This window comes from Lytechinus pictus, chromosome 2 (assembly GCF_037042905.1).
Source record: "Lytechinus pictus isolate F3 Inbred chromosome 2, Lp3.0, whole genome shotgun sequence".
Taxonomy (NCBI): Eukaryota; Metazoa; Echinodermata; class Echinoidea; order Temnopleuroida; family Toxopneustidae; genus Lytechinus; species Lytechinus pictus.
This window is the reverse complement of record NC_087246.1, coordinates 32,335,626-32,562,066: the sequence shown is the minus strand read 5'-3', so window position 1 is coordinate 32,562,066 and position 226,441 is coordinate 32,335,626. Positions and strand designations below refer to the sequence as shown.

General features: G+C 36.1%; 12 protein-coding genes and 1 pseudogene across 14 annotated transcripts; 5 read left to right on the top strand and 8 right to left on the bottom strand.

The window, feature by feature from the left end:
• Positions 1 to 3,150: 3,150 nt before the first annotated feature.
• On the bottom strand, positions 3,151 to 11,202 carry LOC129272678 (glutathione S-transferase theta-1-like). Its single transcript, XM_064095831.1, has 5 exons — positions 10,963 to 11,202; positions 9,030 to 9,117; positions 8,238 to 8,394; positions 6,746 to 6,919; positions 3,151 to 5,714 (listed from the first exon to the last, which is right to left on the bottom strand). The coding sequence occupies exons 1-5, from the start codon at positions 11,072 to 11,074 to the stop codon at positions 5,565 to 5,567; spliced, it is 681 nt and encodes a 226-aa protein (XP_063951901.1). The 5' UTR covers positions 11,075 to 11,202; the 3' UTR covers positions 3,151 to 5,564.
• Positions 11,203 to 17,133: 5,931 nt separating this feature from the next.
• Positions 17,134 to 24,062, bottom strand: LOC129272689 (glutathione S-transferase theta-1-like). Of its 2 annotated transcripts, XR_010297501.1 has the most exons (6): positions 23,370 to 24,057; positions 20,590 to 20,677; positions 20,058 to 20,214; positions 19,327 to 19,500; positions 17,786 to 18,466; positions 17,134 to 17,548 (listed from the first exon to the last, which is right to left on the bottom strand). XR_010297501.1 is itself a non-coding variant. In XM_054909804.2 (5 exons), the coding sequence occupies exons 1-5, from the start codon at positions 23,479 to 23,481 to the stop codon at positions 18,317 to 18,319; spliced, it is 681 nt and encodes a 226-aa protein (XP_054765779.2). In that variant the 5' UTR covers positions 23,482 to 24,062; the 3' UTR covers positions 17,134 to 18,316. The 2 variants fall into 2 exon arrangements, 1 of the variants encoding a protein (XP_054765779.2); XM_054909804.2 differs by having other exon boundaries at positions 17,134 to 18,466; positions 23,370 to 24,062.
• A 2,742-nt stretch (positions 24,063 to 26,804) lies between these two features.
• On the bottom strand, positions 26,805 to 33,862 carry LOC129272700 (glutathione S-transferase theta-1-like). The gene is made up of 5 exons (XM_054909812.2): positions 33,260 to 33,862; positions 31,053 to 31,140; positions 30,540 to 30,696; positions 29,476 to 29,649; positions 26,805 to 28,671 (listed from the first exon to the last, which is right to left on the bottom strand). The coding sequence occupies exons 1-5, from the start codon at positions 33,369 to 33,371 to the stop codon at positions 28,522 to 28,524; spliced, it is 681 nt and encodes a 226-aa protein (XP_054765787.1). The 5' UTR covers positions 33,372 to 33,862; the 3' UTR covers positions 26,805 to 28,521.
• Positions 33,863 to 35,245: 1,383 nt separating this feature from the next.
• On the bottom strand, positions 35,246 to 45,470 carry LOC129281355 (glutathione S-transferase theta-1-like). The gene is made up of 5 exons (XM_064115472.1): positions 45,071 to 45,470; positions 42,308 to 42,395; positions 39,561 to 39,717; positions 38,276 to 38,449; positions 35,246 to 37,239 (listed from the first exon to the last, which is right to left on the bottom strand). Exons 1-5 carry the CDS (start codon positions 45,180 to 45,182, stop codon positions 37,081 to 37,083), a joined length of 690 nt encoding a protein of 229 aa, XP_063971542.1. The 5' UTR covers positions 45,183 to 45,470; the 3' UTR covers positions 35,246 to 37,080.
• Positions 45,471 to 46,030: 560 nt separating this feature from the next.
• Positions 46,031 to 46,203, bottom strand: LOC129255169 (U1 spliceosomal RNA; annotated as a pseudogene).
• An 8,874-nt stretch (positions 46,204 to 55,077) lies between these two features.
• LOC135153215 (transmembrane protein 79-like) lies at positions 55,078 to 55,635 on the bottom strand. The gene has a single exon (XM_064095602.1). It carries the CDS (start codon positions 55,633 to 55,635, stop codon positions 55,078 to 55,080), a length of 558 nt encoding a protein of 185 aa, XP_063951672.1.
• A 1,719-nt stretch (positions 55,636 to 57,354) lies between these two features.
• On the bottom strand, positions 57,355 to 57,912 carry LOC129272710 (transmembrane protein 79-like). The gene has a single exon (XM_054909821.2). The coding sequence runs from the start codon at positions 57,910 to 57,912 to the stop codon at positions 57,355 to 57,357; it is 558 nt and encodes a 185-aa protein (XP_054765796.2).
• Positions 57,913 to 68,527: 10,615 nt separating this feature from the next.
• On the top strand, positions 68,528 to 111,793 carry LOC129254390 (rab GTPase-binding effector protein 1-like). 2 transcript variants are annotated; one of them, XM_064115469.1, is made up of 21 exons: positions 68,528 to 68,936; positions 70,973 to 71,110; positions 73,968 to 74,141; positions 83,180 to 83,306; positions 83,915 to 84,086; positions 90,598 to 90,720; positions 91,626 to 91,718; positions 92,630 to 92,765; positions 93,847 to 94,112; positions 94,775 to 95,150; positions 95,639 to 95,763; positions 99,468 to 99,590; positions 100,318 to 100,416; positions 100,943 to 101,041; positions 101,260 to 101,298; positions 101,835 to 101,936; positions 102,271 to 102,460; positions 103,165 to 103,331; positions 106,539 to 106,655; positions 107,379 to 107,492; positions 108,473 to 111,793. In XM_064115469.1, exons 1-21 carry the CDS (start codon positions 68,885 to 68,887, stop codon positions 108,635 to 108,637), a joined length of 2,997 nt encoding a protein of 998 aa, XP_063971539.1. In that variant the 5' UTR covers positions 68,528 to 68,884; the 3' UTR covers positions 108,638 to 111,793. The 2 variants fall into 2 exon arrangements, with proteins under 2 accessions (XP_063971539.1, XP_063971541.1); XM_064115471.1 differs by having other exon boundaries at positions 68,778 to 68,936; positions 107,379 to 107,457; positions 108,473 to 110,235.
• Positions 111,794 to 114,674: 2,881 nt separating this feature from the next.
• LOC129254391 (DNA polymerase delta subunit 4-like) lies at positions 114,675 to 121,391 on the top strand. The gene is made up of 4 exons (XM_064115468.1): positions 114,675 to 115,413; positions 116,056 to 116,142; positions 118,652 to 118,763; positions 119,090 to 121,391. Exons 1-4 carry the CDS (start codon positions 115,257 to 115,259, stop codon positions 119,112 to 119,114), a joined length of 381 nt encoding a protein of 126 aa, XP_063971538.1. The 5' UTR covers positions 114,675 to 115,256; the 3' UTR covers positions 119,115 to 121,391.
• A 1,511-nt stretch (positions 121,392 to 122,902) lies between these two features.
• Positions 122,903 to 137,555, top strand: LOC129254393 (phosphatidylinositol 4,5-bisphosphate 5-phosphatase A-like). Its single transcript, XM_064095830.1, has 8 exons — positions 122,903 to 123,042; positions 126,498 to 126,717; positions 127,984 to 128,100; positions 128,821 to 128,996; positions 130,259 to 130,480; positions 133,002 to 133,167; positions 135,977 to 136,114; positions 137,192 to 137,555. The coding sequence occupies exons 1-8, from the start codon at positions 123,029 to 123,031 to the stop codon at positions 137,408 to 137,410; spliced, it is 1,272 nt and encodes a 423-aa protein (XP_063951900.1). The 5' UTR covers positions 122,903 to 123,028; the 3' UTR covers positions 137,411 to 137,555.
• Positions 137,556 to 139,942: 2,387 nt separating this feature from the next.
• LOC129259307 (uncharacterized) lies at positions 139,943 to 147,705 on the bottom strand. Its single transcript, XM_064115467.1, has 2 exons — positions 147,606 to 147,705; positions 139,943 to 146,564 (listed from the first exon to the last, which is right to left on the bottom strand). Exon 2 carries the CDS (start codon positions 146,436 to 146,438, stop codon positions 141,426 to 141,428), a length of 5,013 nt encoding a protein of 1,670 aa, XP_063971537.1. The 5' UTR covers positions 146,439 to 146,564; positions 147,606 to 147,705; the 3' UTR covers positions 139,943 to 141,425.
• A 22,487-nt stretch (positions 147,706 to 170,192) lies between these two features.
• Positions 170,193 to 193,322, top strand: LOC129254394 (uncharacterized). The gene is made up of 23 exons (XM_064115466.1): positions 170,193 to 170,503; positions 175,579 to 175,865; positions 176,534 to 176,671; positions 177,090 to 177,256; positions 177,909 to 178,113; positions 179,014 to 179,195; positions 180,437 to 180,757; positions 181,062 to 181,242; positions 181,675 to 181,778; positions 182,300 to 182,503; positions 182,903 to 183,124; positions 183,822 to 184,065; positions 184,401 to 184,604; positions 184,858 to 185,153; positions 185,382 to 185,627; positions 185,995 to 186,243; positions 187,075 to 187,255; positions 187,777 to 187,929; positions 188,091 to 188,297; positions 188,873 to 189,079; positions 189,476 to 189,714; positions 190,330 to 191,350; positions 192,078 to 193,322. Exons 2-23 carry the CDS (start codon positions 175,604 to 175,606, stop codon positions 192,110 to 192,112), a joined length of 5,268 nt encoding a protein of 1,755 aa, XP_063971536.1. The 5' UTR covers positions 170,193 to 170,503; positions 175,579 to 175,603; the 3' UTR covers positions 192,113 to 193,322.
• A 4,213-nt stretch (positions 193,323 to 197,535) lies between these two features.
• Positions 197,536 to 223,670, top strand: LOC129281365 (uncharacterized). Its single transcript, XM_064095829.1, has 23 exons — positions 197,536 to 197,780; positions 204,419 to 204,680; positions 205,598 to 205,735; positions 206,564 to 206,730; positions 207,327 to 207,531; positions 208,014 to 208,195; positions 208,668 to 208,988; positions 209,603 to 209,783; positions 210,238 to 210,341; positions 211,057 to 211,260; positions 211,773 to 211,994; positions 212,758 to 213,001; positions 213,635 to 213,838; positions 214,721 to 215,016; positions 215,102 to 215,347; positions 215,762 to 216,010; positions 217,026 to 217,206; positions 217,756 to 217,908; positions 218,079 to 218,285; positions 218,866 to 219,072; positions 219,834 to 220,072; positions 220,425 to 221,442; positions 222,458 to 223,670. Exons 2-23 carry the CDS (start codon positions 204,422 to 204,424, stop codon positions 222,490 to 222,492), a joined length of 5,262 nt encoding a protein of 1,753 aa, XP_063951899.1. The 5' UTR covers positions 197,536 to 197,780; positions 204,419 to 204,421; the 3' UTR covers positions 222,493 to 223,670.
• The last annotated feature ends 2,771 nt before the right edge of the window (positions 223,671 to 226,441 follow it).

Here is a 226,441-nt window from a genome sequence, read left to right as displayed (position 1 = left end):
GGAAAAACAAAGACAATGCTGCCTACGCTGGCTTATAGAGCAAGTATATCAAGAGACAAATCATTTAATACCATGGATACTGTACTACCACCAGAGGAGATACTACGATCGATGAACAGGCACTCAATTACTGAATGAATAATAAAGATCACTACAAAACAAAACTCAAGCCTAAAGCATCGTGGACTTAAAGGAGAATGAAACTCTTGGAGCAAGTTAGCTTTTGTGAAAGCAGAAAAATCAAAGAATACGATCAACAAAAGTTTGAGTAATATAGGACTAGCAATAGAAGAGTTATGAGCATTTGAATGTCGAGATCACTAATGCTATGGAGATCCTCCTATTGGCAATGTGACCAAGATCTATGATGTCACAGATGAACAACTCTCCCCTTTTGGACACTGAAAATATACCCCATAACATCTATTTTTGCTCATTCTAATCATATGACAAACTTTTCATCAATGATATAATGTTGTGAAACCTCTGTACTTGTCCTCTCATAAAGAGAACACCTCACCTTGTGATAGACTCTATAAAAGTGAGAATATAAGTGAAATAAGTACTAAAGTAATGAGGGAGTTGTACGTGTGTGACATCACAGATCTTGGTCGCATTGCCGACGACGATTATACTGTACACACACAACTTGAATTTAAATGTTTAGGAATAGAGTTATGTGGACCGGGACGTCCCATGTTGTAGGAAATCCACTCCGGTTGATGGGTAAAATACAAAAGAAAATGTCCCCAGGAAGCAGGTAATTACAAATCACACACGCGCGCACACCGTCGGATCAAGGGGGGGGGGGGGGGGGGGGGGCCGGGGGGCACAGCCGACAAGTAACCCCCCCCCCCCTTTGAGAGGCACAATTAAGATTTGTAATGTAAAAATGCCGTTATAGCAGAAGTGTACCCCCCCCCCCCCTTTCGAAAGTGAAGACCTTTTTTTTTTTGCTTGTCAAATATTTTTTTCGTGGACGAAACGAAATTCCCTTAATTTTTTCCCTTAAATTCCCTTAAATTTGTCAAATTTTCCTCGGGAAAATGTCCACCCCCTTTCGAAAAATCCTGGATCTGCCCCTGCACACGCACACCCACTCACATGACACACTTGCACGTTTTACCCTCATTCATTATTAAACGTGAGGCAATTCAAATTCAAAATTGTTCACACCGTCTCTCTTTCTCATAAAAAATACAATTCCTCGAGAATCAGATCAATCAAAACTCGCGAATAATTCAAATCACAATGACAATTGTAAACTTTTGGCAAAATAACAAAATTCATATAAAAGTAATGAATGGGATATGTGAAAGAGGAGCAAACAGCCATTGGCCTAGCTGTCATGGGTATTCCCTAATTACGTATTAACATTTTATTGATAATAAACGATGTACTAACCCGATAGCAGTACACTGAGCTGTAAAATCACGAATGATTGCATAGCATTTAACCATGGAGTAGAGACTATAGGACTCCATGCTTATAATAGCGTATTATATACATCATAAAAACAGTTTTTCCAAGAGTTATAAACGGATCATAATCATAGCGATATAAAGTTTAAAATCAACATCGCTTTGCAACTTTTCTGGGGTCATTCTCCAGGTGGGATGAGTGATGAATAAAAATAATGCTACCGATTTTACGAAATTGATCAATTTGAATGAGCAGCCCAAAAGTTCATTTAAACTTACCAATAGTTTAATTTGACTGATGAGTACAACAAAGATGAAACAATTCTTGACAAATCGAGATTATAAGTTTGAATAAAACATGACTTATCTCGCGCCAAGCGACGTTCAACCATCGAATTCTTGACGGATTACAGAAATCAAATGTATGAAAAGTTAGATTATAAAACAGATCATCTTCATCATTATCATGAGAAGATAGGGCTGCATAGTAACTATACAGCACCCATAAGCATGATGACGTACGTGTTCGTCTCATTTCATAGAGATGATATCGGTAATGAGCAGCTGACTAGCTGCTTTTATAATATACACAACAAAAAGTCCCCCCTAAATCAAATTGCTGTAACTTTTGAACGGAATTATTTTGAGATATGATATTCCGTAGGTATTTTTTTACACTCATTAAGCAACTCCTGGGGAAATATAAGATTGATCGGTTGAGTCATGCATGAGTAATTAAAGATTGAATTAAAAATGACCATTTTTGAAAGTCACAAGAGTCGTTTTTCAGATTGTGCAAATACAAAGTTGGGCAAATGTTGTCTTTAGGTGAATTTTATGGTGTTATGCTGTTTTAATATCCATTATTTAGCCACTCCACACACAATTTTGATATCATATGTTCATGGTTGAGTGAGCACAATGTATTGCAGGGGCCGTGGAAGCGAGGGGGGGGGGGCTGGACGGGGAGCTTCAGCCCCCCCCCCCACTTTTTTCCAAAAGCATGTACAAAAATGTAAAAATGACCATACGATTGTGATTTTTTGCATGGTCAGCCCCCCCCCCCCCACTTTGAAAGCCCTTCCCCGGCCCCTGTATTGTGACGTATCATCATAGGGGTTTATGGTAGTATCCAAAAACGTGCAATCAGAATTATAAGTAATACTCATCCTCTTTCACCAACTGCATCTCTTTTTTATCAATATAGAATTTTGAGAGTAACAGAAATATGTGAAATCCAAACAGCAAGTTTTATGTTTCTATACTTAAAAAAATCTCTGCCTGACACTTTCAATGATATATTTTTATCTGACAACTTGACCCGCAGATATGAAACTAGGTCATCTATTACATGTAGTATGCGTCTCCCTTTATTTAGATATAACTTTTCTCATACAACTATAAAATATTCAGGACCTAAATGTTGGAACAGTGTACCATACAACTTGAAAGCTTGTAACACACTTGCATCATTTAAACGTAATTATAAATTTATTATTCTGAAAAGATTCACATTTACAACTTAGAATGCCTGCTTAGGGGGGGGGGGTTCCTTTCTTTTAAGTATTTATTTGTGATTGTTTTTATTTTGTTTTGTCTTTGTTTATATCTATCTTTTTTAACCATATGACCCTGGGAGCGACCTCGATAGGTATTTGACTTTTGTTGCTCCCCCACATTCTAGACATATATTACTATTTTTTTTGTTTGTTCACTCATTTTTCTGCTTTGTATTCTGATGTATTATGTAAGTTTTCTATGTACTGGTGTCTTTGACATCTTTTTATGTATACGAATGTGGAAATAAATTTTTATGAACTTTATGAACTTATCCTCTACAACTTATTAGATCATGTTAAAATTTGAAAATGTTGGTGGCTACCCCGATTATAGGCCCCTCCCCCATTTTAAAATTCTGGACCCACCACTGATTTGTCCATAAATTAAACTGATCATGAGAAATTATTAGGAAAAGAATACATTTATGCAGTATAAAGAGTATTCATTCCTAAGTTTTCGAATGTGCTCGCTCAACCATGAAAATGTTTAAAGTTCGGAAAGTGTGTGGTGATAGAAATGATGGATGATAAAACAATAGCAATTTAAGTCTTATTTGAAACCGAATTTGCCCCCAATATTCACTTTATTACCCTTTATAATGAGTCTGTGACATTGAAAATACAAATTTTCCCACTTTGATGCGTGCTCACTCATCCGTAAATAACCAAATCGATTTCATTTTTGACAGAATTCTGCCCATAGGTTGATAAACATTACTGCCAAATGACATTGCTAAAGACAGCCGTGAAAAAAAGTTCCACCATATTGAATAAGGGGTTACTTATTCTTAAACATGTGCACCCATAATGTACACAAGTCTATGAGAGACAAAGTCAAAATTTTAACAAATATGAAATGAGGGTTTGTTTCATGGACGGTTTTTGTTACTTCTGCCAATAGTTATTTCACGAAGCTTCGTACATGACTTCAGAGTAACACTATCCAAAAGGCGCGCACACCAAAATAACCATTCGATACGACACAGAGTGGGGCCAAGGCCTTGAACTTTCTTCTCATTTGAATAATTTTCGAATATTGTGTGCTCACTGATGCATTAAACATCGGGATTTTCATAAAAATCAATCAAATGAACTATGCAAGGAGGTTTGTGACAGATATCCATAGTAACAAATTGCATTTTTTCCAATAACGTAAATAAGACCTAATCGCATTCCACATGTTCATTCAAGCGTGGATATTTAATTAAACGCCTTTGAATCATTGAAGCATGTTAATTGGTCATGAACATAACGAAAAAGTTGAGAAAAGATCATTTTCAGTTCCCAAAATGAACCAATACTTGCCTATGATATTTGAAAATCGTATTTTTTGTTTTCCATATATGTTCATTGAACCGTGAAACGATGAATATTGTTGAAGAAACTCTTCCAAAAATAACTGTTATCATATTCTATCATTTTTATTGATATAAATGTGTAAAAAATCCAATTATAGCAAATTTGGACTTGTGTTTATTCAACCGTGAAATTTAGCCAAAAAAGTTGTATCGTCTTTTAGAGAGTACCTTTTACAAGCCTTCTGACTATTTTTTATGATGAGAATGTGGAATTAGTTCCAATAAAATGGAATCAAAGTCATGATATTTGGCTTGTGACTTTTGAAAAGTGACACTTTTGCCTTCTGACGGTGCTCACTGAAGCATGAAGTGAAATACGTCCATAACGTTTACTCAGAGGGTAGCTTATAAAATTACCTACACGCTCATGTAAAAATATATTAAAAACTCGCATTGGTTCGGAAATTATTGATGTTTGTTTAAGGGGGGACTTACTTTTGTTGTTGTGTATATTATAATATTTTAATTAGGATGCTACACTCTAGATGACTCCAAGCTCCGCTTTTTAGCAGCGTCCTCTATTCCCAGCCTAATATTTTGTTGTATGTTTATTGCTTATATAAACCAAGCATAATTTTGTAATCGTTTGTAATAGAAACGTATATAAGAAATAAAACAAAACAAAAACCAAACACTGACTCTCAAATTTAACTTTAGTAGCCTCCCAACCTGATATTTCATGTATCAATGATGTTTATTGCGTTTATCAAGTGCCAAGCATCATATTCTAATTGTTGAAAATAGAAATATACGATATAAAAACACAATTTCCCAAATCTTGTCCAACTTTAGAAAAAAATACTCATTGTTGAATATGACCATTGAAATAAAAATAGGGAAATTTGACCAAATGGTAATAAACAGTTTGAGCATGGACATGATGGAGGTAGAAAAGAAGATTACAGTTCGCTCTGAAACAAACTCGTCAGAAATTACTGCATAAAGGGTTAAACCATAGATAGCTCTATGGTTAAACCAGGGTGCAGCTGTTAATCTAGCAATGTTTGGCTATTTCCTGGACAGAATCACTGTAGCTATGATATAGTAAACTATATGACAAGATATACAACACATGACTTGTGTCAATTGCACCGAACTGACCAAAGAGGTAGTCATTTAACTAATTCACTTTTAGAGTTCATATTGGAGAAGTTATATCCGGTATTCATTGATTTATTAGAACATTTTAACAATTATAATGGGTTCAGGAATGTGATGATTGGCATCTATTTCTTATAGTTTGCCCTAAATTCGTACAAAGTTGCGTGAGTTTCGTCAAATGTCGGATTGAGGCGAGTTTTCACACGATCAACAAAAGCCCTGAGTTTAGGTCGACCCTCTGTTACATCGCGTCCATTAATGGTATTCTGCATCATCTGTATATATACAAGTCAGAGAAAAATAGTAGGAATCATGGGCAAAATCAGTCTTAGTATCAAGGTAGGTTTGACAATCAATAACATTGGTAACATCACCATTAACACACTTGCCGGGCACACTTGACATCATTGGACAAAAGTTCCCAAGATTTGTCGAACACTGCCTGACTGATAATTTATTTGAGCTGGTTCAAAATTGTCTAGTCTCCGGATGATATATTTCGCCATGTTTATTAAAATTAACGTTTGCTGATCTGAACGTCGACAGCGACAAATTATACTCACTCTACATTTAATTAAAAAAAAATTGCAAGTATATACACCAAAATACTGTTAAAATATTGATTATGAATTGTACATTATACCTGTTAAAAATGATGAAAAGATGAAAACAGCCTCCAATGGATACATATATGCCCCCCCCCAAAAAAAAAAACATTTACAGTAATTTAATATACTACTGTCATGGTTGTTTACATAATTGCAACAGGGTTTCCGTCTAAACTCTCAAAACAGCGTGGTCATTTCAATTATGCACAAGAAATGCCAGGTTAACTACAATGCTGTTAAAATGACAATTTCAATGGTTTATAATTTTATACAGAATTACAGACGATTTTAAGATCATTGCCCATTATGGCCTATAATCATTTCCTTAAATTCAGCCGTACAGTCCGAGTTCTGAAAATAATATAGGGTACGTCCACATTTTGTCTGATAGTAGTTCGAATATTGATATTAGGACTTTAAAAAAATGTGATATTCATTTCCATAATTAATGTGGTCACTGTTATCATCACAATTCATTCATAGGGTAGGAGATGGGGTGCTGAATATGGACTATCTATTGCCCTATCAATAACCGATAGTCACTTTATGTAAATCTTGCCCTCTCTCAAAATATCCATGCAGCGACCCTACCAAGATACCAATCAATATAACAAAATCCGGTCTTTCGACAAAACTATCTTAGACTTTGTGAGCTAGGAACTTTCCTTTTCCAAGGCGTCATCAAAGGAAATTCTTACCTCAGAAACAGCCAGCACATCAGCGACTGAGATGTCATCCCCGACCAACCAATCATTGTCCTGTAAGAAAGCATTCTCCAGCTTATCAAGTTGCTTGGTAAGATTTTCTTCGTCATTCTTCAATTTTTCCTCCGAGGCATGCTCCTTTCCTCCAGATAACATTGGGATAACGATCTGTATAATGAATAAAAAGATGTAGTACACCTAGGAAGCAACCGTTCTTGCTACAAATTAAAGTAATCATATTTGCCCCCGTGTGGAAGCTGCTGCAGAACCTCGTGAATATTCAAAATCATGGATTTTCACTTTGAGGAATTAACCGTTTTCTATAAACAAAAATAATCACAAGGTTTGTTTTTGTTTTGGGGTTTATCAGAATACTATTTGTAAATAGTACGCATTTGGGATAATAATAACAACATTTCTTTCGCTTATGAGAAATTATATACTTTCTGAAATTAGGGGTAATCCAGGCTGAAAATAGTATGATTTAAACAAATTTAAAAAAATCAGACAAACGAAACACTGAAAATTGATCAAAATCAGACAAGGAAGAACAAAGTTATGGCACTTTAAATATTTGCATTATTCTGGTGAAACATTTCTAGGCATGTCTTTATAAATATTCAATAAGCAAACTGATGATGTCATATCCCCACTTGTTTTTTTATATTAAATCATATAAAATTTTGGTTTATTAAAACCAATTCTCGAAGAACTAAAATATATTGGATTCACAACTGATTTAGTGCATTAGGTATTCGTTCCTGCAACTTCATTGCAAGGGAGACATATTATTCACAGATGTATGAACAATGACAAAAATATGATTTCATGTAATACCATAAGAAAAAGGAAAGTGGGGATGTGAAATCATCAGCCCACCTAATGCATATTCATGACGATGTACATAGATTATAATTGATTTCACAAAATATTGCCGAACTTAAAATTCAATAACTTTGTTATTTGTTATCCAAGTTTGATGAAATTTTCAGCATTTTGATCTGGGAATTCTACTCTATTTATTTAGATCTAAACATTTTCAGCCCGGAGTACCCCTTTTGCATTCGTGAGCATGCCCTAAAATATTGTTCACATTGCGTTCACATAATGGACTGCTCAAATTTACGTATGTGAACTTGATCCCACAGTACGAGTACAGTACATGAACAGACTGTGAGCCCGCAATGGGTTACATTGTTTCTTCGTTTCCTAATGAATATTTGAAATCACAGATCTTCAAGAGATTATATGGCTGTTTATTTATTTATTTATTCATTCATTCATTCGTTTATTTATTTATTTATTCACTTATTTATTTGTGTACTTATTCATTCATTGATTTATTATTCATTTCTTAATTCATTAATTTATCTATCTATATACCTGCCGATCTATCTATCTATCTGTTTATTTATTCATTTATTTATTTATTGATAATTATTTTCGAACAGAAAAAAGATCTCGACGGGGAAAAGTTAAGACTCGCCTCACTGTAAAAGATACGCCCGCATCCTCCTCTGGTTCCTGTATGATGAAAGGCCATGTATTCATCAACTCTGGCTCTTTTCTCTAGATCCTTCGGGTACCAATGGTCAGGGACTAGGTCTGAATATTTCGTCGCCAAATACCTAATGATTGCCATGCTGTTTGAAACATTCAAAAAATAAATTTAAAAAGAAAACATATTGGTATTTGAACACGGGTTTTTCATCATACATATTCCTGACCTTTATGGTCTCGGAAACCACCATACAAAGTTGATTTGAATAAGTAGGCATAGATAAAAATCAAAGAGTCATAAGACTGAAAATGTCATGATCGATTTCTGATATAAGATAAGAAAGAGATGAGCTCATAATATTAAAATGATTTTCAAAAATCCAAATATACTTACATCATGGGCGGTATTCAAATTGGGGAACCGATACATCGCAATGCCACCACACACTTAGCATTTTTTTTATTCAACTGTGAAAAAATCAGATATTTCCAGTTTTTCTCCAAAATGTCAAAGTTTGTTTGATTTTTCATGTAACACATTTACTGTGGTATAGCATATCCCCCTTTCTCATTGAATCTAGGAACATTTTTTTTTCAATATGATTAAAAAAAGGTAAAATAAATTATGGAAATACAAGTAGTGAGTGTGTAACAGCTCAGAATCCATCATTTGCATACCGACAAGAATTTACATGTATCTGTTTTTTTATATATATGTATATTAAATATAAAGATAAGCAAAACCTGGAAACTATAATACAGAAATGTGTTAGCTTACGTTTCCCCCATACTAAAGTCTCCATCTTGAATAGCTGGTACAGTACACAGAGGTGTAATCTTCCTATATTCTGGTTTCATATGGCTACCTGGGAAAAGGAAAGTAATTTATTAGTTAAAGTACAAAATGAAAACATCAGGATAAAGATAAACAACTGAACTGATTTTCTACTAATTAAGGAATATTGCATCTCTTTGATTTGATATTCAGAAACAAGATTGCAACCGAATAAATTCAGGGAATTAAGAGATTTGTATGAGTACTATGAGGCACATTCCTTTAAAATTGTGCATCACTGAGGATTTTGCTCAATGGTGTAATGAGCCCAAAAATTCGAGGGGTCAGATATGGCGTATCGGGCTACATTTATTTTATATTTTTAAAGTGAGCGAGCGAGTGAAGCGAGCAAAAATTTCGACACTTTGTGAAAGATTTCGACACAATATTCAGAAAATAATATCATATTTCACACTTCTGTCTTTCCTTTTCTCTGTATTTTCTTGTTCGTGACTTTTTTTGGGGGGAAGGGGGCGACCCACCCCCCTTGAGGCCCCCATCTGTACTCCACTGGCTTGGCTTCTGCTATTTTCGTGCTAAAGGTGAAATTATTTATCATTTTTTATTATCATTTTTGAAATGCAAAGTCACGAGAAGATATCGCTACTTCACCTTATCCTTTGATTATACACCTGATTAGGAGTGGTATCGCATTATTGCCGCAAAAAGGGTCAATTCCGAATGCAAGAGGTGATATTGTCAAATATCAAGTCCTACAAGCGCTATCTTTAGTTGAATATTAATAAAAACAAACGGAACTGCCGATATCTAACGTTTGTTTAATAACTGGTCAAAATGATTGTTAAATATTTGAAGATGGAATGAAAAATATTATGGACACAAACGTCCCGTGATGGACAAGACTTGTGCTGACTTGACTTTAAGACCCTCGATATGAGGATTTCTTTCCCTTGACCTTTCCTCCATATTGCGAAATCGATATATTGATTGTTTCTACATGAAATTATCATTCATCAAAATGAATAATAATAAATATAGTTCCATTTATATAGCGCTTAATATACTTTGCTTCTAAGCGCTTTACAATGCAATTATTATCCCTGTCTTCGTATCCTGGCACGGACGCTTAAAATTAATGAATGATTTTCTCCACTCCATGGGGAGCATTCCAACAAGAGTTCCAATACCCAATTTCTTAAAAAATACTACATAGACTTTCGCATCCTACTTGATAGCCATTTAACACCTGGATAGAGAGTGGAAAAATATGGCTTGACGCCTTGCCAAAGGACGCTAGGCTACGGTGGGATTCGACCATACGACCCTCTGATTACCAGGGGAGTGTCAGAACCGCTACACCACGACGCTTGCATCTGAATGGTCACGCCATCCACTTCTGGCTTGTTAATCATGGCACCCCCAAAAATTCCTTGGGGGGGGGGGGGGGCTGCGTGTATTATTCTCCATGGGCAGCACCCCCAGGTACTAGTATTCTGGAAGATGTGTAAAAATGAAAAAAATATGTAACCAAAATTACCTTCATTTTGTAGTGAAACACTTTTTTTGTGGGTGGGGGCTATTCAAATTTTTTCCGACCAATTTTGTACAACGCTGGCTACTATATGAACTCCATAGTAGTCCTTTAAGTTTAAACGAATGTTTGAAAACGAAAACAACAAAGTTAATTTTTTATTAAATCTTCAATAAATTACACATGATTGTTTAAACATGATAAACTGTTTAACAACTTCTGTAAGGTTCATGTAATATTGAGAGATTTGAAGGAACCCTTTCGCGAGCGGTAATCAGATGAATGAATATGATAAAGATGATAGTCCTACAGATTAATAAATCATATTGATATCGAACAGCAACAAATCCCACATATTTTGCAAAATAATAAGAAAAGTATTACCATCTCGGAGGTTGACCGTTACCAATTCGAACGGAATCTTGGTGTTCTTGAGGAAGATGATGAGCGATCGGCAAGGCTGGGATAGCGTATCAATGTAAATCTTGACAACCATGATGAAGAGTTTTTTTTTTCTTGTCAGACGTGGATTCGAAGAAATTGCATGTCCTTTGACGATGATAATCAAGCAAGATCTTCTCTCCAGACGTATGTCGCGCCGATGTCGCGTAGGTAATATAACGATCCAACTTGGATCCAAGTGATCACATGACTGGCCGAACTTTGAGATTGTGGAATAACTAATGAGTTGGTTTCGAAATAGAGGAGTGTTTTGGTGCATAGCGATATAAAACGTATTTAGTTGAAGTCTTTTCACTATTAAACGTGTTCACTTGGATCGTTATATTACCTTCGTACAAATTCTGCCTTTGGTTGAACATACACAGCAAAAAATGCGGTGTTAACCGGTGTACATAGAGGACCACACCAGTTATTTTACACCGATGTTAAATTGACAGTGTTAGTTTAGCACCTATAGGTGTTATTGCAACACCTTTGGTTGTTACATGTACACTCTTTGGTGTTATATTCAATCTCTAGGGTGTAATTTTAACACCAGAGGGTGTGGTCCTCTATTAACACCCACTGGTGTCAGTTTTAACACCACAGTTTTTACAGTGTATACTGACAGTAAGCCTATATCGTGTAGAACTCAGTGGTAAAATAGTAATGACGCAGGTCCTACGATGTACAGTACACTCTTAAAAAGGTTAGGCAAAAAGGCCCAATTTTTTTTAACCATCACTGGACAACATACTGTCCACAAAATCTGACCAAATTGGATAGTAAAAACTAATAATCGGGTAATAAATTTGCTCAATTGGATAATAATTGCCCAGAATATATATATATTACGAAAATTACATTTCCCAAAACAGTGGACAGTATGTTGCCCAGCATTTTGAGTGTCTATATATAATAAAAATGTCGATGCTCAGCCTTCTTCAATATATGAAATAAAATGATATGTTCCCTTCACTTTTTCAGAAAATGATCAATATGCGATTTGTTCTAAAATCGGACCGCGAACGGTGACACTTCGTAATTCCGAAGGTTCTTTATTCCGAAGGTTCGTAATTCCGAAACACGAACTTACGAACCTCATTTCGTTTTCGGATTAACGAACCTTCGGAATTACGAACCTCATTTCGTTTTCGGATTAACGAACCTTCGGAATTACGAACCTCATTTCGTTTTCGGATTAACGAACCTTCGGAATTACGAACCTCATTTCGTTTTCGGACTAACGAACCTTCGGATTTACGAACCTTCGGAAATACGAACCTTCGGAATAACCGAACCTTCCGAATAACGAAGCTTCGGAATTACGAATGTATGCGACCGCGAACAGTCGTAAGGTGTGCGGTGGCCTTTATTCTCATAGTCGACCATGTGAACACGCTGTGAACAGTCGCACTGTCGAGTGTCCACAGTGTGACCGTCGAGCGTCCAAAGTGTGAAAATATCTTCACACTGTTGAAATTGAGCGTTTTAACAGTGTAAATAATATTTTCACATAGCCCACTATGTGAATACACTGTGATAACACTATATGATACTTTTTTTTCAGCAGGGTTGATTCGTAGGTTTGGCCTAGTGACCTATATCATTCCAACTCTGTTACTTCAAATTTCTAGTTTATATTGAGCAGATTTCAATTTTCAATTCAATTCAATTCAATGTTTTATTCAATTCCAATAAAAATCAATACAGAGTATAGAATACAGTAATAACAAATACAATGTGCAATAATAAGGCAAGAAAATATAAGGTACATGTAAAACAAGTATTAAACAGATACAAATGACAATAGAGAGATACAATATTGGAATTAGGTGGTCATAAAAACCTATCAAGGTTTGTCGAGATAACCACCCTTACATAAAAAAATAAAATAAGCCAAATTGAAATTACAAATTTGATAAAATGCTCATTTAAAATTTAATTCAATAACTGAAATCATTTGATAATACATGTACATGTAATACTATAAACATAAGTTAAAACACGTTTAACCGCACAAACCCAATACATAAACACACAAAGGCAGTAAAAATCCTTGCTTTCACACACTATTGATTAAATATAGTTTCAATTTCCTGCTAAAAGCGTTCGTTGAACCGATTGATCTTATTTCAATTGGAAGATTGTTCCAAACAGCTGGAGCATGGTGTCTAAATGAGAATAATACATAATTTTTATTTACAGTCCATAAGTGATATTTATTTTTGTTTCTTGTATTATAATCATGAATATTAACATTTAAATCAAGCATAGACGATATTGAATTATGGAGTATATTATGTTTATGTTTAAAAATTAATTTTGCACAAAAGTAGGAATTGAGTTGATAGATATTTAGAACATTGAATTTCACGAAAAGTTCTTTAGTGTGGGCCAATCTGTGAGAAAATGAACATATTCGGATTACTCTTTTTTGTAAAATAAACAATCTTTCTAGTTTTGAAGGATATGTATTTGCCCACACTACATTACAGTAAGACAAGTAAGGCAAGATTAAGGTATTATACAAAGTTAAAAGAATGTGTTGAGGCAAGAAATCACTAAGTTTGCGGATGATACCGATATTCTTAGATATTTTATTTGTCACATCCATTATGTGATTATTCCATGAAAGTCTTTCGTCAATTAAAACGCCTAAAAACTTTGAATTACTTACACGTTTGATAACTTGATTATTCATTTTAATATCTAATACTTCAATATCATTTACTCTATTATGTCCATGAAATAATATATAGTTCGATTTATCCATATTCAAAGAGAGTTTGTTATAGTAAAACCATGCGGTTACATGAGGTAATTCTTGATTCAAAACATTATTCAAAGATTGTAGTGTATTATCAGAAACTAAAATATTGGTATCATCCGCAAATAACAAAAATTTCAATTTGTCTGAACATTTTGGTAAATCATTAATAAATATTAGAAATAATAGCGGTCCGAGGATTGATCCTTGGGGCACACCACATAAAACATTTAATGGTTCAGATAAAACATTTTTATATGATACGTATTGCACACGATTTAATAAATAATTCTGAAACCAACTTAATACATGACCCCTAATTCCATAAAACTGTAATTTGTGTAAAAGTATATTATAATCAATGCAGTCAAAAGCCTTGCTAAGGTCTAAAAATATTCCGATAGTGTGTAATTTTTTATTTAGTGAGTTGATAACATAATCATGTAAGTTAATTAGGGCCATTTCAGTGGAAACATTTTTTAAAAATCCATATTGCACATCATTTAAAAGAGAGTTGCAGTTAAGAAAATTATATAATCGATTATAAACAATTCTTTCTAAAATCTTTGAAAAATATGGTAGTAGTGAAATGGGACGATAATTAGAGACATCATGTAGATCACCTTTTTTATGTACAGGAATAACTTTTGAGATTTTCATTTTAGAAGGAACTATGGCAGAAGATAGTGATAAATTAAAAATATGACATAAAGGATGCAGAATGATTCTCGGGGTCTATTTGCTGATGCTCCCGATTTAGAATCCAACATGCATGGGTTAGATCAGTTCCAGCTTTAATAATCAAGTAAGTGTGATGTCAATTCATTCTTGATGTTTTCTTTTCAAAGTTTTATACTTTGTTAGTCAACGAATGACATAAGGGTCACGTAACACAAAGGTTAGCGATTAATCGTACGCTTGATTTCTACGATTGATTGTACATTGTAGCCAATGGAATTAATCGTAGAAAAATGTTCTACGATCATTGCTAAGCTTTGTGTTACGGGCCCCAGGTCTAGGAACACTGAAATTAAGTTACTAAAAATGGATTATACTAAAAGAAGGTAAATTAGCGCAATGAAGGTGTGGGTATAACAGCTTAGATGTTTAGGTCTTCTTCGGGGTCCATTTCCCAATTTCTTTTGAAAGTAATTTTGAGAATAATGTCTGCATTTTGAATTATTTTTATCATACATATTACCCAACTGAATATTCTTAAAGCATAGGTGTTTTAATCTATACTGTGTTTAATGCTACGGCTGGCAGCAGATGAAAATGAATTTGTTTGAGGAAACTATGTATAGGCCTAAATGTATTCCTCAGTCGATTGATTTACCGAACCATCCAACGTACTGTCATGAATTTTCTAATTTTTTATCAGATCTGTCATGAAACTTTCACTTCTCAGTTTTGTCTCATTCCGTTGATAAGCCTTATACACTTAAAAGAGCTTTGAAAGATACTTGTATCTGTCGGAATTAAGTTTTTGCATATTGGCTTTCGTTTTTATGACCATGATCAGGCAAAATTACCTTAAGTAATTCTTATAAGGTACAGCTAACTTATATTCTAATTGGGAGCTACATGTCTTCAAAGAGGATTTCCAGTCTGCAAATTACATGACTAGAATAGAGTAAAATCAGGCAAACAGAACACTGAAGATTTCATCAAAATAGGACAAGGAATAACAAAGTTACTAAGTATCATGACAGTTCATTTTGGGCATTATTTAGTTGAAACAGTTCTATATGTACATGGCCTCATAAAATGTGCAATGAGCGAGCGATGACACTACCCCACTCTTTTTTTTTTGTATTTCTCTTCAGTTTGTCATCAAAGAATGTTTTAAAAAAAATAGGATCGACCAAAATTGCGTAAACCAATTGCAGCTGAAACTTATTTTGCTACAAGGGAGAAGATGTTTTAACGTATATGACAACGTTTATTTCCATTCCAACATTAGCCATTTGTTTCGTACATTTTGATATACAATTTAAAGCAGGAAAACATAACAGCAAATTTCTATGTACAATAATTATAATCAAAATTATCATATGAACAGGTTGGGAATGGAGGAGGCTGCTATAAGAAGCGAAGCTTGTCGGCTGCACCCTCCTAATGTCAATATTAGAAAAAGGTAAATGGGGATATGACATCATCAGCCCACCTATGCATATGCACGTCTTTCTTAAAATATCGCTGAACTTTAGTTCAATAAGTTCACTGTCTGCTCCTTGAAATTTTGCTCTCTATTTATGTATTTCGATATTATCATTACTCACTGCATAATCCAACTATATATGTAGGCTGGGTTTACATCAGCTTTTGGGAGAATTTATCAAATACGGATAGCTCTTGGGAACACACCGTTCATGCAGCAAAAGGAATGGTGTACTTGAGCTGATGTACAATGTGTTAATTGTGAACTTATAGGTGTCACAGGAACGTGTTTTAGACAAGAATTGCGCGTATGATCTGTTGCTGCAGCCTGCATGCATTGCTGATAAATGTCAACTTCTCATGAATTTATGAAATACAACTTTTTTAAAGATTTGCAAAACCAGGGCTCTGTCTTACAAAGAGTTACGATCGATCAAATCAATCGTAACTCTATGGAAATCCATCAGTGTCATAATTTCTTCTACAGGAAATTTGTAAGATGTCCTTGTAAACAAAGGAGAACACACCGAATTGTCAATAAATCAATGAATTTATTGATATACATTCATATCTAAAAATTTTATTTTAACAAACATGTATTTTATATGTTGACCTTGCTGGCCGTCCATAGTTGCGATTGATCAAATTAATCTCAATTCTTTGTAAGACGGGGCCCAGATGATACACTGAATTTTGTTTTATAGTCCCGAGTGATGAACAAAGTACTAATTCGCTGAATTTTTCAAGAGTTAATGCAAAATCACACCGGTTCTCGATTAAATGATGCAAGCATTTTTTTGTCGTTTGATTAATTTTTCAAGGAAAAATTATCTTACGTTGTGTGATTTTAATGAAACGAATAAAATGAATAATGGAAAATATCTTTGCATTGTCCGATTTTATTTATATTTCGCTCCGAACATCTACACTGTTAAAACTGTGTTAAAACTGACACCAGTTGGTCTTAATAGAGGACCACACCCTGAGGTGTTAAAATTACACCCTGTAGATTGAACACCAAAGAGTGTAAATGTAACAACCAAAGGTGTTGTAATAACACCTGTAGGTATTAAACTAACACTGTCAATTCAACACCGGTGTAAAATGACTGTCGTGGTCCTCTGTGCAAACCGGTTAACACCACAGTTTTTGCTGTGTACAGAATGTACAGAGAACTACGAAAATTCATAAATTAAAACAATCTCACTTTATTTGTCCATAAACACACGTTTCCGATCTACTGGCGTACAAATCAAGCAAATATTTTGATAGGAGTTTATTATGCACGATTTAATTCATAATCTGTTTCTGCATAGATTTGTTGATTATTTTACATTATTGACTATCGCTACAATCAAGGAACAAAAAAAAAAGCGAAATGTGAATCTTAACAACAAATTAGCGAAACAATATCAATTTCTTTTTTTACCCTATTTTAAGAAATTTATCTGCAAGTGATATAAATAAAAAACATCCGAAGCATAATATCTAGAAAATTGTTCAAAATAATGCTGTTGGAGGAATATAACTAATTAGATGCTTGTATACACTGCCTAAACAAGTACTTTCTGTACACTGTAAAAAAATATTGGGTAAAATCTTAACCAGCACAAGGGTAATTATGTTTCCAACCAATTTTTGGGCAGTATTTGACCCAATGCGGGAAGCATATTGTCCAGTAAGGTTACAAATAAGCAGCAATTACTTTAGAATGGGCAACATTTGCATCACACAGGATAAATAAAAATGCCCAAAAGAAATGCCCAATGTTTAATAATTACCCTCATGGAGCATTTTTACCCAATATTTTTTAGAGTGCATAATTTTGGTGAATACAGAAGATATATGTATACTGTTAATTTTTGAAATACGTTCGTTAAAGATGACAATTATCTGAACCAATAATAAGTAGAATTAATACTGAAGATGATGATTGTACTTACTGACATTAGCTGAAATTATTGTTTTAAATTATTAATACTATTGCATTATATATTGGGGCTAACCTCGATTAGTATTTTACCAGTATTTCACCTCATTACTATTTACTAAATGGTTACATAATGTGATGCATCGTTTCATGGAAATGAAGTTGACAATCTGGTCTATTAAAAAGTCGACGAAAATGGTTCTTTGCAATAAAAGATATGGCAATTGGATGTATTTCAGCAGTGTTCAATATAATTATCCAGGGACAGAAAGAGACATTTGGAGGGAGAGACAGGGATACAGAGAAGAAAAGACAGAAAAAAAAGTTTATAGAGGAAGAGAGAGAGAGAGAGAGAGAGGGGGGGGAGGGGTGATAATAATTTCTGATGCCAAGCAAAGCTTCTTGAATTTATTCAAAACAAATGTTATGAAGAAAATTTATTTCTCGTAGCTATCCCTCCTTGCATACAAGACTTCGTGGACTTCATCAAAGGTTGGGTTAAGACGATTCTTCACCCGATCTACGAAAGCTCTGAGCTTCGGTCGCCCCTCTGTGACGTCACGTCCGTTTATGGTATTTTGCATCATCTGATCGTTGAAAAAAAGTAAATTAACAATAACTATGCATAATAGTGCCTATTTGTTAAGAAATATTATTTATTGTAAAATTATATATGTCCAACTTAGCCCTTACCCAGGGGCGGATCCAGGATTTTTCGAAGGGGGGGGGGCACATTTTCCCGAGGAAAAATTTGACGAGCAAAAAAAAAATGAAAAAAAGGGTCTTCACTTTCAAAGGAGGGGACACTTCTGTTTTAACGGCATTTTATATTACGAATTTTAATTGTGCCTCTTAAAAGGGGGAGGGGCACGGGCCGGCTGTGCCCCCCTGGATCCGCCAGTGATCTTACCGATGTCACACCGGGGTATACATTTAATGTGAAATTGTGCACCTTTCATTAAAGGGAAGAAGGTGCAAATTGCAACCTACAAGGCTCCCAGTATATGGCACTGGTCCACAGTAAGTTATCAGGAAAAAAATCACATAAAAAGGGGAAAATAGAAACTATTTTTCTTGGAGTGAAGAGGTTTGAATTTAACCATTACTTAATTTGCTTTTATGCGATTCATATATGGGAGGCTATTTAATCACTTAATGAGCATACATGATGATGTTTATAAATGAAATATGCAATTAACGTATAGTATGTTACTTTTTTTTATAGATTACTTCATGTAAACAAAAATCTTCAGATGACCCCAAAATATTGCTCTTTGCATGACAAACTCCAAAATATTTCCCTGTTGGCATTTCTATGTATTATATCGTTCTAGCAATATTCAATGACATTTTCAGCATATTTTCTGCCCATTTACAAAAAAAATTAATTAACAGCCTAATAGATTTTGGTGGTACACTTTTTTTCTATTTGTTGTTGCCGTTTTACCTCGGAAACGGCAAGCACATCCGCCACAGAGATGTCAACTCCGACCAACCAGTCATTGTCCTGTAAGAAAGCATTCTCCAGCTTATCAAGTTGTTTGGTCAAATTCTCTGTATCTCTTTTCAACCTTTCCTCCGATGCATGCTCTTTCCCTTCCGAAAACAATGGGATGAGAACCTGTATTAAAAAGAACATTAAAAATATCGACTTGTTGAATCAAACACTGCTATTAGCATATCACTTCCGTTCTTCTTCTTCTTCTTCTTCTCCTTCTTCTGCGGGTTTTGTTATTAGTTGACTCTTTACCAATTCACCGAGGAAGGGGACTAGACCTTTGCTGGGCCCTGATGAACAGACTAGTCTGCTGTGCAAACCCTTCACTCTGGCTAGTTAAGGGTCTGAATGTGCAGCCTATTCATGCCTTGTATACCGAAGGCCCTTCTCGCTCATGAATTGAATTGAAACAGCAAGTTTTGTATGTGCTAGTCTTTGCGTGGAGACACACTTATTGATCAAATATTTAATCAGGGTCTGCGCCTGCAGACTATGAACAGACAGCTACGATGAATAACCATTCCCCTGCTCAAACAAAAGTGATTTACGCACAAGCAAGTGGGCCCCTTCTATGAAGCCTTAGACCGATGTGTTTTAATTTTCAGTCCACACCCCCCCCCCCCCATGACTGTGTAACCGAAAATCCAGAAAGATGGAAAACTCTTAATAGTGCTTTTCACCTCACTGATGAAGATTCCACAACATCCCCCTCTTGTTCCTGTATGATGAAATGCCATGTATTCATCAACTCTGGCTCTTTTCTCCAGATCCTTCGGGTACCAGTGGTCAGGGACTAGGTCTGCATACTTGGTCGCCAGGTACTTGATAATCGCCACTCTGCAAAAAAACGATATTTCAGTATTTCTTTGTGGGTATGTGCGTAAATGTATATTTCTTTGTGTCTCCTTTTTAACAGAGCAACTGAACTGAGCATTCTGTAATGATTTAATTAAAACACCATTGCACGGATTATCTTTATCATAATTAATTTTGGCATAATCATCTGTTTACGTTATCACCATGATTACCAGTATCGTCATTGATATTTTATTTTTTGCCAATAGTAATTATTGGACCTCATTAATGTGTCGTTTCACCATTTGAACGTCGTCATCATTGAAACAAAATAATATATATTTTGTAATCATCCCCCTTTATCAAAGAAACAAGAAATGTGAGTAGCACGAAGAAAAATACGATAATAGATCTTACGTTTCTCCCAGGCTGAAGTCACCATCTTGGATAGCTGGAACAGTGCAGAGAGGGGTTATCTTTACAAAGTCAGGTTTCCTATGTTCTCCTGAAAAACGGAATCACAAACAAAATTATGAATAGATGAATGAATTCATAAATAATTTTTGTTAAACGGGTTAATAGAAATTAGTTTTTTATGAATTAAAACATTGGGTTTCATAGTGAGTGTCGGTGCAAGATTCGGAAAGTTTCTTCCTCTCTTCTTCATGTTCTTGTCTTTCTTGTTATTTTTCTTTACACACTCTTAGAAAATATTGGGCAACATACTGTCCACACGTCAATGGGTTAAAACTTTATCCAATTCTGTGTAGTTTTAAACCAATAATGTGTGCTTTGGGTGGAAACTACACAGTATTGGTTGAAAACTACCCAGAATTTGATAAATTTTGTAACCAATTGTTGTGTGGTCGACAGTATGTTGCCCAACATTTTAAAAGTGTAGATAAGTCTTTAATATGCTCTCCTTGTCATTTTGTAGATTATTTTTTTAAATGTTATTTTCCTTTGATCTATACTATTTCTAAGAATGCTTTTAATATGAGACTGTCCTCTACAAACTCGACTTTTATTTTTTTAGCAGCCTCCTCCATCCCCAACCTGTTGCATACTTGTCCTGACTATTTTGTACTCAAGTTTTGCATTTAGTGTATTATAAAGATCGGTAGAAGATGACTTATTGTGATGGTTGGAAATGGAAGTAAACGCGATGAGATGAAATTATTATAAATCAATAATTTAACAAAAGACCGAATATTTGAGAAAGAATGAATGAACAAGCAAAGCCAGGATATTTTTGAGCATGTACAAACATGAAAAAGGGCAGTACCTCGGAGAAAAAGATGATTCAACTGAAGTTAAGCTCCCCAAAACTAATGGATGTTTCATACAGGTGCAAGTGACATTTTATAGCAAACATGACTTGCAAATTTTGTTTGCTTACTAACTTTATTTACATGTGGATAATAATGATTGTTCAAAGCACGACTATTGACTCAAGAAGAAAAGGCAAACATGCAGGCCTATTTAATCTGCTGATAATAAAGAAAACTTGAGAGGCATTTGAACAAACTTGGATGACTTCAATATAATTTCACCCCCTCCCCCATCAAAAAAGATCGTACGTACGGTATTATAGATGCTGCCAAAAAATACGTGACCAAAACGTTGATCCAAAAAGGTCAATCCCATGGATGCCTGCCCCCCCCTCCAGAAAAATTACCTCTTTTTAATAGTTAATGGAATGCAAAGGTAAATTTATGTTGTACTATTATGACTGGCCTGATGAGGAGGGAGAAGGTAGTTCCATTGACCAGTGGATATCATGCATATCCATGGGGGGTTTAAAACATACACTGAACACGTATTTTCAATGATCTAAAAACACACCACTTACAAGTACAGTATAGTGTGAAACGCTACCCTCCAAAAGTATATTGGTTACGCACCCCGCCCTTAACAATAGCTATAAAAGAACCCCGAACTAAGCAAGTATTGGGTAAGAAATGATATCCTTCCCCCCCCAAAAAAAAAAAAAAATAATAATAAATAAATAAAATACGAAGAATTTTTATTCTGGAAAGTAGAAAGATACCATATTCCCAACAAAGAGCATCACTGCTCTGTTCCATGTAAGTCTTGTGCATTTCACTCGCAATACACCCCATTCTGCATTCTTACATTAAGATTGTATTATTAAATATAATTCGTGATTGTTTTCCACGGTTGCCACGCAGTCAAACTAAATAATGGCAACCCCAGCAGCCTTCTTGAATCATTGTGTTATAGAAAATACGACTTTGTATTGTTAAATATTTTGTAATGAAATATGTATTTTCTTTGTTAATTTGTATGAAATTGAAAGGTTGCAGAAACAATAAGTGAAATGAAAATAACATAAATCGACTCGGGGTAAATCGCGGGGTAAATCGGACCCTAAACGCGTAATGCTGGCAAAAAGGTACCCTTTTTAATATATTCTTATTCCTTCATACCCTTGTAGATCAAACCCTAATCACGTAGGTTGCCGCAATATGTATCCCTTTTCCAGCATGGGAGTGTTTCTGATACCCTGATTCTTGAAAATGATATAATTTTTTGCGCGTTTTTTGACAATTTGGTATCCACATGTCAATGGGAATGCCCCCCCCCCCCTCTCCCATCCCGGGATGGATTGATCCCTTCTTGATGGCAACATGGCTCGAAATAAAAGGTTTACAACTAGGACTGACAGATCACAACGACGATGTCCTATACCGTTCTCTAGGAATGACCAAAACACTTCTGCCATCTGCTTACTAATCATGCTAATGGCACAGTCACGCATTCGATACCAAATTCGGGCCAGAACCACCAATCCTATTTTTAATGAAATCCTTTCGGTTTGGTTGATGTGACTATAGCATTATTACTGCAGTCACACCATGCAAAGCGACGTCAAACTCACAGATATAGTATATTAGAAACAAGGCTAGCTTTGATCGATTTCGAGTCAACTTCGTCAGTACAACTGCGAAATTACATGTATACATCAGGTTTACTCTTCATATTTCCAGTCTTACAATCATAGTAGTATGATTATCGATATATATGAGAAAGTGGTACATCTGACCAGAGATGTTTAGGATTAACACAATCTTTAATCGTTAATCATTTTATGAAGTACCTTTGACATCGATAATGTCAACAAAAGTGTTAGAATCCCTTGGAAATACGTAAGAAAATTTAATTATAATGCTTACCAGCCTTCAAATTTACTTTCTCAATTTCGAACGGGATTTTGGTGTTCTTGAGGAAGATGACAAGAGCGCGGCAAGGCTGCGAAAGGAGATCGACGTAAACCTTGACAACCATGGTTAATCTTGATCGTGGCAAAAGTGCTATAACTGAGTGTCTCCGGATTAATTGCTCGCAATCAAGCCTTCGAATGTGGATGGAAAAGAACAATTCCAGAATATGACACTGCTATGGACTCTCTTGTCTTTGTCGCAGTGATAAAGATATTTATCTTCTGAAGAGAAACGGGCTCGTGAACGATATTGACCTTTATAAAGTAAACAAATTACGTGAAAATATTGACAATACATCCTCAAATCAATGGCGTATCAAAGGGCTTTGCAAGATACCCTGGGCGCTATACATTCAGGGGTTGCAAAAGGCAAAGGTGAAGGGGGGGGAGACCGACGAAGGGCAAAGGGAGGATGGCGAAGAAGCAACAATAGTATTCCCAAGAAAAACTAAAGAAGCTAAACGCTATTAATCTCCCTTCGTTTTTTCAGCGATACTCCTGGCGTCAGGTATGTGGTTTCAGCACTCGCCCCCACCCGACCAGCGTGGTTTCCCCTCAATACGCATTCGATCATGGAATACTTAAAACAAAAGAAGGAAAGAAATCACTGGTTATGGATCGTTTGCGCACAGTTTGAGTTCGATCCAGGTAGGTGGGGTTTAGAGAAGGAGGTGTCCAAAATTTTGCTGACCTTTATTTCTTAGTTCATTCTTAACGAATTATTTGCCGAGATCGAAGGTTGATAATGAATTAATATTTGGAGGTCTATCAATGAGAGTGTATTGTGTATTCAAATGGCTGACTTTGAACCCTGAATCGTGATACCATTGCCTGTGTCTGAAAATGAGACTTTATTTCGACTTGCACCTTAGGCTACCATTGAGAAATTTATTCAGCATAAATTCTAGTCAATATACATATTTTGTTAAAATATATGTTAGTGTGTTACTTTTGAAAGTAACGCACGATAGTTTTCTATACAGTGTATCAATATGAGCTCCAGCAACAGGATCAGTTTTGCGGAAGACAACACCTTTACTTGGTTATCCCATTCGCAAAAGGGAGACAATAATCCAGATTTGTATATATTGTGGTGTGTTGTGTCGTCTTGTGTTGTCCTTTTTCGTTTTATGTTTTTTTTTTTTTACTCAGAAATGGTAATACGATTACGTTTTTTTTCTCTATGTCAATATGTTTGATTCTTTCAATAGAAACAAAAATACAAAAAAAAGGATAAGACTTGGTAACACACAGTTCATGTGGCAAAAGGAATGGTGTACTTGAGCTGATGTACAATGTGTAAATTGGGAACGGAAATGTGTCACAAGAACGTGTTTTATAGACAAGAATTGCGCGTAGATCTGTTGCTGCATGCATTGCTGATAAATGTCAACTTCTCATGAATTTATGAAATACAAACAACTGTTTTAAAGATTAGCCCAGATGATACACTGAATTTTGTTTTATAGTCCCGAGTGATGAACAAAGTACTAATTCGCTGAATTGTTTAATAGTTAATGCAAAATTACAGCTGTTCTCGATTAAATGATGCAAGCATTTTTTTGTTGTTGTTTGATTAATTTTTGAAGGAAAAATTATTTGACGTTTTGTGAATTAAAAACGATAATGAAACGAATCAAATGAACAATGGAAAATGACTTTTGCATTGTCCGACTTTATTTACATTTCGCTCTTAATCAAACAGAAAAAATAACATGTACAGAATGAACAAAGAACTAAGAAAATTCATATATGTAAACAATCTCACTTCATTTGTCCATAAACACACGTTCCCGCTTTACTGGCGTACAAATCAAAGTAATGTTTTGATAAGAGTGTATTATGCACGATTTAATTCATAATCTGTTTCTGCATAGATTTGTTGAATATTTTACATTATTGACTATCGCTACAATCGCTACAATAAAGGGGGAAAAGCAAAATGTGAATCTTAACAATAATTTGGCGAAACAATATCAATTTCTTTTTCTGACCCTATTTCATGACAATTTAACTCCAAGCGATATAAGAAATATCCAAAGTCGCAGAATATCTTGAAAATTGTTCAAATAATGCTATTGGAGGAATATAACTAATTAGATGTATACACTGACTAAACAAGCAATTTCTGGACACTGTAAATAAATACTGGGTAAAAATTTTAACCAGTATTTTGACCAATGCGGGAAGCATATTGTCCAATAAGGTTAACAAATAAGCAGCAATTACTTTAGGATGGGCAAAATTTTCATCACACTGGATAAATAAAAATGCCCAAAAGAAATGCCCAATGTTGGTTGGACACATAATTTCCCTCATGGAGCATTTTTACCCAATATTTTTTAGAGTGCATAATTCTTGTGAATACAGAAGGTATATGTATTCTGTTAATTTTTGGAATACGTTCGTTAAAGATGACAATTATCTGAACCAATAATAAGTAGAATTAATACTGAAGATGATGATTGTACTTATTGACATTATATTGTTTTAAAGGGATGGTCCGGGCTGAAAATATTCATATCTTAATACATAGAGTAGAATTCACTGAGCAAAATGCTGAAAATTTCATCGAAATCGGATAACAAATAATAAAGTTATTGAAGTTTAAAGTTTAGCAATATTTTGTGAAAACAGTCGTCATGAATATTCATTAGATGGGCTGATGATGGCGCTCGTATCCGGATATCTACCCCCTGGACATCCATCCCCCGGACATCCACCACCCGGACATCCACCCCCCGGACATCCACCCCCTTAGGACATCTACCCCCTAGGACAAGTACCCCCTAGGACATCTACCCCCCGGACATCTACCCCCCGGACATCTACCCCCCGGACATCTACCCCCCGGACAATTACCCCCCGGACATCTACCCCCCGGACAATTACCCCCCGGACATCTACCCCCCGGACATCTACCCCCGGACAATTACCCCCCGGACATCTATCCCCCGGTCATCTACCCCCCGGACATCTACCCCCCCGGACATCTACCTCTTGGACATCTACCCCCCGGACATTTACCCCCCGTATCCAAAATATCCGTGAGTAGATGCCCGGGGGTAGCCTGTCTGGGGGGGGGTAAATGTCCAGGGGGTAAATGTCCGGGGGGTAGATGTCCGGGGGGTAAATGTCCTGGGGGTACTTGTCCGGGGGGTAAATGTCCGGGGGGGTAGATGTCCTAGGGGGTAGATGTCCGGGGGGTAGATGTCCGGGGGGTACTTGTCCTAGGGGGTAGATGTCCTAAGGGGGTGGATGTCCGGGGGGTGGATGTCCGGGTGGTAGATGTCCGGGGGGTGGATGTCCAGGGGGTAGATGTCCTAGAATCGATGTCACATCTCCACTTTCCGTTTTCTTATGTTATTACATAAAATCATATTTTTTTCATTATTTCATACTTGTGTGAATAATATGTCTCTTTTATAATGAAATAAGTTGCAGCAATAAATATCTAATGCACTAAATCAATTGTCAATTTAATTTTTCTAGTTCTTGGAGGAAAAAATTTACTAAACGATTTCATATGTGACGCAGCGTTTCATGAAAATGAAGTTGACAATCAGGTCTATTAAAAAGTCGACGAAAATGGTTCTTTGCAATATAAGAAGATATGGCAATTGGATGTTAGTAAACAAATGTATCAGGCTTTGAGAAAGTATAGTGGAATTATTTATCCGAGGTTGGTCTGGCAATTACTATTTCTCCCTGAGGGGCGAAGCCCCGAGGGAAATTTAGTAGTTTTGCCAGTTCAACCGAGGATTAATAATTCCCACTATGCTTTCGAATGAAACGCCTGATATATTTGTTTTATATCCTACTTTTAATAATTTATAACCAAAATCTATGCGCTGAGCATGCAAAGTCCTGTTACTTGCGTTGAATTACCTACTTTTCTCCGAGCCACGGCGCTCAGCGGAACGCAGATTAGTGTCTGCGCTGACGCATCGCGCTGGACTTGCGCGCCCGGGAGAGAGAGCGCGCAAGCCGGTGCGCCGAGATATCCAGTTTTGTGAAATAATGACGTCATAATATTGGTTTATCCAAAAATATATCGAGGTCTGACGTCACGCAACATCATAGTTGAAATATATTAGGTCACATGATGCTACTTGAACCAATCACTATACAGGATTTACTCTATGTAGGATATAATTATATAATATTGACTGGTCTTGAGGGGAACATCAAATATATTGCCAGCAAAAGAATCATATTGGCCCGAGTTTTTAGACGAGGGCAATATGGGTCTTTTAAGGGCAATATATTTGATGTTCCCCGAAAGAAGGGCAGTCAATATTTTTATTATCATCCAAATCAGATATCTAGAGCAAAAATCATGATAACAGTGATATCTTTTAAGAATAGAGTTCTGTTGTGTCATGATAATATCAGTGTCTAGGCTCTGCACTTTACCATTATGACGTACTTGCAAGCGCCCAGATCCAGCGTTGTCTTTATTATGACGTAGATCGTTGGTGCGCGGAACATTATGAAGCGTATCACTTCATTCGCATCCTCAAAGGCCCGGATGTGAGACCAGGGAAAATATAAAGGTATATTTTGCGTCGTCTCTGCATGCAAAGTCAATACGCGCATTGAGACCGAGGAAAATACAAACAATATACCTATCCCTTCCTGATAATAATAAAATACAGGGAAATACGGTTTTGTAAATGACCAGCTCAGATGTCTGATACGGGTGATAATATATAATATTTCACAGTGTTTAATATATCCAGGGACAGAAAGATGGATTTGGAGGGAGAGACGGGGAGAGAGAGATAAAAAGACAGAAAGTTTATAGAGGAAGAGAGAGAGAGAGGGGGGAGTGGTGAGAATAATATTTCAGTTTCAGTTCAGTTTAGTTTATTTCACTTCCATTTTCTGATAATAAACATAACAAACATATATATACATATGTATGAAGATACAAAACAGAATAAGTGTCATAAGAATACTTCAATAATCAATTAACAGATTCGTAGGAAATAGATGGAATGTATACAATTTTTTGTTCAAGATACATTTTGATTAGACAAATTATAGATTATTTGATGCCAAGCAAGTCTTCTTGAATTCAAAACATATTTTATAAAGAAAATTTATTTCTTGTAGCTATCCCTCCATGCATACAAGGCTTCGTGGACTTCATCAAATGTTGGGTTAAGACGGTCCTTCACCCGATCTACGAAAGCTCTGAGCTTCGGTCTCTCCTCTGTGACGTCACGTCCGTTTACGGTATTTTCCATGATCTGATCATTGAAAAAAGGTAAATAAACAATAACTTTGCATAATAGTGTCTGTATTTGTTAAGAAAGATTATTTATTGTAAAATTATATATGTCCAACTTTGCATAGCCCTTACCCAGGGACGGATCCAGGATTTTTTAAAGGGGGGGGGGCACCTTTTCTCGATGAAAAATATGACAAGCCCCCCAAAAGGGGGGCACTTCTGTTTTAACAGCATTCTTATATTGCAAATGTTAATTGTGCCTCTCAAAAGGGGGAGGGGCACGGGCCAGCTTTGCCCCCCCCCCCCCCCGGATCCGCCAGTGATCTTACCGATGTCTCACCGGGGTATACATTTAATGTGAAATTGTGCACCTTTCATTAAAACGAAGAAGGTGCAAAATTGCAACTTACAAGGTTCCAAGTATATGGCACTGGTGCACAGTAAGTTATTTCGGTATTAAAAAAAAACATTGCACATAGCAGCCTTACGGCTGAATTGCGTACAGTTTACAAAAATGATTGATACATACAATACACATACAATAGTTGATAAAAATATAAGATATTGAAATAAGACATAAATAACCAAACTCTGATCTAGATTGAATGAATATTGGTAATAGGATTTCACAAATGAATTTACTAATGAAAGTATTTGCATGACAAAGTCCAAAACATTTCCATGTTGGCTTTTCTATGTATTATATCGTGCTTGAAATATTCAATGACATTTTCATCATATTTCCTCCCCCTTTTTAAAATTAGATTAACAGCCTAATAGATTTTGGTGGTATATCTTTGTTTAGTTGTTGTTGCCGTTTTACCTCGGAAACGGCAAGCACATCCGCCACAGAGATGTCATCTCCGACCAACCAGTCATTGTCCTGTAAGAAAGCATTCTCCAGCTTATCAAGTTGTTTGGTCAAATTCTCTGTATCTCTTTTCAACCTTTCCTCCGATGCATGCTCTTTCCCTTCCGAAAACAATGGGATGATAACCTGTATTAAAAAGAACATTAAAAAATCGACTTGTTGAATCAAACACTGCTATTAGCTTATCAATTCTGTTCTGGAGTTTGAATTCGCCAAAGATAACACTGTTATTTAATGCGAAGGTATGCGTGTGTGGGGGTGTTCGGGCGAGTGTATGTGTGTGCGTTGAGTATATTGTTTTTATGTATAAAAATAAGATATTCTGAGAGGATGGCTTTTTAACTTGAACTGTGCTATTAAAGTGAAATTCATTAATACTCAAATTTTTAAATTTCTTTTGCATTTTTATTTATATTTATGCATTCATATATCTTTAAAATATTTTCATCTATATTTTTATAATATATTTTTCTTCTTCTCCTTCTTCTTCATAATCTTCTTCTTCTCCTTCTCCTCCTCTTCCTTCTTCTTCTTCTTCTTCTTTTTTTTTTATTGGGGGGGTGGGGGCATAATCTTCTATAGGTTTTACGAAACTGTGTAGAGGCATCGTGCGGGCTTTGTAAATAGTTGACTCTTAATTAATTCACCGAGGAAGGGGACTGGATCTGGATAGTCTGCTGTGCAAACCCTTCACTCGAGTTAAGGAGTTAAGGGTCTGACTGCGCAGCCAACTCATGTCTTATGTACTGAAGGCCCTCTCGCTCATGAATTGAATTGAAACAGCAAGTTTTGTATGTGCTAGTCTTTGCGTGGAGACACACTTATTGATCACAGTTTCAATCAGGGTCTGCGCCTGCAGACTATGAACAGACATCTACGATAAATAACCATTACCCTACCCAAACAAGTGGACCCCTTCTGGTCCAGTGTGCTTAAATTTTCAATCCACCCCCCCCCCCCCTCATGTGTAAACCGAAAATCCAGATAGATGGAACACTCTTAATGGTGCTTCTCACTTCGCTGATGAAGATTCCACAACATCCTCCTCTTGTTCCTGTATGATGAAAGGCCATGTATTCATCAACTCTGGCTCTTTTTTCTAGATCCTTCGGGTACCAGTGGTCAGGGACTAGGTCTGCATATTTTGTTGCCAGGTATTTGATAATCGCCACTCTGCAAAAAACACACGATAATCCAGTAATTCTTTGTGGTTAGTGCGTAAATGTATATTTCAGAGCAACTGAACTGAGCATTCTGTAATGATTTAATTAAAAACACCATTGCACGGATTATCTTTATCATAATTAATTTTGGCATAATCATCTGTTTACGTTATCACCATGATTACCAGTATCGTCATTGATATTTTATTTTTTGCCAATAGTAATTATTGGACCTCATTAATGTGTCGTTTCACCATTTGAACGTCGTCATCATTTAAACAAAATAATATATATTTTGTATTCATCCTTTATCAAAGAAACAAGAAATGTGAGTAGCACGTAGAAAAATACGATAATAGATCTTACGTTTCTCCCATGCTGAAGTCACCATCTTGGATAGCCGGTACGGTACAGAGAGGGGCTATCTTTACAAACTCAGGTTTCCTATGTTCTCCTGAAAAACGGAATCACAAACAAAATTATGAATAGATGAATGAATTCATAAATGATTTTTGTTAAACGGGTTAATAGAAATTAGTTATTTATAAATTAAAACATTGGGTTTCATAGTGAGTGTCGGTGCAAGATTCGGAAAATTTCCCCCTCTCTTTTTCATGATCTTATCTTTCTTGTTATATTTCTGGACACCATTCATTTAACTACACTCTTAGAAAATGTTGCACAACATAATTACTGTCCACACAACAATTGGTTAAAACTTTATCCAATTCTGGGTAGTTTTAAACCAATAATGTGTGCTTTGGGTGAAAACTACACAGTATTGGTTGAAAACTACCCAGAGTTGGATAAATTTTGTGACCAATTGTTGTGTGGACAGTCTGTTGCCCAACATTTTAAGAGTGTAGATAAGTCTTTAATATGCTCTTCTTGTCATTTTGTAGATTTTTTAATTTTTTCTAATTTGATCTTTACTATTTTAAGAATGCTTTTAATATGAGACTGTCCTCTACAAACTCGACTTTTAATTTTTAGCAGCCTCCTCCATCGCCGACCTGTTGCATACTTGTCTTGACTATTTTGTACTCAATTTTTGCATTAATTTATAAAGATTGATAAAAGATGACTTATTGTGATGGTTGGAAATGGAAGTAAACGAGATGAGATGAAATGAAATTATTATAAATCGATGATTTAACAAAAAGACAGAATATTTGAGAAAGAATGAATAAACGAGCCAGAATATTATTGAGCATGTACAAACATGAAAAAGGGCAGTATACCTCGGGGAAAAAAATTGAATCACGTTAAGCTCCAAAAACCAATGAATTTTTCATACAGGTGCAAGTGCCATCTTAGAGCAAATATGACTTGCAATTTTTGCTTGTTTACTAACCTTATTTAAATGTGGATAATAATGATTGTTCAAAGCACGACTATTGACTCAAGAAGAAAAGGCAAACATGTAGGCCTATTTAATCTGCTGATAATAAAGAAAAGAGGAAACTGGGATAACCTCTATATCATTTCACCCCTCCCCCATGAAAAAAAAATTTACGTACGGCCTTAGATGCCGCCAAAAAATATGTGACCAAAAAGTTGAGCCAAACGGTAAACCCCTTGGATGCCCCCCTCTCCAGAAAAATTACCTCTTTTTTAACAGTTATGAAATGGAAAGGGAAATTTATGTTGAACAATCATGACTGGCCTGATGAGGGGGGAGGGGGTAGTTCCATTGACCAGTGGATATCATGAATATCCATGGGGGTTTTAAAACATACCCTGAACAAGTAGTTTCAATGATCTGAAAACGCACCCCTTAACAAGTTTAGTATTGTTAAGCGCTACCCTAAAAAAGTATTGGTTACGAACCCCGCCCTTAACAATAGCTATAAAAGAACCCCAAACTTAACAAGTATTGGGTAAGAAATGATATCCTTCTCCCCCCCCCAAAAAAAAAAAAATATATATATATATAAAATGAATAAATAAAATACGAAGAATTTTTATTCTGGAAAGTAGAAAGATACCACATTCCCAACATTCAAACTCACAGATATAGTATAATGTAATTTGAAACAAGGCTAGCTTTCGAGTCGACTTCGTAAGTACAACTGCAAAATTACATGTATACATCAGGGACCCGTCTTACAAAGAGTTGCGATTGATCTCATCTATCGCAACTATGGAAAGCCAGCAACGTCAACATCTAAAATACATGTTTGTTCAAAATAATTACTAGAAATGATGTATATTCATACATTAACTGTTTTCTTGACAATTCAGTATGCTTCTTTTTGTTTTCAACGGATATCAAACAAATCTCCGAAAGAAAAAATTATGACATAGTTGGATTTCCATAGAGTTACGATTGATTGGATCAATCGTAACTCTTTGTAAGACGGGTCCCTGGTCTACTCTTCATACTTCCAGTCTTACAATCATAGTAGTATGATTATCGATATGAGAAAGTGGTACATCTGACCAGAGATGTTTAGGATTAACACAATCTTTAATCGTAAATCATTTTATGAAGTACCTTTGACATCGATAATGTCAACAAAAGTGTTAGAATCCCTTGGAAATACGTAAGAAAAATTAATTATAATGCTTACCAGCCTTCAAATTTACTTTCTCAATTTCGAACGGGATTTTGGTGTTTTTGAGGAAGATGACAAGAGCGCGGCAAGGCTGCGAAAGGAGATCGACGTAAACCTTGACAACCATGGTTAATCTTGATCGTCGGAAAAGTGCTATAACTGAGTGTCTCCGGATTAATTGCTCGCAATCGAGGCTTCGAATGTAGATGGAAAAGAACAATTCCAGAATATGACACTAGACTCTCTTGTCTTTGTGTGTTGGAAGCTCCTTGGTCGCAGTGATAAAGATATTTATCTCCTGAAGAGAAACGGGCTCGTGAACGATATTGACCTTTATAAAGTAAACAAATTACATGAAAATATTGACAATATATCCTACATGGCGTATCAAAGGTCTTGGCAAGAGGGCATGTAGGCCTATACCATGGACGCTATACATTCAGGGGTTGCAAAAGGAAAAAGTGAGGGGAGCAAGGGAAAGCTGGCGAAGAAACTACATTTATTCCCAAGAAAAACTAAAGAAGCTAAACGCAATAAATCTCTCCTTTTTTCAATGCGTACTCTTGGCGTCAGAAAAAAAGAAAACACGGATTACTACGGATCGTTTGCGCTCAGTTTGAGTTCGATCTAGGTAGGTGGGGTTAAGAAGGAGGTATCCCAAATTTTGCTGACCTTTACTTTTTTATTTTATTCTTTACGAATTATTTACAGAGATCGAAGGTTAATAGTAAATTAACATTTGGAGGCCTATGAATGAGCGTGTATTGTGTATTCAAACGGTTGACTTTGAACCCTGAATCGTGATACCATTGAATGCTCTCTGAAGACGAGTCTATGGGTCGGATGCATAAAAGTAGCAATTGCCTTTTCTAGGCTTTTGCTTGGCTCTTGCTTTATTCCGTATATGCATAAAAGTGAGCGAGCAAATGTTTTTGCTAGTAAGTTTAAACAATCGCTTACGCTGACTGCTAGCATTTTCTTGATGATTTAGCTTTTGCAAAAAGCGTATTCATAAGGCTAACATATTTCGCTTGTGAGTTTAAGCACTTGCTTGGGTTTTTTTCAAGCTCCGTCAGGGCAGCTTGAGCGTTTGCTTGATCAGAGCGTTAGCGGTTTTTTTTTAAATATTTGTTTATGCACCTGAGAGAGAACCCCAAGGTGTACAGTAGCATGCGTGTACATGTCTTATTCCTAGTAAGTGCAAACCAAATGCCAAATTTATAAATTTATCAAAAAGAAAGCATGTAAGTTTGACACCATGTATAGCAGTGTATAGTAAGATGTTATAGAAGCGGTAATTTTCACTGCCACACGTACACCTTTGCGTTCGAGTCCTGCCTTTCTGTGAGTCGTGTTTGCACCCGTGCAGCGTGACGTTCAAACCATTAGCAATTGCTCTCTGAACTTCTTTCTGAAGGCAATTAAGGGTTCAAGCACTAGCAAAGGGTTATATGAAATAAAGCAAAATTGCGGAAGCATGATATTTTGCTCGGTAAGCTATTGGTTGTGCTTGGAGCCATTGCTTGCCAGCAATTGCTTCTTTTAAAAATGCATCTGATCCTTTATTTTGACCTGCACTTTAGGCTGTCATTGAGCAATTTAATCAGCATAGATTCTAGTATATAGGCATACACATAGGCCTATTCTGTTTAAATGTGTTTTTTTTTTACTTTAGAAACGAAATGTACTGTAACGCACGGTCGTTTTCTAAACTGATATTGGCATGCAGTGTATCAATATCACCAGCCCGCTGGTAGAACAGTTTTCGAACTAAAGTGGCGACCCTGGGTAAATATACCTATATTATTATTATTATAATATAAACTCCAGCAACAGGGTCAAATTTGCGGAAGACAACACCTTTACTTGGTTATCCCGTTCGCGAAAACTACTTTCTAATCAAACTGAGAATAATATTCTGTATTGCCCGAGCGTTGATAGAAGGGCAGATAAGAAAACCACCTCGGGAATGAAAACTTAATCATGAGTAGTCAATATTTGTATAATGATAAAAAATCATGTATATTTCCATCTAAATAAAAACGTTGAATCTGAACATGCACTTTGAAAAATGTTAAAATCAATCCATTTTTATTACGGTATTAACTGCAATGACGAAAATGTTACATGCAATAATGAAAACTTGTATTTCAGTTCGGCTTGTTTCCTATAAAATAAAAGCAATGAATTTTTCATATACTCTTTGTGAAGAATTTAGTGACAATTAAACAAATGCTAATGTTTTTGCACTTCTTTATGTTAATTATAGCAGTTTAAGCCATAACTTTGATGCATTTTGAACAATGTTAACAAACATAAATCATAAGTTTACAACGATTGGTGTGACAGAGACATGGTTTCAATCAAGAAAAAAAAAATATATATAGATGGTTATGATCTTGCAAATATAAAGAGACACAATGAATTAGGGGATGGTGTTGCCACTTACACAGATGAAAGATATTTTTATTAGATAAGATCAGATCTATCTTGGAACATGCTTGATTATGATTAAGATGTGGGAATCATAAACCTACTGTCTACATTCAAGATGACTACAACATTAATTAATTAAAAGCAAGTACTCATGAAAAATAAAGCTTTTTTTTATGTGTTTTCAAAACCTTTCATTTTTTTCAAAAAACTTTCATTACGAAACCAACAAGAATATCAAAAGCATATATGAAACTTTAACAGATGGCATAACATGCATAGTTTGTATAATTTTCGATAATGAAATGGATAATGAAATTTGCTTTGTTCATAGCTGACATCTCAAGACCATTTAACTATTTTTTTTGGGGTACAAATCAATGGCAATCACAATTTCTGCAAAGTGAGGGTAATGACGATAATAATTATATTTTAATTCAATAAATAACTCGTTGAAGTCGATTGGAGTAATGTTAAATGCCAATAATCATAATGATATTTTTATGATGTGAGTCTTTCACTCTATTTGTTACAAAGGATTCCACAGACCTGAAGTCAAAGTGAAAAATGAAAGGTATTTTAAAGAACCCTTGGCTAACAGCTGACCTTATGATATCCATAAAGAAAAATAATAAAATGTTTAAACGTTTATTAAACTCTCGTTCTGGAAAAGGGAAAGCTGTATTAAGAATAACAAATTGATAATCCTATTATCATGATTATGTAATGCAAAGTCAGAATATTTATCCTGTACTCTTTAAACAAGGGAAAGGAACACACAAAAAAAATGAATACCATTTTAGGTGATATACTGGGTAATAACTCCCATATGCAAAGTGAAGGCAAGCCCGCTTAAAAAAAAAATCATATTTTGGCTTTACGTGAAGTTATTACTTTTGATACTTTAATCTTTATGTACTCAATTAAGAATTGGCTTTTCCCACTGAAATGCTATTGTCTGTCTACTCTCAAATTATGCTTCTCGACCAAAAGATAATGTTCATGTTCCCAAAGTATGACTTGCTTCATCTCTAAAGTCATTAACTTTTATCGTTGTAAGAGTGGATTGTAAGAGTGGAATCCCCTTCCAACTTCTTTCAAAGATTCCGCAACAACTTTATCTCATATATAAAAAAGTCTATGTAGGACCTATTGAATTGAAAATCTACAAAATTGTCAGGGTTTGTGGACGGAAGGGTCTGTGTTCACGTGCGATTGTTGGTATGGGGATGTGAGTGTATGAGCAATTGCAGATGATTTTTATTTTAATCTTTAATTTTTTATTTTAATGTTGCACATATTTATTTGTTTCTTATTCTGTCAGTATTAAAAAAAAACGATTCCGCATTTTCAGATAATGATCAGAGAGAATATATAGGCTACATTTGTTAAACAATTTTCAATTAGAGTATTTCACTACAGTATTTGTCCTTCCACGCATACATCTCTGCGTGAATTTCATCAAAGATGGGATTCAGACGATCCTTGACGCGGTCTACGAATGCCTTGAGTTTAGGTCGACCCACTGTCACGTCTCGTCCATGCAGGGTATTCTCCATCATCTGTGCCCATAAGAAAAAAAATATGAGCCTATAAAATTGCGTGAAAATGGGATATCTGTAATGTAATAAATGTTTAACTTATACGACTTCATAATGAAAGTATTAATCCCTTATCAATTTGAAGTATTCCCAGAACTCCAAACTGCTATTGAAAAATAATTCAGTCATCATGAACATTTTTAAAGGATCTTTTTATTTGACAACGCGAAAGTAACTCTTTTGTTTGGAGAAAATAACACGACCTTCATTCTAAATGTGTTACGTCTTCGTATTTGTATTGTATTATTTTCATTACGCGAGCAGTTGTGGAAAATCGTGGAGGTAATGGGAGTGAGGCAAAATTCTGCTTCTTCGAGAGGCATGCTATCAATGAACCGTGCCCTTTGCATGGAGGTAGGAATAGTTTCTTTCTACGTTCATGGATCAATTTTTTTTATTAATCAGCGTTGTGGGCTATACAGTTGTCTATCAATGAACGTTGCATACCACAAACCCGTAAGATTCCAGATATTAATTATTCGGTTACACTTCGTAATTCCGAAGGTTCGTAATTCCGAAGGTTCTTTATTCCGACGGTTCGTAATTCCGAAACACGTAAATTGCCTATACCTCGATGTTCGTTAATCCGAAAACGTAAAAGGGTTCGTTAATCCGAACATTTGTGGCGTTATTCAGAAGGTTCGTTATTCCGAAGGTTCGATAATCCGAAAACGAAATAATTTAGGTTCGTTAATCATTAGTTTTCGGACTAACAAACTTCGGAATTACGAACCTCATTTCGTTTTCGGATTAACGAACCTTCGGAATTACGAACCTCACTTCGTTTTCGGACTAACGAACCTTCGGAATTACGAACCTCATTTCGTTTTCGGACTAACGAACCTTCGGAATTACGAACCTTCGGAAATACGAACCTTCGGAATAAAGAACTTTCGGAATATCCGAACCTTCGGAAATACGAACCTTCGGAATTACGAATGCATGCGAATTATTCAATGTATTCTAATAACAGAATGATTTTTTAAAGCAGCATTACCTCAGAAACAGCCAGCACATCAGCAATTGAGATGTCATCCCCGGCCAACCAATCATTGTCCTGTAAGAAAGCATTCTCCAGCTTATCAAGTTGCTTGGTAAGATTTTCTTCGTCTCTCTTCAATGTTTCCTCCGATGCATGCTCCTTTCCTTCTGATAATAACGGGATAAGAACCTGTAAGATCAAGATCCAAACAAGGTATTACTTAATATTTGCGGAGTGACTATGTGCTTTACTTGCATGGCGCCATAGAGTTTCTATGCATGGTCCTCAGAAGCGGGGGGGGGGGGGGGTACTAGGGGCGTTACACACATGCTAAAATGTAGAAATCCACCTTCCTTTTAGAACGATAACTTTTTTTACGTCAAATTTGTTCTGACCAAAATCACCTTCATTTTAAAGAGAAAACCCTTTTTTTTCTTATCAATTTTTCTCTGTCCAAAGTCAACTTCATTTTGAAACGGAACCCCAGTTTATTTTGCTTTTCAATTTTTTTAAATCCAAACCAGCACCCCCTTTTCAAAAATTATTCCCAGACCCCTGCCTACTTGGGGCGTTCAAAGGGAAACACACACACCCAATGGTGCCCATCAAGAAGTTGTACTTGCTTTGGAAAATCTATCAAGTATACTGATGTATACTTGATAAAATTACAGGTGACGAGTACAATCCATCTTTAATCAATTAACCGTGATTTGAGGATGAGACTCAAATAATAATTACCCCATCGTAACTTGCGTCAGCCATAACTGGGCGGGGAGGGGTTTCAAAGAAAAACGAAAAGAACATGCAATAGATTATTATATGAATCGGTTTCGTTGAAGTAAAAAGTTAATTTAGTTTGGCACACTAACGCCAGAAAGAAATTTGTCTAAAAATTCGCACCCAAAATCATGAAAATGAAATTAAACTCTAACATCCCCAAGAACAGTTGAATCATTATCAATGTACAGCGCTGGCGTACAGAATGGGGGGGGGGGGTTGGGGGCTGGAGGAGGCACCATCCCTAAAAAAAAACAGAACAAAACAAAAAATTGTACAATCCCTAGAAAAAAGAAAAAGAACAGGACAGAAAATGAAAGGAAAGGCTGAAATATTACATTGTTCTTTTTTGTATTAAAAAGGCAAAAAATCCTTGCTAACTCACATTACTCGGCAAAAAACCACCGCATTTTTCAAAAGAACCTTTGCTCCATCCGCCATATCTGGCCCTCTCAAAATATCATGCTCATAACGCTACTGGTGAACAGCCAAAATAAAGGAAAGTTCATACAGTGCAACTTACCTCACTGAAGAAGATTCCACAACATCCTCCTCTTGTTCCTGTATGATGAAATGCCATGTATTCATCAACTTTGGCTCTTTTCTCTAGATCCTTCGGGTACCAGTGGTCGGGGACTAGGTCTGCATACTTTGTTGCCAAGTACCTGATGATCGCCACTCTGCATTATAGTAATAATAACTATGTAGGTTAATTTATATGGATATTTACTGTGTCTAATACTTGGTATTGTCACTCTCGATAAAGATTTGTAAGAAATAAATAATAAATAAATAAATAAACCAAACACCCCGGCTGTATCGCTGAGCCGCCATATTGGCGCTTATAAAAAAAAAAGTTTCTCAATGAGTGTGAATGTCTACGTTAATGACTCAACGTATATAGGGAGCCAAAGTAGTCCGAGCCTGTCTTGGTGTAAAGGAGAAATGTGAGAGGGACATTGAGCACATAGTAGGGTGCGTGTGGGTGCGGGTTAGGGTAGGTGTGTGTTGGTGTTTGGGCAATTACCTACAATGGCAACCGAGGACCTATACGAACTTCACATCTTATACCAAGAACAGAGAGAATCGAGGGCGCTCTCAATTTGCATACGCGATTGCGATTTTTTTACGGGCTAAAGCCCAAGATAGAGGGCCTCGCTTGTAGATCGGCTTTATTAATATTATGCTACTCGGTTCACTAGTATACAAATAATGCACGCAGCCGAGTGCGTTAGTGGATGCAGAGCACGCTGCACGCGAGGTTTCTTTAGATAGCTGCCGCACTGTGCACGAGCCGCTGGCGGCGAGTGCCCAGTGTGCACCATCTGAAGAAACCAAGCTTTCTCTGCATTTACTTTTACGTACGACAGAGCAAGTGCTTTATTTGTTTTATAAAATAGCAACACAGAAACAAATTCTTAAAAAGTTACAGTGCAGTTTTGTTTGACTTCTCTCGGGACTTCTACCGCACTGGTCTGCTTGAGCGTGCAATGCAAATTTTCGTTGCGCACCTTTTGCACTGCCGTGCATGCAAAACACAAGTTGGATGTCATGTGACGCGTAGTGGTCAATCGCGATGCTTGAAATAATATACCTATTTTATAATTATCTAAATAAATTTCCATCAATTGAAGAAAAAACCGAGATGAATGCAAATACTAAAATATCATATTGAATCAAAAGTACTCGGTTATGTCTTTAGATTATCTGCTTTAAAAATGTCTTAGATTTTAGAATAGTGCCTGAGTGTGTGTTTTTATCATAATGAGGCAACATTCCGTAGGAATATGAAAATGTATGGATTTTTTTCCAACATGTCAGTTTGCATATGGGGTCTCGTGGAACCTCTTTGGGTGACACAGCACTAAAAATCATGCGAGTCACATATTTGATGGACCCATATACAATTGCAATTTGCAAAATGGAGATCGAAATCTCGCAGAAAAATAATAGTGTATAGCTTTTTACCATGATTACTGGATTTTTCAGGTATGATATCAGGACTTTTCGCATCTACTACGGGGAAAATCTCTACAATGCACCAAGTCCTTTGAAAATGCAAGTCAAAGCACAATGAAGAGCTGAAAGGCTTTTGTCGAAAGTTGGTGGACCGGGCAGCATCGGAATCTCTTGACTCTGGACAACGACAAATTTTTCAATATTGTTCGTCCGGTGCAAATCTTCGGATGATCTGCTGTCCCAGTCCAGCAATTTTTGACAAAAGCCTCTGAGCTCTTCATTGTGATTTTAATTGCATTTTCAAAGAAATCGATGCGTTGTAGAGAGTTTCCCCGTAGTAAATGCGAAAACTCTACCTAATGACAATATCGGGTATATTCTCAATGATTAAGTTCACTCTCTCTTTACGAATTCAGTTTGATCATTACATATATCATAATTATGGGTCATACAGGGTAAATGAGTTTTTCTCCTAGTAATACATAGACATGTAAAATACCATGCCGTTTTCGGTCCCTAGGGGATAATTGTGCATTCTGAAATAAAGGCACGGCATGAAAAAATGCTAAGGGGCAACTATCTTCGAAGCAACTCCATTCCCCGTGAATCTTCTACGTAACACTGCGCCACGTATAGTTAATTGATATTTTTAATGCATAAACAATAAAATAGGTTGTTGATTTTCGTTATACAAATTTGACAGGCCTATGCATTATTTTGGCCTCTATTAGAAAAACAAGAATACTCGAAAATAATAACGTAACCCTTATTTTCTCTGCAAAATAATATTTTATAAATGGTGTAAAAACTATACAGCTGGGAAAATTATTTTGATAAGGAAATATAATAAGGCAATGTGATTTAAGCATTTAATCCCTGCTGGAAATGACACAATTTATGTGAAAATGGTATTCACACTGTTAACATGCTCAAATTCAACAATATGAAGATATTTCTACTGAACACCTCGACAGTGTGACTGTTCACACGTTAAAATGCTCAAATTTAACAGTGTGAATGTGATTTCATATTGTGTCCCACACTGTGGCACTCACTGTGGGACGCTGTGTTCTGTCCAGTAGGAATGGTTGGTATAAAACCAACAACGTACATGACAGGCCATAGTAATTAATAGTAATGGACTTGAGATTATACTGATCAAAGAGGCTGTAGCTGATCCAATCCACACAATGCTGACTCGTGACCCATAGTCAACAAAGCCTATGACATAAGTATTCCCAAATATTATGTATTCTGAAATATCAGAAGGTGATTGTTCCTTCAATTTTAACACAAGGGACACTAACTTACGTTTCACCCATGCTGAAGTCACCGTCTTGAATGGCTGGTACAGTGCAGAGAGGAGTTATTTTTACAAACTCGGGTTTCTGATGGTCTTCTGAACAAAACAATTCACAACGTTGATAAATGTAAAAGAAAAATTAATAAATGAAAAGATTAACAAATACATGGATAAACATTCTTTATTAACAATTAGCTGTTTTGTAAATGTTAAACAAAATTATAAATCGATAGTGTTTTTTGTTTGGTTTGTTTGTTTTGTGTTTTTATCGAAGAAAAAATACCCAATTAAGCTTTTGTTATAATTCTAAATATCATTTATTCATCACAACTTTACTTCATCAACAATATCATTATTATTTTCTTATGTTTGCTCTGATTTTCATCCTTGATATTAATTTTATCAAGAATGTTGGTTCTAGATTTTGGTAGATTGAATCTGTTTCAATGCTATACTGATTTTTAGCTCCTCTATTTTATTCCTCTCTTTTCGGAGGCGATTTCGCAACAATCTAATCCGCATACTGACCAGTTGCAGCATAGTTTATTTTCGATGGTGGAAAGAAGATCGTGTTGTTATCCAGGTGCCATTTCATGAAATTTAATTCATGCTGGATTGCTGGTCATGAACGAAATAGCAATTGGTCTAATATTTGTAAATTGCATCACCATGATCATATGATGTTTTATAAAGCTGGTCATAAAGTTATTAATGCGTTTACGAATAACTGGAATTTGACGAGTTTTAGACACTGCCAGATAGGTCTGCAGGGGCGGATCCAGGATTTTTCGAAAGAGTGGGCACATTTTCCCCAGGAAAAGTTTGACAAGCAAAAAAAAAGGTGTTTCAACCGAAAATTCAGGGGATTTCGTCCACGAAAAAATTTGTGCATCTCAAAGGGGGGGGGCACGGGCTGGCTGTGCCCCCTGGATCTGCCAGGGGAGGTCAGTCGCTTAACGTGAGTGAAAGTGACTTCAGAACATCTTCATGAAGCAAAATCCAGGTCAAAACCGAAGAACATTGCGGCAATTTAATGTTACAGTGGATGGATAACAGGTTGGGCGTCATATTTCCATTTAGAATGCTTGTATGTGCTTTTGCTGTCTTGTGAAGAAAGATGTGCGGATACAGTTTTGGTTAGGTGTAATTTTCATTGATATCCGTAGAACAATCTTATGTAGCAGATGTTACGTGGTGATCTATTTTTCTGGCTATCTTTATAATTGTCATCAATGTACCAACGCAACTCGATCTTAACTTTAAGTGATTGCATATGGTGTTCATCAAGGATCTTTTTTAGGTCCCTTTCGTTTATTCTTTTTATCAATGATATTTTCAAATCATTTGATCAACTTCTTTTGCCTACACTGCAAAAACTCTGGTGTTGATTTAACACCAGCCAGGAATCTATAATGTCCACACCAGAGAAGTGTTAAACAACACCAGTTTCGTTTTGGTCTAACACCAGATAGGTGTTTATACAACACCAATTAGTATTAAAACAGCATCGGTTTGATACCAAACTGGTGTTGTTTCAATATTTCTCTGGTGTGGACATCTATAGCTTCCGGGCTGATGTTAAATCAACACCGGAGTTTTTGCAGTGTATAATGCATATTTCACGAACCGATTGTACGAATTCACATTTCAAGGATAAACTTGTGAGAGCTAACAGGATTAACCATGGGTGTCGATCGGGGAGGGGGGGGGGTGGGTAGGGGCCAATATCCCCCCTATATTTCAAATGAGGGGGTGATGGCCTGTGTTATCATCCCTGATCAGGTCGAACGTAATATTTCAATATGATGAATCAAACGACAAGTATAATAATAAATGATAATAGTAATAATAATGATAATAGCAATAACAGATGATAACAATAATAATGATAATAATAATATTGATAATAATAATTATAGTACTAGTAATTGTAATAATAATAATGGCGATTATCATGGTGATAGTAGATTGTTATCGTATTACGCATAATGACCATTGATATTGTTTTCACATAATTTTTTTTTAATATTTATTGTTATTGAATAAAAACATTCATTTTGAAAACTGTTTAATGATTTATACATCGCATTATCTTTTTAAATTTCCCCCACCCTGCAACCAAGCACACATAAAGGTTCCCGTTTATTTTACCATCTTTCTATTCTTGTTAATTTTCTTTAATCAGGTATGTGATGTAAAATACATACTAAAGGGAAATTTAAATTTGAATGGAGTGTATAAAATGGAAATAACCATGAATTCCGTTAAGAGTCCTCAATACGGCTCATTTTCAGGATTTCTTTGCGCTCGCATTACTGATCTAGACCTTACGAAGTATCTAATCTTGTTTTAGAAATATGCAAATATTGCTTTAAAAATTGGTCTTAAGGACTACCCCTCCCCCCACTGGAATACAAACGTGGGGATTGCTGCCATGGGACCCCCCCCCCCAAAAAAAAAAAGGAAATAAATAAATGAAAGTTTCATGACCAGGAAAGAAGGAAATAATTTTCTATTAAGGACTACCCCCCTCCCACTGGAAAATAGACGCAGGATTTGGTGCCATGGGACCCCCCCCAAAAAAAAAAAAAAAAAAAAAAAAAAAAAGTTTCACGACCAAGAAAAGAAGGAAAAAAATCATTCAATCAGCGATCACAGTTTCAAGATCGCCCATCTTCAACTAAAACAACATGCATAATAATGTTCATTTACAAGAAATCATGATCTGTTTTCGTATTGGTTTTCATTAATTCGAATTCAATAGCGCTTACCTCCCATCAGGTTTACTTCTACGATTTCGAAAGGGATTTTGGTGTTTCTGAGGAAGATGACAAGAGCGCGGCTAGGCTGCGAACTGTAATCCACGTAAACCTTGACAACCATGGTGAAACTTGATCTCAGCCGGGAAGCAGGATTCGGAGATTGACTACGTCGTTGAGCATGCAGTGTGAACGAACAAGACTTTGAAAGATTCGATCCTCACCTTACAATCCCTTGAGCTTTTGAGAGTTAAGATAACGCGATCGTTTAAGGTGTGATTATATTATGTGCGCATCCAACAACGTCGTGATATCACATGCCCTATATCATGTTTGAAAACATAGTGTACTGACTGAGTCCAGAGATCACATTCTATCGGTGACATTGACTACTTGTTAATCCCGGTATTTCATGTTCCCAAAGTAAAAACCCTCTTTTAAAGGCCCATTCCACCCACCTTCCAAAGCGATTGTTAAAAGGAATAGAGAACATCCTTCCAGCTTTCGTGAGTATTTGATGAAATCGGAGGTTTAAGATAAGGATGTCACTGAAAATATTGCCTGAACCAGGGGCTGTGAAATGGTATTTTGATAAGGGGCAAGGCAAACTACTTTCATCTCAGTTGAAGTGAATATAGTTTACACTGCTAATTTAATGCTCTTCTTTTCTCTTTTTTCACATTTGTTTTATTTTTCTCCTATTGGCCTTTTTCACCACTTGAAAAAAAAATCATTGGGGCGAAGTCAAATTCGACAACAACACGATAGACGTATTAATAAAAGCAGTGACATAAAGCATGTATCCTGTACGTGTGGATTTTATCTTTCTTCGCATTAGTTACAGGGGCCGCGGAACGGTTTTGAAAGGGGGGGGGGGCTGAGCCGAAAGTGGGGGGGGGGGGGTTGCCATGCAAAAAATCACAACCAAGATGGTCGTTTTTACGTTTTTGTACACGATTTTGAGTTGACTTGTAGGAGATAGCGCGAACGCAGATCTCCAATATCATAAATTGTACGTCCGAGTGCCCCACGTTTGGGGGAATCGCAAGGTTCAGCAAGCCGGAGTACGAGTGCAAATGCAAGCCCCCCCCCCCCCCCCGGGTGCATCCTTCTTGATCAATGCGACCCCTGCGCCAGTTAACTCTACCTTGGTTGTGCAGCCTTTTAAACCAATTAAGAAACTCTTTTTCTGAAATAATAAAATCGATAAGGAACTTTTTGATATATATGGATGTTCCATAAACGTTAATTGTTATGTTCTTTCAGTTTGATTTCAGGGGGATTAAAAAAAATTGGTTTAGAAAGATACACTCTTCCAACAAGATCAAAGAGAATCGTCTTCACATTCCTCGTCGCTGTCCATATTGCTTCAATGATTTCTTGGATAACCGTTGATGGGGCTAGACTCATTGTGACCAGTGCGACGGAGATCGTTTTAGTGTCGTGATCGCTGTGATCTGGTTCTCTTGATTTTTGTGCTTGCCATGTTGTCTAAAACTGTCTTGCCTTTGATTGCACGAGAACAAAACGATGAGAGATATATCAGTGTAATTCCATTCACTACTACCCATAATGGAATGATTATATTTTAGAATATATTAACAAAAATGAAGATTATCATTTACCAACATTCCTATTTACAGAAAGGTAAAGACAGATTATTAAGATTAGCTGTGTCAATACTAATTGATCAAAGTCATTTGAATATGACGAGTACCCATTTATTACACCTGGGTGGAGAGTGGCAAATGAAGATAAGCCCCTTGCCAAAGGATGCGAGCCCTGCGGAAGGATTTAAACCCCGAACCTTATGGTTCTAGGTCCGAAGACCCATCCACTGAGCCACAACACCTCCGCACCTCTAATATTAAAAAAAATGTGATAAGGATGTATGTCAAAACGTGCGTGCATGGATATAGACAAGTGATCCCCCGCCACAGAAAAAAACCCATGTGATTGAAAGACAACATTTAAGATATAAAGGACAATAGCAGAAGATATAAAAGACATGTATAAGCAAATAGGTTTTTAGGTGCTTGACAGTTACTGACAGAGTAGTCTTCACTTCTGACAATATTTATCCAACTCTTGGACGTACTATACCTCACCTAATATGAATCCCGAAGGTTTCTAATCAATATTGTGACAGCTGGACAGGAGTCTATATGTTTGCTGATGACATCATGCGAACGCGTTTTACCAAGCCAATTTGCGCTGATTAGATTATATGATAAAATAACAGATTCTATAGCCAATAAAGAACATGTAATAGGGGTATTTATGGATCTATCAAAGGCCTTTGATACGATTGACCACCAAATTTTACTTCAAAAACTTTACTCTTATGGAATTCGTGGTGTTGCTCTTTCCTGGTTTCAAAGCTATTTAACCAATAGAAAACAATATGTTGTATTTAATAATGTTTCTTCAACTTTTCTACCAATCCGATGCGGTGTCCCACAAGGATCGATATTAGGCCCATTACTTTTTTTATTATATATCAATGACTTAACTAATACAACTTCTCTTCTATCGTTTATATTATTTGCAGATGATACTAACATATTTTACTCACATTATAACCTTAACACCCTAGTTGACACACTAAATAATGAGTTACTGAAATTATCTTTATGGTTTAAATGTAACAAATTGTCTCTCAATATCAACAAAACTAATTTCATGTATTTTAAACACATACAATCTCACATAAATGACATACATTACAACATATTTATAGATAATGTTCCTCTTGAAAGAAAGCATCAAACGAAGTTTTTGGGTGTCGTCATTGACGAAAATTTAAATTGGAACGAACATATACGCCATATAATAACTTCTATTTCTAGGAATGTTGGTATACTATATAAATTAAAGAAATGTATTCCTTGCAAAACACTTGCGTTGCTTTATAATTCATTGATTTTACCGTATATAACGTATAGCAATTTAGTATGGGCCACAACAAACAAAACAAAAATAAATTCTATTCACTTATTGCAAAAGAAAGCGCTTCGCATTTGTACCGGTTCACAATATTTATCTCACTCCAAACCATTATTTTACCAATTAAAAACTCTGACAGTATTTGACATTAATACACTACAAAGTTTATTGTTCATTTTCAAGTATTTAAATGGGATGCTACCAAATTCATTTCAAAATTTTTATACTTTGAATAAAACCATTCATGATTACCCCACCCGTAATTCCTCTAATTTACATTTAGTCAATCCAAAACTACGTATTGCCCAGAGATCCGTAAGACATCATGGTCCTGACCTTTGGAATCCTCTCCCAGACTCAATTAAATCCTCTTGCTCCCTACACTCATTCAAAGCTAAAGTTAAGGTCATGTTACTATCGGAATATGTAAAATAAACTTTCTTGTGTCATAATCATGTTCCAATATTCCGTTTCCATCATCATTAACATTATTTCCACCACCACCGTCACCACTACCATCATCATCAGCATCATCATCATCATCATCATCATCTTCATCATCTTCATTTGTCATTATCATTATTATTATTATTTTTTTTTTTTTTTACTTGATTATATATATTATAGCAAGTTTTGGCTTGTTAGATTTTGTTTTTCTCTTTTTTATATTATACTTAATTGATACTTTAATAATTTGTTATTGTCCATTCTGCTCATAATATGATTATATGGTTAAAATATGTTTCGGTTTGTCATATTTTTCAAGCATTTTTTTGCTTACTATGGCAATCCATCTTCTGCTATTAATTTTATGCTAAATGATTTATACCTGATTTATTGTCAATATATGTTTGTTACATTTATGTTATATTATATTGTTATGTAGAAGAAAAATAAATTCAAATCAAAAAAAAAAAATTTCAGCAGGCATGCCTACATTGATTAAGTTAAGGTTTTTTTCTAAATTAGCAATAGCTATGGCCATAGGCGGATCCAGGGGGGGGCGAGGGGCCCCCCTCCCCCTATTGGCGGAGCAAAAAGAAAGGAAAGAAAGAAAAAAGGGGGAAAGGAGGGGAAAGAGAAGGAAAAAAAGAAGAGGAGGAAGACGAGTGAATAAAATAAGATGAGGGGAAGACTTAAAAATAAATATAATCTTTCATGTCACTATATAAAATTTTCGCTCGCGCTTCGCCCTCGCATTGCCTGTTAGGTGATTTTCATATCTTGTTCAATATGGAGTTTAAATATCAAATTTGGAAGTCAATATACAAAACATATTTCACCTCGGAAATATAACTTTCATTATTTTGTGTGATTTACAAATTGATTTTTTTAAAGTGCTCTGTAAAAATGTCAGTTTCATGGTCTGAATATTAACATTGTCTGCTCGTGCTGCGCGCTCGCAAATTTTGATTTATCAAGTACCTATTATTTTCGCGTATTCCATACAGTTTTCAAAATATCCCTCTTCAGGTCTGATTGTCAAAACGTATCAGCTAGCGCTGCACGCTCGCATTTTGATTGGCAAGTTATATAATTATGTCTCAATATTGATTATACAACAAACTACTTAAAATCCCCTTTTCATGGCAGTTTATCAAAAATTTTGGTGCATCTTGATGCATCCTATTTATAATTACAAAAGTGCTTAAAATGTCCAGTTTTCAGGCCATAATATCAGATTTCGCGCCCTCATTAGGAATTAATGAATAAGATATTAATATAATAATTAAATTGTCCCTTTTGTTTCATCTCGCACCTAGCAAGAGGAATAGGAAGATAGTCATCATTGTCATAAGCATGTCCTAAGGATGTCCCGGTCCTAAAAACTCAAAGTAATAATAATTGAAAATATCAGCTCTTTATTAAGTGCAATCCATATCCACCTCACAATTTTCCTACAAAGTGCTTAAAAAATAGAGCTGAAATTGACGTTTTTTTCAGATAGGAATATCAAATAGTTTAAGCTCGCGCGATCAAAGATTATTTAGAATGCCTAGATTCTAGGTCTAAATATGAAACACGCCCGCGCATGTTTGTTCAGATAGATAACTTGTTCTCTACTAAATTATTATCCAGTTTCAGATCACAATATCAAACATTTTCTGCTCTCGTTTTGTGCTCGCATTAGTAATGTATAGGAAGATCCCCTATTTCTCATTCTTTTCATGATTTACAAAACATGGATAGAGTGTCCCGTTTTTAGGTTTAAATCTTGATATTTTTTCAGCTCGCGCTTCGCGCTCGCATTATTTGATTGTTGAAATATGTAACGTCTTCATGGCTAAGTGCAAGCAGTCCTTAACAGGTACCTTTTCGATCAGTTCAAAACGTATATAAAATATTTCTGCTCGCGCTCTGCGCTCGCATTATTAATGTAAGGAAGATCCCCACTTACTCATCCTTTTCATGATTTACAAAACTTGAATAGAGTGTCTCGTTCAGTAGGTCTAAATCTCGAAATTTTCCGCTCGCGCTTCGCGCTCGCATCAATTGTTTAGGTGTATACCTATTCTGTTTAAGTTACAAAAAGTGCTTAGAATTTCCATTCCTTAGGTAAAAATTTCAAAAAAATTCAGCTCGCGCTTCGCGCTCGCATTATTTGATTTTTAAAATATGTAACGTCTTCATGGCTAGTCAAGTAGTCTTTAACAGTACCTTTTCCATCAGTTCATTTGTGCTCGCGCTTCACGTTCGTAGTAATTATTGATTTGCATACACATCTTTTTCAGGATAACAAACATTGCCCAGAATGTTCACAATTTTAGGAAAAAATACATAAGTTTCCAAAAAAAATTAGCTCGCGCTTGGCGCTCGCATTATATAAATAAGGATTATGGTATTATATATTTATGTTTATTCAACAAGTATAAAGCTAAGAAGTGACTACCCCTTCAAAGAAACCAAATAACTCGGCAAAAATCATCTTCGAACAGCCGATCGGGGAAAAAAATTCCGGGCCCCCCCCCCCCCCCCCATTGGCGAAGGCTGGATCCGCCCCTGGCTATGGCCATTATTAATACCACTTCGGAAAGCTTTTTTCTAGATGGAATTGATGGAATCATTTCCCGCACTTACGGAATTATTGGGGGGGGGGGGCAAAACGCTATGCTTGCTTCCCCCCAATATTTTCGTTGGTGGAGCGATCGCCCCCCCCCCTGCCCCCAGGATCGACGCTTCTGCGGCACACATCACCCACATGAATTTTTTTTCTTGCTTTTTTAGCCTTTATTCAGATACTATTACATTTTTCATACATACAAGGGTAATAAATCAAATACATGTATGCAAATTAAAGTGAAGTACACTTATACAGCAATATAACTAATGAAATAATATACATCTTGATATAAATTTTTCAAACAAATATTATCATAACCCATAATACCAATAACAAAAACCTCGTAATTTCACATGTATTTACTGTATAATAATACCGTATTGTATGATGAAAAATCAAAAGTACAGACTTTTTTAAGTGAAGAGGTTATCCCATAATAAAAAAAGTACTTATACATGTATATCCATTCCTCCAACTTTTGTAAGACAATACAGAAAAAAAAAGTCTCTATGTTTATTCTTAGAAAATATACAATAATCTGAATAAAGATTTTATATATAAAGCACACACGAAAACAAAACAAAACACAACATCAACAAAATAAAACAAACAAAACATTTTCCACACCCCAAACAAAATATTCTTTCTTTTTGGATCTACTCAAACATATATTTTGCTAACCATGGAGATAGGAAGACCCCCCCCCCCCCATCCCTGGCAGCAAGCACTCACATTCACACGCGGACATATACCATTGCACACTCGCATTCACACGCGGACATACCATTACATACTCACAGCACCAGCAGACGCTTCACACCTGTTTGCATTCACTGCCTCATTCACCTTCAGTTCTTCCCATTTCTTTACATGTATACTCAATTTGCCCGATTTTCTAGCCAAGCATTTTTCTTCCTCCCTACGTTCCGCAATATATTTTTGTATCTTATGGCAGGAAGGAACCTGACCATTAGTTCTGGATTGGAAAATGGCATATTTGATGAAAAAGATTATACAGTTTACACAATTATTTCTATTCGTACTTCCAGATAATCCCAAATGTATATCTTTCCATTCTAAATCTCTTAATTCAGACATACAGAAATATTTAATAAAAAATTCCCATAAAGGTTTTACCTTGGAACAATTTAGAAAAATATGAATGTATGATTCGGTTTCTCTGCCACAAAAAGAGCATAAACTGTCTTTAACATACCCGAATCTCAATAACTGTTCTTTGGTATAAATCGCCCCGTGTAAAAGTAAGAACTGGAATTATCTTTGTTTCCTAATCAAAGTTATGCTCCTGGTTTGGGCAAGCCTATTACACATTTCAACATCTGTAAAATTCAAATTAATGTTTTTATTTTTCAATGTTAAATTATAAGTTTCCCGTAAATTTTCAACAAAACAACTATAAATCGTTTTTGATTTAATCACCTCAAAAGTAGTTTCCAGCTTACTGATATTCAAATTAACATTGAAGTTCTCATCGTCAATCTTTATAAATTTAATAGAGCTATACGCATTTTTCCAAGTAGTTGGAATAGCATGTACTATATCAATAATGTGGAGCAGTTCATCTGCGGTTACCCCAAGATTTTGAAAATAAGCCACAGGTCTCACAACCCCGTTATCAAAAATATGATCTACAGTGTATATTCCCTTATTATAAAGATCAATATCAAAAATCATTTTACCTCTTACACATACATTCTTATTATTAAATATAATCGGGTTTACTTCCTCTTTTGTATATATCTATATTTTCTCATATCTTGCAAAGCCTTCAGCATTTCAGAATAAAATTGTGGCATTATCTGTGTTAATTTGCAAATATCAAAATCGCATAGAAATAACAGTCTCCCACCGAGTGATCTAAAACAGAAATCAAAATACAATTTCCACCCAGCATTGCGTTCCCCGTATAATAGACGTTTCAGCCACATTAGACGTTGGGCCTTTATGAACAACTTAAAATTCATCATTCTTAACCCACCGTGTGAGTAATCCTGATACATAATGTTTCTCTTTATACGGTCTTTACCTGACCATAAAAACTCAAAAGTGATCCGTTCCACCTCAACGAACAACCAGTTAGGAACAACTAAAAGTGACGAGACGTAATTTAATTTTGATAATGCATAACTTTTCAACAAATGTATTTTACCCATTAGGGTTAGATCCCTTTGTTTCCACCATCCCAAAAGTCTTTTTATTTTGCTAAGTATCTCTTTGAAGTTTAGATCTTCTTTTATTATTACATGATACACAATCTAATATTACTTTCCACTCACACCCTCCCCCGACCCTCCCTCACCATCTCCTTGCACACGCAAACGAGCTCCTCGACCAACCACACTCACTCGCCCCGTGTACACATACTCCCTTCCTTCCTCACCACACAACTTCCCTCGCTTCAAACCCCACACTTAAACATACTCACATTCTCCGTAACTCCTTCTCACCCACACCTTAACAGTATCCTTCAGCACTGCACTCACGTACATGCTCACACCCTCCCTCCCCACCCTCACCCGGACACCACCTCCCTCACTCAAACTATATACAACCCCACACAATTAAAAGGTCTACTCCCTCCTGAGCTATAACCCTCCCCCACTCACATGAACTCATGCACGCACTAAACCCTCCGGCCCCCATTGACGTATACTCACTCACCCACCTTCACCCATCACACACACACTCTATCCCACTCTATGCCCTCACAATCTCCCTCTTAGGCCTACTCCCCCACAATCACCCACACCCATCCGCATTAATCCTCCTCACACACAAATCTTCACCCTTCAACATCAACTCTTAACAACGCATACGTCCCCGGTTGATTGGTTAAATGTAAGGATATGTCCCCAGAAGTGCATCCTTACAAACACACACAATCACAAACACTTCCTCTGAAGTTTCAGGTAAAAACTTCGAAGAAATTAAGCAAGGAAGAAGAGTATGGAACGGAGAGGTCTGAGCCTTGTAAGCTAATACCCAGTTTTGGATAGGGGGGGGGGGGCATATCCGGTCCCTGTCACCTCCGTTTGAGAGTCACAGCAACTATTTCCAATGGGAATAGGTTGTCCATACACCAGTGAGAGGACCCCACCACCCCTTTTTTTTTTGCTTGTCAAATTGTACGTGGAACAAAATGACCTTCGTTTTTTTCATGCTTTCATGTTTTTAAGCAATACACTGAGAAATCCTAATTGTAACCATCATTTTCCTTCTCTTGAGCTTTGTTTTCATCTCTGACGGGAAAAATGATGAAAATAATAATAATGATGATAGTGACTGTTAGAGTTACAATATTATCTCTATATTATTTTATTCAATCAATTAATCTACAGAAGGAACACATCTATGTTACATTATGTTTCTTGTGTCAGGTAAATCATATGCGAATAACACTATACTTCTTAGCGCATATAATGTTAACATGAATATATCTCTATGTCAATATTTTTTCTCCTCATTTAGGCAAAGGTGTCTTTTCAACTGTTTTCAGAGGTTTTGATTATAATCATAAGGTTAGATGGGGATTGTATTTCATATTGGACCCTTCTCTTTAAAAAGAAAAAAGGGGAAACAGTCTAACAAAATCTTTCTTTTTAGTAGTGATTTAGGATTGATCTACAGAGAGAACTGTACTTCGTATCACTGTCATGACTGTAGAGAGATATAGGTGTCGATTGTAACATATATCTCTATAATGAAGAAATAATCATGAAGATCAATACAGATGTTAATCATGCACATAATTTATGAATCATAATAGATAATAGTTCTTTTTTTTATTGACATACGGTTTGCATGTACATGAAGAAACAATACTTAAAGAATATATACCTCCTAAGTCGTAAGAGAGCAACTTATTAGAGGCTGTAAGGGTATCATGCCTAGAATCATACGATTTATACTAAATTGAGTCATTCGCTAAAAGCATTTATACCCACACCATCATACACCCTAATATAACGAGAATTCGGATTGAGTTAGAACTCTAATTTCGAAAACCTATGATAAAGAGGGCATAACAAAGGCCAACTACAGATGGAATGAATGTTACACCAAAACCAAATGCTCTGTAAAGTTGGTTATCAAAGTAAAGATATCCAATATAGTAGGTGATCCGACCGATGACGAAGAAGGAGACCAAGACGGGTATCACGGAGAGTTGATCATGTGGGAGACTTGATGCTAGGGCTAGGACTGCTCCGATGTGTAAGACTGTCTGCTCCAAGGTATTCTGGAGATTCCTTTGGCGGGTCAAGAAGTCTCGATGTTTGACGGGGTCGACCGGTGCGGTCGGATCTGCCCCAAGGGTGTCGATGTTACCAAATCGTTTATCTGCCACAGCTCTGATGCCCATAAAGAGGGGCAAGATAGAAAATGCCAGGCAACGGAAAGCATAGGTCAGACGCTCGCCATCCGACTTCGGGGCGTTTTTGGTCGGTATAAATGGAAGAGAACCTGTCTGGTAAAGGTAAAGAACGAATGCCATGAATGCTATTCCAGTGGATACAAACGTCACTACAGTCCATTGTTGACCCTGAACCATGTTGGAAGATTAAGATTCTTGTTTAGGAAATGTAAACTAAAAAATAGCACAGCCAACAGTTTTTCGACGACTCTTATAGTAAGAAACCTTTTGTAGTAGACCAGCTGTTTTAGTATGTTCATAAATTATGATGTGCAACTTACAGCGAGCTAATAATAATTTGTTTGACGGGGCAAAAGCAGAATAAAGCAGTATAGATGTGTATAATGCATCGAGATTTAAGGTTATACCTCTGCAGAAACCGGTGTTTTGATTGAATCCAGAACCATAAGTCTGCGTTTACTAATGTTGAGCTCTATTCAGATCAATAATTGAATCTGATGTACTAAAGAAAAGAAGTGCCTTAAATAAGACCGAGTCCGAACTTTATCTCCGATCTGGAGTCCAGATTCTGGACTTTGAACTATAAACACAGTTGAGTGGTTTTTCAAGTATGTTTACAAGTGCAGGATTTCGTGTTTTTTTTTAAATAATTCATATAAAGCTTGGGAGCAAGGGTAAGGACGAGACTAAAATGCATGTCAAAGAGTTTGCATGGGTCATTTCATTTAATCTTTATTTTCAACTTATTCAAACTACAGGTCCAACCCCCAGAAAAAAATAGTAATGCTTGAATGAAATGAGCTTGATGAGGGTACGTGATTTATAAAGATTTATAGGGTAAAATGAGACAGCTTTTGTGTGAACGAAGAAAGGGCCTTTAAAGTCCAAAGTTGGTGCCATTAGAAAAAGACCCCCATAGCGTAGTTGAGAAGCTTTTTGGACTATGATTAAACAAAGATTTCATAAACTTTTCCGGCACAAAACACGCAAGCAGCTCATTTTAAAGGGGTAATCCGGGCTGAAAATAATTTTATCTATATTAAACGGGCAAACTGTTGAAAATTTCATCAAAATCTGATAACAAATAACGAAGTTATTGAATTTTAAATTTTAGCAATGTTTTGTGTTATTGTTTTTTTTATTATGCGCGTCGTCATAAAAATCCATCAGGTGGGCTGGTAGTGTCACGTCTCAAATTTCCCTTTTCTTATAAACATGAAATCTTAGTTATTTAATATAATGTGTGTATGATGTCCCCTTAATAATAAAATAACTTGTATTAAATCAGTTATCAATCCAATTCTTTTATATCTTGGAGGACATAATTTGAATAAATTTCACGTATTAATACGAAAGAACGTGTGGGGATATGACATCATTAGTTTGCTCATTGAATATTCATGAAGACATATATAGAATTGTTTCACTAAAATAATGCAAATCTTCAGTTTAAAATGTCATTCGTTAGCCCTTGTTCGATTTTGATAAAATCTTCAGTGTATTGTTTGTCTGATTTTTTTATCTGTTCAAATCACATTATTATCAGCCTGGAGTATCCCTGTAATTCTATTTCTTTTCGAGATAAAAACATTTACTGTTAAATCATAACAAAAAGACACGTTTCTCATGAGTGCACTGAGATAATCATGTACTTACTTTATGAATCATAATGGATGATACTTATTTTCTTGACATACGGCTTGCATGTACATGAAGATACAATACTTAAACAAAATATATACCTCCTTAGAGAGAAACTAACTTATCAATGGCTGTTAGAGTATCATGCCTAAAATCATACGATTTATACTAAATTGAGTCATTCGCTAAAACATTTATACCCTCATCATCATACACCCTAATTAATATAACGAGAATTCGGATTGGGTCAGAACACTAATTTCGAAAAATTATGATAAAGAGGGCATAACCAAGGCCAACTACAGATGGCATGAACGTTACACCAAAACCAAACCCTCTGTAAAGTTGGTTATCAAAGTAAAGATATCCAATATAGTAGGTGATCCGACCGATGACGAAGAAGAAGACCAAGACGGGTATCACGGAGAGTTGATCAAGTGGGAGACTTGATGCCAGGGCTAGGACTGCTCCGATGTGTAAGACTGTCTGCTCCAAGGTATTCTGGAGATTCCTTTGGCGGGTCAAGAAGTCTCGATGTTTGACGGGGTCGACCGGTGCGGTCGGATCTGCCCCAAGGGTGTCGATGTTACTGAATCGTTTGTTTCCCACAGCTCTGATGCCCATGAAGAGGGGCAGGATGGAAAATGCCAGGCAACGGAAAGCATAGGTCAGACGCTCGCCATCCGACTTCGGGGCGTTTTTGGTCGGTATAAATGGAAGAGAACCTGCCTGGTAAAGGTAAAGAACGAAAGCCATGAATGCTATTCCAGTGGATGCAAACTTCACCACTGTCCATTGTTGACCCTGAACCATGTTGGAAGATTAAGATTCCTGTTTCGGAAGTGTAAACTGATAAAATTACACAGCCAACAGTTTTTCGACGACTCTTAGTCCCCGCCCTCTTAGTAAGAAACCGTTTGTAGTTGTCCAGCTGTTTAATATGTTCATAAATAAGATAAGCAACTAATAATTACAGCGAGTTGAGTTTGTTTGACGGAGCTAAAGCAGAATAGCCGTATAGTGTATCAAGATTTAAGGTTACACTTCTGCAGACCTGGTGTTTTGATTGAATCCAGAATCATAAGTCTGCGTTTGTTTATGTTGAGCTGTATTCCAATCAATTGAATCTGATATACTCATGAAAGGAAGTGCCTAAAAATTGCCAAGTCTGAATTTTACCTTTGATTTGGACTTTGAACTATAAACACAGTAGAGAGATTTTTTAAAGTATGTTTACAATGTATTTAGTGTATAGGATTTCGTCTGTCTCTGAAAAAAAAACAATTCACATAAAGCTTGGGAGCGAGGCAAGGTACGTAACTTGAATGCCTGCCAAACAGTTTGCATGGGGAACTTAAAAGGAAATCTAGAATTGGTCATAAAATGTTGTGTTGGAGAGGAGAAAAATAAATAGAAAAGGATGGTGAAAGTTTGAAAGAAATCGGAAAAGCAATAAGAAAGTTATGACTGCTTCAAAAGACTATAGATTTCAATTGGTAATTGGATAAGTAAATCACGACAAGGGGTAGGGACAACTTTTCCATAGGCCATTTACTGAATTATCATGGATTTGTGGTTTCTCCTAAGTACCCATTCCCCTGGGGCAGTAATCTAAATATAAACTAGGTAGTATAATATTGATTTATTTCCTCATGAAAGAAAATTATAATTACAAGTTAAATTTTTGAGAATTTTTTTTCTTTTCAATTAGCCATTTTATGTATTGGAGTACATAGAACAGTCCTTGCCTTACATCACTATGACATCACTTATGCAGCCAATTTGAAGTTTCCATGGGTAAAGTGATAACCAATATTGACAACTTTCAAAAATTCACAACTTTCTTATTGTTTGTGTAATATTGTTTAAACCTTCATCTGTAAGCTTGTCTGATTTTTTTCTTTTTCCTCTAAAAACAAGTTTTTATCCCGGTTGGATTCCTCTTTAAAATTGGTCATTTCATTTAGTCTATGTTTGAAACTTATTTTAACTATAGGTCTAATCCCAATTCAAAATAATAATGCTTGAATGAATTGAGCTTGATGATGTATACAATGAGGGTAATATACAGATTTATAAGGTAAAATGAGATAGCCTTTGTGCGAACCCAAGAAAGTGCCTTAAAAGATTATCTAGTGCAAAGTTGGTGCCATAAAAAAAGGACCCCCCCCCCCAGCGTAGAATCTTCCATCTTTGAGAAGCTTTTGGGACTTTGATTGAATGACAGATTTTTTAAACATGTTTATTTCATAAACTCGTCCGGCACATAAAATAACCTATATTATACATAACATGTATTAAATCAGTTATAAATCCATTTCTTTTCTTTCTTGGAGGGCATGATATGAATAAACCTAATTCCATGTATAAAATACGAAAGAACATGTGGGGATATATCCTAAGTTTGCTCATTGAAAATTCATGAAGACATAAACTGTTAAACCAAAATAATGCCATTCTTTAAAATGTCATTCGTCAGCCCTTGTCCGATTTTGATAAAATCTTCCGTGTATTGTTTGTCTGATTTTCTTTATCTGTTCAAATCATATTATCTTCAGCCTGGAGTACCCCTTTGATTATATCATGAAGACATGTCTAGAACTGTTTAACCAAAATAATACAAGTCTTTAAAATGTCATTCGTTAGCCCTTGTCCGATTTTGATAAAATCTTCCGTGTATTGTTTGTCTGATTTTCTTTATCTGTTCAAATCATATTATCTTCAGCCTGGAGTACCCCTTTAATTCTATCTTTTCGAGAGAAAACATATACTGTAGAATCATAACGGGGGATTTTGTACGACAAAATTGTCCTATGTTTTTGGATCACAGGCATGACAGGTATGAATGAAAACAATCCATGTAAGAGGGCGTTTTGATTGGTATGATCAATGGTAAATCATGGTCAAAACGTATTATTGTAAAAGAGACATCGTTTGTTTATAAAACAATTTTGATTAAGGTGTTTCATAAAAATATAAACGCTCTCACATTAAATGTTTCCGAGGTTTGCACATGGACTTATTTCTCGTATTTTTTTATTACATTATATGATAAAAAATATGTGAGAAAGAAGTCCATGTGCAAACCTCGGAAACATTGGATGTGTGGGCGTTTTTTTGTATAAAATAAAGTGAAATAAATTATTTGTATTATCCAACGTAAGAAACAGAGGTTATGTTGTCATTAGCACTTCAATGCCATGTTCAATGCTCACCCCGACAGAATGGCATTTCAAGTTTGCACCATGATCATGGGCGTCACTCCGAACTTGAACTGGGAGGGGGGGGAGGCACAACTCTAGTTCAGCTTTCCCGCTACTATGATATTTTACCCGACTAACAGGGGCGGATCCAGCTTTCGCTTCAAGGAGGAGGGGAGTATTTTCATCCAAATTTTTCGTGATCAGCTGCTATAAAAGCTGGTTTTTGGTGGATTTGAGTGGGTTATTCTAACTCAATCGAAAGTCATGAAAGTCTTTTCTTACAAACAAAATAAGGTTATTCAATATTGCGAGCGCGATGTACGAGCTCAACGTTTTTGATATTTCATAAAGTTTGATCTGAAAATCGAACATTCTGAGCATTTTTTTTTAAATCATACACATCGAATGCGTACCCGAACTAAAAAAAAATTAATAAATGCGAGCACAAAACGAGAACTGAAATTTATATCTGACATGAAAAGGGACCTGTTAAGGACTGTTTTCCATGATTTATGAAGAGGATACATATCTCACCAATCAAATAATGCGAGCACGAAGCGCGATTTGAAATGTTCATATTACAACCTGCCAATAACTTGGCATTATAAGCAGTTTCTTGTTATTATAACCAGGATAGGTATATAACTAAAAAGTAAATGCAAGCGTTAAGCATGTTAAGTGCGAGCTGAATTTCTTAATATTTCATCGATCAAATAAGTTCAGAATAACCAAGAATTAAAAAACAACAATAATAAATAATTAAAAAAAATCCGCGCCTGATACCAACTGAAGGTTGTCATGCCTCTCTTTTAACCCTTTTTTTTTACTTGAAAATAACTTTAGGTCTACCCAAAGCAATATTCTTTCTTATTCATTTATTTAATTTCTGGCAAAGAAATAACAAATCAAAAGGACCCATCAACTCTCGTGGCCAGCTATTCAATTCAATTCAATTCAAATAAACATTTATTTGCTTCCACTTCAAAACAATTTTCATAAACATTAATTCATACAAAAATCAAATTGTTATGAGGAATATAAATATGTACATGTTTGGTTTAAAGAAGAAGGCGTATACCCTAAAAGCCGAGGCTTGTGGCGGGATACGCCTATAGACAAAAACAGAGACTCCAACCCCAAGCACCTTCTGATCTGGATATTCTCCCGCCTGGATCCCCTAGCAAACTGGAGACTCTAATTTGATGTGCGTTTCGCGCACATCACGAGCGCGAAGTCCCTTGCGGCCGGGATCCTGGGCCCACTAGGCCCAGGAAGCTCTAGGGTTCTAGATGCTCTCTTATGCTATCTCAGGCTAATTTTTTATATGATGGCACCAGTGGCGTAATGAGCAAAAAAAACGAAGAGGCTAGATATGGCATATCGCGTAAAATTGATAAACAGTTGCGAGCGAGCGAATTTTTTATGTTTTATTTCAGATATCCAATTTTGTCAAAGATTTTGAAATCATATTAACAAATAATAATATCATATCTCACCCTACTGTCGTTCCTTTTCTCTCTTTTTTTTTTCTTTCTTTCTTTATTTATTGCCCCCCCCCCCCAATCTGTACAACCTAGGAGGGTACCAAGTAATTAACAATTGAATGAATCAAATCATACATTTTGGCTTGATAAAACTTAATAAAACTTTTCATATATCATTATTCAGGCATGCATATGAAATTGATAAACATCTACAAAGTCATTCATTTTTGTGATACCTTTATCCGTATCAACCAGTGAAGACATACTACCTCACGGCCTTAAAGTTGATATGCCCATCCATCTTGTCTCAATACTTTATTATCTCTGGAGTACGATTGCTCCAAGCGCCACAGCGGGGCGCGCCAATAGGAGAGACTTGACGCTCTACTTAAGTCTTAACTTGAATATCGGCTTGGATAAGAAAATATATTTCCGGTTTTTAAAAGGTGTTTGGGCGGGAGAAAGATCATTTAAAGCGGGAGAAAATACATCTTATGCGGGAGACACCGGGGAGACACAGGGACTGGGCGGGAGATATAAAATCTCAAGCGGGAGAACGGGAGATTTTGCCAAAAAGGGCTTTCGGCGGGAGATCTCCCGCTGAAAGCGGGAGTGTTGGAGTCTCTGCAAAAATACAATGCGACAAAAAACGATACAAAGGAAAGGGCAGAGAAAAGAAGAGAAGGAAAGGGAACGAGAGAGGGAGACGTGAGCGGGGAGGCGGGCATGAATTACTGTATGAAATAGAGTGCTCAACAAATGTATCAGTGGGGGCAAATTATAAATGCCGCAACAACAATTGTCCATGGTTCATGTTAACTTAAAGTCAAAAGGAAACGTAAGGTGGAAAATATTTATATATGAAATGACAGAAGCAGTTTTTTCATTTTATACTTAAAGCTAGTTGACGATAGAGATTGTTTTATGTAATCCGGAATTTCGTTCCATATTTTGGGGCCAGTATAACGAATGTTGTGTTGGAAGATTATTTTTTTATGTTTGGGAATAAATATTTTATTATTTGAGCGGGTATCAAAATAATGTATGTTGGAAACATGCGTAAACAAATCACGAAATTTATGTGGAATTTGATGATTTAAACACCTGTAGAGAAAATGACATTGTTGAAGTTTATTGATGTCGTCTAATTTCAACAATTTTAGGGAATGAACAAATTTTTAGTATTTGCTAGTGGTATATTGTCATCTGGAGAAATAATACGCACAATTTTATTTTGAAGGGAACATAATTTCTTAAAATGGGTTTGGTATGTGTTCGCCCAGACCAAATTACAGTAATAAAAATATGGCAAGATTAAAGAGCAATATAATGTACGCAATTCAGTTTTAGGCAAGTAAAAACTTAGGCGATGCATTATTCTGATATTTTTTGCAACTTTGTTCTCAATTTCATTTATGTGATGTATCCATGTTAAATTACTATCAATGATAACGCCAAGAAACCTAGTATTTTCAACTCTGGGAATAATTTGGTTGTTAAGTTTTACCACTACATGATTAAGATCAATGCGCCTTGTGGAGTTACGGAATATAATGTAATTGCATTTTTTATAGTTAATGGTAAGCTTGTTTGCACAAAACCATTTACAAACATTTGTTAGTTCAGTATTTACAGTTTCACACAAGTGATAAAGATTTCTATCAGAATAAACAATATTGGTATCGTCGGCGTACATGATAAAGGAAAGGAGATTTGACGAACGATAAATGTCATTAATAAATAAAATAAACAAAAGTGGGCCAAGTAATGACCCTTGTGGTACTCCACATTCAATTGTCCTAAATTCAGACTGAACGGAGTTATAAACGGTGCATTGTTTACGATTTGAGATGTAACTTGAAAAAAGGTCGAGGGCAGTTCCACGAATACCATAGTTAGTTAGTTTTGATAAAAATATAATTATGATTAATTGTGTCAAACGCCTTTGACAAGTCAATAGATATCCCTATTGTGAATGAGTCGTGCTCAAAGGAGTCAATTATAGTATTTGTTAATTCGAAAAGAGCTAGTTCTGTTGAGTGGTCACTACGAAATCCGTATTGATATAGGGATAGCCAAAATGTTATTTCATCACCGGTTGATGATGTCGTTTACAATGATTATTATTAACATGTTAAAATGGATTTAAATTTCATTAATACACATTAAGATATATGTAAAAAGAAACAAACATTGAAGCAATAGAAGCAAGGAGGAGCATTTGAGATAGAGTAATCGGTTCTAGGACAACTACCCCCTGGACAATCACCCCCCGGACAACTACCCCCCGGACAATTACCCCCGAGGACGATTACCCCCCGGACAATTACCCCCTGAACAATTACCCCCTCGAGGACAACTACCCCCCGAGGACAACTACCCCCCGGACAATGACCCCCGGACAATTACCCCCCCGGACAACTACCCCCCCGGACAACTACCCCCCGGACAACTACCCCCGGACAACTACCCCCGGACAATTACCCCCCCCCCGGACAATTACGTTCAGAAAATTCCCCCTTCTCTCCAGCATCAATGTTAGAATTAAGCGGGACCCATTGTTAGTTTTGGTCGGTGGCACAGGTTTCCGAAATATTTTCTACTTTATCTTACGTTTATAACTTTTTCTTTCTCTTTTATATTGCTCTTTCTCCTGTTCTTTCACTTTCTTCTTTTTTCCTTTTTTGTTTTTGTTTAGCGGCGCCTTCTGCATCATGAAAAATGGGGGGGGGGGGCTTGCACCCGAAACCTCCCGTTTGGCTATGCATATATACATCAGAAAATTTGTAAACTGGCCCTCATTCTAAGTTTTCATAGAACAATTGAACACGATTAGTCATAATAATCACAAATGCTGAATATCTCTGATTCCAAATGATCTGATTTTTTAAAATATTTATTTTGGGTTTAATTTCATGAAAGAATCAGGCAAATAGATAAAACGTAAAAAAAGACACCTTCATAGGTAGAAATATTGAAAGTCGATAACGCAACTATCAACACTATCAAGTAGACCTATAAATCTGTTATTTTAAAACAGTTCAACTAACAAGAAGCTAAGAATTATAAAACAGTTGGTGCACATTCCAGATTAAAATGTGGCCTTATAACTTAATACAGTAAGCTAAAAAACTTTATGCAAAGATAATACACACAAGAACACCTTGTAAATTACAAGGTGTTTTTGTGTGTATTATTCTTGGGTGAAAGCAATTAAACATCAAAGATGGAAATTAAGTACCAAATTTACTAAATGGTAAACAATATGACATAATCAAATACAGTGTTTTTTTCTATACAAATTGGCAATCATGATAGTATACAATTCATTTAAGGTGCATTTTAAGGACGGTTTGTAAGAATTTATAAAGAAGTAGGCCTATGCAAATCAAATAATGCGACCGAGCAGCGTGAGCTGAAAATATTAATATTTAGACCATAAAACGGACATTTTACAGAGCACTTGAAAAATCAATTTGTAAATTTAAAAATAATGAAAGCTCAATATCCGAGATGAAATATGTTTTGTATATTGACTTCGAAACTTGATATTTTAAGCTCCATATCAGCCTTTATTGAGCAATATATTAATCTCATCGAAAAAGCAATGCGAGCGCGAAGCGCGAGCGGAAAATACTTGATATTCCGGTATGAAAATGGTGAATTTGAGCACTATCTAAAGCATTGTGTAGGGAAATTGTGAAGTGGATGTGGAAAGCACTTAATAAATGATGCGAGTGTGAAGCGCGAGCTGATATCTTCATTATTATTTTGACCTAGGACCTGGACATTCTAGGTCTAAGGACATTTTGTCATCATATGAAAATGATGACAACTTTCTCATTCCTCTTCCTGAGCGCGATATGAAACATAAAAAACTGTGATATTGTAGATATTCTTTTCTGAAAAGGGACAATTTAGTCATTGGGAATTCATGAAAATTTTATTATCATATTTATTAATGTAATAAGCCTAAATGAGTGAGTAAAATGTGTTGACACTGAGGCCTGAAAACTGGATATTTTAAGCACTTTTGTAATCATGAATAGGATTTGTGAGTTGATATATTTTTAACAAAAATGCGAGCGCAAATCGTGAGACATAATTTTTGGTAAACTGTCATAAAAGGGGGGTTTTAAGTAGTTTGTTATATAATTTGGCAAATCAAATAATGCGAGCGCATAGCGCAAGCTGCAAGTTATATTCACACCATAAAACGGACATTAAACAGAGCACTTAAAAATCAGTTTGTAAATCAAACAAAATAATGAATAATGTCCGAGCTGAAATATGCTTTGTAATATCGACTTCAAAACTTGATATTTTAAGCTACATATCAGCCTATTTAACAAGATGTGTATCTGATCGAACAGGCTATGCGAGCGCGAAGGGCGAGTGAAAAAATTAATACAGTGACATGAAATATATTTTTTAATCATTTTCCAAGACATCCCCTGACCTTTTTTTTTCACTCGTCTCTCTCATCTTATTTTTCCTCCTTTCTTTTCCCTTCTTTTTCTTTTTTCCTTTCTTTCCCCCTTTTTTTCATTTGTTTGCTCTGCCAATAGGGGGGGGGGAGGGCGGGCCCCTCGGCCCCCCTGGATCCGCCTATGGATGGAGCTCAATTTTACAGCTTTCTTACGGCTTACGTTTGATTCCAAGATACTCGAGAATGCCTTGAGTACTTCTTACGTCAAACGTACGGCCGACGTATGACTCTGTGCACTCTCTTTGTCTAGGGGGTAGTTGTCCGGGGGGTAATTGTCCGGGGTGTAATTGTCCGGGGGTAATTGTCCAGGGGTAGTTGTCCGGGGGGTTATTGTCCGGGGGGTAATTGTCCGGGGGTAGTTGTCCGGGGGGTAATTGTCCGGGGGTAGTTGTCCGGGGGTAATTGTCCGGGGGGTAGTTGTCCGGGGGGTGATTTTCCAGGGGGTAGTTGTCCTGATACCAGAGTAATCATCTTTTAGTCTGCTATTACAATGTGACCAAAAAAAATGTTGAGTGGGGAAAAGGGAACTTCTGTTTAAAAATGATAAAAATAATGAAACGCCGTAAAGAACAACAACAATAACACTATGAAAGTATTACTATCATTATTATGTATGGGAAATCTCTATGAATCCACAGTTAAAATGACAACCATGTCATTTTCACCAAATTTTGCACAGAGTTATACTTTTGCACCTAGGTATTCGAAATATGCCCCCCAAAATGGGTTCATGTGCATGATTAATTGATATATCGAGCTATGAAGTTCACCCGTTTAAAAGGTCTCGAGAAAATGATACGCAATAAAAATAAATTTTGCATTTTTAGACCCCACGACTATGATCACAACGTTGAGTTTATGCCTCTATTACTCATGCAGTCAAAATCTATCTAAATTCCCTCAAATTTTACATTATAATTCAGAATTACATACTTAAGATAAAGATTTCACTCATATTGCCATTTGTTTTCTCTTTCAAGAGTATCACCACCTTACATCTTGAAAATAAGGTGTTAACGGCAAAACTTCTAAAATATTCAAAATGCATGTACAAAAAAAAGAAGTACAATGAATGATGCACTTTATTCAAAACCCATGTCATTTTCACCAAATTAATGTTGCATTATTGTAGAGGAAGGTATACTAAAGATGTATGAACATTAGAAATTAGGGGTTCATGTGCTTGTTTTAAAAAGCTATCAGTACTTTTGTTGGAGCAAAATTGCTTTTAAAAATTCTACAACAAATCTCGATGTGTTATTTTATGAAGCTATTAGCTGAAAATAATCTATGGACCACCTTTTTTTCTACGTCAATTCAGAATAGGCCCTGCAGTGCTGAATATGACGAATCATTATGAGTCAGTCGAGTTTGGTAAATGGAATAGCGGTGCAGAAATTTTCTTTTTCTCGGATACAAGCATTTCAAGTTAACGCCGCTGTTTTGAGTTCTGAAGCACATTTGCTCCAACAAAAGTGCCGGTAGTTTGAAAACAAGCACATGAACCCCCAATTTTTAATGTTCACATCTCTTTAGTATATTGTACCTTTATCTACACAACTATGACTAGTTTGGTGAAAGTTTGGTGAAAATGATGATGGGTTTTTGTCCCTTTTTTGATATATTTTTGTCGTCATTCACACCTTTTTCTTTTAAATCGAAGCTATAGGTGCTGCTATACTCTTTGAAGACCAAACGAATAGCAGTATGAGTGGATTCTATTCTATTGAATTCCGAATTACAGTGTTCATGTTAGATTTTGACTGAGTAACCATCGCGGGTTTAAACTCAACGCTGTGATCTTGTTGTGGTAAAATTCAAAATTATTTTTATTGCGTATTTTCCAAAACCTTAAAAATGGGTATACTTCAAAGCTCAATAGAAAATAATCAAGCTCATCATCAACCCATGTTAATTTTTGCATACTTTAAATATTTAGGTGCTGAAGTAACTTTATACGAAATTTGGTGCTAATGACAAGGATTTCATTCACTGTGCAACGTACAATAGCGAAAAACTCCTACGGAAGTCAATAATTTAACGTGTTGTAGGCCTACTATAGTTACCAAACTTCTTTGAAAATTTAGTTTTAATGTTTTTAAGTGTATCAAATCAAAGTTTACTTCAAAAGATAGAAATAGAATATATTTTGTATGTATCTGAGATTCTGATATTTATGATACTAAAAATGTACAGTACACTGCAAAAACTCTGGTGTTGATTTAACACCAGCCCGGAATCTATATATGTCCACACCAGAGAAGTGTTGAACAAAACCAGTTTCGTTTCGGTTTAACACTAGTTAGGTGTTTATACAGCACCAATTAGTATCAAAACAGCATCGGTTTGATTCCACACTGGTGTTGTTTCAATACTTCTCTGGTGTGGACATATATAGATTCCGGGCTGGTGTTAAATCAACACCAGAGTTTTTGCAGTGTAGATTGGCAGCAGTTAGCACTGCACTGCATGCACTGCATATGCATTTATTAATCCATCTTCGCTATTCGCGTATACCGTATCGCCTATCGGCACTCCGGATGGACAAAAAGGGAGTGATCAAATTTTCCTTTTAGAGTCTCGTCGTGTACAACGTAGCTGCTGTTGCAATGTCAAGTCACGATCAAAATACTTTTCCAGCACGCCACATGGATATCGAAGGTGAGTTAAGGAGTAGCCCCTTGTCAATTATTATTATTATTATTTTTTCAATATCACGGGAGCATCTCTGTCCAGTCTGTGTCCACTCCCATCATGCGCATACATATGCTATACCCGGGGATCGGGGATTTAGCTCCTGTGTGATTCGTATTATTGTATCACAGAATTGTGCCAATGACATGGGATATGTGTACGTACAAGTTTTCATGCGCTGGTAATAGCAGTGCGTCCTGTGGCGTCCTGTGACGCACACAGCCATGTCAAATTCGCAGCATTATTTTGGTCTGTGACATAGACGTAGTTCACTAACGACACGTTACATAGTCTAATGCTTGGAGAGCGAGAAAGCCTAATGTTAGAACTAGCAAGTAGCATAGAGTAGGCCTAACTTTAAGTTTAAACATGAAATGATGATATCGATGAACTTTTATGTTGCAAAATGCGAGCCCAAAAAGTTTAGAATGACGAGACTCTTGACTCTGCCTCAGTCTGGGTCTCTGACATTTAAATCAATTGCAATGTCAATGACAATTAAATGCTTGAAATTTGAGAAAAGGGGTTATTTTTTGACAAATTTTATGCAAATTTTTTTTTTGTAAAGTAGAAATCAACTTAACATAAACATAGGCACTTATTCAGTTGCGAATTCTGGGTGAAAATTCAAACAGTTTTGTGAATCGTAGATATTGGGCCTCATTGTGAGCATATAAAACATGCTGGAAAAGCCTTTCCTAATATCCACCTGAAGTTGCCTACTTAACAACAAGGTCATGCGGGCATTGCGCCATTTATTTATGTCCAAGTTGGGGTATAATTTTTAGATGCTTGACCTTGGACGAACAAAGGCATGAGCCGGCATGATGAATTGAAGTAGTCACCCTTCCCCAAACCTAAATGTAAACTAGGCCTTAATTAAAAAACAATTTCCTGTTGGTAGATGATCAAATTAAACTAATCCAGCTCCCCTTTTTTTACCCCAAAATGATTATCAAAGCCTGACAAAAAAAGTACTCAATTAGTCAATAGGCAATAAAGACCACAAATTGCAAAAGGTCTTATTTTGTGTAGCAGATTTTTTTTTTACATAGGACTGTAAAGAACATTATTGAGAGCCTCTTAACAACAAATAACAATGTTCAGCCTTAAAATATGCCAATGAATTTTGGTTCGCAAAATTATTCCCTGTACATAGAATTGTGGTTGGCCCCTGTTGAGCTAAATTGGCATGAGGTCAAGTTTTTTTTCTGATCTCCACAGCTCTTTTAGTCATTTCACAGTCATTTCTCCAGTTTGATCAGAAATTGAGTAAGAATTTTCAGAAATAGTAGAGTTCAATAGAAATTCATTGTAATAATGCTGCAAGTTTGTTCATCAATTTGTGTGTTACCTACATGTACATGTACCATTGGAGTGTATCTGTGGCAGAAATGTATACCGGTAGTAGGCCTACAGTACTTTCCAGGTAAACTGAGAATTGTTGAATCAGGTAGAAATTTAGGTTTTAGTTGAGGCATTTATAATGACTAATGTTCTGCTTTATCAAACTACATGTATATGAAAAATAAAAAAAATCAATTTGGCTGACGTAAATTGTGGGTTTTGAGCGGATCAAATTTCTGTCTAAAGTCAGGGTGTGTTATTTTCCTATCAGACAAATGAAGTTGCCACTGAAATTTGTTTCAGACAGTCTACTCAAATCATTTTTGTATTAGAATTTTTAGAGTTTTTGCTTCTTTTTCCTCTGATGATTAAACCAGCATATTCCTCTGACATTTTTATGTTTTAAAATCAACAATGTAAATCTTTTATTTTTAACAAAGCGTTGTATGCCATTATTCAAAAATACATTTTTTGGTTGAACTTTTAGTGTTAAAGATTGTAAGGTGGTTCTCCGAGTCGACAATCCCTCCCAATTCAGTCTATTTTTTTTAAGTAGGCCTACAGTCATGCATGTAGGTTTTACTGTTTGTTTACCACTTTGTAACACTTTGACCAACCAGTGTATACATTTCTTATCTAACTTTAAATCTTTCCAGGGGAAGTACTCAGTGTCCAGCAAAGGGTAGGTGATCTGGAGTCTTCTCTACAGGCAGTCCTGCAAGAAAAGAAACTTCAAGAGGAAGACTTTGCTCAAAAGAGAGCAAAATTCAAAGAACTCTACTTGTCCAGAGAACGTAAGTTTCAATGTTCAATTTAGAAAAAGGCCTACTGTACAATCATGTCTCATCATTCATGTTAAATAAGAGGAAATGGAAACATTGAAATGAAAATAAGCTCTTTAGATGAAAGAGGGGTAGTCAGATTTTTGAAAAGATGAGAGGACATTGGAATGAGATGAGACAAAATGGGATCATTGTGATATTGAACTCTGAATAAATGACAGGGTAGAGGACATATCACTGATGTATCTCTTATTATTTGAATTCATCCAAGGCTGGCCCCAAAGGCCATGACCTTGGATTTCATATTGATTGGCCTCAGATATTTTGTTGTGCCCTTTTTATTACAAATATTTCAATTTCTGCTGTAATATAGAATTTGCCCTGAAGAAAAATGGCCTTGTATATACAATTGTAAGGCCTGGAGAGCGTTTCATCAACATTTTTGTCCGACAAGTTGTCAGATCTGACAACTTTCCTTGATTTTGATTGGCTATGAACCACCATTACTATGGTAACTGTCAGATAAAGCTGGACTTGTCGGATGTTTTGTCCGACAAGTACTTTCATGAAACACTCCCCTGATCTCACAATAAATTATTAAATTGGGGACAATGCATGTACATGTAATCATAGGCAAGAAAACCCAGACCTATATTCCTTATCCAGCTCACGAGGTTCCAAGAGGAAGTGCCATAATAATGTCAAACCTAACCAAGTTTCCAGCTTCGGATCCAGGATTATTTTCAAGGGGTGCAAAGAAGAAAAAAGAAGGTTGTCACCAACAAATAATGGGCTTTTACACACAAAATATTGACCAAAGGCCAAAGAAAAAAAAATCAAATAAAAGTGAAGATCATTGGCCCCAAACAAAGGCATTTTAGTTTTTTTTTCCTTCTTCTTGTGGTTGAAATTTTATGGGGTGCATCCCCTTAATCCATTCCTGGTTTCCTCCTTTCTATTCCCATTTTTTAATGACTAATTATCAGAAAGTCTTGTACACGTAAGTGTATCATATGATCATCATGGTAGGTTGTAAATTATTCAAAGAACAATACATGAAGATTGCCTAATTATACAACTGTTGATTTATAATACCCCATAATTTAATGTTTGGCATCCTGACATGAAAGACAACAAAACTCTAATTGAACAAGCAATCAAGGTAATTCATCTATTGCATATCTGCTGTCCTTGAGGGTTTATTAATGTCTATTTGGTCTGATACCAAGTCATCCAATCACCAACTCGACTCGTCTACTATTATTTGGTCTACCATTAGTTCGCCACTAACGACATGTAGGGACAGTGATTTTCCGCGATCGCGGAAAACGGACGGAATTCACGGAAAGGGCCTTTTGAAACGGGAAGTGGCATTTCAAACGGAAAATCACGGAAAACGTATTTTCCCTCAAAATACACAGAATAGCAACAGAAATTACTCCAAAATCACAACAAAATGAGAATATTGAATGGCCACAAAACCCCAGAAAACACGATCTCACTTCGCTACTATCATGACAATTCACACATCGTGACTGCACTCGATTGTACCCCTCACCCGTACCCGGCCGGCCGGGTTGGGCTTCACATGCACACATATCGTTCAACTACACGGTCGTGTGTTGCTGCCCTCTACGTTTGAAGATGTAACAGCACGATATCGTGGTCTTAAAATCCAAGATGGCGGATTGGCAAAAGCCGTTGACTGATGATAACGATGTCCAAAAAACCAAAAATTATCGATGAAATATCATTTCACGGTGAAATAATGCTAATAATGTGAAAGGTGAGGATGTATGCATGCTAAATGGGTTTGTAAAAATATTTTATGCACCCGCATAGATCCGATTAGAACGGATTCTATTGTGTTGTTGGTACAGTAGCAGATACAAATTTTGACCAGTGCGAGTGTACGTGTTGTGATTTTGCTATTCAATGTGTAAACGGAATTGTCACTTTTCTGTGTGTACAAAGTCTATGGGGAAACGGAATTTCCGTTTTCTGACATGCTGAAACGGAATTTGAGATTTTCTGAAACGGAAAAGGCAATTTTTTGAAACGGAAAATCACTGTCCCTACACATGGTCTAAATGCCATTAAGTCCATATACCATTTAGTCTAATTGGACTAATTGTTAATTGGGCGAAATATTAATGAAAAGAAAATGGGTATTAGACCAACTGGTTATGAGACAAAATGGTCATAGAGATGGACTGGTGATTACACGAAGTGATTATTGGACCAACTGGTTGTTGGACCAAAAGGCTTTTAGACTAAATGTTGGTGGACATAATGGCATTACACTTAATGAAGGTAGAGCATGTGTTGAGTGGATGAGTTGACAATATATTTTAACACTTTGACAATGATACACAAGTACAAAAGTTGTAAATGGATATCCGGTAGGATTATATTCCTTGAATGATTTACTCCTGTACATGGCAGCTCACCTACAAAGTGCAAGAGTATTGAAGGACTCGGGGGGGGGGGGGCATAGGCCAATAGATGAAGACAACTGGCTGTATTTATTATCAAACAATATTATTTGTATTATGGAGGAAATATCATGTATGTTTTATATCCACTTCCTATTTATGTCAGCCATTTCTTTATAGTCTAGACACATGAATTTTCCATTGGCATCTCAATGTCTAAATTAATGTGTAAATTTAAAATGTCTTTTTTTAGTGATCCATGCGGAAATACAGTGAATAACAGTGACATGGCATTTGTCGAAGAATGCTGCTTTCTCATTCATCTGAACTCAAAATTTTATAAATATGTAATTCCAGCCAATATCCTTTAACAAAGAAAATACTGATAAAAATTACAATTTCTATTGCTTTGTTAATCTTTTGTTACCTTTCAGAGGAGCTCATCAAGGAGGTGGATAACGTCAGAGAGGAAAAGGATAGATTGAATGAAGAATTGGCTGGTCTAAAGGCAGCTGCATCTGTCATTGAAAGCAGCAAAGATGAGGAAATTGATCAGATCAAGCAAAAGTGGGCCGATGAGGTCGCATCACTCCAACAAATTGTTTCTCGTAAGTATGGTCTATTTTTCCCAAAGATTGTGCCACTTCTTTTTTTCTGTCAATATTAAGGAGTTACATTATGAAATGCACGTTTTGCCATTGTCTTCCTAGGGCTCTTTAAAAAAAGAATTGCCATTGAACACAATTTAAAAAATATAAAGGTCAAGCACAAATCCAAAATATATGTTTTTTGTTGGGATAAAAGTGAAATTGCAATCAATTTTTCAAGTTGTTTGATAGCAATTCTTTTATCAACAGGCCCCAGTATATGATGTAGGGCTTGATTTCTTAAGGCCTGGTCCCACTGGCTGATGAACAAAAAACGTATTCATAACGGATACAGCGGACAAGCAAAATTTCCATCCGTTTTCATCTGCTCCAGACAATGAACAAAATGGGCGATAAATATAAAGCATAGAAACACGTAAGCAAAGAGTACACAATGGATACCTAACATTTTCCAATGGATGGCATTATTCTTTTTCCTCTCTTCATCTGTAAGTGCAGTGGGACCAAGCCTTTACTGAACATGGGGAATCACCATTTTATATCAAATTGTAAATCAATGAAGAATAATAATTGGCATTCATATAGCACTTTATCAATCTACGACTGTTCAAAGCGCTTCACAATTATTATTACCCGGTCACTGGATTCATAGCATTTCAAGCAGCCTGTTAGGCGCAAACTTGCTAAACCAACCACAATGACGGTTGTTTCCTACCGGTACCCAATTAGCACCTGGGTGAGAGTGGCAAAGTGTGGATTGACGCCTTGCCAAAGGACGCTAGACCATGGTGGGATTCGAACACACGACCCTCTGATTACAAGGCGAGAGTCAGAACCGCTACACCATGGCGCTTTCATATCCTTATGAAATCTGCAAATAAATAACGAAACATTCTTAAATTCATAAAATAAAATGCAAAAGGAATCATGGCTGTATGATATGATTGGCTCTCTCATGATTGCACATCATCACCCATATTGTGCTGATACATGTAACTGTTTCGGGGAAAATAGTAAAAAATTTGGAAATGTCATAACTTTCTTATTTTTTTGTCCAGTTTTGATGACATGTTAAGTATTAAACTTGTTTGATTTTACTTTATTTATTGAATTCATTGAAATTGTTAATTGAATCAACTTTATATTGAGATGGACTTGACCTTTAAAAAAATTGTACTGAAACTGAAAGTTTCCATGTTTATACTGATCCTGTAAAGTCATGTATCACTATCATAGTATTTTGAAGCAAAGACAGGAAGTTTGCGTTGGGTTTTTATTCTGTTTTTGTTATGTTTGTTTTGTTGTTGTTGTTTGCGTGTACTATGTACAACTCGCCCCCCCCCCTCCCCAAAAAAAAGAAATAATAATAATAAGTAAAGATTAATAAGGCATGGCAGCTGACAGCAATTGAGTCACTGAAATGTAAAAAAAACCAACAAAAAACATATATTTTTTTTTTAATCGAGCCATTGTGGATACAAAAGCTACTTTGGAATTAACAGAAACAGAACCCCCCCCCCCTTCTCCATAAATACTTGAGTCACAGGTTCAAGTCCCACTCCCAAAACGAGGATTTAATTAAAACTTTATTAGACCTCTCCTTTATTTCTGTAAATCAAGCACATTTGTAGAAATACAAGTTGATGAACAACTCTATAAGGGGGGGGGGGGGGGTGGGTTAATAAATGCTATTCAGTGCTGAACAAATTTCTTTTGAAATATTTTGAAGCATGAATTATTTTATAATATGATGTTATTTCATACCAAAAACAAAAACATCAACAATATCACATCCTTTTCCTTTGAATAACTTTTGTTCTGAGAATGTGCCTACAGGTACATTCACCTCTCAAGGCAAATACAGGGTCAATTTTGTAAGCTCTAGAAAAATGATCTAACCGTAGATTTTCCCTGGGCCTTGTAACATGATACCCCTTTCATAAACCCAATAAAACCTATCCTCCAATTAGCCGCCTAAGAGTAATGCGGATAATTTAATAAAAATTGCGTTCACAAACTCTGAAAACTATCCGCATTATTTTTACGAGCGCCCGTCCTGTAAAAGGCGGATAATCGTCATGACAACTGGACACGCCCCCTCCGATGCGGTTGTGTTGGAAAAGGGTGACCTTGTGACCGCACCATGGCAATTATCCGCATTATTTGGAAATACGTTCATAAACTCAAAATCTTGTCCCGATGCCGCTATTATGCGGATAATAGCAGCATCAGAATAATGCGGATAACTCTTGTCCTCCTCTGATTTTACGACCAAATTATGCTGCTATTAGCCGCATAATTGGGTTTTATTGGGTTTATGAAGGGGGTATGAGTTAACAATAGATCATGCATTGATCATTGAAATCAACCATACAAATCAGTCCTATGAGCAATCACTAGGTTTTATGTTACAGGGGCCCCAATCTAACTACATGTATGTATATTGTATGTTATAAAGTGAATTTTAATGAATAATTAGGTAATGTAATGTTTCAGACAGTACTGCTGTGCATTGTCATACAGGTGCATACATATGTATAAATGATTGTCCCTTAAAGGTTATATCCATCTGAACAAACAAAAAAGAATGAGTTGAACAAAAAGAGGACAATCAAACAAGCATATAGTTCACCAAAAGGTTCTATGACATTTGCTCTGGCAACAATTGTTCTGCTGGGCTATTCCACGGTTACTCACGTTACATTTGGAGACACCTTGACTCATACTTGGAGCTGTAACTCCATTATTATTGATAGGAACTAAACATCTCTTTATTACAACATACTGTAGTACGCAGTCTGACTATCCTTTGTATAAAAACAAAACTTGGGAAATTTCATTATGCTCCTGGCAAATCTTTGAAATGTGTCGGTTACTCATGTTACATGATTTGGACATGCATAAAATGAAAAGTGGACATAAGTGAAAAGTGTCCTCATGCAAGGCTTTTATGAAAGTTGATTATATCCATTTCAAAGAAGTATATTAGGGAGACAAATTTGTATATAATAAAAAAAATAAAGAACACTTGGTTTTTACTAGGGATGCAGATAAATTGGTTACTCACGTTATGGTTCAGATGGGCTATATGTACAAAGACACATTGAGCTCATGTCCACCAACCTATGGAATTGCCCTGCTGCACATTCCACACATTAATGGAATGACCAACTTCAACCCTAGATTTTACACTATACCATATCCTAAACCTAACATAAAACCCTATTGCAACCCTAACCTTAACCCTATATCTTGAACAAAATAAGCGCAGAGAGATTGTCTTGAGAGCCATTATCATGTCACCCACCATAATGCCATCAAAACCAGAAGTAATTTAGGTTATAATGACATTTCAAAATTTAACTTGTTTTTTTGTTTACAAAACAGTTATATGCACAATACATTGATTAATGTCAGTCACTCAAACAATACTTCAATTTTTGCAGATTTAACCATATGATACATGCAGCTCTTCATTGAATCATGGATCTAAAGGATCCATGATTGAATCACAGTAGATTGCCAAAATGGTAATTCTAAATTTACAGGAAGGAATGAGAAATGAGATTTATTTCACATGATGATGAGGAGAAAATTAGAATATTTCATGTAATAAAATACAAAAGAAATAGTGATGCCATTGTTCCCCTCATTTGTAACCGACCAGGCTGTGTATAAAACTGGTTTGCGAAGTTAAGTGAAATTTTGATACACATGTCATAATTTCCTCAGATTCTTTATCTGATATTGATAACATTTTCAATGCTAATATGCAGTAGGAATTGAATTCCTTGTTTAATTTCATTCAAAATCACAGCTACATTTTAGTGATTGCAGTCACACACTGTACACATATAAAAACATTGATTTTAACCCTTTGAACCCGATAGGCCGGAATACCGGCCTACCAGTGAACGCGCATATACCCAATAGGCCGGAATACCGGCCTACAGCTATGTGACTTCAAAAACATGGATTCTAAATGTCAGGTGATCTTTTAAAATGTCATCTTTCTAGTACGTGTAGGAATATTTAGTCGATAATTTCATTCAAGATTTGCAATGATTTCGGAAGGATTTAGCATAAAAAATGGCCAAAATATGCCACTTTCGCATGTGCGGTAATACACGGTGTAATACGCGGCGACTCAAGTGCTTACTGTGGGGAAGCAATTGATATACAGTGCGTCCCCAAAAAAACTATACACTTTTGAAATGGCTGCCAAATAAAAAGTATATCACTTTGGGGGGAAAGACTTACATACATGGAAGCCTATAAAGTCAACTTTAAAATGACACCAAAAAGTTGGAAAACTTTTCATGCTTGAGCGAGCACTGCCCACTAAAACAAAGGGTATGGAAATTAGGGTGGGCAGGAATTAGCCTTCCAATTTCTTTCAGTTTTTGAGATGCGAGTCCCTTGGAACTTGCAAAGTTGAGGATGTTTTGATAAATCAATGATCAAGCATTATCAATTTAGGTTTTTAGAGCAAATTTTAAGAATTATTAAATTGAAATTTAATGTATGAGTGAACATGAAATACAATTTTTCACTTTTTAAGTGGATCTCAGCAATGTGTTCATGGAAGTCAGAATATGGATAGGACTTAGGTGGGGGAAGTAGGTTGACGGGATATGGGTCAACAGAACACTTAACCCCCCCCCTCTCTCTCTCTACCCCTTTCACCCCTCCTGAGAGACTAGCCTTTGCTAGGGTGAGCAGGAATTAGCCTTAATTCCATTTTTTTTTTGAGGTGAGTCCTTTGGAACTTGCAAAGTTAAGGGTGTTATGCTAAATTACTGATAAATGGAGATCCGTTTTGGTTTCTTAAGCAAATTTCACGAGTTACTAAATTGAAATGTAATGCATGAGTAAACAGGAATTGTAATTTTAGTGTAGCATTTTTCGTTTATTATGTGGATCTTAGCAAGTGTGCTTGTGAGAGTCAGAGTAATGTGATGGTACCTGTTACATGCAAGGGGATGAGATAGGGTAAGACTGGGTTAAAGGGGCATTCTTCTTTGTGTTCTCTTACAAATTACATGTCATGTACTCACCCCGCCCTCCACCCCTTTCTTTCTCTTGGTTGGTATTTAAAACTTAAAATGCCAAGTGACTGATGGTTGATGGGTCTTTCTTTTCCATTGAATGATTTATTAAGAACTTGACTAATTATGATAATTTATGAAATCATTTATTGAAAAAGCTGAATGTTTGATTGATAATGTATTGAAAAAGGTGAATATTTGATTGATGACATTGATTGAGTTTATTTACTAACAGATTGTTGATTGAATGATTGATAGATAAAAGTTGATGATCTAATTTTCAGAATTTATTATCAAATTGAGAGTCCGCTTTGCACTTAATGCGTACATGTAATAGCAATCAGTCTCAATCTCAACAGGAGGGGGGAGGGACGGACCTGTAGGAGGGAGGCTAAACGTTCTGTTGACCCTTTTCCCATCAGCTTACTTCACACACTGAAGTCATTTCTTACTCCTATTCTCCTGACTCCAATGAACACACTGCTGAGACCCACATTGTAAGTTAAAATGCTTCACTAAAGATTGCAATTCATGCTTACTCATGCATGGAATTTCAATTTGATAATTCATGAAATTTGCTCTAACAATTTAAATTGATAATGAATGACCATCAATTCATCAGAACACCCTCAAGTTTGCAAGTTCCAAGGGACTCGCCTCTCAAAAACTGAAAGAAACCGAAAGGCTAATTCCTGCCCACCCTAATTTTCATACCCTTTGTTTAAGCGGGTAGTGCTCACTCAAGCATGAATAGTTTTCCAACATTTTGGTGTAATTTGAAAGATGACTTTATCGGCTTTCCATATGTATAAGTCTTTCCCCCCAAAGTGATATACTTTTTATTTGGCAGCCATTTCAAAAGTGTATAGTTTTTTTTGGGACGCACTGTATATCTGACTTTGGTGAAAACAGTGATTTTGAGCCCAAAACAGACACTAAAGTTGATATTTCTGTTTGTAGACTAGGTCTACGAAAAGGTAAACAACTTCAGCCGGCTCGGTCTGGATACTAGCGGGGGAAGATGCCGTTGGGTCTCGAATCATGGAATTTTGTCAATGTGGTCGATACGTGCGAATAATTCAGGGTATGGGTCACCGCCGCCCCTAATAATTCAGGGTTCAAAGGGTTAATAACACAATATAAATATTCATTATTATTTAAATTTGACAGGCATACAGAATGACTACAATAACATACCGGTACTGTACATGTACAAGTTTGTCATTATGTAATCTGTAATTTGATATACATGTACATGTATTAGTAATTTCGAAGTGAATCTCAAATAAAGTTGCTACGTACATTGTATGAGAATGTGTTTCATGTTTCACACACTAGATGTGATTGCCTAAAATAGATCTCATCAGGTGGAATGAGTAATCAGAGATTAGCCCCCTGCGATCACAGGAAATCAGGAAAGAATTTTTACCAATCGCTTTACATCTCTAGACCTAACAAGACTAATCTGGTCTTTCCTTGACAAAAATTATTTTAGGTTTGCATTTCAAAACATTTGTGCCATTTATGTACTTTCATGTTGATACTGTTCATTTAGATATTGTGAATGAGGAAGTTTGATCTGTTTTTTGAGGGGTGAGGGGTACAGAACATGTACTGTATGTATCTGCAATGGAGTACCATGATTTGGTTAGGGCATCAGTCTTGCACACGATATTTGATGCAAGGGTTACATTTGCCTGTGTCAAGTTGTGATAAATCTGGAGATCATTCATTTTATCTAAGAATGAATTGAATGTATTGTCAGATGTTACTGTCTGTGTAAAAGATGCAAACTGAAGTCTGATATTCAAGGGTCTAAATTTGTAATAAAATCTGCAAATTTATTATTGTACATTCAATACCCAATTTCACTGTGGATTTTCATGGTTCTCCTAATTTTTTTTGGCAGGTGTCACCTTTATAATTTTTTCATTCATGGTTTTCAAAAAGAAAAATGACAAAACAGTAGTCAATATTTTCATACATTTTCTTTGTTTTTAGATTAGATTAGAATTGGATGGATTAAAAGTTTTAAAACTGAAGTAAAAATAGGATAATATTCTAGGAGTGGGCTATACATGGGTCAAAAATACTTTTTTTGTCATTTTAATATGACAACAGTTTTTATCTATTCCTTGTAATGTATCTCAACATGAAATGACAATATTTTTTGTCTCGGGTCGGAGAAAAAAGTGTGCCGGGCCAAAATCCAAAATGGCCGCCAAAACCCCCCAAAATCACAGTTTTGGCTACAACTTCTTTATTTGGTGGTCTTTTTCCCTGGTTTTGGTGTCCATTCATATGTTTTTGTGGGCAGGCAATTTGTTTTACCTGAAATCAGCACTTAAAAACCATTATTTGTAGAGTTAAAAGGTGATTTTTCCCTAAATTTACAAATTTTAGACCCTTTTTTCAGCCAAAAATTAGGTTTCACCGTCTCGTGGTTCTTGGATATTGGACGATACAAGCTCCGCAATAGCAAGTAGTTTCATGTAGCTATATTGCTCTTATTCCTCTACTTTAGGTTTTACGGATATTTGCGAAATATATAATATTAAATAAAAATAGTTATTTATCTGTAGGGGCTATACAGTATACATAGTATTGTACATACTGCACTGCATACATGTACATGTATGTCCATGCATTGACCACCATGACATGGTCTGTATAGTGTCATAGAAATGAGCTACTGAGAAATTGAAGATACTGTATGTTTTGTCTCAGAAGTTGAAGATATGCTTTGTAAATTATGCTCATTCAGGGGGTGGAGAGAGGAAAATATTAACAATGGATTATAGTCAACCCCTCATTATGGCACTTACACTGTGGCTATTCTGATTATGGTAACTTTGCCATCCAATGGTAACTTGCATGCATGGAATCCTTTATTCTGATTGGCCGTTGAACAGTGTTACCTTGGTAGTTACCCGACCCCATAAACATAGGGTTAGACCACCAGGTAAAAACCAGCCTCCAAATGAAGAAGATATGGCTAAAGCCTGCTAAAAATGTGATGTACGTACATATACATGTACACGTAGATGATTCTTGTGTGCAATTTATGTTTATCATCCGGTTACATCATGTACATCAGCTAACAAGTAATCAAATTCACAAGTCACAATCTAATTCTAAACCTCAGGAGCTCACTTAAAATATGACACTATACATGTAGTTTATACATGTATGCAGGACTTATATATATGTCATATATGTCATGGTGGTCAATGCATGGATATATGCAGTGTACAGTATTATGTACAGTACATTGTACATGTATATACCGTACAACCCCTATGGATAAATGACATTTTATTTGATTTGATTTCGCAAATATCCGTGAACCCCGATTTTGGAATAAAAGCAATATAGCTATAAAAAGCTGCTTACTGCTGGTCAACTGTTATCGTCTAACATCCAAGAACCACGAGATGATGGAACCTAATTTGGGGCTAAAAACAGGGTCTAAAAATTTGAAAATTTAAGTAAAATCACCTCTTAACTCTACAAATAATGGTTTAAAAGTACTAATTTTAGGTAAAACAAATTGCCTGCCCCCCAAAACATATGAATAGACACCAAAACCAGAGAAAAAGACCACCAAATAAAGAAGTTGTGGCCAAAACTGTGATTTTGGGGGGTTTTGGGGGCCATTTTGGATTTTGGCCTGGCACACTTTTTTCTCGGACCCAAGACAAAAAATATTGTCATTTCATGTTGAGATAAGGTAAAAGGAATACAAAAAAACTGTTGCCACAGTAAAACCAAAAATCACCCATTTATAGCCCACTCCTATTAATAAAGGAAATTTTTATACACCCTGTATGCACAGCAGCAATTACTACACTGCCATGAATCATGTACATGGACAGAGATTAATTCCATGCATGTACCTTTAATGAAAAACCCGGGATTTAAGTCAAGTTGATTGATACTAAATTGATTGGCTATTGATTGGCTTAGTATACACCTTTATACACCTTGTAGACACGGCAGCAATAACTGCAGAGGAGACTGCTATGACCTACCTGATGGAAAGAGACAAGCTCCTTGCACTTAATGAAAAACTCACACAGGAGCTTCAAGAAATCAGTCAATATCAAGGGGGAGAAAAGTAAGTCAAAATTTGTGTGTTTCATTTGAAAAAAAAAGGAATCAAGGAATAGACTATGACATTTAAAATGACCTTGATTAAATTGCAATAAATGGAGGTAACACTTCATTATGCCAGGAATCACTTTACTTACTTACTGACTGCCCATTTTGCCTCCTGGCATGTAGAGCAACAACAAAGGATCTCCACTCCTGGTGGTCCTAGACCGCCTTCTGAACGCTCCTCTAGGTCATGTTCAGATCAGGAATCAGATCATGCAAGACTCTAGTCTTGATTTGCACATGTTTGTTTGTTCATGGTGGTGACTCGTGACCTTTTTTTTTTTAAGTCATCTAAACCATATTTCCCCTCCTGACAATAATTTCCAAGTATACCACTGGTGACAGTATAGTGTGTTTTATTTCTTATTGTTAATTACCATGTGTGTGAGTGATTTCACATTATTTCTTGAACAGTCCAGAGTTTAAAATGCTAACTTGTCAGCTTTGGTTGACTATTTCCTTTTAGTTCACATAAATTTCAAATGTCATTCAACAAACACTTCCAATCAAATTATGCATATGTTGATAATACTCTAATTATTCAAATTCATCTCTTGATGTTTGTAGAACAATGACATCGTCAGGCAGTGCTGGCCTTTTGACAAGTATGACGAAATCATTCCGCAGCTTGACCAGCGCCACCACTAGTCCATCTCCTACCAGGGAAGAAAAGCTCCCTCTACCCCAGACTCCAAGTTCCCCTTCAGCATCAGACAATCTGGAACAGAGTATGTTAAAGGTAATAATAATAATATAGGTACATTTACCCAGGGAAGCCACTTCAGTTCTGAAAACTGTTCTCCCAGTGGGCCCTGCTATTATTACCCCGGCTGTAGCTGGGCTGCCTAGGCGCTTAACCCTTTGCGTGCGACGGGCTTCCACAGAAGCCCAGCGAGTCGTTCACTTAGCTACGACGGGCTTCTACAGAAGCCGAGATTTGTTTGGTTTAATTCGATGAAGTTTTTCAGCTTTTTCGTAATTGTTATGTACTAAAACCTCTGCCACTATTTCCTTTATAAACCTATTTCGATAACTAAATTAAAAAAAATATACAGCTACGTAAGGAAAAATCCCCAAAATAGGAAATCATTTCAACTTTACCCTAATTTTTCGTTGGAGTCAGACGGGGAGGATAAATTTTGTGACGTGCACGTACGCGCGCGCACTAGGCCTGATCACGTGATTTGATCCATATCGTTGTCCTGAAAGATAAGCTAAAATCTTTTCTGCAAGATCGTCACGTAATAAGCTACGCGTTTATTCACCATTTTCGTCTTATTTGTTTCATCAAGGAGATATCACTCTAGATAGAATGATATCTCCTTGGTTTCATAGATCGATTGTATTTTCAGAAAAACAAAAAGCTTGTAATGTCTTAGTACTTTGAGCTGATCTCGGTGCACTTTTGAACTTTTTCCCTCCCCATCATCCCTCTTCTCATTATTTTTGTCTACTATTCTGAAAAAAAGAGAAAAGAAAGCAGTTTAGCACACCATTCATTTTATGCTCTTTTTAAAAGGGAAACGTCAATGTAGTTCATGATATCGGCACTACCCAAACAAAAGAATGTCTGGGCGGCCACTCAAACAAATTCCTTCCGAAAAGAGCAGGATACAGATGGTCAATTAACGCCCCGAACAAAAGGAAGGTTAGTGTTTATCGGCAGGATTACCTATTGAATGCTTTTCGTACTTAGCAATACAAAAAGTTTTTATGAATACTTTTTTCGACCAACATACCGTATCTAAAGAAAAAAAAATTGTCTCAATTACCGACAACACAGGTGCTTATGACATCAGTCAGTGATTCATATTGCATAAAAGCGCTTCCCCTGGGTGATGATGCATATAAGGATGAAAGAAGAATCATTTAGGAAAATGATAGAAAAAAAATGTTCAGATGTAACGGAGAACGAGAGACAATGAGAGACAGAGATAAAAGGGGAAATAAACATGTGCGCTTTTGCTAAAATTCCATGAATATCTACTTAAACGAATAACAACATGACTTTTTGTTAGATTAATTAAAAAAAAATCCCAAAACGTTTGTTTGTCGCAACTCGGTCCTCAGACCCTTGTCAAACTGATGACTTGTTATTATTATTCTTGTTTGACCTAGCCCCCCACCCGATGGAAATGTTCTGACCTACACTCTAATATTGCTTGTTTGTCTCCTCTCTCCTATTTTCTGTGTAACGCGGTAGAAGAGATAAGAATAAAGACCGTCCTGGCCAGTTTTTTCCCCGTTACGACCAAAAAAAAAATCGCATTTGGGGCGCTTACCATGGTTAGCATCCAAACCAAAATATTTGGAAAAAGATTTATGTTATACCGGGACAGCAATGTTTTTTTTATGGTGCAGGGTTTGAGCTGTGGGACGGGGGTGAATCGGCTAAAAAAAATCAAAATTTTTTAATTCATGTCATTTTACAGAATGAATTTATAATAGGTTAGGTTTTAGAAGCTCTTTATCTTATTCTCCTTTTTTCTCCCAGATGAGAATTTTTGCATTGAAAATTTGACTGAAATGGAGGATATACATGTAGAATGATTTATGATACGAAATTACGTTAAGGCACCCACTATAAAGAAAACACGTTTGTCTGGCGTGTCACCCGACAGAACCCTCTCAATCCTACAAACTTTAATTCATGTTTGACCTACACCCCCCCCCCAAAAAAAAAGGGTTGATACCGACCCAAATTTTATTGATTTTCCTACTTTTTCGCGAATTTCTTCTTTTTTTTTTACTGGCGAATAGCGTGGTAGAAAAGATTCATATTTCCGTTACTGCAAACATTTGGGGCGCTTACCCTGGTTAGCATTAAAACCAAAATATCTTATTTTTTTAATAAAAACAGGGGCCGCTGAGCTTTTTGATAATGGAGGGGTTGAGCTGAATGTGGGAGGGAGTGGACTGTCCAAAAAAAAATCACAAATTTATATAGACTTCGGATTTTTTGTACATGTTTGCTGAAAGGGGTGAGGACTGAAACTTCCTACCAACTCCGCAGCCTCTGTACTATTAGATAGAACGATTAAAACGAAAGAGACAAAAATGAATTCTTACTATTAGGAATGCTTTTTTACAATTTATTTATTACTTTGTTTTCGGTTGTGAAATCAAGGAGACAAATTAAAAATAGAACAAAACGAAAGAACAAATTAAAAAAAAACACTTTTGACTGCGGATGCTATAATTTATTCAAGAAAAAATACTTTCTCTTACTTTCAGTAATTGCTAGCATGGCTCTTTTTTAGGGAAAAGTAAGATAAAGAAAGAAATGTAGAAAGTGACAAGAAGAGAGAGGGTTGGGAGATATGATTTCAGACTTACAATTTTAGTCACTTTTACTTGTTTAACTCTTTGAAATAATTTCAGGATATTACAAATTGAATACTGGTGCGTATACTGCAGGAACAAAATTATTTTATTATCATAGCTGCGTGGAAAATCGAATTAAATGAGACATATAATTTATGAAAAAATCTCAAAAATGTCTTTTAGTGAAAGATTGAGGCCTCTGTCTTGCCCTAAGCCCCAAGTTCACAAAAAATAGTTTAGTCGTGCATTTTTATACGATGATCCTCATCATCATTTTGTCTTTTGCGAAAGATATCTACCTACGTTATCAATATAGAAAATGGAAGATGATATAAAATTTATTGTGAAGTGACAGTTACAATAGTGATTTTAAAAGGTTTTTCGGGATATTAATTTGAGAAACGGGGGGGGGGGGACCCCTAAATTTTCCACATGATGACCACGATGCAATTGGACGAGAGGCCCACAAATGCAACCATCTCCGATCAATACAAGTTGGCAAAATCGAGGCATACTCTCGGAACCGTTTCCGATGAAGAGAGAGAGGGGGAGACGTAAGATGTAATGTAAAATGACAGGTACTGAGAAGAAGAAAATAGAGAGAAAGGATTGAGGGGGATGGGGGCGGGTATATACCTCTTAATCCAAATCGGGGAGAAGGAAGACGATACAGATATAATTTAAATGAGAAGAACTCAGAGAAAAAAGGGTGTAGAAGGGAGGGGATATAGAAAGACGATAGATATAAGAAAGGGAATGAAAGCGGTAGAAAATACATTTAGTTACAGGTTAGAAACCAGAGAAAGAGAAAACGAGGAAATCCCTAATTGGTACCGTTTTATAAATACATGTACATTTTATATTGACAAACGCGCAATAATTTAAACAAATTTACCATCCGCCAGTCAAATAGAAGGATTTCAGTAGCTTTTTAAAACGGCCCCTGGTACACTTTTGAACCCCTCCCACTTTCTCTCGTTCTCTCATCTTATTGCTCTTATTTTTGTCTTCTATTTCAAAGGAAATAAACAGAAAATAAAGCAATTTAGAACACCGTTTATCCTCTGCTCTTTTGAAAGTGAAAACGTCCACGCAGTTCTTGATCTCAGCACTCAAAACAAAAGAAAGTCATGGCGGACACTCAAACAAATTCCTTATAAAAAGAGCAGGAGTCAAATAGCCAACGCCCTGAATAAAAGGAAGATTAGTGTATTTCGTCAGGATGACCTACTGAATGCTTTTCGTATTTAGCAATACAAAAATCTCTTAGGAATACTGCTTTTCATATGACGACAGTAAAATTAAAAAAAGTAAAAGTTTACTCACTTATTGACAAAAACATGCAGGCGCTTAAGACATGGCAAGAACATTTTCTTCTTGAGCATTCAAATTCAATTCAAATTTATTTATTTCACTTCCATCAATTGTACATACATGAATTGTATACCATATATAAACATAAATATTTGTATACGTTGCAAAAAAAAAGAAAATAATGATACATATGTTGTGAAAAAAAAACAAAAAAAAACCAAACAAACACTTAGACAATTTGGGCAACACATTGTAGGTTTTAAATAAGTATACTATTTTTCAATAGAAATTAAATTATGACAGTGACAGTGACAGTGACAGCATGACAGTGCTTTCTTCATGAAAAATACAATTTCCCCTGGGTGATGATACACATAGGGATGGAAGAAGATGCAAGTGAGATTAAAAAAAGAATAGAAAATGCAAATCGAGATACATGTATAGGAGAATGATAAAACGACAGAAGGATGAGAGGGGAAAAAAGAGGAAATAGACCAAACGGGTATAATGTAAAGCATAATGTGCGCTTTTGCTATTGCATGAATATTTACTTATAAAGAATTATAGATTAGCTGAATGTGGGAGGGAGTGATCCGGCCAAAACAAAATCACAAGTTTATGGACTTTGCGTTTTTGTATACTTTTGCTGAATGGAGGGGGGTGCATGGACTGACGCCTCCTACAGACTCCAACGCCTCTGTACTATTTAATTGAACGATTGAAAAGATAGAGACAAAACGGGATATAAATCTTTCATGATTTATTTATTACTTTTGTATTCGGTTGTGAAAAAACCCAGAACGGTTAAAAAATGAATAAAATGAAAGAACAAAATAAAACACTTTTAATTTAGATGCTACAATTTCAATAGATAAAAATAATTTACTTTCTCTCATTGTGACGGACAGTAATCGGTAGCATGGTTATTTTTGGAGGGAAAAGGGGGATAGAAAAATGAAACGTAGAACGAGACGAGGAGAGCGTTGGGAGGTATGATTTCAGATCCACTATTCGAGTCACATTAATTTTATCCCCTTCACTCTTTGAAATTGCAACAGGAAAACAGATCGAATACTGGTATGTAATCTTCAGGAACAAAATTATTTTTATTACAAACAATAATTCATGAAAAGAAGAAACCAAAGGCGATTTTTAGTGACACATTGAGGCCACCGTCTTGAAGGCCCAGAAGCCAAAAATCACAAATTAGTCTCGGACTTTCGTTGCGCAACATCATCATTGTACTTGCAAGGGAATATTTACCCTTTTTTATTCATTCTGGAAAATAAAGGTATTTGGTATGCTGTGATTTCACCCAAAACGGATTATCGTCGTAATTATACACTTTGCAAATGATCTCTATACAAAATACAAGGGGCTAAAGAGACCATTTATGAGTAGCGTGAAGAAAAAAGCACTAGAGCAGACAACAAAGCGGTATCGATCGAACCCGACCCGTCCATGCGTGCTGAATGCCCTTACGCATTTTTGTACACAGTGCCTATTGACTTGGGAAAAAGCGAAGATTTGACCGTAAAATAACACGACTATTTCCTAGTAAATTTCTGAACTATTCTGTTGATTTGAGAAGCAAAACCTTCATTTCTAGAAAGAAAAATGTCTGATCTTTCATCTTTATATTTACTAAAAATCCTAAAAATACTTCAGTTTGGCGCAATTAGCGATTGTTTAGGAAAACACCACCACAGATCCAAATACCAGCAATGTACCAAACGGCTCCGCCGCAGGGAGAGGTATCCGGTTTCGCGGGCCCGCACGCAAAGGGTTAAGCATTCCAAGGAATTTCTTCCTACCGTGTACCCATTCACCTCACCTTGGTTGAGTGCAGCACAATGTGGACAAATTTCTTGCTGAAGGAAATGAACCCACAACCCTCTGTTTCAAGGTCAGAAGACTAATCCACTGGGCCACAACGTTCCAATAACCCCTTGTTATCTAGAATGACAATATTCTGGTACATAACGTCTTTTTGCACATGCATGTACCATACCTCAAAAAATTTAATTGTTAGAAAAAACACATCCTTCCAGCAAAGGAGGGAGGGGGTACATATTCTAATTAAATCTTTGATGAACCCTTAATACCTTTTTTTTGACAATCTGGAAGTCAGTTCATTCATTAGCTCACCTAGACATGACTCCTTATAAATGAATTAAACCTTTGAATATGAAAAACTAGGTCTCTCATTCCTATATTTGTCTTGTTATCAGACTCTCCCTCTCCCGCCCCCCTATTCACAGTAGTATCTGGGTGGTGTTTCATAAAGCTGTTCGTAAAGTTACGCACAACTTTATACTTATACATAAGTCAGCTACATAGGGATATATCATATAGCACAAGAAATGGTCACCAGTCGTGCGTAAAGTCATTCGTAACTTACGAACAGCTTTATGAAACAGGCCCCAGTATACGTAAAGATTGTGTGTTATGAACATTTTGATTTCAAGGTAGATTTATACTAGAACGTTTGTACTTACTACTTACCGGTGACTGTAGTTTGATATAAACACATGTCCGTCTTACTCTGCATGCCAGCATAGATCCATCCATGTACATGATCAAAGTATTATTGTGTCTTCGTATTTCTCTAGGCACAGAAAGATACCGAGCTGCTTCGAGCCGTGGTAGTTCCCCTGGAAAATGAGATTGAAAGCCTCAAACAAAAATTATCAGATGTACACAGTGACAACAGGCTTCTGCAAGCAAGGCTAAAGGTGTGGATTTTACATTTTGAGAAACTTCATGTATGAGTTTGACACTAGATATCAGGCCCAAGTCATATTGTTTTTCATTATTACCTGGGCCTGTTTATCGTTTTTTCCTGGTGAACGAATGACATACATAAGAAATTCAGTTTCACCGAAGACTAAAACATCAACCAGTATAGAAACTAAATTTTGAAATCTACATTAAAACTATCACATGATATTTGATTTATAACCTTTAATCGAACCAAGTGGGATCATGGAAATAAGATTACCTAGCAGGATATCTCAATTTACTTGCGTGAATTTATAAACCTATAACATTATCATTTTGTTGCATTATATATGAGCGTTGCAAATTTGTTATGTTTGTTTGCAACTCATAATTTCTCGTCTGTAGAGTTATAGCACTATCTTGGGTCGAGGTGGGGAGAAATCTTAGTTATAAACAAATATTGCTGAGCGCACCAACCTAGAATGCAACAATATTGTATAACTGCCTCTTTGTGGAATGAAATCTAATATATTAAACTTTTAGGTAAAAACAAAGGTTTACGTGTGACTGAAAATTGCACTTAATTCCCAGTTGCCTGTGGTAAAAAAGATATCACTATATCAACAGAGATCTAAGTACACCTTACTTCCTGAAACCCTGATATCAATAAAGCTGAAAAATGAAAGTTAATGGCCAACTCAGATAAGCGCATACGGGGCCATGTGCTTCGAAATAGACCTGTCACCTGACAGGAATGCCTTGCTTATTTCTCAGTAATACGCATTTTCTGCTAGAATCATTTTGAATAAGAATTTTATAATTATGCACAATTGGGTGGTCATTTAATTGGACTTTGAGATCTGCGCTACAAGTAGCATTTACAATGAACTGACCTATGCTCCGTTGTTTGTACATACAGAAAGCTGTCGGCAGCAAAGACTTTAGTGATGCAGTTCCATCAGCCGATGACTATGAAGTTACCAAGGATGATGTCAATATTCTCAATGAGAAGGTAAGATCAGCAGTGCCGGTGACGCAAAGCTTAGCGCTTGATCGTAGGGTGGTTACTTAACGCTTGATTACATTGATCGTAAGATGAAATCACGCATTCAAGTCAACTGTACGATCAATCGCTATTAAAGGCCTGTGTCATGGGACCCCAGGATGACTTCAAGTTAGTCTGCAGGCACAGACCCTGATAGAAAGTTTGATCAGCAAGTGGGTCTTCTCATAAGACTAGCACATATGATACTTGCTGTGACCTGAGGGAGAGGGCCTTCAGTACAAAGGTTGTTTTAGGCTGTGCATTCAGACCCTTTTAATAACTTGAGTGAGGTATTTGCACAGCAGACTAGCTTCAAGTCACATTCTGAAATCATTGGTAGTGTAACAAACTTATCTCAAATCCTTCATTATAATTTCTTGAGTGCGATTGCTTCCTTTACTATATTATACAAGTGCTTAAAGTCTTGCGCTTATACATATGATGATGAAGTAACATCTGAAATGCTAAAAGCTGATGACTCAAGAAGTTTCAATTTCGATAGACACTTGAAGTTTCATCTAATAAATTAAACTCATTGTGCTTTCCTTAATTTTTTTTTTTTCTTCTCTCTGTCATCATCCTTTATATTTTTGCTTCCCCTCATATTCTCTCTGTTAATTTGTAATTCAAATAACTGGATATTTGATACGAAGTATTATTTCAATTTATTTAGTTTGTCTTCATTCATAATCAACCATGATATATTCCTATTGAATACATTTAATTGCTTCATATATGTGCATACCTTGGAAATTCATTAATTCAACTATTTAATATGTGTTTGCATGGTTTTAAACAATGATTTTTTTTAAATCCTTGTTTAATAAATGAAAGGAATAAATGAAGGTAAAACCAATCATTATATTTGATGACTGCAGATCAAGGACTTGAACAAGGTGTTAGAGACAGAGAAAGCTGCAAGGACGGATTTAGAGCTGTATGTCGCTGTGCTTGGCAAACAGAAACATGTCATGCAGGATGAAGGAGATGAGATGAGAACTGAACTCAAAGATGGTAAGAATTGATTCCTTATTCCCAAACTTCTTGTAGAGGTGTTGTGGCTCGGTGGATAAGTCTCAAGACTTTGAACCGCAAGGTTCAGGGTTCAAATCTCACCGCAGCATTTGTGTCCTTTGGCAAGGTGTTTATTTATTTATGCATTTGCCACTCTCCACCCAGGTGTAGTAAATGGTTACCCTGTAGGAAGGAATTCCTTGAATGCTCAAGCTTTTTAATCATGGTAGCCGTGCTAAAGCCAGGGTGATAGTTTGCAGGAAATCGTAGGACTTTGGTTTGGTTTGAGCATAAGTGATTTTAATACTTTTTCAACTGTTTGATGGCTAACATAATCTATAAGGTTAAGCCATCATTTCTAGTGCAAGCTCTTTAAAAAAGATCATATTTTTATTTCATAAAAATATTGATGGTATAGAAAGTGCACAATCCAAGGAGTAAGGTGAACAGGTCTTATTAGAAGATATGAGATCACTCAGTTACTTGAAGGTCTGAGATTCTGGTGCCCCATCCCATACATGTACAGATCTGCGATTGATGTTTTGTCTCAATCTCAAATTGAGACTGATGTTTTATTTCTTGCAAGTGCTTACGAGATTGGAGTTGGATGATGCAAAGATTGTGACCAGGTTGCGTATGATTTTCCCAACAGTTTGCTGTATTCTAGAGCAAGAGAAGCAAGCTCAGTCTCAGCTCCAGCAAACCTGGCAGATGGATAACGATCAGTTCCTAGCATCTCAGATACTGCAGATAATGCGAAGATTGTGACCATGTTTAATGTGTTTCCTCAACAGTGTGCTGTATTCTAGAGCAAGAGAAGCAAGCTCACTCTCAGCTCCAGCAAACCTGGCAGATGGCCAACGATCAGATCCTAGAATCTCAGATACTGTGCAGATAATATGAAGATTGTGACCACGTTGCATATGATTTTCTCAACAGTGTGCTGTATTCTAGAGCAAGAGAAGCAAGCTCAGTCTCAGCTCCAGCAAACCTGGCAGATGGACAAGGATCAGTTCCTAGCATCTCAGATACTGCAGATAATGCGAAGATTGTGACCATGTTTAATGTGTTTCCTCAACAGTGTGCTGTATTCTAGAGCAAGAGAAGCAAGCCCACTCTCAGCTCCAGCAAACCTGGCAGATGGCCAACGATCAGTTCCTCGAATCTCAGAGGTTGCAGATGATGGACATGAGGAGGATGGAGAGCGTCTTGACGGAAGAACAGCATAGACAGATCGCCGAGATCCTGAAGAAGGACCAGGAGCGTGAGGAGCAGGAGAAGAAGGTCAAAGTCCTGAAGGAGAAGCGAGAGAACCTGGAGAAAAGACATTCCAAGGAGACGGCAGAGGTAAGGAGCAAAGGGCATTGCCTTTCGTTCATTGGGATTCAGTCTATGGCTGGGGGTATGGCCGAATTGTAAAGATATTGGGTTGTAATAAGACATAACATTCATTTAATTAATGTAATGGGAAGTCCTGTATGTTCTCAGCTGTAAAAATGCAATAGGTATTTAAAGAGAAAGTGTATTAAGTACTTTGTCACTTTTTATTACTCAACAAAGTTGGTAACAAATCTTTGTTACCCCTTCTGATAAATTTGGGGGATCTGCTACATGTCAATGGAGCATTATTATTCATTGCAAAACTAGTAATTCATACTTCAATGGTAGATCTATTTTCAGCACTGACCATCTCCAACAGGCAAATCCCTACCCTCAATTGGGACCACTATTTGTAAATTTATGTGACTCATATTCTATGAAATAATGAACATCTTTGTATGTCCAACCACCATGCTTGCTTCACTCCTTGAACTGCCAAAGTCAAGATCATTTAAGAACATTAGAAATTTTCATGAGAACTAGAAAAAAAAAGAGATGAGTGATTTCAGGAAGGTCTTATGTGTAGGAAGTCGGAGATACATATTTTATGAAAATGCCCCATAGTTATATCTGGTAGGGGGATTTAGTAGTTAAGCTGTAATATTACTATGTGTTCTAAATCCATGCAGCAAGAAGTTACTCAACAAGAATCGCCTGCAACTCCTGTGCAAACCAACTCATCTTCCCTTCTGAGTAGAGACGACATCGAGGACAGCGACGATGCTCTCCTGGTCCCCTCCTCCATGGACACGCCTATCAGCTCCACCCCTTCAAGACTCCACCCATCTATCAACTTTGCCAGCCCCAATGTCGACCCAGAAGCGCTGTTACAATTTGACACAACGGACTCGGCTTCTGGAGCCAAGACAACAGTTCATGGCAGCTTATCAGAGATTGGAGCTCAGAGCGGACACAATACGTCGGATCTCTTGGGCACCAGTTACGATTCTGTTTCGCTATCATCCACTATCAGTTTAACAGAAGCACAAGAAAGAGCTATCTCAGGTACAAAACTCAAAGTGGATATTTATTTTTCTTAAAAGGACCTGTAAAATCAGGAATCCGCCTGCAATACTGCGAGAAAATTAGTGTGGGGGATGAAATCTGATGAACAGGATCACCACCATCATCATCATAATCTTCCTCCTGATAGTGGTCATTGTCACAATCAATATCCTTATGATGATTATTATCATAATCATCATTATGATTATTACCATTATCAACATCAGAGTTGTCATCTACATTCTCACCATCATCATCATCATCATCTTCATAATAACCATCATTCTCAGCACACGGAATAATTCTCAAATATGATTGGAAATTCCCATTGAGAAAAGAGTTTCCACAAAGTTCGATAATTTTCTATGTTAACTCCTGCTCCATGAAAAATAACATTTGTGTGGCAATTAATGAAAAATATCAAATTGCAAAGAGTTTTGACATGATAAGATTTCCTGCATCATAATGTTTTTTTTTTTTATTGTTAGGAACTCCCGAATCAGAGGAGATGAAGAGTGTTTTGGCCAGTGCTCGCTCTAAGACTGATCTCTACTCCCTGCTGGCAGGCAAGAGAGTCGTCAGTGATACCGAATGGACAAAACTACAGGAAGAGGTAAGTGTCTTCAATAGTCTTCACATTGAGATGCAAAAAGGGGTTGTAATTGTCAGGCCTCAGTGATATCTTTTTAACCCTAAAAAGACTGGGTGATGGGCAGGAGCTAATTCAGTCCCTGTTAGCATTTTTCACGATACATATGCAATACATATACTTTTTCTTTCTTTCTTTTTAGCTGTCAAAATAGCCCAGTCAATGTATAAACCTTAGCTTGTGCTGTGGTTGTTTTGTTAACCATTTTAACTATCCTTCAGTGTAAAATAGACATACCAGTGTCTTCAATGAAAGAATTCTTCATGAATATCAATGTGCTGATTTATTGTGTAATTTATCTTGGAGTTTTTCAGATAAAAAATTACAATATCAAATGATACATAGGCCCATATTCTGAAGTTAGGTTTAACTTAGACCATGGTCTAACTCTGCTAAAATTATGGGAAGCCAAAAGTGTCAATTTTTTTTTATAAAGTTGTATGTTTCTTATTTTACTGTGCTCTCTCCTGATTCATCGATGGTGAAGACAATCATCTATTTATACTTCCTAGACAATTATGAATGATTTGAGAGTCAAATGAGCTGAAATATGATATCTGTACCGTTAGTGATTTATGTAACAATTGGCTATCCATACTTAAACCACAACTTTAAACCTGAGTTTAAGTTAAACCCGACTTCAGAATACGGGCCTATAATGTCTACTCTTCAAATATTCAAATATTTGAATGGTATTTGTGGATCCATTTCATGCCTCGCAGTTACCGTATCTCGCAGAAGTGAGTATGCCTAGGTACACCTTTCACGGATTTGCTTATTAACTCTTTGTGCACTGGGCAATGAACCCCTCTGTGCTGAATTATTTTCAGGGAGGGAAACAGTGGATTGTTTGTTGAGCGTGAAATGCGAAGTTCACGCAGCACCTAGTGTGCATTTGTGCAAAGTACACGTGGAAAGGGTTAAAGGGGAATCCAACCCAAATAAAAACTTGTTTTTATAAGGAAAAGAAAAATCAGACAAGTTGATAGGTGAAAGTTTGAACAATATTGGACAAACAACAAGAAAGTTATGGATTTTTAAAAGTTGTATATATTGGTAATCACTATACCCATGGAGACTTCAAATTGGCCACATATGGGATGTCATAGTGATGTAAGCACTGATCTCTCCATTATCTGGATGGGAACATTAACGCTGATTGGCCTATTCCGTGTTGAAGCACCGGAAGTTGGTACCTTCGCACGCCGAGTTCCCCAAAAAGCCAAACTCGAAGTAGAGTCTGGTTCACGGCGATAGTGTCAATTCTTAATTATACTTACCAGATCAAATCTTATTACAGCACTTTTCAATTTAAATTTATACCTGATACAAGGTTAAAGATGCCTTCCTGTGCCGCGTATGATTTCACTAATCGGGACGCCCTGGGAAACAGAGAAAAGGGGATTACTTTTCACAGATAAGACAAGCTGGTGAACTGCATAGTTGTAGACTTTATGTAGTCCCATGTGCTCAAATACATGTGTGGTAATTCTAAATTACCAGAGCAAGTTTCCAAAACTTTAAAACTCCAGGGGGGGTTATCGATTGTTGTGATTTCTCTGGAAGTGTGATGAATTTAAACCATGATTCAAATACATATTCAGTTTATTAATATTCATAACTGTCACCAAGTTTTATGAGTTTATCAGTCATGTTTGGACAGAAGAATATCACGAGACACGAAAATACTGACCGTGTAGCCTGTATTCTGAAACTTGACTTAAGTTAAGACTGAAAAATCTGCCGTTTCGGAGGAGTTAAAAAAAAGAAGATTTTTGCGAAGCACAGATCCTGACCGAAATAGACTGATTTTTTTGGTCAAGGACTAGATCTACAAGGTATTCTGAAAATTATTTTATCTTTTATTTGTGTTAATTTCCTTGGAAAGGAAATGTACGGTAGGACTAGGTATTTAGGAGGCTAATGTAACTTGTGGCATGTGAATTTGTGATATTTTTGTGTCAACAATAGATCTAATTATTTTTTCCAAGAACTTTTTTTTTTTTTTTTAAAGTACGTAAAAAAGACATTAGGCTACAGAGACGGATTTACAGACTTCAGAAATTTCACAGAACTTATTTTGAGATGATGAATGTCTTCAAAGAAAAAAATGTCTAGGTGGGGGGTGACGCAAGAAAAATAATCTGACAAGCAAAAAAAAAGATTATCAACCCAAAATTTAGGGAGGGATGCAAAACAAAAGAAATAATCTGACAAGCAAAAAAAAAACGGTTATCAACCAGAATTTTAGGGCGGACGACAACAATTTTAGGGGGGTCCACCTGAATTTAGGGGGGGGTATGCAGGAAACATAATTGACAAGCAAAAAAGAACAAAAAAGGTTATCAACATAAATTTTGGGGGGTCTGTCCCCCCACCTAAAATTTAGGGGGACAGGACCCCCCCCCCCCCCGCTTCAGCTGCCTATATGAACAAACTCGGGAGAGGATAATTGAAGAGGGTCGATCGATGTGACGAAGGGAGAGAGAGAGAGAGACACTCTTAAAGGGCGAGTCCACCTCATGGAAAAGATTATTTGAATAGAGAGAAAAAACACACAATGATGCTGAAAATTTAATCAAAATCAGAAGTAAAATATGAAAGTTATGATATTTTAAAATTTGACTTAAGCGATGAATTTTTCGGTGTTATGCTTGGTTGATATTTTTTTTTTGGGGGGGATGGACTTAAATAAAAGGGGGTTTCAAGCCGAGTGTTATAAGCCTGCATAACCTAGAAAGTCCTCGTCCTATCCCAAAGATGTTATTTGGCAAACCTCCAAAATACCCCTAGACAAGTCAAGGATTTCATCCATTCTTCCTCAGGTGAGAAAAACACCAGCAACCCCTGCAAAATTATGTTTCCGAAATGTACTGGGAAAGTACCATGCATATGGTTTCAAGAAAATTGCGAAGTTTTGTAGAAAAGCAATGAGAGCTTCAATGTGCAGACAGCTAGCGTATCGCTCACAATGCACATGCTAGTGGAGTGATCGCGTTCCTTTTGGGGGAACTGGTATGGCGGACAATAGAACTCGCGGGCTTCAAACAAAGGACCCTCCCCGCATATCCAGTTAGTGGAGAGATCAGTGGATGTAAGGCAAGGACTACTCTTCCATGGATTCCAATACATATTATGTCTAAAATGTCATTTTTCCCAAAAGTTTTATTTCAAATTATATTTTTGTTTCATGAGGACATAAAACAATATACTACCTGGTTTATATTTTTATTTTACTGTCCCACGGGAATGGGTACTTAGGAGAAAACCACAAATCCCTGATAATAAAGTACATGGCCTATGGGAAAGTTGTCCTTGCCCCTTGTCATAATTTACTTACCCAGTTGCCAATTTGAAATCTACATAGTATTAGTGATCTCAATTCTAAAGCAGCTATAACTTTCTTATTGCTTGTCCGATTTCTTTCAAACTTTCACCATTCTGTTTGATTTATTTTTCTCCTTCCCAACAACATTTTATGGCCAAGGCTGGATTCCCCTTTAATAAGTATAACTTGTATTCAGCATCCTTGGGAACAAAGTCTTCATGTAAATGAAGTTTTCTCTCATGTCTCCTCTTCTTGAATTATTGTTTGTGAGGGGTGTACTTATTTTTTTTGTTTGGACACTGTACAAATAAATGTTTGGTTTATGTACTTGTCCCGTCAGATTCGGTTTGCTCGAGAGAAGTTAGGAAGGCCATGTGACATGTGTACCAACTATGAACAGCAGCTGCAAGGCCTTCAAACCAAATACTCTGAATCCGTGGAAAGTTCAAAAACACTTAGACAGGTAATACTCTCTTTGTTGAAGGCATTGGACTATTGTAGGTAGTGGATTACGATGGATATTTTTATGTCAAGGTTAGATTAATCCTGCTACGATGAAGCATATCCAAACCGAACTTCAATTTTAGAATGCTTATTGGAGCGATTGAGTGGGCTCATGAATATTCATGGTTGATCTCGGCCTTATATTAGCACACCGGCGAGCAGAGTTTGAAATTAGGCTAGTAAGAATTTCAACCCCCCTCAATCTCTCCAAGGAAGGGTATTTCTCTCAGTCACTGAATCTTACCCCCCCCCCCCTTGTTTGCAAACTCCCAAAAGTCGCACGCAAATCCCAACCAAATATATGTGTGATTAATGTTTTGCTAAGTCTCCTTCATATGGAATCTGTGTTCAATTCAATGTTTGTATGTCAGCAATATATCTGATCCTATTCCAAATGTAAGAACCTGTGGACACTCCCAAAATCAATCTATTTGAGTTTAAGAGCCACTCATGGATGATCAAGAAATTAAGGTGTGGGAAGGTGTCCTTACTTGTTATTCGATGGAAAACGCCTTGGAAGGGTTCCCAATATTTGTGGGATCTATTTTTTGTGTTTGTAGTTAATATATTTGTTGAAATATCATGCTCTATGCATAATCTTAAGGAAAATGTGCTGTGTAAATCTAGCTCTTGCCATTATTTATAATGGCCACTGAAATTTTTTTTGAATTATTATTTCTCTTCAGCAACTTGAGCAGGAGATAGACAATGTATTAAGAGAACAGAAGATCCGCTCAGAGTTGGAGGAAAGCCTGAAGAATGCTGCAGAAGATGCTCAGATACAGGTGAATTAAATGAGAGCACCTATTTCAAAACTCAACTGTTGTTCATCACTTTTTATTTAATAAATGTGGAATATCTTACTTTGTTGGTCTCATTTTCATTGATATTCATATACTGGCTCGATCCTGCCATGTCTTATGTGCTGTTAATGAGGCAAGCATTAGTCCTATTAATTGTGTAGAGGTTGATGATAATCATGATTGATAAAGATGGTGATGAAGATGATAAGGAGGATGATGGCAACAATGGTGAAAATAATGATGTTGATAATGATGATGATTATGTTGAAGGTGGCAATTGTGATGAACATGATGATGATGGTGAGGATAATAAGAATGATGATTGATGACAACTCTATGTTACTGATGGTAATAATCATGATGATGATTATGATAACAGTGATCGTGAGGACAATGATGGTAATAATTTACCACAATCATGAGGAAGATTATGATGGTGGTAGTCGTGAAAAATACAGAATTGCATTTGTAAATTTGTATAATTTTCTTCAAATGAATTTCCTTTCAGATCAAAACACTCACTACCAAGAATGGAGAGTCAGAGCAGCTTTTATCAAATGTTAGACACCAATATTTAAAATCACAAAATGAGTTACATTCCCAAATGGTAAGTTTCATTTCATTATGCTTCTTTCATTTATCAGTATTTTCAATTTTTATGTTTTGTGTGTTTCGTGTGTTTCAAGTAATCTGTACATATTTTTTTCAGGAATTACCACATTGATGTAGATTCTTCATGTCTGTGTTGCAAATCAAACAGTTAAAAGTACAAATTGCTTGTAATATTTCCAATAATTTGATTTTCCTTCCATTTTCTCACTGCAGCAAATTCTATTTGAGTCCAGAGAACAACTTTACCAAGAAGTAAGTGTAATCTAGATATTCAACATTCAGTTGTTGGTGTATCTCAAAGTTTGTTGGGACATGCAGGGTTAGTTTCTATATACATGTAGGTTTAGCCAGCAGCTGATTTATTTGGTTTTGGCCGGCCCGTTTTCCTTCCTCAGGATTTTAATAGAGCAATTTGTGTAGTTCCTGAGACATTTTGTATTTCAAACACATATTTGGTTATTTGATTATGATTATAATGCCAAGATTCTGAGAAAAAGAAACCTTTGTCGGGAATAATTTTTTTTAAATAGCATTTTGTGGCAATTTTACCCTCTTTGTATTCACTTTCTGTCATCATTTGGCCACAACTCTGGGGAGAGGTAAATGATGCATGATTTTCTTTATTTTTCTTAATTTATTAATTTGGGTGTTGGGGGAAGAGGTTGAATTGGTTGTCTTTCCATCCGAATGACATAAACACATTTAGATCTACAATTTGATTTATACTCTAAATGTATCTACAAGACATATTTTCATTGTTTGTGCTGGTGGTGTTGCTTTTCTTTCAGGTCACAAAGTTGCAGAGAGAGAATGACAGTCTTAGTGCCAAAAGGTCTTTACATCAATCCCTTCAGAGCAGCGAACCATTTGACTTGCCAACATCACCACAGGTTCGTAAGACGTTAACTTCTTGATGAAATTAAGGGAGATGGGGGTGTCCGTTAGAACTTAAGTAAGTTACGCACATCAATACACCTGCACATTGCATTGAGTGAACTAGACCCACTGTCAAGTTTGGCTTCTAGTTTTGGGGAAGAAATACTGTTCTTCCTGCAAAATAAAATCCCTGGCAGAATGAAAATATTTTTCAAGTTGTAGAGTAGTTGTTGTTGTTGCCCACTATTACATCTTGGTACTTTCCTCAAACAGTTTCAGATCCCCTACTCCCCCCATCCTCCAGCTAATTTATCATTGTGATTGAATGTTGCTGAATACTTTGTGCAGGAGCTTTCCTGTCTGTGCATGAAGTACCGTGATGACATCATCACGGTGCGAGTGAATGCCGACCATACCGAGAGCTCACTAAGGAGTGAGCTGAGCTTCACCAGGGAGCAGCTAGAATCAGAGCAACATCAACGCATGACCATGGAGGACACCTACCAGACTGAGCTGGATGATTACAAGGAGGAACTACGTGAGTGGCGCAGTAGATAATGACAAAAGATCCTAGTCTGTGTCTGTCCAATCTTGTGTCTGATGTCAGTCACAGTACCATGCCCAATACTCTATATTCAGGCGGCACAATTGATTGTAAACATTGACTCTTCATTTCCAATTAATTTTACTTGCCAGTTGCCATTAAATTCTAACTCAGGGGAGCCTTTCATGAAAGGCCCAGTCGAAAGTTTTATCTGGCAAGTCCCAGTTTATCCGACAGTTACCATAGTAGCATTGCTTCTCAGCCAATCAAAATCAAGGAGTACACTGTCAGGGATGATTTGAAGTTTTGATTTATCACAACGATGCATGGCTTATGAGTAGAAGGTTCCCTGACATCTGCTCCGGTGACAAATGCTCCGATGGAAAATCTGCATGTTAAGCAAAACATAAAACCTGATATCCAAACTAAATAAACCCGAAGCCTTATCTTTGCATTAATCTGAACCAAAACTATTACAATCCTAACTCTGACCCTATGCCCTCTGTAGATGTCGCAGGAGCAAATGTCGTGTCACCAAATAGAAAGAATAGAAATGGTGTAGTGGGTAAATTTTGTTATATCAGAATACAATCTAGAAATCTTTGATTGCACAATGTGAAGGACTATCTATTTTTTGCCTGTAGATGAGTGGTCATAATCTACCATGGTTGCTTCATGTTACTAATTCTTATTTTCAGTTGTATTACGGAACCTGAGAGAAGATTATGAGAAAGAGAAGAAAACCAGAGGAGAAGTGGAGGAGACCTTGAGAGAGGTCCAGGAATCAAAGAAATCTATGCAGGGAAAGTCCAAAGAGGTCATCACAGCACTCCGAGAGCAGGTCGAAGAATTGTCAGCACATAAGGTATTAAAGCTGAATATCTTTTAGTCACCACATCATAACCAATGGCAAATACAAACTTTACAAGGAGGTGGGGTAAAGGAGTTTTCTGAAGAAGAAAAATTGACAAGCGAAACAATGTTTTTTTTTCAAAATGGTTATTTACTTTTGGTAAAGATAGGGGCCTGTGACCCCCTTCATGTTTATATGCCATGGATAATATATATGTTACAAATTAAATTTTCCTTTACAATGGGCCTGGTAGGAGCAGCACACTGATGTGTGAAGATAAACATACTTAAAGGGAATGAAACCTTTGGAACAAGTAGGCTTCTGTCGAAACAGAAAAATCAAAGAATAAGAACAAAGAAAGTTTGAGAAAAATCTGACAAATAATGAGAAAATTGTGAGCATGTGAATATTGCAATCACTAATGCCATGGAGATCCTCCTATTGGCAATGCGATAAGGACGTGTGATGTCACATGTGAACTACTTTCCCTTTGATGGACTATAAAATACCCCTAAAATGTCTCTTTTTGCTTTTTCTTATGGTGATACAAACTCTTTATCCATGATGTATTCTTCAAAAATCTGTATTACATGCCCTCCTATAGAAAGAACACATGATCTACTGATAGAGGTGATAAAAGAGGCAGTTTAAGTGAAATATATACTGTACCAAAGTAATGTGGAGAGTTGTTTACAAGTGACATCACACATATTTGTCGCATTGCCAATGTGAGGATCTCCATAGCATAAGATATTCAAATGCTCATAACTTTCTTATTATTTGTCCGATTTTTCTCAAACTTTCGTTGATATGTTTCTTTGATTTTTCTGATTTCACACAAGCTATCTTGTTCCTATGGTTTCATTCTCCTTTAATCATGGTTATTCACATAAACTTGAAATTGATTATAAATCGATAACACATATAATGGGCCTGATAGGAGCAGCTCACATGGATATTGCACAAAACAAAATTAGAATTGATTATAAATCACTGAAAGGTATCAATGAGCTTGGTAAAAATAACCCTGGTTATGTGAGAGATATTATGTTATTGGCCCTATTAAAGTAGGGCTGATCCATGGTGGAAATGGTTCTTTTTGGATTCCAGTGACATCTTACTGGTAGGAATCCAGTGTTTTGATGGGTCTGTTGGAAACCCCCTTCCTCCCTCTCTACCGTGAGACCTTCAAATCTGAACCAAATGCCTATCTTTTCCAGCAGCTGTGTGAATAAGACATGACAAACTGTGGGAGCCAGCACCTTCAAATATTTATTTCACAGATAAAAGGGGCTATACAAATTATGCTTATTATTGTTATGTGATGATAAGACATATCTCACATATTCAATAATTTATCAATACATATTCAATACTTAATCAATACTTCTACAGGAAGTATAACAGGAAATCATATGTTTACCAATTCAAACTTTCTTAAGAAAGTATTACTCATTCTTCTAGCTAAACTTATGACGCACACACATTTTATGGGTTTCTTATTCACTACATTTCATGTTCTCCCTAAAAGGTCAACTCCCCCAATTCAGAGTAAAGTTATGATGTACAGATTATTTTGGTCAAGCGTCCAAGGTTGACCAACACCTGTTTCGCTGTAAAGAGTCTTGACCAGACCAATATAAAAGGGGTTCACTTCTGAACCCAAAGCATAATAGAGATTGGTTACAGAATAGAAAATAGAATAGAGATTGGAGTTTAGACTTGAGAATGGTTTAGAGATAGAGCTACAGAAGAGTTTATATTTTATATTACATCAGCTTGCAGAGTTTATCTTCATCTTCAGAGTATAGTCACCACTAGACTTACTCATGTATTATTTGTCATCATCATTAACTTATAATCTTCCATAAATGTATGAATCGTCCATCCTGCACTGCGATTTCTTCATTTAAGACTGGTTGAAAGCAAAAGTTCAATATCGATCCAGCGACAACATAACATTATTATCATCAGCATGTAAAGATTTAATTTGGATTTCAACATTGTGAGAAAGCAACAATTAAAAAGAATACTATAAATCTTATCAGATAGATCAGTTTTGTTGTCTCACCTGCATAGCAGAGTGAGACTATAGGCGCCGCTTTTCCGACGGCGGCGTCAACACCAAATCTTAACCTGAGGTTAAGTTTTTGAAATGACAGCATAACTTAGAAAGTATATGGACCTAGTTCATGAAACTTGGCCATAAGGTTAATCAAGTATTACTGAACATCCTGCCTGAGTTTCATGTCACATGACCAAGGTCAAAGGTCATTTAGGGTCAATGAACTTAGACCATGTTGGGGGAATCAACATCAAAATCTTAACCTAAGGTTAAGTTTTTGAAATGTCATCATAACTAAGAAAATATATGGACCTAGTTCATGAAACTTATACATAAGGTTAATCAAGTATCACTGAACATCCTGCATGAGTTTCACATCACATGACCAAGGTCAAAGGTCATTTAGGGTCAATGAACTTTGGCCGAATTGGGGGTATCTGTTGAATTACCATCATAACTTTGAAAGTTTATGGATCTGATTCATGAAACTTGGACATAATAGTAATCAAGTATTACTGAACATCCTGTGCAAGTTTCAGGTCACATGATCAAGGTCAAAGGTCATTTAGGGTCAATGAACTTTGGCCAAATTGGGGTATTTGTTGAATTACAGCCATAAATTTGAAAGTGTGTTGGTCTAGTTCATAAAACTTGGACATAATAGTAATCAAGTATCACTGAACATCCTGTGCGAGTTTCAGGTCACATGATTAAGGTCAAAGGTCATGTAAGGTCAAAGAACTTTGGCCACGTTGGGGGTATTTGTTGAATTGCCATCATATCTCTATAAGTGTATTGGTCTAGTTCATAAAACATGGAAATAAGAGTAACCAAGTATCACTGAACATCTTGTGCGAGTTATAGTAGTTTTCAAAATCAGCACTGCTGCTATATTGAATCGCGTGATGCAGGTGAGACGGCCAGAGGCATTCCACTTGTTTGTTTTCATTCTACATTGTTGGAACAACGAAAATGGAAAAAGTAACCAAATTCTAAAAGCATTGGATGGATTGCTGTGTTCTGTTATGACAAAGCCGGGCCTAGACCCAGAATTATCTCTGTTACAATTTCAATGTAACTATTATTTCAATATTATCACAATATCATGTAGCACTAGATCAAACCATTTATGAAGATTTTTTTTTTCTCTGCAGACGAATTTAGAAGCTGAATTGCAAGAGAGGAGGAAAAAGAATCAGAATCTACAATCAGAGCTCGAAAACTCGGAAGCTGTGCAGAAAGACTTTGTCAAATTATCACAATCTCTACAGGTGGGTGTGTAATGGGAAATCAACATAAATCGTCAGTGATTTTACAAACCGGCTCAAACCTCGTCTTGTCTCCAAAACATGATTTTGAGATAATCGCGTTCAAAGTTTGGATGTTTTGCAGACGCTCATAACTTTGCACTTTGAAAGAAACCGGATCAATTATTTTTATAAATTTAAAGCATACATTCTATTCCTTAATAATATACAAAGGTTTGTCCCCAATTTGTATTCGTCCTTTCAATATTTGAAATGAAGCGCTTGTATGCATTTCAGAAGCTGCTAATTTTTACCAAAAACACGGGTTTGAGTCAATTCGTAAAACCATTCATGCTATGTGCATGTTGAGCCGGTTTGTAAGAAATTTAGATATGCTCTTATTCTTTAAATAATACAAATTTTTATCTGGAATTTGGCAAATCAGTAGAGTCATCGCAGGCTTCCAGAATATGCAAAAATATAAATTTAGAAAATTTGACCAAATAAGATTTGAGCCGGTTGTAAAATTATTGACGAATTAATGAATGGACAGTCTCAATATTTGTGAGATGTATTTATATTGTTAAAAAAAGATAGGACTTATTTGAGAGAAATTGTATTTTCATATATTTTTATGCAGGAGTTTCTAAAAAATTACAATATAATTGAAAATCTTTGCTCTCTGGGTTGGTAATCACATTGTAGTCCCACAAACTAATAGTTGTGTTTGTGTTGATTCTAATGCAGGTTCAGCTTGAAGTCATAAGGCAGAAAGACAATGAAGTCAGGTGGCAGCATGAGGATGATGCTGATAAGTGCAATAATTGTAAGACTGTCTTTGGCACTAGTAAAAAGAAAAAGGTTTGACCAAGATTTTAAATGATTTCCACACGTATAAGTTTCATTTATGATTGTTAAAAGACTGATTCATTGATTTTTTTTCTCCATTTTGCTTATTGTTTACTGAAGGTTATTTTTTCATATTTCATGAACTTTTTCTACATTCACATGTATATATTTCTTTCCTGAACTGATCAGTAGAAAGACACAATCGGTTATTAATTAAAGTACATGTAGTATCCACTGTAGGCCTGAGTCAAAGTGGTTAGTCCACCGATGCGTGATCAATGCTACCTGTGTGATCTTGTGCAGACCGGTGAACCAATGAAGGATTGTGTAAGAAATTCAAGTTCACAGAGTCAAAGGACTTTGACAAAGTAAACATTCCATAAATAAGTTTCATATAAATCTGATATAATCAATCAAGTGGGACTATGGAAATAAGATTACCATTTAGGATTTCTCAGTGTTCTTGCTTGAATCCCATAAAATGACAATATTGTTGCATTTGGTTTGCCATGCTCGTGTGACACTTGTGATTCTCCGCTTTATGCCCCTAAATGGCGCTATGACTGCAGCAGTCTGGCAGAGTAATTACAAGTTGCAAACAAACAGAATAAATATGGCCGCGCCTATACCTAATGCAATGAGATAATGTTACGGAATGATAAATTCAATCAAGAATATTGAGTAGCCCTGCTCGGGAATCTTATATCCATAGTTTTACTTGGTTGAATAACGTTTTGAAATTTAATGTCATGTGAAAGTTCTTTACACTGGTTAATTTTCACAGTCTTCGGTGATGTTGAATTTCTCCTCAGGGAGTGGAGAAAGTGCATACATTGTGGAGAATAATACACGGATAATAATATATATGTATCGCTTAGAGACATTTCGAAGTATTGAGCACTATATAAAAGCGGAGTATTATTATTACAAAATCTTACAAAAAATGCAGTTTTATTTTCTCTTTTTTTTTCTTTTTCTATGTTAATTTGTAGAACCACTGTAAGCACTGTGGGAAGCTGTTCTGCCCAGAATGTGTGACCAAGTCTGTGGAGAGTGGCCCTCGAAGGAGAAAGATGCCCGTTTGTGATGTCTGCCATACACTACTTGTCAATGAATCAGCTCCTTATTTTAGCAAAGAAGCACCAGACAACACGTAGCAGTGTACAATTAGAAGTATTATCGTAGGAATAGAGGTAGCTTTTCCTTCATTTAATAGTTAGAGGGATAGTATTTAGTAAGAGTATATAATTGTATGTAGGACATTATAGTGAAGTATGTTACATGTGATACCATGCTAACAGTGAAACTTAGATGATACAGTTTCATATTGGGTTAGAAGACAACAACATGAGTAAATGTCATGTTGTATTTCACGAATTAAATGTGTATTATGACTCTTTTTGAGTATTATTGCTCTTTGAAGCATTTTAACCTACATATAATTACACATGCTAGTATCAGCTGTTGATTGCTAACTTGGCACTACAGTGAATGACATGGTATTTTTAAACATATCTAGGAAACAATATTCTAATATATCGATTGCAAAAATTCACCACCAGTAAATTCATCTAGTAGATTAGATACATGCAATGGAAATACATCCGTTTCAACTACAATTGATTTATGAAATGATTCTTTTAAAGAATCTACATGGCTTATGCCATATTTTTACCTTCAAAAATCTATTCAAGATCTATTCAATGCAATCCTATCCATTTGAATTTGTTTTGATTTCAAATAAAATTGATACATGTAACAACATATTGAACGTTTTTTTTATGATATGCAGACTTTATAGATTAAACTTACGATCATGAAAGTTCATCTGTGTTGGTTGAAAATAAGAAAAGATTAAACTTTTGCTCTCAACCCAAAGAAAAAATCCATGAATTACCTCAAAATTTTTGGCTGCTAACTGCAACCTTCCTCAGCGATGACCGAAGTAACCCAATCTGACCCTGTGACGTAGCAATCGATAGTCGGGTTGTATCGCCCTCCGTCCCTATTGAGAGAAGGTTTGAATGCCCGGATGTAAATCGCTTCTTTCACACCTCTCTCAAATTACTGATTCCTTGAACATCGAAGCCCTAGCTTCACTTCTTAAGTATCGCAGCACATTCACATCGAATCACCTGGACATTAACAAGGTACAAGTGCTGGGGGCCATTTCATAAAGCTGTTTGTAAGTTAAGAGTGACTTTAAGAACGACTGGTGATCCTTTATTGTGGTAAATGGTATATTCATTGGCGATGGTTACGCACGTAAGAAAGGTTCACCAGTCATTCTTAGAGTCGCTCTTAACTTACGAACAGCTTTATGAAACGCCCACCAGGACAGGGTGCTGCGGTACTATTAGAGAGGGATTATTAGGGTTAAACTGCATAATGTAATTATATGAATTCGAGATTACCTCACAAGATAATCAGATAATGCATGTAATCGGTGTCTTATTTGTGTGTTAACATCAGCTAAAAATAAGCACTTTTTGAGAAGTTTGTTTTACATTTATGTGGTTGAAACCACTGAACCTAATGCACTTATACATGCATGTTAGATTCTTCATCGATCCATCTAGGAATGCATGTATGTTATAATGTGCAGACTTTCAGCCACATTATCCTTTCATTGATTTTCTTTTGATACATAATTAGAAATATCTATTACAAATATCAGGGGCATGTTGTGCTAAACCTGACTTGGATGATGGTGATTGGTGAGTTCTGCATTTAATGATGATGATTATCATCATCACAATAATTTCTTGAATTTGGGTTATTTCATATATATTCATTCGATTGATTTCTCATCTTGTTCAATGGCAAATGTATTCATTATATAATGGAGTTTGCATTTTTATTTTGATATTTATATTTGTAATTTTAGTTTAAAAAACAACAACAACAAAATTGTACCGTTTGTTAGACATCTAAAATACGTATAGGCCTACCGTAGCCCATCTGTTGCTAGATTTCTTCTCTTATTGACCTGGTTCCAAATGTTTAGAACATGGTTTAGATATTTAGAATCAGGCCAATAATACACTTTCTTAATCGGGGCTAATTAGATATTCATTCAGAGATATGATACAAAACTTAAAAGACAATGACATGCGAAATATTATTTTTTTTACAATGTCAGTTTTTCTTATCTTTAATGATATATTACCTCTTTTGTTCTGAGTATCAAATTTGCCATCACTTATATTTTTCAAATATAACAAAAAAAGGCTGTTAATTGTGAGACAAATGTTCAAATAATGGAAAAGTTGTTAGGCGGTAACTTATTTAATTAATTTGAATAATCTAATAATATTCCAATAATATTCCAAAGCCTAATAAATAGTTTTGGACAAAAATACTGTAATTCAAGCAAATATATTTCAAATACTAGTGCAACACATCTTTCTAATCACCTTTTTAAAGATATTTGGATTTCAAAATTTAAGTTATTAAAAATATTTCCCCCTTTCCTGTGAAATGTGATATTGTATGAAGTTAAATGCAACTCGATTCTATCGCAGTGCTACTTATATCGTTAAGAATTATTTTGTCAGTATTACATGATTGTGTATTCTGATTTTTGTTGAATGTTGGTTTATCAACTTTCAATAATAGATCATTATCTGCATATAATATCCCTGCGAATCTATATGTTTTAATATTTATTACTCTCAGTGTATCCATGTACATGTAGGTCAGTTCATTCTGTAAGTCTATGGCAGAATTATTAGAGTTTGTTCAAACTTAGACCGACAGAGCTTAGCAACATTTATGTACAATTTCAATGAGGCATTTCAAAATCGTCCAAATTCTGGATATATATTTTGTTGTGTGGCTGGCTATCAAAAGCTGTGGGCCAGTCAAAATGATGATGATAATAATAATACTAATAATAATAAACATAGCCTAAAAGGATTCTTGTAAAAAGTTGTACATCCAAATTCTTGACATCATCAGAGTAATATGGCATGATATGGTATCAGAATTTTTCATTTTTCAGGACTTTGTTTGTGCAACTTTGGGAAATAATCTGGTGAGAGATGACTTGTGTCGTGGGAGTTCATGAACACAAGTGTAATATTTGTTTCACCACTGAACATTGTCTGAACACTGTAAACAATATTGCCGAGCTGTGTCGTGTCATGTCTGAGCCAAAGTTGAATAATAATTCATGTCTGTCATCTACTTAATTACTCCCTCCATGTTCGATATCTTTCGTATTTCATACACCTGAAGGTCTCACATCCTATATGCCACTGTATCCAACAATTAATGTTTGTATGAATTAATATACTTAGAACAAATCACAATTGCACTGTTTGGAATTTGTTTCTATGTGTGTAGTAGCATGACACTTTGAGGAGTGTTGCAAGAATGCATTTATGGTGTTAAACCATAGCAAATGAAATGATACTTTCTGTTGCAAGATTCAAACCTACAAACAGTTGCAAGACTTAAGATTAAAGTAAGGACTTAAGTTTGACTTGCAATTGAATGCATTTTTGTGCACCATCCCCTTCATGAGTCTTTATCACCTGTGTAGATTATGATCATCTTTTTTTTTTACTGGAGGATTATCGGTACTTGTATATATTAGTAAAACTATAAACTTTCATCATCATATATAATGGCATATGCAGTATATTATATGTATATTTGTAAATTATTCGATTACCATGTGCAATGTAGCATGTAATGCCCAATACGTGGAAAGTAACCCTATATAATATATCCAGACTAGCATTCTTCATTATTTTCTATCTTTCTTTTGTTATATGTGAAGGGAAATTGATTAATTTAATAATTTATACCGTTCGGTTTGATAGAGTGAATCAGTTACCATCAGTTATTAGTTAGGTGCTTGATATTACAAATGGGAGAGAGAGAGAGAGAATGGTGTAACTGAATTTTATGTCTACTGCTTGAGAATTCCTGATATACAGTATTTAGGGAAAACTGGGGGGGGGGGGGGAGGGGGTGCTTTTCACAAAGATTGATTTTAGTATGACTTAAAGGGGTGTTGCAAGAAACTTGCGATCAATGGCAAGTCATTTTTTGGTCCCTAAATCAATCATATGTCTTGCAGTTAATTGCAAATTAGTGATTGATTGCTAATTTGCTCCTTGAAATAAGAAGTTTACTCTGGTTTGCTACAGCTAACGTTGATCTATCAGTTGTAAAATTGCAACAGAACATTTGCAATTGATCGCAAATATTTTCTTGCAACACCCCCTTAGAGTCGTACTTAAATGCCTAGTTGCTTGCGGTATAAAAGACATGCAGATCAGATCATGCCAAGATGATGCAGACTACTGCGTATTGATTAAAAAGATTGCGTGTGGCATATCATGTACGTGTTGATATTTAAGTGTGACTCTAAGTCATATGTAAATCTTTGTTAAACATCCCCCCCCCAGGTTCTGTTATTCAAGTGAATTATATAGATAATGAAAACAGAGATTTGATTTGAACTGTCTTCAATTTTAATAATAGTTTGTGGACAATCAAGGCATGTTCTGGGCATGCAATGATGGAAGTACCTTGTCCAGCTCATAACATGGAATGATTATTATGCAGAGTCCACCATTTATTATGAGAGCATTCTTTACTAACCAGTGAGTCATTGCTTCGCATGAACAACAGCCTGTTATTAAAATAAAAGTTAAATTTTGTTCAACAGTAACATTGTGAGATTCTACCTACAGACTCTATCCTGACATAATTCTGTTGATACTAATTCATAAAATATAATATTCCTATTTTAAATGATAATTTATTATGTCTTTTCATGGTTTAAATATCTTTTTAATTCTATCAATTAAAGTACATGTAGTTAGTAATTAGTTACAAAGTATGTTCTCTAATAGATAATAGAATGAAGATTTAAAAAACCTGCCAGGCTTTGTTGTGCTGAGTTTTACACTAGAATGGGGAAAAAACAACAATTGGTTCCATCAAACAATGTTTTACAGATAACTTGAAACATGGGATTTCTGTTCTGTACTCTGTTCTAATATTTCCCTTCATGACGAGTGTCTATTATATCAGTTACAAAGATTTTAAATTGTCATTTATGTTTGTTTACATTGAGAATGTATGTTTCAAGTACATTATTTTAATTTGAGGATCAGCTAGATTGTGAAATCATATTCCACTATGGGATAGTTCTCTACCTAGCATCTGTTTTGTGTGTCTAAAGTATTTTTGATCCAGTTTATCCATTACCCTACCTACTTGTGCTGTAAAAATGCAATTTCAAGTTTTCTTGAAGATTCAGCGATTAAATTCCTGAAAAAAATGATTTTTTTTTTTTAAATGGACATTATGTGTTTATTTCATTGTGTTCACTTGAGTGGCCCTTGCCCCCCGCCCCTTCTCCCTCATTCGTATGAGAGAGAAGGCTCATTCTTGGACATGCAAACTCACTATTATTTTAAGTTATTATGATTCATTCAAGTCTTATCAAATCCACTGTTCTTCCCCCCCCCCCCCACCATAAGTGGTCTTGAATACGAGAGAGAGAGAAGTGATTGAGAAAAGTGGAGGCCCGTGTTATATTTACAGGTAAATTTGCATTTGTCGACATTTCATGAATCAACACTTTTAGACCAGATGATATTCTTTAAGTCGCCAGATTTCTGAGGTCATGAAGGATGTATTTTTAAAGGGGGAGTTCACCCTGACAAAAAAGTTTATTGTAGAACTATCGGAAAAATAATTGTAAAAATATTGGTGAACGATTGAGGAAAATTCCTCAAAGAATAAAAAAGTTATTAGTCTTAATTATTTGATCTGTGACGTTATATGCAACTGGCAGCTTCAGTTTCCGTCACATTGTATGGTAAAAAATCAATGAAATGTTTTTTTCAGAAAATTGAAAGTGGTTTTTAATATAGCTTCAGTATATCAATACACAAATTATTTCACAACTACTCCTACAAAGAAAATAAAAAATAAGTCATCAAGAACCATTAACAAATTAAATTTATGCATTTTATATTACATACCATAACGGGGCATTCAGCTGCTTGTTTATGACGTCACAAATCAAAAACTTGAAATTCTAATAACTTTCTTATTTTTGAATGGATTTTCTATAAAACCTTCAATATTTTTCAATTTTTTTTCTGCTTTTTTTACAACAAAGTTTTTTTTTTTCAGGGTGATTGAGCGAAGAAGGGATTGGTGTGCAGTGTACAAGGGAACAATTTTAAAAAGAAAGATTGTAAGCAGGCGAGGCTGTAGGATAGTGCGAGTCACTGTTCTTAATGCCAGTTTTTAGTTACAGTATTTCCGCTATTTATTGGCGAAATACAGTAACAGATAAGTGAAATATATTAACAAGCTATTTTCATTGACTGACCGTGCTTTGGCATGATAGCAGACGACGCTAACAAGGGTAGATAAAGAATAGACAGTCTTTTCATATATCCAAGTAATCGCAGTCAAAACTTCATTTCTTTCTTTTTTTTTACTCTTTAAGATCACGTTGTTAATTGTTATCATTGTCACTGTTGTACAATTATAAAATTCGATCAACAGAGCTATGATAATACACACTTAAAACGGGATATCTGAGCGAATTCATTGGGAGTTCCATCGACAGTCTATTATCTTAACTCATAACTTTTAAATACCCACGCCACATGTTATGACATGTTGTTGTTGTAATCAGCTGATACCTGCCAGTCCATTTCTGAAGTTTGTAGCACATGATTCATGAAAACATCAACGATTTCGATCTGAAGGTAGAAAGTTAACCTCTAGCAAAAAATGTCGAGCAAGGCAGTATCACAACAGCTAATCACTGATCAATTCAGTCAGCAAAAATCAGGACGCATTCTTGAGAAGTCAAAGGGGAAAAGCAAGCAAAATGTAGCTGTTCGAAGCCCCGCAGCAAGCCCGAGGAAATCAGAGAGAACCATCGAAGGTGAGTACCAAGCGGTAGCCGAAATGTACCGCGTAGCCGACATGTACCGCGTAGTCGATTACGATCGAGAGCTGTAGTGTCGAAGGCCAAAAGACCGGTGTTTATGCCAAAAACATTTAAATATGTAAACATTCTGTTGTCGGGCTTTTACTATTATCATATTGCATTGTCGATTGTAGATTATCATAATTTGTCGCAAGAAAAATCAAAAATTGTTTTAACTCAACTCTTGCCACAATGGGAGTACCGTACTAATATTTCAAGTTACTTTTAGATTTAATTTGTTTTCTGCAATTCTTTCTGTAAGTTTTACTTAGTGTGAAGTTACTTCAATTGTTAATTCTAACTGTTATTGTTAATGGTATTTCCATGGATTTCATAATGCCTTGTTGGGTATGCTGAAAAAAGAAAAGAAGATCGCATTTCTGGCTTAGAAATCTACCTTTAATTTTATTTATAAAAAAATTATAATCCAATGTCATGATTCGATTACAGAATACAGATCTATGGGATATAATGTCTTGTGTGTGTGTGATTCCTCATTCTAACAGTATGTATACAATCGATTATAACGTAGGATTCTAAAGTTACTCTGAATTTCTCTCAATTACATACAATCTATTTAATATTTTGTTCATTTAGTTGAGAGTGCTGAAGATCTTATCAGAAAGACAAATCTAAACACACTCCGGGAATTTGATCTGGATTGGAGATATGGACCTTGTACGGGTAGGTTTGCCATATGCTTTCACATTAATTTTTAATATGTAATGAATCTAGTGATAGCCAAAAAGAAGGCATGAAAATTCATTCAAATAAATATCATCTATATCCAGTGATGGAGCCCAGGGTATGTGGCTTTGACTTACAAAGAGATACAATTGATATTAATCTCAACTACATCAGTATCATAATTTTCATGCAGCAGTGCACGCACCATCACAAAACAGATTCAAAACAGAATTACAGTCATTTGGGGGTTACTAAGGGTGAATACCCCCCCCCCCCCAACCCTTGCCGCACTACAATCCACTTTGATACGCTACCAAGATGGAATGCGTGGCTCTTCAGTAAATTCAATAAGTTAATGGCATAGCTCATTGAAAACAAAGGAGTGCACCTATTAGTCCATACAATGGTGCATGGGTGATATTTGAAATACATTTTGATCAAACATGCATTCTATATAATTGGGCCACCAGTTTTCTGTCGATCATGCATTTGATCAGATCAACAGTACAGTACGTGTGTCCTTCTGAGACAAACTCAATGGTTTCTGAGCTATGAGGCTGCGCTTATCACTGAACATTTCATAAAAGTTGTTATATAACAAATTTGCAATTAAAAGCTCCTAGAATCTTTCAATCTAATTGGCTGATCATGAATTAGTTATCAAAATTGTGCATTCTTTATTGTAACAAGTCTTCATGAAATGGGACCCAGATGCCGAGGACAATTTAGGCCTCCCAAATGTTGTTTATTATTATTATTATGTTATTTGGCAAAATATCAAACAAGTCAAATACAATGATAAAAAATAATTGTTACAATAACACAATGATAATACAGTTAACACAAAAAATGATTAAACACTGGATTCATACGGATGAGCTGCCAGGCATTGGGCAAAGTTAACCAAATAACTATAGTCCACAGACCGCCCTAACCCATACCCCATCCAGGTGAATCCACTGTAGTATTTTCATGTGAAATAAACATAACATGCATTTGCATTTAAATTTACATATATATGAAAACAAAGTATTAAATTACTCAGAATCTCAAAGCATAAAATCATGCAAACAAATATCAATAAATACACTGTATATTAGCCTACAAGGTAAAAAATTAAATCAAAGGGAATATGCTGCGAACAATTATCTAAATCACTTTTGGTTGGCTTTGACGTGTGGGTCGGTAGGAGATTGTATAAATTGCAATGAATAATTAAAATTGAAAGTACTGTGATATCTTGGCAAGCAACCCAGCATATATTCAATTTATATTGCATTTAATGTAACATGCTAAATACAACCCCCTGAGATTTAAACTGCAATGAACATGCAATGAACGATACTGCTATTGGAATATTGAAATATTGAAATATTGAAATATTGAAACACGATTGGATATAAATAATGGCCAGTAGTTGATAGAAGATATATTATATATAAAAAGAAACGGTTAAATACATCATAATAAAATATAGATAATTCTTAAATACATAAATATGGTCATATCAAATTTTTGACACTTACTTAGAATTGACAAGATAGGAATTTAGGTGATTGCACCATGTTTAAAGAGACCCAGTAAGGATAGAGTTCCTCAGGTCACAAGGTAAAGAGTTCCAGAGTCTGGGGAACTCATGAATTGGGCTGAAATGCAACCCATCTTTGCATTTAAAAAATCAATGTGGGAGATGATGATATTGATATCATAATTTATAGTACCTGTTGTTCGAGCAGGTTAATGAAAGTGCGAGCAAATCACTTAAGAAGTATCTGGACTAATCTTTTACAATGTGCCTTGTTGAAAAACTTGTTTTGAAATTGATCCCTTTTGCAGACATGCCAACTGTTCCCTTTTTAGAGTATTTGTTCCTCTTTTTTGCTATGAATACACCAATACTTTTTTTGTATGATTTGTTTCTCTTTTTTTTTTCTGATCATGGAGTATGTATTATACACAGCGAATGACACTTGCGCCGGTCCGACAGTCCCAGACCAGTAAAAATCACTGTCGGGCCAGTAACTTGTTGCATGAAAACAACAACTAAATTCTCACCTATGAGCACATGTTTAAAAGGGTGAATTATCAAGTTTTCAAGTAGAGTCATTTCACATGTTTTTCTCACCGATCTCACTACAACATGCTGGCGATTGTTATGTTGAGCCAAATTTTTTAAAATACTCTTTTTTTTTGTCAAAAAATACTTTATTTTTCCTTCTAAGAATACTTTTTTGGTTGTAGAAGGTTGGCAGGTCTACTTTTGAATGTCATACATTCAAGTTCTTATGGAGTACATATCTGTCTTGAAAATCCAACATTTTTTTACCTTTGACAATTGCTCTGGACTTCCCTTTAAAATGAGAATTGCAATGTGGTTATTGAATGGTTAGGTTAGGATTAGGGTAATGTAATTGTGTTAGATCTTGGATTGATTTTTGTGTGCTGTATGGAGGGGGGTAACATGATTGTTGTTAATCATGTATTTGTATTATTGTTATTGATGTAGGAATCACTCGTTTGGAGAGATGGGAAAGAGCCGAGAGCCATGGTCATAATCCTTCACCTAATATCAAAGATCTCATTTTAGAATATGAAGATGATGAGGAGTTTGTCCAAAAGTAAGTTGAGGACTTTCTTAGTACCCCCACCTCATTTCTATTACTAGTAGTTTAGATTTCTATTGTTTCATTATCTTGTGCAATGTTCATTTATAATATAGTTCATGTATGAAATTAGAACGAACTTCAAAGCTGTTTTCTTCCTTGTTGATTTAGTTTATCCAATTTGGATTATAATTCTTTACTATGATACTGAAAAATTGAAGTTAATAATTTCAACATATAATTTACATTGATTCCATATATGTGTACATATATTATATATTGTAATTTAATATTGATTTCATTCATTTGCTTATTTTAAAATATTTTGTGTTTTCTTTCAGCATCTGGTCTGGATACCCTCTATGAATTGCCGTCACCTACCCAGATACTATAACTGGCTGACATGCATGTAAATTATGTGACTGTGCCAAGGATTGCAAAAAACTCTTTGTGTCGCCATGTACATGTACATTCCAACAAAGATCAAATGAACTCCAATCTGAGCGCAACGTTAGGACTCATCTTACTAACAGATCATTCTCAGATTCAGATATGCATATGTTCTCTCTTTCTCACTTTCTGTCTCTCTTTCTTAAGTAAAATTTGCCATTACATGTAATGCAGATTTTGACATTTTGCCCAGAATCATGTTACATGGGATGGAACTTGAGAACTAATTCCAGTTATAAATCTGAAGTTTTAATGGCATTGGAGATGTTATTGTTCATTTGAATTCAAATAACTCTTGGAAGAGTGGCAAAATGTGAAAATTAAAACTAGTGATATCATAAGTTTGAAATAAATTTGGATACATATTAAAATTTGTCGGGGGGTCTGTTTAAGCTGCAGTTGTTGGGATCTTCAAATGGGCAAATCTGATAAGATGTATATATACTAACATTGTCTTACAAATTACTTTCTGATTTTTTTCTAAGGAATTACTTTTTGAATATTGAAGAAAAGTAAGACCTAATCATGATTTTTTAGTAATAATCTCAATAGACATCAATTACTATACTTGAATCATAAACATTTAAGAAATTGGTGCTATTTTGGCCTGTTTTCAACATAGATGAGGTGGTCACTATCATTAAACCGATTCACCTAGTTGTGCATCACTTAAACTGGTATTTTACATATTTTCCTGGATTAATCTTTCAGTTTACTCTCTTATTTGATTTTGATAAATATATGTTTTTAACATTTCGTTTTACATTGCCATATGAATGTTGGATGGTCTTTTAATTGAACATGTACAAGTGTGATATATATATTTGTACCTATGTATTTGCATTCAGAGAACATTTTTTTAAGTCATGTTACACATTGCCTTTTTCATTTGCATGATTTTATTGTTGTATTATGAAAGTTGATATTCATAGAAAGATATTTAAAGAAATGTGTACATGAATGTTGTACATGTAGCATTGCGGTTTTTAATGTTTTGAGTAATGTGAGCGGATCATTGCCAACTGTTGGCAGTTGTGTATTGAATAACAAGCCACTTGTAATTCTAAGCTTTTCCTGAAATACTAGCAGTTTTTCTTGCTTATCATATTACTCGGTGTTTATTGGTGGTTTAAAACGAATTTGATTGGTTGAATACTGTTATGCAGCTACAGCTTACATCATCCAGTTTTGTTAACTGGTAATTCTTATCTTTCAAGCTTATGTTCAAGTATGAAAACCAGAATATTACCAGTGCATTATAGTTGTCATAGTATTTAAGTGGATTAAGCAGGTAAGGGGGGTGCTGTGTACTTGATATAAGTTTATCTCTGGAAGTTTCTTTATGGAATTACAAATTCTCTAAACCTAGGACATTTTCATGTTTGCAATGAAATGATAAACTAAATGTTGCCCTTTCACGTAATATCCCTACTTGTACTGCACAATATTTCGCTTTTCAAATGTGGTATAAACTTATTGTGAAATACTTTGTTTTATTTTCACAACTTTGAAATGGTAAGGAAATTTCTGACAGCATACATGTATTCTGTAACTGTTCAAGAGACAAGCAATACTGCTATACTTCTATCTACAATGCGTATGATGAAATACAAGCTATGGTTTGGAAGCATGCATGTATTCTGTCAAAGAGGTGAGCAATCATGGATAAAAAAAATATAAATTCTATAAAATTGTGTGTAATATTTAAAGAATAAAGTTGGGGTTTTTAGATGTTTAAGTTGGAGAACCCTATTTTTACTTCACTGTTGTTCTGCTTTAAATAGGATTAACGTAGATAACTAAGCTAGCTATTGTATTCTTAATTATAAGTATTTTGTCTTGGAATTTTTAGTAATTAGTCTCTTAACTACCGAGTACTGAAGCAATGATGTCAGTTGCCATGGTGTAACGTACAGCACTCTTCGGTACTCTATTGCTTGTAAATAACATCTTTTAGAAAATTAAATTATGTATATATGTCTTATCATAACATGCATTCTTGGGGATGGGACATATTTTGGTTATATTTATGAAACTGCACCGCAGAGTTGCAATTCCTGACCTTTTATATGAAATGTATGTGTACTCTGTTATTAATGAAGAGTATGTAATAAACATGATACATATTTTTGTTTGTATGTATTCTTAATATGTAAGAAAAGATTTAATAAATGCATTTAAAAAAATATAGAACAGATAAGAACATTTGATTTTGATTGTTTCCTCTTCTTAAAGGGGAATGCAACCTTGGTCATGAAATATTGTGTGAAAGAGGAGAAAACTATGTAAAACAGAATGGTGAAAGTTTGAGAAATTGGACATGCAAGCAATAAGATAGTTATGGCTTCCTTAAAATTGAGATCCCTAAGTCTATGTAAATTTTATATTGGCAACTGGGTTAGTAAATTGTGATGTGGTTCTGACAACTTTCCAAGAAGCCATGTAGGCCATGTACTTATCAGGGATTTGTGGTCTTCTGCTTTTATTGTACCAATTCCCCTGGGACAGTAATGAAAATTTAACCAAGGTAGCATATTGTCTTATGTCACAAAAGAAACATGTAACTTGAAGTGAAACTTGAAAAAGAGGTCATACTTTATCCTACTTGTCTGTTTTTCCCTTTTCCTCTAAAACTAGTTTTATTTGGTTTGGATTGCGCCCTTTAACCGTCATTGTAAAGGCATATGTGTAAACATATATAGGTCCTATTATACAAACATTTAAAGCAATGATGTTCTATTACCGTGTCAAAACAAAGATCTTGGTGGATTTTACATGAAAACGATACAATCAGCAAGGAGTGTTGTTTGAGGGGGTGTGGCCAGGGTATAGCAACCCAATTAAAATTTTTCAAAATGATGGAAAATTCTCAAATGCCGTGGGGATGAGAAGGAACAGAAAAGTGAGAAAGAAAATGGAGAAGGAAAGAAAAAAAAAGGAAAATAGTAGGCCTAAGGTGACGGAAACCAAAAACATATGTGACTTTTTTTTTCATCCCCCCCAAAAAAAATAAAAATCACATATTTAATTGAAGTAATAATAATGTATTAAAATATCTGTGAAGTATGGAGATTTACCATATAGCAATTTTTTCTGCATCAGAGAAGCTTGTGGGCTAATAGGTCTTACCTATTACTGGGAGCACAAAAACGCAAAAGAGAAAACTGAATTAAATTAAGGGGAGGAAGAAAGTGCAAGGAAATGTTAAGGAACTTAAAAACTAATTGTATTAGAGCTAGGGTAACGTTTTTTTTTTCGGTCGCGGCTGTTTTTATTTTTTTGTGTGCGTGCCAGACTCCATATCCTCTCACAAGCGCATCATTTTACATCCTTAGTCTATAATGATTCTCAAACATAATAGGCATGAACAGAATTAGCAGAGGGGGAGAGAACAGAAATATAGAGAGATTTAGAAAAATCAGGGGACCTTAAAAATACATAGCAGGCCTAATCCGAGGAAAATTAATTGTACCTTTCACTCGGCTTAAATTTTGATAATTTCGCATAAAGTCAATTATAAAACTTACTGCATTTGTAAAGGTTAATTTTAATGTCAATTAATGATTTTCGTTGGGAAGTCTCATTACTAACAACTAATAAAATGCTTTATAAAAACGGCATAGGATAGGGCCTATAATGACGAAAACGTAGACATAAGCATTAAGGGTGGGGGTGGCGGTGTAGGCCCACTTGTCCCCCACCCCCACTTACATACGGATTGCGACTACGAGATCTCGATTTGTCAGCTTGATCAAGCCTTGAAGAGGAGGAAATCGACAGCTGCTATCTCTTGATAACTAAATCTTGAAACTGAAAAGTGAAAATGAATAATGGCAGAGCTTAGGTGAGCCTATTTAACGTACAGCACGTTTTATTTCAAGTTAAGTTTGTAGTTTTAAAGGCAAATCCAGAGTCTTCGCGACATCGCAAATACAGACGGGTGTCCCACATATTCACTTTGATGATGTGTGCGCATCGCACTTGTTTGTATGAAGGGGGCGGGGGTCCCGTGTCTGCGCAAGTAAAATATATTATAAAATAGGTCTATTATTTCAAGCATCGCGATTGGCCAATACGGGTCACATGACACCTACCTCAGGCGATGTTCGTGCAGGACCGATCGCATGCGATGTTTTCAAATCGGCCGTGAATAATACGTGTGAGGAAAAAGATACTGGCCCCAAACCAAAGGCCAAATCACCAATTTTGAGGATAACCGGAGGATGGAAACGGAGTGAAATACGGGTGTAGAGTAAGATATTAAGTCATTCATATCCCTCGTTATATATTTTTTTAAATTTTTTACGATAACCATGATTGCCATCCCACCTTTGTGACTCGGAATATCTGATCGAGTTCACTGTCCCGATGTTCGGGTAGGTGGAGCGTAGTGTAGCGGTAGTGAAGTGGAGTGGAGCCTGCACGAACATCGCCTGAGGTACATGACACCCAACTTTTCTGGTGCACTGCACGGCAGTGCAAAAGGTGCGCAACGAAAATTGACATTGCACGCTCAAGCAAACCAGTGCGGTAGAAGTCCCGGGAGAAGCTGTCCAACAAAACTGTACTGTAACTTTTCAAGAATTTGTTTCTGTGTTGCTATTTTATAAAACAAATAATGCACTTGCTCTGTCGTGCGTAAAAGTAAATGCAGAGAAAGCTCGGTTTCTTCAGATGGTGCACGCTGGGCACTCGCCGCCAGCGGCTCGTGCACAGTGCGGCACCTATCTAAAGAAACCTTGCGTGCTCTGCATTTCCACTAACACACTCGGCTGCATGCATTATTTGTATACTATTGAACTTCATCATCATCATCTGATACAGAAGGCGGTGGCCTGAATTACCGGTCACTCCATCTGTGGTTTTGGTCTGGTGAATTTATTACTGTACGCATGCAGTAAGGACGTTGTACTGCACCTGAATATTTCAAATACGCAAAAATTAAAAAAAATGCAAATATCATATGCAAAAAAATAACATGGGTTCTTTTGCTTGATTTTTTTGCTTGCTAACAATTGATGCTATTAAACATGATACACAAGTATTTCTAACATTAGCATGACTATTGAGCTTAAGTTTGAAGTTCACCCGACTGGAAGTTCTTGAGAATAGCACGTTCAAAAGAATTCAGGATTTTGGCACATTAAGGTTACAGTTAAACCTCTATTACTAAAATCAATAAATTTCATCAAATTTTACAATAGTTCAGAATGGTATACTGAAGATGGAGAATTCATTCATATTATGCTATTCATTTGCCCTTTTATTTAAGGCTGTCAGCATGCAGCACATTCATTTCTTTCAAATGGTTTGAAAGTTGACGAAAACATCATCTCAAAAAGTTGAAATTTCTATAACAAATCTGAAAAGTACAATAAATGCTGCACTTTATTCAAAATCTGTCTTTTTCACCAAAATTTGCAAGCTCGTATTTTTGTAATAGAAGGTGTAGTCTACTTAGGGGTGTGCAAAATTTCGTAGAGCTCTGCATCACTTCCCAACATTTTATTTTCAAATCATGCCCATCTCTCGATACCATTTTTACAAAAATAGGACACATCATTTATTGCACTGCACACTATTTTTTCTGTCAAACCTATTTTTTCCCTTTTAAACATGTACTTCCAAAAATAGTTAAATATTTTTTTTATACTTAAAGGTCAAGTCCACCCGAGAAAAATGTTGACTTGAATAAATAGAGAATAATCAAACAAGCATAACGCTGAAAATTTCATCAAAATCGGATGTGAAATAAGAAAGTTATTTTATATTTCTTGTAATAAAATACAAAAGAAATAGTGAGTGAGTGATGTCATCAGTTCCCTCATTTGCATACCGACCGGGATGTGTATATATATTGTGAAATTAAGCAAAACTTTAAAATGTCGTAACTTTTTTATTTTACATCTGATTTTGATGAAATTTTCAGTGTTACGCTTGTTTGATTTTTCTCTTTTTATTCAAATCAACTTTTTCTTGTGGTTGACTTGTCCTGTAAGGATACTAAAATGTCATTAAAATCTGTCTCTGATTCACGTAGAGATTAGATTAGTGTTACAGATGTAAATACATTCAGGTAAATGGAAAATAGTAAAGACATGAGCACTTTGCTCTTTTTTTTCCCCCACCTTTTTTTTTCAATAATGAAATAGATCAACCAATTCCAGTTTGACTTTCTGAAAAAGTATAGATTTTCAATGCTGTTATATAAGGTAAAAAAATGTTATTGGTGTACTACATGTAGGAAGAGTAGAGTAAATTGATTCTATTGTTTCAAAATCAGAAAGATACATGTATAACATTAACTAATCAATAATAACTTACCTGATAAAATAAAAGTTTGACTTTTTATAGGTCAGACTCTGCAATTTGAATTTAATTTTTTTTTTAGTCATCAAGAGAGTTCATTGTGTTTACTTGCACAAATCATAAATCTGGGATTATCAACATTAACAGATTTAGATTAATGCATATGAACATTTTGAAAGTTATATCTCGATAATATGGATGTTCAGTGAAACAACAATGTCATCTGAGCTGTCATTTTAACATGTTTGTTTGCCTTTCTCCCTACTTAAAAGGAGCGATTGTCCATTTTTGTTATTAAGAATACAAGATTTTTTCAATCAATTTAGGCATACGCTAGGGTCTTTGGGGGGGGCAGGGCTATACATGTACCTCCATGAACCTCCCTCCAGGGGTCTGAAATAGCCTAGTCATTCTGTTAAGAAGAGTGAATGATTGATTGTAACTCCTTAAAATGGTAATGCCATGATAGCAAATGTTGTGGGATTGAATAATCAATGGTTGCCTCTTCTATGACGGCCTCCAACAGAGAATATTTTGGTGTAAGTCAATGTTTGCATAATTTTCTCTCAAACGATACCTCATATTTTGTTTCTGTTTCTGTTTATGGTAACTCCCATAGGAACTCAGCAGGACAGCGTTTTTCTGGTAAACGCCAAGCTGGTCTATAACCAATTACCTAGGAAACATTTTAAGTCTAGGAATTCACCCAAGTTTGAACTGATTTCATAAAGAAAAAGTATATCAAATGATTTAATAGGATAAAAACCTCTTGCAAGATATACAAAAATTTATTTATCATAAAATAATTTTCTAAATAAATAGAATTCATTTTTTTATTCACCCGATACATGCAGGGGATCACATCAGGTTCTCAAATTATGTAATCATGAGTCTATTCCACTTGTATGTATATTCCATTTTGACCACTTAGTGGCATATTGTGACTTTGCTGTATACAGTGTAATTGAATTATCATCTTTAACATTGCAGAATATGCGTTAGTACATGGAATGTGGCAACCCAGGAGCCACCTCCCATTGATGCGTTCAAGGATATAATATGGATACAGACTCAGAATGCTCCCGACATGTACATCTGGGGGTTGCAGGAAGTTAGCTCTAAGCCTCATGAGTTTATACAGAGTGCCTTCTCAGATGATCCCTGGACGGAGGTCATCTCAAGCATTGTGTGCCCAAAGGGTTATGTCATGGTAAGTTTGATTTGATTTGATTTATTGTTTCACATATTCCACAAAAACATACAGCTTGAACATATGAGAAGATGATGACAAAAAATACATAATTTTATTGTTTTACAAAGAAATAAAATATTGTGAAATATGAGGAACCTATTAAGAAGCATAGCTTGTAGACATAGGTTCCCATAGAAGGAAAGTGTCTCCTTTTGTTTCTCCTCTTATAGGAGATGGTTTTATTAGTCCAGTAGCCATGGGGATTAGTTTGTTTTGAATGGTTCTTTTGATCCATCATGTCAGCAAAACTAATAAAATGGTAAGATTTAGAGAAATGTAATGAAACGTACTGAACAAAACATAATTTGCCAATCTGAATTGGGAAACATGAAAATATTTTAACTGGGCCTTTTTCAAATTAAAGGACAAGTCCACCGCAACAAAAAGTTGATTGGAATAAAAAAGAGAAAAATCCAACAAGCATAATACCGGCACTGAAAATTTCATCAAAATCGGATGTAAAATATGAAAATTATGACATTTTAAAATTTAGCTTAATTACACAAAACAGTTATATGCACATCCTGGTCAGTATGCATAGATGAGGGGACTGATGACATCATCCGTGCACTATTTATTTTGTTTTTCATTATGAAATGTGAAATATTTTAATTTTCTCATTGTCATGTGTCACTGCCATTGTTCTGTCAAGTTGGTCCTTATTGTCAAATCTGTAAAAATTTAAATGTAATAAAACATTTCAAACGATAAAAAACAAAAGAAATAGTGAGTGAGGGACATCATCAATTCTCTAATTTGCATATCACTAAGTTGTGCATATAACTGTTTTGTGTAAATAAGCAAAATATCATAACTTTATTATACGTCTGATTTTGATGAACATTTCAAAGTTATGCTTGTTTGATTTTTCTCTATTGATTCAAATCAACATTTTTCTTGAGTGAACTTGGCTTTGAGAATGGATTATTTTAAGTTTTGAAGGGGGGAGGGGTCAGATTGACCCACCCCTCAGATGTTGGCCATGGAATGTTCGACCGATGCTAAATTTTGTATTAACATGTAAATGGTGTCACTATGTATTTGTTTTTTCGCCGATGAAATTGTTCTGTATTTTATTCATATGAAATAATGCCAAAAAGACGGATATACTATTCATGTCATTATTAAATCATTGGTAGTCGTAAATAAACCTGCTTTTAGCAGGAACACATTTGGATAGATCACTTATATAGATGTGCTATATTCAATGTTTACTCACTTTAGATCAATTCTGTGAGGCTTCAGGGTCTTGTCATACTGCTGTATGTTAGGATGCTACACCTGCCTTTCATCCATAATGTACAAACAGCACTCACAAGGACTGGACTAGGAGGAGTTTGGGTAAGTTTCTTGGGGGGAAAATAATTCTGGGAAAGTGGGGGGGGGGTGGGAAAGGGACATTTTTATTACCAGTTGCAGATCTTGAATGGCTGACAACTTTGGCTGCCACTGACACTGAGAAAGATGCGTAACTTGTCAGTACCAGTTTTGCCATTTATAACATTTTCATTCATTTGATGTAAACATTTTAAAATGTTCACATGATATTAATAGACAAAATTTATTTAATGATTTTTTTTAAATACCTAAGCAATGAAAATTCTGTCATCATTCATGTTTAACCTATGGTAAGAGGAGAAGTTTAATTTCAGGATTTGATTTGATTATCACGGAAATAGAGGGGCTGTCATCATTCAGGTTAACTTGTGATAGAAGTACATGTATCTCTCTAAATTTGATTTCATTATGTGATTTGATTTGATTTTATTACCAAGGAATAACAGGACTGTCATCATTCATGATTATCTTCCCAAGTTTGATTTAATGATTTGAGTTGATTGCTAAAGCAATAAAGACAATGTCATCATTCTTGTTAACCTAAGTAGGAGTCAGTGGCAGACCGAGACCCGGAGGAGACAATGATTGGAGGGGCACTGTATTGTTTAGGAACAGTGCTGTGCCCCTCCAATGCTTTGTCTCCTCCGGGTCACGGTCCGCCACTGGTAGGAGTATCTCTCTAAGTCTGATTTCATGCTGTGATTTGATTTGATTTGATTACAGGGCAATAAAGGTGCAGTCACCATTCGTTTTGACTGCTATGGCCGGAGTATATGTCTTCTGAACGTACATTTATCACCTCACCAAGATGGTTGGGAGAAGAGGGATAAGGAGTTCCAAACCATTGTCTCTACTCAAGAATTTCCACAGTGCAATCCAACCACTATCCTAGATCATGAGTAAGTGAACAAACTTTAAGAAAGATTTTCTACGATTATACCTCAATTATTTATTCTTTCAATTACTATTTGTTAAATTTGTTTCCTTCAATTATTGACCAGCGGCATATGCTTAGCCCGAAAAAGGGTAATTTTAAATATGTTTATTCGATAATTTGTCTGTTAATTTATTTATTCATTTATGTATTTGATTCATTAAGCAATTTTTCTGTTATGTATTTCCTTATTCATTCATTTATTTATTTGTATATTCATTTATTCATTCATTGGTTTGTTAATTACCTATTTTGTTTCCTTAAATAGTGTAGCCATACTTCACACATGTATTTATCCCCCAAGACACCCTAGATGCAAAATTTAAAAATACTATGTGAAATTATTTTCACTTTATATAGTTTGGAACCTCAAAATACTCAAGGATGTTTTCACTGAAATACATATGAATATAACCTTAAAAATGACTAAGTGAATAAAAATATCATTATTTAGAAAGTGAAACTTCATCTCTTTTACTAATATCCTCTCTATTGTAAACAACCTTAAAAGCCCACTAGACATTATAGATTATGGTAATGAAGCCATTAGTTTTGTTTAATGGTTATGAATTAACTCTTGGACATTAATTGGTATTCTGAAGATATAAATGTGGTTCTTTGAGCCTTATATTTGTGTCTTGTTTTGTTATTTGACAAACTGAAAGACATTATTTTCATAGCATACATTAATTATTTCACATGTTCCTGAAATAAAAGCAATGGCCGGAAAAAACCAAGTTTTTATAATAACGGTAATTTTGAAAACTAAATGTTATATGGAAGAAGGATGAGAAATAAAACTACTGTAGATATTCGCTTTGTTTATTAGTTGTTTACACTAAACATGTAGATCAATTTAGAGATCGTGACTATCCATCTTAAGTATTTCTTTGTTCATTCTTTTGTGAGCCGAGCTGTTGAAACTTTGTATCTCAAAATTGAATAATGACATTTCAGAAGAAAGCTGTATTTCAAAATTATGACAATGGCTGCACCCTCATATTGTCTGAAAACAAGTCTCTTAATTTCTGTAGAGAACTACTCAGAGGCATGGAAGGTTGCTTTTTATGTCATAACGCTATTCCTTTTCTCTGCTGTCCTCATTTTTTTGTTCAATTTGTTTTAATAGCCCACTATTGATATGTATATGTAATATTCTCCTTTTTTTCCTGAGATTTTTAATGAAGATTGATATTTTTTGTGTATTTGTTTCAACACTGTTTATAGCTATGTTTTGTGGTTTGGTGATCTGAACTACCGGATAGAAGACCTTTCAACAGAGGCGATTAAATTCCTGGCAGCTCCAAAGAAACTTCACGTCCTACTGGAGAAAGATCAGCTCCTGAACAGCATGAGGAAAAAGAAAGCATTCAGCGGATTCCATGAAGGGCTTATCACATTCATGCCCACGTATAAATTTGATCTGAAATCAAATGAATATGATACTAGGTATTTACATGTACAGCATTTATTTTGTTAACCGGGTAAATGAAGAATTGGATTCTGGTTAAATCTAAATCGAGGGGGAGGGGGATTTTAATAATTTGTCATTGGTTTCACAACATTGTAATTGTTCAAGCTAGTTGAAAAAAGATTTATATAATGGTAATTCTAAATCAAGGGGAAGGTGAGTCATTTGCCATTGCATTCAAAAGATTGAAATAAATTCATTAAATTGACAACTGTGGGCTATTACAACCTTGTGTCTCAAATGAAGGAAGACAAATCAGAAAACTTAATGTTAGAGGAACGGCATATTGTGGCAACCCCTTTTTGTCCAGAAAGAGGTTTTTTACATAAGACTGTTTTCAGAAAATATGCTACCATTGCCATAATTCTAGGCTCGGTTTTTTACACTGTCTGGAAAATTTTAAAATGGCATGATACATGTACAGTGTACAAGGTTTTCATCGCCCACCAACGATAAGTTGAGGTAAACTATTAGACCTTCAATCCAGCCATGTGATTTGTCACTCTAGTGAAGGTTTTTATTTCAATCCATTATAATGACATTATCATGACAATGTAGTGATCTACATGTAAATTGAGTTTGTGTCATAAATACAGTACCACTATATCACTATCTTCATAATTGAAATGTACAATGACAAAATAAATATTATGTATGTATGGGAGGGCTCCTTCGTGTCTACAATTGGGGAAAACACTCATTTTTTTTAAATCCACTATATAAATGGGTATGCCAGGCAATTAGGGACTTTCCTGGTCCAGACGACCATGCCAATCATTTCCTGTTTACAATTTAAACCAGTTCTGTATCCTGTATAATTAGGGAATTGTCCACTTTAGGCCAAATAACCCCCATTGTAGGCAGCATCCCCATTTGATGGAATATGCTTTAATTTGGTGTTTATTGTGTCCAAAAATCAGCCTGGATAGTGGATGAAATTCTTAAAAAGAAGTGTACAACATGGCACACGTATTCCTGCATTGGCTGTAAAAGAAAAATAGGGGTCCCCATATTGACACATGACACCAAGATGTGTATGTAAGTATGTATGGATATTGTCATATCATCATCAGGGGCGGTATTCTGAAAACCGTGTTAGCTAACACCATTGGTATTCTGAAAATCGTGTTAGCATGAATAACATGTGGGTCAAGTGGTAACACCGCGCATGGTCATGAAGTACGCAGTGCGCGACGCGCAACCCCCATACATGGTGTTAGGGAGGAAGATAACACAAAATTTGGTATTCTGAAAATGGTGTTAGCAAAAATTTGGTTCAGAGATAACACAAAACAGAGGTTAAGTTGGGGAAGACGATGGTTGCACTTCTTATAGCAGACGCAAACGTCAATAACAACAGTACCGACTTCGTCTGGGAGAACTTCCTGTAAATTTCTTTCATTTTTCTAGCTTTTCCCTTTTCCTTCTACCTTCCTCTCTAGTGTCAATGATTAAACAATTATTTTGGAACTTCCTGTGAAAATGCCCTTCAAATGCATCTTTAATTTGGATTGTTTAAAAATCATTATTATTAATGTTCATGAATTATGTATTGGTAACCTTTTGCCAAAAAAGCAAAAAAAAAGAAGATAATTAAACACGTCTAAAAAAAGCACAAACAGCAATCAATTAGAATTGAATTGTTAAGAACATGAGATTGGGGAACTTTTCTTGAACTGTTTTACTCTCTTTCTATGGTTCAATGGTTCTATGGTTTAATGATTAAAATGTTCATCTCTCAATGCTTGTAGGTTATCCTTAATCTACCCCCCCCCCCCGCCAGGGACGTCGATCGTATGCTTTCAGGGGGGGGGGGGAATGTGAACAAAATATATCTTCTTTTTTTCCTGATAGTTCTGGGCACCAAATATTACTAAAGAATTTTACATGAGGTGTGCACTGATAAAAAATACCATTTTGTATGTTTGATAATATTTCTGTCAGGTTTGATGTCTTTTAAAGTGCTTTTCATGCTTTTTAAATTTTTGTATTGCATAATTATTTATTTTTTTCAAGTTTTCATAATTATTTGGGAGCAAATGAATGTGTTTGCCCCCATATTTTAATGGGTTGATCGCCCTTTGCCCCCTCCACAATTGATCGAGACCTCTGTCTCCTGTTATAAATTCATACCCATGCTGTCTGAAATAATCCATTCTTAATTGCCATAATCACCCCTCCCTACGTCTAGCTTTTATTTAGCTGTATGCACTTACAAAATGATGTCACAATGCAGGCTTCGTGTCACGTCAGCACGTCTGCGCGGTCTTTTCTTTAACATCGCATTTGATTGGATTAAATCTATGCAGAGTGAGAGGAGCTGAAGATGACACAAAATGAGATAACACACAGATACACCATTTTCAGAATACCGATTTGGGAGTGTTAGGGGCGTGTTAAATCAGAGAGATAACACGGTATTTAACACAAACATTAACTCGATTTTCAGAATACTCATATCTCACCAATAATTCTATATCTTTTTTTTTTTTGCTTCAGTCCCAAGCAAAGATCACCTGCCTGGACGGATAGGATCTTATGGAAGGTCAACCTACGTGCCAGCATAGATCAGAATTACCTGAGTATAACACAAACCTCCTACACTTCCCATTTGGATATACTCTGGAGTGACCATCGACCTGTCAGTGCGGAGTTTCTTGCCAAGGTATGTGCTTGAAGTACATCGGTCTGATTTGTTTATTGGTAACCAGCGGCTGTGCAACAAAATGGGGGGGAGGAAGATGGCATCCGTCCCCTTGATTTTTCAAGTAGTGAGACAGAGGGAATGTAAAGGTGAAAAGAGATGGAGAAAAAAAGAAAAAGAAGGAAGGATAGTATAAAATGAAGAGGTCTTTGTCGTTTAAATTGAACGAAAATGACTTCCTCTTTAGGTGATCTTGCCTCCTATCAAAATATCTATGCTGCACTCTTAACTTGCAGACAACACCGGTCAGCATTATTTTCTCGATAGACATAATAGGGAGCATGTATGTGTCATGCCTCATTTACAGTTTGATTTATGACTTATTTCACATTGTTAACATCCTTTTACATGTAGTATACGAAATGAGCCATGACCTTGAGACCCCTTGTCTGATTTTCATAAACCTCTTTCCAAACGGTACGCAAGACCTAAAGTCTTGTAAAGGAATGCCCCCTTTAAACCTACATGTAATTACTAATTTATGTGTAATTAGTATGCAAAATTATACTTTTTCCTCTAACTCCCTAAATAAAGCTCCAAATGTTCAAATTTTTGGTGTAGAAACTCTTTGAGGTGTTCTTGGCAAATCTACGTGAAAAAATTGCGATATCAGATCAATTTTCCTATGTATTGTGTTGATTTTGCAATTTCTTATATATTTCTTTATATTTTTTAACCTTTTGTTTTTCGAAGAACTTTGTCGGGGACTCTTTTAAGATCATAAACAGCATAAAATAAACCCGTCTAGACCAGCAAAGTAAAAATAATTGTACATTTATGATTTTTTTTTTTTTGAAAACACAATTTGCATTGACTCTGATGCTCTGATATTCATAATAGCTAAATGTCTCCCTCTTGTGATTGGTCAGTAGTAATGTATGTAGGCTTTTTACTTCCTTCTACCATCCTGCTTTAGGTCACTGCTTCCATTAAACCATGGCATTGCGTTCACTTGGATTACTGCCAACTTGTGATAATAATTATCTATAACTAGATTTATGTACCAACTTTTACAGAGGGTACAAGGTACTTTCAAGACTTTGGGCATATTAAGATTTATTACATAATTGTGTTTTCAAATGCTTTTAAAAAATACCTCATGCGCGATGATGAACATTGCGTGCAATTGGAGGAAGTTTGTTCTAAAGATATGTGGGAACATTTATAAATGATTTGACAAAACTTTTTTTTGGATTGGTAGTGACCTACATGTCCATGTAGGAAGGAACAGGAGGGGAAATGAAAAAAACACCTTGATTTTATCATTAATAGTTTTACCTAATATTCCTACTAACATTGAGACATTAAACATTCCATGCACATAATCTAGTGATGTATTACTAGATTGCATGAATGTGTGAGCCGTAAAACAGTTATGATGTATAAAAAATAAAGATAAAATTGTTTTAATTTCATAATTTACTGACTTTACATCAACATTTATTTTGCATCAGGTGCCCGATCAAAATAGAATACCTGTATTTTTTAATTAATATTTTATAAAAATGCTTTTCAAGCATGGAATGGTATGAAAATTTTCAGGATATAACCTTTTGTAGCTTTCTGATATTGTAAAGAACAGTGCTCATTTGTCTATTTTTGTCTCATAGCAGAGTGAGAATATAGGCGCCACTTTTCCGATGGCGGAGACGGTGTCGTCAACATCAAATCTTCACTAAGGGTTAAGTTTTTTAAATGACAGCATAACTGAGAAAGTATATGGACCTAGTTCATGAAACTTGGAAATAAGTTTAATCAAGTATTACTGAACATCCTGCAGAGAGTTTCAGGTCACATGACCAAGGTCAAAGGTCATTTTGATAGGGTCAATGAACTTAGACCATATGGGGGAGTCAATATCAAAATCTTAACCTTAATCTTAACAGAGGCACCACTTGTTGTCTTATTATATAAAAAATGCTTTTCAAGCATGGAATGGGCTGAAAATTTCAGGATATAATCTTAGTAGCTTTCTAATATCGTAAAGAACAGTGCCCATTTGTCGATTTTTGAATAAAAATAATTACATTATTGTGAGTGGATGCCAGATGCCAAATTTTAATTCCAATGGCTGAAAACAAAACATTCATTGATGACCTCTTCACTTTTGTAATATTGGAATGTTGGATGATACTTGAGAATATAATTCACATTACTGAGTAGGCCTGGGTCGGAACGGACGGAATACTGGAATTCGTCCGATGTGTACGAGTTCTGGTTTTGTATTTTTCCATTCCGGTATTCCAATGTAATACATATTTTTAAACAAATAGTTTTACATTTTATTCTTCTGAATATCTTTTAATTATCCAGTATGTTTTATTCAGTCTTACAAATCATCACCCAGGTTTCTTTGTTACATTTTAGGTGACCACCGAGCAAAAAATGATGAGGAAACGGGGAAAAAACTTGCCGATGTTAACATGGCCATCTTGTTCTATCTGTTAGTAGCTAAGCTACAAGATGCATTATAAAGTCTGCCTCCCTCTATATGCGTCTTGTAGCTTAGCTACTAACAATGAGAACAAGATGGCCACGTAAACATTGGCAAGTTTTTTCCCGTCTTCTCATTATATTTTTCTCATTTTTTAATGAATGTTTGTTTAAAAATGAAATTAATATGTTATAATCTGTGACTTCTTTGTACTACCCCATTTGTTATGACTCAGGCCTATTACTGAGCGAAAAGCTTAGGTGGGCTTTTAGAAACACAAATTTAAGCACAAATATATCCATAACCATCCTTCCATTTTCTTTTTTTTTTCATCAGATAACAATAGAAGATGCGCAGCCTTTAGTATCATTCACACCCATTGAATCTTGGAGTAGAGGGCAAGATGCAGAGTGTTCTTATACAGTTCTTCCTGACACCAAAACAAGTAATTGGGACTGGGTTGGACTCTACAAGGTGAGTCCACTAAATCCTATTAATTTCAGATTTGTGATGTGTATGCTAACTTTGTTCGAAACTCATTAAATTCTATAGCTTCACTAACTTATATGAAAATAGTGTCTAATGGATCATTAACAACATCTTTTATAACTATTGACTTGAGTTGATTTGTATTTAAAGGTAGTATTCTGAATATTGTGAATATATATATATAAGGTCTGTATTTTGTCAAAGAATTGTAATTTTTTAGTTGATTAATTGAGTGATTGAGAGCAAATAACTCTCATTTATTTTTCAATATTTGTACAAATAAAATATACAAATAACAATACACCTTCACATTTCATAATTGCTTGTACTATATTGATCATAACCACGGAGGAAGAGCAAAGGAAGAGAAGGAGATGGATAAGGAAGAGCAGAAGAGACTAAAGAGGAAAAGGAGGAGGAAAAGAAGAACAATGAGGAGGAGAAGTAGGAGATGGATGAGAAGGAGAAGAGGAGGAGGATGAGAAAGAGGAAGAAATTGAAAAGGGAAAGAAGAATAAGGAAGAGAAGGATAAGGAGGACCGTAAGAGAATGAAGAGGAGAAGGAGGAGGAAAAGAAGAACAATGAGGAGAAGAAGAGAAGGACGATGAGAAAGAAGAATAAAAGGAAAAGGGAAAGAAGAATAAGCAAGAGAAGGAAGAGAAGGAGAAGAATAAGGAGCGTAAGAGAATGAAGAAAAGGAGGAGGGAAAGAAGAACAATGAGGAGGAGAAGGAGGAAATGGATGAGGAGGAGGAGAAGAGAAGGAGGAGGAGAAAGAAGAATAAGCAAGAGAAGGAAGAGAAGGATAAGGAGCGTAAGAGAATGAAGAGGAGAAGGAGGAGGAATAGAAGAACAATGAGGAGATGGAGGAGGAGGAGAAGAGGATAAGGAGGAGAAAGAGGAAGAAATGGAAAAAGGCGAGAAGAATAAGGAAGAGAAGTAGGAGATGGAGAAGGAGGAAAGGAAGATGCATGAAAGATTGTGCAACATGATATGTTCCTGAATCTGTTTTCCTTTATTCATTTTCAATACTTTGATTTGCCTCTTTTACCCCTAATGCAGGTTGGTTTCAACACTGCACAGAAACATTACATCACCTACGTATGGGCTGATTCTAACGGAGAGACTGATACAGGCGTTGGTCGAGTTAAGTTTGGTGCCGGCTACCTTCCTGAGGATACATGTAGTAAATATGTTCTCTGCTATGTGAGTCGTACTATGAGCTGTGTGCTGGGAGTCAGTAATGTCTTCAGGGTGAGTTTCAAATTTCAACGTTACTGACTTAGTGTAAAGTATATCACAGGCAATCATGTATACAGTCAAACCTGCCTTAGTACCATAGCCACCTTCATATAAAGACCACATACTTAAATTTGTGAAGACTACAAGATTTCCAAAAGAACGTCACAATATCAACTGACAGACGAAAATAAAGAAAAGAATATAAGATTTTAAGGAGGAGGCAAAATTTATAAGTGGTCTTTATGAGTAGAAAGGTACCTACATTACATGTTTCAATGAAGATTCCATTTAAGGGAAACCAATTCTGATCTTATTGATGGGTGGTCGCTCAAACTGGTTTGACTGTTATGCCACATTATAAGATGTTTATTATTATTATAATTATTATTTTTAATACTATCATTATTATAATTATATAATATTGACTGGCCTTGAGGGGAACATCAAATATGTTGCCTGCAACAGAATCATATTGGCCCGAGTCTTAAGATAAGGGCAATATGGTTCTTTTAAGGGCAACATATTTGATGTTTCCCGAAAGAAGAGCCAGTCAATAGTATTATTATTACCTACGGCTGTACAATGTGTAATTCAAGTTATTTTTTGGAACAATTTATATGCTTAGTAAATTAAGAGGCTTTTATAGGAGGAAATTATAATTTGTTAACAAATTTTTTTTTTCGGCATTACTCCTATTTGTTTAAGATCAGTATGCTCGATCTGTAAATGAAAATCATAAGATCAGTATGCTCGATCTGTAATGAAAATCATATGATCATAAGTCAGAAAAAATTGGAACCAGTGGGATTCGAACCTGCCATCTACTGCTTTCCGGGCAGCGACTCAACCACCAGGCTATTCTGGTTCACGGCTAAGCCACGATGAACTGGAATTCAAATACCCTTGATCCTCTTCTTTCTGACTCATTAATATTCAAATACCGTCCGCCGTGGACAATAGATAGTAAATTAAGAGGCTTTTATAGGAGGAAATTATAATTTGTTAACAAATTTTCGGCATTACTCCTATTTGTTTAAGATCAGTATGCTCGATCTGTAAATGAAAATCATAAGATCAGTATGCTCGATCTGTAATGAAAATCATATGATCATAAGTCAGAAAAAAATTGGAACCAGTGGGATTCGAACCTGCCATCTACTGCTTTCCGGGCAGCGACTCAACCACCAGGCTATTCTGGTTCACGGCTAAGCCACGATGAACTGGAATTCAAATACCCTTGATCCTCTTCTTTCTGACTCATTAATATTCAAATACCGTCCGCCGTGGACAATAGATAGTAAATTAAGAGGCTTTTATAGGAGGAAATTATAATTTGTTAACAAATTTTCGGCATTACTCCTATTTGTTTAAGATCAGTATGCTCGATCTGTAAATGAAAATCATAAGATCAGTATGCTCGATCTGTAATGAAAATCATATGATCATAAGTCAGAAAAAATTGGAACCAGTGGGATTCGAACCTACCATCTACTGCTTTCCGGGCAGCGACTCAACCACCAGGTTATTCTGGTTCACGGCTAAGCCACGATGAACTGGAATTCAAATACCCTTGATCCTCTTCTTTCTGACTCATTAATATTCAAATACCGTCCGCCGTGGACAATAGATAGTAAATTAAGAGGCTTTTTATAGGAGGAAATTATAATTTGTTAACAAATTTTCGGCATTACTCCTATTTGTTTAAGATCAGTATGCTCGATCTGTAAATGAAAATCATAAGATCAGTATGCTCGATCTGTAATGAAAATCATATGATCATAAGTCAGAAAAAATTGGAACCAGTGGGATTCGAACCTGCCATCTACTGCTTTCCGGGCAGCGACTCAACCACCAGGCTATTCTGGTTCACGGCTAAGCCACGATGAACTGGAATTCAAATACCCTTGATCCTCTTCTTTCTGACTCATTAATATTCAAATACCGTCCGCCGTGGACAATAGATAGTAAATTAAAGCCTCTTTAATTTGAATTTTAATGAGTCAGAAAGAAGAGGATCAAGGGTATTTGAATTCCAGTTCATCGTGGCTTAGCCGTGAACCAGAATAGCCTGGTGGTTGAGTCGCTGCCCGGAAAGCAGTAGATGGCAGGTTCGAATCCCACTGGTTCCAATTTTTTCTGACTTATGATCATATGATTTTCATTACAGATCGAGCATACTGATCTTATGATTTTCATTTACAGATCGAGCATACTGATCTTAAACAAATAGGAGTAATGCCGAAAATTTGTTAACAAATTATAATTTCCTCCTATAAAAGCCTCTTAATTTACTATCTATTGTCCACGGCGGACGGTATTTGAATATTAATGAGTCAGAAAGAAGAGGATCAAGGGTATTTGAATTCCAGTTCATCGTGGCTTAGCCGTGAACCAGAATAGCCTGGTGGTTGAGTCGCTGCCCGGAAAGCAGTAGATGGCAGGTTCGAATCCCACTGGTTCCAATTTTTTCTGACTTATGATCATATGATTTTCATTACAGATCGAGCATACTGATCTTATGATTTTTGGATAGTACAGAACAAGCCGAGATGTGAACCATGGAATTGAGATATTTCTACAGTAGATTTGTAGATTTTATTCAATCTGAAATGATAAAACAAAACAGCATATTTTGAGTCATCTCATCCTGAATTAAAACATGCACTTAAATATGAATATCTTGTGTAACCTGGTCTTGATGCATTTACATTTGTCCATCAAAGTATTACTAAATATTCTGACCAAGATTGACTTTCATTGTTTATAGTAAAAGCATGGATTAAGACTAATATAAACCAACTGAAAGTCTGAATGTAGCAGACAATATTATTTTCTATCAAAATCACTCCTTATATAAAAGGCATAAAAAATCAATGCCCAATTTTGGCAGGGCGCCAACAACGCATAGTTGAGTCCAACTATGCCGAAACAAATCCCTAATAGCTTTTAAAACTGGTTTTCTCTAAATTAAATGCACATGCAATTATTCATGAACCAAAACTAGTTTTGCCAGAAACTTATTTCTACCTCTTCAAAATACACTTCATGAGTTCACCAAACGTTCATGTATCAGACTCATGACCATGTTTTTGTATCCTTTTGTATAGATCTATATTTATGCACTTTCACCTCACAATGAACAACTTGTCTTAAGCATAGATATGCTTTAAAATACAATATAATCTTTGTAATATGAAAATAACCCAGATATTTTGTCTCTTCATTCTCACTAAAAAAGAAGTCTTGTATTTTCATGCTTTTGCTTAGATTATGAATCCAAACCGAACTAAACTTCCTGGAAATGTTTATATTCACATTTTCCAACATAACCAGTTGCTTCCAAAAAACTAAACAAAGCTTTCAACTGAAGCTTTTCATTAATTAAATATTCAGATTTTAGACATCTTGAAACTTTTACTTTATAACACAAATTTCAGTTATATGCATTTAAGACAATTGTGATTAGATTTCACACGAGCCTTTTGAGCCAAAAAATTGTCTTCTAACTTCAACCTCTTTTCACGTGTACATTTATAATGAATTTTTACTTCTGTTTTTCGTCAATAACTCTCTTTGAGTTTTTTGTCATAATTATATAATCAACACATTATCTCCCCTATTATCTGATTAATCTACGAAACTTACTTCTATGACGGGACACAAATGAACATTGCTGAAATTTGGACATAAAAGGCGACGAACTGCAGCACCTCCGTTAATTCATGAACGTGAAAATTCTGATGCTGAAGATAGCGCACTGCTGTAAATTGACGTGTTGACAAATTTGCTAAGGTATCTTTGAGATAAATAATTAAAACAAACGTTACAATATTTATATGGCGTTTAATCCAAAACAAATCACTTTTTTCCAAAGTTTAATCTTCTCTCCAATTTAGCCTTTCTGAAGGATTAAATTTTCTCATATATTCAGCTTCTTACCAAAACATCCTCCCCGCCCAATGAGGGGATTGTCCTCATTACAAATTGAAACAAACAAAAATCAGCCAAATTCGCGCTACAGATAAATTGTTTCAAAACTTACAATCCTTATGTACTAATCTTCGTATCCCTCAACAGGGTAGATTACTGCTAACTTGGTTACTGGACGACGATATTCGGAATTCATAGTCTTTACTTTCACATTCCGCACTTTACCGTCGTCACCTGGGTAAACTTCAATCACGCGAGCGATTGTCCACTTGCTGCGTATAGAGTTCATGTCGGCGAGCATTACTACATCCCCAACGCAGACATTGCGTCGATGAACATTCCACTTCCGTCTTGGAGCTAACAGTGGCAAAACATCCCTTGTCCACCGTTGCCAGAAAGAATCTACAATGCGCTGAACCAGTTCCACTCTGTGTCTTGGATTTCGCGTCTTCAAGAATGGGCCTTGCGCTACGCTCCTCGAAGCTCGTCCTAGAAGTATGTCGTTCGGTGAGATATAGCTGCCATCGTCTGGATCAGTTGGAAGTCGGCCGATAGGTCTTTGGTTGACAAGATTCGATACCTCCACTAAGCATGTATACAGTTCAAAAGGCGACAACACTTGATCACCTATCGCCCTTTTCAATGCATGCTTGCAGCTCTTGACCAAAGATTCAGCGCACCCGTTTTGATGTGGTGCCCCTGGAGTTACAAACTTCCATGTAGTGCCTCTCTCTGCACAAAAGTCCTTCAGCTCGTTGTCAGACATTCCGTCCGTCATCTTCCTTAGTTCTCGTTCTGCACCTATGAACTGGGTACCATTGTCGCTCATGATCATCGTTGGTTGTCCTCTGATAGAGAAGAAACGTCTTAGCACCTGTATGAATTCCATCGTACTGCAATCCACTGCCAGTTCCAGATGAACAGCACGAGTGTTCAAGCAGGTGAATATCACCCCATAATATTTTGATGTCTTGTTACGTCCCACTTTCACCGTTAGCGGCCCGAAATAATCACATGAAGTGAAGTGGAATGGTGGTGTACTTGGGGCCAATCTCTCTTTTGGTAGGTCTGACATCTGTTGGGTCTCTGTCTTGTGCTGAAACACTCTGCACCTGGTACATCTATACTTAACTGTCTTGGCAAGTTTGTGACCATGAAGAATCCAGTATTTCAGTCTTATCTTTGCCATGGTTGCAGCTACTCCACTGTGACTCGTCTCATGTACATGACGAGTAATCAGTCTTGAAACATGATGTCCATATGGAAGCAGGGCAGGATGCTTCTGCTCGAATGACGTAATCGCTTTATCTATCCTGCCTCCAACCCGTATGATGCCGTAGTCATCAATGAATGGACTCAAAGACTTCAGCTCTCCTTTCTTGATTCGAGACTCCATGCCATTTTGTACATCTCTGATGATGTACTTTTCTCCGTCATCTAGTTCTGTGGGCGTAATCTTTGTACTGGTCTCTTTTTCCTGATTCTGCCGTCTGGCCTTGAGTTTCTTTACAAACTTTATCACCAATGCTGCTACTCTGACCAGTTTCCTCCAGTTAGAGAACCTCTCGTAATCAATCAGATGATAACTCTGAGACACATTTAGAACTGTCTTCTCGTTACGCCTCTCCTTCTCAACATCAGGAAGGTCCTCACGAACCTTGACTTCGTCGGGCCAATCAGATGCTGACTTTTGAAGAAAGTCTGGACCCCGTTGCCATGACCCCACCAGCTCACTTGCCTTCAGTCCTCTTGATAACACATCTGCTATGTTGCTTTCTCCAGAGATGTGTCTCCATTTGCTGGGGTCTGTGCTGGTCTGGATTTCTCCCACTCTTGTTGCAACAAACGTCTTGAAGGTTTTTGCCCTACCTCTAATCCACGAGAGGGCGATCGTACTGTCTGTCATTAAAATGACATCCTCAATTTCAATCCTCAGCTCCTCCAATATCGTCTTATATAACCTACTCGCAAGAACTGCAGCCTGAAGCTCAAGGCGTGGAACTGTTAGTGGCTTGAGTGGTGCCACTCGTGATTTTGCTGCCACAAATCTAGTCATGTAGCCTCCACCATCCATTTCCCACCTCAGGTATGCACACGCTCCGAAGGCATGCATCGAAGCATCACTGAAGATACAGAGCAGCGGCTTACCCACTGCCTCTTTCGGAGTCAGACATCTTTCAAATGTTACCTCCTTGAGCTCTTCCATTTCTTGAAAGAATCTTTTCCATTCCATTTGACATTCATCTGGAAGAACTGCATCCCAGTCATAGCCATTTTCCCATAGTTGCTGTAGTCCAATTTTTGCCCGGATGACAAACGGTGCTGTATAGCCAATCGGATCGAAGATTCGGGCAACCTGACTGAGGATGATTCTCTTGGTTAGTCTCTTATCTATGAACTTGTCAATTTTCACTCTGTAAGAGAACTCATCCTTCTCTCTTTCCCAGAAGACTCCTAGCACCTTCTCCTCTGCTAGACTTTCCATCATAGTTTTCTTCGTTTCGTTTACCTCTGGACCTTTTAGCTGTATGTTGGAAGTCCAGCCTTTCACCTTAAACCCACCATCAGCAAGAATCATGTCAATGTCCTTGGTTAAGGCTTTAGCTTGCTCTATCGTATCTGTAGATGTGCAGATGTCATCCATGTATGTATCTCTTTTCAATACATCTGCAGCCTCTGGAGACTGAGCGCGGCCTTCTTCTGCAGTGAGTCTCAGTGCTGTCTGCGCCATTGCTGGAGCCGGCTTATCTCCAAACGTCACGACTTGCATCACATACGTATCAGGCTTTCTGTTCACTTGCAAGTTCCTCCATAAAAACCTGTGTACGTGCTGATCAGACTTGGGTATTAGCACCATGTGGTACATTTTTGAGATATCTGCACAAACTGCTACTGACCTCTCCCGGAAACGTAGGATGACTCCAAACAAGTTATTTAAGAGGTCAGGGCCTTTCATCCAGAAGTCGTTGAGACACTTGCCAGCATACACTGAAGAGGAATTGAAGACAATTCCTATCGGTGTACTCTTCTTTTCCGGTCGCAACACTGCATGATGAGGAATATAATGCACAGGGCCCTCATACGACTCCATTTCCTCATTTGTCACTTTCCTTGCGAAACCCATCTGTACAATTTCTTTGATTTGATTATCATAGGCTTTGGCATGCTCGGCATCCTTCAGCAACATTTTCTCTGTAGCACAGAGCATTTTTTCCACCAGTACCTTGTTGTCTGGCAGTTCCTTTGGGTTTCTCTGCCATGGATATGGAACCAGCCACTGTTGTCCTTTCTTCTGACAAGCCTTGATGATAAACTTCTGTTCATCTACCTCCTTATCTGGACAGGCCACTCCCATAGACTCTGTCGTCCAAAAATCCTGCAGATCAATGGGATTTCTGATAACTTGTACATTAAGTACGTTTCCACCCTTCTGGCCTGGTTTACCACCAAACACCACCCAGCCTAGTGGCGTTCGCTTAGCAACTAGATGTCCTCTCTCTCTTGGCTTTCCATCCCCAAGATGAAGTTTTGCATAGTCGGCACCGATGAGTAGATCAATTGGTCCAGAACCTCTGTAGAGTTTGTCAAGATGGAAAATTCTTGCTAACTCTCTAACATTAACACCTGTGATGTTATCGTTGATGACATCTAGTCCGATAGCTTGTACCACAATGACTTTATGGGTATCCAAAGACTCAAGCTTAACCCGATATAACTTGGAATCAGCAGTCTCTCTGTCTCCGCCAACTTTTGTGATCACGACTTGGATTGGATCACCCTCTAGATTAAGCGTCTTTGCAATCTCCGTCCTGATGAGTGTCACTTGAGACCCAGAGTCCAACAAACAGTTACCAATGACCGCTCCCTTCGTACCTCGAACCTTGACTGACAGTATTGGTAACAGAGTCTCACTTGATCCGATACTTGCCACGTCCACTGTAGACTCCCTTTTTTCGATTGTTGAATGCAGCAAAGGATGATGATATGAGGGGCATTGGTCGCACTTCCTTCTTCGTCTACATGTGGTCATGCGGTGTTCCTTGCTGGCCCGCTTCAGACAGCTAAAGCACGCTCTGTTCGCCTTCATCAAGTCGTACCTTTCTGGTTGGCTCATTCTGATAATCATTTGACACTTATCAATCCAGTGATCATTGGATTTACAGTGCCAACACTTAAAGTCATGCTTACGAACCACATCATTGCCTTCGTCTTGGTTCATAACTTGGTGTATGGATGCACCTTGCTTGGTCCTGTTACCTGACATTCCTTCTCGAATGGATGCAGTCGCCCGAATGCGAGTCTGTAGTTCCTCGCTCATCCAATCCATCAAGCCCTTTAAAGTGGGTGACCTCTGCAGACGTAACCAAATCTTACGATCTTCATTTGTAAGCTTCCGTTCTATCAACGCCAACATATGAGAATTGTTCATATCCTCTTCCTTATTTATCTGTTTCAGAGTGTTGTAACTCCTCCTAACTAATCCGGCAAACTCGATGAACCTTGCATCCTCACCGTCCTTCAAGTTCTTGAACTTTGTGATGTCAGATATGATAGCATCGGCTAGATTCCTCGGATCACCGTAAATGATATCAAGTTGCTCCCATGCTGCTTGATAGTCGGTTCCTATCCCTTGAATTATTTCCAGTGGTTTCCCTTGCAGGCTAGTACGCATAATTGTTATGCAATCCCTTTCGGCATATCTGGTTTCAATGAGATGCTTGAAGTCGGACTTAAAAGTTTGATATTCTCTAATATCTCCTGAAAACCTGGGTAACTTAGGTTTTTCAACCTGCACCTTACATTGAGTTGCATTTCTTACTCCTCCAGAGCTGATATTTCCAATGCTATTGTTTTCGAGGTAGTCACAAACCTTCGCTTTCACTTGCATGAAGTTATTCATGCAATCTTCTATCCATGCCTGCTCTGATTCATATGCCGAATCATCAAGAAGCTCACAGTATACGTCATGCTTCTCTTCCAGATCCTTGTAGCATTTCTGACATTCCTGAAAGCCCTCATCAACCTCTTTGCTGGATCTTTCACTGTCAATCAGGGCCTTAACTTGATTCAAAGTCCTTGTGAACTTCCCCTTTGCCGACCTCCGCTTCACCTTCAGTTCGCCTGCTCTTTCAGCCATCTTGTCCTTCTTGTACTATTCCCGGAGTATGCCAAGAAATTGAATTTATGGATAGTACAGAACAAGCCGAGATGTGAACCATGGAATTGAGATATTTCTACAGTAGATTTGTAGATTTTATTCAATCTGAAATGATAAAACAAAACAGCATATTTTGAGTCATCTCATCCTGAATTAAAACATGCACTTAAATATGAATATCTTGTGTAACCTGGTCTTGATGCATTTACATTTGTCCATCAAAGTATTACTAAATATTCTGACCAAGATTGACTTTCATTGTTTATAGTAAAAGCATGGATTAAGACTAATATAAACCAACTGAAAGTCTGAATGTAGCAGACAATATTATTTTCTATCAAAATCACTCCTTATATAAAAGGCATAAAAAATCAATGCCCAATTTTGGCAGGGCGCCAACAACGCATAGTTGAGTCCAACTATGCCGAAACAAATCCCTAATAGCTTTTAAAACTGGTTTTCTCTAAATTAAATGCACATGCAATTATTCATGAACCAAAACTAGTTTTGCCAGAAACTTATTTCTACCTCTTCAAAATACACTTCATGAGTTCACCAAACGTTCATGTATCAGACTCATGACCATGTTTTTGTATCCTTTTGTATAGATCTATATTTATGCACTTTCACCTCACAATGAACAACTTGTCTTAAGCATAGATATGCTTTAAAATACAATATAATCTTTGTAATATGAAAATAACCCAGATATTTTGTCTCTTCATTCTCACTAAAAAAGAAGTCTTGTATTTTCATGCTTTTGCTTAGATTATGAATCCAAACCGAACTAAACTTCCTGGAAATGTTTATATTCACATTTTCCAACATAACCAGTTGCTTCCAAAAAACCAAACAAAGCTTTCAACTGAAGCTTTTCATTAATTAAATATTCAGATTTTAGACATCTTGAAACTTTTACTTTATAACACAAATTTCAGTTATATGCATTTAAGACAATTGTGATTAGATTTCACACGAGCCTTTTGAGCCAAAAAATTGTCTTCTAACTTCAACCTCTTTTCACGTGTACATTTATAATGAATTTTTACTTCTGTTTTTCGTCAATAACTCTCTTTGAGTTTTTTGTCATAATTATATAATCAACACATTATCTCCCCTATTATCTGATTAATCTACGAAACTTACTTCTATGATGGGACACAAATGAACATTGCTGAAATTTGGACATAAAAGGCGACGAACTGCAGCACCTCCGTTAATTCATGAACGTGAAAATTCTGATGCTGAAGATAGCGCACTGCTGTAAATTGACGTGTTGACAAATTTGCTAAGGTATCTTTGAGATAAATAATTAAAACAAACGTTACAATATTTATATGGCGTTTAATCCAAAACAAATCACTTTTTTCCAAAGTTTAATCTTCTCTCCAATTTAGCCTTTCTGAAGGATTAAATTTTCTCATATATTCAGCTTCTTACCAAAACAATTTTCATTTACAGATCGAGCATACTGATCTTAAACAAATAGGAGTAATGCCGAAAATTTGTTAACAAATTATAATTTCCTCCTATAAAAGCCTCTTAATTTACTATCTATTGTCCACGGCGGACGGTATTTGAATATTAATGAGTCAGAAAGAAGAGGATCAAGGGTATTTGAATTCCAGTTCATCGTGGCTTAGCCGTGAACCAGAATAGCCTGGTGGTTGAGTCGCTGCCCGGAAAGCAGTAGATGGCAGGTTCGAATCCCACTGGTTCCAATTTTTTCTGACTTATGATCATATGATTTTCATTACAGATCGAGCATACTGATCTTATGATTTTCATTTACAGATCGAGCATACTGATCTTAAACAAATAGGAGTAATGCCGAAAATTTGTTAACAAATTATAATTTCCTCCTATAAAAAGCCTCTTAATTTACTATCTATTGTCCACGGCGGACGGTATTTGAATATTAATGAGTCAGAAAGAAGAGGATCAAGGGTATTTGAATTCCAGTTCATCGTGGCTTAGCCGTGAACCAGAATAACCTGGTGGTTGAGTCGCTGCCCGGAAAGCAGTAGATGGCAGGTTCGAATCCCACTGGTTCCAATTTTTTCTGACTTATGATCATATGATTTTCATTACAGATCGAGCATACTGATCTTATGATTTTCATTTACAGATCGAGCATACTGATCTTAAACAAATAGGAGTAATGCCGAAAATTTGTTAACAAATTATAATTTCCTCCTATAAAAGCCTCTTAATTTACTATCTATTGTCCACGGCGGACGGTATTTGAATATTAATGAGTCAGAAAGAAGAGGATCAAGGGTATTTGAATTCCAGTTCATCGTGGCTTAGCCGTGAACCAGAATAGCCTGGTGGTTGAGTCGCTGCCCGGAAAGCAGTAGATGGCAGGTTCGAATCCCACTGGTTCCAATTTTTTCTGACTTATGATCATATGATTTTCATTACAGATCGAGCATACTGATCTTATGATTTTCATTTACAGATCGAGCATACTGATCTTAAACAAATAGGAGTAATGCCGAAAATTTGTTAACAAATTATAATTTCCTCCTATAAAAAGCCTCTTAATTTACTATCTATTGTCCACGGCGGACGGTATTTGAATATTAATGAGTCAGAAAGAAGAGGATCAAGGGTATTTGAATTCCAGTTCATCGTGGCTTAGCCGTGAACCAGAATAACCTGGTGGTTGAGTCGCTGCCCGGAAAGCAGTAGATGGCAGGTTCGAATCCCACTGGTTCCAATTTTTTCTGACTTATGATCATATGATTTTCATTACAGATCGAGCATACTGATCTTATGATTTTCATTTACAGATCGAGCATACTGATCTTAAACAAATAGGAGTAATGCCGAAAATTTGTTAACAAATTATAATTTCCTCCTATAAAAGCCTCTTAATTTACTATCTATTGTCCACGGCGGACGGTATTTGAATATTAATGAGTCAGAAAGAAGAGGATCAAGGGTATTTGAATTCCAGTTCATCGTGGCTTAGCCGTGAACCAGAATAGCCTGGTGGTTGAGTCGCTGCCCGGAAAGCAGTAGATGGCAGGTTCGAATCCCACTGGTTCCAATTTTTTCTGACTTATGATCATATGATTTTCATTACAGATCGAGCATACTGATCTTATGATTTTCATTTACAGATCGAGCATACTGATCTTAAACAAATAGGAGTAATGCCGAAAATTTGTTAACAAATTATAATTTATATGCTTGTTTGGTTATCACTGCTTCTGATTTCAGGTTATTCACAAACTTAGTAAAGTAATCCTTAATAAGCAATTGTGACGTAAATTGTTACCTTGCAGCCGCGCATCATGCATGGCACGCACATGCACTTAATGCGTAGAAATCTTGTGCTTGTGTTTGTGTATACACTGGCCGCGCCGCGCATTATCTACAATGCGTTGGTTTGTAAACTCGTTCCAGCCAGATTTCTCAAACACTGAAATTAGCGATCAAAATTGGCTCCTACTGGGCAAGCGTACTAGCAAAAATATGGCCAATATAATAAAGGCAGTATTGCCATCTGTTTTGTACAGGATTCCTATGGGCAAAGCCCGGGGAGGGCAACATGGCAAATGTTTACCTCGTTGGTCTCGGATTGAAAGTAGCGAGAGAAATATGACTTTTATATCTGCTAAAATGCCTTGTATAGGTGATAATTATTAATATTATTTTTATTAACATTATTATTATTATTATCATCATCATCATCATCATCATCATCATCATCATCATCATCATCATCATCATCATCATCATCATCATCATCATTATTATCATCATCATTATCATCATCATCATTATTATTATTATCATCATTATTAATATTAGTAGTAGTAGTAGTAGTAGTAGTAGTAGTAGTATCATCATTAGTATTAGTATTTTTTTTTAAATTATTTTTATCATTATTATTATGTATTCTTTTAATTATTCTTATTCTTATTGTTGTTGTTATTGTTATTATTGTTGCTGTTGCTGTTTTTGTTGTTGTATGATGATGATGTTTATGTCTATGTTGTAGATTCTACCTTCTGATGCGGAAGAACATCAGTTGCAGCAAACCCAAGTCATGGCCACCAACGCAATGAGTGTCACCTACCAAACACCAATGTGAGGACTTAAGCACACTAATTAGATCTTATGCACCAATCCGAGGTCAACACAGGTGTCGGATATATACACCAGTGAGAGGACTTCAAACCAGCGTGAGGACCTAAACACCAATGTGAGGATTTTTACACCTGATCTGTAAGTATGTCAGCATAATTATGCAGGGTACACGTGCAAGTTATTCACCGAAATTCAGTGCAAAATTGAGGTAGAGAGATGGCAAAGAAGACGGACATGGAGAGAGCTGTCACCTGTGAGATCGATGGGTGGAGATAACCTGATTTTTTTTCTTCAAACTTGATTGAGGGACATTGCATTCTCCTTATTATAGTTAGAACAAAACACAGATTGTTGTGTGTTGATCAGGCTGCTGAACTGCGACATACATGTTTGCTGCCTCTCGCCTTTCATTCTCACTCGGGGATTTGGTGTCGTTGGTTAATGGAATTCAAGATGGCTTGATTCATCGAGTTTGAAATGGTATGACTTGATTTCAACAGGATAAACATGAAGCATGACCCTGGTAACCAACATAATGCATGTATAAATTGAATGTCAAATGGTACCTAGTCATGCCGAGGATGTGCTTATTGAATATTTCATGATTGAAATGAATTTTGAAATATCGAGTGTCTGTAATGAAAGTGAATGAGACACGTAACTGGTGCTATTATTTGTACTTTTTTAAGCTTCTTGTCTGCTGGTGTATGTGTTTGGAATGATGATGTAATGAAAATGTGCTTGAATTCTTGTTTTTGCAAGTGCAAGTCATTACCTATGATTGTTTTCCCACACATAGAATGAGCAAACATTGGATTGTAATATCTTACCTTCAGTCATGTTGTTGATTCAAGAGTATTTTTAAAAAAATTACAAGTTGTAGCTTTGGGGATTATTCTAGCTATAAAATGTTAACAATTAGGTCGTTACCCGAGATGGTTAAACAAGTAAGTTATTAATATTTCCAAATACAACTTAAGTATTGTGCTTATATATTTTTTGCATCATTGATCTTCATTTAAATATCTGCCTATGAAAGGGATAGAGCAGAAATTTATTATAGATCCATTGGTTTTCCAGACCATAGAGTTATATGGAAATGTATAGATATCAACTCAAATGTCAAATGATTTGAGGAATAGTAAGAATGTTACATTGCTTATACCGTAGCAGGGTATATTATATTAATGTCAATGTGTAAATATGTTTGCTGCACTTGCTTGTACTTGATGCGTGTTAGAAGGCCTTACTATGCAAGAGCCATTTAAAACGTGTAGCATTTATGATATTTTTACATGGATTACATGCATATTATACATTTCACCCTGGCAATGGAATGCCTAACTTTAAGATATTTTATGTTTGTCAGACTGCAGCTCTTAGCACCTGGATTGCCCCATTTAGCACAGAAATATAAAGTTAGCTAACCATGCATTTTGCAGAGCCAGACAGTACCATGCACACTGCTAATCCACTTTGGTAAAACGTAGTCTGAATGTGAGGCGGACTATTAAAGTTTAACCCTGGGAAATAGGTGGGTTTAGGAAGGTTGTGGGGGGGGGGGGGGTATAGGAAAATAATTGCGGTGTAAAAGGGGGTATTTACTTTTAACCCTGGAAAATAGGTGGGTTTAGGAGGGGGGGGTGGGATATAGGAAAATAATTGCAGTGTAAAAAGTACCAACTCTGCATACTGTATATACTCTGTTATTTTACAATAGCAAGCAACTTGTTAAACAGCCACTGGATAGAGGGTTGTGTAAATACCTTGCCTAAATGATCAAGGACTGTAAACTATCCAATATTCCTTGAGCAAACAATATTTCTCTTGCCTTAATATCTTAGTTGCAACTGTAAGAAATGTAGTTAGTTAATATGTCCTATAGAATTCCTCAATATAAAAATTCGCTGTCATGTACATGTAAATACACCACACCATGCGATATTGTGAAAAATTATTATTTTTTGTAAGGCTTTTTATATTTCCATTTCACATACAGATAACCATAAAAACACTACTTGCCAGAATTAATACAAGTTGATTATTTCCTTCTGAATTGTCTATGTCATGTAAAGTACAGATGTGTACAAGATATTCGTGTAGTGTCACACCTAATTCATGTCTCTTTTTCTTTGCATAATGCTAATGATGAATTGACCTTTAGTTTTAGTAGATTGAAGGGTCAGTGTTGTATTTTTAAAAAAAATAGAAAATAAATAAAAAATTGAAAAAAATGATCCGGAGATTGTTAGTGAATTGCATGATACATAAAACTAAAAGGCAGGGTTTGTTTGTACATGTATTTTATCATTCCCAGTTAAAGTAGTGTATAAAGTATTCTTGTCACCTTGTATGTCTTACCTGTATAATTTTCTCTTATCATTTGATACCTCTCACTCATTGAACTGTATATACTGATTATTAATAATCAAAATATTGTTTTTATTGTATATTATATTGTGCCTAAAATATACCATGTGATGCATATTCGATGTTTCATTGTTGGCTTAATGTCAGTGACATGCTATATCTTTGAAATTCAATTATTTATTGTGGTGACGTGTTTATAAAAAAAATGTTATATTTGATACGTGTTATGCAATTTGTGTATTTTATTGTACAATCTTTATAGAGAAGAAGGCAACATTTGTAGCCTTTCTTCTCAATAATACGCAAACGGATTTGCCAAATATTCTGTCGAAAATTGCAGGAATGTCTTTCACAGATATTTCTCTTCCAAATTCAATATTCCATTTTCAAAATTCTATTTTGATCAGTTAGTTTTCTTTTTTACTGTATAACCAAGTTGTTTTTTACATTACATTTTAAATATGGGAACTCTTTGGAAGTGCATTTGCAATATGAATTGAAATCTTTTAAATAGAAGGAATCAATTTTTTTAAGGATGTATGTCTGCAACAGGTTCATTGGGAAATCAGCCAAAGATTGAAAGCTATGAATAATTGGATATTATAATTAAAGATGTTCTAGGAAATCTGTAAACTGCAGTACAATAGGCTTTAAATGAACGATGACAAGATTTGCTTTTGTGTGTGCTATTACTCCTGTGATGGAGCTGTGCCTGTTGTTTGCTTTGCAACTTAAAGGCATTTGTCTAACATAGAAAAAATTGTTTCTGACAGAATGGTGGGTGTTTCATAAAGCTATTTGAAAGTTACAAATGACTGGTAATCCTTTCTTAGGAGTTAATTCCACACCAGTGAAAATTTGGTGTGCATAATTTACCTAAAGAAAGGATTACCTAAATTACCAGTCATTTGTAAATTTGCTTGTAACTTACAAACAGCTTTATGAAACACCCATCAGGGGCTGTTTCATAGAGCTGTTTTTATAAAGTTAAGAGTGACTTAAAGAAGGACTGGTGATCCTTTCTTGTGGTAAATAATATTCACCATTAAATGTTCATTGGTGATTATTTAGCTCTTAAGAAAGGTCCACCAGTCGTTCTTAAAGTTAAAGTCACCCTGAACTTACAAACAGCTTTATGAAACACCCACCAGGTACTCATAGACTAAATGGAGGTCGTTAGCTACAACAGGCTGACAAATGATTAATAATTGCCATACTCTGTGCCTGAGAGCACCCAGAAGGTGGACATCGTGAGGCATTCTAGCGTAGCGACAGTGATGCACTGAGACCATGACTGGATTAAAGGGTAAAAGACAAAAGTTGCAGCAAACAATCATTTCATGAGAAAGTCTTTTAAATCTAGGTTAATTGTCAAAATATTATCATACATCTAGATCTGGTACATTAATGTAACTTATCTTTGTAAAATTGTGAAATCTTAGCTCAAAATTGATAATGTTGATGATCACTAACACAGAAAAGCATATGTGGGACAGTGTATTAATATTGCTTCAAAAATACCTGACATTTGATGGAATTCCGTGCTTATTTTGCTAATTTCTCAGCAATTATGCATTTTCCTCCAGAACTTTTTGGCACATATTTTTATACATACAAACACTTTGGTGGTAATTTCATTGGATTCTGTTCGAACTCATTTTGAGATCGTTAGAACAACTGGTATTTATCTTTGAGGAGACTATGGTCATACCTGGTCTCGATGAAGAACTGATAAAGCTCTGGCCATTCCTGTCTGGGTCCCATTTCATAAATTCTTGTTATAATAACAAATGCAAAATTTCTGTAACAAATTTGCCATCAGCCAATCAAATTGATTGATTTCAGTAGCTTTAAACTGTTATTTCAAATATGTTATTCTAACAAGTTTTATGACACAGGTCCCAGATCTAAATATTAGTAATTATGATTTGATTTGTAGCTGATTCTGTAACTTTTTATTTTGAATCCTAGTTACTGAATACCTTGAATTCTTTTCTATGCCATTATTTTATGTAGGATTTTGTTCAATATGTGTGGCTACATGTATCATAAAGCCAAATATAATAGGCAAGACCATTTTGCTTTTAGTAAGCTGGCCATATAGCTTATATATTAGGCCTTTAAGACATTTCACATTTTCAATAGAATTATACACAGTTTATAAGGAATTGAAGAAGAATCCATCTTTGGTACACGGAATACAGTGATTTTAATGAAAGCTGAAAAAAATGAGCAAAATAGATTGAGGAAAATTTGAAAGAAATAAGACAAGGAATTGAAAATTATGACTGTTTGAAAAAGGAGACCACAAAGACTAGAAAGAAGTTATACATTTTATTGAGAAAATGACTTATATATATACAGTACCATTTCAGGTATTATTGATTGAAACTTTTTATAACTATCAGAAATACATTACTATTATTCTTATCATTCTTCATATTCTGATCAAACTTCACTAATCTGTTTCTCTGATTTTTTTCTTGGCTTAAAAGCTGAACACCAAGGTCAGGTAAGTGCTTCATCTGTAAGGGGTTTTAGTGTTTTATTGAAAACTGTTCCATGACCACTCACACCCTCTTTTTTTTTTCCTATTGATTCCTTCGAAAACGCATGAAGAAATTGGAATGGAAACAGATTTCAAAGCAGCTACATGCTTGGAATCCTAATTGATGTTTTTATTTCTGTAGATCGATGAACTGGGTTAATATAGTATAATGCATCTTAGACCTTATTAAAAAAATACTTTTCTAGACTTTCGTTTTCTTTCCTTTTCCTGTCTCCCCCCCCCCTAAATTTTCCCTTAATTATTTTTTTTTTATCGTAGTGGATGTGTCCCTGTCTGTTTCTCATATTCTCCCTTCACACTCTCTCCCCTGAGAATAACAGCTAAAAATTTTTTTTTTATTAGAATCCAGTCTAAGTGAACAAGAGTTAGTCAAACGTGTAAACTGAGGTGAAATTTAACAGTTAAATGGGGCGTTGCAAGAAACTTGCGATCAATTGCAAGTCTATTTTTGGTCCCTAAAACAATCATATATCTTGCAATTAATGATTGATTGCTAATCTGCACCTTGAAACAAGAAGTTTAATCTGATTTGCTATAACTAACATTGATCTATCAGTTGTAAAATTGCAACAGAATATTTGCAATTGATCGCAAATATTTTCTTGCAACACCCCCTAAGTCTTTTTTTTTGGGGGGGGGGGTTCCAGTAAATGTGCTTTCTATACTTTTCTCTTTTTTTTCTTTTTATAAAGTGTTTTAATCTTGTTCTTCAGTCAAAACCTATGAGGGATGAGATGGGTCAGCCTTTAATGGTATAAAGTTTGACCACCCCTGTCCCCCTCCTGCGTGCCCCTCCAACAAACTCACAAATGTGTTATTCAACAGTGTAATTTCAATTTCCCATTTAAAGATCTCTTCAGCGGAGGTGGTATTTTTACACCTTATATAATGACTATTTTTTTTGCTGATGTCATTGTCCTGTTGAAAATGCCACCACCTCCGAACACTTCTATGTCATCCCCCTATTTGGCTGCAACGCTTTCAACAAACATCTATCCTTAATATTTATTTGTCAAAAATAATAGTCGCACAGGAAGATTAATGGGATCATTAATTTCCTATTGACATCAGAAGGAAGAAGGAGATAATTTGAAGAAATCACCCCAAAAAATGATGAAGGAGGGTTTATAATTTGATAAATGAGCGGAAAATGGGATAGGTGGGGAGTAAATTACAAAGATTGGAGTATTATTGTAGTGCCACTTTGTTGTTAAATAATTGTTTGGCAGGTATTCTTTTAGCCTATTTTGATGAATGATCTTGCGGTCGGAGATGGGGTGTTTTAAGAAGTCCTTGACCCTTATCCACATGAAAGCACATTGTTTGTTAGTTGTTGTTGGTTCAAATTAGAAGAAGGATCGAGGCAAGTTTAGCATCTATTGAAGGTTGAAGCAAAGATTTGATGAGAAGCAAAATTATATCAAAAGATAGCACTTCATCATGCATGGTGTGGAATCTAGTTGACAGCACTGGATTAAATAGAATAAAGAGAAGTTTTATATAAATCTTGATTAAGATCCAGGGTGGAAGATGATTATTGAAAAGATTTGTATTCATTTTGCCCAGGTCCTCTTCTAAATAATTTGCGCAAACACACTTGTGATATAACCCACCCCTCTTGATTGCCTCTGGCGATGAGAACAAAGTTGAGGTGATGTGGTTCAGTGGAAAAGCCTTTGGACATAACCATGAGGTTTGGAGTTCAAATCTCACTGCAGGGCAGGCCTCCTTTTACAAGATGTTCATCTATCTCTGCCACTTTTCATCCAGGAGCATTGGATACATGTAAGGAAAGGATATAGGCCTACATGTAGTCTTGAAATTATATTTCAAGACAACTGTAATTCACATAGCCTTATGGCAAGATATTCACTATGGCCCGTATTCTGAAGTCGGGTTTTATTTAAACTCAGGTTTAAAGTTGTTGTTTAAGTATGGAAAGCCAATTGTGACATAAATCACTAACAGTAGAGATATAATATTTCAGCTCATTTGACTTTCAAATCATTCTTGGAAGAATTCTTGGAAGACGTGGAAGAGCCGTGGTGTAGTGGTTCTGACTCTCGCCTTGTAAACAGAGTGTCGTGTGTTCGAATCCCACCGCGGTCTAGCGTCTTTGGCAAGGCGTAAATCCACACTTTGCCACTCTCGACCCAGGTGCTAAATGGGTACCCGGTAGGATGTGAAAGACATTGTATGTTTGAATTTGCCAGCGCCATAATGAGGCTGCGATGAATGCAAGGAATGCTCCCCAGGGAGTGGAAATTGTGCACTTTTTGTGCGGGATTGAAATGAATCCAATGACTGGGGTATATGTAATAATAAGCTGTAACGCGTTTTGAGCCATTCTGGGAAAAGCGCTATATAAAAACTGGCTATTATTAGTATTATTCTCAATTGTGAATTATAATAGATAATTGTCTTCACAATCAAGGAAGCAGGAAAGAGCAGAGTACACATAAGAAACACACAATGCCATACAAATTATGACACTTTCGGCTTCCCATAATTTTAGCGCAAAGTAAGACCATGGTCTAAGTTAAACCTGACTTCAGGATACGGACCTGTGTTCTCACAATAGCCTGTAACTATCTTTCATTTGAAATCTGTAGAATACTCATTGATCGGAGGCTCCATATTTCTTTTTTTATATATCAAAAGAAACTATACTCTTGTTTTAGGAAAATTTTGAGTGGAAGTCAAAAAATTGAGGATCATTCAATGCCACAAAAAAGAAGAGATGATTTCTTTGTGTGTTGTTTCCACATTCCTACTGTAAACTTGTCCAATCTAGAACCATTCCACCCAAACTCTACACATTTCAAGTACAGTTGAGTCGACATACTGTTTATCATTGAAGTCAATTTTTGCTCAAGTCGAACAGATTTGTGTGATTCCAAGAGATTTGATTTAAGCAGTGTACATGTACATGTATTTCCAAATTTTCATTTTACTTGTATACTCTACAGTGAACTTAATTACACAGTTAACCATACCTTCCCCTCTCAGTGGTATGTCAGGGATAAAAAACACACTCTCACATTACAAATTTTCATTTTTATTTGAAAAAAAAATTAAAACTTCCGGAAATTGATTACCATAAGCATGGCTAACGTAATTTAACACCTCTCCCTTTTGACGTGGTGTACTTAGCTTGATTCTTGAGGTGAAGAGATTCAATCCCCACAGATTGATGAATAAATGGATGGATACTTTATATATTATGTATTGTTTCACACAAACTGAGAAAAAAAGTCAAGTAAATGTATACAGTCTTCTTACCCAAGGTAGAATAATAACAATAATAGTAATATAAAATTGTTGTTGTTCTTATTACTATCTAGGAAAAGAAATATTACTCTACGTCTAGTGATATGATTATTAAAGAGTTTGAACTTTTAAAAATTTCAAAATATAATACATTTTTGTTTCAAAATTTCAATTTGAACGCAAATCTGAAATCTTATAGGAAACTGTATTTCTCATTTACATTGAAATAAAATGAAATAGAAAATGATATTCATGCATTTATTGTTTTACAGAATGCAGATAGTGTGAGAAATATTGCAATCTTGTCTATTTTAATCAAAAGTTTAAACATTTTACTTTATATATGTGGAAAATTTGATGCGGGAGAGTTGATTGTGTTTTTTAACATTGTCACTATGCTTACTTTGTATTAATGAATATTTTTGTTGATTCTTTAGAGTTTAGAAAAGTCAAAGTACTAGTAAGTACATGTAAGTGCTATATGTACATTTTTGTAGTATTAATAATGTATATTTGGGACAAGTCATTATTAATAATTTAATTACTGCAATATTGCAATTAATGTAATTATGCATTTTGTAAGAGTCTTCAAAGAAGGCATGTAGTAGCTCAGTGTTTTTAGTAAGAGTGAATGAATGTTTTTTTTTCATTTAGTAATCTAACATCACATAAAGCATATCTTTCAAATATATGTACACCATTGTGCTATTTTATCATGTTTATGCTTTATATGTTTGATATATTCATATTGAATGAAGCAATGTATTTGAATTTAAGAATCTGTCATGATTGTTGCCTTGCCCGCATAGCGTGATCATACTGCAGGCGCCGCTTTTCTCGACTGTAGCGGCGGCGGCGTCGACAATGAAATCTTAACCAAGGTAGTTCTTTAAATGTCATCATGAATTTTAAAAAAATTATAAACTTATTTCTTGAAACTTTGATGTACATTGTAAGGTTATAAAGTGTCACTGATTTCTGGGCATGAGTTGCAGGTCACCTGATCAAGGTCAAAGGTCATTTAGGGTCAATAAACTTTAACCATGTTGTGGTATCAATATCAGAAACTTAACCAAGGTGAAGATTTTGAATTTTCATGATAATTTTGAGAGTGTATGTCCCAATCTCATAAAACTTTTACATAATAGCTATTTCGCATCAGCAAATTCATGGATCTGATTTCAGGTCACTATGAAAAAGAAAAAGGCCATAAGGGGGTCGACAAACTGATATCAACTTAAAACAAAAAATAGTCAAAGGTTGGTTTTTGTCTCACCTGCATAGCAGAGTGAGACTATAGGCGCCGCTTTTCCGACGGCGACGGCGGCGGCGGCGGCGGCGACGGCGGCGTCAACACCAAATCTTAACCTGAGGTTAAGTTTTTGAAATGACAGCATAACTTAGAAAGTATATGGACCTAGTTCATGAAACTTGGCCATAAGGTTAATCAAGTATTACTGAACATCCTGCCTGAGTTTCATGTCACATGACCAAGGTCAAAGGTCATTTAGGGTCAATGAACTTAGACCATGTTGGGGGAATCAACATCAAAATCTTAACCTAAGGTTAAGTTTTTGAAATGTCATCATAACTTAGAAAATATATGGACCTAGTTCATGAAACTTATACATAAGGTTAATCAAGTATCACTGAACATCCTGCATGAGTTTCACATCACATGACCAAGGTCAAAGGTCATTTAGGGTCAATGAACTTTGGCCGAATTGGGGGTATCTGTTGAATTACCATCATAACTTTGAAAGTTTATGGATCTGATTCATGAAACTTGGACATAATAGTAATCAAGTATTACTGAACATCCTGTGCAAGTTTCAGGTCACATGATCAAGGTCAAAGGTCATTTAGGGTCAATGAACTTTGGCCAAATTGGGGTATTTGTTGAATTACAGCCATAAATTTGAAAGTGTGTTGGTCTAGTTCATAAAACTTGGACATAATAGTAATCAAGTATCACTGAACATCCTGTGCGAGTTTCAGGTCACATGATCAAGGTCAAAGGTCATGTAAGGTCAAAGAACTTTGGCCACGTTGGGGGTATTTGTTGAATTGCCATCATATCTCTATAAGTGTATTGGTCTAGTTCATAAAACGTGGAAATAAGAGTAACCAAGTATCACTGAACATCTTGTGCGAGTTATAGTAGTTTTCAAAATCAGCACTGCTGCTATATTGAATCGCGTGATGCAGGTGAGACGGCCAGAGGCATTCCACTTGTTTTAATTTTCATGATAATTTTGAAATTATCGAATGTTAAACATGGATATAATGGTATTCCGGGAGTGGTTAACAGGTATCAGAAATTTGATGAGTATATTTTCAGCTTATACTGGGCCAATTTTCTGGGTCCTTTCGGATCAAACTTGTTCATTATTTAAGGAAAAACTATTGAATCAAATTAAATTCTTGTATGAGATGGTTATTTGATATCACAAATGGTATGAAATGACAAAAAAAGATTTAGGTCAAAGGTCATTCGACGTCAGTGAACTTAGGATTTTACTCTCAAATTTATATATATATATGTATATATATATATATATATATATATATATATTTCTCTCTCTCTCTCTTTGAAAGACGATCCATTTTACATGTAGTTGTTTTCAAAGTTAACACTGCTGCCATAGTGAAATGTATAATGCAGGTGAGACTGCCAGAGGCATTCCACTTGTTGAAAAAAAAAATGTCTTGTTTGTTGAATTTTCTGATCATCATTTTTTTTTTTTTGTCACTTCTCTGGTGCCTTTTTGAATTACACTGCATTCCATGCAGATGTTTAGTATACAGCACACTTTGATTTTCTTTTTACTGATATAAAAATTGAAATTACTACTTCAGAGTGATAGGTATGTGGCAACACATGTACGAGTTGAACTCTAAGTTCCTAGAATTATCACGTTAAATCTGTGGAAAATATTAATCACTTTCAGAAGTAACTTTTATTGTTTAATCCTTCATTTACTAAATTGGCTTTATCAATCTGTTAAGAAACATGACATCTAGTTCCACTTATGTTATAACCTCAGCCATGACGTCATCAGGTTCAATGATTTTTGTAATTTGTAATTATCTTTGAATTTATGATAGGTTGTTCAAATATAATAGGTCTTATTTCTTATTGATGCCCTTTTATTTATGAATAGGTGGTAGAGAAAAGGGATCTCACTTGCCCATAAGTACATCTACTAGTGGTATTCAAATTGCATGTATATGGTCATACTATTTAACACTTTCTACTGTTAGTTAAATTTTCTTGCAACTGTTTTATTCATGTTTACGAGAAATGGGATTCCCCTATAGTTGATTGTGATGTACAGAGTACATGTAGATATTTTATTTGTGTTTCATGAGTAATTATTGAAAAGCAATATTCATTAAATTTAGGTATATTAACTTTATTAGAAACAAAGTCAGAACAAAATTTGATTTATTAGTTCATATTTGATCATATGAGTTTTATCATATGGTTTGAAGTTTTAACTATTTATTATATTGTTTTCTTAATTAATTTAGTATTTGCAATTGTATTTAATTGCATCTACCATCTAACTTGTGTTTTTTATGCTGTTTGATAGGCTTTGTTTCATTTTCGTTCTATCATATACATGTTTATATATTTCAGTAATTTTTTCTTCTGATAAACTTGTATTTAATGCGTTATAATTTATGTGTGGGTCTGCTCAGTTTTTTTCAGCGACCCCCCTCAATCACCACCACTACCGCCTTTTCATCTCCTAACCCATCACCTATCTGTAATGAAGTTACTATAGAGGGGAAAATAATCAAATGGATTGGGCAATTATAAAGTGTAAATACTTTTCAAAAGACCTGTCATGGAATTGCAAATGGTTGCTTGCATGACCGAATTCAAACTCGAAAAGAAACTTTATAGTTCCACTATTCATTATCCCATTGGTTTATTTTTTAGATGAAGGTAATATAAATAATAAATTAGATCGACTTTCTATTTGATCAGGTTTTTTAGTTCACATGAATTATGTGCGATTTCATGTGTTGTTTTAACGTATTTACACGCATTTTTTTATACATAAAAGTATGATGATATAAAACGGGTTTATAATTTAAGAGTGAATTATATTATGATTATGGTTTCATTGATTACTGAAGTGCGAGTGTTTGTTTCGCTATAGACTTTTTTTTATTATAATTTTACTCTATCTTTATTCAGACATGTCACACTCTCTAATGTTTAGATGTAATAAATCGATAATCGTTCACATGAATAGTAATTGAATACAAGTTAATTTTTGTTTCGTTTTTGTGTCAGTTATGCAAGTCATCCTCATCCGTCATTATCATCCTCTCCTTCCTCATTGACATTATCAATAACATTGTATGGTCCTCCTCCTCTTCTTCTTCCTTTCTCTTCTTCTTCCTCTTCTTCTTCTTCTTCTTCTCCTTCTTCTTCTTCTTCTTCTCCTTCTCCTCCTCCTTCTTCTCCTTCTTCTCCTTCTTCTTCTGCTTCTTCTTCTCCTTCTTCTCCTCCTCCTTCTTCTTCTTCTCCCCCTTCTACTTCTTCTCCTCCTTCTTCTTCTTCTTCTCCTTATCCTTCTTTCCTTTGTCCCCATTATCATCATCATCTCATTGTTCATAGTCATCGTCATCACTATGACGGAAATATTCATCTTCATGATGGTCATCATTCACTTCCGCTCCATATAGTTATGACAAAATACTCACAGGTATACGGTTTATCACAATAAAATTTAAATTGAAAGTAGAAAGAATTTAGCTCGTAAAATTGATTTGAAGATATCGTTTACCTTTTTGTAATTTGTTTCCTTGCCCAAAACACTTCGAAGAGTGCATTGTGCCCCACCCCACTCCCCCACACACCGAGGCCATCGTGACGATATTTGCTTTACACTGAACTGTGATTTACATGAAATGGCTTAGGCTTGATTGTCCTTTTACTAAGCATTGTCAAGCTTGGGAAGTGTGGAGAAACAAGTATTAAATGTCAAATGAAATGTAAACCCATTTTAAATGATAAAAACTTAGTGAAAAACTACTGGAGATGTGTGATACAAACTTTTGTTCAGATTCAGTTATGTCCTCAGATGCTGGCACAAAAAAGGGTAAAGGTTGTGTTTACTAAGTGTTGAAATTTCAATATGGGTGGCAAAATTGGTACAAAATGCTTGAATGTATCCGTTTAATTTCAATTGACTAACAGTGCAAGGGAAATGTACGAGAAATGTTTCGCAGGGTACGTTTGATTTCGCCCTTTCCCTTTGACACAGCGTGAAAACGAGCATTTCTGCGCAAATAGATTTCTGCGAGCTTTACAAAAATGGACAGTGCTCACTCAAGTGTAACATTCCGTCAAAACTTTTACTTTCATCGGATAGATCAGACCCAAACCAAAGATTATACGTGAAAAAATTATACTGTCCATACAACAATTGGTTAAAACCTCCAATTCTGGGTAGTTTTAAACCAATAATGATGATTGCTTTGGGTGAAAACTACACAGCATCGGTTGAAAACTTCCCAGATTTGGATAATTTTTTTAACCAATTGTGTGGACATTATGTTGCCCAACATTTTAAGAGTGTACTTTTAAAGCTTTGGACATAACTCTATCCGGCATATCTTTACCACTTATTTGTTGCAGTTTTTCATCAATATCTTCAATAATATTGTGTTGAACAATTTTAATGGCAGAGCAATCTTAGCCGAACCAGTGTCAAACAAAGTCAAGTGCATTGGGTAAAAAGGAAAAAAAAAACATCTGGAAAACTAGAAATCAATCAATCTTTTCTTAGTACAAAAAATATATATCCTTGTGAGATTTCGAAATTAAAATCCCATCGAATGGTTACTATTTACACGATTTATTTATTTTAAATCCATGTGTCTTGGATAAAATTTGTATGCAACGTAATATGATGATTCAGTATATGGTAAGTATTATAAAATAATTGGTGGATCTTTTATGTCTTGTTAACGTTTACATTTTAGAAAGAAATAAACTCTGAAACCATGCAGTGTCTTGGAATAGTACGACATGAATCTAACATTAGATCAACCCATAAAATAATTTTCATCGATGATAGGTATCCAAATTGAGTGATTGATTGTGTGTTTATTTTACACAGAACAACAACATGACTCTTATTATAGCTAATATCCAATACGCACAATAATGAGAGTATGGCGTTATAATTGAATAAGCGGAGTGATAAAATGAGGACAGCCTTCCAAATTTTTGCTATTGTAGAGATTTGGTCGTTAAAAAGTTTAATGGCGTGATCTCCACAAAGATGACAATCATCTACCATTAGCAAAGGCAATCTCATAAATTATAGCTGAGAATGCATGATATCTAGAGCCGACAACGCAATATGTCAAATTATTCCAGTATTGAGGTTTAATCATGATATATCGCAATATTAAAGTCCTTTCCTGCTTCCTTCATTCCTGATTAATGTAAAATTAATTTGTGAATGGGCAAAAAGTTAACTTCGGAATATGTCGATAAGATACTATGAAATACATGTATCTTTGCGGGAGGCCGAATTTTTGTTCAAATATCTGTAGGGTGGTCAGATATTGTGTCTTGTAATGTTCGTATATTGTAATTATATATATAAATTATTGTAGATATTATGATGAATAATATTGAATTATTAAGCGCATTCTTCTTTAATTCTTCTAAAATTGAAAGAAAACTCTGTTATCGATGATCCCCCCGAAATTTGAATTATATAAAAGGCAAATAAGCCACCCCTCATCCATATAGATAATAAATAGATAAACAAATTAATAAATAGATAAATATATATAAATAAGTTAAACAATAAATTAATGAAAAGGTATTTAAATATTCAAAAATAGAAGAAAAAGGATAAGAGAGGAAGAAAGAAAGAACCACCAAAAAACGAAGAAGAAGTTGTGAAGAATAAATGGAGTAGATATTATTTGTATGCATTACTAGTATGCATTACTAGTAACCAAAACGAAATGTTTCTTGAAAATCATATTTTCTACATTGAATGACCACGGTGACCAACGTATGCTAAAATTCATGCACACGCAGGGAACCTTCAGAAACAAATTGGCAAAGTGCCATTAACAATACGCAAATAAATTAATGCTAACTGTAGCCCCCCCCCCCCCTAAAAAAAAACCTGTCAAATACAAACGTGATGGATTTATGTATTTATTAAGTTGTGATTATGATAACCGCAAAAAGGACACAGGATACAATCCATACCGTGATTATATACAAAATTGTTACTTTTTGTTGTATCTGTATTACTACGATGGTGCCATCTTTCTTGATTGGATTTTAGCCAAAACTATATTTCTGTAAACTCAAGGGGTGGCATAATTATGATTAAATAAATGAATGGACTGATGAACAGTTTCTGAAATAACTGAGTTAATAAGATATGAGCGAAAATATAAAAATAAACATTTTTTATACTTTTTTTAAAATAGTTTCTTAGCTCATCTATGTAAAGACACAAAGACAATTGAATAAAAAAGATGACGATGTTAACCAAGATTATATGATTCACTTTTGGAAGAGGCAAGAACTGTTAAAACACAAGTCAAATTCATCTTTTCAAGCGATGTTAAGAGAACAAATATCTTTCTCATGTCGTCAAATTATTCCGATCACGCGCAAAATGTTACTGCCCGCGTGTATCACGGACTCTTACCAGAAATTCATGTTAAATTTGTGACAAAACCAAGGAATAGAATTCGCATTTTTTATACTAAATTCCATTGCTTCCTAAGGCAAGCATAATTATTGTTATCAATATTTTGTTAGCGGTATAGCAAGGAAAAAGGGAGGTTTTGGAAGCGGCGTCGACATGAAACACGATAAGGTAACCTACGTCCTGCTTCTTTTTTGGCCGTAAATCATGAGATAATTACCCTTCAAGAAAGTTTGTTCTTCTAATAAAGGGGTAAAATAACATTTAGTCAGCGGTGACAAATGGTTCCCGAATCTCATTTTTCTTCTTTCCAAGGGACAAAGAAGGATATTGACAATATAAATGAATAGGATGGGGGTATTTGCCTTAGAGGGTTGTTAAAGAAGGGACTTGGTACGGCTTCCCACTTTACCAACTTGCAGATTTCATAACTTTGAGGTTCTTTGCACTTTGATTCGTTTGTTGGAATTGAAAGTATAGGTATATGCCAAATATATCAGCAACATAATAGTTATACTTGTTTATTATGCGACATTATGAGTTAGTTATGAATTGATCTTCGATTTATATTTAACCTTAAGCGCGTTAACAAGGGTAAAATAGAAAAAGGGGTTATAAAACATGCTGCCGTGAAAGGATAAGAGAAATACAGAATAACCAAAATAAAAACAACAAAGCTAATGAAATTGGCATTAAGACTATTCTCCCAACACATTTGTGTCTTTGCCACCATTCGATGCTGATAATAGTTAATTTGTCTGAATAAACCATGCACTGATAGTGATACGCTATTTACAGGAAAGATCATGTGGACTATACATGTATAGAGTCCGATCTTTTAAAATCGTGAAAATGTTAACATTTCTCTTATAGGTGTGTTTGCAAACATGATGTCACACCTTCTTTTAATAATGAGATGAAACTTAAACACTTTTCAATGTTTCCTCCTGTGGGGGCACGGGGGAATTTCCCCTCCCAATCAGGGTCGTTGCCCCCACCCCCGAAATAAAAAAACAAAACCAAACAAACAAACAAACATGTATACACTTTAACAAAAAAGTTTACCCAATATTGGGTAAAATGGGAACATGCATGTTTGTTGGGTAAAAAGATACCACATATTTTGTAAATTTTACGCAATGTTGCGTTGAAATTCACCCTTCAAACATGCATTTTACCCAATATTGGGGGAAAAATTACCCAGCAAATATGCATGTTCCCTTTCTACCAAAAATTTGGTAAATTTTTAGAGTTTACATAGTAAATACTCTCATAAGCATCCTGCTCAAGCTGTATAACGTGCTCCAAAACAGCATTCTTCACTCTTCAAATTTTGAAAAATTTTCTCACCCAGTCACTTTTAGCGCCAATAATATTAGTCACTATAGGTTTTTATATAAAATTCAAAATTTCGCTGGCGCTATTGCCAGCTCCTTCATACCGCCCGTGAACCTCAGTTAGCGAAACCGGAATATATCAAAAGCCCAACCTTTTATATTGCATATAAAATTATGTAGATCAATCTATTCATTCATATCAAAAGAATCATGGGAAAACAGACCCAATTAAAAAAAATATTTGCCCACGAAAATTAGATAAATTAAGTGTACGTCTCTATAAGATAAGACAAGTCTCAAGACGGCAAGAGTATTCGAGAAAGAAAGTAAATTAAGGATTCAATTTGGCGTCAATTGGCGGATTCAAATCTGTTGAACTGCTGAAGGCGGAATTGATTTTGTTATCGTCGTAAACATTTAAAACCAGTTAACTTTTCCAATTCAATCTAAAGTTGTCAATACAAAACAAAGACACTTAATGAAAGTTTTGAAACCGTTTCAAACTTCCTCGAGTCAATATATCAGATTTTGTGTGCTAATAGAACTTTAGTCCTATAGCCCTCAAACCAAATTACTTGTACGGCTTTGAAAGTTGCCGAGTGCAATTGTTTCCAACGTAGCTGTTTCTGACTATTTGATTAGCCTGTAGTTGTCTTGCAATTGACTGATAATACAACCCTTAACAAGTTTAAAATCTTCTTTACATGTGATACACTGACCTACTTTTTTTTTACTTACGTAAATTATTGCAGGCAGAGGAAAGTCTTAAAGGGGAATCCAACCCAAATAAAAACTTGTTTTTATAAGAAGAAGAAAAATGAGACAAGTTGATAGGCGAAAGTTTGAACAATATTGGACAAACAACAAGAAAGTTATGATTTTTTTAAAGTTGTAAATATTGGTAATCACTATACCCATGGAGACTTCAAATTGGCCGCATATGGGATGTCATAGTGATGTAAGGCAAGGACTACTCTTCCATGTACTCCAATACATATTTTGGCTAAAATGTCATTTTCCCAAAAAGTTTTATTTCAAATTATATTTTTCTTTCATATGAGGACATATATACTACCTGGATTATATTTAGATTACTGCCCCAGGGGAATGGGTACTTAGGAGAAAACCACAAATCCCTGATAATAAAGTACATGGCCTATGGGAAAGTTGTCCTTGCCCTTGTCATAATTTACTTACCCAGTTGCCAATTTGAAATCTACATACTATTAGTGATCTCAATTTAAAAGCAGCTATAACTTTCTTATTCCTTGTCCGATTTCTTTCAAACTTTCGCCATTCCGTTTAATTTATTTTTCTCCTTCCCAACACAACATTTTATGGCAAAGGCTGGATTCCCCTTTAACAATACCATAAAACAAATATATAGGCAATTGAGTATAAAAAAGGCGCAAGTCCAAAAGAGGTCATTTCGAGAAAATCGAAAAAAAAACCAGGATATTTTAAAATTTGGGCAATTAAAGTATATTTGGCCAAAAGACATCAGAGAACATTATAAAACAAATTAAAGTGTACAATTTTTATGAACTCTAATATTCACGTTACTTGTGGGCGGGGCCTTTTGTCTGGTGGACTTGGGTCCTTTATAGAATCATATGGACTTGGGTCATACATGGTAGACTTCTGTAGTAAGTAGTGGAAGTAATAAGAGAGGGCGCTATGATATGAATGTAAGAGAAGCCCAAGTCCTGGACTTGGCCTTTTCATACACTCATACCAGATTTTCCTCCTTTACTTAAGGCATTTCTGAGATGATCTCAGATTTATCATTTATACAAAGGATGAGTCATTGTATAAGGAACAATTTCCTTTATTTAACTCGCCAAAAATTTGACTTAGTCCGTTTTTATATTTAGATACTATTACTCAATTTCATTGCCCCAATTAAGTCAAATGATTTCGGGGCTGGGGTGGTAACACTAATTTCCCGAGAGCGAGAGGTCTCCCACCCCCCCCCCCCCCGTTCCCATGCAGGAATGCGATTAAAGTACTTCATGATGTAATTTCAGTGACCATTTCGTCCAGATTTTACCTCGCATTCCAGCAATTGTAAACAATCGAATTATAAGGGCTAAACTATTATTTTCTCCCTCTATCATAATTCGAATCCTACCCTTGGCCAACATATTAATAGGCATTACAATATTTGATTACTCGGTTTTATCTCACAATGAAATTCTCACTGAATATAAGGACTCAACTGCATGCAGTCTTTTGTGGTAGGTCAATTCGGAAATACTAAGCAAACTCAAAAGAATAATATGCGCAGACTTTCAAGTTAACCGTGACTGTTCATTACAGACGGCCAATGATAATCCAGAAGGCAAACGACGTAAAACTTAAGCCACGCCTTCTCACTCTTAAAGTTGAAGTTTCAAACTCTAAATCTCAGTACGCTTGCATTCCGTTGGAAAGCATCTTGAGATTTCTCCGTCACTACTTGATGGAGATGGTCGTCTCTTGATTCTAGCAGACTTGGCACTTGTTGGTTTTGAGTCGGATCATCACGGCTTAGTTCCTCCACAATTTCTTTCTGAGATTTCCCACTGAAAACCGTCTTTGAAACCTCGATCAACACGCGGTGAACGAAGTAATTGTTTGGGTCAGAGAGATAAAGAGAAAGGAACATCTTTGGTTTTCCATGATCTTGATGCGCTCCAAGAGAATGTGAGTGAATCATATATATAATTATTATAATTTCTAACCTATAGTCTTGAGCTATTGAAGGAGAAACATTTTATACAGCTTGGTTTTGTTATGATAACTGATAAGGGATTTTAATCATCAATAAAAGTTGAATTAATAAACAAAAATACTATACATTCAATTGACAATACTTCACTGGCATATTTATTGCATAAAAGATGAACATTGTTGTTTGAATTTTAAATTATTCAGATCAACTCTTAAAGAACAGCATTTGGTTCTTGGTGTAGACGAGGCTGTATAACAGTAAACATGACTGTATATATACTTGAACTTTGTTCTTACTTTTTATTGTGTTAAAAGGTAATATGTGACCTTAAGAAGAATCATAACACAATATCGGATCGATTATTACCATACTCTTACTATTTGGTACTTACAATATTAGATTTTAAAAATATTTTATGATTTATTAGTTATGGATGTATTACATTATATTCAACTATTGTTTTGTTTGTTTGCTTTTTATAAAATCACTCCATGACATGACACGTATCGAATAAATAGAGTAATTGATTTATGTGCAGATGAAGCGTACATCAGAGAAAGAGAGAGACTGAGGAGAGGGATTGACAAAGAGAGAGATGGGAGACAGAGAGCCGGGAGGGGATATTAACCCCCCCCCCAAAAAAAAAAAAAATATATAATTTTCATGTCGTTTAATGTTTCTGATTTTAACATCTGAATCTATAGAGTATTAAGTATACCAGGGGTCGAGTAACCTGGGTGCTAAGGGCTTCAGCCCCCATTTTCCAGTAACCATGTACACAGACATGAAAGTGACCATCAGCACCCTCCCCACCCCCTCTCTTTCAATTTGATCCGCAGCCCCTGTCGTGATCCCCTTTATCCGTAAATTTTCGTATTCAATAGTCATCGTTAATCAAGCGAACGATCGCTGAATAGCGGTCAGAATCCCTGGTCAAAACAACCAAGATCTTTCTTTCTAAACATGACACTGATCCGTTAGAAACACAAATAATCGTTCCGAAAAATAAATATATATATACTAGTATTAAGATTCTGATTTAAATAAAACGAGTTGCGCGTTTTTCAGGATGGCAAATTACCGACGTGGTTAGAGTCGGGTGCAAAAGAGCCGATGCTTGCTTGCGATTGGCTATTCCTTGCACCAGTCAGAACTCGGTATCGACTAACTTATCCATTCGAGTTGATGCGATTGGTCAAAAGAAATGTTTACGTCATCCTGCCTATCCCTTGTTATGCAAATTTTGATTGCTGGCACGAGCTTAGCGCGGGACGGTGCGGGGGAAAGCAGCAATTGGCAATTGAGCCCACTCGTGTTCCTGAAATCTATTCATCACTTCTTTTATTCATAATTTTCTAGGCTGTTAGAGGAAATTGACCACTTACTATCCATAGAATTTTTCTCTCACAGCCCTGAAAAAACGTTTTGTAACTATTATCTTGTAATCCCACCGACATTTTCTTTTCCCCAGGTGTCAATTTCAGATAGAAAGAGGTTTAGAAATAAGTTTCTTTGTGCTCAATTGTCGGGTTTCTGTTGTTCGTAGGCCAAAACAAATTGAACAGATTCGGAGAATATTAAGTTCTCGCAATTGCTTTTATAGCAGACCCTTTTCTCTGATTATATAAATGTTACCACCACTTCCCTCCTCCATTTCTCTCTCTTTCTCCCCCTCTCTCTCTCTCCCTCTCTCTCAAACTCGCCCTCTCTCTCAGAGGAGTCGATCGAGGGGGGGGGGGGGTGATCGACCCCTATGAAAATTTGGGAGGCATCGAATTGCCCCCACATTTTGACATCTTAATACAAATATGAAACAGCATTGGAAAGCACTATAAAGTCATTAAACTTGGCTTAAAACATATAGGCCTATTGCAAGGGCGAAATTCTCTCCCCAAAGGTAGGGGGACCAGGGGCCGGAAAATTTGACAAGCAAAAAAAAGACAAAAAAAGGGTTATCACCCCAAAAATAAGGTCATCTCGTCCAAAATACATGTTTTGTTTCGATTTTGAATGATGTATTTCTTTCCATCATAAAAGACCAAAAATAGTAGGGGGACATTTGACATTGTGTCCCCCGCTACTATTTTGGGTAGGGGGGACGCGTCCCTTCTGGGATTTCCGCCCATTGGCCTATCGAACATACAAAGCCGTTGGGGCGCTTTGCGCTCAAAATTCTGTATTACATTAGGAACAGAGCGCATCGAACATTTTTTTTCTTCATTATATTCAGTTTGCCCCTACCCCTATCCAAAATAACGATCGATGCCCACGGTCTCTCTTCGTGATATATCTCGTTTCAAATTGAAGTTCACGGGTTTACATCCTTCTCGATACCCAGTATATCCCAAGTATTTTATCGTACCCTCTTTTAACAATTACGCAGACTGCCCATCAAAAGCAGCCTTCTTTTTGCCCTACTCTCCCTCCCTCATTTTTTTTTGGGGGGAGGGGGGTCCAATTTAATCAGGACGCTTAAAACTCTCACTTCTTACTCCCACGCGTTTGAAACCCGTCCCAACAATAATGCTTTTAACGAAAAATTCTTCAAAATCATGAATGAAAACGAGACAGTTAAATGTTTCATTCAAATTTTACAAATTATGTATACCCTCCGACGCAGGTAGTGTGCGTATAGCAAAAAGAAACTCACTCTTTCAAATATCCTATAAAACGATATATTTCTAACATTCTAAAGCTTTTTATACCTTTAAATTTAGGAATAGGTCTTTTTTAATGAAAGACAAAAATTATCGAAAAATCTTTCTGCTTGAGTGAGCGCCGCTTAGTATTGCAAAGTTCAGAAAAGGTATTTGCGCAGAACTTGAAAATATTTATACGAATAAAAGCTAACGTTAATCAAAAAGAGCGCCTTTAGCTAAGAGGATAATTTGAAGATATCTGTTATCTTTCTAACTAGTAACCTTTGCCAAAATACCCCTCGAGCGCCACTGTGCGCCCCCCTCCCAAGTTGTCTTGCCTATACCTAATACTGAAAATGCAAACGTACATTTCAGTATCGTTGTGAAAAATTGTATAACAATTCACCTCTTAACATCCAAAATCTTAACAAGTTTTCAACAGCATAAAAGAGAAATTTTAGAAATAACCGGAGCTATGTAATGATGTTTTTTTATGTTTAGGACTGACTAGATGGGGAGGGGGATGTGCGCAAGTTCATTCATCAATTCTTTTGCATTTTTCATAATATTGTTCTATATTTATTTGTAATTTTCTTTTATATTGTAATGTTGATTTAATTAATTAAGCTTTAGGAACCCTGGGGAAGAACAGATTGGCTACTCATAGCCAATCTGAAACGGGTTTATCCCTGCGATACGATTTTCATATTTTGTATTTCATTAATTGTATTTTTTGTGTTGTATATAATCATTTGATCATGTAATGCATATTTTGTTTATATTTTATGTATTTTTAATCGTGAATTAAACAAACCACCCCCCTCCTTTCCCGCCCATACTCGCCTAGACCATTGCGATGATTATTTGCTTTACAGATGTAGCAGTGATTCGCATGAAACAATAGCGTTGTTTTTTTTCTGTTATTCCTTGTCATGCATGGAGAAGTGTGGAGAAACAAGATGACATGAAGTATAAAATATAAACCCCTTTGAATTACAAAACTTAATAAAGAAAAATGCTGGAGATATATGAAAAGAAATGTTGTTAACATTGATTTGCATCATTTCATATCATCCGATCAAGCTGGAACAAACAACAAAAAAGTTATTTTTATCTAGGCTTAAAATGATTTTTCGGGTAGAAAGGAAAAGGTAATTAAGGTACAATGTAATTGGTTTATTTTCATTGACCGAAAATGGCCCCAAAAGATAAAACTACATATATGCAGCACGGTCACTTCGGGGTTTTTTTCTTTTCCAATCGACACAGCGTGAAAATCATCATTTTTGCGAAAAACCGATTTCTGCGAGCTTTGCAAAATTGAATACGTATTCACTGAAGTGCAAGATTCTGTCAAAAATTATACTTTCATCTGGAAGACGAGACAAAGGCCTATGAATATTGTGTGAAAAAATTATTGTATTTTTTCAATTAGGGGGACTTTTTCAAAGTGCAAACTTTTTATCGATACGTACTGTAGAGCCGGTGATTATTAGTTTGAGAGTTATCTTATGACATAAAATATATAAGTTGGGGGATCATTTACAAAGAAACTCTTGATTCACTCATAAGTTAGGATATTAGCGACTCTTCATGATCAACATGAAGTGAAACTATATTGCAGAGAAGGAAACAATTTCAATGTTATATTTCATGCGAAAAAGAATCAAAATAAGTAGTGAGTGTATGACGTAATTGCTTCCCTAATTTGCATGCCACCCTTGTGTGCATAAAACCGTTTATTTTGTAAAAAAAAAATAAGCAAAATCAAGAAATGCTGTCACTTTCTCACTTTCGAACCATTTTCGGTCATCTTGTCAGCGTTATGCTTGATTATTATTATAATTTACATTTTTCAAATCAAGCACTGAATTTTCATCTCCTTCCAGATATTTAACTTTCACTTTTTAGCATCTGACCTTACATATTTACATTTTCAGGGGCTAGTAGAGCACCTTCATATAGGAAATATTAAAAAGGACGCAGAATATATCCAAGGCCAATTATATAGGATATTGATGTCATTAATACGTCATCTGATGCCACGGCCTGTGTAGACGTAGGTTAATTCAGGCACTCTGTTACTATTACCAAATTACTGCCCCATGGACATGATGGACTGTCCCCGACATTCCCCCTGTCCCCGCAATTAAACAATATTCAATACACGCTTCTACAGGAAATACAGAGTAATTCCCTATGAAAATCTTAATATCAAAGATGCCCATATTTAAAGGAATTTGTGATCTTGATGATATGGTTTAATACGCCGCTGATTATGTGAACTATGAAATACACATTCCTGTATTAATAGACAACCTTTGCGTGACGACTGGTCTGGTCCCTCGATATCACTACCGAAACATACAAACTTGATAATGAAGATGAATTTTTCATTTCTTTTCCAGTTGGAACTGCTGAGACTCTCGAATCATGACGATCAAAACGAACCTCCTATTTCTATCGTTGCTCGCCGTGGCGTCTGCCACCTACGCGCAGCAATGCCGAGAGCGGGTTGTCGACGAGTATCGGACATCGGATGCTGACGTCATAATAGGCGTTATGCAGAGTTTCTACGCTTCTTCCGATGGGAGTACATGTTCTCTACCAATGAAACATCAGGAGATATACCAAGCGATTCAGGCAGCACTTGCAGCCCCACCACCAGGGATGCAAGCACCAAATTTCCACATCGGTAGGAAACGTTATGGATAAGAACTTTTAAAAAAGCATCCTTGACTTATATGAAGTCGATGAGGAATAATAAGGTTATATAAGGCTTTATACACTCCAAGCAGTAAAATGTTAAATCTATCCCTTCAGGAGCTCGAATAGTAAATTCACTCTGGATGCTATTTTCAGCACTTCAGGTGCTAAGAACAGCACGAGTCCTGCTAGAAGTGCTGAAAGTCAGCACCATTCATGTAGTACTGAATTTTTAAGCACTTTGTTTTTAGGGTATATGTCAGTCTCTAAAAAATGCTGTACCATGCTAGCACGATATATAATTAACCACTATCTCGAATAATTAATAAAAAACAATGGTTGCAAATAAACAGATTGATTAAACTCTGAGTCACAAAGACTTATTTATTAAAGAAAAAAACAAGCGGCAATTGATAAATCATAATAAGCCTTACAACACTAGCCATAGAAGCCTAGAATCGATGAAAAAAAGTAAAACGAACAAAAAGGTAGGAAAATATGTATTATATAGACCTAAAGACAATAAAAGAACGACGGGAAAAGGCATTACGATATTAAATCAAACACCAACGTATACCATAATTCATGTCAAAGGTGTTATCTTGTTTAAATTGTTTATGTAATTGACAAGCATACTCTGGGTGGGTTTCTTTTTAGGTTTGGAGCGTTATGAATCTTGCAAAATTACTGACCGAGCCGTTGCTGACGTCACATACTATGCATCCGAGATCGTGGACCAAGTCAATACCACAGCTCAAGGGATATATCCATGCCTTAACCCTCCCTTCAGGCCAGGTAAGTATGAATGAATTGATAAACCTGGGCTATATTACATTATATCACCCGACGGGAATTGTTACGGTTTCATGACAAACAGAATCTAATTCAAGGCCTCGAACTCCTAATTATATATTTCAAATCGCTGCAAAAGTCTAATATGATTAATCGTCAAAGATATTCTCATCATGAAGGTTTGTTGTGGTATTTTATGATATTTTCTAGGTGTCTTAAAAGCAAGGCTGCATCGAGATAGGCTGTGTTAGTTATGTTATAACTACGACGGAATCGTCAATTCGATTGATTCCCTATTTCTGTTTTCCAATTCTTCCTTTACAAAATATACCAGGTTGATATTAATTACACTCTTGAATGTGTTCATGTGAAGAAAAAAAAATCTTAAACATTTTTCAACAAACGACTCTTTAAACCTCAGGTATGATTGGCCCCTACACAAGTGGCGAGGCTCTGGCAGTTTCCCCGATACTGTCAAGCGCTGAGGTTCCGACGATCAGCCATTCTGCAACCTCCCCTGCACTCAGTGATAAAACGGAACATGGGTTGTTCTTTCGGACTGTCCCATCTGATCGTGTCCAAGCACAGGTAGGTCCGCAGGGGATGCTGTTTTCCTCTGAAGAAATTCGATGTTGACCGTTTAGTGTTGGTGTTTGGATCGCTTTCGTATCAACATAGGGCCAAACCTATATAGTGAAGCTGGTCGTGGAACGTATCTCACTAGGCATGCTAGGTGTCAATAGCTATCAATAAGGCATTGCGATTTGAATCGTTTCCCTTAACCCATATTGGGTGTTGGAGGCAGGGAATGCTATCTGAATTGTGATTCAACACCAAAACCAAATTTATTTCATTCATTTAATACAGCCTGCCATTTTGCTCTGTAGCCTTTGGATTCAGATTCAAATTATATCAATAAACAATGTGGAATATTTCTTATTCCCTCTACTATGCTTCCAAAATCCAAAATACTGACGCGGTGATGGTCAAGGTGCATGCATGGCTTGTATCTATAAACAAAATTTTAATTTGATTGTCACTGGAATTGCTTTATTTTTATTTTTTTACTTGAAACATCTCGTTCGCTTTGTCTGCTATAGTGTGGGAGCGGATAGAGGGGGTATTGCCATTTGCAATGTTATTCTTATATTCACAGATAATGCTGATGATTGGATGTCATTGGAATCATTCTATATGGACTACGTACATTATACATATGTTTTGTTGATATCATCCGTAGGCAATGGTGGATTTCTTCGACAGCTTTGGCTGGTCCTACGTTCATCTGGTTTACAGTGAAGGGTCATACGGATTGACGGGTGCAGAAGCGTTCAAGGAAGCAGCGAAAGGTCGTGTTGCCCTGGCTACATCGATAACCATTCCATCAAGTGGCGCTGATTATAACCTCGTCGTTTCACAGCTCATCGCGAATCAAGATGCAAAAGGTTTTCCCCGAAATCACTTTCACTTCCTTTTTTTTTTTGAACTCTTAGAGAAATGTGTTTCTTTCTTTAATTTGGTTTGAATAGATCATTATGCATGCAATTAATGCAAGTAAATGACTATCACGTTGATATATATGAGTTTTGAAGAAAAAAAACTAATTGCACCACTGCACCATTGCACCACTGTCGGCCGTTTGTGTTGGGAGTTTAATAATGACATACTGATGACTGATCACTTTGCTTGATGACAGTGGCGTACAGATAGGGGTGGAACTTGTGGGCGCTTTTACCCCCCCCCAAAAAAAAAAAAATATCACGACCAAGGCAAAAAAGAGGAAAAGGAAAGAAAAAGCAATAAAGAGGGGTAAAATATGTTATTTCATGAGTAAAATAGGTCAAAATCTACCCCGAAATGGTATTTATTTTTTGTATTTGCTCGCGATCGCTTCGCTCACAACTTTTCAAAAATAATTTTTGCCCAAAACGCCATATCTTGCCCTCCTCAATTATTTTTGCTCATTGCACCACTGTTTTATGGAATCATGTTCTCATTTGGTCCCTGTATACAATCGGGTTTTTAAATTTCAGATGAATTGTATAACAACATTGTTACCATAGTGTTGACGATAAGGTAAAAAGGTAATGAAATGGTAACATTATACCAACAACACCACATATTACTTATTGATATGTGGAGAAAAGTAATTATCAACAATCATTTTTTCAAGTATTAATGAAGAATGACGCCGGTGATTTTAGAAAAAAAAACTAAACTAAATAAGATATTTTCAAGAAGCCTTTAGACGTCGCCTTTCAGTACACCGACGCATCGTAAGATCAGTTTGTGAATATTTCAATTTAAGAACATTGTATATTTTATTCTCTTTTTGTATTTCGCAGTTGTTGCATTCTGGGGATCGTCTTCGGACCTGTTCAGTCTTCAAACATCCATCCAGTCTCGAGGTGGCGCTGCTTTGGATCTTCAGATAATTGGTTGTGATTATGACATCCCTGTTGATATGTTGTCTGCTAAGGGTTTCTTCAGTATTTCGTCGGGAGAATTCTACAATACCGACGTCCAGGTAGGTATAACCTCTGCGGAGTCAAGTCAAAATCATTTTGTATCTTTTAAAATGTAGACACTAGCTCTAAAACCTTGTCTATATTCTAATGTCTTTGAAAAAAACACGTCACATGAAATCGGCTATATACAGTGCGTCCCACAAAAAACGAAACCGAGATTTATCGATGATTTATCATAACTTAATCACAAATACAATAAACAAATGACCTACCATTGTAAAGCTTAGAATCTCCTCTTTCATCTGAATTTACTAAGATTATTTCTCATTCACGCATGAGTGAGCAAAAACAATTCGAAGAGGGGATACCAAAAAGTCATTTGGCGGGCTGTATCTGGGTTTCAAAAAGAAAACCACATTTTTTAAAAGTTCAATATCTGCTCTTTAATTTGATACCTCAATTACAGAAAATGGTCAAGAAATAACAAAGTTCTGGTTATTTGAATTAACGCTTGAATTTCATTAATTTAATTAAATTATGAGGTTCGACAGGCTAGCGTTCAAACTCACTTGACACTCCGTTTTGTTGACGATCAGCCATACATTAAGTCTTTTGTTAACCATGCAATAGCTTCTGTGGGAAACCGGTGAAAACACGTTTAATTAATGAAATTATGGAAATACAAGCATTGTTTCGAGGGTACATAACTTTTTTACTTCTTGACCATTTTTTGTGATTAAGGTATCAAATAAAAGAGCAGATATTGAACTTTTTAGGCATATGATTTTCTTTTTGAAATTCAGATACCCCCCGCCAAATGAGTTTTTGGTATCCTTTCTTCAAATTGTTTTTGCTCACTCATGCGAGAATAGGGAATAATCTAAGTAATATCAGATGAAAGAGGAGATTCTAAGCTTTACATTGGTAGGTCATTTGTCTATTGTATTTGTGATTAAGTTATGATAAATCATCGCTTAATCTCGGTTTCGTTTTTTCTGGGACGCACTGTATTGTCTGGATCAATATATAAATAACATCGATATTATATTAAATATTAATGACTTAAGATATATAATCACTCTAAGGATCATTGAATTTAAAATTTCTTTTGAAAGTGATCTTCTGGAGAATATTTTCTAACAATGCCAATGTATTCAATTTGCTAATTTCGAAGATTTAGGGGTACGTATCTTATTTGACCTGTTTAAGGGTTTCTCATGAAATCTTCAGAAAAAAATGTAGAGGAGTAAAAACATATGGTAAACTCTAGTGATTGTAAATGTATTTTTTCTTTTCTTAGAATTACATGATGTCGAACAACATAACTATCAATAACAACAAGCCGGCAACTTATGTGCCATCTGCCATTGATGCCACCCATGTCTATGTGGATGCCCTTCGACGAGCGCATTCGGACAAGTGCGGATCCTCCACTCCTGGTATCTGTGACGTCATGAAGATGATGGGGTCGGGTGAATTCGTGGAGATGTACGTCAAGACAACAGATTTTACCGGTGTCTCTGGAAGAAGGATAGCGTTTGATGAGAACGGGGATCCAGCCGTTCCCACCTTTGAGATTAGGCAACTACAGCTTGAGGGCTCCATCCTGGCAGTTAAAAAGGTATATGATTGTTTAATACTGATGTACGTGGGGGTGAGGACAACGCATTGACTGGTCAGATACCTTGGCTGCATGGTATACGGTCAATCGAGATAAAAAGCAAGCAAATTTGAACAGTTTCATTATCATTATTATTAACGAAAGGGGTATTCCCTTGTCTGCATTTCTTGTCGGAATTGTATTGGACTACATTATTACATGTTTTCTATAAAAATGTAAATCTTCAAGAGTCTAGATAAGTCCATGTAGGCCTGTCTTCAAGTAATATTGAAATAAATATTTCTTATTTTTTGTGTTAAAAAAGGTTGGTCAATGGACTGGGCCAAACTCGTTGATGGTCTCTGGAAACGAAATCAAGTTCTACCTTCAAAGTGGAGTAACGAATACACCACCTACCTCTGCATGTAACAGGCCATCATGTACTGTGGTATATGATCACTATGACATTCTCAATCTAGCTGGAATGTTTCCTGTTCATGAGCCGGGTATGTTACTAATGGTTTAGACATTTCCAATCGTTGTTGAAGATTTGTCGCTTAACTTATGATGTTCACCGCGCATGTATATACATTTCTCTCCAGTGAGTGACCATAAATAAAAATCAGTTTCCATTCGTCTCACAGCGACTTTGACAATGGATATCTTGGTTATAAAAATTGTTGTCGTATTTGAATAATCACATTTATGATGAAAGTATCTTAGTGTTGAGGATTGATATTTTATCAGGGATCTGCATTTCCTGACTGCGTCTGTTATCCTGGCGTAAAGTGATACGTAACAAACTATCATCATGATCGTGATTCATAATAAATTATACTCCTGCTCCCCTTATCTCTCCCCTCTGCCATTCCATCCTACCTCTCCTCCCCCTCTCCCCCTCCACCAACCTTAATGTTTTCATGTTACCTTGGTTACAGACTGCTCCACTCTGAGTCACCATCCTGGTATTGATCAAGCCGAGGCGATGCTTTGGGCCATGGATCAAGTCAATAAAGACTCATCCCTCTTACCAGGCATGCAGGTGAATATCAACACAATCTGCTTATGCATAGATCACATAGATGTAAAATCATTATTGCCTAATGACTTTGGTCCCGCCTTAGTGCCCATGATCATAAAAAAACACATCGAGTCCCACATTATCATCCTGGCATCCCATCCAGGTCACCTGTAAACCAAAATTTCTTTTAAAAAGTTTATATCCATAAACAGCCAAATTATTTTGAATTGTAGATGATGTATGAATTATTTTGGTCCCAAGTGTTTTCGATTGTAATTGTCTTCTTGTTTCAATGTTCTTCAAATTCCTTTTATACCACATAAGACATCTACTGTCTAACAGATTAAACTATTTCATCTATTTCCCACGCGAGCGTAATGTCCCTATTCTGGTTCCTATTTATTTCTTGATCTTATATTTTACTTAATGATTTAAGGAAACTTTATATATACATAGTTAGGTGATTCGTGCAAATTTTTACAAAGTCTAAAGTTAATGAAAGATGTCTACCGATGTCAATGTTTACATCATTTTTGTTTCAGCTAAGACCAATGCTTGGTGAATCATGCAGCTCACCCGACCATGCAGCATCGGTCACATACGACTTCGTGAGACATTTCACTCGCCAGCCCAACCAGGCCTTCGGGCGTTACGTCAACGAAGAGAAAATGAGGAATGAATATATGGCCGGCGTCATCAGCCGTGTCGATGACGCTGAAACAGTCGAGATTGATCAGGTTCTACAGGTATCAGAATCTCGCTTGATATGATTAGAAATCGTAGAGATACGAAAAGAGAAGGAATTTTAATTTACTGTACAACTTCTGCCTTAAAATCTACGTTGATAATGAAAACTTCTACTGAGGCCTACTGATAGCTGGAGAAAACTGATTTATGGCAGCATTTGTGGAGTTTGTTAAACCTGATTTGTACATGTATATTGAAATTTGGGAATACAAATTACCCACTATCACATCAAGTCTTGGCCTTTAGAACAGACTTTCCTGTCAAGTATAAGTCTTGGAATTTACCATTTGTTAGTTTCACCTTAATACTTACGTAAATACATTTCGAAATTACAGTATCAGAAATTAGAAATTATTAAGTACGACTAAGTTTCCTTGATCTCTTAATATTTTCTAAAGCCTCTTGGTGTTCCACAAGTAAGCGACTCGGCCAGATTACCAGCCCTTAGCAACAAAGGAAAATATCCTTATTTCTCGCGCCTGGTAGCACCAAGTTGTTCGATGGTTACAGCTATAGTGGCGTTCCTCAAAGATCACGATCTCACCTACGTTCAAGTTACGCAGTCCCGTGATGGAATCTACAACACCACTGCGGCGAATTTCATTGAAGAGGCCAAGAAAGTAAGTTGAGTAGTGATACTGTCATTCTTTGTGCCGCAGTAACATCGCAGAAATCGATAGCTGAATGACGCTCAGACCTGCTGCGTAATGCTTATTTTCATCATTGAATTGGAGTAGAACTCGGTGTAAATATCCATCATAAAACGTCGATATCTAATTCACTGATTTTTGTGTGACCTTGAAAGTGGAGGTCTAATGTCCTTGACCTTGGGCCTTTGGCCTCATGATAGGTCCTCGTAGCGAGACCGGATGAGGTCATTAAATACTTAAAATAATAAGGTAACAATATGTCAATAGATGTTACTATTCTTTTGAAAAGAAAATAATTTCTAGTGCTGTAATCCTGTCCTCTCGTTGTAGACAACTGTAGACAATACGGCTTTGTCCTTGCCCCAGGGCGCCTTGACCTTGAACTTCAGACCTCTAGTCCTCGACCTTTGCCTCGAGCATTCAGTCCATAGGGTTTTTCTTGACCTCGTACTATTATAGCATTGGCCTAGCTTTCCGGCGTTGTACACACCACTGACGTGATTACATTAAGCTATGGGTTTAATTACGGTTGATTTCATTATCATGAAGCATTTCGAATTTTATTGCCAATAAATTGAAATAGAATTACTCCTTCATACGACCAAATAGACCCCCTTACAAAGAGAGAGAAAAAAATATATATACCATTTGATGTTGAACTTTATAGAATGGTATCTGCGTTGCTCAAACCATCAAATTTGAGCCAATCACCGACTTCAACGGTGTCGTCGACCGCCTTCTCGCCAAGCCTTCCGCCGACGTCGTCATCACCTTTGCGAATAACGATGAAACGCAGTTTCTGTTCAGTGCCTTGGAGCGACGTGATCTTCCAGGAGAGTTCCTGCAGATGATTTATGCTTTCACTGCGGATACCAACTACCTTGAGAGTTCGAACAGAGTTATTCATACCGGTATGCTGTAAAAATAGAATTAAGAATAACGAAACACACTGACTTTCTATTTAGTGTTTGAACCTTATATAATTTTCATTTAATCTGAGTGAAAAGTCACTCAAAGGAAAACCTGCAAACTTGAACTCGAATATCAACCTAGGGTAGTTTCACATCATTTTAATATAAACACTGCATATTTTATCTTATGTTGGGTCACTTGGGTGACGAAATAAATTCATTCTTTCTAGCATGTGATTAAACTAGGAACAGATACGAAGCATGAGAAAAATAAATGTTTTCATGTACAATACTTAGTTATAACTTTTCTGTGTACATTTTCCCTTTGTCTTTAGATTCCATTACTCTGAGGCGTAAGTCGACTCCAGTAGATGATTTTGTTGATCACTTCATTTCTTTGACACCCCAATCAACAATGGAAGGAGGACTCTTTGCTGATTCAGTTCACAACACGTGGTTTGCTGAATACTGGATGAATAAGTTCCAATGTCAGCTGGGCGGTGCAAACATGCCTCAACTATTCACCACTCCATGCTCAGGTACGCTGGCATTCCCCCATCAAGGTTATCTTGGTTCCAGCGTAGTTTGGGTCACACTATTCTAATGAGCAGCTATCGGTTTACATGTCATGATTATGAACTAAATGAAATGAGCAAAAACAAAAATGACTAGTGCGAAAAGAAGCGGAAGTCTATATTCTACTCGAGGTAAAACGAAGGACCTATTGAACATTTCAAAGTTTTTTTAAGCCTGCTCCTTTTCTCAATGAACTACCATTTAATTTCTGTCCAGGTCGAGAATCTCTTACACGAAGAGATGTTTACACCGCAGAAGGCGTCATTAACGCAGTATACGTCTACGCTCACGCCCTCACCAACCTCCATCGTAACAAATGCCCTGGACCACACTCAGCCGGGATCTGTGATAACATGCTTACCACATCACCCCTCGAATGGGCTAGGTACATCCGACAAGTCAGCTTCTTGAGCAGATCTGGCAGTATGGCCCAAGTGTCCTTTGACGAGAATGGCAATGCACCAAGTGCTTTCAACATATTGGCTCTGGATCATTATTTGGTCAATAAAGTGGTAAGCATTGGTTAAGTGAAATACTTTCTATAAATTTTCAATGGTAGATCCCTAGGTTTGGGGGCATTATCTTGACTGTCCTGTTGACTACAAAATGATTGCAAACTCTTTTAGAATATCGCTCGCAGAATTTTTTTGAAAATCCATTCACCCTAAGATGTTTGCCTCATTCATTTCATTACGCAACCTATGATCAATAGCATAGTATCTTACCCTTTTATTACGTAGCTCGCTACTTTTGAAGATGACACCGGACTTGTTACGGTCGACAACCGATTCGCTGTTGGCAGCGGCAAAGAGTCGACGTGCCGAGGAGCTTGTTACGAATGCTCCGACTCCACAGAGCGTGGTGGGACATATCTTCGTATTCCAGGAGACTTTGACATAACGGCTGTTCTTTGGTTGAGTGAGGAGGGTGATGGCGCTAACCTGACATGCGGAGCGACACGTCCGCAAGAAACTATGGCAATTGAGGTAAGAATCTAGTCTTAATATTCAGGTGTGTGTGTGTGTGTATGTGTATATATATATATACACCTTAAGTTTTCTTTTGTTTATAGTTTGAATGTCTTATTATCTGTTCAGGTGGAACTATATTCATCTCCATTTTAATTTAGAAACAAATGAATTACTACATAAAAATATCGATTCATTTAAAATTTGCAGTTTAAATATCGTGAGAAAAAAGAAACAATTGGCTTCATTTATATCATTTACTCCATCGCCTGCAAATTTGTCAGATAGTGTCATTTCCATTTCAGGGTTTTAAATCTTCTGAGGATACATATTAAACTACACAATGAATTAAGTAATATTACAACAAATCGGTATTCATACACAGATCATCAAACATGCCTTGGAAGAAATCAACAATAGCACCCTCATTCTTCCGGATCTTAAACTCGGTCTGACAGTGGTAGACTCATGCGGACAGTTCTTGGTGACTGCTCGCCAGCTCACATCCTTGATAGGTCGAACAGCGGCCAACTTGCCCCCCACTGGACCCATGATGGGTGTCCTTGGTCCAGTAAGAGAATATCTACAAGGTCACGTGGCTAGTGACGTCACTTCACCTTTCTATATTCCGACAGTAAGTACTTCCGTGGGGCATGTTGATTGTTAAAGTTACTCCATTGCCACAGGGGTAGATGAAGATTTTATTACTCCGTCACTATTGTGAATATTTTAGGTATTTCGATAAGGAATATCAGCTTTCTACCTTAGGTAGGGGTGGCAACGGGACATTTTGAAAGGGAAGTGACCTAAGGGTGACGTCACTTCACCTTTATTTATTTCGACAGTAAGTGCTTCTATGCGTCATGTTGATTGTTAAAGTTACTCCATTGTGACAGGGGTAGATGCATATTTTATTACTCCGTTCCACTGCAAAATCTTTTATGTTTCGATAAAGCCTAACAACTATCTACCTTACGGAGGGTTGGCTCTAGAATTTACTTTTAGGTGAGGGGATGGGGGGCTGGGCAAGACGAACTGAAGATGTCGTCACCTTTTTTTCAGAATTGCATTAGGCCTGTCTGGGTATTGGCCCAGACCCCACTTTCCTTCTTTCTTCCCATTTCTCCCTCTTTTTATCTCTTTCCCAGTATTTTTCACTAGTGAAAATCACATGGGTGGTTGGCCCCTGCCCCCCCCCCCCCCGTTGCGCTGCGCCTGACCTTGTACTGTATATATTGATTACCAATGGTCCTTTTAAGGTTTATTCAATTTCATTAGATGTTACATAAACCCTCCCCTTACCATTTACTGAATCGTTAACTTTTGTCGATGTCATTTCAGAGAAAGAAAGATGGATGCTGAATGTGAGAACGTTGGGGGAGGGGGGAATGAAAGAATATTGATGAATAATTTCTGTATAACCCGTTTCAGTGACTTTTAATTGCTGTTGGCTTTTAATCCATAGATTGGTTTTACGCCAGCTAGTCCTTCTGTGTTCAGCGATGAGGGGCCATATCCGGCATCGTCTCTGCTCAGCACCGCGCCAGCCTACGATAACGAAGCCGTGGCGGTCGTTGACATACTAAAATATAAAGGATGGCAGCACGTGATCTTTGTCTATTCACATTCCTACTACGGTCATGCAGGTTTGATCAAATAATTTTTATAATGTTCTTTAAATTACACTCTGAAATTGTATCGCCTTCTTAATAATCTAGAACAAAAACTCCTTGCAATCGTTGTAAGGAATTTTGATACGGGGAACTCGGAAATACAATGAAATCTCATTTGGAAATCGTTCTTACAAATAAGTAGATATCTATAAGCTTTGATCTGTTGCTTCGGCCATTATTTACTTCATGTGTGATAAACATTATGGATATACACAAGAAACCCTGTTTATAACAACAAGAGGTATTATTTTGCCAAATTAATTGATTTTATAACGAAAAATTCCAAACTGTGATTGATACAATAACATCCACTATGTATATGGATATATCCTATGCTTAGTAATCAAAACGCAATATCGATTTTTGGCTTACAGGTACACAATAATTATTTAGTTGAAAGTCCAATTTCGATTGGCTTTCATGCGACGATATCATACAGGCGAACATGGTTATTGTTTTGTAAACAACATACTACATACTATTTCTACTCACAGGCAATGATTCTTTCAACAAGGCCGCAAGAGCTAGTGGAATCTGTGTTCGTGATAGTATTGGCATCGACCTAGACTCACCACAGAGTGTCCATAACGACATCGTCCAGATGATCAGGGAGTATGGAATCACCGTCGTCGTCGCTTTCGTCGAAAGTATGTTTGATTTTAAATTATTATATAGTTTAAAAAATATGATAATATTTCATTTCTTCGTAGAAGATTATTAAAAATCATATTAAATAAAATTTGGAATGAAGGATAGTGCCTTTGTATAATAATACCACCGTCTCTTTTTTTAAATCTCTCATCTCCAGGTACTGATGCCCGCAACCTCCTGACTGCTGAGATGGAATCTTCACAGGGACCTAGTGATAAGATCACGTGGGTGGGTTCCGATAAATGGTTCACTGATCCTGATGTTGACGTCACAGCTGGACTAGAAAGGGTCGCCCGTGGTGCCATAGTTGTCACCAACTACATAGTTGATTACAGCCCGCTGAAAGAACATCTCTCCAATCTAGGTAAATACCAATGTGTTTGAATTAATGGAATTATCTATAAAATACTTTTTTTGCATTCTTTAACTCTAATGAGTGTTACATGGACAGCTTCTATTATTTGATATCTCTCAGGACATTTCAAAGAAAATAGTTGTGCTATTCCTTACCACCAAACCCTAAATACTAGTATGATTGGAACTCCTGAAAATACTCGTCTCTCTGATATAATTTATGAGAAGTTGCAATTGATATGATTGCATATGTTTTTAAAGAGAAAATCACTGTGGTGTGTCCCCCTACAGAAACTTAAGCGCACTAGAAGCTAGCTAGGAAACAGTACATGCTTGATATAAGATTGCATGATTATTTCTCTGCACGTATATTACAAGCTTATCAACCTAGTTTTAGTCTCTAGCTAGCTTTCTGTGAGGATCCTCCTTGTTCGTGGCATATAAATGGGTGTCAAATCGGTCCCCTCATTGTGTTACATGTGAAAAGTATAAGATACGCTCTAATCTCGTCACCTTTAATATTTATCGTTTCCAAATGCTCATAAAGAAATCCTTTTAATTCTCACTCAATTCATCCCGATTCAGACCTGGTCAAAGAGACAAATGAAAACCACTGGCTTCGTAATTACGTCACTGATGAATTGACCAATGGCTGCACTTCTTCAGAATGCATCGAATCTGTCGACCTAGGGAAACAGGGTGTGATCCCTCCTTACGCCCCAACTCTAATCAATGCAGTTCATGTACTTGCACAGGCCGTTCACAACAAGATTCAGATTCTTTGTGGAAACGGTAGGCATATTTAATAGCGGGGTTTCGTTTTAGAAGTTCATTGTCAATACCACAAAATCAGCACTGGGGATCTCCAAGATGAAGAGCAAAAGAGGTTGATCAACTATTCGTTTTGGCTTCAGGATGTGTGTAGGACAAGTGATAGATGGAATGAAAACGTCTACCTCCTTGGGTAAATGAGAAATACCATTTTTGAACAGTGATCTACACATTGTCTATAATAGCAATGTGTGTCAGTGACACCGGGACGTTTGGTCAAAGGCCTGGAGGGGCGAGCTATTATCTTTAAACAATGGTTCGACATTCCAATGCTTTAGAGTTCTGTATGGAAACACTTTCAGTATCTTTATGACCATCTAACTGTCATTTTATTATTTCGGCTTCCATCCTTAACAGGTGCATTTGTTGGTCATGTGTACAAACGGTCCGACTACCACAACCGACCAAACGTCTCCGTTCCCCTATGCCCCGAGTTCTTCGATGCATCCTGGCACGATCTGCTGTACGCCGTCAAGGATGTGTATGTCTTCGAAGGGGCAGGACGACGTGCTTTCTGGTTTGAAAACCGTCAGGGTCCAGCTGAGTATTCTATCATCAACTTTCAGGGCGAAGGGTCTTCTGGACGCTTTGAAACGGTAAGAATAAATTCATTTTCTTATGTTAAAGCAAATCTCCATAGAGGTATAGTGGCTCAGTGGATAGGTCTTCGGACTTTGAACCACAGGGTCCGGGGTTCAAATTCCACCGCAGCACTAGTGTCCTTTGGCAAGGCGTTTATCTACAGTTGCCACTCTCGACCAAGGTGTAGTGAATGGGTACCCGGTAGGAAGGAATTCCTTGAATGCTCGATTCGCCCGATCAGGGTAGCCGGGGTAATAGTATGCAGCGCTTAGAAACATGTTTATTAAGCGCTATATAAATGTTGCATAGTATTATTATAATTTATGTCGAGAAAAACCCAAAGGTCGCATCAGACTCTCAGATATCATGTATATGTCACATAAAAATCACCCAAACAACAAAGTTTCCCAAGGTGTTTGAAGTAAGTAATCAGAGCCCAATTCTTGATAATAAAAACCATTTTGAGGATCAAAATGGCGTTGTTTTATAAAGTTGAGGAATGTAAAGTTCATAAACTATATGTTTTAAGCAGGTGGTATCTTATTTCACTATGTACCTTATTGAAACGCTTCTGTCATAATTGTAGGGAATTTAAGAATCACGAATTTATGCTTTATGTTTTATTTCAGATTGGTGAGTGGGTAAGTGGAGAGCTCACCATGGAAGATGACATGACCTACCTCTACAATGAAGCCGCTAATCAACCCATCAGTGCTCCATCTGAATGCCCTTCTGTCCTTGCTGAATGTCCTACACGCGTACCAGAAGACCGACCTTCTGGATGGGCATGGAATACCAACATGGAGTCCTGGAGCATCATCGTGTTGATTGTAACTGCTATTGTCGGATTCCTTTGTTTGGCTACCATTGTTGTCATCGTTGGGCGACGTGACTCAGCTGTAATCAAGAGTTCTAATCCATTCCTGATGTCCATGTTGGCCATCGGAATCATCCTCATGTACCTCAACAATATCTGGTACATGGTGTCCCCCGTTGAGTCCGCGTGCGGGATCCAACGTTGGATGACCAGTTTTTCATATTCAGTTGTCTACGCTGTCCTAGTTACCAAGACAATCTGCGCCAGCTTCCTGGCTCGTAACGACAGCGCCACCAAGTCCATCCTTAACAGCTTTCCCATGCACATTGTGCTGTTCTGCGTGTTGCTTGGTGCCGAAGTCATCCTTGTGACTGAATGGCTGATCCTCGATGCTCCCGCCGTTGATGCAGCCTATGAAGTTAACCGATTCGGATGTGAGGTATTCATGGGACAGACCTGTAACCATGACAATACCAGCATCATCGTTTCGATGATATACGTGTACATCCTCGTCTTGACGACCTTTGTCATGTCATTCTTCTCGTCCAACCGTCTCCGAGGAATGGCTAAGAAGGAGAACAAATTCCACCTCCTGACCAGTCTCCTCAGTATCTGTTTCCTTGTGGCTTGGGCCTGTTGCTACACTCTCCTCCCTCAGAAGAACTACCAGACACCGGCCATTCTCATCGGAATCACTGTTGATGCTACTGCCATTTTCCTCTGTAACATCGTACCAAAGATGATGCTCTTTTTTAATGGGGATGAAGATGACATGTCTGAGGCATCGGATGTCACCGAGACCTACAAGGAAAAGTCAGGCTTCGAGAACAAAGGTACATCTTTCCCAACCATATTTTGTGGATTGTTATGAGGATTCATCTTGTTATCTGGGTCCATTAGCAATCATGTTAATTTTCCTTGGAAACTTTCAGTGTTGTGTCCCGCGAGGCAGGTCTTGATGATAATCATACGCCATTGACCTTATTCTTGACCTCGGACTCTGACTTCAGCCTTAGAATTGGTTCCGATTTTACAATCATGCGCGCAACACTGGTTACATCCTATAAATCATCCTTTAGTTAACCAATTGCCAACTGAATCCGAGTGGCCTCTGGATAAAACTTAGGATTGCAGATCAATTTATTTGTCAATAGTTTAAAGGTAAAAGTATTATTATTACAATGGTAATTGCTATTGATGGTAGGGTTACAGTCTATACATTGGTGTCCAGAATCCTTAAAGGGAGTTTTAAATTCAAATTTGTGAGAGGAGACCCAAAGTACGGTGTATCTTTCCACAGGAAACGTACAATTATTAATGATGTAGAGAAAACATTTGATATCATTAAGTTAGTCAAAGGTGCTAAATTAAACAGCATTAGCATAGATGACTCTACTCCATTGGAATGAATACACGACACGTGTCTATCACTCGTAAAACAATAAACTATGCATATTTCATTCAGTAATTGTGCATACGTCACATTTTCATTAATTGACCTGCAATAAAGTTTATTTAGAACTAAATTAACGTAATTTTTATAAATATTTTCTTTTACAGGAATGAACGAATCTGATGACCAGACCCCGCTGTAGGCAACTGCAACCCCTCTGCACTCTCTTTGAAGGGTTTTATCACTACATCTCCGAGTTCCCCCTCTCCATCAACCACAGTCTTTATCTTTCCAAAGTACTCCTGCTTCTTTGCTCCTTCTGCTATTCTTAGTATTGAATAAGGTATTATATGCATACACTGTTTATCCAAGAAATTTTACCACAATCTCTTTTGCAAATTTTGTATTAAAAATAAGAAATTGAGTTGTGTCGATTATTTCATCACAGGAATCATAAGTAAATTATGATAATGTAATAAGTGGTGGTTGTATTTTTATGTTAAATAAATTTTAACAATTTACTAGACTGAAATTAATATTTGATTCAAGACAAAACAACAAGTAAGTATGTATGCGATGTTTAGTACACATTATCACCATGTCCTTGAAAGTACTGTTTTGAAAAATAACCCTTAACCGAGTAATCGATATTCGTCTTTTAAAATAGGTTTCATATAGGTTAAATTAATTAATAAAGTTTTACATGTGCAACATTGAATAGCATCTTCTTCTAATTTATGCTTATCCGCTTTTATTTTTGTTTATACTAACAATATTAATTATTAAGAGTTACATGTACATGAAAGATAGCGTGTTTAAATTTACAGAATAGCTTTTGATTCAATGAAACAAATCTACGGATGACGTAAAGTTAATGTAATAGAGTGTAATTACTGCATGTCGTTGATAAAAAAGTCTGTACAACATAGGATTTGAACATTGTTTATAGTATACTTGTAATTTGAAGGGATTTATTTAAATATATATTTACTATGCTTCGTGTTTGACTTTTCCATAAAATGAAATAAAATAATGAAAATGCTGTATAGAAAAAAAATTGGTAAACTACATTCATTTTCAATGACAGTACGTTTTATTTTTTGCGTTTTAGTATCAACCTACTATATCATATATTTGATTTGCTCTCATTGCATTTATCTTTTTCTATTAACAATTTAATCTTACACTTGGAACACAATATATACTTTGTTTAATGAAATAACTGATTTCTTTGGCTGTGAAAGAAAGCGTTGTAAGTATATTAAGTAAGAGGAGGGACATAAGTCTTTCAATAGCTTTTCATTGTGATTTCTTATGTTATATATATATGCATATAACTGTGCGATGGGTATTGTACCATATTTTTGTGTAATGTAATAAATTTGGTGGAAGGCTATTCTTTACTTATACAACTATTTAGTCTCTTGGTATCGATTTCCTTGGTCTGTATTTTCATAATATAATCAGGAAGTTTCACAAAGTGTCAAGTCTAACGCATCACCGAGTTGGCCACACTGTTAGAAAATGTATCCTTAAAATAAAAGAAGTTTCTGCAGAGTCTCGAGAACACCTGTAATCTTACAGGAAATTGGTATTTGGTGGATGTAACCTTACCCATTTCCTTAAAGTAAACACAATTTTCTCCTTTTTAAACAGACCTGTTCTGTTAAAGTGCAAAAAAAAATCCTGTTTTATGACATTACAGAATGATTCTGTTATTGCTTTCTGTAAAATCTTCTCTCTTTTTTTTCTGTAAAATCAGGTTTTTTTTAACAGTGCAGATCAACCTCATGGTATTAACCCTTCTACCTTTGTGAAACATCCCTGGCCTTGAAGTGATAAAAGTTATATATAAGGAGCTTTCTTTTTGGACGATGGGTGCATCTGCGACGGTTAAAAAAAGATAATTATTCCTTTGAGAAAAGTAGATTTTTCGCCCTGCGATTCAATAATTTCTACATACAATTATTTATTCGGTTTGACGTGCTGGAAAGAATGCGTGTTGAATTTCAAGTTGAAAGTCGATAAGCTGTCGTTTTCAGCACAACTGAAGAACCGCTTGAACATCAAAACTGACGCGTGCGCAGATGATTGAATTGTCAATTTCATTTTTGTAGAAGCATTCGTCTTATAAAAGCTCCATATGAAACAGATGGAACAATATGTATATCCATGGATGATGAGGAAAAGAGGGTGGGAAAGGGAGAGGGAGAGAAAAGGACAAAGATAGAGGAGAGATAGATGAAGAGTGAGGAAGAAAGGGAGAGGGAGAGAAAAGGGCAAAGTTGGAGGAGAGATAGAGGAAGAAAAGGAGAGGGAGAAAGAGAAAAAATGATAGAAACAAAACAGATGCTCATTAAAAGAAAATAGCACGTTGTTTAAGCCTGTCACTCTAACAACAAGTTGTTTATATTATATAAGTTTTTGTGATTGTTTAAACTTTTTAAACAACTTGTTTAAAAAGTTTAAACAGTAGTTGTTAAAGTAACGGGTATAAACAACGTTTTTACAGTGTATTAATCAGGCCTACCATTTACAAATTTTCAACAGGTAAAATTTGGATCTTGAACAGTTCATGAAACATTTTGAAGAAAGTAAGAAAAATCTCGTGCTTTGAAATTAAATGATAGTACTTTAAGCTAATACAACATTTCTCCCTCAATATTTATTTCATGAAGATATTTCTTCTTTTCTAGATCATGTATCATTAAAATAAACAAAATAGTTAGTATGTTTTAGTACCACAGGCATGACAGGGGTGACATGAGGGTATTTCTTTTTCAAATCAATTTGTTATTTTATCCGGAAAAGTCAGTTTATTGGATACTACTGACTGAGTAACATATTTAGTTCTATAGGCGATTACTGAATCATGATAGATAATTATCGTAAAAGTAATCTTTTAGTATATACAGAACTTTCCTTTATTTTCTCTTCCATCGCCCATTCTTCTCCTTCTCCCTCTTTTCGTAAATACTGCCCCCGTATGACCCTTTCTCCACGCACTTCTTTATACTCAAATCGTAAATCATGAGATAATTACCTTTCTTGAAAGTTCGTTCTTGTTAGATGTGACCATGGAGCTATTGATGTGACAAATGATATCAACAAAATATGCTCATTTTTCTAACAGTGACAATTAAGAAAACTGACATGATGTGAATAGGATGAAGTATTTGCCTCACAGAGATGTAAAGAGACACGTTGAAAACATTTATATATCGCTTCATGATTATACCAAACTGTGAATCTTAAGTTCTTTGCTTTAATAACGATACATTATATTAACTTCGAAGTTATAGAAGTCAGTTCAAGATTGTTACACATCAATAATTGGGGCAAAGGTACCCACAAAAGATATCCTTTAGAACAGTTCTTACACACCGAAAGGGCAAAGAAATGCCTTGAATGGTCATTGTTCTTTGATAAATCACGCTCATCTCAATGGCGCGTGACCGGTAATAAAGAGAAATTGTGTGTGGATTAATGAGCAGTCACGTGAGCTCTCTCAACCAATCATTCGACTAGGATCCTTCATATATGTTTAAGAGAGCAAAAATTATATAAAATGTTTGATGATGTACATTTATATAGGAAATGGATGGAGCAGAAGACGGATGATTCTGTAAATTCTGGCACGTAAATTACAAAATAGTACCTAACCTTGTGCATTGGCGTACAGGTGGGAAGCCTTGTGGGACAAGCATCCCCCTCCCAAAACGTTCCACCACCAAGAAAAGAAAAAAAAAGAGGAGAAAAAGAAAGAAAAGGACAAGATAAAACTGTTAAATGTGCTGTTAAATTCTGACTATTATATGAAATTATATGATAATATATAGTTATAATTATATATTCTCATTTTGTAAAGGTAACATTTTTAATCGCTCGCTTGGGGCTTTTTAATATTTTTGCCAAACACATCAAATTGTACCCCTCAATTTTTGGGGGGCCCATTAAACCATTGAACTTTTGTTGCAACCCGCAATAATCCAACATAAAACATGTTGTTTGTCCTATTTTCAGTGACTTTTAAAAATGTAGGCTAAGGTAAAGAAAAAGGAGAAAAATCTCAAAGTATTACATCAGCGAGAAAAGTATTGTTGTGTTTGTGAACCACATGCCCCACATTTGAGTGACCTTCGGTTCTCCATGAACTCGTTAATAATTAAAAAAAATATAGGAGTGAAGAGGACGATTTATGGCGTTTTGTGATTCTTGCTTTCCATTGAAAGCATCTTCAAATACTAAATGATTGTAAACTCCTACCTTAACAATCCCTATGATTTTGTAAGAAGTGAAATGAGAAGAGAAGAAAATTAGAGAAAAAGGGATGAAAATAAAAAGAAGGGCATAATAAAGAGAGGTATTGTATTAAACTCTACATTCTCCCTGTTATCTTTAGGTCCCCCTGTCTATGCTGTAAAAATGCTGTTTAGAATTTTTATACAACGCTGTTTCCTATATGAACCACCCAAATGAACTGTACAGCAGTTGTTTAAACAGTTTAAACAACAACAAAGTTTTAATTTTAGTATTTAATTCTCAATAAACCAAGCAAAGTTGCGTTTAACTGTTAAACAACTACTGTAAGGTTCATAATTATAGTAAAACAGCGTTGTATGAAATTTTAAAGAGCTTTTTTTTACTATGTTATTACCCCCATCGCTGCCCCTGATTAACATAACCATTCTTCCAATCGACCAGCGTCTTCCCTACATGCTAAAGGTACAAATAGTGTGGAGGATGTGATTTTGAATGAGAGTGCCTTTAAAAACCAAGCTACAACAACAGTAACCACAACAATTCTCGAGACGACAGTCCACGACTCCCCATTGAGAAATATAAAATGGTCAACTAAAAAACATATATTCATAACGATTTTTTTAAAATACTATATACCCTCTTTTCTTCAACCGCCAAATTGATATAACATTAAAAATCAACTGAAATGAAATATGGAAAGACTACATCTATAGGTGTTCTTAAAGAATGACATCTGAATTCGCATTGTTGTTTTCCTCTAAAATCACAATTAATGATGATTTATCTCCGAAACCTCTTTATATAATATTATACTCTCCTTTGAATCGTATCCCCCCTTTCCCTCCCCATTTTCGACTACCTGAAAAATTACAAGGAGTGGTAGCTCCTGTCACCACCGCTGATAATGCATGCTGAATACTTATCTGTATTCCGAACTTCAGCGACTTTTGCAAACAAAAGCACTGAAAGCGTCGATAGGTGAAAGGGTGTCATTTATCATCTATTCTATGGATTAAAAAAAATGAGTTTATTTAGTTTATCATTTGGATAAAGAGTACTGACTGATTGTAAGCCCCTTCATGTATATAAAAGAAAATATACCAATATCTAAAATATCTCTTTGGGACCAAATGACAAGCTTACTATTTCATATTTTTTTTATACTGTAGGTCGAGGACGATTAGAAGACCCATGTACTGCGCAAACTCGACCATGCGCAGACTTCCATTTAGCGTCTATTGCTCATTATGGAATAAGAAAACATCCAATGAAATGCCAGAAATATAGATTAAAAATAAATGTAAAGTGTAAGCCATGTCTGCATGAAATTAAGCTCTTAAAGTTTTGAGTTTCAAGCTTGGTGCACCACTTACTTGACTGGAGGCCACTGATAAGTGCCCAAGTCTGTCTCCTTCGGAATTGGGGGGCAAAAAATTTAATTTTGATATTTCCAGGATATATATTTGTAACTTGCATCTTTGATGTCCTCTTCCTTTAAGCATTTTAGGACTTAGGATCTTATTACAGGCATTCCTACAGGAGGAATCTGTTCTTGACAGGCGAGCCTACCGTAGAATTCATCACACAAACTCACTTCGATACATGCGGTGAGTATCATGCAATCGTTTCGGAATTAAAGCCAACGGATGGTGTAATGATATATCCTTCTAATAACCAACTTTTAAACGTAAGTTTGCTTAACCTTAAAGTAGGTTAGTATCATTAATACCTGCTATGAGAGGTATCATCCCAGGAACATTGTCAATTATTTTGATTCTAATGACAATGAGATCCAGATTGCCTTCATGATTATGCCCATCAGTTGAGAATAGAACGTTTTAACATCCATCAGTCATCTCCTAATACTCTTCTCATGCTTGTGGCTGACGCTGTGTCGCCGAATATCACACACAATTATAATAAGGATAGCGTTGAATATAAGAACTGCACAATCCTTTCCCATATTTAAATCTTTGCTTAAAACTCACTTATTTTCAAAATAAAGTTTATAATGTTCGATATTAAATATTACACTGTTGGTCATAATGGTGGAATAATTATTTTTACCCCAGTTTAGGGAAGGATTTAAAAAAATTATTTATTTCTAATAGATCTAGATAATGGCATACATTCTCAGATTTTATTGAATATTGATTTGCGAGTGTTTCTTTTGCGTGACTGCTAAATCATATGTGTGCTACTATGCTAATCAGCTAGGGAACCTACGTCCTTAAATCATAATTGACAGTAATGAGGATTAATGCCTCACAAAAGGGCACTTATATAGCTAATCGACACGATTTTTATCCTGGGGCCTCACAGTAACGAGGCCATTGCTTAGCCCCTGAATCATGACTGTACGCAGTGTTTGCTAGGGTACGCGGCCGCCCCCACAAATCCCCCAAAACGAAGAAAATGCAATAAATTGTCAAAAATTCATTGCAATTTCCCCCCGCCCCCAACAGGAAAAATTTCTCTGTGTGGCCATGCCTTGAACCATAATGCATGGCCCTACAGAGGAATTTTTCCTGTTGGGGGCCGGGGGAAAATGCAATAAATTTTTGACAATTTATTGCATTTTCTTCGTTTTGGGGGATTTGTGGAAGGGGCCGCGTACCCTAGCAAACACTGCGTACAGTCATGATTCAGGGGCTAAGCAATGGCCTCGTTACTGTGAGGCCCCAGGATAAAAATCGTGTCGATCAGCTATATATCAGTGCCCTTTTGTGAGGCATTAATCCTCATTACTGTCAATCATGACTTAAGGACGTAGGTCCCTTAGCTGATTAGCATAGTAACACACATATGATGAAGCAGTCACGCAAAACAAATACTCGCAAATTAGTATTCAATAAAATCTGAGAATGTATGCCATTATCTAGATCTATTAGAAATAAATAATTTTTAAAAATCCTTCCCTAAACTGGGGTAAAAATAAATATTCCACCTTTATGACCAACAGTGTATAAGTTTTCATTTCATTAATCATGTAACTTTAATGTACTGATTTAATTTGTTCTAATTTGTATTTTAGGTTTAACGTTTAGGTTTATTGGATAATTTAGATAATTTTTAATGTATTAGTTAGTAATTTAATATATTTTGTTAAGCTTATGCAGAGGGTCGTTTGACTATTATGCGCTATATAAATTTCAAATATTATTATCATAGCAACTGAACAAACTTCAGACTGATAAAACTGAAAACTTAACAATGAAATTGTCATCCAGCGTCAATAACATTCATCGTAATATTTGTTTTATTGCATATTTTCATGATAATTGTAATAAATGGTAAAGTTAGAATTAATGTTATAGCTTGCTTTATGCAGAAATGGCAAAACTGGATCCGAGAAGAAATATCATGGAATGTTAACCGTAACTCCTGTATCACATTGCACGATGGGTCTGCGAGATGACTATAGTAGAAAAATATGTCCACGTATGATATACCTGGGTCACATTTCAGAAAGATTTGTTGTTAAAAATGCAAAATGTCTATAACAATTCTATCATCAGCCAATCAAATTCAATAATTATAGTAACTTTAAGCTGTAATTGTAAATTTGTTATTGTAACAACCTTAATGAAACAGGCCCCTGGGATCAGAGTTGTATAACATTTACATGAATTCGATATGACTTTGTCTCGTCGAACTTCTTTAAAATGATTTAGTAAATATAAAGGGTTATATTATTTAGAATACTTTAAATATATAGGGTTATATTTCAGATGTAATGGTCGGTACCGGAGCCTTAAGGGTCGCAGAAGGAGAAAAATATTTTTATCTTACCACGGTTAAAAAAATCAATATGATAATTATGAGCCCCCCCAAAAAAAAATCGTCTTCGTTAATGGAGACCTGACAATAGAGCAGAAAGATATCCTTAAAAGCCCCCTCGCACCTGACCGAATGTAGGCGGACAAAGGGTGACGAATGGGAAAATGCACGCGAATTCAACGAATTCAAAATAAAAATTTCCTTCAAATCATGCGATCAGTAACTATTGTCAAATGTTATCAACGAACGGTAAACGAAGGATAAATATGACATGCGAAGGATATCGATTTTTCGGTTCACCTTTTTGAGTAAATTGCAGCCGAAGGCGAACGAAGGGTTGATATAACCCAATAAGACGAACGAACAGTGAGCAATGGTTTGAGATGGCGTGCGATTAGAAACGAAGACGAGGGAATAGATCGGGCGTTCTTGTACGTCTTTGTCATCGTGTTGCTTCGTTTGGGTTCGTTCGAGATCGGTCCAATTTGGCAAAGGCGCGATGAGGGACTATGCGGGACAATGAAACACGAACGATAAACGAAAGATAACCGCAGACTAAATAAGAGATGCGAATTCAAACAGATAACCAACGATTTTTCAATTCGTCGGGAAATTTTAAACATGTTCAAAATTTCCGCGTGAATTTGAATAATCGCAGCTGTTAGTTCAGAAGGTGTACGAACCCAAACACGAAGGGTAAATATGATTTACTATCAGTTACTATTGAAAACGATAAAAAAATGCCTTTCGCCAGCCATCGCAAGGCATATTTCAGGCAATTCGGTTAGGTGTGAGGGGGCCTTGAAAATTCACGCGGAAATTTTGAACATGTTTAAAATTTCCCGACGAATTGAAAAATCGTTGGTTATCTGTTTGAATTCGCATCTTTTATTTAGTCTGCGGTAATCGTTCGTGTCTTATTGTCGCGCATAGTCCCTCATCGCGCTTTTGCCAAAGTGGACCGATCTCGAAAGAACCCTTAACGAAGCAACACGATGACCCAAACATACAAGAATGCCCGATCTATTCCCTCGGCTTCGTTTCTAATCGCACGCCATATCAAACCATTGCACACTGTTCGTTCGTCTTATTGGGTTATCAACCCTTCGCTCGCCTTCCGCTGCAATTTACTCAAAGAGGTGAACCGAAAAATCGATATCCTTAGCATGTCATATTTATCCTTCGCTTACCGTTCGTTGAAAAAAATTTGACAATAGTTACTAATCGCATGATTTGACGGAAATTTTATTTGAATTCGTTGAATTCGCGTGCATTTCGTGCATTTTCCCATTCGTCACCCTTCGTCCGCCTGCATTCGATCAGGGGCTTTTAGGAAGAAAACAAAATAACAATGGATTTTGGGACTAGCAAATGAACTTACCGGTTCTAGAGGAAGACTTCGACATGGTTTGTGAAGGTGTTATTACAGAAACTGAATGCTTTGGAGCGTTGAGGTCAATGACAAACGATAAGATACTTTCTGCCAACTTTTACAAAAGCTATTGGAATGGGCTCAATGGCATTTTATTTAAACTATTAAAAAAAATGCTACAGCGATGGTGAACTTTACTCTTCTATATAAGACGAGGCATAATAACTTTGACACCTATGTCTGGGAAGGACACAACACTTGGCGACTACTTTCTCTTTAAAATACTGACTACAAAATTTTAGCAAAAATAATAGCAAACAGACTAGAGAAAGTATTACCCATTTGCCCTTGATTATTTCAGCATAACAAACAGGATTTACGGAAGGGAGAAAATACTCGTTTATTATTAGATGTGTTAGAATATTGTAAGGAATAAAAAAAGAACGCCTTTACTAGCTTTCTCATTTGATATTGAGAAAGCCATATCAAAAGCTTTATCAAAAGCTCTTTCGATTGAAACTAAGAAAAAATGTTCAAATACCTCGAAAATTTTAGAAGAAAACTGAGTTAGATAAATTCGAACTTTATATGATAAAATTGAAATCGCATAATGTATATTCTTTTCAGTATTTTCATATTAAGAGAGGGGTAACGCAGGGGTGTCCACTTTCCCCATATATTTAGGGGCACTGATCAACAAAGATTCAAGAGATTCAGGATGGAAATAAAGAAATGCGATTGAGCCAATACGCTGATAATATCTTGATGATAATAATTATAAACTAATCAGCTATGGAGAAAAATCTTGAAAATTGTTGTACCATTTTAATTTATCTTTTTTTTTAATATACAAGGTTTGATAATCAAATAAACATTATGAAGATTAACGTAATTCATCTAGATATTGTTAAAAATAATAATTTCTAAAAAGTTAAAAATGATAAGGCTACAGACGAATTCTCTTATCTAGGAATAAAGATATCCTTTTTCTGATGAACTATAGACGTTACATGTCAATTTCCATAATAAAATACAAGAAGCTAATAGTTTACTGAAAGTATGAGAACGATATCCTTAGCTCGTAAGATAGCTGTCATAAAATCTCTGAAAATTCAACATTTTTGTTAGTATTATTTCATATACAACAAAGCAGCTTTTTTACTCTCTCCAAAGTAAACTTCTTCGATTTATTGGGAATAATATTAGAAAGATAGAAAATATATATATTTAATAACGATGTCTGTGTTAGCATGTGGAAGACAGTTTAAAGAATTTTAGGCAAATTAAAAAAAAAGGTATCTGGAAGACACTATTTTTAATATGAATAAAATCGGTGATGATATTATCATAAAATGTAACTTTAAAAGTGGAGACCTCAATTAACGTATTGATAATTTGAGGACAGATATACTGTCTTCATGGTCTCATTAAAGATTTTTCAACCCAGTCAGATATAAAGATATCTAAATCAATCATTATTGAATAGCTCTTATCACAAATTAGACGACAAAACGATATTGATAACAATGGGTTAAAGTGATGATTTTACGTGTCAGATATTTTGATAAAAAATGATGGATTAATCAAAACGTTTTATTAACTTTAACGACTATAAATAATAAAAGGAAATGTTATTTTGATTCTTGCTTTAAAAAAATGGATAAGTACTTTAAAAACAAGTGATGTAAATGATAACTCTGATGATGTAAATAGTTTAAAGAAAATTGTGAATAATCAAAAGGTAACGAAATCCTACTATTCAAACTTTAATTAGTTAAAAATTGTTTAGATTCATGAGAAATCAAACAGTATGAGAATGGTAATATGGTTCTAAAGTAGATCTGAGTATTTTTCATCCAGTGGAAAATTAGATTTTTGACAATAACTTTGATAAAAAATAAAATGTTTTAGTATATGTTTATTCACCGTCGTATATGAAGAGATAGGCGAGAAAAATTCATTATTGTGTAACTTGTGTAAAATTGAACCTCAAACTTTGATGAATAAACAAATTACATGTTCTGTTTATGCCCTATTGTTTCAAAATTTTCGACGGATGTAAATTGTCATTATATTGATGTTTTTTAGTTTTCCAAGTAGGTTTCACCACGTTTGAAATACAATGATTTTATTTGCAAAGTACTTAATTTTCAGGACAAAATGTCGAGGACGACTTCTGTTTATTCTATTCACAAATGAGTTGAACTTTGTTGAAAGTTTATTGCGTTTTAAAAACAGCAAGGATTATATTACATTGTAATTACGCATCTTAAATTATATTGAGACTTTCTTTTTAGTTGTTGGTTTTGTCGTTTATGAATTTGACGAATTAATTTTTTTGGAGAATGTTCATGTATCTGATATACCTTTAATTACATGATGAATATTGTTCGTTTTGTCGAAGCAATAAAGATTTTTTGGTAATCGAATCGAAAAATAAGAATATCTCCTGACGATCCAAGCGTTAGCATGTACCACAACATTTTATTTTCGTCACAACACATTATATGTGGGAGAACAATTCAGGTCTATTTTACTTTTTTTGATCTTGACCATTTTTTCATGAAATCGGTATTTCTTCAGGAGTGAGAGTTCCCCATCCCTCCCTTTTTTACTCACTCGCTATATTTATCTTTTCTGCTTGTTCACATTTGTTGCGTGGGCCATTATGATAACTATAATTGTGAATTTCCGTACGATTTTCGGTCGTCCGAGTTCTTGTGCTCCCTATATAGCCTTCTGAGGCTGTGAGATGATCGTACGGGAAGCGAAAATTGCAGGACGTACAATATGGAACATGTAGTATACGATGAGTTAAGCTTGGATTCTACGAATCTCACTGTTCGTACGAATTCTGGCGTTCGTAAAGATTCGTAGATGTGGGCATAGATACTTACGGCCTTCTTAAGAACAACTTTTAACCTAAAATCATTTCAAGAAGATCTAACATATTTGTGTGTGTGTGACCGAGCCATTAACGGACTCTGTAAGCTACCGCAGGCCAGATGTGACCTAAGAATTGACGAAAGACTGATATAAATCGATGTATGAACGGAATAGCTATCTCTCTATTTCAACTGCTTGTATCCACAGATCATGATGATCAGGAGTGTCCTAATCTATACCCTGATACTCGTCGTGTCTTCTCGCACGCATGCTCAGCAATGTCGAAGACGGGTTGTCAATGAATATCAGACGTCGGGTGCTGACGTCATAATAGGTGTCATGCAGAGCTTCTGTTCTACAGATGGAGTGAGATGTATTGGCCCTATGATGAATAAAGAGATATATGAAGCCATCAAGACAGCTCTCGTAGCCCTGCCATCAGGCATGCAAGTGCTAAATTTTGACATCGGTAGGAAGTCAATTATAATAGCAGGCCAATACGTAGTTAGAGTGAGACTTGTCACAAGCGCAACTTTTGGTGAATCGTAGGCATGATTATTATAGTCACATAATGTATGGTAATATATTATTTGAGTCAAATCATTTTTCAAGTCAAATCATTTATTTCCACAATAACATAAAAACATTACAAATATGTACAAAATAGGAAACAAACATAATTGAAAAAGGAAAGTGAACCGAGTTGTTCCAAAGTAATACAAAGAAATGTACATTACTGTGGGGGGAGCCAAAGAAGACAAAATAAGTCTTAATATCAGGCACCCAACATAAAATAAACATATAAGTGCTATAAAAAAAAAACATTTCTTTACAATATATAGCATGTGAATATGGCTCTCATTCATAACTTTCAAGATAATAGTTACAAAAAAATCAACACATTTATAAAACAAAATCAAATTGCTTTTCATACATTGAAATGAAATAAGGAAAACTTTGAATTCTAGGAATACAACATATTCTAAGGATATATATTGTTTAATCTTAGTTTTCAATGAAAAGAGTGTAAGGATAGTGGAGATGGGAAATAGACCATGGTCAAGATGAAAAATGGGTGACAGGAAAGAATCTATCGCAAAATAATTGGATCACGTGAATTGAAATAAATGAAATGAATTGGTCAAGAGTTAACAAAGAAAGGTGACAAATTATAAGAAAGATAAACATATTTGATTTGAGCAAGGGTTTGGTGGACTAAGCCAAAGCCAAGGGCACATCCAGGATTTCACAATGATGAGGTAGATTTTATTTTCTTCACTCCAAAGGGACCTAGTTCCATCTTCACTTCTATCTTCACTGTACCACATACACAAATTCGACCACACTCATTATTTTAAAAATGTGAATGCTTCTCATTCTCGAAAGGGTTGGAGCGTTATGGATCATGCGATATTCCTCATCGGGCCGTCGATGATGTCACGTACTATGCCTCTGAGATCGTAGACCAGGTCAATATTTCATCACAAGGAATATATCCATGCATGGACCCTCCATTTAGACCAGGTAAAGTGCAATGTCTAAAAAAAAAAGATTAAACAATAATTACTCATAGAAAGTATTTTCCAACATGCCATCCTCGGCTCAAAAGAAGATTGTGTTGAGCATGGTCAAGCAGAGTCAGAGGTTTGCAGAGATTTGATAAGTGGCGTGATAAGCCAACATTTTTAAGGGGGCCAGATATGGCGTATCGGGCAATTTTTAAAACAAAGTTGCGAGCGAGCGAAGTGGGCTGGCCAAAAATTTCTACATTTTTCTTTCAAAATCCAATTTTGTGGTGATTTTTTTTTTTTTTTGGGGGGGGGCAAGCCCTACATCTGTACGCCACTGGGTTATATCCATTCCTATTGCACCCTCTTCTTCACAATTCAAACATTTTTTAAAATTTTTTTACTATAGATGATTTTTTTTGTTGCTGAATTCCATATTTTGTTTTGCCCCACATTTCGCTCTAAAACCGAAACTGATTTTTCATATTATCAATGCGATGCGAGAGAGCTTACTGACTCGACGACAAATGTGCCAAACTAGAAAAAAACAAATGGAAAATGGTGTGTTGTAAGCTCTAGACGTCTTGAATGAGCTATCTATGATAGCGAAAATGTCAACTTGATGCCTTTTTGGGGATATATTTTTCATTCGGCCCGTAAAATTTCATATCCAGCAAAAAGCTTAAGTACTACATCCCCTTTCCTTATTTTGTCCAAGCCCCTCCCTCAAGTTCTTCTAGAACCGCTCCTGATTATAATGCCTTCACGAATAAGCAATACAGTAGTTTGCTTCGATATTCCCAATTTATTTTGTGATAGCTCTATCTCTATAATTTTTCATCAGGATTGATTGGACCATATACAAGTGATGAGGCTTTGGTGTTATCCCCGATACTGTCAAGCGCTGAGGTTCCGACGATCAGCCATTCTGCAACCTCCCCTGCACTTAGTGATAAGAGTGAACATGGGTCGTTCTTTCGGACTGTCCCATCTGATCGCGTCCGAGCACAGGTAGGTTAAATTGTCTCTTGAAGATCCATTGGAAAAAAATCCGTAGTCATTTTTGTTTCAATCAAATCTATCCTTTGTCCCTTCCTTGGCGATCGCATGTCCTCATTATTATGTGGTCCAACAAATCAATCGATGGAAAGGATACTGGTCATAGCGTGTATGCAAAAATGACTTGAACATTTTAGGAAACATTAGATGATCGTATGGCTCATGAGTTCAAGAGCCGATTGCAGTATAACTAAAATCAAACGCAACCTCCAAATGAACTCAATTTCATTTCCAACCAATCTGAAACACCTATTTATGACTTGCGTTCGATTTACAATGTGTTGAAAGTGAACTTTTCATGCGAAAGGGTCCCGATGTTAGCGCTTCAATGAGACTGACTCATGGTTGTCATCAGTGTATCAGTATTTATTATGTATTGAAAAAAAATTGTATGGATTTCAACTAAAATCAAAATGAACTTTGATATATACATGGTGTAAGATAAGGACGGGGCTATCAATTAAGCCTAGATGTCAGGCACTTGAAGTTCTTCATGATTATTTCCTAATAGGGCCCTCTTTTTTAAAATTAATATTATCATTCCATAGGCTATGGTGGAGTTTTTCGAGAATTTCGGCTGGTCCTACGTTCATTTGGTCAACAGCGAAGTGTCATACGGAATGACTGGAGCAACAGTATTCAAGGAAGCAGCGAAAGGGCGTGTTGATCTGGCTACATCGATAGCCATTCCATCAAGTGGCGCTGATTATGATGACATTGTGTCACAGCTTATCGCGAATCAAGATGCAAAAGGTTTGTCTTACAAATTACAATGACATTTTGAATAACGCTCGTTAGGAGATTTTCATAATCAAGATGACTATTGCAGTGCATTTCTTATAAAGGTTTACGACGTAATATTCATCAAAAGTCCTCCATCTAAAAATAATTAATAAGTCATCAATGCTTCATCAACAACGTCATTATCTTCGTAATGATTTAGCTATCCTCGGTTGGCGACGGTTAGCCACGACGTGAGTTATATTCTGTCCTGCAGTGTTAGTCTTGTAACTGTTGAAAAAGTGAAAATATATTCCTCATACGATGGCCGTTTAGTCTTTATCAGAAAACAGACAAGCTTATAAGTGTAACCCCAATGCTATTATTCGATTATGGATGTACCAGGTGATTTTTTTAAATAGCTATAATCATGCAAATGCATTATCAAACAATTTATTGTTTGAATCCTTGTTAATATTTGGAAAGTGTATTGTAACCGTTGTTATATTTCACAGTTGTTGCATTCTGGGGATCGCCTTCGGACCTGTTCAGTCTTCAGACATCCATCCAGTCACGAGATGGCGCTGCTTTGGATCTTCAGATAGTTGGTTGTGATTATGACATCCCTGTTGATATGTTATCGGCTAAGGGTTTCTTCAGTATTTCGGCGGGAGAATTCTACAATGCTGATGTTCAGGTGATTTTGCACTTGGCTCAATAATTGGAAGGTTGTTATTTTGGAGGAAAATCGAATCCTTAGCTTTCTATCTGATGGCTATTATATTGCCTTTCAAAATAATCAATTTTTATAGAACGACGTAATTACCAAAAGAAAGACCAGCGGTATAATCGCATGATTCCTCAGCATTGATTCCTCTTAGATTTTATCCTTTTAATCATATTACATCTGAAGCTTTTGATAGGCTTATTTTCATGTGCATATCATTTTTACACTCTCATGAAAATGTTGGTCTTGACAATACTGAAGACGATTTAAGACTTTATTATTTTAACCAAATAATTGTGATTAGAAAGCATTTTCATTCAAAACCATTAAACTTGTATGTCCGTGATTCGACTTATATAAATCTTTGAGTAGTCATGTTCCGACTATAATGTATCATTTGTATTCATTTGATGACTGTAATGGTCCCTGTTTTGTTTGGTAGAACTACCTGACAACGAACAACATCAATATCAATAACAACAAGCCCGCACCTTATGTGTCAACCGCCATTGATGCCACCCATGTCTATGTGGATGCCCTTCGACGAGCGCATTCGGACAAGTGCGGATCCTCCACTCCTGGTATCTGTGACGTCATGAAGATGATGGGGTCGGGTGAATTCGTGGAGATGTACGTCAAGACGGCAGATTTTACTGGTGTCTCTGGAAGAAGGATAGCGTTCGATGAGAACGGGGATCCAGCCGTTCCCAGCTTCGAGATTAGGCAACTACAGGTTGAGGGTGCGAGCCTAACGATCAAGAAGGTAGATCTTATATCATATTATGGTCAATGGTTTTAATTAACGTTTCACAATGATAAATGCAAGTGGGAATACAATCTTCTTTACAATAAAAAAAAGTAATCTAATGGAAAAAAAAATATATTATATTCACATTTTATTTTCCTCTAAAGCTTAAAGTTTTCACGGATAAAGTCGAACTTACATTGTTCACTTAAAAGGCAGTATTGAAAATGTATGCATAGTGCCTACCCATATATTTCCAAATTAAATAAATGTACTCATTCGATTTTATTTATAAGAAATCGCATATTTACATGAGCTCTGAACGATATTACGCGATCGTAATTCTCGACCTTTTCTTAAGAGGACGTAAAACTTTCTGTCTTTTTCCAATGTACTCTGCAACATGCTGGAGCTCTTCGTATATAGCCCTATAACCGCGAGTGATGATTACTGGAGCCTGAGGGCTTACCGTACTTCATCACGTGATTTAGTTTTTACCAATTAGAGACAAGTTTCTTAAAATGTGAAATGTATAAAATACATGTAAAATACATGCACTTTTCTTTCGTTTTTTTTAGCTTGTATTCATGTTCTCATAATTTTTTACGTGTTTGCTCATTGTTCTGTCACAGGTTGGTCAATGGACGGGACCAAGTACTTTGATGGTGACTGAAAGTGAAATCAAGTTCTACTCTCAAAATGGAGAGACAAATACACCACCTACGTCGGCATGTAGTAGTCAGTCATGTACCGTGGTATATGATCACTACGACATTCTGAACATTGTTGGGATATTCCCCGTTTACGAGTCAGGTCCGTTGCTACACTTAAGCCACTCGCCCTATCGACATCGTTTTTATATATATATATAATTTAAAGGACAGAAGCCAACAATTGAAACTGTTTAGCCAAATTATGCTATAGCTTGTCGATACTGAATAAAACCAATCCAATTTGATGAACTATTATGAACAATGATTTCCATTCATATGTTACGAGCAACAACGTGACTAAATCAATGCATTGGCATACTTATAATGTTGTTAAAACAATACATAATATGGTATGTGTGGGAGGGTGTGCGAGTGTGTGTGTGAGGGGATGAGATGGGATGGCTGGACGAGAGTTAAGCCTATGGATGATTGGAAATCAAAATTGAAAAGGTGTAATTTATGTGGCAAGGGCGCTCATGGCAAACCTTTCAACCCTATCGTATGGCCAGTAGAAACATACCTTATATCGTATTCTCATGTTACCTTGGTTACAGACTGCTCCACCCTGAGCCACCATCCGGGTATTGATCAAGCCGAGGCTGTGCTTTGGGCCATGGATCAAGTCAACAAAGACTCCTCCCTCTTGCCAGGCATGCAGGTGATTCTCAATAGGACCACGTATACATTATTATCAATAACAACATTTCAGAATAAACTGACTCTTAATCAATCAAATCGCAATATATTAGAAGCTTTAAAAATTCCTTAAAATTGATATGTATTACAAAAAAACTTTCGTAGAGAGTTTTTTAAATGTCCAATTATGTTGTTAATTCGTCTGATGCGATTTTGCCTGTTTATGCTCATATACTTCGAATGTTAAAAGTTGTTGAATTAATGTTTTATCCCCCATTTTGAATAAAATATCTATATCTATAAATAGATAAATACTAAAAGAAGACGAACAATATATACAATTATTAGATACGTTAAATGAATTAGATGATCTAAGTCCCGTAACACAAAGGTTAGCGACTAGTCGTACGCTTGATTTTTTTAAGATTAACTGTATATTGAAGTCAATGCAATCAACCGTAGCTAAGCTTTGTGTTACGGGCCCCAGATTACACTTCATGGCGATTATGATCTTTAATTGCTCCTACCTTGCCTTTGTAATACTTCTAATCTGTGTCTTCTTATATTTTTCATCATGGTCCATCTATAATGTATATGAACTTCTTGTTATCACTTCACATCATTAATATTCGAAAGTGCCTGGACGATGACCATTTTTGTGCTAATCCCATTTTCATTCATAAATATTTCATTCTGATCCAAAACTTAGCAAATCTTTAACCCCACATTTCTTTCAGCTAAGACCAATGCTTGGTGAATCATGCAGTTCACCCGACCACGCAGCATCGGTCACGTACGACTTCGTGAGACAATTCACTCGCCAACACAACCAGGCCTTTGGGCGTTACATCAACGAAGAGAATATGAGGAATAAATATATGGCCGGCGTCATCAGCCGTGTCGATGACGCTGAAACAGTCGAGATTGATCAGGTTCTACAGGTATCGGGTTATTTTACTATTATCGAGTTTATTTAAACGAAGAGAATATTTTGTATGAAGATACAGATTACAATAAGGAATAAAATAAAATATATGAAATTCTTAATTTTGAAAGTCTTACAAGTATCTCGCTTCATATTGATTAGGCTTTGGTCAGAAAGGACTCAGGACCTCCGAGGTCAATTCCAATCCCGAGGGCATAATTACAAAATTATTTTTCTTGAGGCAAGCCTCAAGGACCACCTCACTGAATTAAAGGAAAGCCATTGACTTATTGTTTCCTTCTTATTTCTGGGTCTCGTCCAAGGACCTACTCCGAAACCAAGGTCAAGGACTTCAGATTTTCTGAGGCCAAGGCCACATAACTCTCCTCCAAGCTGATCATGCTGATTTAGGACAGAGTAGATTTATTGATACATGTATATTGCCTATTGCAATCTTGAATGGAACAAAGGAGGTATCATTATGGAAATAATGACGAATATGCCAATATTTTGAACAACTTTAAACAGCCCCTCGGTGTTCCACATGTCAGCGACTCAGCAAGACTACCAGCCCTTAGCAACAAAGCAGACTATCCTTATTTCTCGCGCCTTGTAGCACCAAGTTGTTCCATGGTTACAGCTATAGTGGCGTTCCTCAAAGAGCACGATCTCACCTACGTCCAAGTTTTACAGTCGCGTGATGGAATCTATAACACCACTGCGGCGAATTTCATTGAAGAGGCTGAAAAAGTAAGTAGAAGGGTGATGTTTTAATTTCAGTCCCAGCAGTCACATTTAACAACCTGACGCCCCCATCGATCGATACCGCGTCATCGTCATTTTGATTTGGTGTCCGCGGTGCGACTCTGACATTGGGAGAAATATAGAAAGAGGAAAAGTAGTTTGTACTGAGATTGGAAACATAATTAGTGTCCCAAATATGTTTTCTAATTATTTTAGTCATCATTATGCTACTATACTACTTATACGATTTTTTAAATACAATTTATTCACATCAACCTCAACTACTCAACTTAATTGAGATTAATCTCGGCATGATTATAGTTCGAATCTAGGGCAACACTTTGTAAGAGGAGCGTCGTCGTGCATTAAAAATTGAATGTTTTTGTAAAAATCTCGTTTTAATCATTATTTTATTATAACATATAATCCTTAACAAAACAATCACAAATAAAAAAATTTCTCAGCGCAATATTAGACTTAATGATCTAACATCACTGGCGTGGCGTGGGCAAGAAAAAAAAGAGAGAAAAGTAAAGAAAGGGAAAGAGAGAAGGGTGAATTATAAAATCATTTTGTGAATGTTATGTCAAAATGTATTACGAAATTTGATTTTTTAAATAAAAGTGTCGAAATTTTTGCTCGCTCGCAACTTTTTTCAAATTTTACGCGATACCTAATATGTAGCCCCCTCAGAATTTTTGGCTCATTACGCCACTGTCTATTATAAAGATGGTGAACTTTTTCTTTTGAATGGCTTTATGTTTTCTAGAATGGTATCTGCGTTGCTCAAACCATCACATTTGAGCCAAACACCAACTTCAACGGGGTCGTCGATCGCCTTCTCGCCAAGCCTTCCGCCGACGTCGTCATCACCTTTGTGAATAATGATGAAACGCAGTTCTTGTTCAGTGCCTTGGAGCGACGTGATCTTCCTGGAGAGTTCCTGCAGATGATTTATGCATTCACGGCGGACACCAACTACCTTGAGAGTTCAAACAGAGATATTCATACCGGTATGGCGTAAAATTTATTTTAAAAAAAATTACAAAACACACTGACTTCTGGGGAGCATTTCACCAACATTTCTGTCCGACAAGTTGTCAGATCTGACAACTTTCCCCGATTCTGATTGGCTGAGAGGTACTGTTGCTATGGTAATTGTCGGATGAAACAGGACTTGTCGGATAAAATCCTTTCATGAAACGCTCCCCAGGAGAGTGTTTCATCAACATTTTGGTCCGACATCTTTCATTGATTCTGATTGGCTGAGAGGCACTGTTACTATGGTAGCTGTCGGATAAAGTGGGACTTGTCGGATAAAACGTCCGACAAGTCCTTTCATGAAACGCTTCCCTGATCTATTGAGTGTTTGAACCTGATACAATTCTCATTTAATCTGAGTGAAAAGTCACTTAAAGGAGAACCTGCAAAATATCAACTCGAATATCAACCTAGGATAGTTTTATTTCATTTCAATTTAAACACTGCATGTTTTACCTTATGTTGGGGGAAGAACCAAAATTCATTCTTTTGACTACGTGATCAAACTACATGTAGGAAAATATACGAAGCATGAGAAAAATAAATGTTTTCATGCACAATACTTAGTTTTAACTTTTCTGCGTACATTTTCCCTTTGTCTTTAGATTCCATTACTCTGAGGCGTAAGTCGACTCCGGTGGATGATTTCGTTGATCACTTCATTTCTTTGACTCCTCAATCAACAATGGAAGAAGGACTCTTTGCTGATTCAGTTCACAACACGTGGTTTGCTGAATACTGGATGAATAAGTTCCAATGTCAGTTGGGCGGTGCAGATATGCCTCAACTGTTCACCACTCCGTGCTCAGGTATGCTGGCATTTTATTCTTTTAAGATTATTTTTTATTCCATTATACAGTGGCGTAACTTCCGGGGGTCATGGGGGGCACGTGCCCCCCCCCCCATCGCTTGGCCCCCCAAAAAACGAGGAAAAGGAGAAAAAGAGGGAGAAAGGTAAAGAAACATAGTGGAACAGAAGAAATTATTGTTCATTATATTGTTATATTATATTATAATTATGTTATGTTATATTACATAAAAAAACTTTTTTTTTTCATAACTTTATGAAACAATTTGCTCAGGGCCTATGTCTTCATTGTTCCTGGTGCTCGCATTGTCTGTTTAACGAGTTATGTAATCCTGTTGTAGTAAAACCTCCCCTTTTCAAGTCAATATACACCAAATATATTTCCCCGCACTATCATTGCTTTATGTAGTGACATATGCTTCTTTTTCATGACTACTTAAAGTGATTGCCCCATTTTAAAGTCTTAATATTTCTTGTCCATGCTTACGTTCGCATTGGTGGATTTGTGAGATATGTCTGCTCTTTATGAATTCCTAAAATCAGTCCTTAAAATGTCCCTTTTCTGATCTGAATATCAAAAATGTTCAGCTTGCACTTCGCGCTCGCAATATTTGATTAGTGAGATGCGTATGATAATCATGATTACAGTGACTACAAAAAGTGCTTCATGTGTATAGATGTAATTCTAAGAAAATCAGCATGCGCTTGGCACTCGCATTAGATGAACAAAAATACAATCATGCAAAAGTTTCAAAGTATGTCGAAGACAAAACCCCTTATTATCGAAGATAACCTAATGTCGGAAATGAAAAGGCACATTCAAAGTCCTTTAGCCTGTTATTTATGGTAATAAACTATCCATAACATCGCGATTTCTCACCAGGTCAAGAATCTCTTACACGAAGAGATGTTTACACCGCAGAAGGTGTCATTAACGCAGTATACGTCTACGCTCACGCCCTCACCAACCTCCATCGTAACAAATGCCTTGGACCACGTTCAGCCGGGATCTGTGATAACATGCTTACCACATCACCTCTGGAATGGGCTAGGTACATCCGACAAGTCAGCTTCTTGAGCAGATCTGGTAATATGGCCCAAGTGTCCTTTGACGAGAATGGCAATGCACCAAGTGCTTTCAACATATTGGCATTGGATCATTATTTGGACAATAAAGTGGTAAGAAATGTCATTTCCTACAACATTCTTGCCTCATTATACCATGTATGACCAATAACATAATATCTTTCCTTTCGTTATGTAGCTTGGTACTTTCGAAGATGACACCGGACTTGTTACGGTCGACAACCGATTTGCTGTTGGCAGCGGCAAAGAGTCGACGTGCCGAGGAGCTTGTTACGAATGCTCCGACTCCACAGAGCGTGGTGGGACATATCTTCGTATTCCAGGAGACTTTGACATTACAGCTGTTCTTTGGTTGAGTGAGGAGGGTGATGGCGCTAACCTGACATGCGGAGCGACACGTCCGCAAGAAACTATGGCCATAGAAGTGAGAATCTAATCTTTACCTATACGTGACAAACGAAGATCATTGTTGGTCTTGTTTTTAAGTCTAAAAATGTAGTGTCAGATAGATTCGCTTAGCCAGGCATCTTTATTTTGTTGTAACTGGAAAATATATATTTTTTTTAAGTTAGTACCTGTTCAGGTAGAATTATAGTCCTCTCCGTTTTACTTAAGAAACAAAAGAATAAACGAATGAAAATGGAGATGCATTAAAAATATATAAATGAATTATTGTCACGACTCTTCAGAAAAATTGTAATGGTCATCATTTGTTTTAATGTTTCATCGGTTAAAATTGTCCTTTTTCATTTAGTGGGTTTAAATTTTCTGAGGTTTCAAATTATATAACACAATAACTAATAATGTAATATCACAACCAATCAATATTCACACACAGATCATCAAACATGCCTTGGAAGAAATCAACAATAGCACCCTCATTCTTCCGGATCTTAAACTCGGTCTGACAGTGGTGGACTCATGCGGACAGTTCTTGGTAACTGCTCGCCAGCTCACATCCTTGATAGGCCGAACAGCGTCCAACTTGCCCCCTACTGGACCCATGATGGGTGTCCTTGGTCCAGTAAGAGAGTATCTACAAGGTCACGTGGCTAGTGACGTTACTTCACCTTTCTATATTCCGACAGTAAGTAATTCCGTAGGTCATGTTGATTGTTAAAGTTACTTCATTGTGACAGGGGTAGATGAAGATTTTATTACTCCGTCACTATTGTGAATATTTTAGGTCTTTCGATAAGGGATTACAGCTTTTTACCTTAGGTAGGGGCGGCAGCGGGATATTTTGATAGAGGAGTGACGTAGGGCGACGTTACTTTACCTTTCTATATTCCGACAGTAAGTACTTCCGTGGGTCGTGTTTATTGTTATAGTTACTCCATTGCCACAGGGGTAGAAGATTTTATTACTCCATCACTATTGTGAATATTTAGGTCTTTCGATAAGGGATTAAAACTTTCTACCTTAGGTAGGGGCGGCAGCGGGATATTTTGATAGGGGAGTGACCTAAGGGTGACGTCACTTCACCTTTCTTTATTTCGACAGTAAGTACTTCTGTGGGTCATGTTTATTGTTAAAGTTACTCCATTGTGGCAGGGGTAGATGAAGATATTATTACTCCGTTTCCACTGCAAATCTGTTATATTTCGATAAGGGATAACAACTATCTACCTTAGGGAGGGTAGGCTCTAGGATGTACTGTTAGGTGGGATGGGCTGGGCAAGACGAACTAAAGATGTCACTTTTTTCAGAATTGAATTAGGCCTGTCTGGGTATTGGCCCAGACCCCACTTTCCTTCTTTCTTCCCCTTTCTCCCTCTTTTTTTTCTCTTTCCCAGTATTTTTCACTAGTGAAAAATCATATGGGTGGTTAGCCCCCCCCCCCGTGGCGCTGCCCCTGACATTGTACTGTATATATATTGATTACCAATGGTCCTTTTAAGGTTTATTCAATTTCATAAGATGTTACATAAGCCCTCCTCCTACCATTTACTGAATCGTTAACTTTTGTCAATGTTATTTCAGAGAAAGTAAGGTGGATGCTGAATATGAGAACAATGGGGGATAATGTAAGAATATTGATGATTAATTTCTGTATAACACGTTTCAGTGACTTTAAATTGTTGTTGGCTTTCAATTCCTAGATTGGTTTTACGCCAGCTAGTCCTTCTGTGTTCAGCGATGAGGGGCCATATCCGGCATCGTCTCTGCTCAGCACTGCACCAGCCTACGATAACGAAGCCGTGGCGGTCGTTGACATACTAAAATATAAAGGATGGCATCACGTGATCTTTGTCTATTCACATTCCTACTACGGCCATGCAGGTTTGATCAAATAATGTTTATAATGTTCTTTAAATTACACTCTGAAATTGTATCGCCTACTTAATAATCTAGAACAAAAACTCCTTGCAATAATTGTAAGGAATTTTGATACGGCCGGAGAACTCAGAAATACAATGAAATCTCATTTGGAAAACGTTCTTACTAATAAGTCGATTTCTATCAGCCTTGATCTGTTGCTTCGGCCATTATTTACTTCATGTGTGATAAACATTATGGATATACACAATAAACCCTGTTTATATCAACAAGAGGTATTATTTTGCCAATTAATTGATTTTTTATAACAAATTATTCCAAACTGTGATTGATACAATAACATCCACTATGTACATGGATATATCCTATGCTTAGTAATCAAAACGCAATATCAATTTATGGCTTACAGGTACAATATTATTATTTAGATGAAAGTCCGATACGATTGGCTTTCATGCGACGATGTTATACAGGCGAACATGGTTATTGTTATGTTGTCCTAAGTAACAGTTTAATTACCTAAAATATGCTACATACTATTTCTACTCACAGGCAATGATTCTTTCAACAAGGCTGCAAGAGCTAGTGGTATCTGTGTTCGTGATAGTATTGGCATCGACCTAGACTCGCCACAGAGTGTCCATAATGACATCGTCCAGATGATCAGGGATTATGGAATCACCGTCGTCGTCGCTTTCGTCGAAAGTACGTTAGATTTCATATTCTGATATAGTTCGACAAAATATGGTATTGGTAATATTTCATTTTTGTGTAAAAAAATAAAACAAAAATCTTATTAAATCAAATTTGGAATGGAGGATAGTGCTTTTGGATGATAATATCATTGTCTTTTTTCTTTAATCTCTCATCTCCAGGTACTGATGCTCGCAACCTCCTGACTGCTGAGATGGAATCTTCACAGGGACCTAGTGATAAGATCACTTGGGTAGGTTCTGATAAATGGTTCACTGATCCTGATGTTGACGTCACAGCTGGACTAGAAAGGGTCGCCCGTGGTGCCATAGTTGTCACCAATTACCTAGTTGATTACAGCCCTCTCAAGGAACATCTTTCTAATCTAGGTAAATGTAATTGTGTTTTAACAGGATCATCTATCAACTACATATTTTTGCATTATTTAACTCTAGTGGTTGTTGGATGGACGACATTTACTATTTGATATCTCTCAGGACATTTCAAAGAAAATAATTGAGATATTGCCACCAAACCCTGAATACAAGTCCTTTGTAACTCCTGAAAATACTCGTTTACCATATCTGGTATTATTCATTAGTATTTGCATTTGACATGATTGGTTATTTTTAAAACAGAGAATCACTCTGGTATGTCCCCCCTAAAGAGATTTAAGCGTAGTCCGAGCTAGTAACTAGCTAGCAAACAGTACATGCTTGATATTAGAATGCATGATTATTTCTCTGCACGTCTATTACAAGCTTATTAACCTAGTTAGTCACTATAGTTGGCTGCTAGTTAAAAATTTCTGTGAGGGTCCTTGCTTGTGGCCTATTATTGGATGTCGAATTGGTCTCCTCATTGTATTACATGTGAAAAGTATAAGATATGCTCTGATCTCATCACCTCAAATATATATCGTTTCCGAATGCTCCTTAAAAAAATCTTTTTAATACTCAATCGATCCAGACCTAGTCAAAGAGACAGAAGAAAACCACTGGCTTCGTAATTACGTCACTAATGAATTGACCAATGGCTGCACTTCTTCAGAATGCATCGAATCTGTCGACCTCGGGAAACAGGGTGTGATTCCTCCTTACGCTCCAACTCTAATCAACGCGGTTCATGTACTCGCACAGGCCGTTCACAACAAGATTCAGATTCTATGTGGAAACGGTAAGCATCTGTAATGGCGGGAAATTATTCTAATGATTACAAATCTTTTACGAGTGCTTTATCAATACCACAAAAAAAAAATCAACACGGGGGGGGGGGGTTCCATGATTAAAACCAAAATAGTTTGATCAACTTTTTACTTTGGAACCCTTATGGTTTACGAACAATCAATAATAATGTAACCATTGTTTAGGCTTGGTCTTTTTGTCATCCAATTTTCCCAATTATTTGACGTTGGCTGATTTCGTAAAATTTCGTTAGTTCATATTTTTTGTATATTCGCGATTTAGGCAACAAATACATCATAAAAATACAAAAGAAAGGAGTCGTCATGATTGTCTACAATCATGATTTTCTAAAGTCGAAAAAATCTTCATAATCTTCATCTTCATTATAAATAATGATATAATTTCACAAAGCAATACGGAGAGTAGAAACTTCTTGATACGTCCGCGTCAGTTTTTGAACGCGTGGCTACTCTTATCTGTGTCATGAGTTTGGATGTGTGTAGGCCAATCGATAGATGGAATGAAAACGTCTACCTCCTTGAGAAAATGAAAATACTATTTAGTTTCGCAATGAACAGAATTATGTATAATGGACATGTGTGTCAGTGGCACCGGGACGTTTAGTCAAAGGTCTGGATGGGCGAGCTATTATCTGTTAACAGTGGTTCGACCCTCCTTTTGCATGAAAACACTTTCAGTATCTTTATGACCATCTACCTGTCAATTTATTATTTCGGCTTCCATCCTTAACAGGTGCATTTGTTGGTCATGTGTACAAGCGGTCCGACTACCCCCGCCTAACTAACGTCTCCGTTCCCCTATGCCCTGAATTCTTCGATGCATCATGGCACGATCTCCTGCATGCTGTCAAAAATGTGTATGTCTTTGAAGGGGCAGGGCGACGTCCTTTCTGGTTTGAGAACCGTCAGGGTCCTGCTGAGTATTCTATCATCAACTTTCAGGGTGAAGGGTCTTCGGGACGCTTCGAGACGGTAAGAATAAAATCATTTTCTAAAGTTAAAGCAAGTTTATCTCCAGAAAATGTCGAGCAAAACAAAAAAAATGCATCAAACTCTCGGCTATCAACAATCATGGATATGTCACATAAAATATTACCCAAACAACATAGTTTGTTCCCTAAGATGTTTGAACAGAGGAATCATTGCTCAATTCTTGATAATAAAACCCGTTTAAAGGTTGAAAATGGCATGTATATAAAGTATATAGATTTAAAGTTGATGAATCATGTTTTAATTAGGTGGCTTATATCACTATGAACCTTTTAGCAACGCTTCTGTCATGTCTGTAGAGAATTAAGAATCAAGAATTTATGTTTTATTTCAGATTGGTGAGTGGATAAGTGGAGAACTGACCATGGAAGATGACATGACCTACCTCTACAATGAAGCCGCTAATCAACCCATCAGTGCTCCATCTGAATGCCCTTCTGTCCTTGCTGAATGTCCTACACGCGTCCCAGAAGACCAACCTTCTGGATGGGCATGGAATACCAACATGGAGTCCTGGAGCATCATCGTGTTGATTGTAATTGCTATTGTCGGATTCCTTTGTTTGGCTACCATTGTTGTCATCGTTGGGCGACGTGACTCAGCTGTGATCAAGAGTTCTAATCCATTCCTGGTGTCCATGTTGGCCATCGGAATCATCCTCATGTACCTTAACAATATCTGGTACATGGTGTCCCCTGTTGAGTCCGTGTGCGGTATCCAACGTTGGATGACCAGTTTTTCATATTCAGTTGTCTACGCTGTCCTAGTTACCAAGACAATCTGCGCCAGCTTCCTGGCTCGTGACGACAGCGCCACCAAGTCCATCCTTATAAGCTTTCCCATGCACATTGTGCTGTTCTGCGTGTTGCTTGGTGCTGAAGTCATCCTTGTGACTGAATGGCTGATCCTCGATGCTCCCGCCGTTGATGCAGCCTATGAAGTTAACCGATTCGGATGTGAGGTATTTATGGGTCAGACCTGTAACCATGACAATACCAGCATCATTGCTTCGATGATATACGTGTACATCCTCGTCTTGACGACATTTGTCATGTCACTCTTCTCGTCCAACCATCTCCAAGGAATTGCCAAGAAGGAAAACAAATTCCACCTCCTGACCAGTCTCCTCAGTATCTGTTTCCTTGTGGCTTGGCTCTGTTGCTACACTCTCCTCCCTCAGAACTACCAGACACCAGCTATTCTCATCGGAATCACTGTTGATGCTACTGCCATCTTCCTCTGCAACATCGTACCCAAGATGATGCTCTTCTTCAATGGGGATGAAGATGACATGTCTGAGGCATCAGATGTCACCGAGACCTACAAGGAAAAGTCAGGCTTCGAGAACAAAGGTACAGCTTTCCAATCCCCATTTTGTCTTTTGTTATGGGGACGCACTCTTATACTGGAGTCCATCTCATAAAGTTAAGCTATTATTGAATTTCTTTCCCTGGTTAATTCCAGTGTCTCGATTATGTTTATGTGCAATTGATCTTATTCTTGGACTCGTACGTTTACCCCATTGACCTTGGCCATGACCTAGGAGTTCTTAGGTCATTGAGCTTGGTCCCTTTACTTTGCCATGGACCTCGTACAGTCTGCCCTCTGCTTTAGACTGGTTCGGTTTTCCAGGCATGCATGTGCACAGCACTGGTGACATCCTATGAATCCTCCTATAATTAACAATTTGCCAACTTGATCTGGAGGGTATTAGTACAAAACTTATGGATTGCAGAGTTCATTACTTTGTCAATGGTTGAAACGTAAAAATAATATTACAATGGTAGTTGCTAATTGGTTTAATGACATTTGCTCCGGCGACAATTGCTCCGATGAAAAATCTGCACGTTAAGCCAAATATAAAGTCTAACCTCCAACACTTAATTAACCCTAATTCTTGTCTTCACAGTATTCTGAAACAAAAAAACTCTATTACAATCCTAACTCTAACCGTATCCCCTCTGAGATATTAACACCGGAGCAAATATCGTGTCACTTGCTAATATTGGTAGGGTTACAGTCTATGCAGTGGGGTCCAGAACATTTAAAGGAAATCTTGAATTCAAGTTTGTGAGAGAAGAGCCACAGTACTGTGTACCACCTTCCACAGGAAACGCGCAATCATTAATGACGTAAAGAAAAAACATTATGATATCATTAAGAATATTCCAGAGTGCTAAATTAAACATCATTGACATAAATTACTCTATACACCATCGGAACGAATACACGACAAGCGTCTGTCACTCATTAAATAATAAACTCTGTATTTCAGTAGTTGTGTATACATTACATTTGCAGTAATTTACCTGCAATAAGGTTTACTACAACTTAAACGAGATTTCAATTATTTTATTTTATCTACAGGAATGAACGAATCCGATGACCAGACCCCGCCGTAGGCAAGTGCTACCCCTCCGAACTCTTTTCGAAGGGCTAAATCACTACATCTCCGAGTTCCCCCTCTTAGCCACGCCATTATTTTTATTTTCAAAGTACTCATACTTCCTGCTATTCTTACTAATGATCAAGGTATTACATAATTATATAGCCTACCCAAGAAATATTACAACTTACAGTCTCTTTTGTAATTTGTTTAATAAAATTGAGTTGTGTCGATTATCTCATCGCAGGAATTACAACAAAATTGTGATAGTGCTGTTAGTGATGATACTTAATGTTAAATGACCTAAAACAATTCATTATGCTGAATTTAATCTTTAATTTGATTCAATACAGAAAAACAAAAATTCAGTATATATGCGATACACATTATCACCGTGTCCTTAAAAGTATAACTATTGAAACTGTGTTCTGAACTAACTATCGAGATTCGTCTTCTTAAGTAGGGTGCATTTTAATTCAATGAATTAATATAGTTTTACCTGTGCAAAATTGAATAATTATCTTCTAATTTGCACTTATCTGGTTGTTTTTTGTATGTTCTAACAAAATTAATCATGAAGAATTTCATTACATGAAAGATAGCGTGTATAAATTTATTGAAGAGCGTTTGATTCAATGAAAAAAAACCTGCGGAAATATACCGTATTGTGTAACTACTGCATGTAACTGATGGAAAAAAAAGCTGTAGAATTAAGGATTTGAATGTTATTAAAAATCTACTTTTGTAATATGAACTTCTGATTATCAAAAAATATATTTACCATACATGTATTTCGTGTTTTTACTTTTTTTGTAAAATGAAATGGAATAATGAAAATGCTGTATAGAAAATTTATGGTGAACTTTATACATTTAAGATGCGAGTACGTTTTATGTTTGCATTTTAGTACGACATTATACATTTCACTTACCCACATTGCATTTATGCTTTTCTATAAAAAAATACTCTTGGCGCATAATGTATGCTTTCTTTAATCAATGATATTAATTGAATTCTTTCGCTGAGATAAAAAGGTTTGTAAGTACAATTAAGAGGAGAGATTGAAGTCTTTGAAATCACTTTTTAAACGTATTTTCTTATATGTATTAAACATATCACTGTGCGATGGATATTGTACCATATTTTTGTGAAATGTAATAAACTTGGTGGAAGGTTGTGCTTTAATTATACACCTATTTAGTCTATTGGTATCTATTTCCTAGGTCTGTATTTTAACAATATAATCGGGTGTTTCACAAGGAGTCAGGTGGGACCAAGTTGCGTTAAATTTGGAAGGACATTTTTTATTGGTTTCTCCTCAGTCTACTGAACAAAATGCGCATTCAACGATGCTCTTGATAGGCCGTTTCATCCAGCAAGTAATCGCTAGCCTTTGTCATGTTTGTGTTACGGGGGCCTGATCAAGCTCTTGGGGCAAGCATCATCTACCGTGTATCTTGTGAAACACCATTGGCCTTGAAGTGATGGTCAAATTTAGAGAAATTAAGGAACTTTCGTTTTGGATGACGAGGGCATGAGAAGATAAGAGACATAAAGAGAAAGGGAAAGGCGGGGAGACAGATGGGAGGGGGAGAGGAAGAGTGGTAGGGAGATCGAGAGAGGGAAAATGAGTTAGGGAGTGGTTGAGGTTGAAGGAGCAAGATGTGTGGAGAGAGAGAGAGAGAGAGGGGCAAAGATGGAGAAGAGAGAGAGAGGAAGAGGGAGTAGGAGATAAAGCGAAAAAAGCCCACATTTTTAATCCTGGGGGCCGTTTCATAAAGCTCTTCGTAAGTTAAGAGTGATTTTAGGAACGACTGGTGATCCTTTCTTGTGGTGAAAGACATTCACCATTATGTTCCTTGGTGATTATAGCGTGTAAGAAAGGTTCACCAGTCGTTCTTAAAGCTTTATGAAACACCCACCATGTTATATCCAAAGTTTCAACGGGTGAAATTTGGGTCTTAAACAGCTCGTAAAAATATTATAAAAAATATCAATGAAAATTTAGTACTTTGAAACCACATGGAAGTACTTTACACAAAATGGCATTAAATTTCCCTATCAAAATTTTTAAATAATTTTATGTTCCCTGTTACATATCTTTTCTTGTCCGTATTATGCATTAATAAAGCTAATAATCTAGCCGCCCTTTCACACGATAAAAAAAAAATCGTAATTTGAATGATGATTCCAGTGAAAAATAAGGCTAAAGACGAATTTTTAGCACGTGTGAAACCAAACTAGAATTACGAACGCTAATCACAATCACAAATCAAACTTCTACTCCGGAGGTGTATTCCAATTTAGTTTCATTCAAATTACGGTACGAATTTTCCGAGTAAAAGGTCCGATATTCTAAAGACGAATTGCAATAAACATTACAATGATGATTCAAGATTCACGTGTGAAAAGGCCCTAGTTGATAAAGGGCCTTTTCACACGTGAATCTTGAATCATCATTGTATTGATGATTGCAATTCGTCTTTAGAATCATCGGATCTTTCACACGCTCAGTCGAAAACTGTGATTTGAAGGTTCAACCCCCTTAACTTTTTAGAAACCCATTTTGTACGTTGGGAGGTGGTCACAGGGGTTCCACCCCCCCCCCTAAACGACCTCAAATTTTTGTTGAATACTTTTTTTATTGTCAAATTTTTGTGTTTCGAAACGACCTCAAATTTTTGGTGAAAACTTTTTTTTTTGCTTTTTTGCTTGTCAACTGATACCAAATGTTAAGCGAAGTAGAGTGCTAGTATATTAATATAGTAAATGCTCCATATTGTTACCATTATAATGAGTCTTCTTTTAATCCACCACCTTTCGAGTTAGAGGGTGAAATAGGAACCTCTCCAATCAGCCAAAAATGAACTTTAACTTGGATTCTCTATCATAATAATAACGCAAATTTAATTTCACAATCACGCTGCTTTATCCTTGAGGCTAGCTCATAATATAAGTCAATACAAGTCATGATGAGTGTGACATAAATAAATTTAGGTTAGTTGTAACTAATGACTGAATAGACAGTTTACATCATAATGTCAGTAATGGTGGTCATTTTCTTCAATACAGAAATATAGTAATAAAAATTGTTTTGACGTTAACTAAGTTCATTTTTTTACGGAAATATGTCAATAATTATCTTCATTGTTGATGCATTGTAGAACTATGTGTAAACAAGAATGCATTTTCTATCCATTACAACTTGGGTATTTTGTGGCAACTTACGTCTTTACCACTGATATCAGTTCATCAGAGCTTTACCGATTTCTTTTTATGAAATAGCTGATAAAAATAGTACATGGCTGTATAATTTGAAAATATCTATCGCATGTAAATTTATTTATTATCGTGGCACAACAGTTTATAATCTGCTGATATAAAAAAAAAGAGATAGGCCTATGTAGATTATTAAATATTCTTTCAAATAAATGTTCATACTATTGTGATTGGGTAATTATTACAACCATTAGTTATGATATCAATGTGCGCCTTTGTTGAAATTATATTTCATTCTTTAACAATGTAATAGAAGGCAAAAGTTTATACATTCCTCGTTATGTTGATCCATTCTTACTTGCTCCCATCTGGCTATGAAGTGATGATGAGAGATGAACGGAGCAAAGAACTGTATATGCCTACTATAGAAGAGAGAGAGAGGGAGAGAGATAGAGGGGGAGGAGATAGGGTGTGTGTGTGTGGGGGGTGTCAACAAATGAAATACATTAAAATAAATCATAAGAGGAAGTCCACCCTGAAGAAAGAAACGCTGAAAAATCATGAGAGAATCATATTAATAACGATTTCGTGAACAATACGATCTATAACACTTTCCTGGCGTCACGTGGGAGCAATTTATACCGGATTTCGATAAAACTCTTGATGAGTTTGTGATATTTCAAGAGGATTCATTAGCAGTTCCATACACGGGTGAAATAAATTCCGATTTCCACTTATGGGTGGGT

Excerpts from the sequence above, each read along its gene's own strand:
- LOC129259307 (XM_064115467.1), bottom strand. The coding sequence starts at position 146,438 with ATGGCTGAAAGAGCAGGCGAACTGAAGGTGAAGCGGAGGTCGGCAAAG.
- LOC129272710 (XM_054909821.2), bottom strand. The coding sequence starts at position 57,912 with ATGGTTCAGGGTCAACAATGGACAGTGGTGAAGTTTGCATCCACTGGA.
- LOC135153215 (XM_064095602.1), bottom strand. The coding sequence starts at position 55,635 with ATGGTTCAGGGTCAACAATGGACTGTAGTGACGTTTGTATCCACTGGA.
- LOC129281355 (XM_064115472.1), bottom strand. The coding sequence starts at position 45,182 with ATGGTTGTCAAGGTTTACGTGGATTACAGTTCGCAGCCTAGCCGCGCT. Across the intron at positions 42,396-45,070 it reads AGAAGTAAACCTGATGGGAG|AAGACCATCAGAAACCCGAG; the intron begins GTAAGCGCTATT and ends TGTTTTGTTCAG. Across the intron at positions 37,240-38,275 it reads ATGTGCTGGCTGTTTCTGAG|ATGATGGAGAATACCCTGCA; the intron begins GTAATGCTGCTT and ends TTATGGGCACAG.
- LOC129254394 (XM_064115466.1), top strand. The coding sequence starts at position 175,604 with ATGACGATCAAAACGAACCTCCTATTTCTATCGTTGCTCGCCGTGGCG. Across the intron at positions 180,758-181,061 it reads CCATCCTGGCAGTTAAAAAG|GTTGGTCAATGGACTGGGCC; the intron begins GTATATGATTGT and ends GTGTTAAAAAAG. Across the intron at positions 185,154-185,381 it reads ATTATTTGGTCAATAAAGTG|CTCGCTACTTTTGAAGATGA; the intron begins GTAAGCATTGGT and ends TTTATTACGTAG.
- LOC129254390 (XM_064115469.1), top strand. The coding sequence starts at position 68,885 with ATGTCAAGTCACGATCAAAATACTTTTCCAGCACGCCACATGGATATC. Across the intron at positions 99,591-100,317 it reads GTTCAAAAACACTTAGACAG|CAACTTGAGCAGGAGATAGA; the intron begins GTAATACTCTCT and ends ATTTCTCTTCAG. Across the intron at positions 101,042-101,259 it reads ATGAGTTACATTCCCAAATG|CAAATTCTATTTGAGTCCAG; the intron begins GTAAGTTTCATT and ends TTCTCACTGCAG.
- LOC129254391 (XM_064115468.1), top strand. The coding sequence starts at position 115,257 with ATGTCGAGCAAGGCAGTATCACAACAGCTAATCACTGATCAATTCAGT. Across the intron at positions 116,143-118,651 it reads GAGATATGGACCTTGTACGG|GAATCACTCGTTTGGAGAGA; the intron begins GTAGGTTTGCCA and ends TTATTGATGTAG. Across the intron at positions 118,764-119,089 it reads GATGAGGAGTTTGTCCAAAA|CATCTGGTCTGGATACCCTC; the intron begins GTAAGTTGAGGA and ends GTTTTCTTTCAG.
- LOC129254393 (XM_064095830.1), top strand. Across the intron at positions 130,481-133,001 it reads TCAAATGAATATGATACTAG|TCCCAAGCAAAGATCACCTG; the intron begins GTATTTACATGT and ends TTTTTGCTTCAG. Across the intron at positions 136,115-137,191 it reads ACTGGGTTGGACTCTACAAG|GTTGGTTTCAACACTGCACA; the intron begins GTGAGTCCACTA and ends CCCCTAATGCAG.
- LOC129281365 (XM_064095829.1), top strand. The coding sequence starts at position 204,422 with ATGATGATCAGGAGTGTCCTAATCTATACCCTGATACTCGTCGTGTCT. Across the intron at positions 213,002-213,634 it reads AAACAGAGATATTCATACCG|ATTCCATTACTCTGAGGCGT; the intron begins GTATGGCGTAAA and ends CTTTGTCTTTAG. Across the intron at positions 220,073-220,424 it reads CTTCGGGACGCTTCGAGACG|ATTGGTGAGTGGATAAGTGG; the intron begins GTAAGAATAAAA and ends GTTTTATTTCAG.
- LOC129272700 (XM_054909812.2), bottom strand. The coding sequence starts at position 33,371 with ATGGTTGTCAAGGTTTACGTCGATCTCCTTTCGCAGCCTTGCCGCGCT. Across the intron at positions 31,141-33,259 it reads GAAAGTAAATTTGAAGGCTG|GAGAACATAGGAAACCTGAG; the intron begins GTAAGCATTATA and ends TCCGTTTTTCAG. Across the intron at positions 29,650-30,539 it reads GTGGAATCTTCATCAGCGAA|GTTATCATCCCATTGTTTTC; the intron begins GTGAGAAGCACC and ends TTTTTAATACAG.
- LOC129272678 (XM_064095831.1), bottom strand. The coding sequence starts at position 11,074 with ATGGTTGTCAAGATTTACATTGATACGCTATCCCAGCCTTGCCGATCG. Across the intron at positions 8,395-9,029 it reads GACTTTAGTATGGGGGAAAC|CATGGCAATCATTAGGTATT; the intron begins GTAAGCTAACAC and ends TGTTTCAAACAG. Across the intron at positions 5,715-6,745 it reads ATGTGCTGGCTGTTTCTGAG|ATGATGCAGAATACCATTAA; the intron begins GTAAGAATTTCC and ends GTATATATACAG.
- LOC129272689 (XM_054909804.2), bottom strand. The coding sequence starts at position 23,481 with ATGGTTGTCAAGGTTTACGTCGATCTCCTTTCGCAGCCTTGCCGCGCT. Across the intron at positions 20,678-23,369 it reads GAAAGTAAATTTGAAGGCTG|GAGAACATAGGAAACCTGAC; the intron begins GTAAGCATTATA and ends TCCGTTTTTCAG. Across the intron at positions 18,467-19,326 it reads ATGTGCTTGCCGTTTCCGAG|ATGATGCAAAATACCATAAA; the intron begins GTAAAACGGCAA and ends TTCAACGATCAG.